Raw genomic sequence first — 284,523 nt, forward strand, 5'->3', positions numbered from 1 at the left:
GCCATTTTTAACAGGGCTGCTTGGGTGTGGGCTGAGATCAAGGGAATGGAAACTGAAAACTAAATGTTTCCCTAATCTGAGGTGTCTATTGTGCTACCTTTTCCCAGCACCCTTGGAACACCTGAGTCTAGCCCGGCCAATAGCCTATAATGTATGAATTTGGGAAACATGCCGTGGCATTGGTATTGTGGGTAAAAATCATTTGCTCAAAGGCTGCCAAGTACCTTTTTTACTGCAGCATCATATGTTGTTTGCCTTTCTTGAGTAGACCTAGCAGTCACACTAGTTTCAGTGGGTCTACTCTGAGTAAAATTTATTTGACTCCTACCCAAAGATGGTTTTAAAACCATTAAAATTGAAAATAATCATGCTAATAGATTAAAACTAAATACCATACACAAACAAGAGCCAATCAAATGTAATGCTGCCATTTTTAAGTGGTACCTAAAACTTATCTTTGGGAAGGACCATAGCTCAATAGTAGAACATATGTTCTGCATGCAGAAGGTCCACGTTTTGCCTCCAGCATTTCTACATAAGGCTGAGAAAGCTGTTTGAACCCTGGAGAACTCCCTGACTATTAGTATAGAGCCTACATTGAGAAACTACAGGTGGTGGTCTACAGTTTGAGACCCACCAAAGAAAAAATCCCTTCTGTGGCCACCCACCTTTCCTGTATGGTCTTTTGATATATGGGTATGGTTGTATTTTTATTCTACATAAAGTATGAGTCCTTATATTTAAAACAAACTACACTAGGATTCTAGCAGTTTATTATTTTTATGCACAATTTTGACCAAGCTCTCCAGCTTTCTCCTCTCAGCCCTGAGGCAGATTAGAGCTAGTGAAGGAGCCCAAGGTCACCCAGTGAGCTTCATGGCTAGTCCAGTGCTCCATGTTTGCCCTACACTGACTTGCAGTTTGACTCCTTTGGACACTATATTTGTAGAGCAAACTGCCTCTAGTAGGTAAGAAACCAAGGCAGGGCAGCTGAATCTAAAACATTGGGAAGTAAATCACTGAATACAATTGCTATTGTTTTTCAGTGTTGGTGTTGCAGTGTTGGGAGGTTGTTTTTAGAACACTTGAGATAAGAGGAGCAAAATCATAGGGCAACCCTTGGTCACAACTCCATGGGTTAGTCTGGAGCTAAACAATGAGTCTGGGTTCAGATAACACACTAAGCCAAACTATGGCTTAGCTCAGCATGGCAGAAGAGCAAAGTGGCTGCTGTCTCTTCTCCTAGAGCCCACGTGCTCATACTAAGCCATGGTTTGGTTTAACATAATGTGTGAATCATGCCAACATGTAGACTGTTGGCAATATCCAGTAGAGCCTAGACGGAGGATGCAGACTTGACACCTTGCTTCTGAGGTGTCGTTGGCTTCTAGCTGCTGTTATGCTTGTGTACAGCAAGACATTTAAGAGGCCCATTTGCAGCCAACAGCTGGAAGCTGGGAACTCGTTTAATATGTGTATTATACAAGTTAAGATACAAGACTTGTTTCTAAGAATTAGCAAAATTAAGGTAACAACATAAGCCTTAACTTATAGATGCTGTCACTGAGCTGTCATAGCTCAGTCGGTAGAGCGTGAAATGCTTAATCTCAGGGTTGTGGGTTTGAGCACCATGTGAGATAAAGGGGAAATAAAGTGTAATGTTACCTTGAAACTGTACACAGTATTCCAATAAAAAAAAACAACCACAAAAACTTATAGATGCTGTCAGCCAATCAGAAGGATCATTGCTGAATAAGAGTAACTCCCCACCGAAAGGTTAATGGAATGTTATTATTGAATTACTATAGTAACCTTCAATAGTTGCTACAATGGAAAAATTACTTCCAGAATTAAACTGCAGTGTTTAAGACTGAAAGAAGCAGGATGCACAGCAACTGTTGTCATTATATTCTCCACGCTGCCCCAAGGGCATGTGGAAAGAACGTCACAGTGGGAACTGGTTGAATGGAAGCCAGTAGAGGGTTACAGTAAAAAAAATTATAGCAGCACAATATCCTCTCTACAATGAAGACATTGCAGTAAAAAATGGTTCCTTTAAAATAAAATAGAAATAGCATCTATCCCAGGGGTCAGCAAACTTTTTCAGCAGGGGGCCGGTCCACTGTCCCTCAGTCCTTGTGGGGGGCCAGACTATATTTTTTTTTGGGGGGGAGGAACGAATTCCTGTGCCCCACAAATAACCCCGAGATGCATTTTAAATAAAAGGACACATTCTGCTCATGTAAAAACATGCTGATTCCCGGACCGTCTGTGGGCCGATTTAGAAGGCAATTGGGCCAGATCCGACCCCCAGGCCTTAGTCTGCCTATCCATGATCTATCCCCTCATTTTGATTGAATTGCTGAGGACAGATATGCAATTGCTGGGAAACATGAGACCTTACTTTTGTACAGTCTACATTTTCCTAGAAAGATTTGAATGAAAAATACAAGGTACATGCAACCCAATCTGGGGGGGGGGGGTGCGTTTCAGGTCATTGTATGTAGTGGTGGAGCATGCACAAGCCCACGCCTCCCCATTCCACTCCCTTTTCCAGCCACTTCTGGGTTGCCGCAATGCGCATGCGTGCAGTCACACGTAAATCGGTCGTTGCCTGTAGATGAAGACCAGGAACCTTATCCAGACTGAAATGAACTCCAGAGCAGCAGTAGCTGTAAGTGCAAGCTCTTAGTTTCAGTACCACATGTATCAGTCTGGACTTTCATTGTACACTTGCATTACAATTGCATCACCTAGTCACTTCCTTCCATTTTCTATCAAGTCCAGAAAGGGCTGGCTGTTTTTAACCACAGTCACCAATTTCAAATAGCTGCACACAATTCTCCAGATTACTTGAGAGATTCTCCTTAAGCTTTGAGCTTTGGTCAGATTGGCAAAAATTAACTTGAGTAGGTCACCAATGCTCAGGAGATAAAACACCTTCCTCTGCTGCTTAGGAAATCAGTCCCCTGTCCCCTGCGGGCCCAGTCTTATACTGCCAACTCCTTGGACGTGGCCTAATCTTACTGGCATTCTGGTTCCAAAGAGGTTTCAACTTTTCGCTCGTAATCTTCTGTGGCCAGATCTTCTGTATGCAAGTTTCTTGTTTCTGCAATGAGCCTTTTCACTCCTACCATCCACTGGCTCACTTCAGTGACATGGTCCACTATTAGCGAGCGATGGATCTCATCAGCTGCATCCCAGCGCTGCTTCTTGAGCTCTGAAAATAAAAAGAAAGCATCTCAGAACTGCAAAAGGTGATGAAAAAGTAGCCCAATTCAACTGCTTCCCCTGACCCTAGCTCCTAAGTCACTAAAGAATTAAGGAATGCAGATGTTTGTGGCTCCACAGGCCACGCACATGGACTGCATGCTAATCCTACTGCAGCAGTAGTTCTGCTATAGGGATTACAGTGGTGCCCCGCAAGACGAATGCCTCGCAAGACGAAAAACTCGCTAGACAAAAGGGTTTTCCGTTTTTCGAGGTGCTTTGCAAGACGAATTTCCCTATGGGCTTGCTTCGCAAGACGAAAACGTCTTGCGGGTTTGCTTCCTTTTTCTTAAAGCCGTTAATACCCGGGGAACCCGCGCTCCGCAAGACGAAAAAATCGCAAGACGAAGCAACTCGCGGATCGAATTAATTTCGTCTTGCGAGGCACCACTGTATTTAAGGTGGCCAGAGGCTGTAAGATAAGAGTTTACAATGAGGAATGTTGCCGCAGAGCACTGAACCTTGTCCTTGCAGCTTACCTTGTGTCAGAATCTTCATTCCCTTTCTCACTGGGGCAGAGAGTTTCCCTTGTACCCACGTCTGCTGCAGGATTCCTAAGCGCTTGCTGATGTCATCACAAACCTGTTTCTGAAAAAAGCAATTCTTATTAGGAAGCACATCTCACAAAGGTTATGTTTATAACTTCTCACCACAGTCTCCTTGGTCCTCTTAAGACAAAAGGGAATGGCAAAACCCTCACTAGCTTTGAGCTTACAAAAAAGCAAACCCTGGGTAAAGCTGTTCACCTGCCTTCATTTTCATCCTACCAGTTTTATAATTTCACTCTAATCTCTGCTAAAGCAATAGCTATACCTAAGATTTGTCACTGCAGACATCGTGCCAAACCATAGTTCAATATGATGTCCTAGTTAAACCATCTATTTTCAGAGTCTGGCACGATCTCTAGCTCACTGAGGATGCCATCTTTTCAAAACTGCCTGACACATTAATCAAGTCCTCATTGCAAGAAGTCCACAACAACAGAGCTCCAATTTTATATAATGTCTAGACCTGGTGGAATTCCAGCTACAGAAAGTCAAAACCATTTAATGTTAGATGCTACACTTAGATAGAAGCCTCACTCCATATATTTCTAATGATCAGCACCTCCGTTTTTTAGGTATTTGGCTTATATGCACATACAGGTGGCTGGAAAATTGCAAGCATCTTGTCATCTCATCCTCTTACAGTGGTGCCTCGCAAGACGAAAAGAATCCGTTCCGCGAGTCTCTTCGTCTTGCGGTTTTTTCGTCTTGCGAAGCAAGCCCATTAGCGGCTTAGCGCTATTAGGGCTTAGGGGCTTAGGGGATCAGCTGATTAGTGGCTTAGCAGATCAGCTGATAAGCGGCTTAGCGGATCAGCTGTTAAGCGGCTTAGCGGATCAGCTGTTAAGCGGCTTAGCGGATCAGCTGATAAGCGGCTTAGCGGATCAGCTGATAAGCGGCTAAGCGGCTTAGAAAAAGGGGGGGGGGAACCGCAGGAACTCGCAAGACATTTTCGTCTTGCGAAGCAAGCCCATAGGAAATTCGTTTTGCGAAGCACCTCCAAAACGGAAAACCCTTTCGTCTAGCGGGTTTTCCGTCTTGCGAGGCATTCGTCTTGCGGGGCACCACTGTACTTCCTTTCCCCAGAATGATGATTTTGCCTGCGTTTTTGTTTGCTATGTCTTATGTTTTTTTTCCGGGGGGTTGCTTGTTATCTTTCTTTCTCTTTTTCTTCTTTCTGTAGTTACTGGGAGTGTTGTGCCGTTTGTTTATTGGAAGATGTTTTGTCTGGGTTTTTTGCTACCTACTTGCTTGGGTATGCTTGGGGCATGGGTTGTGGGGGAAGGCGGCCAGCTTTTTTTTTTTTAAAAAAAGTGCTTTGTTTTGAGGTGTATATAGGTGTTTTTATTGTTTCATGAGGTTCTGAGCATTGCCAGTTTTTTCTTCTGTGAAATGGTGCCCATTGCACCTTCTTAGATTTCCAAATGTGCCCCCACACCCTCTGCTCTAGCTATTCAACTAATCACTTTAGTACAACGAAGCAGACCACAACTGCTCATACAGAGGCAAAAGAACTTTCTTCCCTCCAAAGTAAAATGGGGAAATCCTGAAAAGGAAGCAATTCTACTTACTGGTACAGATCTCCTGCAATTGGCCAGAGCCTCATTCAAGGGGGCAAGAACATCCTCCACATGGCAATCCTCTCCACCCTCAGCGACGGGTTGGTTTGTGGCATCTACCCTCATAGAGCGGCCTGGCAAACCAGGAGGAGGCAAGCCCACCGGTGGCGGTGGAACAGCTGACGACGCTGCTGAGCAGGTAGCACTTTCCGGACCAGGTGCTAAAAATACAAGTCAGGAGAAAGACACAACCAAACATACAACCAGTGTATAGTACATAGAGAAAATTGAATTCTGGGTCTCAGAATCAGGCAAGCAAAGCAAAGCCAAGCCACACCCCTTAGATAGAAACCAAGACTTTTATGTCATTTGCCCAGTATTGTGGAACGCTCTGTCAACAGAGGTTCAGCAGACACCTTCTGTTTCAACTTTTAAGCATCTGATGAAAACTTCTCTATTCCATCAGGCTTATGCAGGGAATTAAGAAGACAACATTCCACAATAGTTAGCTGATTTCAACTTTGTATATTTTTTGTTGTATGTTTTTATGTACAATTGTTGTACACAGCTTTGATTTTTTTTAAGAATAGCAGTATTTGTGTAAGGAAATAAATACCGTATTTTTCGCTCTATAACACGCACCTGACCATAACATGCACGTAGTTTTTAGAGGAGGAAAACAAGAAAAAAATATTCTAAACGAAACAGTGGACGTATGATTTTTGTGGTTCATGCTGTGGCCACAGACATGTGATCTGACGGTGAGTTTGGGGTAGCCCAATGCAAAAATCCTGAGGATCCATGTGGATCCATGCTTTGTAACCATGTTTTTGCGCCATTGCGGCCCCATGAAACAGTGGGTGCGTGTGTTTTTTGGTGCAGGCTGTAGCCATGGATATGCTATGTGATCTGATGGTGAATTTGGGGGGACCTAGTGCAAAAATCCTGAGGATACATGTGGATCTGTGCTTTGTAACCACGTTTTAAGTGGGGAGGAAAGGAAAAGAACTCAAGGGACAAGGAGCACGTGTGGGGTGTGTGGAGAAGGATGCTGCTAATAATGCAGGAGAGGCTCCTCTCCGGCTTTGCTCCTTTAGAACAAGCAGGCTCTGCGTCTCTCCCTCCTCCCCGGCAAGGAAACCATGATAGTAACCACTCTGAGACAAATCAAGAAAAATTGCGACCAACACTCTCCCCCAACAAGCGCAGTGAGGTCAAAACACACACACACGCAGAGAGAAAACTGGCCCTAAAGTCTCAGGGCGCTGGAAGTCGCAGGGGTGCTGGGGGAATGAACGGGAAGCAAGAGAAGGAGAAGGAGCCCTCTCTCACACACAGACACACAGAGTGTCAATTCTAAAGTTGCAGGGAGAGTGAACGGGAAGCAAGAGAAGGAGAAGGAGCCCTCTCACACACAGAGTGTCAATTCTAAAGTCGCAGGGGCACAGGGAGAGTGAACGGAAGCAAGAGAAGGAGAAGGAGCCCTCTCTCTCACACACACAGACACACAGAGTGTCAATTCTAAAGTTGGAGGGAGAGCGCAGGGGCGCAGGGAGAGTGAACGGGAAGCAGGAGGAGGAGAACGATAGCTCAAGCACACACACACACAGCCCCTACAGTGGCTAATCCAAAATCGGACAGCAAAAAACTGCAGGCAGGGACAGAGAGCACGGGGTTGTTTTAAAGCAGCCAAACCCGCTCTGCTTCTCTCCCTCCTCCCGGCTAGGCTGGCTGAAAAGCTTTGCTGCTACTTAGCAGCTCAGTGGGGAGGAGAGAGGAACATAGAGGACGGGGTTGTTTTAAAGCAGCCAAGCCCGCTCTGCTTCTCTCCCTCCTCCCCAGCTCGGCTCGCTGACAGGAGCCGCTTACACCCGCTTTGCTGTTTCAAAGCGAGCCACGGACTGCTCACAACTGCAGCAGATTCCCCCGCCATCTGTAGGCATTCGCTCCATAACACGCACAGACATTTTCCCTTACTTTCTAGGAGGAAAAATCTGCGTGTTATGGAGCGAAATTTACGGTAAATTTGATTCAGTTATGTAGTTCCTACCCTCAGAATTTCTGCACGCACTTCCTTTAGAACACACATCACACAAAAACCCAACCTCCTGATCAAAACCAAATAGCTCTCAGAGGATGACCAGTTTTTCTAAAGAATATCTATTAATCCCTTTAAAAATTGGGCTGGATGAAGCACTTCCATGTTGAGAGTTTCACAGAATATTTTTAAATAGATATATCTGATGGGAAACCACTAGCAGAAAGAGTGCAATTCTGAGGTGGGTCCAGGAATTGCATCAGTAATCCTTAAGCAGGTCACAACTTTCTCCAAGAAGAAAGGGGTGGGGCGTCCAGTTTGGGAATGGAGCTGTGAGGGACGTCCTTCTGATCATTCCGACTACATACTTTGAAAGCAGCTCTGTGCTGCCAAAAGATTAATGTCAAATGGTAAATGAACTTTCTACTATCTCATTACTACTTAAGATAAATCACCATGTCTACCAACAAGAGAGCTGCTGAAAGAAAAAAAGCGGCAGAAACTAACGCTGAAAAAAATATGGCTGATGGATAAAAAAAAAAAAGCTGGCTCAAGGCTACTGAGCATTAACAGGCAGACGCAAACACAGCTACTTTACAAAATATCCTGGCCCAGCTTCAAACCCTAAACCACATACAAGACCAGCTGAGAACTCTAACAAAAGACTTGAATGAGTTCTGGGTACAACTGGCAAACTGTGAAGGCAGACTGGACTCGTTTGAGAAATTTTCACAGGCCTCTCACAGCACTCTTCATTGTGGGAACCCATAGTCACACTTGTGATATTCTTAAAGAAAAAATCCTGTGTGATTCTTGCTGTGTGCCTGTCAATCTCCGGAACTGACTTTTATTTCTGTTTTACGTTATGATCTTCAAACCCATCTTGGAATTAGGAAATGCTACAAGTTATTGATAAGCATGGCCTTCCTTTGGACATTCTGAGTTTGGACATCTCGCCACATGAAATCTCATATTTTAAAGCATGATTTTTGTGCTGATTGCACTTCTGCTTGTCTGTCCAAATTTGCCCTTGGTATGCCAAACTACCAATTTAGACTCCTATATAACCAGCATCACAAATATCAAACAGAGAAAAGCCTTTACAGCTCTGCAGTTCCAGCCTATGCGTTCTGCCATAGTTGAAGCACACTATTGCTGGATGGCTTATGAAGAGAGTTTGCCCACATGGAGGAAATCTGCCTGAAGACTTAACTTACCCCACTAGACTGCTTGCCCTTATGAGGATTAAGGGCAGCTTTGTTCAACAAGTTAAATCTCACAGTTGGGAGATTGACTGGGTATTTGAATAACATTTTATTAGAATACAAATAAAAAACAGCCAGCTTTGCCTTTAGAGTGGCAATTTTAGGGAGATGTTTGTGGGGGTGACAAGTTGAGGTCTTCAGGGAAGCAAGCTCTTATCCTCACATAATTTCTGGTTTTAATAATTAAGCTAACTGTTTAATATATTTCATTCTGTTTTATGTATTTTGCCCTTTGTAATAGCTTCAGCTCTTTGCATGTTTCTTATGGGTCCAATTTTATTTTTAAAAAACTAATAATGCAAGCAGGACTCCTGAGCAGCCCTTCAACAGGAGGCCCTATGGCTTGGAGTGAAGTTGGCTACAGGAGGCAGCGGGAGGGAGGGAGGAAACAAGGAAGGAAGGAAGGAAGGAAGGAAGGAAGGAAGGAAAGAAAGAAAGAAAGAAAGAAAGAAAGAAAGAAAGAAAGAAAAGGGAGGGAGAAAAAAAGGAAGGGAGGGAGGAAGGGAAGAAACAAGGAAGGAAACAAGGAAGGAAGGAAGGAAGGAAGGAAGGAAGGAAGGAAAGAAAGAAAGAAAGAAAGAAAGAAAGAAAGAAAAGGGGAGGGGAAGGGGAGGGGAGGGGAGGGGAGGAAAGAAAGAAAGAAAGAAAGAAAGAAAGAAAGAAAGAAAGAAAGAAAGAAACAAAAGGGAGGGAGGGAGGGAGGGAAGGAAGGGAGGAAGGAAGGAAGGGAGGGAGGGGAAAAAAGGGAGGGAGGGAGGGTGAGCCTCTGGAGGTGGGCTCTGCGTCCCTGGCAGGCGTGGGGATCTTGACCCATCTCCGCACAGGAAGAGATGGACAGTCCACGAGGCTCCTCCAGGGGTCACCTTAAGACAGCCGCTTGCAGGGCCTGTTTGCTGGTTTGTTTACAAATTCCATGAAACAACTAGATGGCTGACTCAGGAGGTGAACGTCTCGTGACGGAGAGGGCTAATCCGCCCGCGAAGCGGCTTTGGCTGGGAGCCTTGATTTTATAGTCCCGAGTTTTGTTTTGTTTCCACGCTTTCCCTGTTAACAAAACAAGAAGAAGGGAGGGAGGAAAGAATCTCTCCGCGTCTCCTCACCTGGCCCGCCAGGAAGAGGAGGAGCGGGCGGCGGCGCTGCTCCCGGAGCCGCAGCCGGGCGTCGCGTCAGGATCCCCCGCTTGCCGCCGCCTCCCGCCCCGGAAGCCTGGAGCTGCTGCAGGCCGTACGAGAACTGAGGCGGGTCGTTCCAGCCGCGCTCCCGGTTCCCTGGAAAAAGGAAAGCCAGGCGTCAAGGCCATCCCTCCGCCAGCAGCCCGCCCGCCCCTCCGGCGCCCCCTCACCCGGCGCCCCCTCACCCGGCTTCACGTAGAGCTCCGCCATGGCCTCCCCTCAGCCGCGTGACGTGGCGGGCCGGATCCGGAGGAAAGGGCAAAGGAGCAGGAGGAGGAGGAGGAGGAGGAGGCCCGGGCGGCGCTTGGCGGGTGTCGGGCGCGGGGTTGACCGGCCTCGCCCGCCCCGCGCCCTTCTCCTGCGGCCGAGGGCCAGCCAGGGGGGCTTGCTCAGAACTTGAGCCGCCGAGGTAAAGGTAATACTTAGAAAAATGAATATGAATATACACATTTAATTAAAACAATAATAACAACTCGGTGGGTTCCCGCCGGAGCTGTGCTGTGCAGAAAAGCAGCACCTTTTTAATAACCATGTTAACAACAACAACAACAACAAATTTATAAAAGAAAGACAAGAAATGACTCTGGGCAGAGAAAAGAAAGGACTTTTTCACAGTGGCGTAGCGTGGGTTGTCAGCACCCGGGGCAAGGCAAGTGATTTGCACCCCCTAACCCGTGGATTTGCGCCCCCTAACCCGTGGATTTGCGCCCCCTAACCCGTCAATTTGCGCCCCCTAACCTGTCAATTTGCGCCCCCTAACCCTAACCCCCAGATGTTGCGCCCGGCCCCCCCCCCTGCAGCCCCCACGCTACGCCACTGCTTTTTCAGGCAGCGCTGGGTCGGAACTGCAGAACTGGCTCCCTCCGGAGGCAGCGGAGACGGCTTTCAACGAGGATCAGAGCAGTTCGTGGAGGAGGAATTTTTATTACAGTGGTGCCCCGCAAGACGAATGCCTCGCAAGATGGAAAACCCGCTAGACGAAAGGGTTTTCCGTTTTGGAGGCGCTTCGCAAAACGAATTTCCCTATGGGCTTGCTTCGCAAGACGAAAATGTCTTGCGAGTTCCTGCTGGGTTTTTTTCTTATTCCCCCCCTTTTTCTAAGCCACTAAGCCGCTTCTCAGCTGATCCGCTAAGCCGCTTAACAGCTGATCCGCTAAGCCGCTTATCAGCTGATCCGCTAAGCCGCTAATAGCACTAAGCCGCTAATCCGCTAATGGGCTTGCTTCGCAAGACGAAAAAACCGCAAGACGAAGAGACTCGCGGAACGGGTTCTTTTCGTCTTGCGAGGCACCACTGTATTTCGGTCACAGACCAGTTCCAGCCCACATACGATATCAAGGAAGTCATAAACCACGATAGGGATACATTTGAATTTGCAGTTAGGTATAGCAGAGACAATGCAGATATAGCAACAGTTTAAAAACATAAATGCTTGCTGGGAACCGCAGGAGGGGAGAGTTGCTCTTGGGCTCTGGTCCCGCTTGCCGGCTTCCCATAACTGGCCCTGGCGCTGGCCCTCATCTCTGTATGCCAAAGAAGGGCCTCCGTTTATGATTGCAGGGTCCAGGTCAGTTCATAGGGAGGAAGCAGGCCTTGAGGTAATGTGATCCTGAGCCATTTAAGACTTTATAGGGCAAAACCAGCACATTGAATTGGGCCCAGAAACTAATTGGCAGCTAGTGTAGTTGGGCCAGGATCAATGTAATATGCTTAAAACTTCTTGTCCTGGTGAGCAAATGTTGCACCAGCTGGAGTTTCTGAACCATCTTCCAAGACAGCCTACTTATAACACATTGACATAACCTAACCTAGAGGGAACCAGAACATAGATGGCAAAAGTATTCATCTTTGGTTTGCACTTTTTGGCAATCACTGCAGCTCATGCATGACTAGTTCTGCATTTGATTAGCTTCATCTTGGAGCATCCTGGCAATCATACCAGCAGGCCATGTAACTCTTGATGCTATTTGTCAATCAATGCTGCTGTCATTATGATATTTCCCATATTAAGTGACCTTGCTATCTTTACCATAATCCTCCTTATGTGTTGTAGCTAGAGATAGGCATTGCATCTCAGTCAATGTGTGGATTATATGACGTTTGTTTGCCTGCCTGTTTATATGATATAATAAAACAAAAAATTGTATTATATTTCCTACACATACTCCACTTGGCTAATAACCCTGATGATGGCTCTATTCTTTCTCCATGATTGATGGCAGTGACGCTTCTGAATACCAGTTGCTTGAAACCACAGGAAAGTAGAGTGCTGTTATGCTCAGGTCTTTTGGGCTTCCTGCAGGCATCTCATTGGCCACTGTGAGAATAGGTTGCTGGACTAGATGGGCCACTGACCTGATCCAGCAGGCTCTCCTTATAGTTCCCCCACAGCATTGCACATGCATTGTTAATACAGTGGTACCTCTGGATGCGAATGTGATCCATTCCGGAGCCCCGTTCACATCATGAGCAGAATGCAACCCGGACTGTGCATCTGCGCAGGTCGCGATTCGCCGTGTCTGCGCACGCGTGACATTCTGAGCGTCTGTGCATGTGCGAGCGGCAAAACCCGGAAGTAACCCGTTCCGTTACTTCTGGGTTGCCGCGGGACGCAACCTGAAAAGATTCAACCTGAAGCAAACGTATGACTGTACAGAGTTTTTTTTTTATTGCATGCCAATCTCTGCACTGCCAGTGTCTAATGGTATGTTGCATCTTTGCCTTTTTGTTTCATAAAAGTGCACGGCCCAGTATTTCCATAAGCCCTTTGGGTTAAGTCATTTTAACAGCTTTGTCTAAAATTAATCCAGCATGAATTACTATATTTTCCATGTACAGTGTTTGAGTTCAATCACACAAGATTCCTGTCCTTAAGCGTACCGCAAAGTACAATCCTGAATTTCTCATAAGTTGTTTTAGTTGGGCCTTGATCCCTTTCATAGACGTTCCCTCTGTATGGAGGCATTTATCTTTGGGCTTTAATAGGCCTTTGGTAGTTTTTCTCCTAAAGGACTAATCTCTGCAGATATCCCTACTCTTTGGACCAAGGCACATTAGAAAATGAGCAGCTATACAGATGGTAGACCACTCACCTATTCTTGCTAATATCCATTCACTCCTTCCATTTACTCTACTTCTCTGTTGCCATTCATGGTAGGTAAACCACAAGAGGCAGGAACTATTCAATCTAGGCTTACTTGCTGCCTATCCCCCTTTCTGCCTACTTATATCATAGAAAAGGACTCAGCTCCTCATTCAGAACTTGGCATTTTCCACTTCCAATTTAGCCTTGAAGTGAGCATGGCCATAGAGTTGGCACTGGACAGTGACACCAAAGGGAAGTCATTCATTTCCCACCCATATCAGCAGCTCATTCTAGCACCAATAAAACAGAGACCAAAGATAAAACAACTCTAGATTTCTTCCATATTAGTAGTTTATTTGCACAAATGATCAGATATAAAGTATCACTGAGGTAGACTTGAGTCTATCTTAATCTGGGGCTAGTTATAAATAAGATAAAGTTGATGGGTTACCTTATCTCCCAAACAGAAAAGAAAGGAACGTGTTTGGAGATTTACCCTTTCATTGCACCAGCCTCACTCCCCATTTCTGAACACAAATCAAATGAGACTCAGCAGTCACTTTTGCCAATGTTGGTGCAATAAGCTCTCAATATTTATAGGCTTTTTCTTTTTTAAAAAATGGGGGGGGGGGGAGAATCCACAGGCAGCTTTATATTCTCCTTACCTGCATCTTACAAGTGTGAATCACTTTTGTCTGTCAGAGTTGCTAGCCAGCATTGGGTCCTCCAGTGACGGCCTGGTCAATTCATTGTTCCCAATCCAAGTGCCTGACCAGGCATGCTGGTGTTACTAGGACAGTAATGAGTGCTGATGACTCTCTCACTCACATACCAGACATTTTGCTAGTGAGCACTGGAGCTAAGTGCACCCTTTGATTATGCTAGGCTTCATTATGGTCACTGGCTTGTTTCAAAAGAATAGTTGCTACAGCACGTACAGAAGTTAAAGGATTAGCCCAGACGTTGCCAAAGAAACACAGGCCTGTTGCAGGCTATACTGTGAAGAGATAATAGTGGTAATAGGCATTGATGGAACAGTGTATGGGATGTAGCCAACATAGCACTGTGTGAAGAACATCCAATTGCACAATAAAACATGGACCCCCCCTCCTCCCCCTGTGTGCCCCCTAAACTGTTAGGGAGCAGATTTAGGGAGGGAGGGGGATTGAGAGAGTCCTTGTATCTCAGTATGCCGATTCAAAAAGAAGAGACTATTTGTCACTTTTCAAGGGAAATGTGTATCTGTACTGACATCCAGAGGCTCACAAGCATCTATTTGCTGCCGCAAATTAACACGAGTGGCTGTTCCATGGCCTGCCTAGGGTTGCAGTCAGGTTTCGTATGCCAAGCATTCATGCTACAAGCTGGGGAAGGAAGAGTAGCGATACTCACAGCTTTTACTGCAAAAACCAAGTGGAGCTACTGCTTCAAGCTGGCATGCCTGCTCTGCCCTGTTCCATAACCCACCTGGGCAAGCAGGAGCAACGTTTTAAGCCTGTGTGATGCACTGGATGCTGCCTACTCCACATGCCAGGGAACATTGTCGGAACATTCAGGTGCAGCTTTGTTCATTCATTCCCCCTGGAAACAACATTGCCTCCTCATAGCATCTACATGGCAAAGGACTAGCAAAACTATGCATAACATGTCTAGAATCAGCCACAGACCTCTCTCAGGGGCCAGATTTGCTTGGATCTGTTGGCTCTTAGATTCAATGAAAGAGTCAACAGACAAAAGTACGCTATTTACATTCTGAACCTGGATATCAAAGGAAGGCCACTGTTAAGTATCACGAGGGGCCCACCATCCCTGTCTCACACCATATATTTTGGGCTAAGGGGTGTGTAGTATGGAATGTTTTTGGCGAAATGCTTCAAAGAATGAGAATAAACCCCTCTTGCGTGTAGTGGCTGCGCTGCCATTTTTCTGCAGGGAGTGCCCTGTGACAGGAAAGGAACAGACTGGCGAGTCCACTGACACTGTCCTTTTCATCTTCAGGATGGAGCGTGAGCCACTCTTTGGTCTCATTCGCGATGTAGAAGCCACTAAGCACTTTTGATACTGGACCTACCAAAAAAAAAAGAAGCAAATCATGGTGGATTTACAAAGGGCAGAGCTTACCAAAACCTGGTGGTTGCTGAATCTAGTTATTTCCTGACATAAATTCTTTCAGTCTATGATATAGGTTTATAAAGCTCGGAGCAGCACATTTATAAGTGGGGGGGGGGAGAGAGAGAGAGCTCCAACAGCATCATCAATGCTTACAGTGAACATATGAGAACCTTTGATGCAGGAGCACAGCTTCAGAGGCTTTGAAACTGCTGAGGGCAGAGATCAAACACTAGGGTTTCTAACTGATGGGGTGGAAGTGGGGTGAGATTGGTTCACCCTGAAGCTCAAAGTGGGCAGTGTTGGTTAAGAGGCCTTGCAAAGGGTGCAGCCCCCTTGCAGAAGCTGAACAGTGCCTGGCCAGTGTTTGGAAGGGAACCTTATGTATGGCGCCTGGGATCCTTTGGTGGAAAAAAGGTGGGATGTAAATGTAGTCAATAAATAAATGGACATGAACTACTGAGCAAGCCCAGCTTAAGTGTCTTGGCATTTACCATGCATGCGGCCTGCACCGCTTCTGAGATGGTGCCGGCATCTGGCTCACACCAAAAAGCTGTGCACTGGAAACGTTGTTGGCCCATGTCAGTAATGAGTGCGAAGGTGTGGGCGTCTTTCCCAATCCCAATGAAAGTCACATAGCGGACCTGACATTCCCACAGGCAAGAGCCGTCCTCATCCTCAGCCTCGAGAAAGAACACAAAAGAGATTAGACTTAAGGATGCATCCAGGCCAGCATTCTTCCTGCATTTCAGTTTTGTCCTAGATACTAATATTTATATGTCCTAGGTCAAATATTGAACCTGTGTGCACATTCTAATAAACCTGATGCAGTGGCCTTGATATACAAATTTAATACATAATCATATCATAGGCTTCCAACATTGTAAAGCATGCTAAATGAAAACAATAAGAAAAAAGGTAGATTTCATTGTTATACTGCAGCTTGCCTGATGGAATGATCTCCCCTCTCCTCCCCCCACCCATGCACTGTTCTTTCTTGGAGTTCTTCTGACCCCTCAGAGCCAGTTGCGGGGGTGGGGTGGGGAGAGGGAATCCCTGTTGCACAAGCGGAACTCCTTGAGCAGGGCTCTTGATTATCTTTCTGTAATCCTTACAGCAATAAGATCCAGAGGGAACCACAAACTGTGGCTGACTTTAGTAACCAGCCCAAAATATGTGGTCACTAAGATTCTGTCCCTCTCCTTCAGCCCAGCCCTTACATTGTATTCATTGGGGCTTCCTCCTCCATAAATGTACATAGGATTGCAGCATTAAGCCAGAGGGAAAGTAAAGCCAGGCAGTGTGTTGCAGAGGAATTTTGAGCACCATCTCCAGCCTTCCTTTGGAACTGGAAAGTAGGGAGGGGGTCTTCCCCATAGTTGTGCAGCACCCCCAGAGGCTCAGTGCAGCTCCAGGGGAAAATCCCAACCACTTTCACAATTTTACTAAAATAAAATGGTACGTGCCAGGTGCTCAACCATTTGGCAGATATTAGCAAAAGAAGGGGGGATCTCGTAAGGTATTAGGAAACAGTGGGAAAATGCTGCTGCCCAGCGTGTATCACGGGCAACTCTTTAGTAATTTCTTTCACCAGATACCGTATTTTTCGCCCCATAGGACGCACCGGCCCATAAGGTGCACCTAGTTTTTTTGGGGGAAATTATTTCCCCTCCTGGGGCAGGGGAAGCCCGAACTTCCCCGGACCCCAGCCCCCAGAACAGGCAGCTCTCCGCAAGCCGTGGGAGCCCAGCGCGGGCTCCCACGGCTTGCGGAGAGCTGCGCGAAGCCTGGAGAGTCCGAGAACAATGGCGAAGTTGCGCGCAGCTTTGCCATCACTCGGAGCTTGCGGGGCTGGGGGCGGGGAAGCCCGAGCTTCCCCCGACCCCAGCCCTCAGAACGGGTCCCAGAGCGATGGCGAAGTTGCGCGCAGCTTCGCCATCACTCCCGGAGCTTGCCGGGCTGGGGGGATAGCTTCCTGAAGCCTGGAGAGCAAGAGGGGTCGGTACACACCGACCGCTCTCGCTCTCCAGGCTTCAGCGAAAGCTTGCATTCACCCCATAGGACGCACACACATTTCCCCTTCATTTTTGGAGGGGAAAAAGTGCGTCCTATAGGGCGAAAAATATGGTAATATCATTTTTGCTGTCTTCTGTACCAATTCAGTCCATCCAAAGAAAGGTCTTAACTATATATATATATATAAAGGATATGGGCTGCAGCAGTTTTCTACAATAGACTTTTCTGTCCCCCTGATGTTACCCTCCACTGCTTCCTTTCTTAATTCCTTCTTCACCCTTTGGCACTCTTGGTGTGCAGTAGAAGGTTGATTTTTTTAAAAGACATGTGAAGGGGTGTGCAGAGTAAAGAATACTCAAGTGAACCAAGGAAGCTGTCAGTCAGTGCACATGCAGGATCTCAATGGAGACCCCAGCAATGGCTCCTAATGATTTATGACTACCGCTAAAATGTATATCTTAAGTGGCAGCATTATTCTGGTATTCTGCTTTGAGACTGTGCCTAACAATTAGAACTGCCACCAGTACATAATTCTTATAGACAGTTTGTTTTATTTTGTGAGAGCCTATGAACATAATGTATCGGTATTTTCTCTGATTGCACCAATGTTTATTCAAACAAATTTCTTGTAGTTCTGCCTTCAGTTTCAGAAATATGTATTTATGACTAAAAAGGGTTTGTGCAGGCAGCATTTTTTTAAAAAAAGATCAATAAAAGGAAAGATGTTTTGTAACTGTCTCAGCCTCATTCCACAGAAACTTGTGATTAGTTCTCATTGAAATCAATAGAACAAACCAGCTACAAGTCACTTTCTCTGGACTTGATTCAGAGTCTTATTGTGTTTGCCATCTGTTCTCTGAAAACTGAAATCACTGGGAACAAAAAAGGCTAATGAGGGGTTTGCATGCCCACTAGTGAACTATTTTCCAAATTTGTATTTAATAAATTAAATCAAACTATGCACATAATCCAGTCCCATTGATTTCAGTGGAAAAGATCAATGAAACTGTTCAACTCTGTGATTGAAATCAATTGGACTTGTATGATCCAGCCAAAACTAAGCACTTTAAGGTTCCATTGATTTTGGTGGGAGAATTAAGCAGTTGCATCAATCTCTTTCACTGAAATAAATGGGATCTGAAAGTGCTTAGCTTTGTCTAGATCACATGATTGCCATGGAAAATGGCTAGCGTACAGTAAAATACTAAAGTCCAACGGTCCTCTTGTCATTCTGGTCTAGCTCCTCTTCCAGTCTCTCAGCCTCTGGGGCAGGCAGGATGCCAGATAGGAGGGCTACTGTCATGTCACTTGGTAAGAGGAGCAAGCTGCCAGGGTGGCCAGTATCACAAGGAGCCTTACCTCAGCTTGGTCTGCTTGCATCACTGAGTCTGAAACACTGACAACAGATGGAGTCCACTGGTCACGGCCACGGCTGCCCACCAGGTCTTCGATGGCAGTATTTAGCACATCCATCCCTGAAGTGGTGAGGCAAGAAATAAATGGGTGATCCAAGGGAAAGTGAGAATGCTCATCAGCCAGAGAACAGGGTTCTCTCAAGACTTCCACCATAACTGGGGCACAGAGAAGGGCCCCAGCTTCAGATTTTAGGGGTTGACAGACTTGGTAAAGGAGGAGGTGCCCCATAAGCAATAACTTCACCCATTGAACACACCAGAGATAGGTAGCAGAATTCAAAGAGCACAGCTACTTACCCATGGCCTTGGACACTGGTGAGGTGCCAATATACAAAGCTTCATATTTCCGGACAGACTCTCCCACGGCATCCAGAATGTCAACTGCCCGAAGCAAAAGGAGGAATTCAACATCACACTGAAACAAATGCTTCATCAGCACAAACATTTCTGTTTGCCTGATGGAACAACCTCTCCTCTTCCCAGACACAGTTCTGAGGGTTCTCTCAACCTTCTCCCAGCCAACTGGGGTGGGTGGGGAGTCCTATTAGCCAAGTCCAGCACTTTATTTCAAGGAAGAAGCAGGGATGCTTATTTAGACCAAGGATGGGAATAATTACTTCAATTCTGTCAGAGCACGGAATTGATAAAGTGCTGACAGGTGCCCCAGAAAGGGACTCATGGGATTTGTAACTTTTGTTACCTTGTAGAGAGACATCATCTGGAGTGACAGGTTCAAAGGTAACAGATCGGCTGAGGCTGTTACTTGCCACGGCTCGCTCAGCCATGATCTGTAATACAGAGAAAGGTCATGAAAAGTTGCAACCACCTGCTGGAACTTCCCACCTAAACCTGGGTAGTGGTGGTGGCAAAGCTCAGGTAGAAGACCCTCCTAGATTGTAACCCAGGAGAAAGTATAGAAAGAACATTTCCAGTCTTCAATGACATGGCTAGAAGTTGCAATTCAAGTGGGAATCCCATTAGCTTTATGAATGTTTACTCAGAAGTAGGTTCCCCTACTGCCAAGTAAGCATGCACAGAATTGCCACTCTCCTTATAGCTGTGCCCCTCCACCAACAAGGACTGCTAGACTCCTAGAAATCTGACAAGATTCATTTAATACAGAGGTCCGATGAATACATGGTTCAGAGGAATTTCTTCCAGCCCCCAGCCAACCAGGATGAAATTCCATCTGCCACCTCCTTGCAAAATGAGAGCAGCCTGGTGCAGGGGACTGGTGCTGCACTTCAGGGGTTGGGACACTCTTCCTTCCTCGTGTGTGCATGTGTGTATGTAGGGAAAGAACCATGCCAGAATCAGCAGGGATACCTTGGAGCACATTTCATGCAGGGCCTTGGCAATGGCCTTGGCAGGCACATTGCAGTGGAAGACGTGGCACTTCAGCATACACGTGTCCTTGTCACTGGCCACGAAAGCAAAATCCCTGCAAGGAGAGGAGAGCCCAGTAAGCAAGGGCAGGGCTCCAGGCACTGGTCCTTGCTGCAGAAGGAAGAAGGGGCCTTACCTGTCCCTTGGGTCAAGCACAGCATGTAGGGAAAGAAAGAAAAATCTGGTTAATGCAGAATCCCTCAAGAAGCAACCCTCTTAATGGTCTGTGTGCTATCAGCTGTAATAGTTTCTGGCAAGAAGAGCAAAGGTTTCTTTGTAGTGAGCAGAAGGACCTCGTGGCAAGATGGACACAGAGAGAGAAAGAGAGAGAGAGAGAGACCACAATTTCAAGATTCTCCCTCCTACAGGGCCTGTGGCTCCGTACCCCAGTTTGGTGCAATGCTACAAGACTGAGGAGTTGTCCTTCATATTAATTTCCAGCAGCAGAAAATTCCCTCTCCTCTTCAACGCCAGAGCAAAGGTTCCCTCACCTGCCGTGGTTGCATCCCACACCCCAGACACGGATGTTGATGATGGGTTGGGAGTGGATGAGGCTCTGGTCCAAGGGATCCACTAAACTCATTGTGTCCTTCTTCAGGATCATCACCATGTTTTGGCCCTGTAAAGGGAAGACTACAGGACTGTGACTGAGATACAGTGCAGGGGTAGGAAAAAAATTCCACTTGCCTCTTGCAACTAGAGCGATAATGATGTCCCTTTCCTAGGGGAAACAGGGACTGGCATGTTTATCCACCCAGCAGTGCATAGGAACACCTGTATGTAATGCCATGGACTGAATGGGTGCATTTTTGGCAAATATGTACAAGGAAGAGGCATGGGGACACCCAGCAGCTCATGCCTGGGTCCCTGCCAAAGGCGGAAAGGATGCAAAGCAGTGCCTAGACCCAGGAAATCAATTGCTCCATTGAAGGGTGACAACTTGAATAAAATATGGAGGGGGCAGACAGAGGTGGAGCTAGTTGCTTCACTGCCCAGAGTGGCACACATGCTGTGCACCCGGGGGCGGGGCAGGCGTCCCAGGGGGGCGGGGCAGTGATGTCAAACCCCCCCCCCATGGATGACACCCGGGGCAGACCGCACCTACCACACTCCCTTCCTCTGCCAGTGGCAGGTAAACCCCATCTCACATAATTGATCACAAGATATGGTACCAGCACACCATTGGAATGGCAATGCCCGTCCCCATAGGAGTTGGCCCCTATGGCTGCATTCAGCACAAGGGCTGCTGGAAGTCTATGTGGGAGAACACATTTGAGTAGATCTCTCCCTGGGCCTCCTGCACTCACCTCGCCCCACCTGTCTGCAGGGTCCCAGTCGTCGCACTTGTTCTGGGAGAGCTGCTGGATGCAGTTATTCACGGCAATGCTGCTTTTGCCAGGAGCCAAGTCCTCCTCAGGGATTTCTACCCAGCCCAACGATCGCACAACAAAGCACTGGCAAGAGAGGGGCAGAGGGGCTACCGTAAGGCGTGTCTCCAGCCTTCCTAGCTCACCATCGGCTATGCAGCCCAGGCCATTGGCAGCTTTTTGTGAACGTTTCAGCTCATGTGAACTGGAGCAGCCCCTCCCTCCTTGACTGTACCTCAAATCTAGCCATCATGAACACTTCTGGAGAGCATCAACTGATACCATCACTGCCAATTCATTGTGCTCTTCTTTACCACATTGTATGTCACAAAGGAGTCCTCGTGCCTCTCCTTATTCGTAGGATGTCCCACCAGATTAGGGATGGGGAACTTTTTTCACCCTGAGGGCTGCAATCTTTTGGAGGGGGGCATGGATCACATGCCAGAGGCAAAAGTGGATGGAGCAAGAGGGACTGGACTAGATTATCCTTGGGGTCCTTTTCAACTCTACAGTTCTATTATTCTAAGAAATGTGGTTTTCACCTTTGCACAATAGATGAGTTCCTACTCATGCCCCTCTCTGTCCTCCACCTAGACAATCAGTAAGCATTATCAGTGTTCAGTGACACATCCCAGGCAGGCAGAAACCTTCAAGGAGGGTGCAGGGCCAGTGAGGGTCTGGGGAAAGAGGCCTGGAGGGTCACACTCAGCCCCTGGGCCTCTGAGGTCCGTCCCCCACTCCTTGTGCTGCATGGAGAAAGACTAGAGGTATAGAAAGTGAGGCTTTCCTAGCTTCTTTTCCCTCATCAAATTGTAGCTTGTTAAGGATTCATAGCTCAGACTGGTGTGTCAGTGAACTAGTCTTTAATTGCCTTCCTCCAAATCTCTAATTATTTACCCATGTAGGAAAAACACTTCCCCTCATTCCCATACCTCCCAAGTGCCCCAGGACATCCTGTTTTTTCACGGGAGATTGTGGTGGCCATTTTGGGTGCTGCACTCTTGCGCTGTGCTCTTGCCCTGAACAAAAATCACTTTTTTAGGGCCATGCAGCACCCAGGAGCGCATCCCAGAAGACACGCATCCTGGTTTTGGCTCCAAAAAAGTTGGACGGCACGCCTTCAGGTGAGAGAAGGAAACAGCAAACCAGCTCTGTGTAACTGTATGTGAACTCTCAAAATGATACCGCAGGGAGATGCTTTCAAGGATAAACCTACCTAAAAGGGTATGGATGGGAAAGGCCATTATCTCCTGCCCACATCAGAGACAAGTTCTTCTGCAGATAATATCTGACTGGAAGTGGCAGAAGTTCCAATCCTGAAAATTTGCTTTTAGAAAGTCCTTCCCTCCCCTGCTTCCTCAAGCATTCTTTAATTACTATTTTGCTATAAATTGGACTTGCAGTGCTGTGTGATTTAAGAGCTGTTGAATTCTGATTAGGTATTAGGTACCTCTGGATTGAATAACTTATTCTTCTGAGGCAGGGTACTTCATACATGTTTATAGTGATCTGACAACCGGGATGGGTGGCACAGTTAGTCATCTGTCTTCACCAAGCACAGCACACAAGGCAGTTCACAATTAAAATTACAACTTATCCAACTAAAACAATAGATTTCAAAATACTTGGGCTGTGTTTAAGTTCTGGGGAAGGAGCTTGTAATTTTTAAAAATAATTTTAAGAGAGGTATCATTCAGTTTTTTAAAAAAACATAGGTTAACCATAGGTTAACTAGTTAAAAATAGTTCAGTTACTTGATAAACTATTTTATCAAGGAAAGGGGCCACAAGGTTCAAGGAGAGTTGAGGGAACATCACAAAGGACATGGATAAGACCACTCAACATGCATAGATTACTCATTTATACCATCTAGCCAATCTTTCGCATGAATGAAAGGGTAGTTAAAACATATTGAGTGATACTGGGAATGCACTGTAAAATGCCAAGGGAATATTCAAAGCAGTTGCCATGATTTTCAGAGCAGTACCCGAAGGTGACACATGCCAGCTTCTCCAAAATAAGAGAGAGACTCCCAGGTTCCAATGCAGAGCCTGATACATTGTGTTGTGAACTGCCCTAAGATATATGGGTATAGGGCAGTATACAAATTTAATAAACAAACAAACAAAGCTCACAGAGGGGTAACTTTTCTGCAGCAGCCTCCAAGGAAGGGCCTTACCTATGCTGAATCTGGACCCCTTGACTCAAAGAAAGTGGCTTCCTCAATCAGCCAGGTTTCTGAGCTACGTACCCCCTGTGTCCCCCACCTCACCTGACTGTACCTTGGAGCCAAGCTCTGGGTTGCCCTGGTGATGCTCCTCCCCATGCCAGCTCACTGATGTCCTGTAACAGGTAGACAAGCATAGCAGTGACATGGAGGTTCTCAGTCGTGGCATAACTCTAGCGAGCGTCTGTTCATCCCCAGAGTGGCAGCTGTGGATCCCATCGTTCTCTCAACTCTCCAACACATCATTAAGTTTAATTCACTTACATTAAGTTTAATTCAATGGTTCCAGCCTCCATTGGTCCTAACCAAAGGCTTGTCAGCTCTAACCCTATTGATGTGATTTGCAGGGACTAGGCACCTCTAGCCTGTACTTTGCAAAACCCAGTCCTTTCCCATTTTGGTGGAGCCATCTGAGTAGGATGGAGATTGGAGCAGAGGATCAGTATTTCTTTATGACTCAAAACTTAGACCAAAGACTTGTGGGATGGAAACAAACCTGCTTGCTTCTGCATCTGCACAGAGCTGGGTTACCTGTGAGGTCACCTGAAGAGACCATGAACAGGTCCTAGAGCCCTCTTTCACTTTTACTCAGATTCGATGTGCCCTAGTGTTTGGATGAAATGCCCCTGCCCCCAGGAGACAACCCTACCTTCTGGGCAGCGATGCCATCGGACTTGGGATAGGTCTCTCCCTTGGCAGACGTCTTACTGTTGCAACCTGAAGATCCTGAATGAAGACAGAAAAGAAGGTTGTGAAAGTGAAGAAAATGTGGTACTGTTGTTTTATTAACATTGAGGCTCAGCCAAGCAGCTAAAGTGTGTATGTAGAAATTCAGCCTATGGTTGCGAGCAGTTGAGCCATGAAACATTTGTGAGGATTTTTTTATATAAAAAAGAAAGGAAAATCCCGGGAGGAGGGGGAGAGGGAATTGGCCAGCTTAAGCCACTATAGTAGTCTGGAGTACTATACCTTGATATTAAAAAGCTCTTATCCCCACACTTCTAATGAAGTACTGAGTCCTTTAGCACTATTTAGACAGCACAGGGACATTTCAGAAAGGTGGCAAACCCCAAACAGCACTACAAGGTCTTCTGTTTTGGGCTGGCTGGAGCTGTGAAGGAGAGAACTTGTGAAAGGAGCTGAGGGCATATTTTGTTGTACTCTCCATTTGTTTTCTTCTAAAAAAGCAAATTCTATCATGATTTTCAAAACAGATGCATTGAGCCAAGTCCTAATGGAAAGCAGTTTGGTACCCCAATAGACAATGTTACTTTACTGCATGAATAAAAAAAGATCATTATGGCAAATCAATAGATCTTAGCATTGATTACATCTATTTTATCCTAGGCATTCACAGTGCCTTACTGGATAGCTTCTGCTGACTAATGCTACAATCCTAAACATACCTGGAAGACCCACTGAAATCAATCCAAGTAAACGAATTTAGGCTTTTTAAGACATTGCATTTTACAGCAGAAGCGCCATGGAAAATGCAGCTGTAATCTCCCTCTCTCCACAGCTGTTCACCCAGTCAAGTGACTCAGTTGACCCCACCAGTTCATGCCCTCTGGATGTTATCAGTCTTTGGTGTCAGCTTTGAAAGCCAGAAGTCCCTGTTGCCCAGTAAGAACAAGAAGATCATGCAGAAGCATGCAAACCTACAAATGGTGCCAGGTGGGACTGACAGTCCACAGTTACTACTCTGTTAAATTTTACCACACAAGGCTCTGTATATGTGTCACCACAAGACACAGGCGAGTGCATTTATGGGTATATGTAAAGAAAAACAGCAACCCTAGAGAGAACAAGGGTTGGGCTGCTGGCATTACTTTTCACATGGGTCCTGTCAATCATACACAAAAAGGCTTTGGAATCCTGATACCGTTTCTGGCAATGCAGCTTCCCCAGTGTGCGCTAAACCAGAGGGGCAAGATGGGTGTTGCCACTGGGTGGTGCCCGTGGGCACATGCCAGTAGTAGGTCCCAGAGGAGTCGTGGATTTTCCTCCATCCTGGGGGAAGATCAAGATCTGCCTCCAGATTCTGGTCGTTCCATAGGTTGTCTAAAGAGAGAAAAGACTTCAGATGAGGAAAAGGGCAAGTTTCATTTCAGAGGATGGTGACAAGAGCTTCTACAGAAAGGTAGAAAAAAGATACATCAAAATGCCATTCTCTCTATTTTAAGACACATCATTTCTGAATATTCCAGCTGAAAAATCTAATGTGGAATTACAACAGAGGACAGGTGCATGAAGGATATACATTTACATGCTTCCATCTATTCTTACAAACCACAGAATATTTCTGAGCCCCTTGTCCAGTCCTTGCTGGGCAGGCCAGTGGAAAATTTCAGTCAGTATTTACTCCTATATTTGCAAGGGTTAAACTTAAAACCTTTTTCTCCCTAGCTGGTTAATAAAGAGTTAACAAAAGTCAAGGATGTAGTAACATTACACAGTGGGGTGTTCAGCATTGAACAGAAGACTCAACATTGTAAAGATGTGAAATCAATACCCACAACCCCCACGGCCATCATACAGATACCAGAAGCAGAGCACATAGTAAAACTATTGAATTTGTTCGCAGAAACAGTGGTGCTGGCCACCAGCTTGGATGGCTTTTAAAAGGGATCTGACAAATGCATGCAGGATAAAGCTATCAGTGGCTACTAATCATGATGGCTATGCACAATCTTCATATCAGAAGCAGTATGCAAAATTTCTGGAAATCCTAAAAAGCACGGTTTTAATGAGGAGATGGAGCCCAGTTTCCCTCCCTCTCTACTTTCCTAGAGAATGAATGTACAGGCACCAGAATGTGAAACCTGCTGTTTCCCTGCAGGACTTCCAGGAGCAGAGCTATGACCGTAACTGTATCTGCCCCAGCGCACACAGCTAAAAATACCCAAAGGTCAGTGTGCCCCTTCTGCTTTATTATCCTGTTGATTCTCCCAGTATGGAGGGGACAGAAGGTGAATAATCCATCACTTGCCATTCAATTACATACTGCAGGCCCTGCTGTCTCTTGCCTGCCAAGCTGCATTCTATTTAATCAGGTCTCGCCATCCTTTAGAGTGGCTCAACCAGCTGCCAGAAGTAGCAGCACAGAGGTTGACACTTCCCGCCTGCAGAGATCAGAGCAAAGAAGCACCAACCAAACTGCTTTCTGACATTCACACATTTCCTGACTGCCAGTTGTCTCCCAGGAAACAGCACCCAAGAGCCTGACCTGCACTAGCAAAGGCTGTGCTGATGGACAGCCATGACGCACAGACCATCTGAAATTATTCTCCAGAGCAGCCTTCTTCAGGTAGCAAGCCGTTTACACGCAGCATCGCACCTCGCAGGCTGGGCAATTTTCTCCCTGCCACACAAAGCTATTTCTGTGCCAAACTTTGTGGCAAGATGCTAGATGTGAGCAGACTGATACGCTGAGGCTGTTGCTATGGGGAATAAGATAAAACGGCCTCCAAGTAGCAGTTGATTTGGGTGCCTCTGGCTGGACTGAATGTGGCTGACTGTTCACACCATTCTGGAAAGGGTAGCCAGAGCAAAATGCAGGCACTCCTAGTGACTAATCAGTATGCACAAGCACAGCAAGAACTTAACTGTTAGAGTCAATAGACAAATTGTCCTGACTGCCACTGGATTCATCAAACTGGCTCCCAATTAACTAGTTGAAAATGAAAATTAAAGCTTGTTGACTTCACCTTAATGATGCCCCCATTCAGGCAATTTCCTGAACTTGTGCAGGCTCAAAGTGGGGACAAGAAGGGCTGCACATGAAAGTCCCAGCCACTTGCATTCGGTTGAATGTGCTTAGAGACCTCATCACTGTCAGGATCCCTGTCTTATCAGGGTTTTTCTTCTCAATGAGGATTTGAAGCATGTTCCCATGAATGCACTTTGAAACCCTGTGCAGATGTCTAAAAGGAAGCCTGTGTGCCCAGGGGCTGTTAGAATGGGGCTTAAGCATGCTCATCTCTGCCCATACCCACTTTGAGGCTACAAGTGTTCAGGTGAACACACAAACAGGTCTTATGTGTATTCTCGCCTGTGGAAGCAGACTTAAATCCAAACCATAGCAAAATTGTTGGTCTTTCAGGTTTGTATTTTTTTTATAACAGACTGTGTCTCTAAAAGTTTTTCTGAAAATCCTGGAAATTGATAGCGGATCTGGCAAGTTTTCCTGAAAAAGAATGCTCCAATTTTCCATTTCCTCCAAATAGTGCCCTGCCCTGAAATTCATACTCAGCGTAGTGTAGCTGACATCTTAATTCAACCAAAGCTGAGTTCTAGTTTTAACCATTTACTTCTGCCATCTGTCTTGTTTTCAGAAGTACCCACTTTGGAAAAATTGGTGATATCCACATTTTGCAAAGAGAAATGGAGTGTCTTCCATTTGCCTGGCCTCTCTATTCCTTCAAAATCCAAGGAATGTGGGAGGCAAGTTTCTCTGTTCACCAGCCTGGAACCAACAGCTAATTTTGCTGGAAGACCACCTGCATAAATGGAATGCGGTGGGAATGAAGCCCCAACCCTCCACTGTCCAACTCGGCCTATTTGTATCCAAATGCCACAAATGGCACTCCATCCTTTCCCCACTTTCATCATCTAGCATCACAAGTGAGTCAGATTTGGCAAAGAAACTGTCAGCTGCTGACTTCCAAATGCAAGGACATAACAAAGGATTAGCATCTAACCAAGTCCACCACTAACTTGCCCTCTGTAGAGAAGCAGTTGGTCAGTAATGGTGCAATCTGAAGATCAGCAAGAATAAAAAGGAGAGATCATGTTTTTCAAGGCAGCATTATTCTTTAAGAAGCAAAACAACAAACAAACATCAGTGAGGTAGCTGTAGGCTTAATTTTCTCTGTTGTGGGGTTTGGGAACTGGAATGGAGAAGCTATTCATACCAAACAGCAAGTTAATAAGAATGATGATGTAGATTGGCAGGGTAGGGGAGAGATTTACAGGTTCTTTCCCATAGCCCTCTATGTGCATAGGCCTACACACCAGGCTGTGTGTTGACTTGCCCAAAATTACACGAAAGAAATAGTCCCTAATTCTGTGTGCACTCCAACTATTAGGATATGACAGCAACTAGGAACACTCAACACTACCCAGAATTAGAGCTTCTAATAACAGCTTTCATTAAACCACAGCATTCACCTCAAGGCCCCTTCATAATCAAAGTGTGTTGACTGAGTTATGAGACGTGAAAGAGGACAGAACACCTACACCTTGAATAGTTATGCAGAAATGGGACTTGGAGCAGGCATAGCTTGTCACATATGCTGCACCTTCTAAAACTCCCACTTCTACACAACTATTAAAGAACACTGTCTGCTTTTACATCTGGCCATGCTAATTGCCAAATGGTCAGTGGGAAAAGGGTTAAACATATCCTCCCTATCACTACAGCTCTGAGCAAATTCATACTGCAATAGAGTAAGAAGAAAAGAAGTTAGATAATTTGTGCATCTCCCCATAGTATTTTGTTTGATAGGCTTTTGTATGGTGGCTTCTTATAAGATCTGTGCTGCTAAGGACCTTTTGTACAGTAGAATTGCCTCTTCTACTCTCCCTTTACTAAAATAACATCTTAATCTTCCTCCTCCCTACCTTGGCAAACCAATAAATTGTTATGCTTGTGCCAAGCTCTGAGAATTTAATCAAGTAAATGCAGCTTTCACAGATGGGATTGATTTGGCTAGAACAGTGATGTCCACAACTCAGTGCAGCCCGTTCCTCCCAATTTTCAGACCATGGGGATGGAATATTTGGGATGAGGGATGGTAGTAACTTTCCTTCATTTTTATTTGCAAAGAAATGGAAGCATTTCCCCTCCTGGAACGAGGCAGCAGATGGGCTCAAAAAAGCTGGGAAATTGTGTGGGAGTGATTTTCTTAGCAAGTACCGTATCTTTAGCAAAATCCTGCTCTCTTTGCAAATCTTACAGGTTCAGAGCAAAATTTTGGCTTTGAGAGTGAATCTTGAGAATCTTGAGAATCTCCAAATAACATAGCTCTTCTCAAACAGACCCAGCTACATTTTAAGTGACAATTGGCAGGTGGTAACCAAGGAGAGGGTGTGGTGCCATGTCTATTAAATGCTCTCGACACAGAGGTGCCCTGGCACCAAGTTTCTTGTCCTGCCAGCACCAGGCAAATATGCTTGTATTTGCCCAGGTTTGGAATGTCAATATGGCATCTACGGATGCAATGGCAGTTATGAGGACCTCCCCTGGCACATGTAAGACCTATGTGTGCCGCCTCTCTGTGCTCACTACCGCTTTTATTATGAATACATACAGCTGGAGGAGGTGGTGGGAAGAGCAAAATGCAAAGCTCTGTGTGATTTTTAAGGCTCAGGCTCAGATCTGAACAGCAAACAAAATGACCAAGAGGTAAGAAGGAAAGCGGGTATCAGAGAGGAAGGAGAATGATCTGGGTGACTGAGAGAAGGAAAACATAGTAATGAAGGGGAAGGTGAGGCGATAGTAGGATGCCACATGAATCCAAGTGGAAGAAAGAACTGGAGAAAGAGACAAAGACAGACAACAGACAGACAGACAGACAGAATGGAGTGGCAGAGACAGGAGAAACATGCACACATGTACACCCATGTCAGACCAGGGAACACCCATCCTCTTGAAACTTCAGTTTTTTTCACAGGCTTATCAGCAGTATCACATCTGTTCCTATTGACTGAACCATTGACCTGAGGCATAGATCCCTATGGGTCCTCATCCTTTTTCAGAAGGGAACTCCTCAAAACCACCATCAAACCATAGTTCGCCCCTGTATCCACATATATTTTCTATGATTTGTTGGGTTTTTTGTCATCCTCTGCAAAACTCATGAAGATCCATGCCTAGATAAATGTGTTTTTGTTTTGTTTTGTTTTGTGATGCTGGCAAGCACTGGATCTGTTATTTTTACTGTGTAGTATACAACAATGAACTTTATCTTGGTGGTTTATTTTAGAGGACACTATGTAAAACTATTGAAATTGAAGCGGATCTGTTGTTTATTTTATCTTAAACTTTCATTGTAAGAAACAAATAAATCATCAAAATAACCATGTTGATATATCAGAGGTCCTGTAGCATAGACTGCACAGGTTTGGTTAGTGATATTACACCCAAGTGTATGGCTTCCTACCCTTGAAGCATGCAGGCAACTTCATAACTACATTTCTCCCCTCCCCACCCCCTTTTTGACAAAGAACCCTCCCTCATGGCCCCAGAGCTGCTGGGCCATGACAGCAGCATTGGAAGGCAAGGAGGAGGGAGGGAGGGAGGGAGGGAGGGAGGGAGGGAGGCAGCCAAGGCTGCTGAGGGCCCAGGTCAGCAAGCTGATGTTTGATGTGTTCTAAGGGGTGAGCAGATGATAAGTTAGGCTTTCATGAGTAAGGAGAGGAAGTTTTGAGTAAGGAGAGGGTGGCTTTGGCAAGGCATAAAGGGAGAGTATTGGTGGCTTTGGTGAGGGGTAAAGGGAGATAATGAGTGGATTTGGTGGGGGTGGTGTGGGGGTAGGCAGGGTTGGTGAGCGAAACAAGGAAGAACATAAGAAGGCCCTACTAGGTCAGGACAATGGGTTATCTAGTCTGGCATCATGTTCTCTCAGTGGCCAAGTGGATGCCTATGGTGCAGAACTTGCTATGGTTCCCTGGAGACTTTCTTGCAGTTCAGAGTGCCTGAAGTAAGAGCTCTCCTGTCCATATGAGATCAACGGGGAGTGAGTGTAATTCAGAAGGTGGTTATCCCTGCATTATTAGATTGAGATCCTAAGCGTATCTCATGGGAATGAATTCCACTGAACTTGAAGGGACCTTCTTCCATACAGTTGTATTTAGACTGGGCTGTTGTTGGCCCTGTAGAAGCCTCTGACGATGCCAGTCATCGCAGGCTTGCCTTTCTGGTCTACACACTATAAGAAACTGATGAAATATGGTACAATTTATCCTCTGCGTGTGTATTGTATTCCTAATCCTGTGAAGTTGGGGAACTCAAGGGGGATTTCAGAACTCGAGCCAACTTTCCCTCGGCTACGCGGGCTTCACCTTTCAGCACCATGGAAAGCTCCCCGGGGCTGCCCCCGCCCCCAACGCAAAGCTAGAGAGCGGGACGACAGGCGGCGCTGAGCCTCTGCCCCACGGCGTCGAGAAAAGCACGAAGTGCAAGGGGTCGCCATAACCCTTTCCTCGACAGCAAGTTTCCCACTCCCTCCTTTTCTCCCCAAGCGACAAACAGCCCGAGTGGTTTGGAGTAGACAGGAGGGACCTGGGGACACGGGGAGGGGGCGCGCCCCCTCGCTGCCCCTCACCCAACTCCCCGGGAGCAGAACTTGGTGGAAGAGCCCGAAGTCCCAAGCCGGCCGGGGTTGGGGGGGGGGAGTCCGGGCGCCCCTTCCCAAACAGCCGCGCAGGCGAAGGGAAGAGGCGCGCGCTCGCGCGATCGCGCCCGCCTCCGTCCTGGAGACGCCCGCCTGGCTCTTCCGCGGACCCCGCTCTCCTGAGGGGGCTCCACTTGGGGCTGCGCCCCCAGCCCCCCTGGGCGGGCGCCGCGATCATCTCCCCCCCCCCACCCCAGCCGGCGCCCCTTGCTCTTACCGTCGCAGTTGACCAGGATGATGGCCAGCATATAGTCCTTGCCGAGCATGGCTTCGCTCGGGCGGGCGGCGAGCAGCCCCGAGCGCGGAGGACGGCGACGGCGGCAGCAGCAGCAGCAGCAGCGCTGTGCCAGAGGCCGGCCCCAGAATGCGGGGCGGGCGGAGCGAAGAGCGCGGACTGGGCAGATCCGGGAGGAGAGAGATGCTGACGAGAGAGGGCGATCCAAAGGCGTGACGCAAGAGGCATCGTGCAACACCGAGGCCCACGGGCTCCAGTGGGACTTGGCCTCCCAAAGTGAGCGTGCACAGAATGACAGCCCAAGGTGGGAGGAAGTGTCTGCTGATCTTACTTCCGAGTAAACAGGCTGGGGGGAAAACATCAAAAGAGCCTTGCTGGATCAGGCCAAGGACCCATCTCGTCCAACATCCTGCTCTCAGACTGGTGGACCACATGCCCCTGATACGCCCACCAAAAGGACCAGAGCTTTCCACACCTGCGATTCCCAGCAACTGGCGTTCTGAGGCACACTGCCTCAAGCACTGGAGCCAGAACACAGCCACAAACACTCCATAAATGTCTCCAGCCCTCTTTTGACACAATCCAAGTGGGTGGCCATTACAGCCTCTTGAGGTAGCTAATTATTTAGCCTGCCCTGAATGTTCCAACATTTAGCTTAATTGGAGAACCCCAGTGTTCCAGCATTATGAGAGAGAAAAACTCCTTTCCCACTTCCTTTACACCTTGCATAATCCTATACACCTCTTAACACGTTCCCCTTATTACACATTTTTCTAAACAAAACAGCCCAAAATATTGTAACCTGCTCTAACCCCTTGATCATTTTGCTTGCCTTTTCTGCCTCCTTTCCAGCTCCACAATGTCCTCTTTGCAGTGAGGTGGCCAGAACTGTGCACAGTTGTACTGTATTACAGTACAAGTGTAGTCTCACATCATGTATAATGACACTTTGTATAACGGCATTATGATACTGGTAGTCTTATTTTCAATCCCTTTCCCAACGACTCCTATCATGGAATTCACCCTTTTCACAGTTGTCACACACTGGGTCAACATCTTCATCCAGCTATCCACTATGATGCTTCTTCTGTGCCTTGAAACACGTCCACCCTCTGTGGGTTGGGCAACCAAGTCAGAACTTGGGAGGGACATCAGAAGCATAGTTGTAAACTTACAGATTTGAAAATAAGGGACTAGCAGCCTCAAAAATAAGGGACCAGCAGCCAAAATAAGGGATTTTAGTCAACCAGCTCCCGAGCCAAAGGCAGAAAGCCCAGCCAGCCCAGCAGCCAAACGAAGCCTCAAGTGGTGGCTCCCACAGCGTAGCAAACCGGCAAAGGGGGTGCAGCAAGGAAAACCTCCGTCACCTCTCCGCTGGGAAGCGCTGAGCAAAGGCGAGTCCCCAGGCAACGCAGCCGATTTGATCAGCACAAGGCATGCAAGCTCCACCCCCCAGTTGTTCTTAGACTCCTTACTGGGTGAGCAACGCAGCCAAGCAACACAGTTGGAGCTTCCCTCCTCCCTGGCCAGCAGGCAGGGAGGGAGAGGAGCTGCTTCCTTTGAAACCCGGGAAATTTAAGGGACATCATCAATAAGGGACAGCAGTGGGACACGGCGCTGGGATAAGGGAGTTTCCCGCCAAATAAGGGACGGTTGACAGCTATGATCAGAAGCTGCCTTATAGCAGCTCAGCTCCACATTGTCTACTACACTGACTGGCAGTGGCTCTGGGGTTTTTTGGAAATGGGTCTTTTCCAGTCCTGCCTGGAGATGCTACTAGTTGAAAGAGATGGAGGGGATTCCAATGGTCTTCTAGTCCAACCCCTTGCAATGCATGAATCTAAAAGTATAAATGACAGGTGACCATCCATCCTCTGCCTAAAAAACTTCAAGGAAGGAGAGTCCACCACCTTCCGAGGAAGTCCGTTCCATTTCATGCAACCAATCAAAGCAATGGGCTGTAATCTATCAAAGTGTAAACCTTAATAAATTTGTCCAGACTTAAGGTGCCACAGAGCGCTTCATTGCTATTTTTTTGCCCTGAGAGACTAACCCAATTACCCCTCTGGTTGACTGACACTCATCTTTCTTGGGAGACAATGGACGTCTGCGCCTTTTGTGGTGTAGTCAAACCTTTGGAAAGTTAGTGTGTCTGTGGCTGTAGAGACTGATATCGGACATGTTTTGTTGCAGCTGGGGCAAATGAAGGTGTCTAGTTGTGGTGATCCTTGGGGATCCTGCCATTTTACATTCTAGGAACATAACCAAGCCAGTGTGGATGTCACTGAGACAGGAGTGCGGACATTCTGGAAAACCGGGCTTGAGAGAATACATATTTATCTGTCCTACCATGTGAATACCAAAATCTTCCTGACACAGGCATTGAGGAGTCTCTCCTGGTGGGTGCAAGTTGCCCACATCTCACTTCCATAAAGCAGCGTGCTCAAAATACAAGCCTGGTAGACCTTCCTCTTGGTATCGGTCAATAGCATCACATTCTCCCATACTCTTTTGGAGAGACGAGCCATTGCCATAGTTGCCTTGCCAATATGCTTGAAATTATATAGCTGGTCATAGTCCTGGCTGGTAGCCAGATTCTGCGCCCAGATTTGTAGGCATAGGTCATCCTCTAGAATAAAATAGCACAGTAGGGAAATGCTGAAGTCGCCCTTTGGGGCGCCTCAGGGTCCATTTTTTTTGGTAGCCCAAATCTCAGTTGTACGGGTGTATGCATATATCTCAATTTTAACTCATGAGCTAATGCCGCAATCTGCTCCGATTGTATATTTTATCTTTATGAACGCTGTTTTTATTATGTTATGTTGCGTGAGCTGGTCTTTGACCGTACTAAATTATCTCATGGTCAATCCTTTAGTCTCTGTGGTGCCACAAGACTGGTCATTTCGTGGTTTGTTTGTATGTCTGTATGTTATGCTGTGGCAGCAATAACTCTTCCAGCTACGATGCAACTGCCGCTAGGCTGCTCTGATGTTTAGTTTCCTATTTATTTACTGATTTATTAATTTTTTTAAACCCCAAGCCCCGCATCCCCCTCAGTCACAGAGGCAGCAGCTCAGACCGTGTGGGCGCCATCAGGTCCCTGGGACCTTTAAGGGGTCGCGACAACCAAGATGGCGGCTCCCCCTGCCGCTTCGTCCCGCGCCTATTGCTCAGCCAAAAAACAAAACTGAACGAGCGCCCCGCTTGGCGAGGGCGACGCAAAACTGACGTCAGGAGCACGTGCCGACGCTGCGGCAGGAGAACGCCGTCGGTAGGCAGCTAAACTGAATCCATAGACACAAGAATCTGTAGAGTAAACCTTCTCGCTGGCTGTATAGGGACCTTCCGGATCAGCCTTCGGAAGCCGCAGAAATCGAAGGTTTCGGGCGAAGCACCGATTGGCCAGGGTAGAAGATGGAGGCGCGAGCGCAGCACTTCTTCTTCTTCTTCTTCTTCCTTAGACGTTGCTTCATGTGGAAATGGTTGTTATTATGACTTCTTAAATTTGTATACCGCCCTGCCTCCGAAGAGCCGGGGCGGTTCACAACAGGGGGGAAACGAGAACGCAAAACTCATGACAAAACAAACACATATAAAAAGCCATGGAATGTGAACCTGGCTGAGGAGAAGAAGCGTTTCCGCCTGGCGCCAAAAGGCTGGCAATGGAGGCGCCGGGCGACACGCGTAACGTGTGAATCCCCGTCCCCAGCCTCTCTTCCTTTCCCTTGAGTCCTGGCTAGCAGGGGGCTGGACCGAGGGACCCTTCCTCCTCTCCCTTTCTACTGGGGGCGGGGAGAGCAGCCCTCAGAGCCCCCCTGGCAGGGGCGCCTTGGAGAGCGGAGCCGGGGGAAGAGGCCGGTCCGGAAAGGAGGGCGGCGCCTGCGGAGGGCGGAGTCGCCAGGAAGATGGCGGACGACAAGGTACCGGCCTCGTCCTCTCCTCCGGGGGCGGGAGGAAGGCGCTCGCGGCCTCCTTGGCTTCCCGGGCGTGGCGGGGCCTGCAAGGGGGGCGCGGGGGGGGGAGGGGGCCTTTGCGGCCACGTTTACTCGGGAGTCGTCGTGCCTGAGGGGAAGCGGGGCAGCTTCGGGGCGGAAGCCAGAACGGGACTCTCCTTAGGATGCGGCCCTGCTAGCTCCCCTTTTGCCAGCTGGGCATAAGCTGGGTGCTCTTCTTTAACACCCGCACTTTTAGCTTCTGATTACCCATGTTTTCCTGATTATTGGGGGGGGGGGGGGTTTGTTGTAGCTTTCTTGATGATCTTTGGCTTTTTTTTTTTTTTGTTAACGCCTCTTTGGAACTTTCTTGCTTTATTTATTTATACAACAAGAAAAAAAACCACACACACACACACAAAACACAAATACCAAATTACACACAAATTACAAAAATAACCATAGCCACATAATTTTCTTGGCAAACAATAAAACATCTATTGGTCTTAACACTAAAGACCCAACTTCCCGTTCTGTTCCATATTTCAAATTCATGTTACTTACTGCCACTACACATTTTTTTCATAATTAAACTTATTCTCAATAAATCTAATTTCTTCTATCTACCTAGCAATTATTACTGAAGTTCCTCGAATGCTTCTCTTTCAGGAAGCCCTGCTAGCTCCCCTTTTGCCAGCTGGGCATAAGCTGGGTGCTCCTCTTTAACACCCGCACTTTTAGCTTCTGCTTACCCATGTTTTCCTGATATTTGGGGGGGGGGCGCGCGCGTTGTTGTAGCTTTCTTGATGATCTTTGGCTTTTTGTGTGTGTGTGTAAACAGCCTCTTTGGAACTTTCTTGCTTTTTTAAACTTCCTCTTAGGCCTAGTTTGGGTGCTAAGGTAGGACAGAGACGTATCAAGTGAGGGAAAACGAAAACACGAAACTGCTTGTGTGAACATGGGCACTTGCTTGTATAAGACGGAACTTGAAGTGGGTTCTGTCAGGAGGAAGGGTGGAGTATAAATGGAATGAATAAATAAATAAATGTTGACATTTTCAGTTTTGGGAAAGAACTAAAATAACTTAACCCCCCCCCAATATTTTTTTTATCCAGAAAATTCTAGCTGTATAAAAATGAAATCCAAATGCATGTCTTTTGTTAACCTATCCGGACTAAAATAGTGTGCTATCCATATGCAGCCTATAATTGTTCATGGCAGCAAAGTATAAAAAGACTAGACAGATGATTTTTTTCATTGATTTATAACACAAGTTAATATTTGAAAATTAATCCACTGATGAAGTCCATTTCCCACACCCAAAGCAGCATCATACGGAATTGCTTTATACTATTGTATAGAACTCATTGGCGGATGGAAGCACCTGGGATAGAAGTTGGAGAGTAAAAACTACCTAAAGTGCCCCCTCTGATGTGGTGGCAGTGATAGCCAGATACTGGTCTTATATTAGACACCCCATCAGAATTTCTAGACTGTGCCTTTCCTCTTAGATATTTGCTTTCTGTAACAAAGATACTAAAATGCATGTGTGCATGTAGTTTGGAATATGTCATTTATGTTTCCAATGTATAGGACTCTCTGCCAAAGCTGAAAGATCTTGCTTTTTTGAAGGATCAATTGGAAAGCTTGAAACGAAGAGTCGAAAATGAGGTACAGGCTGGAGTAGGACAGGTAAAAGTGGGGCTGTTTAATACTGATTTTTACAAGTCTGTTGTCACTGTATTTGTCTCTCAAAAGTCATTAATAATGTGCTTGATATGTCTGGCCCAGTAACTCAGGCATAGGCAAACTCCAGCTTTCCATATGTTTGGGACTACAATTCGCATCATCGCTAGCTAACAGGACCAATGGTCAGGGATGATGGAAATTGTAGTCCCAAACTTCTGGAGGGCCGGAATTTGCCTATGCCTGCAGTAACTTAATAGAGTACAATGTAATTATACCTGTAAGGGACTGTAGTTTATTTTCAGTGTGTCACCTCTGGAAAATACTGAGACTGTGCTTGCTCCTTTGATTATAAATACTACATCAGCCTTGAATTGTAATCCAGCATATTAGGAAAAATGGATGAACCATGAGAACACATCCCAGTCTGCATTTTAGTTGTGTTCAGGTGGCTGCTTCAATTACCCATTTATGTTTTGTTTTTTGTTTTTTTACAGGAAGTCTCTTTGCTGGCATCCCCATTTCTCAAAGGGTTTCTTGCTGGCTATGTTATAGCCAAACTCAGATCATCAGCAGTCCTTGGATTTCTAGTGGGGACTTGTACTGGTGTGTATGCTGCTCAAACCTATGCAGTTCCTGATGTGGAAAAGACAATCAAAGACTATTTCAATTCATTCAGGAAAGGACCAGACTAAAATATAGTATCTCATGTATCAATACACTCCAGAAAACCCCTCTTATATTAGGCTTTCTAAACCATGTAAACTCAATTTAGGTCCTTTCACCAGTCATATCAATTGGAAGTGTTTTTATATTGGATGAGATGAAATTTCAGCAGGCCTGATTGTAAGTATTCTCAGACATTCGATCATGAAAAGTCCTGGTGGCTGCTTCAGCCATCCTGGGATTAGGTGGTTTCTGACTATCAACTCGGACAGCTGCATTTCTCACGTGATGGGATTCTCATTCTAATGGAACACAGAGCAACTGCTGGGTCATCATGCCTCCCAGCTTTAAACTGGAACCCACCCCATGTCCTTTCATGTACCCAGAAAATGTGGCTTGAGTGGTTCACATTGTCCAAACTTTTTCTTAATCATGCATACATATTATACTGACATGTAAATCTCATCACAAATGTGTCATATTGCTCTGATTCATTGGATACTTCTGCCTTTCCATGAGTATGACATTTTTTTTTTAAAAAAACCCCTATATTAACTTCATTTTTCTCCTCCTATAAGAGGTTGATGTTTCCCTTGCCTCCACACTTCAGAGAAATGCTATTTGACAACGCTTGTACTGGTGATAGCCGGGTCAGCTCAGCTGCTGCTGTCGTACTTGGGAAAATCCGATGGGGGCTGATGCTGATCTTGTCCGTTTTTATCTATGGCTCCCATGCACCACTCCTGACTCTCAGTAAAGAAAATGGCCAGATCCCATTCAGTGCCTCCTCTGTGGTGGTTTTGATTGAGTTAACCAAGTTGATGCTCTCACTAGTCTTCCTGATGATCTGGGGCTGCGGACAACAAAAGCTATCTGTGTCATGGCATCATGCTGCTCCCTTTGCTCTTTCGGCATTGCTCTATGCAGCCAACAACAACTTAGTAGTTCATTTGCAGCTGTTCATGGATCCTAGTACCTTCCAAGTGCTCAGCAACTTGAAAATTGGAAGCACCGCCCTCCTATTCAGCATGTTCTTGCACCAAAGACTGACTGCCCGCAAGTGGCTAGCTCTTTTCTTGTTGATTGCTGCTGGAGCCTTTTATACATATGGAGGCCTGCAGGACCCACAGCACATGCCTGCTTCTGAGATGCAGTTGCACATCACCCCCATTGGCTTAGTGCTGATCTTTCTATATTGCCTGATCTCTGGCCTTTCAGCAGTCTACACTGAAGTTGTCTTGAAGACCCAGGATCTGCCTCTTAACCTCCAAAATGCATTTCTCTACTTTTTTGGTGTTTTGCTGAACATAATAATCCATCTGTCAAGCAGCTCAGGGGCTGGGTTCCTGGAGGGTTTCTCATTTTGGGTTCTGTTAATTATTGTGAGTCAAGCCTTGAATGGCTTGATAATGTCTGTGGTCATGAAGCACAGTAGTAACATCACTAGACTCTTTGTGATCTCCTCCTCTATTATGGTTAATGCTTTGCTCTCGGTCCTCCTATTTGGTCTTCATCTAACCACCTTTTTTTTCCTTTCTGTTTTGCTGATTAGCTTCGCTGTTTACTTTTATTATGGAATCAAATAGCTTCCTTGCCTCTGTGTATCTTTAGAGAAGTCATTTATATGGAAAGAATTTGCTGCTTATATATTTTACCTTGAAAAAGAGTATAATAGAATGCACAAGTACTTTACACCTCCCTTGTGAATGGCTTAATAGCTATTGTTTCATACTTCTCCCTGAGCTCAGAAAAAGTATTTGTTGTTTGGCTGAGCTGCAGCTTAAACTTAGTATGCTAGTATGCTAATCTTGTCATTAGGCAGCAAGCATAGTTTGAGGAAGCAAATTGTTATCTAAAAGTCCACTTTCCTGTCATTTTGAATTGGCATTGGTGGAAAAGAGAAAAGTTGTATGTATTCTGTATATAGCTGGTTTCATCCCACAAGAGGTTAAAAATCATGCTTCCTTTTTTTGGTTACAGCTCAGTAGGATCTGCCACTCCTGATATCAAACAGGAAACTGGACTCCTATATATCACTCCTCTACTCCTTCCCACTGTATTGTCTACCTAGTGTCTAGATTCATGAGTCCTCAAAAAGAAAGAATGAATTATTATTTCTTAATGAGCAAAAGCAGTCTCCCAGGCTCCCATTTCTACACTTGCGGAAAGGGAAGCTCTGTATCTTTCTTTTCTTTTTTAACTAACACTTTCATTGTTACTAATCTGGAAGAGTGTAGTATGAACAGCTATTCTGCACAGGGAAGTGTTTTGCTTTTGATGTTCTTGGCAGAGGTTCTGCTTCAACCCAGTGATTACAAATGACAAGTGCCTTTTGCAAGTTAATGCCCTTCTGTGTTTGTCTGCTCCGGAAAGAGTCCATTGCTACCAGATAGTTTGTGATGAGTTGTGAATGTTTCGTAAAAACCCTCCAAAATAAATGGAGCACAGTTTCTTGTTACATTTATCTGGATGTTTTCCAAACAGGACTCATTTCTCCCTTTCAGTATTGAATCTGAATGTGTAGACCTGCCTCAATATACAGCCAGAGGTTCCAGCCATGTAAACACACATGCTTAACTTTTCCAGGTGATGTTCTGATAATCTGTATTCTGCTGAATTCAGCTGCTGGTAATTGGGAACACTATGCAATGCATCACCATTTCTTTATTGAAGCAACTATAATCCACCTCACCCAACACTACAGTGTTCAGGTAGCTTCTGACAACATTCGCATTTCTGCTGCCACACAGCTGAAATTTCCCACACCCAAATATTTCTGCCTGTAGCATGTACTTGGCATATATATATATATATATATATATATATATATATATATGCATGCTACCAGTATAGATGTTCAGAAATGTACTGTGCGCCTCTTGCTTTGTTTTATCTTCAGTATTACTGATAAACTTAACAAACTGGGTTGATCACTCTACCTCTCAAGCACCTTCTGTGCCAATGTCTGGAACAGGTGTGGTGGGGTAACAGCTCTAAATGTTACATAGGGGTTTTTATTACCATTTTGGGTTTGTTGTTGTTTTTTTTTTTTTTGCAATTTCTCTCTGTTTATCTGTGGTGCTGCCGCATTTATTCTAGCTCATGATTTTGATAACATTTTGATAGCTCAGTGATTGGATTGGATTGTATCTGGATTGTTATACACTCAGGTTCAACTAGTATCAATTCAATGCAGAAAAATGTCTAGTTTGAAATAAAATTAAAATTTAGTTTACAGGGTTGTGTATTTGTGTGATCTCTTATTGTTTGCTTGTTGCAAAGGAAACTATTTAAAATGCTGGAACATAAAGACAACTTTGAATTTGACATGGAATAGAATTGAGCACCTTCATGTGGAGATAATAGAGAAAGCTTAATCACACAACTCTTCCAGAACAGTTTCTGTGTGCAGGATCCAAAATAATTTACCTCCTTCTTCAAGGTTCAATGAAAGTTTCAAGGTGGGAGCACAGTACTTATCTGCTGTTTGGGAGAAGGTAGTTTCACTAGCCAGGCAAAGAGCAAAAGAACTTATCTGTTCCACTGGGCAAACCTGCCTTTTCCGAATGCAACTTCAGGTTCTTCTTCCAGAGAAAATTATTTCAACAAATATTTTACTATTCTGATTATGGTGTCTTAGGTTTTCCTTAGGGGACTCTTTTATTTAACAGAGTTGAAATAATTGAGTGAAAGAAGCATATGCTTAGCACACATTCCCATATTCAGTTACAGTAGTACCTCAGTCCTGTTTACGAACTATTCAGTTTACAAATTCCGCAAAACCAGAAGTAGTGTTTACCTTTACCTCAGTCTATGAACGGAAGCCAAATGGTGGAAGGGCACCGGCGGCGGGAGGCCTCATTAGGGAAAGCTCACCTCGGTTTAAGAACAGATTTGGTTTAAGAACGGACTTCAGGAACGGATTAAGATTGTAAACTAAGGTACCACTGTATTTACATCTCCAGTGGACAAAGGATCTTGAGTAGAAGAAAGCCTCCTACGGATTTATTTTTAAACAGTTTTATCTAATGAAGGGCCATTGACATTTATTTAGGGTTGAAGTTGTTGAGGTTTTTTAGGATTTTACCCCAGGAAATAAACTGCCACAGGGGCTGGATTAAACCGACCAATGGGCTGGATTGGGCCCCCAAAACGGACTTTGGACATGCCTGAGCTAATGGAAATAGACACAAAAACAATGAAATATAAGCAATCGAGAATATCTGAATTGAATAAGCTAGTCAAAGAGACCTCAGAGAAGATTGGCTTACAGTATTTACTATGGGTTCCATAGTAAATATTTGCTTGCTAATATGGGACAGGTGTAAACAAATATTTTTTGCAGTAATGTCATGTATATTACCAATACTTTATGGTGAGAGATTTAAGTTAGATAGACACTTTGTGAACTTACACATTTGGAGGGAAAAACAGCTGTACTTCCCTTAACTCCAAATAAGACCGTATTTACTCAAATGTAGCGCGGGTGTCGCTGTGGGTTAACCCACAGCGCCTAGGGGCTTGCCGATCAGAAGGTCAGCGGTTCGAATCCCCGTGACGGGGTGAGCTCCCTTTGCTCAGTCCCTGCTCCTGCCAACCTAGCAGTTCGAAAGCACGTCAAAGTGCAAGTAGATAAATAGGTATTGCTTCGGCGGGAAGGTTAATGGCTTTTCCGTGCGCTGCTCTGGTTCGCCAGAAGCAGCTTAGTCATGCTGGCCACATGACCCGTAAGCTGTACGCCGGCTCCCTTGGCCAGTAAAGCGAGATGAGCGCTGCAAGCCCAGAGTTGTCCGCGACTGGACCTAACAGTAAGGGGTCCCTTTACCTTTTTAATGCTCCATTAAATCTAATGCGCACCTTAATTTTCAGAACCTCGAAACCAAATTTTTTTTGCTGGAGGATGTAAATGTGCCATTGAATCTAATGCACACCCTAATTTTCGCCTTGTAATTTGGCCAAAAAAGGTGCACATTACATTCAAGTAAATACAGTAATCTGAGCACGTGGTAGAGAAAATATAGCTAACTGGACACACACCCTTCCAGTAGGGTAATAGTTTCATATGAGAAGCGGTAGTATATTGTGGGCTCCAGCCATTCAGGACAAAGTATTGCTCAATGCATGGTGTGTAGAAGTGCATTGTAGCATTAAACTTACTTGAGAATGACTTAGTTCTGATAGGGAACCAGTCTTCCATACTACCTTGGTGGTCAACACAAACCCATGGAGTCCAGGTAGAATACTAAAACCCAAGCCCAAGGGGCAGAGTAGTAGCTTCTAATGCCACCTTTTGAAACCCACCATCCCAGAACAGCAGTGCCCTGTGTTCTATCCACATCACAGCCCAAATCTACCAAACCAATGCACAGAAACAGAAAATGCAAAAGACTATATGATTTTGAAACTGGCAAGTGGTCCAAGAGCCACCTTCCCATCATACATTGCAGGTTGTTAACCAGGCCACTGAGGCCATTTCCATCCCCAAATCAGATCAGATTGAGAGGGATTCAAGCACCCTTCACGCAAGCCATACATAGAAGGGTATGCCAATGGTCTATTCGTATATCCAACCCGTGTTTGCTCAAAATTGAATGTTACTCAGTTTTAATCTGTTCCAATGAAACAAGTTTCCTGTCTTAGTTGAGATTCCATTATTATTATTTCTACCCCACCCATCTGAATGTTAAAAACACAATACAGCATCAAACATTAAAAACTTCCCTAAACAGGGCTGCCTTCAGATGTCTTCTGAAAGTCAGATAGTTGTTTATTTCCTTGACATCTGATGGGAGGGTGTTCCAGAAGGGCAGGCGCCACCACCGAGAAGGCCCTCTGCCTGGTATTGAACCAGCTGGATGTGGATAATCTCTGTTCCTGTCACATTCTGCCTTCTCAAATTTACTTTGGAGAGAGATCATTCTTCAGTTTCAACCATTGCTTTCTTTACATTTCAGCATGTGAGTGACATAAAGTACTGGCCACAAGGAAGCAAATGTGGATGAAACATCATTAAAGTACTTAAATGTTTGCCTAGGCTGGGAAAGTGTCATCTGTGAGACAAAATTTCAGGTAACTTTGTGTAAGCAAAACCTTAGTTGTGAAAGCTAATGTGACAAAAGCACATAAAAATGAAATTACAAAGCACAAATACAAGCTCTTAGGATGGGGAGGCTCTCTCGTGGCTCTGTGTAAGGGTCTGGAAGTCAGTCTGGGTAGCTTTCTCCATGTAGCCCAGTCGCTTCTGAGCTTGTAGTTGCTGGTTCTGAGTGGAAAGGAGAACAGCATCCCGAAGGGACTCCTGGAGCAGCTTTCGATATCTCTGTTCAAGGACATCTATATGCTCTTCAGCATGTTTCCTATAAGCCTGGAATACCTGTAGAAGAAGTTCAACAAGCCTTTTAGTAGATGAAAGAGAGAGGTCAAGGCATGAAAAGGGCATCATCTAGTACTGCTGAACTCTCCCATTCTCTTACACATTCAACAGGAAATAGCCTGGCCTGACAACTGAAGCTGTGCTCTATTCCTCTACTGCTGCCCTGCAGAGCAAGTATATATAGAGAAAGATGTTCCAGTGATCCAATAAATAAAGGAATTGCAGGGTTTTTATTGTAACATAGACTTTTCTTGCTCCAGCTCTAAAAAAAGAAAAATCAATTGGGCTCTTTAGGAGGTTATACCACTGGAATCACGTGTTTTAGTCCTTCAGGCAAGCTGCTAAGCTGACAGCTATATTGATATTTATTTCAAACTTCTAATGTTGCAGAGGGTTGCTGTTTCTCTCACGCAATCACTTATTTGATGCTGCCACTAGAGGTCTGTCACTCCTAAAGATTCCCTGAATCTAAAGGTTCCCACTGAACCTCCAAACAAGGAAACAAAAGAGCTGGTTCTGAGTTAAACCTGCCATCTCAAAGGCGCCACCAAACAATGACTGGTTTGAAACTCAGAAGGACCCTTCCCCGGATTAGTTTGAACTGACAGCTCACTTGACCTGCAGGATGTGGTGTTTTTGTGTTTCAGTTTCTCGTTGGCATTCTTGGTACAGCTCCTCCAGATCCCTTTCTGCTTCTGCCTGATCTCTTTGCAATGCCTCCATGCGCAAAATCAGCCAAGACTTTTCTTTCTGCCAGAGCATGGCTCCTTGCTGGCCTGGAGGAAGCTGCAATTTGAGAAGAGAAAGAACCTTTCAGATGAGTTGTTGTGAGATGGCAGACTATGGGACAGATAAAACAGAGGTTGGAATTTGTTTAGTTACAATGTTAATTGCTGGTTCTGGTTCCAGCATTGGGTGATTGGTGGGAAAGCCCTTGTCTCACGGGCCCTCCCTTGCTGTATGTTTCTCTCCCCCACACAGTCTGCTTCCTCAAGGAGCTGATAAGTTGGTCTCCTGCCACCACAGACAGGAACTATTCACCTCTTGACTTGCCAGCTCCTCTTCCATTCTCAAAAGTTCCTGTTGTATCAGGAGATGGTGTTGCTCTTGAAGAACCTGCCACCGGGTTTTTGCTTGAGAGAACCTCCCCTTTGTGTCTTGGTGCTGCTCGCCAACCAGGCTCTGAAAAAGAGCAGCGCAGGAAGACAGTCCAAAGTACTGCAATAAGTGCTCACAAAGCAAATCTTCTCTAGTCTCTGGTTTTCTCAGAGCAATATAAATAATTGTTCATACAGCTCAATCTCTTTGCAAGAGGCATTGAGTTACATAAAGTATACACATGAAATATTTGTGGTCTGGGGCTGGATGATACCCAGCTCTACCTCTCTTTTAAATCAGAACCAGTGAAGGCGGTGAAGGTCCTGTGTGAGTGTCTGGAGGCGGTTGGAGGATGGATGGCAGCTAACAGAAGTTGAATCCTGACAAGACAGAAGTACTGTTTTTAGGGGACAGGAGGTGGGCAGGTGTGGAGGATTCCCTGGTCCTGAATGGGGTAACTGTGCCCCTGAAGGACCAGGTGCGCAGCCTGGGGGTCATTTTGGACTCACAGCTGTCCATAGAGGAACAGGTCAAATCTGTGTCCAGGGCAGCTGTTTACCAGCTCCATCTGGTACGTAGGCTGAGACCCTACCTGCCTGCGGACTGCCTCGCCAGAGTGGTGCATGCTCTGGTTATCTCCCGCTTGTACTAATGCAATGCACTCTACGTGGGGCTACCTTTGAAGGTGACTCGGAAACTACAACTAATCCAGAATGTGGCAGCTAGACTGGTGACTGGGGGCGGCCGCCAAGACCATATAACACTGGTCTTGAAAGACCTACATTGGCTCCCAGTACATTTCCGAGCACACTTCAAAGTGTTGGTGCTGACCTTTAAAGCCCTAAATGGCCTCCGTCCAGTATACCTGAAGGAGCGTCTCCACCCCCATCATTCTGCCCGGACGCTGAGGTCCAGCGCCGAGGGCCTTCTGGCGGTTCCCTCATTGCGAGAAGCAAAGCTACAGGGAACCAGGCAGAGGGCCTTCTCGGTAGTGGCGCCCTTCCAGCAGATGTCAAAGCGATAAACAACTACTTGACATTCAGAAGACATCTTAAGGCAGCCCTGTTCAGGGAAGTTTTTAACGTGTGATTTTACTGTATTTTTGGTTTCTATGGAAGCCGCCCAGAGTGGCTGGGGAGGCCCAGCCAGATGGGCGGGGTATAAATAATAAATTATTATTATTATTATTATTATTATTATTATTATTATTATTATTATTTCTGCTCCCTCCTGTGCCTTTAAACATTATCAGGCAAAGCTTTTCCTGATACAGGATTGGGAAAAAAAAAACAGAAAGCCAGGGCCCTTGTTTCTCAGGTCCAGTTTTTACGTGCATAGAGCCATATGGTTGCTACTTAAAAATGCAAACACCTGGAGGCTGTCTATGATGCTGTGGCCATGTTCATGTCCCTGGTACAAACCATTGAATGGGGTGGGGTGGGGTTGAACGGATGCCTTGGAAATCACCATGCATGCCTTGTGTGGCTGCCTCTGTTCATATTATGTTTCAATTAGCATGCAACTACTTGTAGTTAAAAGGGACGCGGGTGGCGCTGTGGGTAAAAGCCTCAGCGCCTAGGGTTTGCTGATCGAAAGGTCGGCGGTTCGAATCCCCGCGGTGGGGTGCGCTCCCGCTGCTCGGTCCCAGCGCCTGCCAACCTAGCAGTTCGAAAGCACCTCCGGGTGCAATTAGATAAATAGGGACCGCTTACCAGCGGGAAGGTAAACGGCGTTTCCGTGTGCGGCTCTGGCTCTGGCCAGAGCAGCGATGTCACGCTGGCCACGTGACCCGGAAGTGTCTCCGGACAGCGCTGGCCCCCGGCCTCTTGAGTGAGATGGGCGCACAACCCCAGAGTCTGTCAAGACTGGCCCGTACGGGCAGGGGTACCTTTACCTTTTTACTTGTAGTTAAAAGTAGTTCACACAAGTGTTTAGGGGAGAAGCTGTTGAAGTGTTCATATACTTTCAGCATTCTATGGGCAATTGTTAAAATAGTCTACATTGAGGGGGCATATTCCATGATGCAGGTGTGAGCTACTGTAAACTCATGATCCCCTGTTACATTCACAAGCAATTCAAGTGCATTGCACTTGAAAAATCTCGCTGCTGGTGGTGAAATCAAATCTTCCCAATCTTCTGAGGACTTGGATTCAGGCACATGGTCTGAGACTCCCACATGTCACTTACAGGGCTGGATGATTCGGTTGCCTCACTCAAGTCTCTGGCTCTGTGCACTGCAGCAGTGAAAGGTTTGTCTTCCATGGCACTTGGAAGTACACCAACCTGCTCAAGCTGGATCTTTGGGATGCTGCCACCTCCTGTCAGAAACAAGTCTTGTATGAAAGGAAGCTAGTAGCAAGGAGGGATAGGACAGTATTTAGACACAAGGAAGGGGATGTCTTGCTGTGTATGGTGAAATAAAATGTACCAATTCCTGCCCCCCCCGGCCGTATAAAGATACCTGATTTATATTAATACGTCTCACCCTACAGTGTGTTGTTTATATACACAGGTCTTTATACTGTAAAACCATCTCTCTATCCATATTTCTTCTCCACACTTCATGGTTTCCCTTGATTGCTTCATGTAGGAGCTGAAAGGGCAATACCAAAGGGGGTTGTCCTTTGGGTGATTCACAGGCAGGGCCCCATGAGTGGAGATTGTAGCCAGAGATGGTCCATGGGGGCGGGGGAATGGGGGGTGATGACAGCCAGGTAGACCTGGGTGAGTCAGGTGTGATGGATATCAGGCTGCAATCTCAACTGCAGTTGTATTAGCATTCAGTTCATTATCTCCTAATACTTGCTTCTTATATACAGTACTCTGCAGCAGAACTTTATGAATTAGCACTTGTGAATTATTAGTTCTTAGCATTTTGTGTGATTGCTTTCCTGAATCTGAGGCATCTAATCATAAGCCTGCATTTTTATCAAAGCTTATGTTTTATGCCAGGCAGAAGACCAGCTGCCTAAGAATCTTGGCAAAATGTTTTTACTCCTAGACAAGGGGGCCCCCTGATTTATAGCAGAAAACAATTCTCAAAGTCGTAAAAAGGGAATTACAGGCTGACAGCCAAGGTTACACTGACCCTACAAATTAAGGGTGGATAAATAGTAAAATGAGCCATATCTTCTTCCTAAGGTTAAGAAGGTCAAGAGCAGTGAAAAAGCATCTAGCTGGCAGAAAGAGAACATTTTTGGGAAGACTTTTTCTAAAGCTGTTTCTTTCTTAAACTAAGATCCTTTTAAGATTTCTTTTCTTTTTAAAAGGTTGTTTATGTATTAAATATATTAGTTTAAATATAATTATGCAAAGGATTTAAGAAATGCTAGATTCTTATTTCATATAGTTGTAAGAGTTGTAACTATCCTGAAATTAAGTCAGCCACCAGCCAAGCCCCTTGCCAGACAGAAGACGCCAATCGAGCACTCCTGATATATGGTTATCAGGCCTTTTGTTTAGAAACCTTCAAATGAAGGAGATCTCTCAATGTTGATGTGAACTCAATCCTTGACATATGCATAAGATAAAAATTCAAGATTAATTATCTGTTTTGGAAGGCAATAGGGCAAGGAGGGCAAGAGGTGAGCTGGTAATTAAGATTCCTTGTTGAGACACATGTAAGATATATTACTACTTATTTGTCATTTATAGATAGAAGAATATATAGCTTTTTATTTTCCATAAAAGGCAAGAGGAAATGGGTGTATCTTTTGTGATTGGTTCTAGCAAACAGCCAATAGGAATTTTAACCAGGCTGATTGGACAGAGGCAGCCACAGGAGGAGCAAGGGGGCTGGATTAAGGAAATATAAGTGCTGGCCAGAATGGCAAGAGGCCAGGCCAGAGCTTGGTAACCATATACCACTGTGCCTCATATTTATTTGTCTGACAAATAAATTACTATTTTAATTTCTCTATTGCTGCGTTGAATATTTCATTCCAGCTAAGCGTTAACCACAAGCAGGGTGCTACAAATCTGGGAGGTGTTGGGGTGACCTGTTAGTTGTTCTTGGATCCACCATTGTTAACGAAGATCCCATGTGGCCTGATTGGCCAGGCCTACTTTCAGCTACAGCTGTTTCACCAGGTACAGCCTCCCTGGGACACTGTATTCCATGCTCCAGTAGCCTACAGGCTGCTGACAGGCTACTGGCAGTTGCAATGTGCTCTACGTAGGGCTGCCATTGATGGTGGCTTGGGGGCCACGACTAGTGCAGAGTGCAGCAGCCAGGATGGTGTCTGGCATGGCAGAAAGGACTCATAGTACATGTATCCTGAAAATTGTGCCAATTTAAGGTGCTTATTTTAATGTATAAATCCCAAAATAACGTTGACCACAAACTTCTGAAGGAGCGCCTCCCCCAATATGTGCCAGCTTGGGTATTGAAATCAATGGAGAAAGCTTTGGCAGTGCTGCCACTTTTAGAAGCTCAGGGTGGTGATGGCTCATGACAGGGTTTTGTCTGTGGCAGCCCCCAAACTGTGAAACTCCTTTCTCACAGGAGTGTGCCTGGCACTTTACACGTTTTGGCAGATAACTTAAGTTGCAACTGTTCATCCTGGCCTTTGAATGGTGGTAGTTTATCTATTTCATGCCTTTATTGTTGTTCTGTGGTTTAAAGATCACCTGTTTCATTTATCCTACAAATCAATGAGTTATCTATATAATTATCAAGCTGTTTCACCTCCAGATAGGTACAGAGTAATTCCGGCCTTTAATTGTTTTCAAACCTGATGTTTCTTTGTCCTGCCGTGTATCATCTTGGCTTTGTTGATTCCCAAGTTCACCCCCATCATCCATATCTGATGTAATTTTACCCTGAAGTGGAACACAGTCAAGTGATTCAAAATACGGAGTGGCGATGATACTGGTATCTTAATAGAATTCTCTCTACCTTGAACCCCCTTCACACAGAGACTGAAAGAGACTGCAGTGGACATTTTTGGGCCTAGGAGGTTCCTTGGTTTGCTCAATTAGGACTGGGGGTTGACAGACACCCAGTCCCTCTCAAACACATATACATGTAACACTGCTTATTTTTGTTATTCCTAAAATAATAAACAAGATGCAATAAGATTCTTTTCCAAATGAAAGGGCCAGTGCACTTCAAAAGCTAATTGTATAAAGACTAAACCATATGAGGGTACTTTTACAGTTTTGGGGTTCCTGACAGATCCACTGTGAACTTCTACACTGGGCTTCCTGCTACACTGTATACAGTGGTGCCCCGCAAGACGAACGCCTCGCAAGACGGAAAACCCGCTAGACGAAAGGGTTTTCCGTTTTGGAGGCGCTTCGCAAAACGAATTTCCCTATGGGCTTGCTTCGCAAGACGAAAATGTCTTGTGAGTTCCTGCGGGTCCCCCCCTTCCCCCCCTTTTCCTAAGCCGCTAAGCCGCTTATCAGCTGATCCGCTGATAAGCCGCTTAACAGCTGATCTCTAAAAGCCGCTAAACCGCTAATAGCGCTAATGCTAAGCTGTCAATGGGCTTGCTTCGCAAGACGAAAAAACCGCTATACGAAGAGCCTCACGGAACGGATTAATTTCGTCTTGCGAGGTACCACTGTACTATGATAAGACATTTATTCCCCTAAGGTTACAGGGTGGGTCTGATAAGCTGAGATACCTGAGAAGTACTTACTCTGCCTTCAGGAGAAGTAGCCTTTGCTTCATATGCTGAAGCCTCTTTCTTTTTCTTCCAGCGTTGGCTTTTCAGAACCTTAAAAACAGTCGATCCCAATTCCTCAGCCTCAAAATAGTTAGTTTACAGCTATTGTGAGCACGCTTCTTGGAGCCCTCCAGCCCGCCCTGCTGTAATAGCCAAACAGTTAGCAAGCAAAACCATGCAAGTGGTTACCATCTCCACTAGTTTCTATGGCCATTCAGAAGGACTCAATGAATCTGAATGGCAGCAGTGGCTTCCGAGATCTTCTGGAAGCCAGAAGCTGCCACAGACACTTCTCCTTGCTCTTCTGGCAGCGGGGGCGGAGGGGAGTCGTGCCCATGGAGGTGCCCCTTGGATTCTGCCACCTGAGGCAGCTGACTCATGGATGGACTGGCCCTGAGTTGGCACAATGTGAGTTTTAAAGTGCAGTTCATTTCTCTCCTGCCAGGATCCTTCGCATAGGGACACATGCACACACACTCGAACCAACCCCTACCCTATCTGAAATTTCTTGCAACATGGAGAAACAGAAATGTTGTTGTGAACTGCCCTATGGATGAATGATGGTATATAAATATAATCAATAATAATAATAATAAATGTTCTGGGCAGCCCATTGTACTTTACATTTTTGCCACATTCTGCTAGGTGACAGAAATCAACACAAAGCAACAGGTGCACCAGGATTGTCTTACCAGTTCACTCAATTATGGAACATAATCAACCTACTGATTAGTCTAAGCCAGTGGTTATGCTATTCCTAGACTAGGTGTGGGGAAACCTCCAGCCTCCAAGCCAATCTGCGCACGAAGCCAAATCAAGCAGCCCTGGGTTTTTGCAGGCATCAGCTCTAAAAGGTACTTCTCCTTCATGCAGCTGATGCTTGCAAAATGCAGTCTTTCTTCTGCCCTCCCCATCAGCTGATGGGAACGAGAGAAAGAAGGCTTTGCCAGCCCAATGCTTAGAGCTTTGGAAAGTACCTCAACCTACACAAATGCATATCTACCACAACTGTGTACCCTAAGATTGTGAGATAACCCCTTGATTTTTTAAAACCAGAGAACGGATATCCCCTCTTCATGGAATGCATCATAAGATTCCTTGTCAACTACTAGGCCAGTAAAGTGTAGCACCTGAAACACTATGACAGCTAAATTAAAAACCTGGAGCACAGGGGCAGCTGGGGACAAACAACACAGGGAGTTCTGCCTCCATTCCCCATTGCTGAGCTTCCCAGATGTACTTGACTGGCCTCTTTGGAAACAGAACTGACCTGATCCAGGATGCCAAATCATATGTTCTGATCTGAATTAAAGAAATATAATTTACTGTAAAACCACTTTTCATGCAGATTTTTTAAAATGTCTGAATTTTCTTTTTTTTTTTCATTACAGTCATACGTTGGTTGTCGAATGGAATCCGTTCCGGAAGTCCATTCGACTTTTGAAAACATTCAACAACCCAGGTGCAGCTTCTGATTGGCTGCAGGAGCTTCCTGCACTCAATCAGAAGCCAAGGAGTGTGGTGGAGTCTCCTTCTTTGGAGGTCTTTAAGCAGAGGCTTGACAACCATATGTCAGGAGTGCTCTGATGGTGTTTCCTGCTTGGCAGGGGGTTGGACTCCATGGCCCTTGTGGTCTCTTCCAACTCTATGATTCTATGATTCTATGAAGCTGTGTCAGATGTTCAGGTTCCAAAGAACATTCGCAAACCGGAATACTCACTTCCAGGTTTGCCGCATTTGGGAGCCAAAACATTTGAGTCGCAAGGTCTTCAGTATCCAAGGTACAACTGTAATGATTTTCGGGGGGGGGGGACAGTGCAATTAAGGGGGGGAACCCCCCGCATAGGTTAGATAATTAAAATGTAAGAGATTGGCCAATGATTAGCATTTTCAAAATTAAATTGCTAAACATTTTTTCTAAATCTTTTAAATATCTATTTATAAGAAGAAGATAATAATATTACAGTTTAATTTTAATTTAGCTTAGTGAGATGAATTCAATGTTAGGGATAACTAGGAAACAGACTGAGACTAAAACTGAATTTCAGTATTGCAATGACCACAGACAAACCTACAGTGCAGCTGCAATTGGAACATGGCCTATAAATGGAGTTGTCCCATCTCTAAAAGGATGTTGTAAACTTGGAAAAGTGAAGGAAAGAGCAGCCAAAATTATCAGGGAGGACTGGAACACATTGTCTACAATGAAAGGATAATGTGTTTGAGGTTTTATAACATAGGGAAAAAATTTCTAAGGGACAGGGGCTGACACACACTCGAGTTTTATCAGTTATGCATGGTGTAGAGAAAGTGAAGATAAGTTTTTCTCATTATAATAAAATTTGGAATCCAGCCATGAAACTAATTGGTGCCTAATTAATTTATGGAACTTGCTGCCACAAAATGTGCTTATATAGCAAATAAACTTGGTTTTAGAATACAATTTGACGCGTTCACGGCTGTCAAGTCTTGTATCAACTATTAGTCAAAATGGCCATGTGAAACTCTCACACATGGGGGCAGTATCCCATGGAATACCAGGAGAGGGCTCCTCTTTCTGACATCCCTGGAGGCATCCGGCTGGTCCCTTTGGGAGGCAGGATGCCCTGTTGGTCTGATCCAGCAGAGCTCTATGGGTGGCTGTGTATTTAGGCTTTAATTCAGATAACTGTCCATTAAATGCAGGTCATTCTTGTGAGTGCCTGAGAGATTCTACAGTTAACTGCCCAGTCTTCTGCGAGTCCAGAATATTGTGCTTCAAACATGGCCTTTCAACTCTGGCTGCATGAGATTTCTGGCAAATACTTCATTATGCAGAGTTCATACCAACTAGAGGGGTACCTTGGTTTGCAACCGTTTTGGATTACAACCATTTGGGATTACAACCATGTCAAACCCTGTTTTTGGGATTACTGTACAACCAATATTTTTTTTGGAGGCCTCATTGGCAAAAGTGCGCCTTGGGTTATAACCTGTTTTGGTTTACAACTGGACCTCCGGAACGCATTATGGTTGTAAACCAAGGTATCACTGTATGCTGATGCTGTGCAGTTACCTGTATCTCCTTGATCACCCTCTCCAACTGGCTGAGCATGCTCTCCTGCTCCACCCGACTCCTGAAGCACAGCTGGGCTCTCAGCTCTCCTATCACCTCTCTTCGTTTCTGAGCCTCCTGAGTGGGATCCCAATGGACTGGTGCCACTTTCTTTGTCACAGTCCTCACTTGTTCAGTCAGTGAGATGGCAGACCGTATCTCTTCTCCAGAAGCATCTGGGAAAAACCCCACAAAACTCTCAGCCAGACTTTGTAACATCTGGGTTTCTTGGTTGGCCTCTAGAGCAGTAGTCACCACTTGAGGCAAACATCATTCTCTTTTAAAACTCTGATAAAGATACACTGTGGGCTTATTCATACATATTTTGCCTTGCTCATTCCAAGTACAGGTCCATGCTTAAAAGCTCTATGCCCAAGTGTTCATTTGGTTGTGTGTGTGTTTTTCTCCAGAGCTTTCCCTGCATAAACCTGCTCTTTAGTGCTCAGACATCAATTCAGGTTTTCCATTATTGCTGTTTGCTCCAACTGAGCTTTAAAAAGCAGGTTTTTGCAGAGAAAGCTCCAGAGCAAAAAAGAAATGCAAAAGGGCAATCAGACCCAGTGCTTTAAAATGTGGACTGTTCCTAGACAGAGCAGAGGAAAGGTAAGTAGGGTAAGCCCTGAGTTAGCACAGTTAACTATAGTACTTTAGTAGTACTCTGCAAAGATTTTGTTTCCAAATTAAACAGGTGCCACTCAGTTTCCAGCAGGGGCTACTGAGACTAACTGCCCTTCCTGCTAATAAAATAAATCAAATCTTCCCCTAAAGCAATACACTTGTGCTGGATCTGAACCAACCCGAGAAGGATAACTATCCTACAGCCACAAGTTTAAAACTTGTTTTATTTTGATATGTTTTAATTTAATGTTGATATGTTTTAATTTAATGTTGTATTTTTATATTTCATGTTTTATAAAGCTATTGCAGCAAAGTTTTAAAACTCTTTTACACAGACTGTTATTTGCGTTGAGGCATCTAATCATAAGCCTGCATTTTTATTAAAGCTTATATGTTTAATCAGGGCCTGTATCTTAAAAAGCTTAATGATTTTCAAATATTTTATGCCAGGAGACCAGTTGCTTAAAAACCTTGGCAAGATATTTTTACTCCTAGACAAGGGGCCCCCCTGATTTATAGCAGAAAACAATTCTCAAAGTCGTAAAAAGGGAATTACAGGCTGACAGCCAAGGTTACACTGACCCTACAAATTAAGGGTGAATAAATAGTAAAATGAGCCATATCTTCTTCTCTAAGGTTAAGAAGGTCAAGAGCAGTGAAAAAGCATCTAGCTGGCAGAAACAGAACATTTTCTGGGAAGACTTTTCAAAAGCTGTTTGTTTCTTAAACTAAGATCCTTTTAAGATTTCTTTTCCTTTTAAAAGGTTATTTATGTATTAAATATATTAGTTTAAATATAATTATGCAAAGGATTTAAGAAATGCTAGATTCTTATTTCATATAGTTGGAAGAGATCACAGGGGCCATCAGCCACCAGACCCCCCTTGTCAGACAGAAGACGCCATCGAGCACTCCTGAAATATGGTTGTCAGGCCTTTTGTTTAGAAACCTTCAAATGAAGGAGATCTCTCAATGTTGATGTGAACTAAATCCTTGACATATGCATAAGATAAAAATTCAAGATTAATTATCTGTTTTGGAAGGCAATAGGGCAAGGAGGGTAAGAGGTGAGCTGGTAATTAAGATTCCTTGTTGAGACACATGTAAGATATATTACTACTTATTTGTCATTTATAGATAGAAGAATATATAGCTTTTTGATTTCCATAAAAGGGCAAGAAGGAAATGGGTGTATCTTTTGTGATTGGCTCTAGCAAACAGCCAATAGGAATTTCAACCAGGCTGATTGGACAGAGGCAGCCACAGGAGGAGCAAGGGGGCTGGATTAAGGAAATATAAGTGCTGGCCAGAATGGCAAGAAGCCAGGCCAGAGCTTGGTAACCATATACCACTGTGCCTCATATTTATTTGTCTGACAAATAAATTACTATTTTAATTTCTCTATTGCTGCGTTGAATATTTCATTCCAGCTAAGCGTTAACCACAAGCAGGGTGCTACAGCGTGAGAATTGTAGTGTATTATTCTAGTGCAAGTGGCAGCAGAGTGCATTAGAACCCACCTGTTGGTCTGCGTTTATTCAGCTGGCTGTGAAGATTAGCTGTATACACTTGCTGCAGCCACTTGCCACTTTGTTTGCGCTGTTTCCTTCATGCTTTCAACAGGCAAAGAAATCTTATCATTGGCCTAAAAAATATCTAGCTAGCATTTTTCACTGCTCATTAGTTAAAGGATAAATATTAAAACCCTACACAACAGTCCCAGTTTGGTGATTTTGAATTCTCAAAGTGTGCCTTTTCAAGGAGGAGCAAACAGATTCTAGCTTGTTTATTTTAAATTCTGTAGTGCAGAAGCAGGCTGGTTTTATATTTAAGCTGCAACCTATGTTAAGAATTCCTCTGCCCTGTATGTTTTATGAAGAAACAAATCCAAGCTATGTACTTGCTAATATTTTGGCCTTAGAGTGGTTGAGTAAATGTTGAGACTATGTATTTGTGGCAATGTTTTTTCTTACCAATTCCACTGAAAAACAACCACTGCTGCTTATAAAACAGAGCTGAAAAAGTGCGTTGCATAAACATGTTTCACATTGGTTGAAAGAGTCACTTCCTGTGAGTTTTTAAAATGTTAGGGCTTTTAAGACAGATGTTTCTCCAGTTCCCTTTTGCAGTGAAGAGGCAGAATCAGCTCAGCACACCAGAATAAAATGAAAGAATCAAGGAACAAACAAATCATCTTACTTATTCAAAGCACAATATTTTTTGAATAATGCAAACCACCTAGGGAACAAATTGTTAATGGGGAGTATGAAAATGCTGTAAATTGATAATAAATTGATATTACTCATGGAAGTGTAGTTTGGTAAGGGGATAAGAACCTTAGCTCCCTGTCACAGAACTGCAATTCTCAGGGTCCCAAGATAAATATTACACTGTTTTAAGCCTGTGGTATGGAAGTGCCCAGAAGCAGAGTATCCTTTTTCCATCTAATGGGTGGAGACATCATCTACTTCCAGGTCTTTGGAGAAAAACAACAACCCTCACAATCAGATCATGGAACATGTATGTTCTTGAGAAGGGAACAGTGCTTGACAAGCTACAGCAAAAGCAACCTTCCTTCAATATCATACAAAAGAAAACGATACGTGTAATTGTGGTACCTGGCAGGGTCAGGCACAACAGCAGGAAGGTGAAGGCATTTTCTTCCAGCAAATGCTTCAGCATCCAGCAGAGGAACTCTGTGTCAGCAGGAAGAGCCGCAGCCGCTGAAGCTCGGAAAAGAGGCAAAAAACTGTACAGGAAAGGAGCGGCAAGGAACAGATCACCCAGCAGGCAGAGAATAAGCACATTTCTTAAAGCAGAATTAATTTGGCTGAGTCCCGAGCAGTGAAAGTGACTGTGCCCCAGTATCAAAGGTTTAGGGGCTACACATTCCCAGAAAAGGAGGCCTTGTGTTTCGTGCGCATTCTCTGATAATCTGCTTGACCTCTACTCAGGCCCACCCCATACTCACGGATCAGCAGAGTGTTGCTCATTTCCTCCAGAAAACTCAAAGATCTTGACGGCAGCACGCTGAAGCCCCTGACCACCCTCTGCTTTTGTCTCCATGGTGATGGTGAAGAGGTTGCCACATCTCAGAGGGAAGGTAGGAAAGAGAAGGTTAGGATGGTCTGGGTAGATAGGTGAGAATTGCCATCCCTAAGCTCCCACTACCAGTATCTGGCCATTGTCATTTTCATTTTACATAAAGCTGTTGTCCTAACTGTGCAACTCAGTTTCACTGTTAATGCTCCACTGTGTAATTTCCAGTGCTGTCTTCACCTCTGCTTCTGCAATGTTCTGGAATGGCAGTGAGGGAAAGGATAATGGAAGGCCTTCTTCTAACTTGCATCAGGAATCCTGATGGAGCAAACAGCACTGAGCTATATGGACCGATGTATGACTCAGGCTGTGTCCAGACCAGGGTCTTAATGCATACATGGGTTGCCGTTTCCATGTGCACATATGTGCACCTTTGCCCACACATGAGTGCACTCAAGTATATACTTCCAAAATCTACCTTGATGCTTCCTGGACAGTGCTTGATGGGAGGTTTCTGTGTGTTTTTGTGTTGCCTCCTCCCCTCAGTTAGTATTTCCCCACTCATTGTAAGTTCCTGGAAGCTGAGGTCTGGCATGCATGCAAGTATGAGGACTGCAACCAACACTGCAGCTCAGAGTGCAGAGAAGAGACAACTGCAGTGCAGAGAAGAGACAACTGTGGATGGACGGGTGTCTGTTAAACTTCAGGTTGAATGTATATAAGTTAAAGGGGCAGCTCACTGCTGGGATACTGCTGTGTACATTCTAAAACCACGTGAAATGGCTGTGGCATTGCTGTAAAACCTGGGGCATGAAGCGCCAGCTGCAGAATCGGTTCCTAGCAGGCATTGTGCAAGTTCTTAGCTCTTTCCTTGCTCAAACTGAAAGGACTGGCAGGGAAGTATTCTTGTGTCATCATGAGTAAGAATAGCCTTGGGGTTCAGCAAGAAATGATGATGCTTTAAAAAGCAAATCTTTGATCGTAAGTCACAGAAGCCAAAGGCCTAGTGCAGGGGACGCCAATGTGGTGCCGTCCCAATGTTAGGGGCTACAGCTGTCATCATAACTGGCCATGCTGACTGGGTCTAGTGGAAATTCTCATTCAAATAATCTGCAGGGCACCAAGTTGGCCACCTCTGGCCTAGGAAGAACCAGGAAAAAGTGTGTGGGCTGACTCAGTCTCAACTTTCCACCAAAGAATAGTGATTGTACCAGTGACTGTGCAGCTCCTGATGCTAAACTGCACATCCATGATGCAAGCAGCTTATGAGCTGCACATATGTGAGCAAGGCCAAAGTCTAGCCAGTACACTTCTAAGTGGCACTCAAGTGGCACAGAGTGCAGGAGGCGAATATTCTGCCTCTCGAGTGGAGATCTCCAAGATGGGTTCAGGAAGGTGCATCAGAGAGAATGTCAGAATCTTGAGCAGCGTTGGCTGTGTGTGCTGCTCTCTTCCCCTCAAAAGAGCACTCCCCTTCCTGCGGCCCTTACATGGCTGCTTTGTGCTCCTTCTGGAAAGATTTCTGCAAATAACCTTGGTGCAGTGACATCCCCTGCAAGTAGCAATGAGTGGCAGCTTGTGAATTGGCCACAACTACTTCCGTCGCTTCTTCCACCATCCTAAAGAGAGAAGGAGAGAGTTGATAGTGTGAGGCATCTTAATTAGGCTGCCGTAGAAATAATAAGGAGGGTGGTCAGGGGTTCCTTAGAAACTCAGGGCTCATCCAGAATTTACGCCACCCTTTCCAGGCACAGGTCCAAGCTTTACAGCTCCATGGTCAAGCATGATGTTGTTTTTTTACCCTGGCACTTTTCCTGAGAAAACCCAATTGCTGTTTGCTCTGATTCAGTGGTAAACCACAGGTTTTCCTAGGGAAAGTGCCAGGGCAAGAAAACCAACAACATATTCACATTCCTTATGTCTTAGATAAACTGTAGTCTGTCTGAATGAAATTTTTTGTGCATACCATCCAGCCAGATCCCTCCCCAGCCATTCATAGAATCACAGAATTGTAGGGTTGGAAGGGACACCAAGGGTCATCTAGTCCAGCCCTCTGCAAGGCAGGAATCGCAACTAAAGCACCCGTGACAGACAGGCATTCAACCTCTGCTTAAACTCCTCTAAGGAAGGAGAGTCCACCACCTCCCAAGGGAGTCCATTCCACTGTTGAACAGCTCTGTCATATTCTGTTCCATTGGGTGAAATTCTCCCTGATCTCTGAGTAAATAAAAAGTGAAATCCCAGATTCTTCTCTGTTTTCTGTGCTAATGTTTCCTCTCCTCCTCAACAAAGACCAATCCAACACCGTAGCCTTGGAAATGGATGCTTACAGCCCCAGCGGAGGGAGGTCCATCACCTGCAGGACTTGACTTCTGGGGCTGAGGAGGTCTTGAGCCTTTCCATCTGTGTAGATCTGAAATGGGATGGATGTGAGAAAAGTATCAATACAGCTGGGACTGGGATGAATGGCAATGGCAAACCCGAAAGTGCAAAAACTATTATAGTCACATCAGTCAAAATGAAAATACAGCTTCCATGGCTTGCAGAACAAACAGATACTTGGGACAGTGTCCCATGGGCCATATCAATGAGGACACAGGCAACTTACAAGAACATTTTTATGGAAGAGCATTGAGTGTATAAAGCTGGTGCCACCCTATGCAAGATATGCGCACCTGGACAAAGGTGATGGTTTGGAGGTACTGAGTACTATTTTTGGCAGGGCTAGTTTCTTGCAAGACAGATTCTATTACCTGAAGACAAATGGGAGAAAGAAAGAAAAATGCAACTCATAAGAGTTTATGCCTTGCATACACAAGTGGCTGCTTACAACTGATGCTTTTGCATCCTTTTGGAATTGTTGTTCAGTACTTTATTTGCTCACCTATTACAAAGCAGCCCAATGGTGTCATTATCAGCCCACAATGCAATCAGGTGTTTTCTGAGCTGCCCTCCCTTTTAGCTGATTTGTGATGAGTTTCTCAGCGTGCAATGGAATTGAAGCCTTTCACGTGTAGACTGGCAAAGTGCTATTGGGCCAGTGGGGGGTTTGGACTGGGGATGAGGCACAGATAGGGGACAGTCCTGAGGGCCACATGGAGAACATTGGAGAGCCACATTCAGCCCCTGAGCCTGAGGTTCCCCACCCCAATGTTATGGGGAATGAACTGCATGTAATCTCTTATGGCTGATCATCGAAGAATTGATGCTTTTGAATTATGGTGCTGGAGGAGACTCTTGAGAGTCCCATGGACTGCAAGAAGATCAAACCAATCCATTCTGAAGGAAATCAGCCCTGAGTGCTCACTGGAAGGACATATCCTGAAGCTGAGGCTCCAGTACTTTGGCCACCTCATGAGAAGAGAAGGACTCCCTGGAAAAGACCCTGATGTTGGGAAAGATGGAGGGCACAAGGAGAAGGGGATGACAGAGGACGAGATGGTTGGACAGTGTTCTCAAAGCTACTAACATGAGTTTGATCAAACTGTGATAGGCAGTGGAAGATAGGAGTAACTGGCATGCTCTGGTCCATGGGGTCACGAAGAGTCAGACATGACTAAACGACTAAACAACAACAACAAAGCTCTCATAGGTAGCATCCTTCTTTCTAAGAGTCAGGTGCCATCTACAGTATCATCCTCCCCTGTTCATAATTTCATTCCATAATGACTACAAATTACAGTATAGAAGTCTCCCTCACCTTCTGGACAAAGGCTTGAATCTGGGTCTGGGTTCCGTCGTGATGGGCTTCACAAACCAGCAGGGACACACTGTAGCCCAAAGGCACCATGTCCAGCAGAGGTTGCAGCTGCTCCAGGAAGAGCTTGTCCTAGAGTGAAGGACAAAAATGATAATCTGCATGCCCAGCATTAGTGCATATCAACCCAGATAAGGCCTTGGGTTAGGTACCAGGGCTCCAGACACTTGACAAAATGAAGCCCTCTTTACTGGTTTATTCCCTGAATACAACCTACTGTACAGCACGAACCTTTTTTTCTTTTTCTTTTTTACAAATTAAATGTTGAAAAATTTAGTGAAAACATCCTCCCTCAAATTCATTTTGGAACATGCTTGCAACAAATTATGCTGCTAATGCTAACACATTTGTCATTTTCACATGGAAGAAAAGCTCAGTAGCTTAGCTTAGCTTAGAAAAAAGGCCGGGGAATGCATAATGGAAATTTATAAAATTATGCATGGTGGAGATAAAGTCCCTCTGTTGTGATACTAGAACTCAGGACATCTAGTGATACTAATTGGCAGAAAAGACAAACAAAATAAGGTATTTCTTCACACAGTGCAAAATTAATTTATAGACTTCACTGCCACAACAGCTGCCCTAGGTGATGGTGGTGGGAACTTGAACCTCTCAAAATATCCTAAGAACTACCTCTCATTTGTGAAATCAAAGCTGTCATGTCAGAAATCAAAATTGGTGCACCAAGTGTTCCACCCTAGCTTAGCACATCATTAAGTTATATATTGCAAGGGCTGCACAGAACAATATCCTGGGTATGTTGTACCTGCCCAGTGTCCAAACTGAAGACTCCATCAATGGTGAAGCACCCTTCCTGGAAAGAGACAGCAGTGCTCAATTAGTGCTTGAAGATTTGAGGTCTCTCTCAAATCCTTCCAGTAATTTTCCCATCTTTCTTTGTCGTCAGTGTCTGGTTCACGGGATAATACAGACAAGGCAGATGCGGTCAGGACCTTGGGCAAATCACTGTGAGAAAACTGGCTAATGTATCTTGCGTCTAGAAAGAAGCTGTGCACAGATCTCCCATAGCCAACTGAAGGCTGGCTAGCCTAGAACTAGTTGGACCTATCCGCTCAAAGGAGCTGTCTGTAGCCTAAAAGGGCCACTGCCTTATTTTGGAGCCATTGACTCTTATGACATTGAGGTGATGGAGACTGCCCTGAGAGTGAGTCTTCTGAATCTGATAAGGCAATGCCTTATGGCCTGGAAGAACTCAGGGGCTGGCAACATTCCAAGAGGTGTCTTCCTCGGTGCTTGAATGGGGTTAGGGCTAGGGAACACAACAGCATCATTCCTGACCATTGGCCATGCTGGCTGGAGCCAATGGGAACTGGAGTACAACAATATCTGGAGGGTACCCCTGCTCTAGGAGCTTTCTCACCTGCACTCCTTTGTCTGCTTTACTAATGAATATCAGACGGTTAGAATCTTTGTTCACCACCAGGAAGCTGTCTTGTTTCAATGAGCCTGGAAGGAACATCAAGCAAGAGTACTAATTAGAAATACAGCCACCTTATTCTTCAGCATCCTATGGGCACAGGGAGAGACTTTATTAATTATCGTCTCTGAATAATAATGTCATTAATTAAAGGTTCTCCACCCTTATGGGAAGAAAAATCTGGGATGGGGCAATTCACAAAGAGATCAAGTGGAAATGACTCATAAGTATCCCAGCCAGAATCAATACAAAGCAATAACATGGGCAGAACCTGAAAGCAATGCAGGTTTTTTTAAAGTGGCCTTTGCTGAATGAAACCTTTGTTGGTAAAGTCTACATGATTTCCATAAGACAACATGTGCAGCACATGCTGCCTTTGGCTTTAATCTCAGGAGAGATTAAGAGCAAGGAAAGACTCACTCACACTTTGCCCTGTGCTTTCTAAGTACAGGTTTATACTTTAAAGCTGCATGTCTGAATGCTTCTTTCTTTCTTTCTTTCTTTCTTTCTTTCTTTCTTTCTTTCTTTCTTTCTTTCTGCCCTACTGCTTTCCCTGGGGAACCCCTCTCTTTAACGGTGAATCAGAAGAAACAGCAACTGGATTTTCCACAGATTGCCATTTGTTCTGATTCAGTGGTAAAGTGGTTTCCACAGATTGCCATTTGTTCTGATTCAGTGGTAAAGAGCGGATTTTCATAGGAAATGTTCTGGAGCAGCAAAAAGAAAAAGAAAAAAAAAGGGCTCAGACACAGAGCTTTGAATTGCAGACCTCCTCCTAGAAACATACCACAAAAGAAAGTCTGGAGGAGTCTGGAGTTTAACTTGACCAAAACAAAAACAAAAAATTAGAATGGAATCCTATCTCACAGTAGGTGAACACATCTTCTGGCCATCCCCTGCAACCAAGCTCATTCCAGGTGTGTTGCTGACTATCCTTCCTCTGGATTTTCTACTTTGAGCTTAAGTAGGTTAAAGTCTTCAGAGAGGCTTCAGCGCAGAACATTTTGTCTCTGGTTTCATCCAGAGTATCACATTATGAATGAAAATTGAGTCCTGCTAACCACAGTGCTGAGTAGAACATCACCCATATGCAAATCTTTTGTCAAAGAAAGGGCAAGGAGATTCATGTTATATATTTTTGTACACCATAACTTCTTATCTCCATGTTAAAATGATCTAATCATACTCCTTACTTATAGGATTAATTATAGAATAATAGAATTGTAAAGTTTGAAGGGACCCAAAGAGTCATTCAGTCCAACCCTCCTCTTCTGTCTGTCATGAACTGGCTGGATGCAGCATGGTGGGAGGCATGGTGGGGAACCCCCAAGGGGCGAAGGCTCAGAGTCCAGGGAGTGGTGGTGGGACAATGATGAGGGGATCAGACTGGGAGGAGGAAGTGTCAGAAGCTGAAGAGGTAACAGGGCTTAGTAAGCAGGAAGAGGCTGGGGCAGAGAACAGTCCAGACTCAGAGGCAGAAGGGGAGGCTGGAGACGAGGGGGCCAAGAGGAAGCGGTGAGTCAGGCTGGTGAGGAGCCAGGCTTTCCCCCTCCTGCTGTTCCCCCTCCTCCCAAGACAGGCAAGACAATGGAGCCTCAGAAAGGGAAGGAACTGGGGGAGGAAGAGACTTAGGGAGCTGTGTGAAGGCAGGAACTTCAGTCCCCACAACTGCCTCATGGGGCAAGTTCTACTGGGGAGAGTTGTTGTGCCGCCTAGGCCTGATCTCCTGAGCTGTCTGGTTTCTTGAATAAAGAGTTAGCTTCACTGAAGCCGTGTAAATTATTCTTGACCTGCTCCTGACACCTCACACCTTCCAGCTGCTTGTCAATGCCCTTCTTAAACAGTGGTGCTCAGAACTGGACACAGTACTCTGACCAAGACAACAAACAGAATCTGACCAAGACAACAGAGTAGAGCAGTACTCTTACTTCCCTTGACCTGAACACTATAACTTCTGTTAATGCAGTCTAGAAATGAATTAACTTTCTTTTTGCTGCTGCATCACACTGTTGACTCATGTTAAGCTTGTGGCCTACTATTGTCGTGCAGTTTGATAAAGTGGAAGTTGCGGCAGAAAAACTATTTTAAAGGAAATTATGAATATGCCCAGTGCTTTTTTTCTGGAGAGACGCAGGGGTAAGCATACCCCTGAACATTTTTTGAATCTAAATTTGGCCTCATTGAGGGGCAGTATTTCAATATGAGTAGGCAAATGAGAGTACCCCTAAACTTTTTAAAGGAAAAAAAGCACTGCATATGCCTAGCATGCAGTATGTGATAGGGTTAGCTGTGGAACTGCTGAATCAAGAGTTATGCAGCTGATTTAGGAACACCCATATCCCCCTTAGCATCTTGCAAGAACCCTGAAGCCTCAGAACATGTAGTCCATCTCTCAGCCCCAAAGGCTCCCTGGAATCTCTGAGAGGCACAACCTTTTCTGTAAAGGTTCTGTAAATGACGCTGGGTCCTTTAGGTGAATCAAGAAGCCATGTGGTTTAGGGCCAATGACAGAGTGTTTCAGCTAGATTTTCTAATCAGAATAAAGATTGACAGGATTGAGAAGTGAAGTGCAACAGTACCTAGTAACTACTCGCTAAAGACATTCTTGGATCAAGAAGGCAACAGACATTTCTTCCCACACCACATATGGAAATAGAGGAGAAGGCAGCCCACAATGGTAAGCAGGCAGCATTGACCTGAAAGCAGGAAGGGATTGTCAAAGTGGAAGACAATCTTTACTATTACAAAAAGGTGCCATCAATAAAAACGGGACAAGGAAAATTAGCTTTTGCCAACTCCTGCTAGTCTCTCATTGCTCACATCTGTACATGTCACTCCTCAAGGCCATTTTTATTCTTGCTAAGTAGAGGTCGTTCCTGCAGAGAAGGTTCCTGTTTCCCCTAAATGTTATCGTTGCTTATATGTAATCAGCCAATATGAAAAAGGAATAGTGTAGAATAGGATACAGCAAAGTTTTTTGGTGCTGTGCAGCCATCCCCAAAGAAAGCGGGTTCCCATTCTCCAGCTGTTGAGTACCATACCTGGTATCTGTCGAATTCCCACAGCTGCTTGAACACACACTTCCTGTTCAGCCTGTAAGGAAACACAGCAGAGACAGCTCAGTTTGGGGTGTCAGTGAGAGTCAGTCCTTGGGAATCTGGAGAGGCAAGTGCAACCAGGCAGCCAGGTCCCAAATTCTGGTGGACATCCATATCAACACAGAACTCAAGCAGAAGATGGAAACCTTGAGCAGGGTGCAGTGGAGACAGAACAGTTCTCAGCTCCCTAGAAAGAGTGTCCTCTACAACACCCTGCATGTTTACTAGCTCATGCAGGGCTCCTCTCTGCAGTACCCACCTGCCCAGCATCCATGGCTGACTGTATTGTGCCGTTATTTGCCTAATGCTTTCCCCATGGGAGCTGTGAAAAGCAGATAGCATTACCAGAGTGATAGGGTTACCGTTAATGTTTAATCCTTCTGTCTGTGGCCCAGGCATTTCCTGGCAGCTGTCCTTGAAGCACTAGAAAGGGCAGGTTGGGGCCTAGCAGTGGCAGCAAGAATGGGACAGGCAGGCTAAGGGAGAGAATTAACTGGCCCTGTGGTAACATTGGCTGGGGCTTCTGGGTGTGAACCCTTAGGCAGCAAACAGCCTCTTCTGCTTTAACCTGCAAGTGGAATATCTTCTCTGCTTCCAGACTTCTGGAAAGTTATTTCAACATTCTGTAGCCAGGAACGCAACCCCCTTTTCCCCAACCCCAAAAGGTGGAGGGGCAATTTATTTTTGGATGATGCTCCCTACTCCCTTGATATAGCCCAGAACATGATTGTTCCCCATTCTGGAATTTGGGGGAGGGGAGAGAGAAAAGAGGCAGACATGAAAGAAGAAGAAGAAGAAGAAGAAGAAGAAGAAGAAGAAGAAGAAGAAGAAGAAGAAGAAGAAGAGGAGTAGTAGTAGTAGTAGTTTGGATTTGATATCCCGCCTTTCACTCCCTTTAAGGAGTCTCAAAGTGGCTAACAATCTCCTTTCCCTTCCTCCCCGACAACAAACACTCTGTGAGGTGAGTGGGGCGGAGAGACTTCAAAGAAGTGTGACTGGCCCAAGGTCATCCAGCAGCTGCATGTGGAGGAGCGGAGACGCGAACCCAGTTCACCAGATTACGAGTCTATCGCTCTTAACCACTACACCACACTGGCTCCACTGGAACACACTCCACACTGGCACACTGGAAAGCAATGCTGTTTGGAAAGTGAAAGGTTACTGCTGGCCCCAGAGCAGAGAGACGAACCCCATAGAGATGGAAACTGCTTGCACATTCCATAGAGGCTGTGGTTGGCCATAAACCCTACCATAGCTGTCAACTTTCCCCCCTTTTTAAGGGAAATCCTATTCGGAATAAGGTAATTTCCCTTCAAAAAAGGGAAACGTTGACAGCTATGAACCCTACTGAGTAGCAGAACTTAGTCCACATCATGACTCAGTTATTGTGCAATGTTGCCCCAGAAAAACAGTAGCATACATTACACCATTTCCACTGAGATTTATTGAGAGCCTGGGAAGAAGGGCAGGAGAAAGGGACGGGGTGGTCAAATCAAACTTACCTGATGGTTGAAATGGGAATCAAAGGCCCGCTCTGAATCACTCTGGGTGAGTGAAGACCCCAGGAGGCCTTCCTAGGGTTAGGAGGAGACCAGCAGTGCCTCCTGTTTGTCGAGTCTGCTGTGGAGAAGGCTTGGGGGACACTGCTGAGGAGGGGGCAGATCTTGTGAGCCACAAGGAGGGAGCCACCGCTGCCAACAGCGATGCATTCCTTGGCGGCCAGATATGCTGCCTGTGGAGATCCTGCCACCTGAGGCAGTTGCCTCCTGGGCCCTGACCAAGACCTATATCCCACCCCTCCATTATTATTCAGGTGACAGGGAACGTAATGGGGCATATACCACTCTGGCCTCATGTGGCACTCAGAGCATGCATGACGAATCTTTGGCAATGGCAACTATGGTAAAAGGGCACTTTGCAGAAGAAAGCAGCAAGGTGTAGAAGCAATTTTCACTGCTTCCTAACTGTTGGCTCCGAGCCCTACCTAATTACAGTGGTACCTCGGTTTAAGAACTTAATTTGTTCTGGAGGTCTGTTCTTAACCTGAAACTGTTCTTAACCTGAAGCACTACTTTAGCTAATGGAGCCTCCTGCTACTGCTGCACCGCTGGAAAAATGGCTTTGTCATGTATAATGAGATAAGAATCCAATGTCTTTGTTAAGACCAGGTCTCTCCATGGTTTTAAGTTTGGTAATAAGTTGCAATTCAGCAGCTTCTCTTTCCAGTCTATTTCTGAAATTCCTTTGTAATAGAACAGCTACTTTGAGATCTTGTATAGAATGTCCTGGGAGATTGAAGTGTTCTCCTACTGGTTTCTCTGTCTTGTGATTCCTGATGTCGGATTTATGTCCGTTTATCCTTTGGCGTAAGATTTGTCCAATATAGAGAGCTGAAGGACACTGTTGGCATTTGATGGCATACACAATGTTAGACGATGAGCAATTAAATAGTCCCGAGATGGTATGTGTGATGTTGTTGGGGCCAGTAATGATGTTGTCCGGGTGTATGTGGCAGCAAAGTTGGCATCTGGGTTTATTGCAGGCTCTGGTGCCAGTGTCCGTGTTAAGTCTGGTAGTAGTATTATTGTGGGTTAGGAGTTGTTTAAGATTGGGTGGCTGTCTGTAGGCAATGAAAGGTCTTCCTCCCAGAGCTGGAGAAAGAGAACTGTCATTGTCCAGGAGAGGTTGTAGATCTCTGATGATGCGTTGTACTGTTTTAACTTGGGAGCTGTATGTGATGACTAGAGGTGTTCTGTTATTTTCTTTTTTGGGTCTGTCTTGCAGCAAGTTCTCTCTGGGTATCAGTCTGGCTCTGTTGATCTGTTGTCTAACTTCATCTGCTGGGTATTTTAGTTCTAAAAAGGTTTGCTGTAGATCTCTTAGGTGAGAATCTCTGTCTGTAGAATTGGAACTGATGCGGCTGTAACGTAGTGCCTGGCTATATACAATGGACTGTTTGGTATGTTTGGGATGGTAGCTAGAGGCATATAGATATGTTTGTCGGTCAGTTGGTTTATGGTACAAGGTGGTGTCTATGCGCCCATCCTGTATTTTTATAGTAGTGTCCAAAAAATGTATTTATTGCATAGATTGATTCATTGTTAGGTTGATTGTGGGGTGAAAATCATTGAATTTCTGGTGGAAGGTGTCCAGGGTCTGTTGACCATGTGTCCAGATGATAAAAATATCGTCAATGTATCGCAGGTACAAGAGAGGTTTGAGTGGGTAGGAGTTTCTTAACCTGAGGTACTATTTCTGGGTTAGCGGAGTCTGTAACCTAAAGCGTCTGTAACCTGAAGTGTATGTAACCCAAGGTACCACTGCAAGCCTTCTGAGGCTCAGCCCCTGAGCCTCAGACAAGGAAGCCTGTCACAGCAGAAAGGGAGCAGCATCTGAACTAGCCAGGGTGGCTTTTTAAAATGATCTAAAGCCACACCTTCTAGCTGACTTCCAACATAGAATCATTGTCCCATTTCCTCTTTATTTTATAATTTTCTATTAGATATAGCTTCTCAAGTCTACAAAGAGTATTACCTTTCAAGATAACATGGGATAGCTAATACAATTTTATAATGACATCTTATTTTCAACAGTCCAAGAAAGGAAAGCATATTAATCCAAGGTCCATCCAAGGTTTCTTTCTAGGGTCATACCTGTTAAACTGTTTATAATAGATTTATTAGTTTTCTAGTAGGCTGACTGTACCTGTACACCTCCCTCTCCCCCATGTGAGAAAAAGATTCTGACGACCAAACTGGACATATAGGTGGCTGGGTCTCTTACGGTTTTTAAACATGGCAAATGCAGCCATGGGAGACTCAGATCACAGTGGCACTGGGGAAGGAGTGGAGCACGTGGAAATTGCCTCTCGCTGTATTCCACATCCACGGATGACCCCTCTTAGAGCAGGCTCTGTGGGATGTATGCAGTGTATGGGATCATTTTATATATATATATATATATATATATATATATATATATATATAAATGGCATCTGTAAGCAGCTGGAGATCAAATGTACACTCTACCTTTTTGTTGTTGCTTTATAACAATTGTAAATATTTATCAGTTTTTAGTACAGGGGGTTAGTTTAAAAAGATGGTGGAAGACTGTGGTTAATTTTTAATAAAAATAACATTTGTGTTTCAGCAGCAGGGGAAAAGGTACAGTCATAGCAACATGGAATATTCTAACTGAAGCATACTCTTGCTCCCCCTCTTTATTTTATTTTTTACAAATTCTTCACTCATACCATTTGCCCAGTAATATTCAATACCCAACCCCAAATTCTAATTTTCTAGTTTATTTATTTATTGAGGTTTTTATATACCACCTGTTATGCAGGCATTTTTATTGCATTTATATCCCGGCTTTTCTTGTAATAAGCTCATGGTTCTCCCTCACCTCATTTAATCCCCTGCAACAACCCTGTGAGGTAGGCTAGGCTGAGTGACAGTGAGTGGCCCAAGCTCACCTAGTGCACTTCATTGAGAGTGGGGATTTGAACCCTGGTCGCCCACCTCTGACCACTACTCCACACAGGCAGTGTATAGTAGTATCATAAAATACAGTATAAAATGTACAAATAACAACAACAACAACAATAATAATAATAACAATAATTTTTTATTTATACCCCGCCCATCTGGCTGGGCCTCCCCAGCCACTCTGGGCGGCTTCCATAGAAACCAAAAATACAGTAAAATCACACGTTAAAAACTTCCCTGAACAGGGCTGCCTTAAGATGTTTTCTGAATGTCAGGTAGTTGTTTATCGCTTTGACATCTGCTGGAATGGCGTTCCACAGGGCGGGCGCCACTACCGAGAAGGCCCTCTGCCTGGTTCCCTGTAGCTTTGCTTCTCGCAATGAGGGAACCGCCCGAAGGCCCTCGGCGCTGGACCTCAGCGTCCGGGCAGAATGATGGGGGTGGAGACGCTCCTTCAGGTATACTGGGCCGAGGCCGTTTAGGGCTTTAAAGGTCAGCACCAACACTTTGAATTGTGCTCGGAAACGTACTAGGAGCCAATGTAGGTCTTTCAAGACCGGTGTTATATGGTCTCGGCAGCCGCCCCCAGTCACCAGTCTAGCTGCCGCGTTCTGGATTAGTTGTAGTTTCCGAGTCACCTTTAAAGGTAGCCCCACGTAGAGTGCATTGCAGTAGTCCAAGCGGGAGATAACCAGAGCATGCACCACTCTGGCGAGACAGTCCGCAGGCAGATAGGGTCTCAGCCTACGTACCAGATGGAGCTGGTAAACAGCTGCCCTGGACACAGATTTGACCTGTGCCTCCATGGACAGCTGTGAGTCCAAAATGACTCCCAGGCTGCGCACCTGGTCCTTCAGGGGCACAGTTACCCCATTCAGGACCAGGGAATCCTCCACACCTGCCCGCCTCCTGTCCCCCAAAAACAGTACTTCTGTTAAAATCTAGCCCAGTTGAGTAGCTTACACTTAATTTATGCCACAATCAATTGTGATCTGCTTTTAGTTCCCTGACGAGTCCCAACAGTTCAGAATTGCTCAAAGAAAATGTCCGGAAATTGTAGCACTGAAAGCAAACAGAAAAACAAGGTGAAGGCATATCAGCAAGTTGAATATTGACCCACGACTGACCAGAGCCTTGCACCGCAGTGATGAAAAATGTGCATTTTTTACCAGGGAGCCCTGGTAATTGAGAGGGGAATGGCATGTATAATCCTGTGGCCAATCAGGCAGCAATGATGGTTTTGCTGCTAACTCCTGGATATCCCTGGAACAAGAACAATTGTAGAGATTGTGACCAGCTTTCAAGCTCCGCAGACGCATGAGATGATTGCTGGGAAGCTGTGAGATGTGGTTTTGATCAAGACTGAGGACCTGCAAACTAGGAAGCCTGTCGAGTGAGGGAACAGTTTGCAGCCTGTTTTTGGACAGGTAGAGCTCTTTCAAGGCAGGGAGTAAGAAGTCAAGGGTAAAAATGTTATTGGCACTCAGGTCCAATATCTCAATGTTGGGTGGCAGAGAGCTGCCTATTTCCTCTAACCCTGTACTGGACAAATTAAAAATATGAAGCGAATGTGGCCACGTGCAGGAGGAGGAAAAGACTCGGGGCTGAAAGTTATTCTGACTTAGGTCTAAGTGAGTGAGCATCTTGAGATGGCCAAGAGTCTTGCACACAGTCTCAAAAGAGGTCAGATTGTTGTGGTGGAGTTTTAAGATTTGGAGTTGCGGGAAAACCCCTTTGCAGAATGTTGACTTCATGGTTTGGTCCTGGAAATTGTTTCCCGAAACATCCAGTAAATGCAACCCTGTGAACATCTTGCTAATTGCGCACGGGACAGATGTGACTTGTGACTCTGTAACAGTCAGATTCTGCAGGGTCTCCAGCCACCTTCTCAGGCGGGACATGTTCAGTCTGTCGTCCAGGGGGGCAGCCGTCACTTTGTGAAAGCGCAAGGAAGAAACCTTCAGGTCCCCCCACCAACCTGGGAGGCTCCAGTCAGCAGCTCCAAAGAAAGTACAGTTTACAAATTCAAGTTCTGAGACCTGAGTGTAGGAAAGAAAGTGCAGGGACCCTGGCACGAGAACCTCTGGCACAATGAGGTCTGAAAATATGAGCTTGCGAACTAGCAGGGCCTGCAGAATGTCAATTAACTGTGAGTTTGGCTTGATTCCAGAAAAACCTGCAAATTGTTCCAGATTTCCTCCTCGAAGCTCATATGTGGTGGCTGGAAGGCACTGAATGAAGTTATTCGCCTCTAGTGAACAAACACAGTGACGTAGGGACTCTGTAAAGTTACAGTTGGCTTTCGCTTTGGGGAGTTCCAGTCCCAGGAGAAGGGAGAACACAAAGGCCTGAGTTCTGAGCATGATGCAAACCCTGAAAAGAGAAAAGCCACAGTTGTTGTTTTTTAAAATATTTTTTTTGTTAAAGATTTTATTGGTTTACAAAAGCACATGCCAGAAAAGTCATAGTTAAATCACAACATTATTTCCTAAAGTGTCAGCAACCATCTGAATGCTGCAGGATTTGACAGATCACATGGGAAGTCAGTGGGAACAACATACACCAAGTAATGCCACACACCTCTGAGGTTTTGTCTATTTTATCATCCTGGATTCCTTTTTTTTTAATAATATTTATTAAAGTTTTGAAAGTTACAGAAAGGAAAAAGAAAAAGAATTAAACATAACATAACCATACAATACAATACAAAAACAAAAATATTACATATACATAACAAAAATTTTAAAAAAACAATTAAAAAAAAGAAAAGAAACACAAACTATACTTTCAATGTTATTAACTTTCTTTTACTTGTTTCAGCGACCTCCTCACACTTCCCTTTTTTTGTATTCCACTTCGATTAATTGTTTCAGCAAATCCTTTCCATCTTCCTCAATTTTCTGTCCTATCATTTAACTTAACAAATTCTAACATTATTTTTTTCTTTAATCCAATTACAATCTATTATACTTAATTCTTTATAACATTTCTGCTAAAGCCATGTAACTTTATTCCAACATCTTTCTAACATTCCTTAATTTTACAATATTTCTGTAGATAATCTTTAAATTTCTTCCAATCTTCTTCCACCGACTCTTCTCCCTGGTCTTGGATTCTGCCAGTTACTTCCGCCAATTCCATGTAGTCCATCACCTTCATCTGCCATTCTTCCCGGGTGGGTAGATCTTGTGTCTTCCAGTACTTTGCAATAAGTATTCTTGCTTCTGCTGTAGCATACATAAAGAAAGTTCTATCCTTCTTTGGCACCAATTGGCCGACCATGCCCAGGAGAAAGGCCTCTGGTTTCTTCAAAAAAGTATATTTAAATACCTTTTTCATTTCATTATAAATCATTTCCCAGAAAGTCTTAATCCTTGGGCATGTCCACCAAAGGTGGAAGAATGTGCCTTCGGTCTCTTTACATTTCCAACATTTATTATCGGGCAAATGGTAAATTTTTGCAAGCTTGACTGGTGTCATGTACCACCTGTAAATCATTTTCATTAAATTCTCTCTTAAGGCATTACATGCCGTAAATTTCATACCTGTGGTCCATAACTGTTCCCAGTCAGCCATCATAATATTATGTCCAACATCTTGTGCCCATTTAATCATAGCTGATTTTACCATTTCATCCTGAGTGTTCCATTTCAACAGCAAGTTATACATTCTTGACAAGTTCTTACTTTTGGATCATCCTGGATTCCTTTGCTAGTGGGGATGGGAGAGGTAGCATGGCACCTGAGAGCCTCAAATGCCTCTTCCCTCTAGAAACTATATATATATATAGTTTATAGAGGGAAGAGGCATTTGACATATTTTTATATAATTTTTATTGATACACAAGAAAAAAGAAAAAACACAAAAACACAAGTTACACACAGTAATAACCATAGACACATAATTTTCTTAACAAACAATAAAACATATATTGGTCTTAACACTAAAGACCCAACCTCCCGTCTATTCCATATTTCAATTTCATATTACTTATTGCCAATACATACTTTTATCATAATTAAACTTTTTCTTAATATATCTAATTTCTTATATCTACCTTGCAACTATTACTGAAGTTCCTTGAATGCTGCTACAGAATTTAAACAACTATATTTATTTTTCAAATATTCTTTGAAAACCTCCCATTTTGAAACAAATTCCTGTTTTGATTTATTCTTTATTTTTTCTGATAGAATTTAGCATATTCTGTCAGCTTTTGGATCCAATCTTGTATAGAGGGGATTTCATTACTCTTCCATTTTGCCGCGATCAGAACTCTTGCTGCCACCGTCGCAGATAAAAAGATACCCTTCCATCCCTTTAGAAACTATAATGGAGACACAGCGCAGGTTTGGCCTTGTGATGCTACTTGCGCCACTATGCCAGTTTCCACTCCTGGCTCAGCCCCACCTGCATTTCCAGCCCAAACAGACACCTCACAGGCTCACATCATGTGAAATAGTGGTGTGTGCAAAAACTTCCCTCACACAGAAAACTACCATCCCAGGGAGAAGCTAGAGCCCTTTGTCCTGATAGACAAGTTTTCTATGTACAATGATTATTTGATTTTATTTTCTGCATGGAAAGGCATTCAGTCTCATGAAGTGCCACCTGCAGTCAGAAATGGGACATTTGTCTCAGTAAGAGGGTAGGCAAGGAAACTGCTGCTCACTACTTAACAAAACAAACAGGAGATGGGTTTTGTTGTTTGTGAGCAATGAGGAGATGGAGAGAGGAGAGGATCTTTTCCTTCAATACTTTCAATTAAAGAGAGAAGGGACACGGCCCTGTCCGTCTTACTTCAAATAACACATAGCCAAGGAAACACTCCTAACAAGCCTATTGTTGAGAGAAATGTGACACAAATGACACTCTTGTGCTACAACGATGTTGGTTTATGGTTGCATTCAGTGATGTGGGACACAAAATTTTCCAGGGCTTAATTTTTCTGCAGAAAAGTTTACATTTCATAAGTTCTTTAATAACAATGGGTGCCACTTGCAACTAAATATTAGACAAGCTTGACACTATCAAAGTTCATAGCTTTCTTCACTAAATACAGTACAAGTAAAAGTAAGCATGCTAAATGAAATCACTCTCTAAGGGCATTAGATAATCACTATATGCAAATCACCCTATTTGCATGTGCAATTTTTCCTGGAAGACCCACACCACTGACTATGTATAGTTCATCCTTAGAAAATAATAATGTTCGTGTCTGGGGTTTTTTTGTGGGTTTTTTTTGCATTCTGCCAGTTATAGCGCTCTCCTGGAACTGAAATCTATTTAATTATTGCTATGTTCAGAAGTAGGTCGCAAAGCTAAAATAGAACTGGAAAGTAGTGTAGCGTATGAGATGACATTTGTTTATCAGCAAGGTATGTCAGAATCACAAAATGCTTTTGCATACTTAGCTGGAAGAATGCTACCACTGTACACGGCGGGCGAGTGGCGGGGCTTACTTCTGAAAATACGTGGATAATACGTACAGGATTGTGCTGTACATGTGCCAGAGTGGCCCTCTAGTGCTTGAGAGGAGAAAAATGGCATTTCAACAACAAAGCTAAAAGTCACCTACCAACTGCTCTGGAAGTTGAGACTCGTTTCTGCCACAGATCTGCCACAGATACCCTTCTGCTCCTTTCCACACACAACACGTTGTCTTAGGAACTGTCCCGTTGTGTTCAGTAGCAGCAAAGGGTCAGATATTACTCAGTTTTAATTTTCCAGCTGAGTTCTTCCTCCCAACTTGCTTCTAGTTATTTTAGCAGAATTTCACAAGCCTTTTGAGGAACTTCCAACACAGGAAGATTACATAACAAAGAGCTCCAAATTGGGAAATAGTGAATCGGAAAGTGATCTCGACTTTCAAGTTCATTTCCGAAAAATAACAGGCAGAAGGCATTATTGTCAAAAGTAGCCCAGCAGCTACAATTGTTTTACTAATTCCACATGTCCATCCTGCACAGACTTCCTGAAAGTCAGGCTAGCTCCCGGACAGAGGATGGTATTTGTTAGTATTCCAGCCATCACCTTACAGAAAAACAAGATAAGTAGACCAGACTACTCAACCCCAGGCTGGCTCCTATTCAGAGCAGACAGCATGTGGTTATTGTGGTACGAAAAGCAAACAGTGAAATCGCATTCCTGAGTGCTGCTTTGTACTGGATTTTAGGCTGTCCTGTGCTAATTTTGATGTTGGTGGTACGGTACTGATAACGTTCTGATAGTGCTTTTAAGCTTATTTTTGTTTACATTTTTACCAATTTGTATGCTTTGTATATAAAACTCATGCAAATTCATGAGGATCTATGTAAATAATACTAGATCTGGTTTTTTTATCAAGGCCCATAAAGGTTAATAAATGTAATTCAGTAACATGGAGGGAATGCCAAAATACAAGCAGGCACTTGTAGCATACAAATTGTGAGTGACTATACATGCAATGAATATGCATTTTCTGTTGAATTGATGGCAACCAGTTCCATCATGTTCCCTTCATAGATAAGGAGGGAGCGGGGAATGGACAGACTTGAATTTCCAGTTTCAACAGACCTGTGGGGTTTTTTTTAATCTTCTGGGGTGGGGAAGTGAGCTGTCCACATAAATCAATTAATTTTAGGCTAGCATGACCACAAAGAAACTAAAAGAAACAACCAAGGATGTGGTTTTGTTCTTTCTCACTTATCTATTCATGTGTGTTAAAAAAATTAATATGGTTGTTTTGTTTTTTTTACCATTTAATCTGCATTGTCCAAGAAGGTATTTTGCTTCCTGAGGTGAAGGAAAAATGTTGTCCTAGTAGACACAGCTACTAAATTTCACATCAACACTGGCAAAAAGGGCAGCACACATGAAGGCAGCAAGTTTGTTCAGGGGTCACTGGGCAGGCAATGGGGCACCCAGTTCTCTCCCCCTCAGACACCTCACAACTGTACATTGCCCAGCATCTGTGCCTGAGGCAGCCACTTCACTCTGCCTACTGTCAAGGCTGGCCCTGCAGTGGAGCACAAGGCTTCTGCATGCAGTTGGCTGCTGGGTTTGGCCTGATGTTATTAGCCAATCATGGGGACGTGGGTGGCGCTGTGGGTTAAACCACAGAGCCTAGGACTTGCCAATCAGAAGGTCAGCGGTTCGAATCCCCACGACGGGGTGAGCTCCCGTTGCTCGGTCCCTGCTCCTGCCAACCTAGCAGTTTGAAAGCACGTCAAAGTGCAAGTAGATAAATAGGTACCGCTTTGGCGGGAAGGTAAATGGTGTTTCCGTGTGCTGCTCTGGTTCGCCAGAAGCGGCTTAGTCATGCTGGCCACATGACCCGGAAACTGTACACTGGCTTCCTCGGCCAATAAAGCGAGATGAGTCGGTCACTACTGGACCTAATGGTCAGGAGTCCCTTTACCTTTACTGTTAGCCAATCAGGTTCTTGATCACCAAATATATACTGATTTCGCCAGCTTTCATCATGTCATGGTTGATGTACCTGATTGTCCTAAAAAGGGATTTTATACAGCCAGTGACCACTGGTATTTTTTGTTAGCGATGCAAGAGAAGACAGACACAAAATGCCTTTGTGATGCTTTATTCATCTTATGATAAATACAACTCTTATAAGCAATACTTCGATACACACACATTATTCTAATAATTATTGATTATAATTGATTATAATCAATCCTATCAACTGGTTGATCAAGCCAATGAGCTGGTAGGAATTACACTAAACCAGCAGTTGCTGAGGTTAGATAACGTGGGGTCCCTTTTCAAATGTGTACTGTCTATGTGTATATCCTAATGGTGAACACTGGACTTTGTATATGATTTTTATCAAAATGCCTTGCTAAGGCCGGTGCAGATCCACGAGCTGCTCTAGTGTGGATAAGCCCTCAGCCTTCTAATTCTACTTACTATCAACAGTCAAAACGTTATGTTTCAGTTAACCTAAGCTATTTTAGCCATTTCACCATCGAAATTCCCCTCTTCTATGCTAATATAAGGGGGACGCAGGTGGCGCTGTGGGTTAAAGCCTCAGCGCCTAGGACTTGCCTATTGAAAGGTCGGTGGTTCGAATCCCTGCGGCGGGGTGCGCTCCCGCTGCTCGGTCCCAGCGCCTGCCAACCTAGCAGTTCGAAAGCACCTCCGGGTGCAAGTAGATAAATAGGGACCGCTTACCAGCGGGAAGGTAAACGGCGTTTCCGTGTGCGGCTCTGGCTCTGGCTCTGGCCAGAGCAGCGATGTCACGCTGGCCACATGACCCGGAAGTGTCTCCGGACAGCGCTGGCCCCTGGCCTCTTAAGTGAGATGGGCGCACAACCCCAGAGTCTGTCAAGACTGGCCCGTATGGGCAGGGGTACCTTTACCTTTACCTTTATGCTAATATAATTCTCTATTCCTTAACTTAACATATCAATATTTCTTTCATATATTAAAGTTCTTTCCCATGGCTGGTATGACATCCAGCATTATTTATTTAGAAGTCCCATCAAACAGCATTATTTCTGTACTTCTTTATTTCAACGCCCCCCCCCCCACCAAAGCATTAATATGAGTAGATTGACGCCTTTGCTGCGACCTGCAGGGTGCTTTCTTTGGGGGGAGTTTTGTCTGTAACTCAAACCACCTCTCCCGCCCTAAAAATATTTGACTTGTAGCATTAACAGTAGGCTTCACTGCAGGGCTATCATAAGCTACCCTCACAATATATCCTTTCTTGCCACAGGGCTAGGAAAAGAAACTTACGTTGCTTCATGGGCGTAGTCAGGATTTTTTGGGGGGGTGCAGAACCAACATGGTTGGTCAGTTAGTAAAGTATTTCTATTGTTTTACTTGATCGCGGGGGAGGGCAGTGACGTGTACAGTGGTACCTCAGGTTAAGTACGGTACTTAATTCGTTCCGGAGGTCCGTTCTTAACCTGAAACTGTTCTTAACCTGAAGCAACACTTTAGCTAATGTGTCCAGAGGAGGGCAACCAAAATGGTCAAAGGCCTGGAAACGATGCCTTATGAGGAACGGTTAAGGGAGCTGGGCATGTTTAGCCTGGAGAAGAGGAGGTTAAGGGGTGATATGATAGCCATGTTCAAATATATAAAAGGATGTCACATAGAGGAGGGAGAAAGGTTGTTTTCTGCTGCTCCAGAGAAGCGGACACGGAGCAATGGTTCCAAACTACAAGAAAGAAGATTCCACCTAAACATTAGGAAGAACTTCCTGACAGTAAGAGCTGTTTGACAGTGGAATTTGCTGCCAAGGAGTGTGGTGGAGTCTCCTTCTTTGGAGGTCTTTAAGCAGAGGCTTGACAACCATATGTCAGGAGTGCTCTGATGGTGTTTCCTGCTTGGCAGGGGGTTGGACTCGATGGCCCTTGTGGTCTCTTCCAACTCTAGGATTCTATGATTCTATAATGGAACCTCCTGCCTCCGCTGCACTGCCGGAGCACAATTTCTCTTCTTATCCTGAAGCAAAGTTCTTAACCCGAGGTACTATTTCTGAGTTAGCGGAGTCTGTAACCTGATGCGTATGTAACCTGAGGTACCACTGTACTGCAGGGTTGTGGCAAACTGCCCTCTCAGTGTGCATGCACAAGAAAGCTCATACCAAGAACTAACTTAGTTGGTCTTTAAGGTGCTACTGGAAGGAATTTTTTTATTTTGTTTTGACTCTCAGCCTTAGTTAGGACCCCCCCCCCGCCAGTCCCAATATTAAACACTGGCCGGCGCTGCAGGGCTGTTGTAAGTCACAAGCTTTCCTCCAAACTCACCCTTCCTGTCCTCAGTAAGGGGCTAAGAGGGACTGTGTGTGCATTGGAATAGGCAGTATAAATTATAAGACCCGAATGACCTCATCTCTTTGCTCCTATCTCGCTTCCAAATGATGCTAAAGAAAAACCTCGAATTCCTAAGGGCATCCCTCACTTCTGCCCTGGGAAGGCGGTTGAAAATAACATCGCAATGTGACAAGGGAACTCATTCATCCAGGGAGCTCGACGACTCTACACTTTTTGGGTCTGTAGTTCCCTTCGTTGAGTTTTTCCTTTCCCGGACGGCGTGCGCAGGCGCACTGAGCCGATAGTTGAAACATCCGCCAAGATGGCTGCCCCTCCCTCTCCTTACTTCCTCTCTTCCGGCCGCGACCCGGTCGGATAGCTCTTGAGTTTGTTGTCCTGGCAACCGCGCGGAGTTGGTCTGTGCCTGGACCAAGGCCTCCTCCGCCCGGCCCGCACTCCGGCTGCGGCGGCTCTGCTTGTCCATCTCTCTTGTCATTCAGAGACCGGCCTCGCTGGTGTTGGCCCCTGAGAGGCAGGCCCGGGGAAGAGGGAGAGGGCCCTTGAGCCGTGGCCCGCGCGGGGGGAGCCATATCACTGAGTCCATGTCAGGGAAAAAGGCGGCGTGCAAATAAATATAGAATCATAATTGCACGCAAATGTGTGGCTCTGTGGACACGAGTTGGGAGCCGACAGCAGTGACCAGCTGCTGGTCCTTTTAAAGGGACAGCTCTGCCCCCATTTTTAGGAGGGGTGCTCTGTATGTTGCTACCTGCTGCTAAGGGGGCATCCCAGGCTCAGAGCAGGAGTTATGATCTCTCTTGGGTCCCTCCCGGGTGCTGAAGCAGCGGCAGCTGCTACCTCCCATGGAGTCGCTGGTCCAAGGAGCTGGAGAAAAAGCCGCTGGGGGCCACGCAACTGCAGCGTGGAGGACCTGCGGACTTGGAGGAGAGAGCGTGAGTCAGGTTTGTGTGTGACTTCCTTCTGCAGCTTTATTGGGACGAGAGAGAGAGTTGCACATTACTTTGCTCTGTGTGGCAGTCTCATTTAACAAGCTCTTTTTGCTCCTTTGTTTTGCTCCTTGTATTGCGGCAGTTTGATAACAATGTGCTGCTTTGTTTGCAGCTCTACGGAGTGCGCGGAGGCATCAGCAGTTGATCAGCAAGCGGCTTTTATGTGAAGACACCTTGATGGATGAAGGGCAGGTTGGAACGGACAGTGAGGCAGCAGCTCCTCTCTCTGAAGAAGAGGTAGGAAGATCGTCCATTTTTTGAAAATTGATTGGGGCTTAGATATTAATAAATGCAGTGCACTTAATCACACAACCCTTTGATTTGTTTAGAGATAACTGATATTTTTTATTTATAGCTAGCTTATGATCACGGGTGGCGCTGTGGGTTAAACCACAGAGCCTAGGACCTGCTGATCAAAAGGTCAGCGGTTCGAATCCCCGTGGCGGGGTGAGTTCCTGTCTTTCGGTCCCAGCTCCTGCCTACCTAGCAGTTCAAAAGCACCCCTAAGTGCAAGTAGATAAATAGGGACCGCTTTCTAGCGGGAAGGTAAACGGCATTTTCATGTGCAGCGCTGGCTCGCCAGATGCAGCTTAGTCACGCTGGCCACGTGACCCGGAAGTGTCTTTGGACAGCGCTGGCTCCCGGCCTCTTCAGCGAGATGAGCATGCAACCCTAGAGTCGGACACGACTGGCCCTGATGGGCAGGGGTACCTTTACCTTTACCTTTATGATCACAGAGATCATAAGAGCCAGTGTGGTGTAGTGGTTAAGAGCGGTAGTCTCGTAATCTGGGGAACCGGGTTCGCGTCTCCGCTCCTCCACATGCAGCTGCTGGGTGACCTTGGGCTAGTCACACTTCTTGAAGTCTCTCAGCCCCACTCACCTCACAGAGTGTTTGTTGTGGGGGAGGAAGGGAAAGGAGAATGTTAGCCACTTTGAGACTCCTGAAGGGGAGTGAAAGGCGGGATATCAAATCCAAACTCTTCTTCACGGTATATGAAAGTGCCATGTAAGCGGTACAACATCCAAGTAATATTTCAAGTTGATGTCCTTTTTCTTTCAAAAGAGATGTTAAATAGTTAAATTTCATAGCCCACCGCACCTTGGTCTATGAGACTCCAGGATTGTTTCAGCCCTTCATACTACAGAGGTGGACAGCAGCAAGAGGCTTCCACCTGAGATTTGCTTTCTCTTCAAGTTCTGTCACTGATTCAGTCTTGCTCACTAGCAGATTTCACAGCTGCTGAAAAACCTCCAAAGAGGAAAAGAAGACAGGGCAGCATCTCTGCGTCTCCTTCGACAAGGACTTCAGCACAGAGAAAACCAGCAGAAATTCATCAGGTTAGTTAATGTGCACTTGACCTGCTGACGCCTATTCTGGGGGGTCCTGCTTATCTGTGCTGAAGTAAATGGAACTATTTAGGTGCAGTACAACATCTTACCTTGTGCAGAAACAACCCAACTTAAGTGGAGAGAGGTCCAACTTCCTTGTTAGCTGGATTTCTATTAGATGTCCATGACCTTGAAAGTGTGGCAGCTCCAGAGATTAGATGAGCACCCCAGAAGAAGAGAGGCACTCTCTAGTGCACAGGAATGCTCTCCTCTTCTTCATCCAACAGGGTGTTGAATGCTAGTCTGTTACAGTTTCTGTCCTCCCTGCTGTTTTCTGGGTTGAGAAGAGGGCTGAGTATACAAGCCTCCCAAGGACAAACTTTCTTTTAGATTTTGGATGTTTGTTTTCACTATTCTTTGGCTGTGGCTGGTGTGTGCACAACCTCCTGTTTTTTTAAGACAGACTCTAACTTTGAATTGATAACCTGAACTAACTTGTGGGGGTTTGGTGTGGGAAGAACGGGTAAACTTTATATTCTGTTCCAATCTGGGTTAAATAAACTTTCCAATGTTCAATTCCAGTTTGGGCTGGGTGGGAAATAAGTTGTCAAGTTGTTTAGGTTTGTTAAGTGCCATTCAGTTGGAATTCGCCTGATTTCCTGGGCCATGCAGATGAACAGTAATATCCCATGGGATATTTTTTGATGAGTGGCTATGTCAATGTAAAAGATAAATATGATGATAACAATGATAGTAGGAGCAATAGTGACAACTACTAGGCTATTGGGATAGCTCCAACTTCACACTTACTTTCCTTCAGTAGAAGAGATAAGTAAAAAGAGTATGTGATTCTGGCAGAGGACGGCATAAAGATGGTGTTTTAATTTTGTAGGCTGGAGGGCAGTATGCGTGTGCTGATTGGTCTCTTCACTGGCAATCTGGCAGATCTGCAGATGGATGCAGCTCGCTGTTTACATGAACTCTCCCATTCCAGTGACCCTGATGTGGTTGAGGCGTGTTTGCCGGCAACCTCCTACCTCTTGACGTACCTCTCTGGACACAGTGTAGCCCTAATGGTAAGATCCAGTCTGGCGGTACTTGGCTGTTCCAGCTTCTGGTAAGGCAAATGAAGTGTGACCTTTTGCCTACACCAGGCTCCACATTACAGAGTATGAAAACTATCCTCTCCAGCATACTCTTTATTTTTTGAGTTTAAAAAGTGGCTCAAGATGGAACGTCAACTTAATTGGGTTTTATCTGATAAAACAGGCCCTTTTGCATATTTGAAGCAAATGTGCCCCAGCTTAGGCCACTAGATACCAGAAAAGTGTGGATTAAAGGTCTGAAGAACATGGGATAGGTAAATGTGAAGACTAGAGAAAGTTGCGGCTGCCTGGGCCTTTTGCAGTGACATGAACTTGGCTGCAAGTACATCCTGGAATGAGGGAGTGATTGTAGTCCAGCCATAGTTGGAAGAATCATTGTAAGGTTCATTGGATAGGAGGTCTCCCATTGAGGAGTGGTAGTAAAGGCTCACATGGATGCTGACCTCTGACAATTGGTGTAAAGTTACTGATCACATTAATATTATTTTCAGAAGTATATGTTTCCATTGCCTATATTTCTCAAGCTCTGCTTGAGCTGTTACATCTCTGCATCCCCAAATCTTCTCAGCTACTCTCCGCTCCAGTGGAAATGTTTCCTGCCTCTAGAGTTGTTTGCAGGTATTGTAGCATTGTGCAAGAAGTTGCAGTTATAGAATGGTGAATATGGAGTATGTTCCTCCCTGCTGTATTTCAGGAGCTGTGTTTGTACACATTGGGGAACTTGGTGGTTGAGATGACGGCTGTGAAGAAACAACTTCTACCTCAGGGCATTATCCCAGTATTGGCATCCTGCATCCAGGTAAGTGGGAAAGAGTCTTTGCCAGACATTCTGGATGCCAGCTGCGTACAAGCCTTGTCAAATCAAAGAGTGCATTTGAGTCATGCACTATCCATTTACCACTGTTAGAATAAGTAGAATCCCTCGACTGCATACGCAACACAGAGACTGAGGACTCTGTACCCTGCTGCCCAGAACTGAATGATTTATTGTGGCTTATTTCATTTGATTATACAATAACCCGTGAAGGCAATTAATAAGATGTTCTCAAAGAGCAGCTTGCTGTTCTTAGCATCATTAAGCTTTCTGCTTATATTTTTAACTTCCTGAGAAATGTCTGAAGGAATACAGCAGTTAATCAGCTGTACCCTCCACCCCTGCAACCACATATGTGTTTCCACAGGGTACATAACACACTGAAGCCTTTTACTCTGAACCAGTGGATGGTGATTGTTGTACTCTGATTTCAGTCCCCTCATGTGGTGGTGCGGGAAGGTGTTGGCTATGTTCTGTCACAGCTCTTGCAGTCTAAGGAAGCTCCAGCTGAAATCATACCGTAAGTGGAATCTCTTCATTTCAGAATTTGACGTGTATCTGTGTGTGTCTGTGCCAGTGGCGTAGCGTGGGGGGTGCAGGGGGGGCCGGCCACACCGGGCGCAACATCGGGGGGGGCGTTCGCACTCGCAGCTCTCTGCCCCTACCTGGCTCACTCACTCTCTCTCACTGCTGTGCAAATCCATTCCGAGCCGCCGGGTCGCCGCCCACTGTGGAGGGGAGGGGTGCCAGGCGTGCGGGTTAGGGGGCGCAAATTACTTGCCTTGCCCCGGGTGCTGACAACTGTTCTGTGCATGACATAGCCAGCTTCCTTCTTGGTTATGCCAGTCCCTTAAAAAAGTATATGTGCACATGAGGCACCAATCTTGGTGTCACTCATTTACTAACTTATTATTATTTATTTATTTATTTTATTAATTGCATTTATATATCTCCTTTGTCTTCCAAAGAGCTTGAGGTGGTGTACATGGTTCTCCTCCTGCCCATTTCAACCCTGGTGGTGACTGGCTCAAGGTCACCCAGTGAGCTTCATGGCTGAGTGGGGATTCTGGCCCTGGTCTCCTGTATGCTGGCAGCAGAAGTGAATCAACCAGCGCCACAAATAAGCTTTCTATGGGGACATACTTTAGCTATAATCTTAGTCTTTAACATTAATGGAATGATCTGGCTTTAAAATCCCGAAGATTTCTTTTGCCACACCAACATCTTTCTCATTGGAGTTTGTGTGGTGTTAACCATTTTAGGCGGTGGGCCTTGCCTATGCCTTGTGAAATTTCTTCCTTTATTTTATGATGTCTTTCATATCCTTACTTTACAGTTAGATTCATAGAAACTGTCACTTTTATATCATTGTTGCAAGAAGATCCACCGCACAAATTATACACTGTATTTTGATATGAAGTATCAAGTGTTATCATGTGAATCTTGGTACCTTGTCCTGTTCAAAATACCCTTTTAACATTCCAAGTTCTGCATGTTAATTAAGCAAGTAGATAATAAGCTGCACCTTTAGTTTCTGAAATGCTGCAGTTTTGGGGAGGCTGGGAGGGAGGGAGGAAATCATGTGGCTTGAGGAGAGGTGGACGCATTGTTAAAAGGCCATGTCTGATGCCCATGTCCTGACAGTGGAGCTGTTGGGGCAGTTTCATGTGTATCTTCCTCAACCCCTCACTAGAACAGATATATTTAAAAAGTCAATCAGATTTTTTTTGTCAAATATATCTATGGAATGGTAGATGATATGTAGCTTGTCCTTAAAACTATACAGAAAGGCATGTGTAAAGCTACCAAAAGCAATATCTCTCCTCCAACTACTATCACTCTCTGCCTCTGGGATAGTTGACATGGTTCCCCTAATAACTTAACAGAGTATTTTTCTTCTTCTGCCCCCAGCTTGGTCCTAAATTCCACCCTCCCCAAAGACATGCTTCACCTGGTTTGTTCCAACCTGGAAGAAGGAATAGGAGCTGCAGTGGAATTTGCATGGGGTCTTCACTACATTATTTGTAGGTAAATGTTTTTGTGGTACATAGGAGGTCCTAAGTAGTGGGTTAGGATTCTTGAGTGAGACATGGAGGTGGGTTGTCTGTGCATGTTGGTAGTGCACATTGGGAACAAAAATGCAAAGGGCATGGGCCTGACTTTCAGTTTAGGGAAGCTTGCACAAATATTTGCTCCGTAAACAAACTATGTTCCCCACCTCCCACCCCTTTGCTGAGGAAATATGAAGAATGGAAAATGTTGGCTCTTTAATGGCAGATCATTTTTATCCATGCCAGTCATCTTGATAAGTGGGCAGTATCCTTTGGTTCTAAATCCTGCTGGTCCCCTGAAGCTGTCAAGTGAGGTTCACCTGAAAATGGCCTAAGACCCACTGAGCTAACCCCTTCCTGTAAAGCCAGGGTGATGAGTGAGATAATATAGCAAGGTCACAAAGTCTAACTCAGTTTTTCATGGCTACTGTTGCCTGCACCTTACAACCATTTCTAACATCCCATTCCCCCCACTTTCAACTTTGCGTATTCAAAAACTGATTTCACTTGAAAAATGAGCAGACTGAATAGGAGAAAAGCCTTTTAATGGGTTGGATAGAGGTGGGACTCTACCTAGTCCTACTGAAGTGGGATAGCTGTCCTTTATTTTCCTTTCTGTAGCCGGGTGAACAACTCACTGCTGATCTCTCAAAGGACTGTGCCATCCCTTGTGCAGCTGTTGCTAGAACTGGCTTCTGTGATCTCAACAACATCAGTTGAGGGTGTAGAACTGGTAAAGTAAATAGGAAATATATTTGAGGTGCCAGGCTGTGCCCCCGGCTCTCCTTCTGAATGTATTTTTTTCAATTCTCTTGTCAGTTGATTTGTCCTGTGGTGCGGTGTGTTGCCAATCTTCTTGCAGAAGATGAAGTGGGCGATGGTGAACTCGTAGAACAGGAAGAGAGACTTCTAAGGGCCTTGTTTGAATTCATACAGAACTTTGTCTCCGAACACCTCTTCATTGCCCAGGAGTGTCTGTGGCTCATCAACAATCTGACAGGTATGTCCTGGCACACACAGTTAGCACTAGATGAGAAACCAAGTGGTACTGCTGCCTTGCCTCTCCTTTGTTATCTATTGGAATCTTCTAATTGGGCAAAGAATATTGACCTTGATAGTACTAAGGATAGGTAGATCTCAACAGTTAACAATAAATTAATGAGATTAGCATTTTCTTTTACAGCCTAATTACTTTATTTATAACGGGGGCTGGGACCTTTTTGGCTCAACAAGCCAGTTTCTTATCAGGATTGGTAGGTGGGGCTGCCTGCTTGTCAATCACAGGACATCACAATGATACCATGTGCCAGGTGCTGCTAAAAATAAGAGGCTTTCCCCCATCGTTTTAGCAGGCTTGTATGGAATCACCTGCTAAAACAATGTGAAAAACACCCCTTTAGCAGGAGATTCTGATGCTTACCCCCTTCTGATACATGAAGGGGGTGAATGGAATCCTCTGCTAAAGCCGGGGTGGGGGTTGTAGGTGGGTGTCCATTTTAGCAGGTAATTGCAGTGCAAACACCATCCTGAATCAGGGTTTGCATTGAAGCCTGCCAGACTGAAAAGATCTAACCCCTGCTCCTAAGCTGAAGTGTGGGGCTTAAATTCTTCAGGATTTAAACCCGCCTGCACACCCATTTAAAGTCACCTAATAACATTGTTGTCTAGGTGGCATACAGCATAAGGTATTATTAAAAGTTTCCAGTACAGAGAGGTTTACAGGCAGACAATGAGATTTGTGAGGTGTAGTATCCTTGCATCACGCAGCAAAAAACTAGGGTGACTTGCTCATGCATCCTAGGCTTTTCTCCTTTGGGGCTGGGAAAGACTAGATTCATTAGCTAAAGCCTGTTTTAGCTGCCTACTGTAAACATGCTGAAAGTTTCCTCTGCAGATGACTCTTCCAGGTAGCTCACTTTTCCTCTGTTGAACAGTATGCCAATAGGGATTGAGATTTTTCTTTCTTTCCCTAGCTGACAGCATCAGATCATGCTCTGCTTTGCTCAACCCAGACCTCTTTCCATCTCTACTGAAACTCTTGAGCTACGAGAGGCTGAGCTTGCTGGTAGGTTACAGTATTGATCAGGGTTGAGGATGGATTTCCTCCCCTCTATGAACACCAGAGAATTTGAAACTATTTATTCACTTTGTGCAGTTTTGGGAAATGTGACTTTTGGCAATTAGGGCTGCCTCTTAACACTGATTGGTTTTGGTAGAGAGCCTCACCAAAATCAGCCATACTAGGAAGTATCCATTGGGAACCCCCTAGTGCAGCTGATTGGCTTTTAGTGTTCATCAGCTGATGGGTGCTGAGAGCCATCTCTTTGAAGTGTGTTGTGTTCAAATTGCATGCAGATGGACGCCTAAGGGGATGGCTCTCAACAGCCATTTCAGCCACTGATGTGAAACTGGCAGTCTGTCTTTTTAAATTATTCTTACTTTATTATTTGTTCAATTTGTATACCATCCTTCATCCTTAGATCTCAAAGTGGTTCACAACATAAAAATAGGAGAGAAAAATGCAAAATACATAATAAAAACAAGGAAAAAATACCACAAACCAAATGCAATAACCTCCCTCCCCTCTCCCATAAACACATTTAAAAGGGTATTTAGTAGAATAAAAACACTAATTTATAAATACTGGATTTGTCAATGGTGATGAGATTCATTCTGTACTTAAAATTCTTCTTAGCACAACTTTTTCTGCTGTTTGGTCAGTTTTTGTCTTTAGGTTCTGTAATACACCATTTTCCAAGGAGTTTTAGAGGCCAGGGAGTTTATTTAATTTATATACTGGCTTTCCCCACAAAGGGAGGAAGCATTCTAAAAGCAATTAAGCGTTTTCTCAACTAGTGATTTCAAGGGTTGCCAGGAGCAGTATCTTTCAGCCATCAAAAGCTTGGCTAAACAGTAATGTTTTTAAATTCTTCCTGAATGTCAATGGTGAGGGAGACAAATGCACTTCACCAGGAACTGCTACTAAGAAGGCTCTGTCACAGGTCAATGCCAACTAGGCAGCCCTCACCAGCAAGGACTCATCTGCTGATTGTAGGGTCCAAGGTGGTTGGTACAGGGGAAGGTAGTTGGGTCACAAGCCATGCTAGTATTCCTCAGGGTTCCACTAGCTATGTGGAAACCTTCGTTTTGCTTGAGGGTGCCCTTCTTGCTTCCAGCCCAATTGAAATTAAGAGAGGTGCATCAGCTAAGGGAACTGAGCAGGCTACATATACTGAGCACCAGTTCAACAATATAGGAAGTTCTAGATATGTCACTAGCTGGTACAACTTCCTGAATCTTCAAAGAGGAGGCAGTGAAAAGCAAACAGGCAAGCAATCAGTGCCAGATATTTAAGGCCACAGAAGTTCCTTGATACTACTGTAAAGATTAGAGTGGCAGAATCCTAACCTTAGCCTTTTGGTGTCTTCTTCAGGTTCTGACAGTGCTGTGCAACATAGCTGCTAAGGGCTCTGTCTACTGCCAGGCACTGCATCAGAAGGCTGTACTCTTCCCCCTCATTAGCATCCTTGCCCTTCCTGATGACCAAGTCGTGGCTCAAGATCTTGAACTACTGCATCTCCTCTTCCATCACTGGCCAGAGGTATTTGGCTATCTGTTATTCCTGTATTTTCTGAAGGCTCAAGAGTTATGAGCAAGCTCAGAACTAACTTTGGTATTCTCTTTTTTGTCCCAGGCTGCCGCTGATTTTGTAGGTCAGTCAGGACTACAGGCCCTAGAGCAGCATCAGGATAAACTACAGCTGCAAGAACGGGTCAAAGTGCTCATTTGGACTGCCAGCCAGCTGACCGCTCTCCCCCAGAATTGTCCCCTTCATGCTTCAGCTGAAAATCTACAGTCTACTTCCTTACAAAGTTGATAGTGATACATACAAAGCAGCCATGCTGGCTTGTTGCTAACAAGCCTGTGAACAGAACACTTTTTTGTTTTTCTGAAGAGTGATAAAAGTAAATATCCCTGGTACTTCTAGAGAAGCCTTATTCTGTGATGTTTAAAGGTAAAGGTAAAGGTACCCCTGCCCGTACAGGCCAGTCTTGACAGACTCTGGGGTTGTGCGCCCATCTCACTTAAGAGGCCAGGGGCCAGCGCTGTCCGGAGACACTTCCGGGTCACGTGGCCAGCGTGACATCGCTGCTCTGGCGAGCCAGAGCCGCACACGGAAACGCCGTTTACCTTCCCGCTGGTAAGCGGTCCCTATTTATCTACTTGCACCCGGAGGTGCTTTCGAACTGCTAGGTTGGCAGGCGCTGGGACCGAGCAGCGGGAGCGCACCCCGCCGCAGGGATTCGAACCGCCGACCTTTCGATCGGCAAGTCCTAGGCGCTGAGGCTTTAACCCACAGCGCCACCTGTTCTCTAAACTGTTCTTTAGCCTAGCACTGGGTGTGAAAAGATTAACAATAGTGTGAGAAGAATCAACTTACAGGGGACCATCTTGGCTTAAACAAGATATTTCAGCTTTATTTTCTAAGTTGAATTCTTTTATATGCAAGTTACACATAGAAGTGATCTACATCTGGAATTAGACTCAAATTCAGTTGCCATTTGTTTCCCTTATGCTTTGCTGTTAACAACATTCTCCAAGGCTTTGGCAACTTGGTCCATGTTTAGGTTATTCAGTGATACACTCTTCTCTCTGCCAAACGCTGAGGAAAACACAAAAGTTGGGTGAAAGGCATATACCATGGACGGTTTTCATTTGAAGAAATGATTTCAGACACTTTGATCGAGCCACCATGTGTTTGCAACCTACACTGCTAACAGCTCCCTTTAGACATGCTCTGCTTTACTATACACAGATGTAAATGTAGGTACAGCAATAAAACTCAGGAAATGCATACACATAGCATACACATAGCAGCCTCACTTTCCTACAGTTTCACTGACAAGCAGTGTTAGGAAACAAAACGCCCTGCACAGACAATGCATGATACAGGGATTTCTACTTTCAGGAAGCTACTACATTAAAAACTGAAATGCAGTGTCCTAGGGGGATGTGTTCCACCTATAACCTGAATTGCTTTTGGATGCACTAGCACAGACTTGGTGCAAACAAATGCTTTTCAGAAGAGCTGACATTCACTTCTGCTTCAGGGTTGGGGAACAGGATTTGGCCAGCAAGTCCATCCTTAGCTCCTCCACTTTGTGGACTACCCAGTTGACATCAAAGCTGCCACATCAGATAAGGCTAGAAGGTTTTCACTATCACCGCAGTCCTCAGCTACTTCAGCTATTGGGAACTCTCTAGTCTGCTGTAGTACTGATTGAGTCAGTATTTACAGAAGGTGTTAAAGCATATGATTCAATGCCACTATTCTCTATTTAGATGTATCTGGCAAAGTACTAGTAAAGAGGCCTTATGGTGCCAGTTATCAGAAATATTAAGTCAGGGGCCTGAGCCTTAATTAAGTCAAGACTAGCTAAGTTTACTTTAAAACTTTAAAGCTGTTGAAGTTTTTCCAACAGCTCCTAAACTTAAGTACCTATTTTGGAAGAAAATGAGTAGGATAAGTGTTGAAACGAGCCCTTGGGTGGGGGGAGAGAGGGAGCCAATTCATTATTTACCAAAGGCCATGTGCTCAGTTACGTTTCCTCTCTGGCGGCCACAGACCGTTTCTATCCACTCTCTTGTCTTACGTTTATCCATTTTTCTCTTGATCCCTTCTGCATTACAGAGATGCAGCAATTTCCTTGTCCAACAAAAGCAGCTCTCATGAACAAAAAAATTCTAACTCGATTTAAAAAAAAACATTTTTTGTTTAAAAATTCTAAAAGGTAAATCCTGGGTGGAAAGCACCCTGGGGACACATATTTCTATCAGAAGAGAGTGCCAGCTCTGTTCCCAGTAGATACTTCATGTAAGCTACTAGCCAACATTGAAAAAACTGCCAAGGTTTCTGTTGTCTGTCAATGTAAATGTTTTCCAACATGATCTATTTGTATAGGAGAGAAAACATTATAGAGCAGATTTGGAGCAGTTGTGGGGAGAAAGTGCAAGTGGCTTACTGGGCTGGAGTTGTCCAAGAAGTGTTTGCTAGTGGCCTTCAACAATAAAAATCCAGGCAGGGCTGAAAAGCTTTATTCCTCAAGGAAAGGCTACTACTTGAACTGTCCAACATATTATTTCTACCTAATTGTATAGCAAACTTGTAACATACGCGCCCCCCCCCCCGCCAACTCACCATATCTAGCCCAGAGCTTGGGTTGCACATCTGAGCACTCTCTGATCAGGATAGGGAAATCTGGATTTGCTTTCTTTAAAGCCACATAATGTTGTTTAATGAAATCTCTGCAAAGAAGAAGCAAACACACCAGCATGCATTAGGATGAGGGTCTTCTAAACTTTCATGAAAAGTCAGTAGGATACAGATAGTGTCTTTCAAGTGTCAAACATTCAGAGAATACTTCCTATATTTATCTGTAGCACAGGGTTTTGGGGGCATGTTCCAGGAGTCTTGCCATTTTTGAAACAACTGGGTGTGCTCCAAACACATCCAACAAAATTCTAGAGTTGTAGTGATACGTACACTGTATTTCAGGGCAGCTTGTCGACCATTACAAATTTCTTAAAAACCCAGTTTCGCATGAACATAGTTTAAAAAATTGAGCTAAAGCTCAGCAAGGTGTGAAAAAAATATATGACTAGTACAGTCAAACCTCAGTTGTTGAACATAATCCGAACATAATCTGGCGCGGCTTCCAATAGGTTGCAAAAGCATCCTGCACTCAAGCGGAAGCCACATCGGACGTTCGGCTTCCAACGAAGTCTGAAAACCGGAGCATTTACTTTTAGGTTTTCGGCTTTGGGAGCTGAAATGTTTGGAAACAGAGCCATTCAGGAACCAAGGTTTGACTGTATATCATTTTTTCCTACAATTTTCCCAATAGCCTAAGAGGTTAATATAATCCAGTAATGTTCAGTATATCCTGATGAAACCAGATGTGTTTAAGCTTTAGCAAACTTCTTCAGTGGCATATACTGTATATATAACAGTAACTAGAACAGCACTGGACTTGGCTTTGTGGCTTCTCTGCTCAGCTGGTTAGCTGCTATTACAATAAAGTGTTCAAGGTGGGTTGACCTATTGGATACATCCAAATCAAATTACCATAATCTGTGTTAGGACACCCACAGCACCTTTGTCAAGATAGGAGTATTTATTGGAACCTCATTTTTTACTCTTCCCGCTTCCCCCCCCCCCATAAAAGCACGAGTTGGCCTTGTAAAGGTATTGCTTCTAATATTAATATTGGCTGATTAACATCCCTTATCATTTAAAATGTGGGGGTTATTTGTATGGTTTTTGTTCTTGTTTTATTAAATATTTTGTGTTTTTATCTTTTACTTTTGTGCTGTGAACTGCCCTGTTATCCATATAAAGGGTGGTATACAAATTTAATAACTAATAAAAATAATATGCCCTTTGGGCTTTTTTCCTTATTAGTCAATATGGTTTTTACCTTTACTTTTGTGATTCAAAACCAATGTCCATTCCTAGTACAAAAGCTGGTGCTCTGCTGTTTTTATTGTAATACACACACACACACTTCTATCAATCTAGTCGAACCTGTGCAATGCAGGAATCTCAGATAAAGCACACATGCTTTAGTTCAGATTCCTGCATTGCAGGCCGTTGACTAGATGACCCTTGGGATTCCTTCCAACCCGACTATGATTCTATGATTCCTTTTGGAGTACAAGTCCACCATGGCTTGTTCTGGGTGGTTGTTTTTTTTCCTGGTGTTTGATAAAGGTAAAGGTAAAGGTACCCCTGCCCGTACGGGCCAGTCTTGACAGACTCTGGGGTTGTGCGCCCATCTCACTTAAGAGGCCAGGGGCCAGCGCTGTCCAGAGACACTTCCGGGTCACGTGGCCAGCGTGACATCGCTGCTCTGGCCAGAGCCAGAGCCAGAGCCGCACACGGAAACGCCGTTTACCTTCCCGCTGGTAAGCGGTCCCTATTTATCTACTTGCACCCGGAGGTGCTTTCGAACTGCTAGGTTGGCAGGCGCTGGGACCGAGCCGCGGGAGCGCACCCCGCCGCAGGGATTCAAACCGCCGACCTTTCGATCAGCAAGCCCTAGGCGCTGAGGCTTTAACCCACAGCGCCACCTGCGTCCCTGGTGTTTGATACGAACATGCAAAAGGACAACTAACGGCCACTATTACTGCCCTTCATGCCGGCGCCCCCCATTCCCTAAGCAAACAGCAAACCTCACCTTGCGAAACAGAGAGAGGCTAACAATTCTGTGATTCTGTGAATACTTAATTGTTTTTAATTATTGCTTTTCCTATTTTTATTTAGAGATTTATTGATCTCTAAGCCGCTTCAAGTCCCTGAAAGGGAAAAAAGCGGGACATGAGCACAGTAAATATATGACAGTAACAATAACTCTTATAATAAAACTGCCTGTGAGCCTCTGCCCACCCCCACGACCTGTCAAGCTGCAAGCTTTTAACAAATGAGCGGAAAAGGCCGGGCTGTCAGGGGAGGGAAAGGCCTCCCCTCGCCTCGCGTACCTGACCCCCTGGCTGGCCGGCGAGCGCTGGCAGAGGTGGATGCGGAGCTCCTTGAGGTTCCGAGAGAGGCCGCCCTGAACGACCCGCGCAGCTGAGGAGGCCGCCATCTTGGCACTCGAGGTTCCCCCGCTCCCCGAAGCGCAACCTGCTGGCCAATCGGCGCGTCCCGTTGTCGTCTTCTTGTCGTCTTCTTGGCCAATCAGCACAAGGCGACGGGCGTGGCTATGCAAAATTCTTCTGGGGAGTCGAGCGGTATGGTGGGTAAATCAACCAATTGCTCAATCAGTCAATGGGGGCACCGAACCATAGACTTAATTTATATAGAGTGATACACCAAAGGCGCAAAGCGGGTACTTCTAATTCTACCCCCGCCCGACGCCTCTCTCCCGGGGGCTGAATAGAGACCGACCAACCCATTGGAAACCCAAGATTTCATGCTCGAGTCTAAATGCATATCAAACAATTAAGTTTGGCAAGGCTATTTTCAAAAAAATAAAATAAAATGTGAGTGTTTGTGTTGAGGGTGACGGGTGACCACATGAAATAAAGCCCAAGTCAGAAGAAATAGGAACTGCTTATCTTCTTGGTATAAACATGCTACATTCCCGGGTGGATTTCCAGCGTCAATTTTCACGCCCCAACCCCCTGCCAGGGGAGTAATAACAAACAAACAAACAAACAAACAAACAAACAATTAATAATAATAATAATAATAATAATAATAATAATAATAATAATAATAATAATAATAATAAAAAAAACGTAGCTTCCCAAATAAACAGGGAATTTTGCTATTGAGGCAAATGACAGACAGGTCTATAATATTATGTCTCTCTATATTCTCGATCTCCGCGCAGGGCGTTGTGGGTCCCAGGCTGTGCCCCTCCCCTCCCCTCCTTCCGCCGCGCGGTGCCTTGTGGGAAAAGCGAAGGGGTTTCGCTGCGTTGTCGTTGTGTTTCTTTTTACCTCAGGCCGAGACCCGCGGCGGCGGCGGCGGCGAGAGCGAAGATGCCGGAGCGGGAGAGTGAGTGTCTCCGGAGGGGCCGTGGGGGGGTATAGTTGCACCGGCCGCGCCTGAGAGAGAGTTTTAGCCTTCTTTTCCGCCCCCGCCTCGCCCCGCCAGGCCCGCTGCGCCCCCGGAAGAGCGCGGCCGGGGATCCGGCGCTTCGGAACTCCCTGCCGCTTGAGACCGCGCAGGCGCCTTGGCCGTGTCCCCCTTTGGGGCGCCTGCCCAAAACAGCCGCGCTCCTCAACCCGTCCACGTTTCGATGTGGGGTTGTGAATCTTCCTCGATTTTATCGCCTCATCTTTGTGTAAACCGCCCTGAGGGTTTTCTGTTGTTTTAACAACCGAGGAATGTGTACATTTTGTGAAATACCGGCAGATAGATAAATGAACTTAGTTGCGCCTGTGGCACATTGTTGTTGTTGTTTAGTCGTTTAGTCGTGTCCGACTCTTCGTGACCCCCTGGACCAGGCCAGGCACTCCTGTCTTCCACTGCCTCCCGCAGCTTGGTCAGACTCATGCTGGTAACCTCGAAAACACTATCCAACCATCTCGTCCTCTGTCGTCCCCTTCTCCTTGCGCCCTCCATCTTTCCCAGCATCAGGGTCTTCTCCAGGGAGTCTTCTCTTCTCATGAGGTGGCCAAAGTCTTGGAGCTTCAGCTTCACAATCTGTCCTTCCAGGGAGCACTCAGGGCTGATTTCCTTCAGAATGGAGAGGTTTGATCTTCTTGCAGTCCATGGGACTCTCAAGAGTCTCCTCCAGCACCAGAATTCAAAAGCATCCATTCTTTGGCGATTGTTATGGTCCAGCTCTCACTTCCATACATCACTACTGGGAAAACCATAGCTTTAACTATACGGACCTTTGTTGACAAGGTGATGTCTCTACTTTTTAAGATGCTGTCCTGGGCCTTAATCTGTGGAGTGGCTGGGAAGGAAGGGGGCAATCCTAACTTGGGTAGGCAGTGGCAATCCAGAGCAGCTGTGGGGAAAACGCTGCAGCCCTCCAGGCACTGATGTACTACAACTCCCATTTTTTCTCCTTCTGTTGGCCACATTTGCTGGGGCTGATGGAAATTGTAGTTCAACAACACTGTGTGTGTGTGTATAGGTTCCTCACTCCTGCTGTTAGAGCCTCCTGCTCTTTGCTAACTTAGTCTCCAGTCGCTTCCTTGCAGCAGATATAGCAGCTGGTCACACAACTCATTGCAGAGCTGCAAATGTGCAGTCTCTCTGACACACTGAAGTTCCATCTTCATTGTTAGTTTGTTTCTCTTTCTCTGGGTGGTTTCATTTCTGAAAGAAAACCCTGTAATAATCTGTGCAAATGGTGTGTTTACATGTTTGGCAGCGCAGCATGCGTATCACATTGGCTTGGAATCACTTCTTTTTCTTCTTTCTAGGTGAGCCGTTCTCTAATCCTCTGGCCCCAGATGGCCATGAGGTGGATGATTCTCATTCCTTTCACCAGTGAGTAGAACTTTTTGTTACGTTTTGTGTTGGTTCAAGTGTCCTGTTTTTACCATTGCTGCTGTCCAAGTGTCACTAAACTACTCACCTTAGAGCTGGGGAGGAGTGGGATTATCCTACCAGTTGTGCTGGGATAGTGAATCCCAAGGCAACCACATGGGTAGTCCTAAACTTGAAACTGGAGTTGGGATCAGGGGATTGTCCATAGCGTCATACAGAGATGCAGTAAGTCGTTTGGGATAAGGGGTCTTGGCAACCATGAGCCCGGCTATCAAGACTACTGAAATGTTCTGGATTCATGCCACTACTATTGCAAAGTACCAAAAGAACTGGATAAGTGGAATTCTAGCCAGTGCAGATGAGGGAATCATGTGTAGTTCATTACAGCTACCAAATCATGGTGGAACAATAGTGTGTCCTGCAGTGGCCCTAATGCATTTTTTGTTCTGCGCCCTCCCACCCACCACTGTCCCACCATCCATCAGCTACCGTATTTTTCACTCTATAACACGCACCCGATCATAACACGCACGTAGTTTTTAGAGGAGGAAAATCCGTAGGCATGCCACCCGTAGGCATTCCCTCCATAACACGCACAGACATTTCCCCTTACTTTCTAGGAGGAAAAAAGTGAGTGTTATGGTGCAAAAAATACGGTAATTTTCCTTCTTCAATCAATGGAGGAGGACAGGATAGCCAGGGGTCTGCAAACTTTTTCAGCAGGGGGCTGGTCCACTGTCCCTCAGACCTTGTGGGGGGCGGCGGACTATATTTTGAAAAAAAGATATGAACAAATTCCTATGCCCCACAAATAACCCAGAGATGCATTTTACATAAAAGCACCCATTCTGCTCATGTAAAAACACCAGGCAGGCCCCACAAATAACTTAGAGATGCATTTAAAATAAAAGGACACATTCTACTCATGTAGAAACACACTGATTCCCAGACTGTCCACAGGCTGGATTGAGAAGGCGATTGGGCCTTAGTTTGCCTACCCATGGGTTAGCCAATTGATGCCTGGTTTTGTTTGTTTGTTTGTTTTGCTTGCAGAGGTTTTTCAGTCCATACAAGCATGTTGGCTATTTGGTATCATAAAATGGAATTTGGAAAGATGTTGTCCTTCGGTAAATCTTGTACCATGATGTGTTGAAGGCAGGATAATGTAGTGTGGGTTTTTTGGCAGTAAATCACAATTGTTTTTATTCTAGATCTAAACTGACTAATGAAGACTTCCGAAAACTTCTTATGACCCCACGAGCAGCTCCAACATCTGCACCACCTTCCAAATCTCGCCATCATGAGTAAGCATGTAATTTCTGTACTACTTAACAAAACTTTGTTGAGGTCTTTCTCCCTGTCCCCCGCCCACCCCTGGCCAGCTGGTACATATTTATTCAGTACTTAGTTTTGGCATAGGCTTGTGTATTCTGTATAATTTGGGCACAAAATAGAAAGAAACTAAATTCAGAAATAGGTATCTAATGAGGCTAATACATTGATCTTAAAACAATAGTGATCATGCTTGGCAGTAATAGAACACTTTAGAGCAGCAGTATTGTTTTTAGTGCCCTCTCGATGTTGCTGGATTATAACTCTCATCACCCCAATCATTAGCCATGCTGGTTAGGGCTGATGGGAGTTGGCTACCAAGAGGGGATCAAGTTGGCTACCCCTGCTTTTGAGTGTTCAAAGCATTTCGCATACATTATATCAGTCCTTACAGCAATGAGAGATAAGATAGTATTATCCTAAATTGTTAATGAGATGGGCAAAGACTGAGAGAACGCTACCATAAATGACTGGGGCAAAATTTGTTTTGGGGATCTTGCAGCTCCTAGGTTTTGCCAGTATGCTACATAGCTCTCAAAATCTATATGCATATCTTAAAGCATCTTCGAAACTTACTCAGAAGGCTTTCATGGTCACCTCTGGCTTCCTTTGACTGAGCTAGTTGTTTTATTAAATGGCATGAAATGTTCCTAGCACATTCTCAAAGTTGGGCATTCTGTGAGCACAATTTTTTGTCCTGTTTAGGATGCCAAGAGAGTACAATGAAGATGAAGATCCAGCTGCTCGGAGGAGAAAAAAGAAAAGGTAAATTGAGAGATTTTGATCCAAGCTTTCCTAAGGCCCTGATGTTTCCTTAATGTGGAGGAAAAATCCTAAATAAAAACCCTGCCAGAAAAAGTTGTGCTCTTGGCTGTCTCCTCGCTAAGAGAGGGATACCCAGTGATTAGTTGACCTTAGAAGAAATATTATGCCTTATTTATCCCCATTGAATTACCTTCTGTATAGTGGTGGTAATGGACATCTTCAGAAACACCTGGACACGTAGTTTTCAGTGCTTCTGCCATCTTGACTTTTACCCTTGTTGAAGTGCTGAGATTACACTTGTGACTTCAGTCAGTGATTCACTTAGAGCTTGGTGGGGTATTGCTTATCCTCTTGATCTTATTAGATCTTTCTGTGGCCTTTGAAATCATTGAGCATGAAGTGTTGGTGACATGTCTACAAAGCCTGTAGCCATGAGTAGCTCATCAGCTCATCACTTCAGGGAGGCAGGATCCAGAAAAAGGCATTTAACTGGAGATGCCAGAGACAAGCCTTCATGATTCTAGCTATTATCTCTGAAGCTGTTAAGAGAACTGGGAATTCTCTTATAATACCATGGTCTGAATATTTCAGTGATAATCGGTTTGTTTTTGTCACGCCAGCTACTATGCAAAGCTTCGCCAACAAGAGATTGAGCGAGAGAGGGAGCTGGCTGAGAAATACAGGGACCGTGCAAAGGAGAGAAGAGATGGTGTCAATAAGGATTACGAGGAAACGGAGCTGATCAGCACAACTGCTAACTACAGGGCAGTGGGACCCACTGCAGAAGCGTGAGTGCAGTCACTGTTTTTGCCTTTCTGCTTTGCAATACAATGTGGCTCTGATGTCATGGAGTTCTTTTTATTGCATTAGGGACAAATCAGCTGCAGAAAAGAGGCGGCAGTTGATTCAGGAGTCCAAATTCTTGGGTGGTGACATGGAGCACACTCACTTGGTGAAGGGTCTGGATTTTGCTTTGCTACAGAAGGTAAGCCAGATGATACAATCAATAGTAAATCAGCAATTCTCATTTGGAGAACCTCTTCCCCATGTGTTCAGTGAGATCTCCAATAATGTATGTTGTTGATAGCTAAATTGCTATTCCCTTTGCCACCATTCCTTATTTGATATGTAATATCTGTCCCTTTAAGGATTTTTTACTTCTGTTTGATCAAGAACACTATGATAATACTCTATGTAGTATTAAACTTGTCTGGAATTTTGGAATAACTCTGGATTATGCTCTTTGCTTTAAGAGCTAATTAATTTTCTGCAATGCTTTTTCTGAAGAACGTCTTTAATAAATCTTCAGTGTTTTATTGGCTGCTAGAGATTTGATTTTTAAGAGATTGTTGTTGGTTGTTAAGTTATGCAGTTGCCCTATAACTGCATAAGATAAAGTACTTCATATATGTGGTCACCTGGTACTTCCTCTGTCTGAATGGCCACTGACTGTATTTTTCAGATGCAAATAAAGCAACAGGTGGGGGAAATTTGACTTTATTCAGCCTCCACCTTGTTCTGGTAATTTATCTCTTCCTGAAGAGATTAAGGCTATTATAAATAAATAAACAGTACTGTTGATTTGTTTTTCAGTTACAATATTGTTTATAAATTATTTATAGTTTAGAGTAGTATTTTTTAAGTCTTCATTGAGTTTTCCAACATACATTGTATACAGAGCACACATGGTTTGATAAAAATCACACCCACCCAAAATTAGTAACAAAACCAGGAGTAACATTAACACTGACAGTCTCATACAAATAATTTCAGGTTCATATACTCTGTGTAGATCACCAATTGATACTGCCACACAGGTAACTCCAGAGCAACATACATTCCTTTGCCAGCATGTAAGAAAAAGGGCATCCATACCTTATCCAATTTGTTGGGTTTTGGGACTCTGCTAGCATTTTGAAGAAAATTTCTCTCTGGTCAGGTGCGTGCTGAGATTTCCAGCAAAGAAAAGGAAGAAGAGGAACTGATGGAGAAGCCCCAAAAAGAAACCAAGTAAGTGGTAACAAGACAAACCCTGGCTTGTGACTTTCTAGCTCAGGCATAGGCAAACTCTGGCCCTCCAGATGTTTGGGACTACAGTTCCCTTCATCCCTGACCACTTGTCCTGTTAGCTAGGGATGAAGGGAATTGTAGTCCCAAACATCTGGAGGGCTGGAGTTTGCCTATGCCTGTTCTAGCTTAACAGAGAATGTAGTCTAGAGAAGAGGCGTATTATATCTATTCATTTTGTTTCTCTTTTAGAAAAGATGAAGATCCAGAAAACAAAATTGAATTCAAGACTCGTTTGGGTAGGCATGTCCATATATGTTCTATGAACCTTGGTTGCAATGTTGTGACTATCATGGTACCATGAGCAAGTACCTGAAATATTCTAGTGTCACCAAATCCCCATCCTTCCTAGGTCGAAACATCTACCGAATGCTATTCAAGAGCAAGGCATATGAGCGAAATGAGCTCTTCCTGCCAGGGAGGATGGCGTATGTGGTGGATCTTGATGATGAATATGCAGACACAGATATTCCTACCACCTTGATCCGAAGCAAGGCAGATTGCCCTACCATGGAGGTATAAGTTATGAATGCTTTCTCTGAATGAGCAGGTGCTTTTCTTGTGTGTATGAGGAGGCACATATTATCTATTGGGGTCTGATACCTTTGACTTTCCTTCTAGGCCCAAACAACACTGACTACAAATGACATCGTTATCAGTAAACTGACTCAGATTCTTTCCTACTTGAGGCAAGGCACTCGTAACAAAAAGTTGAAGAAGAAAGACAAAGGTGGGCCTTGTATTTTGGGATCTGACGGGATGTACAGATCTGACGGGATCTTTTCCCATAAGCACAAGGGGCGTTGAAGGGGAAAGTGTCATTAAAATTTGTACAAATTAAACAAATGGCAGGGAGACACCAGAGTTTTGCTTATCAGAATTCTGATGCTAGTGTTGTTGTTTTTTACCCTGCAGGGGTGAGTTCCTAGTTCAGGAAACCACTTAAAATGGAGAAATTAGAGTGAACTGTACTTAATCTGCATCTTCTTGCCTCTTCGAGAGGCGAAGAGGCACAAGCTGAGTGATCTCAACTGTCAAGCATGTAGTTTCACGTGCCACAATGCACAGATGCCACATATATCTGTAGCATAATGTTTTCATTATCCCCTCCTAAGACAACAAAGCTGAAACAGATAACACGAATACAGAAGTAGGTTTATTCTGACTTCTTTCTGTTTGTAGGAAAACTAGATGAAAAGAAACCTCCAGAAGCAGATATGAGGTAAGTAAGATACCTTTGCTGGGTGGATTATCCTCCAGGGTTTTAGCAAGACTCCTTTTAATTGCATTTGGCACCCTTGACGAGAAGCTCTTACTTGGTTGAAATGAGAGGTCTTGAAGGCTCCTCCAGCAGACCTTGGGAGGGAATAAGTAAGTGGGTTAATTTTGGCTTATCACTCTCCCTGAGCGTGGGAAACAGTAATATTTTAGCAAGAAGAAGCCACCTTGGGATTCATCAGATTGGTAGCAGGATTGATTGATGGAGTAAATTGTTCAAGGAGCCTGTAAGAAATGTTCTACTGTTTTTGAGGCTAGTGTATATTTATGTTTCATGCATTTTTAATTTGTATCTTTTTGGCAAAAAGTATTTTTGAGGACATTGGTGATTATGTGCCGTCTGCGGCAAAAGTGCCACGAGAGAAGGAGCGAGAGAGGTACAGGGAACGGGACCGAGAGCGGGAAAGAGAGAGAGAGAGAGACAGGGAACATGAGAGAGATCGTGAGCGCGACCGAGAGAGAGAGCGTGAACGTGAGGAGGAGAAGAAGAGGCACAGCTACTTTGAGAAACCCAAAGCTGATGATGAGGTGAGCAGACAGTACTTTGGCCATGAAAACTTTCTATACTGCCCTTCCTCCAAGGGTCACATGGCTGGTTACAACATAAAAACACAAAAATACATAACATAGTAACAAACAGAAAACAACAACCCACATTTAAAATGCCATAGATGGTTTAATCTGCTGGAAGAAGAGGAATGTTTCTGCCTGGCACCCAACCACTACTGGGATAAAGTGGGTATAAAATCCACCTAGAGGTAGGGATAATTTGATACTGGTGATTTGTTTTAAATAAGTTGAGACTATGTGTTAAATGGTGCAGATTTTCCAGTCTGAGCTCAGGATGAATATTTTGGCAAGGGAGAAGGCAGTATACTGTGTATGGAGAAGAATTTGCACTTAACAGCACCACTTCACCCTGCTCCCAACAAAAGACTGATGTTCATCTTGCTTTTTAGTTGCCATGTTAGAGTAATGTGCTCTTTCTTTCCTCCTTAGCCTATTGATATCGACAAAGGTATGCTTCTTTAATTGGTTTTTCACAATTTTATACATTTCATACATTAAAATAAAAGGTTCTTTTGAACCAAAGGTATGCTTCTTCTTAACCTTCTTATGAAACTGTTTCCAGGACCTGGCTCAGCCAAAGAGTTGATTAAATCAATCAATGAGAAGTTTGCTGGTGCAGGTGGCTGGGAAGGGCCAGAATCATATCCTTTTTATATGCATATACAAATGTGTGCTGGCACTGGGTGCAAATAGCTACAGTTGGCTGTTTGATTTATCTTTACTAGCCTCTTTTATAGAAAATTGTCTCTCGCTCTAGGCTCAGACCTTCATTTGAAGGTGATATTTTCCTTTGGTGTAGTTGAGAAAGCTCCAGAAGACACTGGTCCTTTAAGCAGTAGCATTTAGTTTTAAGTATTCAATTGTCGTTCATAGGAGATCCTTTCTGTGTATGTTTCAAGTGACCAAGAAGCTGCTGGCTACTGGCTTCTGAGAGCAAGATGGGATGGGAAGATTTCCTTGCCTTGAACTAATACGGTAGAGTGTTTTAATTACCACTGTGAGACAAACAAGTGTAGGGAAAAGGTATTTCTAAATACCTGTAACTTGCCTCATGTGCTGCTGGTGTCCATAAAGAAGTAGCTGCTATAGATGGAGAATTGGAGCAATGTGGGGAGGGTCCATCTCTTACCATCAAATTTTGGAGCCATTAACTCCTTGGCTTGCTAAGGAGAAATGAGGGACTTGGTTGACTCTTAAGGACTGCTTTTCTATTCTCCTGTCATCTCATATCTATCTAAACTCCCCAATTACTTTGGATGACAACACTTTCCTATGTCAGATGCTTTCTGACCCTAGATATGCCTGTATTATATTTTCCCTTAACGTTGGGCACATTAAAAAAGCCTGAAGACAAAAAGCAATTGGGCGACTTCTTTGGGATGTCAAACAGTTATGCTGAATGCTACCCTGCAACGTAAGTATTCCTCGAAATGGGATGTGGGCTCGGGGGAACCACATGAAGCCAAGCAAGATATTTCTTGCTTTACTCTAATATTTAGTGGACAATATTAAGGGCAGCTGTTTGCAGTATTTGTAATTAAGTACTCCTCTTCACTGGCAAGCTAATTATATTTATCTGGAGTCTTTGCAAATTGGTGAAACTTGGAATTATCCAGACTTGGGGCTGCAAGTATAAATAAGAGCTTCCAATTGTATCCCTTTTCTTTTTAGCATGGATGACATGGCTGTGGATAGTGATGAAGAAGTAGACTACAGCAAAATGGATCAGGTAAACTGTCAATTGGTTAGCTTCAAGATAAGCATTTCTACTTCGGGGTGGGGCTGATATTTGGGGGGAATATTATTAGTTGTGATACAGTGGTGCCCCGCAAGACGAATGCCTCGCAAGACGAAAAACCCGCTAGACGAAAGGGTTTTCCGTTTTGGAGGCGCTTCGCAAAACGAATTTCCCTATGGGCTTGCTTCGCAAGACGAAAATGTCTTGCGAGTTTTTCCGACTTTTTTCCCCTTTCCCACCCTTTTTCTAAGCCACTAAGCCGCTAAAAGCCGCTAAAAGCTGCTAAGCCACTAATAGCGCTAATCCGCTAATGGGCTTGCTTCGCAAGACAAAAAAACCGCTAGACAAAGAGACTTGCTGAACGGATTCTTTTCGTCTTGCGAGGCACCACTGTATCTCCTAAAGTGTAGATTGCCTAAGATTTCACATGACTCTCATTTCCCATTGGACTGTGTGGTGGCAGCTCCTCACACTCTGGCCTGGCTTGTGGCAGAATGAAGTGTGTAGATTTGATTCTACTGCTTCAGGCTGCGTGTGTGGGACTAATCCTGCCCCCACCCCAGGTGCTCCTCAATATAACAAGTAGAAAACTCTTATAGCAAGGGTCAAAGTGGTCTTAAACGTTCCTCCTTGGCATGATAGTTGTGGGGAGTTCAGTGCAATTTTGGTTTGCTGTTTCTTATGGAGGCCTGCAGAAATATGGTTCTCCTACACGGATACATTAAGTTTATATTTTTTTCCTGTCTCCTCAAGGGAAATAAAAAGGGACCCCTTGGTCGCTGGGACTTTGACACACAAGAAGAATATAGCGAGTACATGAATAACAAAGAGGCTCTGCCCAAGTAAGTTTGCCACTTGTCCTGAGGGTAAGAATGGGAGAAGCAGAAGCAGTGGGTTATGGTGGGTCCAACATTTTAGCCTTTTGGGAGAACCCTACAAGTCAGCTGCTTCCTGTAACACTGGTGGGAATGTATATTTAGACCATGGGAAGGCTTTTTTGAACCTAGCCTTCCTGCTGAAGGAATTTTACCTCCATTTTAGAGTTTTTGCTGTTTTATCCTAGAGCGGCTTTCCAGTATGGAATTAAGATGTCTGAAGGCCGTAAGACACGTCGTTTCAAGGAGACCAATGACAAAGCAGAGTTGGATCGGCAGTGGAAAAAGATCAGTGCGGTGAGCGTTTTGAGCAGAATGACTCTTTAGTTATATTCCCTTTTCCCATCTTAATGTGCAGTTTTTTCAGAACTTTATTCAGAGTACCACTGACACTTTCCTGAGTTTATTTTAAGATTAAGAGGAGAATGGATCTTTGGCCAGCTTACTCAGTCACATGCATATATTTTCTCCATCTTTGTGTATTGGTCTTCAGTATTCCCAAGTTGTTCTATGGTCCTGTTTATTCTATCGCTGAGAAGCCCAGCAAGGAAAACAATGCATTCTCCTATAGAACTTGTAGACTGTTCCTGTGCTTTCCCTTGTGTAACAGATCAAATGCTAATTTAGCCTGCTAGAAATCAGTTGTTTTCTGTTATGTGTTGTTGCATGCTCCTTTGCTAAACCTTAGCACCTTCCTAACATAGGAAGCTTTAAAAGTTGTGGGTTGTATGTAATGAAGTGGTTTGGTTTGTGCAGTGGAACTGCCCTCTGCCAGTGCTGGCCCCAAACCTGCTACTGAACAGATCTGAGAGGCATGTGGGGGGGGGAGGGGAAGTTTTGTTGTGCAAGTGGAAGTCCTTGCGCAAACTTAATTATGTCCTTGGATACAACCCTGTACACATAATACAGTAATTCTAATGCATTGATTATAACTTCTCTGCAGATCATCGAGAAAAGGAAGAAGCTGGAGGCTGATGGGTTAGTAGAAATGCTTTTACTTGAGAATCTGTTGCTGTATGAGTGCTACTCTTAGAGTCCACTCCCTGCGGTGCACTTGCCCTTATGGGTCTTCAACAGAGTGCTGTGACTTAGTTGTGGTCTTGTAATCCTGGGGGTGAGGGTTCAGCATGTATGGACTGAGGAATATTCTCCTTGAAGGTTTTTGCTCTGATCCATGCATTTTTTTCCACATTCCTAAAAAGTGAAGCCAAATTACACCTTTCACAAGTCCAATTGTCCAGACCCCCAACTATGATTCATTAACTATAGGGTGCACATAAAACTGAAATAGGGCCTCAACTTTATTCTGTCACCTCTTAATTGAATATTCAGAATGCTTTGTGGGTGCGCAGCTGTAGAGTTTTGCCCATGCAATTTATCTGCTATTTCATCCACCCCTTTACGGTTTTATTGCTGGCAATATGCAGGTGCCGATAGATCAGAATCTCACCAAAATTACCTGCCCATTAAGTCTTCACCATGTCTGCCTTGTACAAAGGCTGAAGCTCTTCTCTGGTCCTTTAGTTCTGGATGCTCTGCTTCTAACTGCATTCTAGCAGAAGCCTTGTCTCTGCAGTACTTGTTAGCTGTGAAGGAAAAGGCACTTGCCAGAAGGATTCTTTTGTATGTTTTAGTAACTTTGCATGTTACCATCCCTGAGGTTATGCAAGGCCATATTTTGTTTCCATGGCTTGGAAGGGTGATATGTATTACTGCACACAGTGCAGATTCTTTGCATTAGTGAGCATGTCTGCTTCTGTGATGGAGTGCAACTCTGAAGATTTGCGTGCAGGCCTGGAAGAGTTGAATTAGTGCTGAAGTCCCAATTTTACTTCCTGTAAGCTGTATTCTGTATTGGACTCTTCTGTATCATGTGTCTCATAAAATGTCTGTATTTTCAGGGTTGAGGTGAAGAGACCAAAATATTGAAGTTACCGTGAACTCCTGGCCCCTTCAGCTGTACTGGACATGGGGCTTTGATGGAAGTGTTTAGATCTTCTCCCTGCTCTGGAGCAAAGCTCATTTGTTTCCTGCTCTCAGAATCATGTCTTGGGCATATAAGCACAAAGGGCAACTGCTGAGGAACCTTCTTGCCACATCTCCTTGTCCTGTATTGGCAGCACTGGTGCCTGTTCACTGGGAGCCTGTACTTCAGGTTTTTGTGGCTTGTAATCCTTTTAGATGCAATAAAATCTCTTATTGGTGTCTGTATTACAAACCTTTTGATCTTTTTCTTTTCTTGTAAACAGTAATGCAGTTACACTTTCCTTGAATAGTATGATGGAGTGGGGGGGGGGTATTTGCTTTTGGAAAGTAATGATTTCTTCATTCTATTAAAAGCATTACGGCAAGCCTTTCTTGAGTTGATCATTAGAATATGATGTCAATCGATAATGTTCTGCAGTGTCTTTACGTTTTTCTCCTCACTCCCAGCTCATTAATGTCTCTAGGGGAGTGTTTCTAAGAATACTAACAGATTGCAGAGAAGAAAAGGAAACATTTGGATACAGTTTAATTAAAAATAAACAGGGAGGTAAACAGCAGATTAACAGCAATTTTATATACTAATTAGCATGTCTTCATCAGATACAACAGGGATTGACTGTTAGAGTCATACCTCATGTTACGTTTTTTCAGGTTGCATCCCACGGCAACCCAGAAGTACCAGAAAGCGTTACTTTCGGGTTTCGCCGCTCGCACAAACGTGCAAAATGACGTCATGTGCATGCGCAGAAGCAGAGAATCGCGACCCGCGTGTGCACAGACTCGCCACTGTGGGTATTCATGTTGCGAGCGGGCCTCTGGAACGGATCCCGTTCGCAACCAGAGGTACCACTGTACTTTTATAAATCAGCTCTATTTGAATAATATTTACATAACTTAAAACCATATACCAGGCATTGGTGTGGAAAACTGCAGAATAAATCTGGTCTTTTAACCACACAGTTAAGATACTCATCTGGCTTCTATTATAAGTAACCATATTAGGGTTAGAAACTGGCAAGTAATCAATCAGGCCAGTTCCCTCTTCCTTTTGACTTTTTCTTTAACACCCTTGACATTCCATAGTTATTGGATGTTCTCAGCATCTTCTTCAATGAACAGTTGGGCTTTTGGGCTGGCATACATGACGGATAATACAGGTGCTTGGGTGCCTGTCCCATTCTTGGCAATTGGTGGGCAAAGTGGTGGCGGGAGATGAGCCATAGTTTCACTTCGTCAACAAAGTCTCTTTAAAAAATCTAGTTACAGGTAGGTAGCCGTGTTGGTCTGCTGTAGTCGAAACAAAATAAAAAAATCCCTTCCAGTAGCATCTTAGAGACCAACCAAGTTAGTTATTGGTATGAGCTTTCATGGGTATGCACACAAAAGCTCATACCAGTAACAAACTTAATTGGTCTCTAAGGTGCTACTGGAAAGAATTTCTTTAAAAATTTGTTCATTTGGTCATGGAAAAGGAAGGCTGAAGCACACTGGCTGCTTCCTCATTCTTGGGCTTTTGTACAAAGGCAAACACTAGAAGTTTGGATATGGAAGTGTATAAATCAAAGTACATTCATTTCAATGAAGCTGAGGCAAAAAGATCAATTTCTGTGGGATTTGAAGCACCACCAATTCAGAGTTGTGGTGTGAGAAATCACATTCTTCAAGGACACAAGAGGCTGTTTATAGGGATAAAGTATCCCCCTTTATTAAATCCCCACACAAACTTCATTTTCATTTTCTCTCTTCTAGCGCAATGGTGAAGCAAATTTAGACTGATACCTTGTCCCACTGTTAGCGTGATTAAATAGTTCATTTGGAACTGCATGAAAGTCAATTGAGCACATAAATTCCAGGTAGGGATACTTTGTGACCAACAGCTGACAATATGAAAGCTAAGAGGGTGTGGAAAATTGGGTGAAGGATCTAATGTATATGCAGCCAAATGAGATGTATCATGAAGTGTCATGAAACGCTGGGTGGGAAGTCAAATAGATTTATGGTACAGGAAGTCAAACGGGATCCGTTCCAGAAGTCTGTTTGACTTCCAAAACATTCGGAAACCACAGCATGGCTTCTGATTGGCTGCAGGAAGCTTCTGCAGCCAATTGGAAGCTGTGGAAGCCCTGCCGGACATTTGGGTTCCAAAAAAACGTTCGGAAACCGGAACAATCACTTCTGGGTTTGCAGTGTTTTGGAGCCAAAACCAAGGCATTTGGGATCCAAGGTACGACTGCATATAGTATGGAAAAGAAGATGTAACTGTAAAACTGAAAAAAACATGCAAGTATTTTTTATTTTTTTTAAAGTCAGTTGAGCACAAGGGTTCTTTGCACTGTACAACTTGGTGCTGGATTTCCCTGGGTGGGTGAGCTTTGGAGGGAGCTATTTCACATTATGTTTTGTTTGCATAGTATGGCATCACTTGCACTTTGCCCTTCATCAAGGATATAGTTTTGGTGGTACAGTGGTGCCCCGCAAGACGAACGCCTCGCAAGACGGAAAATCCGCTAGACGAAAGGGTCTTCCGTTTTGGAGGCGCTTCGCAAAACGAATATCCCTATGGGCTTGCTTCGCAAGATGAAAATGTCTTGCGAGTTCCTGCGGGGTTTTTTTCCTCCCCCCCCCCTTTTTCTAAGCCGCTTATCAGCTGATCCGCTAAGCCGATAAGCCGCTACAAGCCTCTAAAAACCCATAAACCACTAATAGCGCTAATCCGCTAAGCCGTCAATGGGCTTGCTTCGCAAGACGAAAAAACCGCTAGACGAAGAGACTCGCGGAACGGATTAATTTCGTCTTGCGAGGCACCACTGTATACTGAACCAGCCCTCAAGTGATGAGGAGCAGCATAGCAACAGCATTTTAAAGCAGCTTTTAACCACGGTCCAAACTACATCCCTTTTTTTGATATTTTTTTTTACAAAAGGGGTTTTCTGGGTGGGGTGCAGGAGATGCCTGCATAGTTAATCATAAAAGCAGTGGGGCTTCAGAAGGGAGTGATTAGCTCAATGCTGGCAGCAACGAAAAGCCTATAGTTGCCGCTGCCACTGTTTCATCTGGAAGACTGGATAATGATGGTTGTCTTCACTATGGTGTTGCTATACAGGTGTATTGCATTACAGTGTTGCTGTAAACCTTTCTGCTTCAATTCTACCTCAGACATGCATTACGTAGCATGCTCAATCTCTGAGCTGCTCTGGTGCACAATGCTCTTCCACCGTTTGTTTGTTGTGGGGGAGGAAGCGAAAGGGGAATTGTTAGCTGCTTTGAGACTCCTTAGGGAAGTGATAAAGCAGGATATCAAATCCAAACTCTTCTTCTTCACTGATACCAGAGAAATAATATGGATGGATTACATTGACATTTTTTCATGGACATGACCATTTCAAAAAGTTTAAAAATTCAACACCTGGTGCTCTTTTTCTGGGGAGATGCAGGGGTACGCATACCCCTAAACATTTTGTGAATCCTTGTACTTTTGTCCATTTACTGTATTTATTTTTCCTGATCTGAACTATAAAATGGTGATTTTCTTGAGTCAAAATGGGAGTACCTACCCCTGAAGATATATTTTTTTTTGGAAAAAATGCACTGTCAACATCACTTCATAGCATTTACACATTGCCTTCCACCACCAGCAACCAGAATCTTTCACACAACTGGGTCAGAAAGAGCATTATTTGGGCAACACACAATAGTTTCTTTACTACTATTTATAATTTCTGAGCAAATTAAATTCCTTGGAGGTTTTTAAGCAGAGGTTAGATGGCCATCTGTCATGGATGCTTTAGCTGAGATTCCTGCATTGCCAGGGGTTGGAACCTGGGGAATCCCTTCCAATTCTATAATTATATGACCATAAATTAAATTAAATTAAATTAAATTCTATAATTATATGACCATAAATTAAATCCAATCAACATCCAATCAGAAATGACTGGCAGAATCCGAGACCTGGGAGAAGAACTGGTGGAGGAGGACTGGAAGAAATTTAAGGACTATTTACAAAAACATTGTAAACTGTATGAATGTTAAGAAAGATGTAAGATTAGTAATAGCATGGCTTCAACAAATTAGTTATAAAGAATATAAATTTAAATGTAATTGGAAGAAAAAACAAATTTTGGATAAATGGTATCTTATAATCAAGTCCCTAAAAGAGTGATTTTAAATTTCAAAATTTGAGATTTAATATTGGAAAATTATATTATAAGTATATGAATGGAATCAAGTCAATAATTTGCTACTAAAATCTATGAGTTTAGAATGCAGGAACAAGAGTTGTGAGGAAGTCCAAGGATGAGAAGGAAATGTGGATATTGGAAAATATGTTATTTTGTATGTTTTTTATTGTTTAAACAAAACTTAATAAATATTATTAAAAATAAATCAATCCAATCAACATCAGTCAGTAAACGCAGTAACTGCGGAAAAACAAGATTTCTTATGGACAGATCGCACAATAAGAAGTCAAAACCCACTTTTCACGAATCCGGCTACCAACCTTCCCAACAAAACTGGCATTAAACAAGGAATCAAATTGCCGCGTTGAACTCTCCTCCTCTAATCGGATCTGCGAGGCCGGGAGGGAAATCCCTCCTCCGCGCCTTCCTCTCCGCCGCGCCAGCATTTCCGGGCGCATCGGCCGGAGCAAGACGCGCGCGCGTAAAAATGGCTGCGCCCGAGCAGGTGAGTGCCGATCCTGAGCGCCTCCGGGCAACTAAGCGGAGACCCCTCCGCCTTGGCCAGAAGAAGACCCCGGTGCCCACCGGAGGCCAGGGGTGGCTGCCCGCCCTGCGGAGGCTTCCCCGAGCGGCGGCTGCCTTTTCCCGGTCCCAGAAGAGGCTCCGCGAGCCTCGCGTGCTGCTGGAGAAATGCGCCCCCAAAGAGGGAGATAGTCGGAGAAAGGCCGGGTTGCCTCCGCGGCCTCTCCAGCCGCCGCTTTATTGATTTATTTTTGCACTTACCGGTAATTTATTTATTATTAATGTTGCAATACATATATGAAATCTTTACATATCGATACATATACGTTATATTCGTAAATTCACATTTTCACATTTCATTATGTACCAACATTTATCCATTTCTTAATTCTTGCCCTGTGTCTTCCCTCCACCCGTGGGTGACTTCCTTGTTATTATTTTGTGACTTTATTGTTGAGATGGTAATTTTGTATCTTAATAATTAAACATTCAATCTTATATATCTGCTTAGCTTAGCTTAACTTTGTTGGGGCATCTTTTGGTCATGTATTCTTCTACACATTTCCATTCCTGTTTGAGATTTTGATTAGATTGCACTCTAATTGTTGCTGTCATTTCTGCTAATTCAATCATTTCAAAAAAAATATTTTGCCAATCTTTCAATGTTGGTATTTTAAAGGGAAGTCGCACACCTTGGTGGCGTGGGCTGAATCTGCAATGTAAAAGGCTCCCTGAGTCTCTTTTGGTGCCATGTGGATTGCAGCATGCGAGACTTACATCAACATCATCATATTTTATTTATACCCCGCCCTTCCTGGTTCAAAAAACCAGGCTCAGGGTGGCTAACAACAAATTTGAAACAATTGTAAAAGCAACATAAAACACAGTATAAAAACATGAATAACAATAAAATTCAAAGTTCAGAAATCAGTTTATAAGCATTAGTCACCAGGGCTAGCTGGCTGAATTAGTCCTACTTGGGCCAGCGAGGAGGTCAGGGGAGAATTAGCTGTGGGGTCTCAGAGCAGGTAATCTTCATAAAAGGGGAGGGGGAGGGAAGAGAAGAGAAGGGAAATAAAAGATCAAGCTGAATTCAAATTAAAGGCCAGGCAGAATAGCTCTGTCTTACAGGGCTGATGGAAGGAGGTTAAATCCTGCAGGGCCCTGGTCTCATGGGACAGAGCATTCCACTAGGTCAGAGCCATCACTGAAAAGGCCCTGGCCCTGGTGGAGGATAGTCTGACTTCCTTAGGGCCCGGGACCTCTAAACTATGGTTATTCATGGACCTTAAGGTCCTCTGCGGGGCAGACCAGGAGAGGCGGTCCCGTAAATATTTGTCTTGGAAGAGACAACACTTCATGCTAGGTAATTGTATTAAAAGTGTTCAATAAAAGTTTGTAATTTAAAAGAGAGAGGGTTTTTGCCCCCTAGCTGGTAACCCCCCCCTTTTTTTAAGGTGTCGGACAGCATATCAATACAGGACAGTACGTATCCCATACCGCCCCCTCCCTTCCCGCCTCGCGGAATGCAGAATACACACATACACCAATTACAACGTTTCAGCACTGCAGGAGCAGAACTGGGGGCAAGAGTGTTAGGTTCTGTGATGCTTCCCATAGTCAGCTTTGCTAACTATGCAATGAGATGACTCACCAGCTTAATGTGAGAGGCATTGCAGAGGAGAGGTCGGCATCAGCTGGTCAGATGAGAATGTGGTGCACAAGAGAAATCTGGCTTTAAAAAATGCTTGGCAGGGTCAAGCCAGTGACGTTAGTGTTACTTGTCCAAATGCCCCATCTCTGGATATTTGGATTCGAGACCCCATTTAATACTGTGGCTGTGGCATTCAGCATTTTGTGTGACCTTGATCTAAACTAGAGCAGGAGCCTGGGATGTTTCCGTTAGTGAATGGATAACAAGGTTCATGAATGTATGCCACAGATCAGGAAAGGTACTGCCAGTGCAGTTAAAGAGCAGAGTAGAGAAAGCTGTTTTCCTTCAGGAAACGGAAATCCTCTGCTTGAGGAGAAGAAAAAAGGAACTTTAGCCAAAGAAAATGCAAGCAGACAATAAGGGATTTTTAGAAAAATAATTGAAGGAGCATGTTGCTGAAAATAAAAATCATCAACAACAAAAATATTTGAATACATTATATGCAGGAAACAGGTAAGGGGGTGGTTGGAAATTTGGATAAGGAAGTCTCTAAATACCCGTTGCTGAAAACTGTGAGGAAGGAGGGTGCAGTTGTGCTCAGGTCCTGCTTGAATGCGTCCTGTAGGGATCTAGTTGGCCACTCTAAAAACAGGCCTAGACAGGTGTTTGGACTGATCCAGTAGGACTTTTCCTATGTCCTTACGTTCTTATTAGGTGGCTGTGCTGATTCAGACATGTATGGCAATCAGCTATTGCTGTATAATTCATGAGTGGCATGGACTGAACAACTCTAGCCTGACTCCAAAGGAAAGCACAAAGCAAAGGTAGTTGTTTTGGCCCATTATAAAAATTCCATAATCCATAGTATAGCAATTTTGGTTGACCTAATAAAGGTGTTTGCCTATTATATATTTTGGAATTGCACAAACAAACAAAAAAATCAGAAAGCTCTATGTTGGTAAATCAAGACCCATCAGTGGTTGGTGAACACCAGGCATGTCTAAACCAGTTCTGAATAGATCGACCAATATATAACATAGTGCCTATGATGGTGACCTCTGAAAATTGAGGGTTGTAGGGCCTCTGCGGAGTTCTGATTCTTCCCTTTTATTCCCCACCAAGGCATATTCAAGTGAGGAGGAAACAGAACCTGAGCCTAGACCTCGAGACACTCCTGAAGACATTTCCCTTGAGGCAGCAGCAAACACCATTGCTTTCCACCCTTGTCGGGATGTCCTAGCTGCTGGAGACGTGGATGGTGATGTCTATTTGTGAGTATAGCTTCTCTGAGAAAAGTACTGATGGCGTAACTGGGTGAGCCCTTAGGGGGTGATGTAAGAATGAAACCCAAAGAGTGCTCCCCCTTCCCATATCAGTAGTCCAGCAAGACAGAGGACTTACATTGTCGGTTTGCACTATAGGGAAAACCTATCATGACCTAGTTATCTGATGAATGAGAATCTCCTGCGTAAGAGAGCTTGGTGATGGAGCTGTTCTAGAGCCTTTTTCTACCCATCACCCCAGTTGCTGGCCGAAAAATACGTTCTGCAGCCAAATGAAGGAATGCCAAGAAAACTTTGCAAATATTAAGAATATTCCACTTGCAAGTTTTTGGTTCCTTCATCTGTTCATATCAAGGGGTCAGTTTGAGGGCTCATAAGCAGGGCATGAAGGCAACAGCTTTCATGGCTGCAGAACTGGGGAGTTTCAAGACACAATCCTACAGATATCTAACTTGCCCTTCCCTTTTTTTAAAAAAAATAAGTTATAAATTTTTGTTGTCTACCATATATTAGACTGAAATTCCCTTTCAACTCTTCTGCCAATCTTCCTCTAGTACAAATTTCATCTTTAAGTATAATTTTTCCAGTTGCTTTCAACAGGTTGTTTGATTATCCCTCCACCTATTTCAATATTTCAGATATTCATATTCCTGTTTGGAAGGTGGGAACAAGGAGCTTTGGTCTTCAGGACATCATTTAAAATCCTGCCGGGAAGTCTCCTTTTCCCATGATGGACAAAGTGAGTACTTCCCTCTTTGGGTCTCATTTGTTTCATGGTTCCTAATTATGCAGTGCCTTCACTAGAACAATGAGCTTCTTCTGCTTATCAGAAGGGGTGTTAAGGCTGCAATCCCATGCACACCTTTGTAGGATTAAGCCCCCTTGAACAGAATGGGATTTCTGAGTAAACCTGTATAAGTCTGTTTGAATCCCAGTTGGAGAAAAAGCTTAGAGTAAACTTTTTAAAAATGCATTATGGCGTGACAATTTACTAGATATTTATGTTGATCCCAAAATAGCAAGCAAGTATGTTGGCCGTTGATCACAATAACAGGCAATGCAATTTCATGCTGGAGAACATTACATACAGTGCTTTTTTTCTAAAAAAAATGTTTAGGGGTACTCTCATTTTCCTACTCATATAGAAATACTAACCCTCAATGAGGCCAATCTTCGATTCACAAAATGTTTAGGGATATGCATACCCCTGCGTCCCCCCACAAAAAAGCACTGAATGTATATGTTAACAGATTATTGAAGAATTATCTGTATGTCACTATTTGCAGATTAATATTTATCTTCAATAAACTTCTGAATAATGCTGGGACAATGTCCTTTGAATATTTCTGGAAAGTCTAATGAAATAAACAGGATTGCTTTTATACTCTGTGGTGTCGCTGCTCATGGATTTCGATGTGAAGTTCTGGCTATTCTGTTTTAGAAGGGAGTCAGCAAATATTCCCTTTAAATTGCTGAGTATATCCAGTGATCTGTGTGTTCATCTCCATTTTCTAGAGCTCTTTACGGTGTCCAAAGATAAATCCATTCATATTCTAAGTGTGGAGGAAGGTCGTCTCGTGACCAGGTTCTCCAAGGCTCACAAGTAAGCATTGGGGACTCCTTGGTTGTTTGCTTTTATAGGAGTGCGCTTACTCCTGTTCCTCCATGGAGCTCAAGGTGGTGTGCCTGGTTCTCCCCCTTCTCATTTAATCCCCACAGCAACCCTTGGAGACAGATTAGGCTGGGAGGACATGACTGGCCTTAGGTCACCCACAGAGTTTCAAGCCCTAATGGGGATTTGAATCTTGGTCTCACTTCCTAGTTCTTCCATCAAGACGGTACTTACAGTAGCCAGCAGGAAATCCGCAAACCTTCCTTGCAGTCCAGTCCTATGGATGCTTGCAAAGGGTTGCTACACCTGCATCATTGCAAGCAGCCAGCCTCTTGGCATCAGCAACCACCCTGTGGCCTTCATGGCATGTCATTTGCTGGGTGGTTGTGACCTATAAAGCCCTACACAGCTTAAATTCCGTGTGTGTGCATGTGTGTGTGTGGTTCTCTCTCTCTCTCTCTCTCTCTCTCTCTCTATATATATATATATATATATAGAGAGAGAGAGAGAGAGAGTATATATATATAGTACACATTATATATAGTATATACACACTATAACTTTTCACCACCACTTGGGGGGCAAAGCAGGGCCAGAGATGGTGTGACCTGGGGAGAGTTTTGAGGGCCAAACCAAGAAGCCTTAAGGGCTGCCTTTTGGCCCTGGGCCAGGTTGCCCACCCTTGCTTTAAACCCTGCCTGTACCTCTATTGTTATTCCCTTGTACACTTCATTCAGGGTGAGGAGGGAATACTGGGAGCTGGAAGTTGGAGAGCGTTGACCCCTTGAAGTTAATGGACATGACTGACAGGTTCACTATTTTCATCTGCAGTTGGGTCCTCATCAGGGTTGACTACAACCCATGATTAGGGCCCAAGTGCAGATGAAGTAAGTCTTGACATCTTTTAGGGAGGGGAAATGAATTTTCTCTTGCTCGTGTGGCTCCCATAATAGGAGTGTATGGGGAAAGACTTCTCTTTGTTCATAGCATCAGAAGAGCCTCTCTATCACACCCCTCATTCTGCCCTTTAGCGCAGTTCAAGTTTGCTTGCCTTCTTCATGGTCCCTCTGTGGGGCTGTTGAGACCTTGCAAAGGGCAACAACTCTGAGAGGGAATAAGGCACTTATGTAATATAGTGGCTATCTGTAGCGTGGAATCTGCTGCTACAACTCTGGAATTTCCACAGTTCTGCTCTGAACAGTCTGCTGGTGATAGATGAGCACTTGTTTGCCACAGGAGATGACCGTGGGGAATTGAAAGTGTGGGATCTGCGCAAAGGCACCTCCATTATGGATATGAAGCAGCACGAGGAGTATATCAGTGACATGGCCGTCGATGGGAACAAGAAACTGCTGCTCACCACCAGGTATTCCTGCATTCTCCAGTTTAAACAAAGGGATTAGTGGGCTTAGTTTATTCTCCCTTGGTGGTGGTGGAGGCGCTTTGGCTGCAGTGGGAGGCCAAGAGCTGTTAAGAGTCTCCCTCCCTCCCTCCCTCCCACACAATTCTTTTCCAAGGGCCATTGAAATTGATACCTATTGATATCCTGAAGTGTACAGATGCTTCTGGGGGGCAGAACACCAAACTAATGGAAACACCTGGAGCCACAACTGATTCTGCTGCCTTGGATGCTCCTGATAAGTAAATGATCACTGTGTTCCATTCTGTTTCTTGCAGCGGAGACGGAACTATGGGAGTCTTCAACATCAGGAGAAGGCGCTTTGAGCTGCTCTCAGAGCCTCAGAATGGAGACCTCTCAGCCATCGCCCTGATGAAGGTCATCCCCTGAGGAGCAGCTGCTGCAGAACTGATAGGGACTGATAAGCTGAACATTTCTGGGAGCAGGGACTTAAAAACATGTTCTTGCCCCAAAATGTATGCATTGATGGGCAGCATAATATTCCTATTTCATTGCCATTTGCTTTAATGTTTAACAGACTACTGTATTTTAATACTTTGTTGGAAGCCGCCCAGAGTGGCTGGGGTATAAATAATAAATTATTATTATTAGACAGAAAAAGGTCTTTGGATGGGTATATCTTATGGTTCTTAGTTGATGGTGAGGGGCAGGGCTTTTTTCAGGTGGAACTCAGTTCCAGCACCTCTCAGGTGGGCACCATTGCCATTCTAAGATAACTAGGGAGGTGTCCATGGTGAGTTCCAGCCCCCCTTTTTCTAGGAAAATAGCACTGGGTGAGGGGAATCATGACAGTGCTTTTTTAGGGTTAAACAGTATTTATTTCTTGTTTGCTGCTCAGAGAGGAAAGAAAGTGGCCTGTGGCTCCAGCGAGGGAACCATTTACCTCTTCAACTGGGATGGTTTTGGTGCTACTAGTGATCGGTTTGCACTGAAGGCGGAGTCCATTGACTGCATGGTTCCAGTAACAGAGAGCATTGTGTGCACAGGCTGCACTGACGGAGTCATCAGGTGAGAGGGCACTGGGTTGTTTTGTCAACCTGGGAAGCACAGGCTTATCCTGAAACCTGCAGGTATAGGGCAATATACAAATTTAATAAATAATAACAGTGCACATCTCTAGAGGATTAAGATTTGCATTCCCCCCCTTTCAAGCTTCATTCTTGCCCCGATTGTGGTTTGTTTATATAGCTTTGTATAGAGTCTGTTATGGTAGTGTCTCATTGTTTTGCATGAATTATATTCCATAAAGCAATTAAACCTTTAAAAGGAATTTAGAGCCCTAGAAAGATTCCTTTCCCAACCTTCACCGGAGCATCTTAAAGTGCAGGTAGAATGAATTTCAGGAGCTGTTCTGGAGGAGCTGGCTTTTTTCTTAATCAGGCCTTTTCTTGTTGTTTTAGGGCCGTGAACATCTTGCCCAATCGGGTGATTGGCAGTGTTGGGCAACATATTGGGGAGCCTATTGAGCAGCTAGCCAAAAGCCACACTGGCCCATTTCTGGCCAGCTGCGCCCATGACCAGAAGGTGAAGTTCTGGGACATCTCTTCGCTTAACTCAGTCATTGTGGACGATTACAGAAAGAAAAAGAAGAAAAGTGGGCAGCTGAAGTCTTTGAGTCTCAAGGCATTTGGTACCGGGGAGGATTTCTTTGCAGGCTTGAGAGAGGAGGCAGCAGAGCCAAAAGATGAAGACTCCAGTGGCACAGAAACGGATAGTGACTAAAATATGTGCACGGATCAGATGTGAGCAGCTCTCCCCCCCCTGAAGGGACCTTTATAACCTAATACTGTTTGAAACTCTAATGTCTTTGCAGAGATTTGGCTGAACAAACAGCAGGATATTGGGCGAAGGTGTGGGAGCCTAATGAAATCCGTACTGCAGTCTTCTGGGTACTCCTGCAATCCAGTGAAACAAATATGTGTTTCCACAGCAAAGTCATGAGAAAAGCATGGCCTGGCTGCTACAAAAGGGGAAGGTGTAGATCTCAAGTTACCCAGCACAAAGCCTGTGCTTTCTGTTGGAAGAGGAGTATCTCATGGAATGAAAAGGCTAGAAAACAGGATTAATACTAGTGAGGAGGAAAGTTGTTGGTCTTGTATGTATGTACTGGTTTAACTGCTACTTTCAAAGGAGGGTGGCCAGACACAAAAAGGGGATAGGGCTCCTGTACCTTCAATACATGACTCTCTGAAACACAGAACATGACACCACAGAAAATGTCGGCCTTTGGCTGATTGACCCCCCAATGCCCTTTTTAATGTGCTGTGGGAAGGGGGATTACTGGTTTGCTGTCTTTATTATGGATTTTATGGATTTTATATTGTAATTTTATGTTGTGAACCACCACCGGAACTATGAAGGGCAGCATACAAATTTAATAAATAAAATAAACAAAACCCAGCTTAAATATCATCTTATCAGATGCTTCACACAAGGAGATTGCAACACTTATTTCTTTCAAAACAATTTTAATATTCAAGTGCCTAGGTTTCCAATGTTACATATTCATTCACTATTTTTGATGAACATTAAAAAGTCAGAGAATTTTAAGGGAGTCTGCCTGACCCTTTCCCTAAAATCTTCATACATGCCATTTGTTATTCACTAGGAACTTTTTCTAGTGTTAAAAAGGCACCTGGTGTTCTGCTATTAAGAGGCACATGAAAGAATTCAGGGAACACCATCCTGAATCCTCAGGAAGACATCAGTAAAGGTGGGTTTCTTCCTTAAAGCAAAAGGCTGGATTGTAGAGCAGCACAAAAGGAACTTGTTACATACCAGCCTTGTGCATGAAAAATTGTCCAATGCCCCTCGCCTAAAGCTACAAAACCAATTCAAACTGTCACAAACAAGTGAGAAAGCTCTCCAAACTCTTAAATAAATACAAAGAAGAATAAAGTTTTCTATGTGTAAACAAAGAAGATAAGCAGCTCTAAATCTTGGTGTTGAAAGGTGCAGGAGTCATTCCTATAATTTAAAACAGTACTTGTTATGCTTGAGGGGCAGAAATAAAGTTGCAAATGCAAGATATGCCCCCAGCTTAAGATTGCCTGCCGAGAAATACGCATGCATTATTTCCCCAAACTGAAAAGGATACTCAAATAACTAACCAAAAACAATTTAGTACCGAGATCTGCATGGACAACCTTTTTAAATCTAACAAGACTCCAAAAGCAGCAATGCTTCCCGCCAAAAAAACAAAAAACCCCCCCAAGATGTCAGGCACACTTTCTCTCCCCATGCATTTTATCCAGTCTGGTTTTAGTGGGCAAGGACAGGACACACAGACCTCTCCTGAACTTGAAGACTGTTCTCTTACACCATTGGGCATCCTGTTGGAAAGAGAAATAGGTTAGGCTTTAGGCTTGCCAACATACAGAAAAGCAGTCAACACACTCAAAACAAGGAACAACCAGGAAGGCACCTATTCTGCAAACATACAAGGCAGGAAAACTCATTTTTTAAGTGCTTGGAAGCTGAAAAGGCCAGGCACTGGCCTCCACTTGTCTCACCCTCTATCGTTATTGTTCTCTCTGTCTCTTAGGAAGAGATTCCCAGAAGCATTCTCTCTCCAGGCAGCCTAGCCTGGAAAGATGAAAGAATTTGTAGTGTGGAGGAACTCCGGCCAGGTTCCAATGTTATCTAGGGCACCCACAGGCACTGTGTTGCAGCCTCAAGCAGGTGAACCAAAGTTTTCTACCTCCAGCTTTAACTTACCCCTCTCAGCCCTCTGCTCTTCTATATACAATGCTACCACCATTCATTAGCTTCAATCTCTCAGTGTTGCAAGTTTCATATACTATCATTTTGTGCCGGGTGAACAGAATAGGCATCCTTCTTCAACAAAAGATTTACTGCTTAAAGAGCTGCTAATTTAGGTAGGTTCTACCTCCTTATGTCAATTTTATAACAGTTAAAAGCCCCATGACTGAGCTGAAGATTTCACCTGCCTTGCCATTTGAGAGGCCTGAAGGCACCCTAGTCTCTCTTTGCTGCCTTCAGCAAATCCGAAGCACTACTTCCAAGATGAAGTTGTGCAAGGACACTTACCCAGAGCTTTGAGTAGCTGCAGTGCCACTGCATTCTTGGCCTTCTCATGGGCCTCCAAGCCAGAACGTTCTGGCTTGATCCAGATAAACCCACTGAAAGGTGATGGATATTTAGGTATCACCACTTGATACCAGAACTGTAACCATCCTTCATGATTCTTTTGCATACATTTTGTAAGAAATACAGGGAGCCCCAGATGCCGTTCCTTGCATTGCAAATTCAGGTAGTCCAGCACACTGCCCACTGCGGGTTGCACAGGCCCAGAAGGTGCTTTGTAGGGGACATCTCTGTGGGGAAAATAGGATGGTGGAATCTCTGGAAAGCCCTGAACGGAGGCACTGTGGAGTTCCTGTTTTGTATTTGGTTTTAGCCAATCCACTTCAATGTCATCTCCACAGAGGCACAAACTACCTGCAGAACAGAAGAAACCATTTAAAATTTGATTCAAATATAGGCCTCTCCTCACAGTATTCCACCTGCAATTTACAGCAACGCAGGAAAAAATAAAAGTAGACTACATATGAAAGAGACAGCTTAAAAATGTATATTTATATGAATTGCATTGCTTGCATAATTTGAGTTTGTATGTATGCACTAGTGATAGCTCCAAAGTTCTCATCTAGGTTAGTTCTCATAGTGGTTAATATTGTCACTGAAATTTCCACGAAGGTGAAATTGACAGGTAACTAGGTGACCAGTGCCACTTAATAATAATAATTTTATTATTTATACCCCTCCCAGCCACTCTGGGTGGCTTCCAGAAAAATATACTTTTTAAATAAAAAAGCCAAACATTAAAAACTTCCTGATATATGGATGCCTTCAGATGTCTTCTAAAAGTTGTGTAAGTTCTTTATCTCCTTGACATCTGAAGGGAGGGCATTCCACAGGGAGGGTGCCACTGCCAAGAAGGCCCTCGGAAGTGAACCTCAGTGTCTGGGCTGAATGATGGGGGTGGAGTTTGGCCCCTGTACTTGAGTGGTGGATACAATGAAGAGCCAGCTGCACGCCATGCTCCCAGCCTCTATTGCCTATAGTACATGAGACTTTGCTGCTATATTTATGAGACAAACCTTCCACAAGCGCTTTCCTGGCGATTGCAGCAGCCTGGTGGGAGCTGTATTTCACCTCTGCCAACTGCCTCTCCCTTCTGAAAGGGCTTGGGTGCAAGGAAACGCTCAGGACTCCGGCAGTAAGTTCCTGCAGCATTGGAAGAAGGTGTCCCTCTCTCACAGAGAGAGACAAACCATCAATGGAGAGCTCGCACTTGTCGGTACTTCTGCAGACCAAAATGGGGTGGCCAGCCTGGATTTCAAAGGCGTTGAGCACGGCAATAGCATCCTGGGCGCTGCGTCTGTTTGCGTATTTCGCATAGGCAAAGCCACGGTTGAGCCCGCTGAACGTCATCATGAGACGAAATTCATAGAGCCTCCCAACACTCTGGAAAAGAGGAATTAGTTTGTCCTCGTATATATCCTGTGGAATCTTCCCTATGAAAATCTCAGAGCCAGGTGGTGGAACACTGCCAGTCCAACCTGCGGAAAAAGAAGACGCATAATTGACTTGTCTTTTTTTCTAATGTTCCATACAAGGAAAACAGAGCTCAGTAGTTGTACAGAAAAGAGAAACAGCAGCTGATGGTTGTCATTTTAGATTTCCAAGAAAGGAATCAAATTAAATTGTCTCTCCATAAGGTTCCATGAGTTGATGGAGGGTGAAAACAATGCTTGACTGTCTTAAAGTAAATAAAAGCATTCCATGTCCTAACAGTCTTGTCTTTTATACCAGCTTCATCCCCATACAAGATTCTACAGCAAAGGGAAAGACTTCAGGCAGTAGCGTACGTGAATGCAGGCCTTTAGTTTTTAGCAATTTTTATTACAATTCTGTACAATAAGCAAGTAAAATAGAAAGACTTCATGGAACTTCTGTGGGCTTGGGCATTAGCAGGGAAATCCAGGCCCCCCTCACCCACTTTGGGGGAGCAACAGCTTGAGAGATTTCCAGCAACCAGTAATGACAAATGAAAGGTGGTAACCTTTCAACTTCCTCCAAACAGCTGAAGTACATACAAGTATTTCTAAAAGTGATCCTTGGGTCACAGATCTGTGTTACCCAGGCGGATAATCTTCCACTTACCTGGAGGAGGGCCACCGTATTTCCTCTGGCCATTGATCTGTACCAGTTTGATTCCAGTCTCTTCCACCCAAGCCAGAAGGGCAGTTTTTTTAGCCTGGTTTACTTCCTCGCTCCACGCAGGAGAAGACATCTACAAACACAACATGGAATCAGGGGGGCCCCTGATCTATAATGAAATGAAAAAGGTATTTAAATATACCTTTCAGAAGAAACCAGAGGCCTTTCTCTTGGGCATGGTCGGCCAATTGGTGTGAAAGGAGGATAGAATTTTTTTATGTACGCCACAACAGCAGCAAGAATACTTATTGCAAAGTATTGGAAAACACAAGATCTACCCACCCGGAAAGAATGGCAGATGAAGGTGATGGAATACATGGAACTGGCTGAGATGACTGGCAGAATCCAGGACCAAGGAGAAGAGTCGGTGGAAGAAGATTGGAAAAAAATTAAAGTTTATCTTCAAAAATATTGTAAAATTAAGGATTGTTAGAAAGATGTTGGAAAAAGAAAATTGTGTGGTTTTGGCAGAAAGGACATAAAGGATTAAGTAAAAACGAATTGGTGAAAGAGAGAATGTAAAATTATAGTATATTAAGACAAATTATTAAGATAAAAACAAGGTTGGAAGGATTTGCTGAAACAATAATTTGAATTAGAATACAAAAATGGGAGGTGTGAGGAGGTCAAGGAAATAAGTAAAGGAAAGAAAGCTATGTAAAGGTTCGATTTGTTCTATTTTTGTTCTATTTTTTTAACTGATTGTATTTTTTCTGTCTTTTTTACTTTTCTTTTTTCTTTTTCTTTTTGTAACCTTTAAAATTTGAATAAATATTATATTAAAAAAAAAAAATCAGGGGGGGGGGCCTTGGGTCATCTTTCGTAATTTGGCACCCCCAAGCGTATATTCTCCATAATGGATCTTCTCCATCCAGCTGCCCTGATGGCACTAAGGGAGGGAGGCCCATGCTCAGGCCCTTCCAAAAGCAGCAGCCCAGGAAGGACGAAGCTTTTGCTCAGCAGCCCCAAGAAGTAGAGCGTTGCTTCTGGAGCACCCTGGGAACATTCAAGGTACTTCGGAGTCACTAGCCGCTTGCACTTCGGCAACGGGGCTTCGCTTTGGGGGGAAGGAATGCAACTAACCCGGCCAGCTTCGGCCATTGAAGAAGGGAATGTCCCTCCACGCGGGCGGATTCCGAGCCCGGAGCGCAGAAGTGAGCAGATTTGGAAGAAGCGAAAGCTTAATCGTGTTTTTCCTTTTTTTTTTTTTGGGGGGGGGGGGGGTGGAAACAGGATCAATCGTGGCCAAGAGCGGTCTCGCAAAGACACGTGTCAGTCGCGAAACACACTGCGCACCCCTTATTTCAGAACCTGTTCCCAACTCCTTCGGAGCATTTTTGGGGAGCCCCTTTGCGCGAGAGGACCTCGTGCCGCGCAGCAGACTCCCCCCGCATAACTTTGAAACTGTTATTGCGAGGGAGCAGTGGCGTAGCATGGGGGGTGCAGGGGGGCCCGGCCGCACCGGGCGCAACATCTGGGGGCTAGGGTTAGGGGGCGGAAATCCACGGGTTAGGGGGCGCAAATTACTTGCCTTGCCCCGGGTGCTGACAACCCACGCTACGCCACTGCGAGGGAGGGAAGTCGCGACAGCGGCGCTCCAAAGTCAGCCCGACTTTAAGCGCCACGAGATTCGCTCCCAGGTAAGAAGAGCATCCGCAGGTCCGTGGTTTGCGCCAGGTGAGCTCCCCGCCCGACCAAGACCTAGATTCGGCTCAGACCTCCCCCCCCCCGCCCCATTTCTCTTCCCTCCTACTGGAAAAAGCTAAGAGGCTTCAGCCTACCAACCTGCGCGCCATCCATGGCGCCCTTCTCGGCCAACGCCTTCCCAGCCACACCCTCCTCGCTGGCGGGGGCGGCCGCTCCTTTTCTAGCCCGGGGGGTTGCTCCCCCCACCCGCTTTCCTCTGCTGATTGGTTGATTAACAACCCGCCCCCGCCCCCCGTGCGCGCGCTCCCGGGGCGGGGGTCCTTCCTGGTCTGCGGGATCCCTTGCAAACTGCGCGAAGCCCGCTGTTCTCTTCGTTTCGACCCCGAGATCGTTCCCACCACTTTGCAATCCTTTGATTAGCTAGCCCAGACCATTCACACGTGACGCAGCCGAGTAGTAGCGGACTGGGCCCATAAGCTCGCCTTGCAATGCGCCGGCGGCCCGCTAAGTTTAGCCGCCAGGAGAGCAGCGGCGCCCACTTGCAGGCTGAACTCCTTGGGAGTTTTTTCAGTAATAAAGACGCACAGGACCACATTTAAAAAATATTCTGAGCTGCTGGTGGGCTATTTATTGAACAGCCTTATGTTGCTAACGCGGCAAATTGGGAGGGTTTCTTTTGTTGTTGGTGGCAAAGGCTGAAACGTCAACTGCTCCCCTCCCATATAATACAGAAATTCAACAGGTGACTATTTTCTAGGGAGAAAAAATTCATCAGTGTCTCACGCTTCCCTGTGGCACAGCCTGCCACCATTGTTGTGCTGACCAGAGAGAGAACTCCTTTGAAGGAGGCACTCATTCCGCATGCAATCCACTATGTGTGAAAGACACCTTCACCCTTAAGGATTAAGGAGAACAGGAGGCAGAGATAAGCCTGACAAGCTGTGAAAACTCCTGGAATATTTGCAGGCTAGAGACTGTCCACACCTGAGTACAGCACAGTACCTGTGAATCACTCACAAAGGCTTCACCAACTTCACTATTCTGCCCAGTCCACACCAGCACCCCCATTTAAATATATCATGGTAAAGACTGTAAGGTAAAGACTGCTTACTTTTAACTGCACCAGTCTGGAGCTCACCTTAAAGACAAGCAATTTTCATACAAGCTTGGCTGGGCACAGGGCCCATGTTCACTCTTTTGAAAGCTTTGGCTGCTCTGTTGTTATTTTGTTTAGGGAGAAGTAAACAGTTCCTGTGAGTAATAATAGGGCTATCAGGTCTGCTCCTGAGGTCTGGCCAAAGCTAAAACCAATTATTTGACATGCAGAGGATTGGTAAAATAGCACCCCTGCTGTGAAATGTGCTTAATTTGAGAAATGCAATGGTGGCTGCGCATCATGTTTGTGTAGCTGAAAGGGAAAACATGAACACAGCAGAAAGCATGGGGTTGTAGTAAGCTTTATTAATATAATGCTGACAGATGAAGTCAGAATAGGGAGAGTGCATAGACCAGAATGCTGAAAGTGTCATGCACTCTCCCTGTGTAAACACCAAGATGCTCACAGAGCAGATGGCGTTCCCTAGAAAACAACTCAAAGGTTCTTTTGAATTATTTTATAGGAGCAACTTTAAAAATAAAATAAAATAATGTCCTGTCACTCCTCAAATCCAGTGAAAAGAAGCTTCATGGTAAAATAAATACAGCTTTGAGGACCGCCGCCTCCCCACGTCCAAGGATGTATTATGAGCAAAATGGGCATTATGTTTTGGGTCTCAGCAAATCTTCCCAAGGGAATCCAGTGAAAACTTCTAGGGAAGACATGTTCGTCTTTTGATTTCCTCAATAATTCCTTCTCTGCGAACATTTACCTGCAAGGCAGAAACATCAGTGAGCTACAAAACACTTGTCTCTCACTCCCTACCCCAGTGCACACGCCCCCAACAGCATACTGAAATATCCCCCAACACAATGGCTTAGTTTGTACAATATAGTCAGCCCAGCTATGCCATACTGGGCCATGCAACTGTGTGGGCTCCCAGAAGAGAGCATGCAGAGCCGCTTTGCTGCACCTCAACCCTTTGGCTTAGCCTGTCATCATGGTTAAGCTCTCTCTCTGCTCCCTAATCACCACCTATAGCCGTTTGACTTACTTTGACATGTGAATCAGGCCAGTGTATTCTGTGTTATAATAAACCACCCCTCTAGCTACCTTTTCCTCTATTAAATTGAATTTGCAATTTTTCTATCCCTTTAAAGTTGCAGATTGCTTGCAACTTGACGGCAGAAGGTTTATCAAGTCCTCAGCTGGATCCCTCATTTGCCATAATATTTGACACTATTCAAGTCTATATGCGCCTTGAATGACTACCTTTACATTGCTTTTTCTTGGATGTCACAGAATGGGGGGGGGGTGTTAGGCAGAGCCTTGCAAGATAAGATCTCCTGTGGTTTTGCAACTGTGTGTGAGAGAAATCCTAGACAGAGGTGGGGGGTGGGAGGGAGAAGCGGAAATCTGCCTTCCAAACAAAGTTGAAGCAAGTTTTGTTGCCTTTTCTTTTTCCCTCTCCTCCATGTCTCAGAGATCAATTAAAAGCAATGAAGAGATAACACCTCCTCACCCTGTCCTTCTTTGGAAACAGGTTTTGCCATGCTTAAACAATTTAAATGGCAAGTTCACAAGATAAGCCAAATTAGTCGTATTTCTTTGCTCTGTAGCTAAGAACTATTACTCCTCAAATGGAACATACACTCCACTTTCATACTGCAGTATTTCAAGAGCATGATTCACCTTGTCCTGCCCTATGAAATAGTCACTGGCAACACCACCAGTACAGGTGTAAGGAAGGCAGGATGGAAAAGTGGTCAGACAGACGAATTTGTGCATTTGGATGAAGTTAGTTGTGAGATTAAGCAAGAATGCATATGATTAATATATACTTTAAGTGTATAATATCTAGGTTCCCATATAGTTTGTATTCTCGAACTGTTAAGCAGTTCCCTTGACTTTCTGTTACCCAACATAGCTGCTGTGGCTGGCCAAACAAGATCAGGAAAGAAAAACAAACATTTGAATTATTGGGTTAGCAAGGAATGTATTGCTGTCTCCAAAATATATGTGGAACTGGCCTGAAAAACAAGTTGTAATTGCTTAAATTAGAATAAAGTGTGATGTACCTCATTCAATACAAAGGAGCCAGTAAGAGCTCCTTTATCTTTGGATTAGATAATTCACACCTTATTCTATACTTCTCTAATCTTACCACTTCTTATCTCCTGCCTTTGAAAGACTTAACTGAATAGCATCAGTGAGCCTGAGTAGTAGCAAACATCAAGAACACTAAATTTGACCCCAGGGCAGACCTGATAACACTTGAGAACCAGTGAGATAGTTGTTCTAATGCTGGAAAAGATTGAAATCTCTACTCCAGCCATATAGCTCAATGGGTGATAACTGGCCAGACACTGTCTCTCAGTTGAACTTATCTCACAGGATTGTTGAGAAGATAAAATGAAGTGGGGAGAACTATGTATACTACTTTGAGCTACTTGTAGAAAGGTATAATATAAATGTAATAAATGCATTTACGTTTGTGCAGATATAGTTTTATGTTGTGTGCAGAGCCCTTCTGGCTAATAAGACAAAGAAATTCAATTTTTATGAAATTACTCCTGCTTTTAGCTGGATATTAGTTATATTTCTACCCTCAGAGATTTTCTCTTTGCAAAAACCTAAGATGAAGAGCCATGAGTACCTCTTCTCTAGTAGATACATCTCGCAGTTTGACCACTCCATCATTTAGCTCTTGCTCTCCCAGGATGGCAACAAGAGGGATTCCTGTCTCCTCACAGTACTGCAACTGGTTCAGTAGTTTGGGATTCTTCTTATAAAGCACCTCTGCCTAAAAAGCAGAGAAAAAAAGTTAGTAGGCCAAGACAGAGTAACCTCCACTGTTCTTTGCAAGTAGGTTTCAAACCATGGTGTTGGGGGACCATTTAGAAAGCTTATCCAGGTTTTCTCAATGAAAAGAACACTGATTGTACATAGGCTTATCTAAAAAGAGGCTATTCATCATTCCCATTCCTCCCCAGCAATCTGGAAATGTATGTCTAATGTGTTTCCTGGGGCAAACTGTTAGCCCACTTGAAATTCAGTAGACTTGACCAATGACCCGTGTGAACCAATCATGACCCCATTCAAATATACCCAGAAGCTTCAACACATTGGCTTTCCATGGCAGTTTTAGGGGGTTCTTGGTAGGAGTAATGATGCAAATAATATTTCCTGATGATAGAAAGACTGAAGCCTGTTGTGCTATACACTTGCAACTGGCAGATGCCTCTAAATGCCAGGAATATATTGCAACCAACACCTAGATTCCCTTATTGCAGAACATAATGATCCTCATAATGCAAACTTAATTATACAAAGTCCAAGTCATCACCACTGCATGTTTCAGTTAAGGCTGCAGATCTAGCAGGATTTTACATTTTTTAAAAAACGAAGGGTATGTAATATAAATTTATCTAACTATTTTAGGATGAAGTATTAGGCTATTTAATTAACTACAGGGCAAATCACGCAGCTACATTGCCACAGCTAAGCACCTCCCCCAGGCCACACCCATCCTCAAATGCCTTTCTCTAGGTGTCTCATCCTTCGGAAGTGCCTTGAACTGCAATATTATTTTCTGCTGCTTGAATGGAGGGTGAATTGTGCATGGGTGTAGCCGGGGGGGGGGGGGCAACTGCCCCCCCAGTTCAAGTAAAACAATAGAAATATTTAACTGACCAATCACGTTGGTTCTGCCCCCCTAACAAAAGTCCTGCCCCCCCTTAACAAAAATCCTGGCTATGCCCATGTGAATGTGTGTAGGAAGGTCTGGTCCCCCCAGCTGTCAAACATACCCCTATTCCTATTATTCATTCCTGCCACATGACAAAGACAGAGGAATAGAAAGAACTCCCCTTCTCCCCACCCCCAATTCTATGACCCCTATTTTGGGCCCAACCCCTTATATACTGCATTTGCACCTTGATCCCAGAATCCCACAGCTCAGAAACAAGCTTTAGCCTCTCTTCAAGGAGTTTCTTCTGAGCAGACGCCACGAGCACCTGGGTCCCGGTTGTCCGGATCTTTTCCTCAGAAGCCTGAAGGTGGAGACAGAGGTTTGAAAAAGATACATAGAAGCACTCTAACAAGAGAATCCCAAAATTCGTGTATGCCAGACGATTTCAAGTAGTTACATGAGCTTATTGCACTGTGCAATAGACTATTGAACCATCCCAACAGTACTGCAGAACTATGCTACCCTTGGTACTACAGCAGGCAAACAGGTGCTGTTGTGCATTAGAGACAGATGTGTTTATAGCAAACCTGTAGATCAGGGGTGTCCAACCCATCAACCACGATCGACAGGTTGATCCCTGGATGATCCCCGGATCCTTATCTCTGCCCCACTCCCCCTCGGTCTTTCCCTGAATCGCGTTTAATGATCGTTCCTTTGTTGTCTCCTGTAGCGCTGCGTTCGTCTATTAGCAGCTGTGTTGTTGGTGAGCAATTTATTTTAATCCTGGACACTTACTATTTTAAAAAAGGTCAACAACTTTGGTCTGCCGCCCCTAAAAAAATGGGTAGATCACTGCCAGTCCCCCCCCCCCCCCAGGGAGTAGATCACAGTCTCTTGGGAGTTCGACATCCAACTACTTTATTCCAAACTTAAAAATGGAAAGCGTAATGCTGGTGGTCAACAGAAGAGGTTTAAAGACTGTCTCAAGGAAAATCTAAAAAAATGTAGTATAAACACTGACAACTGGGAAACACTGGCCTGCGAGCACTCCAGTTGGAGAACAGCCTTTACCAAACATAAGAGAAAATGTTCTATTTGTACATACCCTCAAAGAACTTCAAAAAGCTGGTGTGCAAGTGTAATGTATCCTCTGAACTGAATTACGTTTTTCACTTTGTATTTCCATGCAAAGTGATTTTGTGGAGAAGTTTATCCCTCTAAAGTTTTCTAGTTTGGGACTCTGTACCCTGGCATACAGAGTAACCTCTTCCACATTCTGTCTTTTCTAGAGAGTTTAAGCATACACATAACTCTATCCCCATTCCATTGAGACACTGATACAAATCTCATTTAGCCCCCACTCCCTTAAATACTTGTGTAAAGAAACTATGGGGTCAGCTTGGTATGTCTACAACTACGTTGTTCAGCTAAGCTCCAGTTCCTCCAATAATGGATATATTCCTCAACATTTTGGATGAGCAGGTACTCACATGACAACTTTAGTTGATGTAAAGCTCTTGAGAGTCACATGGCCACAGACTCCAAAACTGACAGAGCTTGTAGTTGTTTGTTGTGAGCTAACCAAACCTTGAGAAAGGGAAAAGCAAGCAGTCCTTACCGCCACTTTTTGTTCCATGATGGAGAAGATCCGTTCAATGCCAACGCTGAATCCAACACAAGGCACTTTCCGCCCCTTGGGGTCAAACATCCCTACTAGGCCATCATAGCGGCCACCTCCAGCTATGCTGCCCACACTAACAGACTCATCTGTTTGGTCACTTTGCTGGAGAACAGCCTCACAGATTACTCCAGTGTAGTAATCCAAGCCACGAGCCAGGCTCAGGTCAAAGGAAACCTGCAAAACAGGATCATAACCTCCTTAGCGGTCAGAAACACACAGGTGATTAGATAGACCAGGATTAGAATTGCACTGCCCTCACTCACTTGCTCCAAAATGCCGAAAATAGTCAAGTACTCAAACAGCAGCTTCATTTCTTCAAGGCCTTCCCTAGCCAGCTTGTTCTGTGACAGCTTTGGATCTTGGAGCAACTGCTCGATCAGACTCAGCCCACCTGCAGAAGTGATACATGTGGTACATATTATCCTCTGCAAAATATGCATCAGGACCGACAGAAAACTATCTCCTGCCAACCCAGCTCAACAGTTCTTTCTCACTTCTCTCATCTGATGTAGTTGTATCTGTTTTAATATGGCGATACTTAGGTTAATAGAATTTTGGACACTTTAAAGTTAAACCCAGACTCCTTTCCCCATCAGTTAAGTGCTTTAGCCTCAATTGCCAGGACTCTCCAGAGGGGGTGATGAGGCTGACCACCCCTCTGGTATTTCAGACTATGTGCTGAGTCAGACATGATGACCTTACAGGAAAATACAATGGCTTGTGTGCTTTTTGCTTCCAGACTTTGGATTGTGCTTCTCTTTTGATCAGTATGGAGATATACTTCCCTTCTCCCTGCAATGTGTCCATGGAAATACAAGAGAATAAACAGCATCATTTCCTGTTCTCTGTCCCTCCCCCACTCAGTCATGTATGCATTGGTGCTAACACAACATCCCTTTCTGTGTCACAGAGATTAAACACTATCTTGAACAGCAGCTAGATGGATTGCATGAGCATGAGATCCCAAGCCCACATGCCTCAGAATAAGAATGACAAAGCTTTCCTTTTTCATACTCACCCCTAAGCTGAACATATTCACCAATATGATCTGCAATCCCTGGCGAGAGACCCTTCTCTCCAACCATCTCACTTCTCACATCATCCCAAGCCATCTGTGTACAGAATTAGAGTTATATGGTCTCTTAATGTTTAAACAAGTCATTTATCCAGTTTTTTTAAACCACTTATAAGAGCCTTATAAGAAGCATTTTCCTTGTCTCATTTCTATTCTGATTCCATGGGACTTCTCTCCATATTTCAAACCCCTATTGACTACAAATGAGAAAATCATCTTCAGAACATTCTACACAGTCCCTGAAGGGTGGTGTGCAATATAAAAGCAACAGCATTACTGCAGAAAAAGTGCCTCATTTGATGGGAGATACACATAAGACATGTTCAGGCATTTGCTATAGTGAGTATAGGGCCAGGAGTATATATACAAGCTCTGCCTCAAAACATGCACTCCCCTCCCCTCCCCTCCCCAGTCCCTGACCTTCCTTATGTTGCACAGGGAAGGTGTGCCTAGAGCTTCTACTTGCAATCAGGGATCCTGATATAGCAAGATCCTTCATCACACAAAACTGTTGAGAGCAGGGCTTCCCTGCTCCTAGGTAAAGGTAAAGGTAAAGGTAAAGGTAAAGGTACCCCTGCCCGTACGGGCCAGTCTTGACAGACTCTGGGGTTGTGTGCCCATCTCACTTAAGAGGCCAGGGGCCAGCGCTGTCCGGAGACACTTCCGGGTCACGTGGCCAGCGTGACATCGCTGCTCTGGCCAGAGCCAGAGCCAGAGCCAGAGCCGCACACGGAAACGCCGTTTACCTTCCCGCTGGTAAGCGGTCCCTATTTATCTACTTGCACCCGGAGGTGCTTTCGAACTGCTAGGTTGGCAGGCGCTGGGACTGAGCAGCGGGAGCGCACCCCGCCGCAGGGATTCGAACCGCCGACCTTTCGATCGGCAAGCCCTAGGCGCTGAGGCTTTAACCCACAGTGCCACCTGCGTCCCTGGGGATCCTGATATAGCAAGATCCTTCATCACACAAAACTGTTGAGAGCAGGGCTTCCCTGCTCCTACCCACACTTAATTTTGCATTAATTTGAAAAAAAAGGAGCAGGGAAAGCAAAATATTGTTGTGGTGCAAATTAACTAGACACCTGGGATTTGTGATACACGTACTGGAACCTATCCTTTCCACAGGAAACAATTCAAAAATGAAATAATGTTAGCATTCTGCCTTGGCCTTATTAAGTGTGTACTATTGCATGCTCCGGCAGGAAGGTAAACGGCGCTTCTGTGTGCTGCTCTGGTTCGCCAGAAGCGGCTTAGTCATGCTGGCCACATGACCCGGAAGCTGTACGCCGGCTCCCTCGGCCAATAAAGCGAGATGAGCGCCACAACCCCAGAGTTGGTCATGACTGGACCTAATGGTCAGGGGTCCCTTTACCTTTTTATTGCATGTGGAACTCTGTGTGCTAACCTGGGTCTGCCATATTTGAATGACAGCCCTTTGAAGAGGTAAATAGTGTGATGTGGCAATCTAAGCATTTCAATAGGACAAAAACAGATCCACAAACTGAGCAGTTAAGTTAAGAAGTCAAGGTAATCATTACTCATTACTCCCAGCATGTGGGATCTTAAGAAGACATAAAGAGTAACTTTAAACTGCGGACGTCTCAAGTTGTCATGAAATACTAGACTAATGTTAATGGAGCAATTAAAAGAGTAATTATAGAATGAGTGTTGATCTGAAAACTTTTATTATACCAAGATATAAACAGTAGCTATTGCAAAATATTAGTCTGCAAGATATGAGCACTGATAAGCACCTTATTTCCGAGGGTTAAAAAAGAAAAACCCTCAAGGTCAGCCTAATGGGAAATTGTCCACTGATCCCAGTTGCAGGATCGTGCCAAAAAAACAGAAGCAAATAAAAAGTACCCCACTACCACTATGGCTCATGATTATGCATTTAGTTATGTAATATTGAATGTTATCTGTAAACTGTTCTATCCTGTTTCCTCTTTTCGTTTAAATGAATTCACAAAACAAGAACTTATACGCTGATCACTAATGAACCATGTGCTGTAGATATCACTGCAAACGTATTATGCTATTTTTGTGATATACAAATGGCATGAGAAGGCTTGGTCTATTTATTAGTAGATATTAGTAATATTCCTATGATCCTTGCTTATAAAACCCAATAAATTCCCCCCCCCCAAAGTTTTTCAAAAAACAAAAGCTCCACCTCCTGCATATGTGTCAACTTCTTCCGGACTTGACAGTTTCTCTGCCACTCATAAATAGCAATCCAGTATCAGTTTCATTCTCAAGGAGCAAGGTTTCAGAAAAGGGGTGAGGGGTAATATTCAATGCTGTACCCACAAGGAAAGTTCTTAGGAAGCCTTGAAGACCCTCTTTTCTCTGATTATCATAAGCGTTGGCTTCCTAGACCCAGCCAGCAGCCCCCAACAAACTGTAGTTCTGAGGGAGGACCAAAAACGTCTTCTGGTAGCCTTAGGTGCCCAACTTTTTCTTACTTTCTTTTTATCATACACTTTGATATTTTCCCTATGGTCACACCATGGGAAATGCAGTGGGATGTCAATGTCTTTCCATGTTTACCAAACACTTGAGCCACGGTAAAAACAGTATTTATTATCCTGATGTCCTTACCTTGTCTAGTTTGTCCACAGCAGAGCAGATGGACCGGAATTTGCTCTCTGGAACTCCACATACTGCAAACATCCCATCAAGGATACGACGGTCGTTGACCTGCAGGGAAATTGATTTTTTTTTTTCCAAGTAGCAATTCATGGTTCATGCTTCTGCATGTTATTACCTCTGAGGGGCAGGGGAAAGATGAGGCCATTGGATGGGCAGCTGCCTCTGGCTCACTTTCCTCCCTCAAGAAAGCTAAGTAAATATTTTTTTTTTGGGGGGGGGGAAGGTCCCTGAAATACTGTAACTGAAAACCAATAGGAGTTGGTATTGAAGTACTGAAACTGAAATCAATAGGAGATACATGTGCACATGTATCTTGTGGAAACATTATCTCACTCGTGGCAGAACTGAACACAGCCCTCTTCTTTCTTTCTACAGTATGGAGAAGACACCAGCATTGAGATAATTAGTAACAATCTAACTCTGAAATGGGCCTTTTCTGCAGTGGCTCCCACAGATCTCAGGAAGCCCAAATAATATACTTATTAAACGACGAAGACACAAGTAGATCCCTTGCAGTCGCTAGATACCTGATTAATGTCTTATTTCAAAAGAGGAGAAATGGATCACTGTATGACTCTGACAGCTTAGCTAAACTTAAGAACCATCAATAAGTGCCAGAACTAAGATGCATATCCCCCAAAATCTGAGGGATTTGAATTGCGGTTTACATAGAGGGAGCTTATTGTGTATAGTGTTTATTTAATTGAAGTAAAATTGGTTTTATATGGGTGTTTTAACTTGGAACTGTGTAAATTGTATTGTTTATGGATAAATTTTGATGTATTGTTTTAGATATGGGCCAATGGCCGTAATAAAGCAAACTAACTAACTAACTGCAGTGGCTCCCTGCTTGTGGGATGCTCTCCCCAGGAAGACTCATTACGTATCTTTAGGCACCAGGCAAAAACATTCCTCTTCTCCCATGCCTTTGGCTAATTAAACAATCTATGGCCTATCAATGGTCTGTCTATAGTCTGTCAAGGTATATATACAATGTAAGTGATTTATGTTTGCTAGGACAATTCTGGTAAGGGAGCTGCAAATACAAATAAGGAAAAAGCAGCAAAAGCTGGGGAAATAAATTATTTCTAATCAAATTTGAGGAAGCACAATGAATATATACTGAAAAATTAAGACAAAACCAACTGTGTTTCTCATTTTATGTTCACAGCAAAGGACAAGATTAAATAAATAGAATAGTATTTTGTGTACATTCTGGATAAAACTGCTCTAGATTTCTAGACTTGTTCTCACCTTGATAACAAATGCTCCTATTTGTAGGGCACTCAGGATCTCATGAATAATCTTCAGGCATTCTGCATCAGGAATCATGGGGTCATACTGGCCAGCAATGTCAAAATCCTGGGGCACAAATTGCAGATGTGAAAACCCTTAAAGCATAAAGCATCCAACTGAGTGACAGATACATAGGTTGCTCGATACATAGTTCACATCTTCCCCAAGTCTTGACAGCACAGCAAGGCAGTTGTTGTTGTTTAAACCAATTTTAACATTGTATATTTATATTCTTGTAACCTGCCTTGGAACTCTATGGTGAAGGGCAGGTAAGAAATGTAAAAAATAATAGCAGCATGGATTGTCAGTCATTTGGGATTTGGAACAAGGCACACATTCAAGTATATTTAATCATATCAAGGTACCCACAAATATAAAAAGGTGCCAAAGATGATTAAAAAATGTTGAGGCAAATCAAGGCTGAGAAAGCACAGTGAATGTATGCAGACAAATTAAGACAAAATGTCAGTTAACTGCACTTTGGTTGCAGCCGGTAAACAAGCATGTAGGCACAGCAGTGTATTATTTATACAGTACCATTTATGAACATACAAAGCAGCTTATCAGCAGAAAGGAGATACAAGCCCAGTTTAGACATTGTGCCTGAACAGAGTATTACAACATGGGGTGAGGGGCTTGCTTGTTTGGCTCTGCTTGCTCCATCCCTAACTTTCCTGCTGTGAGATTTCGTGGCTGAATGCACTTAAAAACAAAAGAACTGGAATCCGTAGAACTGCAATAAACTCTAGAATAAAGGAAATCTGGAGAGGAAACCAGAGACTGTGCTACAGGGAGTTTTCCACCTTCTCCCTCCAGGCAGTGATCTTTCCCTTATTTCTGTAAGGCAGCCCTTCCCTCCATTCCTGAAGCAGCTGATCCGTCAGTCAACAGCCTAGCCACTATAGCGACTACATCTTTTTAGGCAGCTGTTCCAGGTCCTCCTATAGTTGTCAGTCAAAATGAAAACAATTACTTATGTGTCCCACTACCTTTAAGGTATTTTCATCAGGCTTTCACTGAATCAAGGGCAGTATTCCTGTAGAAAAAGGGCAGGGGGGTTGAGGATAACTACAAAACACTTTGGGTGTTACATTACTGTTTTTTAAGCTCTGGAAGCAATTCAGGCATGAGAAAGACATGACAGCCAACTACAGGGGGAAATAGGAAAGGCACCAGCTGGGTCTGACTAGGAGAAGGAAGTAGAGCAAAAATGTTATATGCAGAATGAGAAGGGAGGAACGAGCAGGAAACCAATTAGAGCCATATATGCTTTAAGGCCATCCTACAGATACTCACACACTGGTAGAACTCTCTGTATCGGCCTTTTGTCATGGCTGGGTTGTCCCGCCTGTAGACCTTAGCAATATGGTAACGTTTAATATTGGTAATTTTGTTCATAGCCAGAAAACGAGCAAATGGAACCTGAGAAGAGAAGGCTAAGGAAAGCATCTAAAATCCTAATGTATATAATTCAACCTATACTACTGGATGCATTTGATCTAGTGGGTTGAAATGAGTTGAAGAAATGACTTGGCATCTGCTAGATGACATCAGGAGGCAAAAAGAACAAGATGTGTAAATGAATAGAAGCAATGGTGTATTCACTTTTGAAAAGCTTATACTTATTTAAATGAGGCACACCATTTTTAAAAAAAAATGCAAATACTCCTAAAAATTGAGAGCAACAATGGTTCCTGTGATTCAGCATCAACTGTGACCTCCTCTTTCAAAAAATAGGATTGTACAAAACCTGCTAGTCTGCATGACCCAACGTACACCTATTACCTCAATTTTTACACATCGTTGTCTGTTTCTATGCTTGTGACAAAGTGACAAACAAAAAATTTGTGTGTTTTTTAAAAAGAACTGTGCCATCAAAATGATGTTCCAAAAGTTTCTGAATCTACTCAGAGTAAGTGCAGATGTTCCTCGTCTGTTGAAGAGCAGTTTTCTGCCCAAGCTAGGAGCATGGGATTTAAGGATACAGTTAAATCATAGCGAAGAGATAGGAGCTCTCCTCCCTGATCTTTCAGATCATAGATCAGCTTGGAATCTTCTCCATACTTCCCTGTCAAAGTTTCCTAAAAAGTAAGGGATGGGAGAGGGGATAGAAAAAATAAAATAAATCAAAGGCAAGTAAAGAATTATGGTAAGCAATAGGTTTTTATAGGGCAAAACAAATGCATATTCAGGCAAATTTGCTCTTATATATTTTTTTATATAAAATATTTATTAAAATTTTGCATAATAAAACAAGTATTCAACATAGACATTTAAACACAATAAAAGACATAACAGAAAAAACAAACAGAAAAAACATAAAAATCTAGTTTTTTACTAACCATCTTCATAACCCTCTTTCCTGACTTCCTCACATCTCCCTTTTCTGCGTTCCCCTTTACACAATCAAATTCAGCAATTCCTTACCCTCTTTCCGATCTTATTTAGTATTATACATTTCAACCTATTATGTCTTTGGTTTTCCTTTCCTTTTAAATCCATTTATCACCTGTTCTTTATAACTTAATCCCTTATATCATTTATTTAGCTTCGACATAATTTTACTCTGGTCATGCCCTTTTTTCTTAAAACTTTTTTGCATATTTCTTTTTACCATGTCACTGATGCCATATTATCTTTATATCCAACATCATTTTAACATTCAAACATTTTACAATGTTTTTGGAGATATTCTTTGAACTTCCAGTCCTCTTCCACCGACTCTTCTCCCAGGTCTCGGATTCTGCCAGTCATTTCTGCCAATTCCATATAGTCTATCACTTGCACCTGCCATTCTTCCAGAGTGGGCAAATCTTGTGTCTTCCAATACTTTGCGATAAGTATTCTTGCTGCGGTTGTTGCATACATAAAAAATGTTCTATCTTTCTTTAACACCAATTGGCCGACAATGCCCAGAAGGAAGGCCTCTGGTTTCTTGGGGAAGGTATATTTAAATACCTTTTTTAGTTCATTATAGATCATTTCCCAGAAAGCCCTAACCCTTGGGCATGTCCACCAAAGGTGAAAGAATGTTCCCTCAGTTTCTTTACATTTCCAACATTTATTGTCAGGCAGGTGATACAATTTTTGCTAGCTTGACTGGGGTCATGTACCACCTATAAATCATTTTCATAATGTTCTCTCTTAAGGCATTACATGCCATGAACTTCATACCGGTGGTCCACAACTTTTCCCAGTCAGCAAACATAATGTTATGACCTATGTCCTGTGCCCATCTAATCATAGCTGATTTAACTGTTTCATCCTGAGTATTCCATTTCAGCAGCAAATTATACATTCTTGAAAGAATCTTAGTTTTCGGTTCTAACAATTCTGTTTCTAGTTTCGATTTTTCCACCTGGAAGCCTACTTTTTTATCCAAGTTAAAGGCCTCTCTAATTTGATAGTAATGTAACCAATCTCGCACTTTGTCTTTTAGTTTCTCAAAACTCTGCAGTCTCAATGTATCTCGATCTTGTTCTAATATCTCCCAATATTTCGGCCACCTGGCCTCCATATTGAGTTTTTTCAAAGCCTTAGCCTCCATAGGTGATAACCACCTTGGGGTCTTGTTTTCCAATAAGTCTTTATATCTTGTCCAGACATTAAACACAGCTTTCTTCACAATATGGTTTTTGAATGCTCTATTAGCTTTTACCTTGTCGTACCACAAGTATGCATGCCACCCAAAAGCATTGTTGAACCCTTCCAAATCCAAAATGTCGGTGTTTTCAAGAAGTAGCCAGTCTTTCAACCAGCAGAATGCTGCTGATTCATAATACAGCTTTATGTCCAGCAGGGCAACCCCCCCCCTTTCTTTAGCATCAGTCAATATTTTAAATTTTATTTTGGGCTTTTTGCCCTGCCAGACAAATTTAGAAATATCTCTTTGCCACCTCTTGAAACAGTCCATCTTGTCCACAATTTGCAAAGTTTGAAACAAAAACAACATTTTTGGCAATACATTCATCTTTATAGCAGCGATCTGACCCAACAAGGAAAGCTTCAATTTTGACCAAATTTCTAGATCTTTCTTAACTTCTACCCAACATTTCTCATAATTATCTTTAAATAAGTTCAAATTTTTAGCCGCCATGTTAATCCCTAGGTATTTCACTTTCACTTGCTCTTATAAAGCCGTAAGGTGCATGGGGAGGGACCTTAATAAAACCTATATTCTTTCCACCCAACTTTTCTTCTTCCCTATGAAAATGCCCCTTACAAATTGTATATAACAAAAACCAACACAATAATAAACTAAAAAAATGTAAAACTGACACTGCAATCCTATACATACCTAGTCAGAAGTCTCACTGGGTTCAGTGTGACATTCCTGAGGTGTAGGACTGCAGCCTAAGTGTAGGAAGTAATTCCACAGGAAGGAAATTCAGTGTGACACTGGCTCTTTAAAACATTTCTTTATTTCCCCTTCTGGTGTTATTATGTTTTAGAACTTGAAATCTATGTCTGACTTCTGGACTAACGTTTGACGCTTCTACCAGTACCTTTCCTCAGTTGCCCTATTCCCCCTGCTGCCCCATTCTCACCTTTAGTTCAAATACTGGAGTATCTATTGTCTCAGCTCCATGGCGTTTGAAGCAATCAATGATGACGCTGAAGACTCTGTCTCTGATTGCCATCTGCTTGGGACTGTAATCCCGGGTACCCTGAAAGTCCAGAACAGAAAACAACTTGATGGACTTCTGTTCCATGGAACGCATGCTATGTTCAGGCAAAGTGAACAGAGAAGGTAGGCAAAGTGGTGCACCATTTTCAGCACTCAGTAATGGGAAGAAATTCCATGACAACTCTTCTAGAACATGGTGCTGGTAGGATCTTACCTGGGCAGAAAGGCAAAAGAATTTGTGGTTTAAGAAAAGGTTTTAAAGTTATGACTTTGCCCTAGGACTCCCCACCCCAAAACAGGGTCATCTACCACCAATGGCCCTAAGGGGAGGATCCTCATGAATATTATATTTTTATTTTCCTTATAAGCTGCCTTGCTTTTTGTCCTCCTGACAAGGCAGCCAAAATCTAAACAGTTATCAGTCAGAAGGAAGAAGGCTGACTGTTCTAGGGTGGAAGACCTACATGTGGAGGTCTATTCCTGATAAGAATGCAAATAAGCAATTTGACATGCTTGTAAGCCACCTTGTATATATTTTGAAAAAGTTGAGATGCTTAATCAAACTATAAAATCAACACTAAAGCGCAGGTAACTCATATATAAAACCAGCAAAGCTTTAAAACAACTATATATTATATAGTCTAAATTAATTAAAAATAGTCTGCTAACTATTTTTCTGCAGTCTGCATTGGGGTTTTATGATGCTGTGATCAGCAATTGTTTTCCTTCCTGCAGGTTTAAAATGTCATTGTTTTTATTTTAATAATTTAGAATCTTAAAATCTTATACTGTTACATGTTACAGTTGAGGTTGCAATCTGTTTCGTGAGGGTAAATATCTAAACAGTTATCAAAGGCAAAGGAACATTGCCAAACATTGGAATTCCAAGTGGAAGTGGAATTCAACATAAAGTTTTCAAGCTTCAAAACCTAAAAAGCCAACTAAGCTAACAAACAAATTAACAAGGAAAACTAGCTCTTACCTTTACTACATTCTACATGATTTTTTATATTGAGCTGGGGTTTAAATGTGGCTGCTTGTGATCGTATCCAGATCCAGATCTTACCAACCCAGTTCTGACCTAGCAATTGCCATACTGTACTAGCCTGTTACAACCAAAACAAGGAAGAGGCTTGTGGCACAGTAGGCAGGGATAGACAAGCTTCAGACCTGATGTACCGACTTTTTAAAAACTAGAACCTTAAGTTCCACCAACCAGAAACAAAATGATGGCTCTGAACACTTAGAACGAAGGGCCAGGATGTCTCTGAGCTAGTCTAGTGTGCGCCTACACACAATCATGCTGAACTTCAGTCTTTTTTTTCAGAACCCAGTGTGGAAAAACAGTATTTATGAAGCAGTGTGTTATTTGTGCAAGAGCATCCTCTAGTGGCTGCAAGATTTTAGGAATTGGAAGATTGGCTGGAAGATTGTTAGGAATTTCTGTAAAGCGTTTTTTTTGTCAGTGGAGAGTAGAACATATTGGAAAGGATTAACTCATCTTCTGGTAGGCATAGTTTTATAAAAACTATGGTAGTGGCCAGCTGGAACAGGAGGGAACCTTCCTCCCAGGTGGTAGCCATAACTTTTAAAAAGTAACCAATTTCAATAAAGAAGAATACTGCATATAAGGAAAAGGAAACCTCTTGACTGGAGCACTCAAGAAACGAATGTAACAAAGCAGTACCCACCAGAAGGTGGGAGGAGAACCCTGTGACAGAACCTGCTGGAGCAACCTCCTGCCAAAGGATGTTTCTGCAGAGATGAACTAGTCTACCTTAGAATGCCTGATGAACATGGCTGGATGGGATCAGGCTGCCTCTGATTTACGCAGATAAATTTATGCAGTGTGGCAGTCATATAGAACTGCTGTGGTCACTGCCCCCTCAGAGAGATGTCAGTGGGCAGAATCTGGGATCTGGCATGATAAAGCTGTGCAATAACTACCTCTGGAGGGGATGGCATGACTTGGTCTGGAAATACCCTTTCTCTCAGTGTGTTCCATTCAACCTCCTGACATGGAGCTGGAACCCATCCAGATTTGAGTGGAGAATAAAAAGAAGCCAACAGTAAATCCAAAGAAACAAGTTCAATGTCTTCTAGATTAGTTGGTAACACCCTTTCCTCAAAGTCTTTGTGCTGTTCAAGTGCAGCGTTTATCAAAATGAGAATGGTGGTTCCTGTTCCAAAACATATTGGAAAAACAGGATGTTGGGGAATTGCGAAACAGTTAAGACAAAGCCTTAAAAACTTATCCTTTGAAAAGTGGAAAAATGAAACCATACTAGCAGCTCAGATTATAAAGTGAAATGTAACTTTTTCAAAAATGCAAGATTTTTTTAAAAGGCTAGGTAAATAAATAAATAAATGAATAAGTCTTCCACATGCACCAAAAACCCACAAAAAATGGAAGCTGAGGTGTTGATGTAACAAGGCCCTCTTCCAAGCAGCCATCTGGTACACTTTCCTTGATAGGAACACATGGAATACAATCTGAAGGATCAGGGAGGTATATATGAAAGGCAATCCTTCAGGTAGTCTAGTCCCAAGATGATAAAATCAAACCAGGGCTCAGAATCGGAAGCAGACTGGGAGCCAGTGAATCTGATAAAGCACTAGCATAATACAGTGGTGCCCCGCAAGACGAACGCCTCGCAAGACAGAAAACCCGCTAGACGAAAGGGTTTTCCGTTTTGGAGGTGCTTCGCAAAACGAATTTCCCTATGGGCTTGCTTCGCAAGACAAAAATGTCTTGCGAGTTCCTGCGGGTTTTCCCCCCTTTCCCCCCCTTTCCCTAAGCCGCTAAGCCGCTTATCAGCTGATCCGCTGATAAGCCGCTTAACAGCTGATCGCTAAAAGCCGCTAAACCGCTAATCCGCTAAGCTGTCAATGGGCTTGCTTCGCAAGACGAAAAAACCGCTATATGAAGAGCCTCACGGAACGGATTAATTTCGTCTTGCGAGGCACCACTGTATAATGAAAATGTCCTGTCCCAGTTATCTTGCAGTCCTGTTTAGGATCAACAAGAGTTCCCCAACCATAATTAAGGGCAGTACCACAAACAATGCATTTTAACAGTCTAATGAGAAGGTTGCTATCTCCACTCAGATATGGTTGCCGAAGGGTATAACAGCTGAAGTGGATGGAATTTGTCTAATGATTGTGCTGGATCAATAAACACCCAGATTGTGAACATGATCCTTTAGGACAGGAATGGGAAACCTGTGGTTGCTGGACTCCACAACTCCCATCGGCCCCAATCTGCATGGCCTACAATGATGGGAGTTGTAGTACAAGAACATCAGGAGAGCCATAGTTCCATATCTCTGCTTAAACAGAGATATACCTGGAAGAAGGCCGGTGCAGATTTTCTTCAAGGCCAACACTTCCCAATTGTCTATTTCAACCAGGGGCAAAACTAGGCTTTATTTCATCCAGGTCAAAGACCGAGTTGGCACCTTCCACCCGCATTTCCATACAACCACCCACACAGGATGGGAGCCTCAATGACGCCCTTCTGGAGGCTTCACCTGGGGCAAGAACCTGGATAGCCCCCCGCCCCGTAAGCCACAGCACTGATTCCAACAACGTATGGTCTTTGAAGATAAAGTGGCCACTCAGTACTACATGCAAGTTAGGATCCCACTGTTTGGTAAGAACTGCACAAGCAGGAAGATTACAACATAAGTCCCCTTGCACTGGTGCAATGCAGCTAATTACTATGCTAAACCTCTGAACTCATTTAGAATTTGGTGCAGCAGTGCAAAGTATTTGTTATATGCAGCTAAAGTAGCCCAGCTGCACTGGGAAAGGGCGGAATTGGGTAGGAAAGTTATTTTGGTGAGAGAGGGAGAAATGGCCAGTTTAGTCAGTGTTCTATTCGTTATTCCTGGATCCGGTCTGCATCTTGCACCAGCACAGCAAAGCACATTGAAACATGAATGGGATAGCATTGCTAGTAGCAAATCACAGCACCCTTGACATATAAGCTGCAGCAGGAGATGCACTTCAGTCATCAGGTCACTGTTCCCAATTAATGAAACCATAGGGTTAAAAGCTGTCATTGGCAAGTTAATCAACTATACAGTAACTAGTCTATTCCTAAACTGGACTGCAAATTACTTATTTATTTTTATTTGAAAGAAGAATGCACTAGTGGAATGTAATTTAATCCTCCTCTCTTCTGTAGTGCCCCCCCCCCCAGTCCTCAAAATCACCTCTGGGAGGTTGGTGGGCTCTGGAGAAGATTTTGGGAGGGCATGGGGCAGAGGGGAGGAAATGGAAGTGCCAGTGAGCTCTACTGGCACTGCTTTGTATGCAATCCATAGTGGAAAGCTTGATGTGGAAATCAACCCAATGTGCAACACCTGCAAAAAGGTCAAATTTCATGTTAGGAATGATTGGAAAGGGATTGGAAATAAGCCTGCCAATATCAGAATACTGTTGTATGAATCTACAGTAAGATCACATTTGGAATATTGTGTACAGTTCTGGTTACCTCAACTCAAATAGTAAAGATGGAAAAGACTGAGAAAAGCTATAACACCTTGTAGGGACATTTATGGAGCATCGGGTCTGTGTCCTTTCATATTTCCTATATTGCTGGAGGCTTCAAAGAAAACTGATCCCAGTTTGAGTATATAGGACTCCACAGTGAGGGGTGCAGCCTGAGGAAGGAGGGCAGCTTGGGGTGTATAAAAAAAGGCCAGATACAAGAGGACTGAAATGCTGCATTCAATTCACAGAATTTAGGTTCCGCACCCCTGCTATGTACATTTACCAGACAACAAGACCCACAGAAGAGAGTGGGGCTCACTTCTGAATACACACCTAGAATTTGCAGGGGTAGGAGCAACAAATAAACCCCCTATAGTTTCACTGAGAGAAAGAAATGTTACTATTCCAGGAGGACATGACTTGAGCCATCAGAATGGAAATCACAAGACAGTCTTCCTAAACCCTCGTAAGCTTTCATTTGCATAAAAAGTGTGCACACTTGAGAAAATGAGAGTGTACTGTACATGAAGGAATTCTGCTCTGCTTATCACAGTACAGGTGGGGCTAAAAGGTTTACCTTTGGTGTCTTGAGGACAAACTTAGGTCTGTCTTCTTCAGGGCATATTTTTGCCTTCATGTCCAACAGCTTTGCCACCTGCTCTGCAATCTGAAAGGTAACATTTTTTAATCAATCCAAGTTACACAGCTTTTATCTACTTTGTATTTATACAATAGCTTTACTTAAGTAAGTTTAGTAATGGGTAATACTCTAATCCTGATACCATCCTCAATCCATTAAAACTCACCAATAATGGCAAATCCTGCGGTGGGTGAAGCCTCTCTCCTACGCTCATTTTACGAAATACAAATCTTTCAGCATAAGATGGCTTTAAAACAGTTTGGATCCATTTACAAATCGTTTATTTTAATTGATGTGTGTTAGAACTCACTTGTTAAAGAGAGAGAGAGAGGAAGGAGAAAGGAAAACAGAGGAAAACTCTCCTTCCTTGGAGGCTTTTAAGCATCTGTCACGGATGCTTTAGCCAAGATTCCTGCAATGCAGGGGGTTGGACTAGATGACACCTGGGGGACCCCTTCCCACTCTAAAATTCTATGCTAAATTAGGTCTATTAATTTTGACATGTCCAGTCTGAGACCTTGTCAGGGAAAAACATAGAATAATAATAGTAAGGTCCCCGTTTCCTAATTACATATACAGTATGTGTATATATTTATCCTGTAGAAATCCATCTTTTTCGCCCCCGATAACGACTTGCGCGGAAACCTCTGGGTCGCTTCTTCCAGGCTGTTAGCGAAACGAGACCCCTTGGCAGCGCCTCGGGGGCCTCCCCGCCCGCGCCCCAAATGACAGGCCCAGGCAAGAAGGAGGCGGAGGCGGCGGCCGCTCTTCCCCTCAGCCTCTGCCGGGGGCGCCGCCCGCCCACCCGCCCCGCCTCACCTCCTCCTGGGGGGCCTTGTCCTGCTTCAGGCGCCGCACCAAGTCGGCCTGCTTCCTCAGCGACTCCTCCTCAGCCATGGCCGCCGCCGCCGCCGCCCGCCTAGCTCAGCGGCTGAAGGGGAAAAGGGGCCGCCGGCGCCTCGGTTCCTCCGCGCTCGCTACCTCAGCGCCTCCGAGCATGCGCAGTCGCCTGTCTCGAGGCTGCGAGGGCCGCCCGCTCTTCAGGGGGCGGGGCATTCAGCCACGCGCAGGCCAGGCCCGCTTCTGAGCATGCGCACTGGCTCGCGCCGATGCCGCGAGAGCTGCCCGCACTTCAGTCTTCGGCTGGCGTCCGGGAGGCTGATGCAAGACGGGCTCGGAATGGCAGGAGGAGGAGAGGGGCAGGGCGGGAAATGAAAGAATGAGAGAGAGGAAGTGACGCGAATGACACTTTGTTTACATGTCCCCTTCTCTGAAGCCATGTGCATATATTTAGCTCCCAAGTCTGACATCAGAAATGGCTGTGTGTGTGTGTTTAAACAGGGAGGGGACATTTCAGCCTTCCAGGATACTCGGGCAATAAAAATAAAAAATATTTCCTTAGAACATTTGGAACCCCTCTCTTCAGCCAAAAAAGGCCCCCAAAGTGGAATTACCATATCGATAAAAACAAGACTTTTTCTGCCTGCAGGCTTTATAAAACTCCCCAAAACCATATGCAACATACAAGGGGAAAGGAGGAAAGTGGTTAATATTAAAATATCCCTTATTTGGGAAACGATACTAAAAGGAAGACTGCAACTCTGAAACTGCAGAATTCATTGAGAGGTTTGCTTGTGGGACTGAGGGTTGCATGCTCACTAATGCTTACTCAAAATGAGACCTGTTGAGTCATGTTCATTAATTTCTGGTCTGGTAGAACTTCATTCAGAAATCGGAACCGAGACCTGCTTACTGTCAGGATGCCTGTGTTATCAACAACTGTTACATTAATAATAGTAGTAATAATAAATCACATAATTATCACTATTGCTGAATTTTCCCACTTAGTTTCCCTCAGACCTGTAACTCAGCATTTCAAACATATGAATTGTAATGCACTCCAATAAAGCTTAAATAATAAATGTCATAGTTTCTAAAGTGCTGCAAGACTGCTAATTTTGTTGCAACAAGCTAACACCACTAGCTATATGGAAAATATCTTCCAACTGAGTCTTGTATTTAACTATGCAATCCTATGCACGTCTGCTTGGATTCAAAATCCCACTGGGCTCAGAGGAACCACTCCTAGGCAGTTGTGTACAAAGTTGCTGACTAACACTGTGATCTTACACATGTGTATGTCAGTGTTTCCAGTGCAACTATTGCAGAGGTCGCATGACCAGATGATATAATTTGTTATGATTGTATGTGTGGGAACGGAAGGTTGTAAAACTTCTGTTCTTTGTTCTTCTCTCTCAGAGAGGATGATTGTGTGAGATGCAGCTTGCACTGCTAGTTATGTTCTTTTACTTAATTTGGTGTAAATAATAAAATACTTGATGCCACATATTTGGAGTCTGGCTTCTCGCTGACTCTGCTATTAGCATGCACACAGGTCCATCGGATGTGTGTCGCTGGAGGTATGGGACTGCTGCCGCCAAGTGAGTGTGCCTTGATAAGACTACTTAATTTGATGGGGCTTACACAAATGTGTGTACAGTGGTACCTCGGGTTACATACGCTTCAGGTTACAGACTCCGCTAACCCAGAAATAGTGCTTCAGGATGAGAACAGAAATCGTGCTCTGGCAGCGCGGCAGCAGCGGAAGGCCCCATTAGCTAAAGTGGTGCTTCAGGTTAATAACAGTTTCAGGTTAAGAACAGACCTCTGGAACGAATTAAGTACTTAACCTGAGGTACCACTCTATAGGATTGTAAGGTAAAGGTACCCTGACCATTAGGTCCAGTCGTGGCCAACTCTGGGGTTGTGGCGCTCATCTCGCTTTATTGGCCGAGGGAGGCGGTGTACAGCTTCTGGGTCATGTGGCCAGCATGACTAAGCCGCTTCTGGTGAACCAGAGCAGCACATGGAAATGCCGTTTACCTTCCCGCCAGAGTGGTACCTATTTATCTACTTGCACTTTGACGTGCTTTTGAACTGCTAGGTTGGCAGGAGCAGGGACCAAGCAATGGGAGCTCACCCCGTTGCGGGGATTCGAACCGCTGACCTTCTGATCAGCAAGAAGAAGAAGAGTTTGGATTTGATATCCCGCCTTTCACTCCCTTTTAAGGAGTCTCAAAGCGGCTAACATTCTCCTTTCCCTTCCTCCCCCACAACAAACACTCTGTGAGGTGAGTGGGGCTGAGAGACTTCAAAGAAGTGTGACTGGCCCAAGGTCACCCAGCAGCTGCATGTGGAGGAGTGGAGACTCGAACCCGGTTCCCCAGATTACGAGACTACCGCTCTTAACCACTACACCAACTGGCTCTGTGGTTTAACCCACAGCACCACCCGCTATGACTATTTCTGCTGTAACAGACTAATACAGTTCACCCTGAGGAACCTGGCACTGAATGAAACCAGTCTTTGCATCTGAACCTCTCCTAATTTAACATCAATGGAGCTCAATAGAGCTTATTTTCAATTCTGTCCTGCAGGATTTACTGCAGTTAACAGGTGGAATCTAGGCACATTAATGTGAAGTAAGTTCTGCTGTGTTCCATGGGGCTTAGAACTGAAGATGAAAGTGAGCTGTTTCGGTGGAATGGCTATAAATTTCAGACAGGTTGCTCTGTGTGAAAATGTCCATCCAATGCCCAAGCCTGGGCATAACTTGATAACATTTTATTAATTTTCAAAAAACCACAAATAAAAAACAATACAAAATCAAATCAAATCAAAACAAAACAGATTGACTTCCTCCAAGTCCCTTCCTTGGTTCCTTTATTAATCAACATACCACATGTCCACTGTTAAATTTGCAAACCATTTAAATTACCTATTGCCCATTCATATCAAAATTACAAGTAGTCCTAAAACCCTGCTAATGTATTAACCTGTGTACAATGTATTGTATATATGCAATAAACATCTTCCATTCTTCCTTAAATTCATTGTAGCGTCTTCCTCTTAGTTTGTCAATTTTGCCATTTCAAGCCTATTCCATTAATTTAACTTGCCAATCTTTTTTAGCTGGGGCATAACTTGGTCACATCAAAGAATAGCCCATCATCAGAGCAACAGAGAAACATTTTAAAAAAACCACCTACAGAATTATTTTATTTTTAAGTGAATAGTCCTTTTTTAAAAAAATAAAATACATGAGCAACCTTTACATTTTATAGGCTCATCATGCTCAGAGAATGTGAAGACTGTACCAGAGAAGAAAGTGTGCAGGCTTTAAACGTATGAACTTTCTTTGGGCTTGATATGAGGCTGCCACTGGATTTGTATTTATTTGTGTGCATGCATCACAGTTAAATTTTCTGCTATATACAGGAGTGCATGATACAGGCAGTGGCCATTTTATGTGTCTGATATGTGTGCAACTGTGCACGTGTGTATTGTGCCAAACCTGGAAGTGACCTGAGAATGTCACAAAACATCACAAAAGGAGGTGGGATAGGACAGGGGCAGTTGAGACAGCATTATGTGGGCCCCACCAATGCGCATGGGGGTCCGGTACATAACCCCCGTGCAAATCAGTTACTACCTGTATAGTAGTAACTTGGTTTAAGAACAGCTTAGTTTATGAACAACTTGGATTAAGAACCCTGCAAACCTGGAAGTCTGTGTTTTGGTTTGTGAACTTTGCCTTGGAAGCAGAACATGTTCCGCTTCCTGTTGAGTGTGTTCCATTTGTAAATTGAGTCCCCCACTGCTATGGGAAAGCATGTCTTGGTTTAAGAATGCTTTGGTTTAAGAACGGACTTCCAGAATGGATTAAGTTCATAAACCAAGGTACCACTATACAGTCATACCTTGTCTTGCGACCGGGATCCATTCCGGAGCCCCGGCCGCTATCTGAAAAGGATGCAGGGCAAAGTGCCGCATCTGCGCACGCATGCGGAGCAATTTGCACTTCTGCACATGCTTGAAGCACTATTTGGTGGGCCTGCACATGCGGCAAACCCGGAAGTAACCCGTTCCGGTACTTCCGGGTTTGCCACGGACGTTCGCTGAAATGGATGCTAGACGAGGTGGACATTCGCAGAGATATTACTGTACAATACAGTGGTGCCCCGCAAGACGAATGCCTTGCAAGACGGAAAACTCGCTAGACGAAAGAGTTTTCCGTTTCGGAGGTGCTTCACAAAACGAATTTCCTATGGGCTTGCTTCGAAAGACGAAAATGTCTTGCGCGTTCCTGCGGTTTTTTTCCCCTCCCCCCCCCTTTTTCTAAGCTGCTAAGCCGCTTATCCGATAAGCCGCTAAAAGCCGCTAAACCGCTAATAGCGCTAATCCGCTGAGCCGTCAATGGGCTTGCTTCGCAAGATGAAAAAACCGCTAGACGAAGAGAATCGCAGAACGGATTCTTTTCGTCTTGCGAGGCACCACTGTACTCAGTAAAAGTTAGCTACAATAGTAGCAATGACAAACTTCTCCACTAGGGGGATTTTCATTGTTATTATTATTATTATTATTCAATGTCATTAAGAACATCTAACTGTACATTATACACAGTATAATTTAAATACTATTTATATACAGTAGATATATATATAGATATATAGTAAGTCATATGCAGAGTAGGCCTACTGCAGTTAATGAACTTAATTCCATTTCTTTCAATGGGGTCACACAGAGCATGGCTAACATTGGATATCACACTGTTTTGGTTGTTCCAAGAGACACGAACAACTATGGAGCACCTTGTCCTAACTAAGGCTGTTGTTGTTTTTAGAGGGGGGGGAAACCAAGGCTGCAAGTTTCAGTATTAACTATTCAAACCCTTCTGTGTGAATGCAGAATTCACTATTCCCTTTCATTCAGTTCAATGTGGAACCGTCCAGTGCGTAGGTTTTCTGTGGTGTTTGCAAAACAGAAAGAAAGAGCCCCTGTACCACATTTCATATTGCTTTTTCTGTAGTCTCCAACAAAGACCAAAGAAAGGAATTTTGCTTTTTGACAGCTTAGGTTCAGGTAAATAAACCTGTTATATTTAGATACTATGAGTACATCAACTTGCTGTCAAGAGTTTTGTCCCTGTAAACTGGTCGTGAAATCCTAATATTTTGCCTGTTCAGGAGAAATATTCTGATTTCACATATAAAAGTAGAAGTAATTAAATAGAAGACGTAATTCCTGGTTGCTGTAATATCAGATGCTTTTCCTGTACATTTTCATTGTGATTTAGTTATGCAATATGGATGTGAGAGCAAATTTATGCTAGTTAGAAATTGGCATCAGTCATGGACTGCCACCACTGGTTTTAGGGTCAAAATTACAATATATTTCCCAGACACAGATGATTTGGATTCCACAAACAAATTCCTATAAAATAGCCTCAAAACCTGGGAATCTCCCAAATCATTATTAAAGGCACAAAAACAGGGTGGGAAAAGGTGGCAACTGAATGCAATGTGAAAACTTGCTTTCAGCTTCTTAAATGTTATTTATCCCAATAAAAGCATTGTTTCATCTGTTCTGTATTCCACGTTTCTCAAAAGTCCAGTTCTTCAAAAATGCTGAATAACTCCAGGTGGCTTTACGGACCAGCAAAATTCTCTGAGGGCACACAGCTGCCAGATTTAAAAAGGGGGAAAGAAATTAAATGAAATGAAAGGGTTCTATTTTTCCAATCTCTTCTTGATCTCCTCTATGAAATTCTCCTTAGGAACAATGATCTGAAAAGCAGATAAGAGAACATGGGATTAGCATAATTTATCGAAACTAATTATCTTCCACTGAAGGAAATTCAAACTATAATTTTTTTTTAAAATGAGTGACAGATCAATGGATTCTGGTAGCCTGCTTTGAAACACCAACCTCTTTCCTGCTAGAGACATCCCGAAGTTTTACAACTCCATCTTTCTGCTCCTCTTCCCCTATGATGAGAACAAGTGGGATGCCATGTTTTTCACAGTACTGAAGTTGGTTCAGAAGTTTGGGGTTTTTCTTATACAGCATCTCTGCCTGAAATAAATTCACAGTGATTGGAAAGTTAGACCTTCACACCGAGTGTAGTAGCAAGTGAACTGCCCAGATATTTATTTGAATCATCAGCACTACTATACAGGCTTTCTACCAAATCAGAGCCTGATGCTGTCCCTAAATTTCAGGTCTGCATCAAGCATGAAACAGGCTGGAGGGCCTGGTTATGACCTTATTCTCTGAGAAGGCTCTCCCACTTCCTTGTACTTTGGACTCAAATACCATATTTTTCGCCCTATAGGGCGCACTGGCCAATAGGGCGCACCTAGTTTTTTTTTTTGGGGGGGAACAGGCTGCTCTCCGCAAGCCTTGGGAGCCCAGCAGGAACTCCTGCCGGGCCCTCCAGGCTTGCGGATATCTGTCCGAAGCCTGCATTCGCCCCGTAGGATGCACACACATTCCCCCTTCATTTTTGGAGGGGGAAAACTGCGTCCTATAGGGCGAAAAATACGGTAATGCTAGCTTCTAGAAATGCAGCAGTATAGCCTGACTCCTCAGTGTTACCTTGATGCCAGCACCCCACAGTTCAGAGATGAGCTTTATTCTCTCTGCAAGGAAGTTCTTCTGAGCAGCTGCCACCAGCACTTCCGTCTCTGTTGCACGGATCTTCTCCTTGGACATCTGAAGGGGGAGCAGGGACAGAAGCTCATCAGAGCAACTGAAACCTTATTACAGTATTTACCAATCAAGCCACAACTCAGTTCAAGTCTTTGTTGAGACCTGGAAACTGGTCCTAATAAATGCGCTCTAATAATGCTGCTTTTGTACTTTTTCTTTTTCCAATGAAGTCTAGTTTCATTGCTAATTTTAAGAAGTTGGCCATCCGTACTGTCAGGGACTCAGCGGGAGCGCAGGGAGGAGAGGAGATGGAGAGCGAGGGGGAACAATCCGAGGGCAGCGTAGGAGTGGATGACAGCAGCCCGATAGATTCCGTGAGCCTCTCCAGCGAATCGGAAGATTCACAGAAGGGGGCGCCGATGGGCAGGGCAAGGGGGGACCCAAGGGGGACACCCCAGAAACAAGGGGCCAGCGGGGACTCCCAGAGCAGCAGTTGGAAATCAGGACAAGCTTCCCCACCAGAGCGTAGTGGGGGGGAGGAGTCCCAGGTATCAGAGCCCACATATTCACCACCAGCGAGAGAAGATGAGTCAGGGGTGGCCACGCCTCCATCGGAGAGCGAGGGAACGGTCAAGAGGAAAGTTGCAGGCTGGGCGCGCGCGCCAAGTTCAAATGTACAGGCGAGCGGCACAGAAGGTAGCCCGGATAGGGAACCAGGTCCTAAAGCCCGCCGGAAGGAGGGGGAAGAATCATCAGGGTCAGTGTCAGAGGAGTCCAGAAAGGATGAAACCCTAGCGGGCAGGAGGGCCCAGAGGAGAAAGGAACTTAGGAAGAGGTGGAGCAAAGCGAGAGTCTTAAACTGGTGTGGAAGGGGCGGAGACTCAGACGGGACTTCGCCGGTCTAGGGTTGAGACGTAGAGCTGCGCGCTGCGGCTTTGAAATGGAAACTGAACCTCAATAAAGACTTTTGTACATAACTACAGCCTAGCGTTGGTCCTCTGTGAGCTGGGACCTAGAGGCAGCTCTGACACGTACTTATCTAAATTCCAAAATATGATTAGGTATACAGTATACTAAAATTAAAAAGATAAAAGAGGAGAACTAAAAGCACTGATGCTGTCACATTTTGTTGTGGTTGTTGGTATTCATCTGTCTCGAGAGACAATGGAGTGTGCCTCTGGGGACGAAGTCAAAGCACTGCGTTAGCAGCAGCAAAGTGACCTCTCTGGGGGTGCAAGCCTGGGCAATATGCATATGCAGGGCCTTGGCTGCCTAGACAACAAGACTCTCCTCTCAGTCTCGCTGACATGGTCCAAAGGAAAGCAGAGCATGATGTTTGGCACCAGCTTGGCTGCAGGAATTGCCAGAAGGTGGCATACAAGACACCATCCAACCATCTTAGGGACTCCACTCTGGATTTGTGTAGGGTTTACAGTGGTGCCCTGCAAGACGAACGCCTCGCAAGACGAAAAACCTGCTAGACGAAAGGGTTTTCCGTTTTGGAGGCGCTTCGCAAAACGAATTTCCCTATGTGCTTGCTTCGCAAGACGAAATGTCTTGCGAGTTTTTCCGACTTTTTTCCCCTTTCCCCACCCTTTTTCTAAGCCGCTAAGCCACTTATCCGCTAAGCTGATAAGCCGCAAAAAGCCGCTAAGCCGTCAATGGGCTTGCTTCGCAAGACGAAAAAACCGCTAGACGAAGAGAATCACGGAACGGATTCTTTTCGTCTTGCGAGGCACCACTGTATTCCTTAGCCTTTGCTTTCCCCAAATATATCCCACAAGGCAGAGGAGGCTTAGGATCAGAGCTTTTCTTCCCCTAGATGGGCTACCTTCCCAGGTTGATGAGCCCCATCTGCCCCTCACTTCCCTCTACAGCATGTGCACAATGCCTTCTTGATCATTAGACCCACTAATGGTCTCATCTGCTCAATCCGCCAGAGCCTGTCTTTGCATGCAGAGAAAGTCCCTAACTCACTGAGGGTTTGAGACCCATTGACTACCCTCACCAGGTTTAGACAGCCATTTGAAGTCATTCCCAGGGTGTGGCTGCTGTTGCATGCTGACAGCTTCTGGGAGGCACAGGTGAGAGCTGAGTCCACCAACAGAGGTACTACCCTTCCTCCAACACCCCGCGGTAACATCAGCATACACCATGTGTAGGCAAACTAAGGCCCGGGGGCCGGATCCGGCCCAATCGCCTTCTAAATCTGGCTCGTGGACAGTCCGGGAATCAGCGTGTTTTTACATGAGTAGAATGTGTCCTTTTATTTAAAATGCATCTCTGGGTTATTTGTAGGGTATGAGAATTTGTATCTTCTTTCATTGCATAAGAGGGCTGGTATTGAAGAAGTCAAGCAATAGTTCAGTATTGCTTTCTGTTGTCCATTAAAAGATGCAGCCATTCCCTCATGCATTGCTAAAACCCTGCCCTGAATATTTTAGTGGAACTTTCCCCAAGATCCGAGTGCAGTGTTAAATAAGCATCAGTGATTTTGCTTTCCTGCATAAGACAGGCAAACCAGGAGAGCACAGGAAATTTGTACCTCTCCAGCAACAAATGAAGTTCATAGAAGAATTAACAGAATAAAAATCAAATAAAAAACAAACCTTGTCAAAAAAGCACCATTTAAAAGAAATAAAACTAGATATAGTGACTTTAAACCAAATATCTGCTTATATTATTTACTGTTTTAAAAGCCTGCTTAAAAAAACTAACTTAAACATTCAAAGTCAGGTTTTGATAGGTCTCCCTTTCTTCCTGCTGATAGGAAGGTGTGTTGTATGAAGTTTTCATGAAAAAGAAGGCATGCCAAGAATCATAATGTATTAAATATTTGGCTTAAATAACACATTCAAGTAATATCCATGGCCGATAGACCAAAGAAAAGGAATTGCTACTTTCTCACTACTTTAGATGACATGTGATATGCAACTCTATCATTTCCTTTCTGATCACGCATTAAGAATAACTCTTACCTCAGCATTCTGTTCTAGGATGGAAAAGATCCTTTCAACACCAATGCTCACTCCAACACAAGGCACCTTTTTCCCTTTGGGGTCAAATTTTGCTACAAGTCCATCATAGCGCCCACCGGCAGCCACACTGCCTATCCTGAGAGACTCCTTTGCGTCACTTTGTTGGTGCAGCAGCACAGCCTCAAAGATCACGCCAGTGTAATAATTTAGACCACGAGCCAGACTCAGGTCCATGGTTACCTGCAATGAGGCCAGGAATCTCATTAGTAGGCAAGAGTGAAAGAACGCCAGGAAAAGCCAGAAAGGGCTAATGTAATATCCCAACTCACCTGATCTATGATTCCAAACAGGGTAAGGTATTCAAACAGCAACTTCATGTCCTCCAGTCCTTCTATGGCCTGCTTACTCTGCGACAGCTTTGGATCCTGAAGTAGCTTCTCAATCAGACATATCCCCCCTGCAGGAGAGACAAATACACGGTGGAAGAGGCTCCAACTCCAGCAGTCTCCACAACACTTGGTCCGTCAATTTTAGTCTTTTTCATGGCTGCTACTCCTTGCCCAGTTCGAAATGTTTCCAATTCTCTCAACACTACTTGAGCCAGAACATAATTCTATGAGCACAGCAAATAGCAGCAGGGCACTTGATCTGCACAGAAACATGCATGAGTTCTCAGCCAGTCTGGCTGTGTCAGACTAGGGATCAAGTACGTACACACTAAATGGTGCCTAAATTGAAACTCACCATGGAGCTGAACATATTCACCAATGCGATCTACAGCATCTGGAGAAATCCCATCCTCTTCAACCATCTCACTTTTCACTTCCTTCCATGTCACCTGTGGAGGAGAGGAGAGAATTAGCTTGGCATATGCTCAACTAAAGCAGTTCTTCTCCTGGCTGATCTCTAAAACTCTTTGCTAGCAATAGACCATTTAAACAGATAGTTTTACCAATATTTATGTGACAGAGGCATGAGGAATGGCAGTTTGCCAAGGCCTAATAATAATTATTATTCCACTTATTTGGTGTATGCTCAATGACAACACAGCTGAGCTGTTTTAAGATGTCGTCCAGGCTTAGCAGATTAAAACGGAATATTCTTTAACTGTTTACCTTGCCCAGCTTGTCAAGGGTACAGCAAGCTGTTTCAAATTTGGTACTGGGAACACCACACATTGTAAAGATCCCATTCAAAATACGCCTTTCATTGATCTGGAGAAAAAGAAGAAATGTTCTGTAGAAGTCACTATAAAGTCACTCATTTCAGTATTCCTTTCTTCCACTTTGACTTTCACCCCATTTTCATTTTTCACAGGCTTGTAAGCTCTCTTACTTTGATGAGGAAATCTCCAAACTGCAGGGCACTTAGGATCTCGTGCATGACCTTCAGGCATTCTGCATCAGGAATCATGGGGTCATATTGGCCAGCAATGTCAAAATCCTAGAGCACAGAAGGCAGCAATCAAAATCACAGAAGCAGAGCCTAGGGGTCATTAGCAGAAATATTCAACAAACCACTTCCATCTCCCAGAAGTGCAAGGAAGGCAAAACTTGTATCAGCACTCAACTCTCTTGCAATCCCTCTGCTCCCTACCTACCCCAGCCTGATATTTTGAGGGAGGAAACTTCCATAGTGCTCACTCTCTATCCATAGATGTAAGGTAAAGGTAAAGGTACCCATGCCCATACGGGCCAGTCGTGTCCGTGTCTAGGGTTGTGCGCCCATCTCACTTAAGAGGCCGGGGGCCAGCATTGTCCGGAGACACTTCTGGGTCACATGGCCAGCGTGACAAAGCTGCTCTGGCGAGCCAGCACCAGCACAGCACACGGAAACGCCGTTTACCTTCCTGCTATAAAGCGTTTACCTTCCTGCTACTTGCACTTAGGGGTGCTTTCGAACTGCTAGGTGGGCAGGAGCTGGACCCGACCGACGGGAGCTCACCCCGCCGCGGGGATTCGAACCGCCGACCATGCGATCGGCAAGCCCTAGGCACTGAGGTTTTACCCACAGCGCCACCCGCGTCCCAATAGATGAGAAACCTGCAAATACTTACACACTGGCAGAATTCTCTGTAGCGTCCCGTTGCCAATGATGGGCTCTCACGTCTGTAGACTTTTGCAATGTGATAGCGTTTAAAATGGGAAACTTTGTTCATGGCCAAATAACGAGCAAATGGCACCTGGGAAGCCTTTGTTAAGAAAAATGGTGTGTTGTTCACAGAGCAAGAACAATCTTGTTTTGTCAGCAGTCTTACGGTTGCTATTATGTCACTCCTACTTCACGAATAGCTAGTTCCAGTGCCTTCTGAAAAGCACAAGTTTAAAAGCAGTTGCAGACATGTCTTCGAAAAAGCTGCAGAAGAATATTTCTGAAGAACATATACAATTAGGTGTGTTTCTATGGTTCTCTTACATTAAATGTCGAAAATATCTTCTCTCACTTACTCACTGTCATTTCTAAATGTATGATAGATCCAAGACAGAAAAAATAGCAAAAACCTAAAACTTAGTAGAGGCAAAGCAAGGAGAGTCTCTCTAGGTAGAACATTTCAAAGCTGTAGCACAAAAGAGGAGATAACATGCTCTGGCTTGGATGTAAGAATCTTCCTAACAAATGGAATGTGGAGCAGCACTTCCCAAAAAGATCTCAACTGTTTTGGAGGCTTTCTTGGGACAAGATACCCCTTATGCCTAAGGTATGCTACCCTTGCACCATTTAGGGCTTTAAACTTCAACATCAGCATACTTGGTTGTTCCCAGAATCACACTGGAAGCAGGGTAACTGTAAACACTTTGATCTTATGTGCTCCCCATAACCACAATCCAATAAAAAGTGGTAGCTGTCTTCTGAACCAGTTGCATTTTTTAACTTATATTCAACAGCAATCACTGGCATGCAGGATACAACATGATCTCCATTCTTAAGGAAGAGGCAAAGTTGCCATGTCCTAATTCGACTATCTTACCCAAGAAAGACAGCAACCCCCACTGTAAAGGAGGGTTTCCTATCCTTTGGTAGGATACAGTCAAGTCATAGCGAAGACACAGCAACTCTCCCGCTTGGTCTTTCAGCTCATAAACCAGCTTTGATTCCTCCCCATAGTGATCAAACAAGAGGTCCTTGAAGAAAAAGAAAACAAAAAGAAACACAGTATATTTTGTCAAGTATGGACCAGTGTTTAATATTGTGGGATATATCATTACGTAACCCCCGTCCCCAATAATATTTCCTTTTAAGGAAGTAATTCTGTACCTAGCCACAGGGAATTCATGCTTTGGTCATATCTAGACTAGAGCACTGTAATGTGCTTTATATGGGCTGCCTTTGAAGCATTCTCAGAAATACCATTACAGAATACTGCCATTAGACTTTTGACTGAGCTGAGTCAAAGAGAGCACAATGCCAATCTTGCATGGCCTCCCAGTGGGTTTCCAAGCCCAATTCAAGTTGCTGGTGCTGACCTTTAAATCCCTACACAGCTGGGTCAGGGATACCTGAAAGGCCACATCCTTCCATGGGCAGCTTCATAGGCTCTGCTAAAGCTCAATGTTTCTCCACCCTCTGAAGTACCCTGAGAGTCCTTGGGATAGTATCTTTTTAGAAATGGCCCTATTAGGATTTCCTTCCACCATGTTGTTTGGGAAGGGATATGGTGCCAATGCTGTGTAGGCAATTTGTATATCTTAGTTTTGGGGCTGAGCATCTTCTGCTGGCTTTATCCGTGCTGCTTATCACCCAACAGGTAGAACATATTTTATGACCGATTAATCCGCTCCACTTCCCAGTGGGGAGGAATTGTGGTGGACCGTGTGGCCACCCACTCCCCACTGGGGGCGAGGGACTTTGTCCCGTTACCCAGGGGATCCCGGCCATGTCAGAGCCCGGCCAGCCAATCCACTGGCCGGGGGTGTCTGGCCAGGGCCGTTTAAATGGAGGAGCGAGCCAGAGAACTTCCTCTTTGGCTTGCTTCCTCAATCACCCGCCCTCCCTCCCTATTTTGCAGGTTAGGCAATGGCCTTGCTTTGGACTTTGGTTGGTGGCCTTGGTTGTCCGAGGGGCCTGGTAGTAATTTTTCCACTTGGCAAATTGGAACTGGCCACTTGGTTTTAACCTACCTCGTAGCAATCGTCACAACTTTGTTAGGGTTGCGGTTAGGCATTGTTTGACCTTGTGTGGGGGAGGGGAGGTGTGGCCATCACCTGCCCCTCCATGCTTAAGGGTATTCCGTTAAAGGAATCCGGGGGTGTTGATCTTGTCAGAAGCCCAGATGGGGGCTAGGGCCTTGACACGACCCCGAAGGAGGAGCTTGAGTTGGTTTGCATCGACAGGGCTCCCCCTACCAGTGGCTTACCCTTACTGGACTTCCTGCACAATGGGCAGGAGTCAGATATAGTCAGGTCCAATCAATGCCTAAGCCAATATCGTTCACATTCTGTAATTCAATAAAGCTGTGGCCAAAATTTGCCCAGTAACATAAACCTAATATCTGTGTCCTTGTGTGAGTTATTTCCAACGACGGGGTGGTTGCGGGGTCTCGACACGCAAAACAAAGGGCTGTGTAACATGGAAAGCTGACTTGTGCAACACTGAAATATTTATTATTTGCTCTGCCTTGTAAGAACAGCCTGCTGGATCCGGCCATCTAGTCCAGAATCCTGTTCTCACAGTGGTCAACCAGATGCCTATAGGAAACGTGTAGGCAGAACATGGCTTAACTAATAATGATACTGCGCAAGAGTTGGAGGAGAAGAAAACAAGTTACATTTATTCAGTGCTTCTTGTTTTCTACAAATGATTGCATGTCCTGTACCAGTGTGTACTGGAAGCATTTGAACCAGACCTGAAAGCTCCAGCTTCATGAAAAGAACAAGTGCATTTTCTATGGCAGAAGCTATGCTTCATACACTTGTCCTACTGATCTGGAACTAAGTGGCACCAAAACCAGTTGAGTCAACCTACAAAAGTTTCCATCTTTTGCCTAAGGCTTAATCCAGAGTTTCAGTTCTACTGAATCTAATGGAATTGAAGCAACCTATGTGCAGAATTCAAGAGATACAGGTCAGATGATTTTGTCAGCCATTAGAGCCAGTTCCATTTCTGAAAGAAAAGATTTAAGTGACTGTCCTCACCTTCCGCTCAAACACAGGGGTATCTATTGTTGCAGCTCCATGACGTTTGAAACAGCTGATTATGGTGCTGAAGATTTTTTCTCGAATGACCATCTGCTTTGGGCTAAAATCCCTGGTGCCCTAAGGGTCCAGGCAGAGGAAAAGGCGGGGGGTTAGAAGAGATCTTTTTAAATGCAGGAAGTGCTGAATAAAAATTACACAGTTATAATAGTAACAAGAGCCAATTATTGAAGGGCTTCCAGATGCTTCAATAGTTGAATACTAAATATTTGGATCTATGCCCAAAAGCTCCAAATAAGAATCAAGTACAGCTAAAAATAATAGAAAGTGATTGGGAGAACAAAATTGAACAAGCAGCAGATTAAGCTTTTTAAAAAGCTGCATGCTCTATGGGAAATGGCTGGATTGTGCAGAGGATGATGTACAGCTTGTTCCACTGCAGGGAGGACTAGAGCCAAACAGCCCTTGAAGGGGACTCTGGGAGAGGAAGCAGAACACAGAAGACCCAGATGGGTAGCTGAAGTGGAGAATTACTTTGGCAGTTTTTATAATCACGTTTCCTTTTTCTGTAGCAGTTCCCAGCTGTGACGATGGCCGATTTATTACATCTTCAATCACCTGGAAAACAGTAGAGCAGGTTTGATAAAACAGACAGGACTGAACTGTTACTGTCACAAAATACAAGCACAGGGTTCAGAGTCTATGTTAACATTTGTACATTTCATTCTACAGAAATTTCATTAAAAGTATTCTAGGTTTTAGTGGTGACCTAGAAAGCAGGTAAGTGATAATATTTGTCTCTAAAGATAACATCCTCAAAGAGATTTAGTCCATTTGTTGAAGTCCTGAAAACTTTCCTGAGGAGTACCTTGTTAACAAGCTACAAGCCTAGGATCTCCTGCTCTTGTGCCTGCTACCTTATCTGCTTTCAGCTGAGCTATCCTGATAGATTCACTCTTTACTTACTGCTGTACTGAATCAGACCATTGGTCCATCTAGCACCAATCTATCTGATTGCAATTTCCAAGGCTATCAGACAGACAGAATGTGCTTTCCTAATCCAGCTACCAGAAATTCTTTTAACAAGAGATGTCAAGGACTGAATAAGGGACCAAACATATGTGGTAAGGAAGAGCTGCAGCTCTGGGACAGAGCACATGCTTTGCATACAGAAGTTCCCAATGTCTCCAGGTGGGGCTGGAAGAGATCCATGTCTGAAACGCAAGAAAGCCACCACTGGGTTGCTGCAAAGTGTTAACAATACTGAGCTAGATGGACCAATGGTCTGACTTAGTATAAGGCAACATTCAATATTCCCATGTGTGCAAACTGTATGCTTTACCAGCAATTAATGACATCCCCCAAGTGCTGCATTAGTACAACCTGACAGAATGAAAGATACTAGGGCTGCAAGAGTGCTTTGTAAATAAAAAAGACACATTGACAAAGAAGATGGCCAAAATAACTATTACATGAATACTTTTGCCTGGCTAACATTTAGAGACAGATTTGAGTAAAAAATCAGAGCTACAGGTGCCTGACGTAATAATAGAATCATGGCGTTAGAAGGGTCCCTAAGGGTTATCTAGCCCAACCCCCTGCTCGGCTTAAAAACCTCCAATGAAGGACAGTCCACTACCTTCTGAAGGAGTCTGTTCCACTGACTCTATCCAGAAAATCGGAATCGACCTCAAAAATCCCTAAGATTTCATGATTCTCAAACAGTAGCAATGCTTTTCTGCACACCCAAGCACAAAAGGAGGAACAATAGACTTTTACCAACACTTACCTTCCTGTATTGCTGTAAATCAGATGCAGTCATACCTCTGGATGAATACGCTTTGGGTTAAGCATTTTCGGGTTGCGCTCTGCGGCGACCCGGAAGTAATGGAGCATGTTACTTCCGGGTTTCACCGCACGCGCAGACCGTCAAAATGATGTCACGCGCATGCACAGAAGCACCAAAACATGACGCGCAGACGCGCGGACACGGGTTACGTTCGTTTCAGGATGTGAACGGGGCTCCGGAATGGATCCCATTTGCATCCCAAGGTACCACTGTACTTCAAAACTTAACAACATAAAAGTCTAAGAACTAGATGATGAAGCTGTGGAAAATGAAACACACCTGATTTGGGAGATGACTGGAAAAGGCTCGTAGGATGCATAACTGCACTGGCAGGTGCCGACTCCTGTAGGAAGCTTTTGCGAAGAAGGGACAGATCCAATGCATGGTGGGGAATTTATGCAATTAACCTCAGCAGATGGAGTTCCCCACTGCAGATATTTCAGGTCTTGCTGTGCCAGATAGGAACTTCTTGTATTCTAGTTAGCCATAGACACTGTTGTGAAGTATACAGCATGAAGAAAGGAGAGAAAAGGAAAACCGAATGACAAAATTCCTTTTAGTGGGGAAGTCACATAAGCCACCCATTACTATGTGAATAGGCAAATCCCGAGTGCATTGCTCCTGGAAACGATGAGCGGTTGTTCTTATTAACATGCCCCCCAGGAGATTGGACCTACACTCTTGGATGTTGTGCAATGCAGCTAAGAAATCTGCTTAATGATTGGATCATTTTACAACACGCTGCTGGTTATATTTGTGACATTTTTATACCATGCTTTCTCCAGAGCTCAAGTACACATGCATAATATACACACACCTTCCCCAAACCTAGAAGAGAAAGGCTGTGAAAGGAAATTGCTGCTCCAAGGATCACTTAGCGAGTTCTGTGACTGGCCGGGAGATATGAAGCCAGGTCAGCTAGGCCCAAGTCTGCCACTTTGGGCCCCTGTCACCAGCTCCCCCATTAGCTGAACAGTCCTCACACAGCTGCCCTTTAAGATTGGCCAGGCTGAAGTGACAATGAGGTGGGGTTTTAGTGAAAATTAAAATATTTAATCCCTACGCTTTAGCAGATGGGCACCGAATCTGAGGACCAAGAAGGAAATGTTGGTTTGCCAAAGGCCACCACCTACTGGATTCATGGCAGATGGGGAAATTTGCATCTCCAGGAACTTATTGATTGATCGAATTTATTTATATGCCACTTTTCCACAATGAGCTGTTCAATATTACACCACCAGCACGCTGCTCCCCCCCCCCCCCGCCAAGCCCCCAGGATTGGTACATAAATAGAAAGCAAAACAATATATGGGTAGAGAGTTGCTTGTTACAGCAGATTGGGGTGGGGATGACCAACTACCTTATATTATGATATTCACATTCCTGATGCTCATCATTATCGCCTCTTTGAATGAATCTGTACACCGCCTTTCTGCGTTGATGCACACAAGGCGGTTGTCAAGCTGAGGGAAACAGATCAGGCAATGAAGTTCACGCTCCTAGTAACAATCGGATCCAACACCAAGTAAGCCGTAATTATTGCAAGTCATTTTTAAAAACAACAGGCATCAAATGAAGCGATATTCAACAGACCCTTTGAATCTACCAGTGCGCGACACAGTTAACCCTGAAAATACCAGCGAGAAGGAAGATGAACGGAAATTCACTCCCAGAAGTTACTACAAAGCATCGCTAAAGTGTAACCGATAAAAACAACAATATCGGCCCGCTGACCGGCGCTCTGAACGGTGGGAAATGGAGGCCGCGGAGGAAGGGATCTCGGCGAAGCCATCCAGGCTGCGTGTGTCACTCTTCAACATCTGCTGGCTCTATGTGCTCGCGGGCGGCCACTGCACCCGGAAGCACTTGCTAAGGGCCGGCGCCGCTTCCTGTCGGTGCTTTACGATCGTGGCGGGAGAGGCGGGGGGGAAACGGCGAGGCGCGCGACACTTTACGACTCACCGGGTCGCTTCCTGGGCAAGATGGCGTCGGGCAGCGGGGTAGGTAATGGGCTTACTTTGGAAAAGGAGGAGGAAGGAAGGGCTCTGTCTGTTCCTTGTTTTAACATTTAAGCATTTCGGGGGGCGGGGACGGAAAGCCCCCTCAGCTCACGCCCCTGCCCCCCCACACCCTGCGCCCACCGGCCTCCCGTGGGGAGGGGGGACACCGAAGACCCCCCCCTCAGGCCCCGTTCGGGCGGACGAGGGTCCCGCCTCCTTGGCCGCCCAGCGCCTGTCACGTGCTTGCCCGTGTTTACTCACAAGTAAGCGCCCCGCAGGTGGAACGCAGGTGGCGCTGTGGGTTAAAGCCTCAGCGCCTAGGACTTGCCGATCGAAAGGTCGGCGGTTCGAATCCCTGCGGCGGGGTGCGCTCCCGCTGCTCGGTCCCAGCGCCTGCCAACCTAGCAGTTCGAAAGCACCTCCGGGTGCAAGTAGATAAATAGGGACCGCTTACCAGCGGGAAGGTAAACGGCGTTTCCGTGTGCGGCTCTGGCTCGCCAGAGCAGCGATGTCACGCTGGCCACGTGACCCGGAAGTGTCTCCGGACAGCGCTGGCCCCCGGCCTCTTAAGTGAGATGGGCGCACAACCCCAGAGTCTGTCAAGACTGGCCCGTACGGGCAGGGGTACCTTTACCTTTACCTTAAGCCCCGCCCCGCAAGCCGCGTCCTGGCGGGTGCCGGCAAGGAAAGCTCACGAAGAGCCTCTGTGCTCCCCTGTGTCTTGTGGGATGCAGCACTCTTAGCTGCCACAGACCTCAGGGACTAGCAGCTTGGTCTTGTGGAAGTTAGCTGCGCTTAAGCCCCTTGAAATAATCCAGTTTAGATAGCTAGGCTCTGCATGAGACTGAGCTGCCAGCTGGGTATGAAAGGGGTATGTAGAAATGACATGGCTGCAAGCTGCGTCTTAGCGGGTGCCGGCAAGGAAAGCTAACGAAGAGCCCCGTGGCGCCTGAAAGGAAGGCAGACCCGAGTTTCGTCCTCTCCCGAGATCAGCCGGAGCTGCGGATGTAGCAGCAGATGGTCTCTGTTTAACAGGCTGTGGTGAAAGTTCCGGACTGGCCAGGAGGCAAAAACATGCCTTTGCTCCGTCTTAGGCTGGTGCTGCCCAGTGGCGTAGCGTGGGTTGTCAGCACCCGGGGCAAGGCAAGTAATTTGCGCCCCCTAACCCGTGGATTTGCGCCCCCTAACCCTAACCCCCAGATGTTGCGCCCGGTGCAGCCAGCCCCCCCTGCACCCCCCACGCTACGCCACTGGTGCTGCCCCAAAGTCCTGAGGGGGAAAATTCCAAACATCATTCTGGGCACGTGCGGGGAGTCACATCTTCATTTTACAGCTCTTGCTGCTTCTTGGCCACGGTTGCTTCTCGCTTTTCCGCAGCCGCTTGCCTCCCTGCTCTCGCTCTGCTTTGCGCCTTCAGACTTCTGGGTGAAATCTGGGAGCTGCTGTGCCCGCGGAGGCCTCTGTGCTCACCTGTGTCTTGTGGGATGCAGCGCTCTTAAGTGCCACAGACCTCAGGGACTCGCAGCTTGGTCCTGTGGAAGTTAGCTGCGCTTAAGCCCCTTGAAGTAATCCAGTTTAGGTAGCTAGGCTCCGCATGAGACTGAGCTGCCAGCTGGGTATGAAAGGGGTATGTAGAAATGGCATGGCTAGTGTCTTTTTGGAGCTGGTAATATTTTGGGCATGCACAAAGAGAGAGAGAGAGAGAGAGAGAGAGAGAGAGATGGTTTCTGCAAAATTCAGAGGTGCAACCTTCAATTGCGGTGTCACCCAAGACCCCAAAATAGCACAAGAAATTTGTAGACCCAAAAGCTGCCTTTGGTTGCTTTCTTTCCAAAGAGGAACTTAAATATTTTATTTACTTATTTCCACAGGACAACTTGATTTTTACTGACTTAACATTTTAATCGCATCCTTTCCCCCAGGAAGCTTAGAACAGCATATATTCAAAACAAACCTATGAGATAGGATCATTCTAGAATGGCCAAAGTGTCAGCAAGTCAGTTTTATGGCTTTGAACACCCTAGCCACTACCTCACTTACAGAACAATAAAATACTTTTATTACTCTGGGGCTTCAGGTACACAGCTGTTAGGCAGGTTGAACAACTGCTGTATCCATTGCATGTTTAATTTGGATGGACAGGAGAGGAACTTGCACAATCAGAAGATACAAAAATGGTGTAAAAATATCAGATATGCACCAAGTGTCCCCTTGAAATTCCACCAGTTCTCACCAGTTTGGGACTGTGCCCATATTCCATTGACACACGGTAGAAGCCAGTGAAGCTCACAATGTTGGGGACACACTATGCCTCACACTATACACACATCACTTAAGGCACCCCCATTCTCAGCCCCTGTGGCACAGCCAGCAGTGAACCTGATACTGCAAGTCTGCAGGCATTCCAACAGACAGGAGTTCAAATCCCCATATGCCATAAGCTGCTCACAAGTGCTGTTTTAAAGCACAACTCCCCAAAAGAAGGATGGAGAGGATACAAAACACAGTGTCTACATAGCTCCTTAGCAGGATACCTGCAGAGGACACACACAGGCCTCTTGGGAGAAGAGCCTACTCAGCTAGGGGGGGAAACACTTTTGCTAAGAAACTATGGGAAGACGCAAACTGAAAGCAGCTGTTTTCAGTAACTCACTTCATAGGGCACAGGGTTGAGAAGTTGGAGAACCCTGTTCACCTTTTACATGCCTGCCCCTGCCTGCCACCCCCCAAGACATGTCAGAACCAGAAGAGGTGAGGCTCTCAGAACTTGAACCCACACAGCAAGTTTCACAGAGCAGTTTTTTTAAGCAGCCACAGCAGTAGACAGGAATTGCATTCGTGGGGCATTTGGCTCCTGGTCCCTAAACCCAACACACACTCAACTGCCAGGAGTACAAAGCCTAGAGGAGGAGCCTTGGACTAGCAGGATAGCTTATTTTTCACATTCTTGGGGTCCTGGTTCAAATCGGGTACGCCCCCAAACTAAGAAAGGTGGGAAGTGATCCACACAATGTGGCACATCTGAACCTGTTAGGAGGAGCACTGTATAGGCCCATAGTCCCTTTGGCCCACCAACTCCCTTAGCACCTCCCCCACCTTTCTTCTGGTTGACCAACCTTGTTGGGTGGCATCCCAGCTGGGCTCATTGCCCCTGCTCCTCATCTCTCTCTGCCCACTAGTGCACACTGAGAGACCTGATCTCTCACAGTCCTGCAAAATTAAGTGATTAGAGAGAAGCAGGGCCCATGAAGGGCCCTGCTCCTTCTCACAGTCCCATCTTGAGGCTAGGTGAAGCCAGATTTTTCTAGGTGGGAAAAGAATTCAGCATTCTCCAACAACAGAGAAACACCATTTGTCAATGTCAGAGCCTTTATTGAGCCGCTTCAGTGAAAGAAAGAGACGTGATGCTACAAACCAATTGCCTCAGCAGGGCCCCTGGTTGTACACCAGTTCCATGCTAGGAACACTTGCACCTCCTGCCAGACTGTCTGTCATGGAGCTTGCAAGAGTACAGGAGCCTGCAAGGGACAAGTAGGCTAACAATCTCTTTTTATAAATTTATTTAAATGTTAAGATTAACAAACAATCATCAAGCAAAAAAATAAAACAATTTCCATAAGTTCCCTTGGACATCCCTCCTCCCCTTTTGTGGGTCCTTATGTTCACTTTTTCTGCTGCATCTTCTCTGTTAGTCCAATTCTATTAAATCTACAATAAAACCATAGTCCAAATTTTAACTACAGGCGTCATTCCAATCCTGCTAATAATTTTAATTGTTTACAATGATTTTTTAGGCAACTTATATATTTTCCCCATTCCTTATTGGAATTGTGGTCTTCCTGATTTTTCCAGTCAGTTTTGCAATTTCTGCATAGTCCATCAGTTTAATCTGCAATTCTTCTCTGGTAAGGACTGTACCTTCTTCCCATCTCTGTGCTAGTAGTGTCCAGGCAGCAGTAGTCACAAACATGAAAAGTCTTTTCTGGTCACTTGGAATTTTGGCACCTACAATTCCTAAAAGAAAAGCTTCTGTTTTTTAAGAAAAGGTTATTTTAAACATTTTTTTTTCAATTCATTGTGTATCATCTCCCAAATTCTTTTACTACTTTACAAGTCCACCACATATGATAGAAGGTGCCCTCTTTTTTCCTTACATTTCCAGCAAGTGTTTGATCTTGCTTTATACATTTTAGTTAATTCGCCAGTAGTTAAATACCAACGACACATCATTTTCATATAATTTTCTTTCAAAGTATAGCACGCTGTAAATTTTAAGTCCCAATTCCATAACTTCTCCCATGCTGCTGATTGTATTATATCCAAAATCCCTCACCCAGTGTATCATTACTGATTTGACCTGTTCGTCTTCCGTATGCCATTGTAATAAATATTTATACATTTTTGAAAGTAATTTAGTCTTATTTTCTAAAAGCTCCTTTTCAAATTTAAAGGTTTCATTAAAGAAATCTTTCTTTTTGTCCATCTTAAATATATAATTCAGTTGATTGTATTGTAACCAGTATGTTATGCAGACAACTTATAATCATTATTTAAGAAAGAGATCGGCCTATAATTTTTGACTAACAACATGTCCGTTTCCGGTTTTGGGATAAGTGTGATATAGGCATCTTTGCAGGAATCTGGCACCTTCCCTGTGATTAATATCTGATTCATTACGTCTTTTAATGGTTGTGCCAGATATTCTTTTAATTTCTTATCGTACTTTGCTGATAGTCCATCTGGCCCTGGCAAGTAGACTAACAATCTTAGTCATTGGAGTAACTGCAAGGAACACCACGGCTGCTGGGTATGGTGTGGGCCACCCTCCTGTTCAACATAGAACAGGTATGGGATAGTTCTTGGGAGAGTGCAAGGGAGACACAGATAATGAACCATGACTTTTGTCAGCAGCTAGAGCACATAGTCCCTGGATGAATGTGTGTGAGGGAGAAGAGAAAGAAGAGCAAATGGTCCCGCCTCCACCACCTTCGGGGTTGCAGTGGAATTCTGTAAACTGAGAACCACTCTCAGTTGGATGGCCAGATCAAATAGTGGCCAATCTTCCAGAGGCCACCCATGACATCTGGCTGTCCGTCACTTGACATCCTATGAAGCCAGGCAAAACTGATCCAACCCAAAAAGCAATGGGGCTTGTGTTCAGCACCAAATTTAAACAGTGGTGAATGCAAGCTGGGACTGCAAAAGAACAATGGGGAGCCACTCCAAGGCACACACAAACTGGTTGCTCCTTTGCAACTACTTCTTTACCTTTTATTGCCTGACATAATATGATGTCAGGTGAGTGTGTCAGCCCAAAACAGCCTTGAGGGTCAAATTAGGAGACCTCTCAGGCTTAAGATTCTCCACTGCTACTGCTGGTGTGCTCCCCATGCATCTGGGCTGTGATCACACAAGGCAAATGTGTCTAGGAGTCACTTCCAGGAGTGGGAATGAGTGGAATGCCTGCTTTTTGTCAGCAGAGAGCTTTCTTGTGTGTGGGAGACAGTGCTCCCTTCTGTTGGGGGAAGAGTGTTAAAGCAATATACAGTATTTGTATATAGGAAGGAGGGTTGGGGAAAACATGAGAGACAGTTATGAAAGCTATGCAGTATTGTTTCTGTCCTTCGTTCCTTGTTCCGCCTGATGCTGTCCTGGCACCTGCAGTTGTTGGGTGTTTGTGTCTGGGGTCCTGAGGAGAGACCTTCTTGGGAATTTAGGAACAGCAGTGTGCTCAAGTTTTCTATGTGTGTTCTGTGGGTGGGCTGTTTTGTGCAAAGTGCCCTGTCTCCATCATCTTCCACTGTGAGCTGTAAGTGTGCATGACATGAAACCAGGGAGATAAAGATCCATGTTTTCATTTGTGCATAGGTGATCTGGAATTAGGAGTGAGGTTGCTGATGGTACCAAATTGTACAGGGTGGTAAAACCCAAAAAGGGATTGTAAGGGGCTCCAAATTTATCTCTCCATGCTCAGTGAGTGAGCATCAAAATGGCAAATGTGATTAGATATAAGCAAGTGTAAAGTGATGCACATTGGGGCAAAAAATCAATCTCACATATATACTAATGATGTCTTATCTGGTAGTGGTTGATCAGGAAAGAGATATTGTGATCAAGGTGGGCAGTTCAATGAAAATATTGACACAGTGTGCTACAGTGCTGAAAAAGGTGAATTCCGTATTAGGGATCAGTGGAAAAAGGATCAGTAAGCTGCCAGGATCATTGGAGATCATTCTTACCATGTGCAACTTGGATGGGCTCAAGCTCTTCCAGGGAAACACAGAAGCATTTAATATGTTGGGAACACAAAAATGCTGGCAACAGCCAACCTTTTCTGACAACTGGAAACCTTGCATTCTACATACAGTGGTTCCTCGGTTTACGAACAGCCCTGTTAATGAACTATTTGATTTATGAACTCTGCAAAACCGGAAGTAGTGTTCCAGTTTGCGAACTTTACCTTGGTCTACAAATGGAAGCCAAAGGGTGGAAGGGCACCGGCAGCAGGAGTCCTCATTAGGGAAAGCGCACCTCGGTTTAAGAACGAACTTCAGCAACAGATTAAGTTTGTAAACCGAGGTACCACTGTACATGATTTTCAAATGGGTATTTAGAGGCGTTTGTGAGAAAACAATGGTGGAAACATTCCTCTAAATTTCCAGGTTTGGGATGTTAGCCCTGGGACTCATGCAGAGTTTAGCAATTAAGCCTTTGGTTGAGGGCTGCTATGAACATAGCTGACAACGTTTTCCTTTTTTAAAGGGAAATTCCCTTATTCCGAATAGGATTCCTCGCAAGAAAAGGGAAAAGTTGACAGCTATGGCTATGAACTGTTGAAGATGTCTGTTTAAAGGAAGGGAAATTGAGGGAGAGAGATTTGACCTGGTAGCTTATAGTGTTGTGGAGGCAAGCATTAGGTTGGGAGCACCACATTCCTAGTCTGAATCCTTTGACACCATTGAATGATTGTATCCCACCTTTCCTCCAAGGAATTCAAGCTGGCATTCATGGTTCTTCTGTTTGTCCCCATTTTATCCTCACATCAACCCTGTGAGGTAGGTTAGGCTGAGACACAGTGTTAGAAATTGAGATATAAATGTGAGATATAAATGTCACCACAACGGAATGCCTAGGTGCCCCACAGATCAGCTGATCTGCACAGCAGTGCAGCACCAAAAGAAACATTTCTTTTAGTGCCATGCTGCCCCACAAGCTAGCTGAATGGCAGCAGCAGCAGCCTGCCAGATGGAGGTGTTAGTCGCCAAACTTGATGCCCAGACATCTCCACTTCCTCACAGAAGACTGGTTGCCTGTTGTGAAATGCAACTGGCACCCAGTTAGTTTTAAACACTGCTAAGACACTGGCCCAAGGTCACCTAGTGACTTTCTTAGCTGATCAGGGATTTTAACCCTGTTCTCTCAGGTTCTGGTCCAACACTCTAGCCGTTACACCACACTAGCATAGTAGGAAAGAAAGAAGGGAATAGGCAGACAGTAGTTTGACCATTTGGGGATTGCAGACCAGGAAGCCAAGGAAGCTAGTCTGCCAGGTTTTTATACTAGGATGGCATCTGTACTTTTTAGGGTGGCATAGAAGAGAAAATCCCACTAGGGGCAGGGGAACCATATCTCTGGTACAATTTCCCCACGGGTCCAGGGGCTGGATCTGGAAGTGGGATCCAGTTGGAAAGAAGCAGAGAGTGTTTGCTTATAAATTTCACAAATTGACAGAGTTCTCTGACAAATCGGCCAATGCAAGGGAATGTAAACTCTGGTTTGACTTGCCCTCAACAGCAGTGTGCCTGTGGGTACAGCTAAGAAACTTGTACCAGGAGCTAAGAACTTGGGTGATGTACATGTCCAGCTCAGACATCAGATTGATGAGCTCCGGCTGAAATTCTATCCTCAACTGTAGGTTTGAAAGAGATGCGCTGTACAGCGACCGCTGTGAGGACAGGAAGCTGGGCTAGATTGACCTTTGCTGTGATCCAGTAGGGTGATTCTAGTGTTTCCCTGCCACAGCAGACACAAACTATTTTCTTCTCTAGAGCTTCACCTTAACTATGCTCTTGTTTATCCAAATATTTTGCTACCCAAATGTGTTTTTTTTGTTTGAAGAAATGCATTTGTACAATCGTTAAGAACAAAAGTATCACATTAGAGGTCCTTTTCTGGTGGCAGCTTTGACTGAATCTTGTTTTATGCAGCTGAACATTTCCTGTGTTTTTGTGCCCTGTGATGAACGTTAGCCTGAGGTCCTTTTTTCTCCTTAGCTTATGTCTTCTCTTGGGGAGAGATTCACTGTAGCTGCTAAGCACTTGTTAAAAGATGTTGGGGCTTCCAGCAAACCCCTCGTTTGATCACACTGGAAAAGTTTCTTTGGAATCACAAGCCATGCCTTATTACAGCAAGATCTGAAGTTGAGTTTGATTCATTTCTCTCTGCCTGGCCTAGGGACATGGCTAAAAGATCTTCAAAAGGCTACAGCTTCTTTTTATTATCTAGGAGAAAAGTGAAGCAGCTAGTAAATTGCCTTCTCTCCAGGCACAGGCCAACTTTGATTTGTGATAGTGCTGCTTCAGTGAGGTTGAATCTGGAAAATACCCTCCCCCTCTAATGTTAATTTCTGCCTTGTAAATCTCCTTTCTTCTTTTTACCTGGAGAAGTGGCTAATGATCTTAGTCATGACATGTTTAAACCACTTAACAGGCTCTGGGAATAAATGAATCAAGATTTCAACCTCTCTCTGGGGCTCTCTTAATTCTTAGCTGTAGTTGTTTGCAGTGATTCCATTTTAAGAATTGCAAGGGGTAAGAGTGGCATGAAAATTTGATTCCAGTGCTGCACTTCTTTTAAATGAGGCTTCTGTTGCTTGTTTTTATTGTTGTAAGATCATTCATTTGACTAATAAGGGGGAATATGACTTGTTAGGGTGCTAAGGCTTTTCCCGTTTCCCCCAAAGTCATAATTAGATAGAGAGAACTGTTTGCAGACCGCTCCCCCCCCCGCTTTATCAATACAGACTTTAAAATGCACATATTTGAAACCACCCAGTAGTGTATTCCACCTATGTCCATGCTCTGTAGTGTTACCCTCACTGTTAAACGACCTACGATTCCCAAGGGTCTGGCAGACCTTTCTGCAGTGGCAGAGCATGCCTCACTGGCACCCTGGGCATGCGCCTACTGCGCCATGGAGGTGGGGTGTGCTGCTGGAGCGACTGCATCCTTCTCGGATTCCCTCAAGCTGTGAGTGTAACTTAGTTGAGATCCTGTGCACTCCTCAGAAAAGCGGAATGGGGAGAAACCCAACTCACCCTAAAAGCCTATAGGGGCACCAGTCACTCTTTCAGTGTCCATGGTAACATCCCTGACTCCTACCATTCACAGAGCTCTGTGCGGTTAACTCCCCATCATAAGGAGCCAATCTGTGCAGTGACAAGGAAATGTCTCAATTATACCCTTCCCTCAGCACCAACCCATACAATCAGCCAAAAACAGACACATCACAGTACCTGCATGAACCACTGCCTGCAGGAAAAATACAGCAACTGTAAATCTCCAGGAATCCCTGCACATAGGGGTCCTTATTTCCTTATATCATCCACACAGATTACAGTGGTACCTCGGGTTAAGTACTTAATTTGTTCCGGAGGTCCGTTCTTAACCTGAAACTGTCCTTAACCTGAAGCACCACTTTAGCTAATGGGACCTCCTGCTGCCGCTGCGCCACCGGAACACGATTTCTGTTCTCATCCTGAAGCAAAGTTCTTAACCTGAAGCACTATTTCTGGGTTAGCGGAGTCTGTAACCTGAAGCATATGTAACCTGAAGTGTATGTAACCTGTGGTACCACAGTAGTAGCCATCATGCTTTTGACTGCACAACACAAAAGGAAGAAAAGAGAGGCAGTACAACAGAGCACCTAGATAGCCCCCAGTATAGGTAGCACCAGTGCAAGAAGGGCTCAAGGCCCAGTGTTAGACAGGAAGGAGGTATGAACTAAGACAGGGGTCGGCAACCTAAGGCCCATGGGTTGGAGGAGCGCCAGAAATAGCCTACGCGTATGGGTGCTTCTCCGACCTGGAAGAGCGTTCGTGCGCACATGCCCATCCTCAGACAGACCGAGAGTCGACCGGCTCATTCTCTGGTTAAAGTTGCCGACCTCTGAACTAAGATAACCAACAATGAATGAAAAACTCCCTGGAGCTTGAGATAATGAGGCTGGAAAATGGGAAATGCAAGTTTGAGCCCTATCCTGAAGAGCTGTGGGAACAAGGCCCAACCCATCTGTAATGGTTCTAGGGGTTGCTTGTGCGTAAATCGGCGCCACGCTTGGCTGGGTTACCTGGGTGAACCCTTTCTGTCCGGACAGCCACTCATCCGTGGCCACTCATCCGTGGCTGTCTCAATCGCTGGCAGAATCCGTCAGTGGGTGTTTCTTGAATTTCTTCCAGCAAAGAAGCTCTTTGACGCCTAGTCTCCGCCTACTCACCCTGTGCGGAAGCCTTCTGCGCAGGGAGGGTGTGGGCAGCGGAGGACCCGTGCTCTCCCCGCTGGTCTCCGGCGAGGAGTCATGGAGCCACCTCGCCGATTCCCCCATTTGCCCCCCTTCTCCACTGGTGCTACGCTGATTTCCTTCCCCAGAAGATGGGCTGCCTCTCTCCCTCCTGGGACGCTCTCTGGAATCCCTCTGGAGCCCTCCCTCCTGCTCTGGCTCCGATGGCAGTTCCCTGACACCATCTTTTGCATGCTTGGTCAGCAGCAGTCATCTCAAGAAGCAAAAATGAGATCAGACAAAACTAGAACCATATGCATTCAGTGTCTTGATTCCCTATCCAAATCTGCCTGGGTCCTGGGTCCTCTAGCGTCTGTTTCCTGGTTTCAACTTCTCCCCTTCTTGCCTGTTGCAACCTGCCAATCCCAAGATGGGATTGGGACTCGTGATATTCAAGTACTTCAGGAGATAGGAGAAGGACACATAAAATCATGGAATTTGTAGTGTTGGAAATGACCCTGAGGATCACATAGTCCAGGCATCCCCAACCTTCAGCCCTCCAGATGTTTTGAACTACAATTCCCATAATCTCTGACCACTAGTCCTGTTAGCTAGGGATCATGGGAGTTGTAGGCTGAAACGTCTGGAAGGCGGCAGGTTGGGGATGCCTGACCCTTCAATGCAGGACTACACAGCTGTCACATACAGGAATCAAACCTGCAACGTTGGCATCATCAGCACCACGCTTTAACCAACTGAGTTATCCAGGCCACGTGACAGGGCATTTGCTATCTCTCACTCATAAACACACATACATAATGGATGGCGGCTAACAGTTTGAGGTTGAATCCTGACAAGACAGAAGTACTGTTTTGGGGGGATAGGAAGTGGGCAGGTGTGTAGGACTCCCTGGTCCTGAATGGGGTAACTGTGCCCCTGAAGGACCAGGTGCACAGCCTGGAAGTCATTTTGGACTCGCAGCTGTTCATGGAGGCGCAGGTCAATTCTGTGTCCAGGGCAGCTGTTTACCAGCTCCACCTGGTATGCACCACTGAGGCTGAGACCCTATCTGCCCGCGGACTGTCTCACCAGAGTGGTGCATGCTCTGGTTATCTCTCACTTGGACTACTGCAATGTGTTCTATGTGGGGCTACCTTTGAAGGTGACCTGGAAACTACAGCTAATCCAGAATGCGGCAGCTAGACTGGTGACTGGGAGCGGCCGCCGAGACCACATAACACCAGTCTTGAAAGACCTACCGTATTTTTCGCACCATAGTACGCACTTTTTCCCCTCCAAAAATGAAGGGGAAATGTGTGTGCGTCCTATGGTGCGAATGCAGGCTTTCGCTGAAGCTGGAGAGCGAGAGGGGTCGGTGCGCACCGACCCCTCTCGCTCTCCAGGCTTCAGGAGAGCCCCACCGCCAGCCCCACAAGCTCGGGGGACAGCGGGGAGGCGGAACGCCGCCATCCCGCTGTCCCCCGACTTGGTTAGAAGGCTGGCGGGGGGAGAAGCCTGCTCCTCCCCGTCGCCAGCCCCGCAAACTCGGGAGACAGCGGGAGAGGCGCAGCGCGCCCTCCCGCTGTCTCCCGACATGGTTTGGAGGCTGGCGGAGGGCTTCCTCCTCCCCCAGCCCCGCAAGCTCCCAGAGCGATGCCAAAGCTGCGCGCAGCTTCGGCATGGCTCTGGGTCCCGTTCTGGGGGAGGGGGAAGCTCGGGCTTCCCCCGCCCCAGCCCCGCGTCTCCCGGCTGGAGAGGTGACGCTCGGCTATGGAGGCTCCTGCCATATGCGCGCGTCACCTCTCCAGCCGGGAGAGGGTCGCGGGGGGCTGCTTTAGCCCCGCGCGCGCTCTCCCGGCTGGAGAGGTGACGCGCGCATATGGCAGGAGCCTCCATAGGCGCGCGCCACCTCTCCAGCCGGGAGAGCATGCACGGGGCTAAAGCAGCCCCCCGCGACCCTCTCCCAGTTGGAGAGGTGACGCACGCATATGGCAGGAGCATCCATAGGCGCGCGTCACCTCTCCAGCCGGGAGAGCACGCACGGGGCTAAAGCAGCCCCCCCGCGACCCTCTCCCGGCTGGAGAGGTGACGCGCGCCTATGGCCGCTGCTCCCTGACCTGCTCTTTGGGGCTGGTGGTGGGCTTCCCCCGCCAGCCCCAAAGAGCAGGTCAAAAGGAACCTGAAGCCTGGAGAGCGAGAGGGGTCGGTGCGCACCGACCCCTCTCGCTCTCCAGGCTTCCAAGGTAGCCGCCTGAACGCACCTTAAACGGCACCTTGTTTTAGAGCGGGAAAACAAAAGGGGGAAAATTCTCCCACTCTCTGCGCAGCGCTTCCTGCCGCTTCGCTGAAGGGGCGCTGGGCAGAGAGCAGAAGAATTTTTTCCCCTTGTTCTCCCCCCTCTAAAACAAGGTGCGTCCTATTGTCCGGTGCGTCCTATGGTGCGAAAAATACGGTATATTGGCTCGCAGTATGTTTCCGAGCTCAATTCAGAGTGTTGGTGGTGACCTTTCAACGGCCTCAGTCTAGTATACCTTGAAGGAGTGTCTCCACCCCCATCATCTCTGAGGGCCTTCTGGCGGTTCCCTCACTGTTAGAAGCCAAGTTACAGGGAACCAGGCAGAGGGCCTTCTCGGTAGTGGCACCCACCCTGTGGAACGCCCTCCCACCAGATGTCAAAGAGAACAACAACTACCAGACTTTTAGAAGACATCTGAAGGCAGCCCAGTTTAGGGAAGCTTTTAATGTTTGATGGATTACTGTATTTTAATATTTTGTTTTGGAAGCCACCCAGAGTGGCTGGGGAAGTCCAGTCAGATAGGCGGGGTATAAATAAATTAATAAAATAACAACAACAACAACAACAGCAACTACTACTACTACTACTACTACTACTTCATTTGTATGCCACTTTTCCATAGTTGAAACCATGCTCAAGGCAGCTTACATAATTACAAACATCACAAAAGTAGCCATAAACAATAAATAAAACATCAAAAAGTACACTGCCAAACTGAACAATTTTTACATGAATAATAAGAAAATATAAAACTAAGCTACAAAATATGAATATCAATAACAGCAACAACAGCCCTTCCCCCAACAACGCTCTCTGAACAATATCCTAGCCCAAGCGTCTGTTCAGCAGTCTCAGCTTTGTAGCTGGAGTCAGTCAGGCCCCACCCTCCCAGGCCAGGTGGAAAAAGGCTTGCAAGGCAGGGAGCAGGTCTTTCAGAGCACTGGTCTGGTGTAAAGTTGGCCCAAGTTCAAGGGTTTTATTCAACTAACTTTTATTCAGAGTAGACCCAATGGTCATGTGTAATTAGGTCAATTAATTAAAATGGGTCTATCTACTCTGAGTAATTTTAGTTGGATACAACCTAATGTCCTGATTGTGGATGCCTAATAGGCAAGGTTGGGAGCAGTCCAAAGCTGAGAACGTTGCCAGGCCACTCCAACAGGAGGTGTCTTGATGGACCAACATCCACATATAGCCAATTGCTTGTCTGTCATGGGTTTCCTTTTATATTAGGGCTAGGGCCAGGGCCCCTGGGCCCCAGCTCTGGCTCCAGCTCCTGTGAAGTGTGAGAGGCATGCAGGTTATCTGAAGCACAACATAAACCCAAATGAAGCTGCTCAGACCCATACAATCTGCCATGGAAGCCATATGTGCAGTCCCACAACTAAGAAATATCAGGTTGGTGAATACCAGGAAGAAAGGCTCTTCAGTGGTTGCCCTAATTCTATGAAACCTTATTTGATATGTCTAGTATTCCTCTTTTTGGTGATCTTCTATCCAATGCTCTTTGCTCTAGGCCTCTGTCAAATGCTTCTCTGTCCAGTGCTCTTGGCTCTTCTCCAGATTCTTTCTGTAAATCTTCTCCGTAATCTTTCAAAAAATTTTCTTTGTCTTCCACTGATCTTATTTTTATCTTTCTTCCTTTAAAGCTAAAAGATAGGCCTTGGGGAAATTCCCACCTGAAGATAAATCTGTTCCTTCTCAGCAGGGCAACCAAATCTCTGTAGTTGGACCTAAGGTCCAAAAGATGTTTGGGAATATCTTTAAATATTTCCACTCTTGACTGATGTATTTCTAAAGTCTTCTGGAAGTGCAGGCCCAAAATTTTATCTCTCTCCTCTTTTGTTCGGAGGGTAATCAAACAGTCTCTCACCCTGTTCTTCTTCCCCCCTCTTCCAAGTCTAAAAGCACTCACGATCTTAAATCCTTCTTTTCCCGAGTCCAATTTCCAAAAGTCTGCAAATTCCTGCTTAAGAAAATCTGTCAAATTATCCTTCTCTAACTCAGGCACAGCTCTAATCCTCAAGTTCGTTTGTTTCTCCTTAAGTTCAATCATAGAAAGCGTCGACCTATGGTCCTCAAGTTGCCTCTGTATACCTGGAATCTTCTCCTCTACGGCAGCTGCTTTTTCCTTAGCTTCTTCAGCTGTCTGTTGAGTCAGGGTAGATTCCTGTAGCAGTTTCTCAATAGTTTCTGTGTTTGTATTTACCTTTTGTCCCAGATTATTAATACTTATAGTATTTTGATCAATTTTAGTTGATGCTTCAACCACCTGTTTGCTTAATTTTTCCAATGATTCATTTATCTTGGCTAATGCGACTGCTAAAGCTTCTTCAGCGGACATACCTTTTGGCTTAGATTGTGTGGATGCAGCCGCAGATGAGGCAGAAGGGCCAGGTGTTGATGGTCTTCGCTGCCAAGATTTCCCAGACCTCGTTGTTTTGTCTTGAATGGAGTCTACTTTTTCTTTTCCATCTGCCATAACACTTCAATTGAATGCCCAAGGTCAATCCCATGGCCACTTTGTTTTGAAGTGGAAAATTCCCCTGGCCCAATTGTTGACAGTTTCAGGAACTTCCTCTAGAGGGACACAGTATCAGTCTATACTTGCTATATTACAGAGTAGCACTTTTTTAAACCCCCACTTCAAGCAGAGAAAAAAAAGAGAGAATAAAAGTCAGTTTCAATTTCAGTTACTTTTCAGTTACTTCCCTTTCTTTCTAAGATCAGGGGGAGACAGCCAAAAACAACAACACAATGTATCTCCCTTGCAGAGCTGGCTGTCAAAAGATACTCTATTCACAAGCAGTGCGCTTCCAAATACGGCAGTCTTATTGTCCATTGGCAGCCCGTTCCCAAGTTTTGAGCAGTAGATCTTTATTTCCTCCCCTCTCTTGCAGGTATACAAAGTTCAAATCTCTCCCCCCTCTACTCCTGCATTCAAGGGGGGAGTCACTTATTCAGGTGTTGGGATTTCAGTCCTTTCCAATCAATTTTCCAAGGCTTTAGCTTACAGCTTCTTTGCTTTAGTCTATTTACAAAAGCGGAAGGCGGACTTCCTGTTTATACCTTCCCGCTTCGGTGCCAAATTTAAGTCTTTTTTCCCTTGCCTTTTCCAATTAATCCAATTAATCCGACTCACGGGTATTTACTTTTGAGGTCGAATTGTCTCAGGAAGAAGTCAGCGCTCTCCGGTAACAGCTGTGCAGCTTCGCTCCGTGGAAGTAGCAGTTGACTCTCAGCACTGTGCCACTCGCCCCGCTTCGCTCCGGAGCCCGTAGTCGGGTTTCTTTGCGAATTGGGGGGGCGCAAAGGGTGCCCGCTGAGTCCCACGTTCACAGGCTTCACCCCGCCTGTGATTTTAGAAGGGTCTTCGCTTCGCCGTAGCGGTTTGACCCAATTTCCGCGGAGCGGGTCCCTCCAGAACAGAGGGAGTCCGCCATTACCGATGGCGCTAAACCCGGAAGTCCTCCTATGAAACCTTATTTGTGGTTAGTGATGTTAAATTTTCGAGAATAATCTTTCGGAGAATATTCTCGTTTATTGAGAATATTACAGAATTTTCATTTAAAATAGGAGAATATTCATTTTAATGAATGGAAAATGATATAATTAGTTAATATACATGTTTATTCATGGGTAAGCTTGTTCGGATGGCAACCAAAAACTGTACAGATACTGTTATTAAATGGGGCAATGCAGTGAATTCACATTCTTTGATTTTTTGCACCAAACTTGAAATTGAAAATTCAGCGTAAATGGCTCACGCTAATCACTAAGTCTGCCACTAACCGTATATTTATCATCAACTTTGAATTCTAATTATGTTGTGTATGTATGAAATGTAGCTTTTAAAGTAAAAGGAATATAAAAAAACTCAGGTCTACTACATGAGTACATACGAATTCAAATGTTCATCACATTAAATGAATAGCATTTTTAAAACTTTAAAAAAAGAAGTTTTCTGTAGCTCACATTTCAGAACTGCCAATGGTGAATGACACAATGCCCAGTAATTGTAACTGGATCAAAAAAATAATTATTCATTATTCATTACTTACATTGGCAGTATCACAGCTTGACTTATTATTTACTAGATTTTTTTTAATGTGGGTTGTAAAACTAGAATTTACAGTTTGTGGAGAATATTCTCCAGAGAATTTTCTAGCAGAGAATATTTTCACCTCACCTCACTATTTGTGGTGGCCCTAATTCTTGGAAACTTTATTTGTGGACCCTAAAATGCTTTCTATTCCAACAAGCTCTTTCTTTTAATTGCCAGTTTTCTGTTTTTAAATGGCTGTTGCTTTATGGATTGTTTTTACTATGATGTTCTTAATGTAATTTTTTATTTGTTGAGCTGCCTTGTGAAGGCTTGGCTCGAAAATGCAAGATAAACATAATACACACACACACACACACACGTGTTCATTCAGATGTTTATTCTAAATTGATTATGTGTGTTTCAGTGTAGAAATTCTTTCTTGAGTCAAATGAAATAAATTAGAGATATGCCTACTGTGTGTAAAATAATGTTGGGGTGTTTTTTGGGGGAGGAATTATGGAATGGTGCTTGGTATCATAGGCTATTTCATGTACAGTGGTACCTCGGGTTACATACACTTCAGGTTACAGACTCCTCTAACCCAGAAATAGTACCTTGGGTTAAGAACTTTGCTTCAGGATGAGAACAGAAATTGTGCTCTGGCGGCACGGTGGCAGCAGAAGGCCCCCTTAGCTAAAGTGGTGCCTCAGGTTAAGAACAGTTGCAGGTTAAGAACGGACCTCCGGAACGAATTAAGTACTTAACCCGAGTTACAACTGTACATTTGCTTCATTCTTAGGAATGAAGTTATGTGGATTTTGTCACTTATTAATGCAACCCCCTCAACCCAGAGGTTGTAGCATACAGCTGATGTACGCATGGGGTTGTTGTGCAATCTGAGCTCCTTCTCTCTTAACTCTCTTAACTTTGTTTGATTGTCTCCCCCATAGGTTTATTCATGAACAGGGAGAAACTCAGAATGAAAAACCATACAGGGGAACCTGTTTTTGTGCTTATTTAGTTGTTGCAGAGTTGGGATGCAATGTTAGAGCAAGGCTAGAAGATGCTGTCTTGCTGGGCTAAATGAGAAAGTATCTGTCAGTAGAACTACAACCCCGAAGAAGAAAAGGAAAAACAGCTAAAGAGAGAGGTCTCAAGGCTCTTACGCTGAAATTCAAATCTTGTAATCCTGCAAAGGGTGAAAGAAATAACAAGAAAAAAGCACCAAAATTAAAATGCTTGTGTAGAAATGCTTGACTAATTTTATTTTAGATTTTTCATTCTAAGTATCCCTTAGGCTCAGGCTTAGTAACAATTTAAAAATGTAAAACTTAACATAATTTAAATTTGAAGCTCTCCTCTCCTGAATGCTTTGGGCAGGCAACATTAATTTAAAACAGTCATAGTATTTTTGAAGGCAGATTAAAAAACTTGAAAAATACTAAAACTCTTCTCTTTCCCCCTCTCCTTTTCTTTTAAAAGTTGAAAGCTACAACTCAGCTACCCATATTACATCTGGCTACGAAATGGTAGTTTAAGCAGAGGTCCAGGTTTGGAACATCCAGAAAAAAATGGGTTTCCAGAATTAAGGAACTGCTGCTTGAGAACACCTTGCTTTTTGCTGTTTGGTGCAGGAATGGCAGAATTAAGAGGCTGACTCAACTAGATGTAGGGCTGGCCCATGGAGGCATTCCCCCTATATATTAGGCCACATGTGGTTATGCTTGAAGAGCACATCTGCCTGGCCAAGCAGGTGGTTCTATATCCTGTGCTGCTAATTGTTACGAGGTTTAAAAAGATGGGAAGCAAGTATAACCCACATTCCTGAAATAAATTGCCTTTTTAACCTTTAACCTTAAATGGGTCTAAGAGTCGATCTTTGGATGTTGCCGAGTTTTGCACCCCATCTGTGAAATAGTTCCCCTGCTCTCTTGTACTATCTGTCTGTGTTTCTTTATCAGGAGGAGAATTTGCCCTAGAATTTCCTAACATGGCATCTGGATGGTTAGGTGTCACTGTGCCAAATGCTTGCCCCATTCTATTGGGAAATCTCTTTATTTTTTAAAGATATGATGCTTGTTTCCTTGGGAAAACATAAGGCACACTCTGCCTCTTCCTGTTTTACAAATCTGCCTTGTCCTGCCTCATAGGATTCCTATTGGGTCAGATCAAAGGTTCATCTGGTTCCACAACCTGTTTCCAACAGTGGTTAAGCAGATGCTTTGGAGAAGCCCTGAAGGTGGACATCAAGGCAACGACTTTTCTCAATTTTATGTTCCCCAGCAACTGATAGGTGTTGCCTCAGAAACTAGTGATTCCATTGATAAATTTAGCCTCCATAAATTTATCTAATGTCTTTTTAAAACCAGCCAAGCTAATGGCCACCACCGTACAGTAAATTCCATAAGTTAGCTGTATATTGGGTGAAGAACTACTTCTTTTGCCTGTTCTGAATATATTGGTCATCCATTCCATTGAGAGTGTTTTACTTGGTGCTCACTTTCATTTCATGGATTTATATCCTTGAGTGTCAGCCTGCTTCCTGGACACACTCAAATTCTTGCGTGCTTTTCAGAAGCTCAATGTACATTTTTTTGGCTGAAGTTAGCATTGTATAAGAAAGAGTTCTACTGTCATAGGAGGGGGGGTGGACTTTTTTGCACCCTTTGCATATTTTTTAAAAAAGTCATTTCATTCTTTATTTACAGATGCAAAATATTTTTAATCAGGCACACCTAGTCAATAAAACAACCTTATAAATGATATCTCATTTCTGTATCCGAACAAATTATGCCATGTTTAATTTTATAAACCCCTATCATGACCCACTCTTATTTACATTTCCCCCTTGTACTAAAAAGCTCGTGGAAGTCAAGTAGTATCCTTTAAAGCTTTCCAGGTATAACTCTGTTTTTCTAATGACTTGGTGATACCACCCTCATTTCGCAAATGCATATCATGCTTGTGCCAGCCTCCCATATCTACTCAAGTTCCTGCATGCTTGTTGGAAATCTTTTGCCTTTATTTTGCTATAGTTAGCAGAGAATAAGCAATAACACAGTGCCAGCTTCTTGGTCTTGTAGCTGTCTCCATCTGCTGTAAAGCATATTTCAGTCAGTGGAGGAGTAAAGTCATGCCCTGCATCTGCAAAGCAGCTATTTAAAGATAATATTTTTTTAATTAATCTGTTCTTGGGACTCACTGTTCAGTCCTATATATGCCCCAGGTCTGAGGTATGTGATGCAGCTACCTTGCCGAAGCTAAGCAAGTCTGAGTGTGGCCAGTCGGGGGAGTCTGTGCCTGCCACCTTTAGCTCTATGAAGGAAGAGGGGATATAGATCAAACAAACAAACAAAGATTTACTCAGAAGCAAGTCCCACTTTATTCGATAGGGCTGAACCCCCAAGAAGAGTGCTTTCGATTGCACTTTCAATTGGTTGGATTGCTATGTGGGGCTGCCTTTGAAAAGTGCTTAGAAACTTTGACTGGCTCACAGAGCAGCAGCCAGATTGCTTGGGCTACTTGTTTGTAGTCACCCTTGGTGGTTTGCAGGACTAACATTTCCTTGCTTTGCTGAATTGAATGTTGAATTTCTGCATTTTCCTTTGGTTTGTAGGCTAAAAACCTGGACTTCCGCCGGAAGTGGGACAAAGATGAATATGAGAAGCTTGCAGAGAAACGACTCACGGAAGAGAGAGAAAAGAAAGATGGTTTGTAACATACTGACTTCTTCCGTTAAGAGCCACTGGCTTAGTTTGTAGAACATAATGCAGGGGGCAAAATTGCAGAGGAAAAATACGGACTACTTAATTCTGTGTTTTGCTTCCATCCAAAACAAATTGTAATAACCGGTTCCTTTCCTGATGCTCTTGATGCAGTTCATGAAACAAAGAAAGATTAAGAGCAGGTTCATCTGATTTTAGAAGCAGGGAATTAAAAGTAAGCGAGAAGACTAAGTTCTTGAGGAGCATATTTTGTCCAGTGTATAAACAAAGTATTGTTTTGCATTTTGAAATGCAGTTTTGAATTCCTGGTTTAAACTGAAGTATTTTAAGAAAACCTTATTGATTATGTTTTAGGCAAACCAGTGCAACCTGTCAAGCGCGAGCTTCTTCGGCACCGAGACTACAAGGTGGACCTGGAATCCAAACTGGGCAAAACCATTGTTATTACCAAAACAACGCCGCAGTCTGAGATGGGAGGGTGAGTCATCCTGAGTCTTTGCAATGCTTCTTCATACAGCACACAGCAGCTAAACACCCAGATGCCTCTCTCTCTGTTCTAAATCTGTGCCTGGGAGCTATGGTCAGGTGGATGAGGGCTAACAGATTGAAACTGAATCCAGACATGGTCATGGAGGGTACAGATTTTGCTGTGGCTAAGGAGGTTGGAATTTCCTTTGGATTTTTTAAATTGCACACTTCAGATGAGTAGACCTATTTTGTACTGGGCTCCACCCCTTAGGCATTACCTGATTACCAGAATTTTAGCTTCAAGTGCTAGTGACCCTCAGGGGAACCTGCCTGGTCCTTAACCTCTGTCGAGATTTTGCACTGGTGAACAAGTCTGTAAAGCAAGAGGTTAAAAAGGCACCCCCACCCCTCCAAACTTCACGTGGGGGGAAATGAAACTTTAAAAGTGATGTGCATTGGGAATTTGTGCTGCCCTCTGCTGTTTGGAGTGAGCTTTTTAGCAGAGCTAATAGGTGTTAGCTGCTGCTAAGGATGAATGGCTCAAAATACCACCATACCACCATGTCTGCCTATCCACCTTAATATCATGGTAGTTCAAGAGGGAGAAAATGTGCAGTGGGACAAGTGCTCTGACTTGCTGTGCAAATTCTCATGCGCTGCTCTTGCTTTGTGAGATAGCTCATGAGCCCCTGAAGTCTTGGGTACATGGCAAGTAGCAAAGTTCAGTCTCTTAGGCTCAGCAAGAAAATTTTTATATTTTCTTGCACATGCAAGTTCCAGACTGCAGGACAAGGGGCTTTGTGTGGGGTTATTTCCATAGATGGCAAGACAGAGCACTTAATGAAAAGAAACTGTGCCTGTATTCAACCTATTTCTGAAAGTTTAGTAACATTGACTAGATAGCCCTCGTGTAGTACTCACCTTGATATGAAATAGAAACTGAGAAGCCTTTCGTAAAATAAATCTCCTGTTAGATATGAGAACTGATGTCCTTTCCCCCTTTCTTTCCAGGTATTACTGTAATGTCTGTGACTGTGTAGTTAAAGATTCCATCAACTTCTTGGACCATATCAATGGCAAAAAACGTAAGGATAAAGCATCTTTTTTTTTTCATTTGCCAAGAAATACAATGTTACCTGTCTTGGAAAACAGAGGAAGCTATCCCGATTGTCCTTCAGCAGTTTTTGGTCCTGTGGGACCTGCCAAGTATTCATTCACAGATCTAGTTCCCTTTGATTCTGCTCATTCCCTTATTGGGAGATCCCAGAGGGAGAGCAGATGCTTGTTACTCCTTTGAAACTTGTCTTCAGGGTTCCATCCTCTTTTCCAACATGGACATGTAGCTCCAAGAGAGGTGATGTGAAGATATGATGCATTCGTGCTCCTCTTAGTACTCCATGCACAGGTCTCCTTGGCCCTATGATCTCAAGTCTTTCTCAGTTCTGATTGAAACTAGATGCAGACAAACTAATTGCAGTTTAATAATAATAATATTAATAATAATGAGGCTTGAGATAATGGTGGCTGACAAGGCCATGTGGCGGAATAGGCTCACTTCTCACTGATGTGGTTCAGTTTTCCTTCACCACTGAGGCCATTGGGTGCTTTTGTATCCTATTCATCTTCATGGGTAAGTGAGAACACCTAGGAGCAGACTTCACAATGTTTATTTGAAGGAAAGGCTGCAGTCTCTCCTTTCAGACTAGAACTGAGCAACTTTCATTCATGTCTTCATGGTCTCAGGATCTGAGCACTGCAGGGCATAGTTGATTGGACTGTGTTGGCAGGGTTTCTATGAGATGAGTCACTGGGATGAATCTGTTTTATACTGAGTCATATCAGTCACCCTTGCTCTGCTGCCTGAGGGACATTCAACATGCAAAATCATAGGCTCTGCCCTTGAACTGTGGTCCTTCTTCAATAGCTTCCTCTAGTTTTTCAATCACAATTTATGGTTCATGTTTTATTGGATAAATCAGCCTTGCACCTCTTTATTCAACGAGTGGTTTCATACTCCTCCTTCCCCTCCCACTCTGCTGCCATACCAACTTCCTCTGGGCTTAGGAAGACACACCCCCCATCATCAAAATGGGAAGCCAAACATAGGAACCTTTCTCCTTTGGCTGCCCCCCTTGATACTTGGTGGTCCAAGGAAAGAAGCAGCATAGTTGAAATGTGTTTTGTGTAATTTGATCTGCCTCCGTGGTTGGAGGCTGTATGTTGAATACTAGTTGCTGCAAACCACAGGAGGGGAGGGTGCCATTGTGCTCAGGTCCCCCTTGTGGGCTTCCCATAGGCATCTGGTTGGCCCCTGTGAGAGCTGGATGCTGTGCTAGGTGGGCCATTGGCCTGATCCAGGAGGCTCTTCTTTTGTTCTTGTAAGCATTTTTTTAATGAGAAGAGGGAATCTCTGACTTTTCTAGACATAAAACTTAAAAGCTGTTCCCTTGGAGATTAGAGAACACCTTGGAAGTGTGGAAGCCTTCACTCAGAAGGCTAGAGGTTGGGCGTTGATGAGGTTCCTGATTCATCCACCCATTTCCCCCTATTTCATTTTATGACTTCCTTGATCTTAGAGGAAGTCACATGAACACCCATCAGAAGGTAGCTTCTTCTGTGTGGCATTCTTTATTTGGAGCAAACTAGAATCTCTAGGGACCCCTGACCATTAGGTCCAGTCGTGGCCGACTCTGGGGTTGCGGTGCTCATCTCGCTTTACTGGCCGAGGGAGCCGGCGTACAGCTTCCGGGTCATGTGGCCAGCATGACTAAGCTGCTTCTGGCGAACCAGAGCAGCGCACGGAAACGCCGTTTACCTTCCTGCCAGAGTGGTACCTATTTATCTACTTGCACTTTGACGTGCTTTCGAACTGCTAAGTTGGCAGCAGCAGGGACCGAGCAACGGGAGCTTACCCCGTCGCGGGGATTTGAATCGCCGACCTTCTGATCGGCAAGTCCTAGGCTCTGTGGTTTAACCCACAGCGCCACCCACGAATCCCCCTAATAATGGTGTTGTGGAGAGTGTAGGGTTCTTGATGTGTGGGGCCATTCTGCAACAATGGCTATTCATATGGAGGCAGACTCCTTGCAGTGCTTTGATAGCAGACCCTACATGGTGGAGGTTAACTGTATCTCTCCACAGGGACCTATTGGTTTTTGCATCCCAGCAGCAGAATTCTTACAGAGATGCAATATTTGTTTGTATCAATATATACAAAAGCTTATGCTGTATTTGCCAAGACGCTTGCACTGTGGAGCTCGTTGAAGATGCAGAAACAACTGCTGTCTTATCAGGTCTTTTTTTATTTGGTTTTGTTAACCAAACAAAAAACCTCAGTACTTGCTCCAGCGAGACTGTCCCTTCCCCCACCCCCAGCAGGAGGACCATCTCCCATCAACTGGTCTGTGGGAAGGAACAGGAGAGTAAAGGAGGCAGGCAAAGAGGATTTCAGAGCCTGCTCCAGCTGGTCTGTTTCCTCCCCATCACAGGGCCAACTGACACCAGTTGTGCTGTGGCAGGAATCTTGATGGCATTTATATTTTTTTATTGTTTTATTGTAGTTTTGAAACTAATGTGTTTTGATTTTGCTTGTAAATCCACCTTTGATATCCTTAAATTAAGATAGAAATAATAATTGACATTCCCTGGTATAGGTATAGATTTCCATACCCTCCTGAAATTTATCTATAAATAGCTATTGTTCAAATTTCAAACTACCTTCTAGTGTTTCTAAACAGACATCTTTACACCATGAACATGAGAGAACCTCCTCACCCCAAACTGTCCTTTAGTATACCTCCTAGGTATAAATATATTCCAGGTGACTAAATGAATTCAGTTGGAGGAAAGTAAAAGTTTGGTTTGCTTTTGAATGCCATATATCTTGCAAGCTCTCAAGTATTTGGGTCCCAACTGTTAGTCTTTTCCCATGTATTCATTTATATTACTGCATTTATCTATTTCTGTTTTCTTACATGCCTAGTTTTATGTTCTATTTTTTTCTAAATAAATTTGAGGTTATTCAAGGTTCTGCCACTTGCCCTAGGTTATTAAGGTTATGCTTAACAGCCCTAGGTTACTTGATCATTGTCATATTTGGTCAGTTCACTGTCTTCACAGTTCAGCTATGATCCTGCTGTCTTACATGACAGATTTATTGTCTTTTATTATACTTTTATAGTATTAAAACTGTGTCCACTGCTTTAACGGACTCTGGGCCAAAAAGCAGTACAGAAAAAAATGTAACATAACACTTATTCTTTGATTACTTCCAATAAATGCAGAGGAGTGATGAATGATATAGTTGGAAAGCCCCAATTTTTTAGTATCCTTAGTTCATGTTTGTGCTAACCAGATATCTCTACAGTTACAGACTAAAGGATAATCTTTTTAATAGAAATGTTGATCTGTTCACTTCAATATGTAAACCAAGGCAGTTAATAAAAGATAGATAACCAAAAAGGTTCTGCTCCTGGCCCACACCGATTGCACCTCATGTCTAGATGATATATGCAGTGCATTCTAGCTTAATTAAACTCTGACAGATATAGATGCAAGAAGAAAGCAGAGTATGACTCATTAGCTACCCGTTTGTAGGAGTTACAAGTCCAGCAGGCAAATTTAGTCTCATCCCACTTCAGACATGCAGTTTATGGAATTTGTCAACATGATCACTCAGGTGCACTCCCCCACCCCCATGGAATTGCTTCCTGTAGGGAAAAAAGAGTATTTGCAAGCTCAGTTGGCTTAGAGGCAATCCTGCAATGTTACAGAAGGCACCAGTCACTTGCAGCACAAGTCTAATTTGCTATGCATAGTTGGATATTAGCTGGGGTGGGGATGGAGGTAATCAGAAAGAGGGAGAGAGCACAGAAGATAGTTATTCCACTTCTTCCCTGCTGGGTCAATCAAGACCTTCAACTCTGATGCACTATTAATTAAGAGCTTGGTGAGCATGATTGCCTATATCTCAAATTAACCTTCGGAGTTAGCATAGCCTGCCCATATAAAAACGGGGCTGTACTGTACTGTGCAAAGCAGCCAGTTTCAAATACAGCATTTTCACAGTTCTTTGCTATAGAAATGTAAGGATGAAAATGATTTTCAAGATGCAGCTTGGCTCTTAATCTTTTTCTCTATTGCCTAAGAGAGTCTGAAGTTTGGTCGGCTGTGAAGAGAGATGCTGGGGTGAGATGAAGCTAGGTATCCAGAAAAGTGTAATATTTTGCTCCCAAACGGGACAAAGGTTTTTGCTTGGCTGCTGAATATTGGCAGGATTTCTGAGACAGTGTTGTTGGTTCCCTCCTTTTCTAGATCAGAGGAATCTGGGCATGTCCATGAGAGTGGAGCGCTCCACACTGGATCAAGTGAAAAAACGCTTTGAGGTGAACAAGAAAAAAATGGAGGAGAAGCAGAAGGATTATGACTTTGAGGAGAGGATGAAGGAGCTCAGAGAAGAGGTGAACTGTTGCCCGGAATGGAAACAATTAGCATACTTGGAAAGGAATAACACCTAACTAAGGGGCTTTCTGTCACAATTGGAAGGCTAAAAAGATCCATTTAACATGCTAAAAAATGAAAGTGTGGCAATACATTTTCTTAAATTTCTGAAATAGTGGTTGCTTTTGATCCCATCATAGTGCTGATACCAGTTTATTCTCACTCCAAAAATTGCTCTGGTCCTGTTGCTTAGGCAGGGAGCTAAAGCTGCCAGGGAGATATTTCTCTGTGTTTGGTCTCCTCAGTGCAACACTGACCTGCAGGTGGCAGCCAAGATTTTTCCTGTTGTCGTTCATTCTGTCTGCAGCAACCTCAGGAGGGCTTGCATTATTTCCAGTGTGTCTTGCTCTGTTTATAGGGAAGCTGTGCAGTTCCAGCACTTTTCCTTTTAGAAACCAAAGTGTGCCAAAGATTAGAATGATTTCTCTCACACGATAGGTGGACAGACTGGGGGAGATAGCCTGTCTCCCCCCTGCCCTTTCTGATACAGGCAGAACCTTTTTCTTTAACACGTTTTTGTCTGTGGGGGATTTTTACTTGTCGTGGGAGAGACTTCAGTGCCATCCATTGCAGCTTGCCCTTCCAGAAACAAAAGAAACCATTTCTTCACTTAACTCCTCAGGGTCTATGTGCATATTTTATGCAGGTTGCGGAACTCAGCTTTCTTTTGCATAGAAAGTTGATATTTAACACAGAATTCACAGACCCCTTTATAGATCCCAGCAAAGAACAGAGGCTGATCCTTCCCTGGCTGTGTGATTTGTAGACCTTCTTTCATAGGCAAGTCAGTCTTTCTTAGGCACAGTCACTTTTTCTCCCTGGAGAATCACAGAAGAATTACAAGTAACTCACAACTTATGTGTGTTTAACATATGTGATTTCAGCTTTACATGGTTGAAGGCCGGCTGGTTGAAATCACACAAATTAAATGCACAGAAGGTGGAGAGCTGAAAAGGTCTTTTTGCGCAGGGTTTTCTTGGCATGGAAAGAGCATTTAAGCTCCCAGGCATCCTTACTGGGCTCTGGAAGGCTCTTGCGAGATCTCATGGGAACTTGGATGACCATGTGAGATCGCACAAGAGCCTCCCAGGACTTAGGGCAGGGTCCCCTTAAGACTCATTGGATGAACTGACTCTAGAAAGTAGGATTGTGTGTACACGCTATCCCCAAAATGTAACCCCTGCATAAGATTTGTGACTTACCTGTACAAGGTTTCATAGCAGCTTTGGTGAAACCTTTAGATAAGCCACACCAGCTCTCTTTCGCGCGCGCTCTCTCTCCCCCCCCCTCCTCCACCCCCATTTTACTGGCTGTTTGGCTGTGGGTGAGGAAAACCAATTGCTCACCAGTTTGGGGAAATGAAATTACCATGTCATATGGGAAATGCAGAAGTAGCTTCCTTTACAATTCCAACAGCATTTTTTTTAATTTTACAAATCAAGCCAATGGGTTTGATCTCTCTGCGTTTGCCAATGGCTGCTCTGAAAGAGCCCCACGGGGCCCCTGCATGTTTGAGAGAGTTGTGCAAACAGGAGAGTCCTTTGAGCTTCAACAGCCTCAGTAGCTGCCAAGGAGTCAGTCGCTGAAGTCACACTTCTGCATCCCCCAACACGTCTGGCACCGTTCCAGGCCTTGTGATCTCACAGAACGAAACATTTTGATTAGAGCTGTGGAAACCCTTTGATGCCAAAACCCCCCAAAGCCACTCAGAGCACAGCTTATGTTCCACTGAGCAGCTGTCACTCGGCTGTTCCAACAGCCATCAGATACTGACATTGTCTGTCGCCATCGTTCAGCACCACAGTTGTTGGAATGGGGCACCAGTACAGAATCCATGTCCATTGCTTTTAAAGCAAAGCTGCATTTTCATTACTGTTAATTTCTGATGAAGCCTTTGGCATTTGTTTAATAGCAGTTGCTGACAGTTGCTGGACACACTGTATTCTTCACATGTCACTTCTGTGTGAGTGTCTTTGGGCTGCTGTCTTTCCACTGCTCCTCTGGGACCAACCAGAGGAGCCAACATTTCTCTTCCATCCATTGTTTGCTGTGCAGACAGGGAAGAAAATGTTGCCTCTGCGGTCTGATTCCCTAAGTTGTGTCTTTAAGATTTTGGTTGCGCAAGCGAGCTTGACTCATTGGGCAGTTTCCCTTTGTTGCAGGAGGAAAAGGCCAAAGCCTACAAAAAGGAAAAACAGAGGGAGAAGAAAAGGAGGGCTGAGGAAGACTTGACGTTTGAGGAAGACGATGAGATGGCGGCTGTGATGGGTTTCTCTGGTTTTGGCTCTACCAAGAAGAGCCACTGATCAGCCATGAACTTCCACCTGGATGGATATTGTTTCTGCCCTCATGATGCTTGAAAACCCTTGGAAGACTTTATTAGAGAATTTGTATCGAAATGTCCTGGTAGAAGCTGGCTGTAGGAGTTGGGAAAGAAACACACTCTTCCTGTGTGGGGCTGGCTACCCCCTGCTGTTGCTAGTATCCTGCCTGCCTGCAAAGATAACATCACAATTGCCTGTGAGGTGGTGAACCTAAATATCTGATAAAGAACTTTAGCATCCCCCATCCCCCAAACGTCTTGGGGAATAAACCCATTTTCAAGATTTTTTAAACTCTTCATTTCCTATGATGAGCCTGCAGTTGGAGGTTTCTTTTGGAACCGCCCTCTCTTGCCCCTGCCTTCAGCTGCCCCTTTCCCTATATGAGTTCTGCTTGCTTCATGTTGTATGGCCTTCTGTGCACGAGAGACATTCTGCTGAGTACACTTTTCCTGTTAATAAAGTGTTAAAAATCTTATACGTGGCTTTCTTTCAAAACTGTACTTCCCTCCATAAACGGTCATCCTTGTGTCATCCTTGTAGGTTGAGCTAGTGTGTGTTATCTTTAAGGAACCTTGGGAGTCTATTATAGCTTGTATGGCTGAGCATGGAGCTGAAACGTCCCCCTTATTTTTTATATCTCCAATAGATTGCTAAAAAGAGGAGGGTTTGGGTATGATCTCCCCCTCACAGTAAAATACACACACACGAGAGAAATGAATGTGGGGCTTCAGTAGGGCCATGCTGATGGTTGGAGGGGGGATAGAAAATAGGAAGATCATAAGGAAAGGCAGCAGATTGTGGTGCTCTAATCTGAACAAAGAACTTGGACCCTCTCAGCAGGAGTAGATGATCTTGCTGGCTCTGTGTGCGTCTTAAGAAGAAAAATAACTGAACAGACACTCACATTGACTATCTCCAGCTTCAAGGTTGAAACAATAAATTGGCCTCCTTTTGGCTTAATGCAGGTATTGAGGAGGGAATCTCTGTTGAATTCCAGTATCTTCTTTTCACTGGCCGTATTGTAAGCATGTTGCTGAATTTTATTGAAGCAGGTGAGGGTTTTTAGGGAGGATGGTGCTCCTTCCCCATCTTGGTTCAGGTTGGAGAAGTGTTATCTGCACTGCTTCAGCTGCTCTTTATGCCCCATGTCATTTTCATTGCTTTCTTGATTTAGTTCAGGCAAACCTGCCGTGACTCATTCATTGCCTTTTTGGGTTTAGGACGATTTACATCTGGTGTAGCTGATTTTCATAGTGCCTGCCTTTTTTATATTGATGGGATCATTGTTCTTTCTCTGTACCTTTATGGAGCCTCGCAGTGTATTGAGTCTTCTTTCAAATACATGTAGAATAAATCCTATCATGCTTTGCTGCTGTTTTAATTCCTTAATCTTAGACTGCTGACAGCTTCATTGCCTCAGATATTTCCACTTCAATTCAGATTATAATCCCCATTGAAGATGCCATTGAAATGATACATAGCCTGTAGCTATGCCAGCTGAGATACAAATGTCCTTGGAGACTTGACCCTTTAAACTAAAGAAAAAAAATCCTTTTAATGTGCCTCAAACTCCTTCTGTGCACCAAATAGAAATGAGCATTTAATTCCAATCACGTACCTGTCCCTGTTCAAACCAAAAGAGTAAACTCCATTTGAATGTGAGAGAGAAATGAAGCCTGTGACTAAATATCCTACAAGATTTGAGGAGAGGAGGAGCAGCAGAAAAGGAAGTGAGATTACAGTGCCATGTAGCTCCTTTCATGCACATTAAAAGTTTGGTACATTTTGGATGATTTCACCCTAGGTAGCAGCTTTGTAGATTCTCACAGCCCCCTTGTCCTGCCTAGACACATTTACAAACTGCTCATTATTGCACATTGAACTAATTGAGTTTGGTTAGTGTTGATGAGAAATGGCATGGTCCAGTGGATCCCTGATGGAGGTGGGCACTGGGACCAGCTGTGTCCTATTCCTCGTTCTAGAGCTGCTGCTGTGTGATCTTGACAAAGTGATCGGTGGAGTTAGATGCCTCTGGTTCCCCTTGATCAGGAGCTCTGGGCAGCTGCTGGGGATGTTAGAGCCATGCTAATTGCTGCTGGAGCTGCAGACTGCAATCTTCGCTCGTCTCCCTTTCTCTTACCTACTTTGTGCCCTTGGGGAGAAAAGACATGTCTTTGTTTATGAAAGACAAAAATAGATTTAAAAAATGTTTTTGTTCTTTTAAGGATGTAGAACCTTGGCCTTCTTGTAATGCACAACAATGCTATGTCTTGATAACCTTTTGTCTGTGAAATTGCTGTAGACATTGCAGAGGTGACTTGTAAAGAATCGTCACTGTGACAGTTAATAGGAAAACTAGTTAAAATAGAAATACGTACTCCCTTGACACAGAATAGATTCACTGCAGTTGCCTACCTGCTCTGGATGTGGGGGGTGAGCCCCTCCACATAATATGGTTATGTGTCTCTGTGTCTCAGCAGTGGGAAGGGGAGGGGGTACAATTTCATTACCCTGGTACTTTTTTTCCACATCCCATCCTCCATTAAAAGCCTTTTACCTAAACTCCAGCCTAAGGGCATCTTCCTCCACAGGGCCTGAGCATCCGCCTCTACGTGCCAATATTTCCGCCTGCCTCTCCTGTCCCAGCACAGGGGCTTTGCTCACAGGGATGGAGGGGGAGTTTCTTTGTCTTGGTTACTTGCTGGGAGCAGTGGAGTGTGTAGTGGCAGAGATACAGACTCCTGCTGGATTCCCAGCAGCAGGAGCTGCCTCCAGCCAAGGATGAAAAGCTAGTTTCATGGGAGGAAATAATATTTAGAAAAGAGAGCAAGAGAGAGAAAGCTTCCTGCAAAGAGCATTAACCCCCTGCTCACCAGGTTTCTCAACAGAGGTGTTGACTCTGTCTCTTTCTTCTTGCTGAAATGAAGCCTTCTGTTTCCTGCTCTTCATATCAGTGCTCCAGATACTGAACACTAGGAATTCACTGGTCTTCTGCTCTCCTTTGCATTCCAGTTCTGCCTTGTCCTTTCCAAATGTATGTGTAGCATTTTTCCGAGTGGGGCCATTGAGAATCATGTGTCTTAACATTCCCAGCTGGGCTGATACTGTGCCATACCCTCTTAAAACAGCTGTTGGGGCTGCCCTGCTTTTGTAAGACACACAGGGAAGAGACGTAGAAAAAGGAGGAGGTCCTGGCTAAGGATGGGGAAGAAATTAGACCCAGGACTCATCTGAGGCCGAATCTATCAGATTCACACTGTTTGAAACAGTATGTGAACCAAAACACAGCTGTCCTTTGAAATTCACACTGATCTGAATTTTGCTACACAGTTCGCCAACCATCTACAAAAATGAAAAGTGTGGATAAAAATGAATATATTGGTGAAAATAACACAAAAATGCATTATATTAGGGAAAACTACTTGGGAAATGTGTATAGTAGTGAAAACTATGTGTCAATGTGTATGTTGGGGGGGGATCACACTAAAATGCTCATGAATGTACATGCGGATTTAAATTTGTTGCTGCAAATTGCTTCAAAATGGGGAGAACTGAGTTTAAGCCTGGAAAAATGAGAAGCAGGGAGAACCAAAATGGACAGATTCTTCCATCCTTAATTCTGGGTCTAGTTCACTGCTCCTGTTCTTTCATTTATTGCTGCGAAAGCTAGATCCTAGAAATCACATACAGTTGGAATGTCCAGGTTTTGTTGCCCAGTTTCAAACCAGCAGGCAGTTGAAGATGGACTGCATCCAAGCATGGGGGTAATTATGACCAAGCACTGAACATACGAAACTGCCTTATATTGATACTTACTCTTGGTCCATGTAGCCTAGTGCTGTGACTGACAATAACTCTTCAGAGTCTCCAAATGTCCTACCTGATATAATTTGTCCCTGCAGATGTAGCCTAGGATCTGCAGGTAAAGCCTCAATTTGGCCACTGACCTATGGCCCCTTCCCATCAAACGGGTGGCTAGCCATTTTTGGCCTGAGGGCCATATATAGTCAGCTGTCCCTCCAAGGGCTGCATGCCAGCAATCAGTGCATTGAATGTATGCTCAGCGGTGTGTGCATGCATGCATATGCAAGGTAATGTAAAGGTAAAGGACCCCTGGACGGTTAAGTCCAGTCAAAGGCGACTGGGGTGTGGCACTCATCTTGCTTTCAGGCTGAGGGAGCTGGCATTTGTCCATAGACAGCTTTTTCAGGACATGTGGCCAGCAGGACTAAACCACTTCTGGCAAAACGGGACACCGTAACAGAAGCCAGAGCGCACGGAAACGCAGTTTACCTTCCTGCCACAGCAGTACCTACTTGCGCTGGTGTGCTTTCAAACTGCTTGGTTGGCAGTGACACATACACCCAACACTGCAGAGCATATATACATGCATCACACACCCTTACTAGGCATTAAATCACCCAGAACACTCTTATACAGCACTCTGCCCCCCCCTTTCTCAAATACACCCAAACACATATACAGATCATTTTGTGCAAAGTAAAAGACAACATTTCTCACCATTTTCCAGAGGGATGGGCATAAAGTGGTACCTTGGTTTACGAACTTAATCTGTTCTGGAAGTCCATTCTTAAACCAAAGCGTTCTTAAACCAAGGCGTGTTTTTCCATAGCAGCAGGGGACTCAAATTTACAAATGGAAAACACTTAACAGGAAGCGGAACATGTTCTGCTTCCTAGGCAAAGTTCACAAACCAAAACACCTACTTCCGAGTTTGCAGCTTTCTTAAGGCAAGTTGTTCATAAACTAAGCTGTTCTTAAACGAAGGTACCACTGTAGTTGGAAATACAGTGGTACCTTGGGTTACATACGCTTCAGGTTACATACGCTTCAGGTTACAGACTCTGCTAACCCAGAAATATTACCTCAGGTTAAGAACTTTGCTTCAGGATGAGAACAGAAATCATGCTGCGGCGGCGCAGCGACAGCAGGAGGTCCCATTAGCTAATGTGGTGCTTCAGGTTAAGAACAGACCTCCAGAACGAATTAAGTTCTTAATTCGAGGTACCACTGTACTGCCTTTTACTCTTAAAGAGCAAGTATGGGGATTTTTCTCCCATCACACTGTGGTGCCTAGTACTAAGATCTAAAACAGAAGATTCCTCTATCTGCTCTTCAGTGAGGAATTCTAAAGATGAGGCAGAGGCTCTGTCTCCCAATCCATGCAGGGTATTGTGGGCCACCTCTGTTAACCAACTCTGCCAGAACACATATAAAACTGACTCCTGAGTTAAGTCTGTCTTCTCCACATCTTTCCCAGCCCTACTACCTGAGATTATTCAGCTTCAAACATGTGTGCTCAATTACGGTATACATTATGCTCTCTTCAGAGGATCCACTTCATATCTCAAATTTATGAAATCAACTGTAGCCAGTGTTGGATTGACTAATGTCAGTGACCCCTCACCCCCAGGTCTCACACCATCAACTAAAAAAAAAAAAAATGTAGAAGAATGAGGATGGTATCTGTCAGGGAACTGCCATCAGAGCTGGAGGCGGAGGGAAGGCTCCAGAGGGATGCCGGAGAGGGTCCCAGTAGGGAGAGAGGCAGCCCATCTTCTGGGGAAGGAAATCAGTGTAACACCAGTGGAGAAGGGGGGCAGAGAGGGGATTTGGAGAGGAGGCTCCAAGACTCTTCGCCAGAAACCAGCGGGGAGAGCACGGGTATTCCGCTGCCCACTCCCTCCCTGCGCAGAAGACTTCCGCGCAGGGAGAGTAGGAGGAGACTAGGCGTCAAAGAACTTCTTTGCTGGAAGAGATTCAAAAAACGCCCACTGACGGATTCTGCCAGCGACTGAGACAGCCACGAAGTGAAGGGCTGTCCAGACAGAAAGGGTTCAGCCAGACAACCAAGCCAAGAGTGGCGGCAACTTATGCACAAGCAACCCCTAGAACCATCACAGTATCCAACTGTAAGTCCCTAGATTTCAGTAGGTCTGCTCTGAGTATGGCATCGTTGGAAAGAAGCCTATATAACTTTGTGGCCATTTCCTGGCCTGGTTGAGAGATCCTTCTTTTTGGGGAGAAGGGTATGTGTTTGATCAAGAGTAGTGATATACTCGTAATCTCCCCTTTAAGGGGCAAAGAGGTGAAGCCCTACCCAACTGTTCAGCTCAGTGTGAAGTCGCAGTTCAAAGAACCATTAAAATGGTTCCCTCATCCTTTACTACAGCATTTAACTCTTCATAGTCCAGTCGGAGTCTAAGTAGGAATGTAACTACTATGCTTGGATCAGGTTCTCTGGTCTGTGATGCAGGACACCAACTCCTCAAAATGAGGTGCTGCTGCTCTGGACCTTGACACAGTCCCACCTATCCAGTACCAGGCCCCATCTCTGCCACTTGGCTCATGCTCCACTCCCCAAAACAAGCTATTGACTGTGTATCACTCCAGGTCAAACAATATGACTTTAAAATAGTGGTAGTCATTAGAATGATTTCTCTCACACAGTAGGTGGACAGACTGGGAAAGATAAGCTGTCTCCCTATGCCAGATGGCAAACATGACCTAGGATATGAAATTAACTTTACCCAGTGGTCAAAAATGTGGTTTAAATCACCACTCAAATCCATCTTAGCCAAAAGAAGAGAATTCACTCTGAAACTTATTTATAGATGATGCCTAACACTATGGAAGCTGGCACTGATACACCCAGGAACTTCATCTAAATGCTGGAGAGGCTACACCTCCACAGGCACATACCTCCACAAGTGGTAGGAATGTCCCAAAATTCAATCCTTTTGGATATCAGTGGTGCAGAAAACCTGCAAAATAGCAAAACAAGTAATAGAAGCAACTCCAGAATTAGCCCTTTTAAATATCTTCGAAGGCAACAACAATATTCACATGACAATGAACTCATAAGTCACTTACTCTCTGCAGCTAGAAACGTTATAACTAGATACTGGAAAGACCTATTAGGAGTGAATATAGACCACTAGTAACAGAATCTATGGGAAACCTCCCTATTAGAAAGGCTAACCAGCAAACTCAAACTAGCACAGGGACATGCAAAAGAGGACTCCTTCACCCTGGTGTGGCTCCCCTTTATCACATATACAGCACAAGAGACAATGACCTTTCTCCGCCCCCCCCCCCCGCCCAACAGCATCTGAATTGATATGGCTAATCTGACTCAATAATAATAATAATAATAATAATAATAATAATAATAATAATTTATTATTTATACCCCGCCCATCTGGCTGAGTTTCCCCAGCCACTCTGGGCGGCTCCCAATCAAGTGTTAAAAACAGTACAGCGTTACATATTAAAAACTTCCCTGAACAGGGACTCAACAACACACACACCCCGACACATACAAACAAACCACACAGCAATCAACCAAACACAGGCATAGGCAAACTCTGCCCTCCAGATGTTTTGAGACTACAACTCCCATCATCCCTAGCTAACAGGACCAGTGGTCAGGGATGATGGGAATTGTAGTCTCAAAACATCTGGAGGGCAGAGTTTGCCTATGCCTGACCAAACACAACCAACCCAGCTCTGAAACCTCTAATCTCTCCCACCGTTAACCAAAATAAATACATATATAAATAAAGGCTCTACTCATGTGACACTGACACAAAACACTCACACAAACACTATGCAATAGAATGAAAGATCATTATCCTCCTATCTCTCCCTCCCTCCCTCCCCTCTCTTTCCCCATAACCGCATGTCTGTGACAACAGTGTCTCATACTGAATGTAAATAAACTGTGAAAAAGACTCTCTGACTTGAAAGTGGAGATGCTGCGGGAACTTTTTGGTACAAAATAAAATCTTTATTTTTATTTTTTTAAAAAAACACCTACCTATACCTTTAGGTCATATTCAGAGGCTCCCTTTAATATCTGCCTACCAACTGAAGTAAGGTGGGTTGTGATGGGAGAGAGCCTTCACAGTGATGGTACCCCATTCCTAGAATTCCTTCCCTAGAGGGGCCCACCTGGTGCCAGCATTGTTGTTATATATTCAGTGTCAGGCAAAGATGTTTTTATTTTCCTGGGCTTTTAAATGTGTCTTAACATATTAATAATTTTAAAAATCGTGCTATGCTTTGTTTGTATTTTATATCATTTTTGCAAATCACCCCAGAACAGACTGTGGAGGCTAGAGGCTGGGACAAGGTGTAAGGCATGCAGGAGATTTCCGATTACTCAGCATAACAGAGGACTCTGTATGGGATGGGAGAGTGAATTGCCTGCAGCTGAGTGGAGTCTGCTACAAAAATGATGACCGAGCGTTCTCAATTTATGATGCCTCTGACTGGCCAGCCTGGGGGGTGGGGGTGGGAAGGGATTGTAGTGGCATTTCAGTAGTTCTGAGTATCTAGAGAAATTTTGATTTGACCTTTTCGTAGAGCTGCATGAAAGCACAGCTGTAACTTATGGCATGGTTTTGACATGTCGATGGGGAGGCTGGCAATCATTTGGGCCTCTTTATGCAGCCAAGCTGCAGAATCCAGAATTGTGCAGCTTGCCATTTTCTAGAGACACTGCTCTCGATCAAGGACACAATGACCGAAAACACCAGCACCCCCTGGCAAGAGGCTTCCAGGGAAATAAAGTCTTCATTTGCAATTTTATGTACAAAAGGCTATATTTTAGTTTTAGTCCATTTTAAAAAATCTGCTGAGCTGGGGTTGAACTTCTTGGTGTTAGGGACATTCTTCTCCATTAGAGAGTATATATGCTAATAGAACGCTGTCCCAGTTAAGCAGCAGCTACTGCCATTCATTGTCATTAGGGGCAAATCACTTTCGCAGAGACTTCCCAGTCAGAGACAGCCTGATTTACCTTGCTGTGCCTCAGGGGCATAGAGAGTATACCTTCCCATCTGAGCCATTTAAAAATTGCTTGTGTGTAGCAGCCGGAAATTGGAGAGGCGTTGAAAATGTTTCCTTACTGTGGTGGCAGGTGTGCCCTGCGGTGTAAGGCAGTTTCATATTTCTGGTAGGCTAAACGTGGAAGGTTTGCTAGTTCCAAATGGATGGGGTGGCGGGTGGATTGCAACCAATAGAAGAATGCAGCCTGCAACAGACGCATCAGACTTTTATTAGGACCAACCAAAAAGTCACCAAGTAGTGAGCAAGCTTTTCAGTTTTTTCAGAATTCTCAGCCTGGATAGTAAGTGAAACGACAAGGACTGATGGTAGATTAAAGAAAACTGATAAGTAATTATATGTGGTAAATTGAGTGATTAAATCTGCATATATTCCCTCTGGTAAAAACAATAGTTTTTAAAGGTGGAAAAGATATTTTGTGTATAGATTATGTGTGCAAATAATGGTAGGAGAGGCATGCTCTTTTTGCTTCTCACTCACACAGGAGGGAATGCCTCTTCTAAAACGGAGCTTTTGTCCTTAAAATGATTTAAAAAAAGAAAAGAAAAAGAAAATCTGCTACCTGTGAAGGCAACTTTTTAGCCAATCAAAATGTGTTAAACTGATTAATCTCAACTAAAAGTCACATCTCTTAATAAATAGATGGTGGTGAAAGGAATCTATGTTGCTATGCATACTGACACCCCCCCCCCCCCGCACACACGCAGTGCACAGTTTGAGATGCAATGCAGATTTAATTAGGCTAGACTATGCTTGGTGCAAAATAATCTCAGGTTGCAGCAAGGCATGCTGTGGTGAAGGAGCTATAATTGCTCTTCCTTTGAAAGTATAAAAGCTGGCAGTTATTCGGATCTATTTCTGGCACATCTAAATAACTGGCAGATTTTTTTTATTTTTAAAGAGAGAGCACTTATTGCTCTTTCACCCCAGCATGTCTTGCTGCAACCTGAGATTATTTTGCACCCAGCAGGGTCTAACCTAATTAAGTCTGCATCTCACCACCTCCCTCCTGAACTATAGACTGGGAGTTTTAAGCATGTTTAGCAACATGCTCCCTGCCTATATATATATATATATATATATATATAATTTTGTTTTGTGTTTTCAAAGAGATGCAATGTTTAGTTGATTAAACAATTAAGCATAGTAAACTGCTAAAAATTTGCCTTCAATAGGGCTGTGGATTTTTCAAAAAGCAGTCAGTTAACTAAAATATATTTTAGCCAATAGTTTTCTGTTTTGCTTAATACCCAAGTTCTTCAGGAGCCCTGAAGAACTCAGAAGGCTTGCTCACTGCTCTGTGACATTTGAGTTCGTCCTAATAAAAGAATCATGTGGCTGCTGCAGTAAAACTCAGCCCCTTCTGCCCACGGAGGGTCAGCTCCACTGTGCATTTTCATGCACATGATAGGACTGTTACTGGCAACTGAATGTCATGTGAAGCTGAAATGGGTCTAGGCAGCAAGTATGGCTCAGAAGAGGCACTCTGATGCAGAATAATGATTGTGCGGTCAGTCTTGCAGTGGGACTTTAATTTCCCAGCTTTTCAGGCATTAAATTTGAAAGGGAAAGGGAGGGTGGATGGTATGCATGCAAATAGGAAAACGTTAGGTGCACATTTCAGTAGGCTTAAAGGTAAAGGTAAAGGTAAAGGGGCCCCTGACCATTAGGTCCAGTCGCAGACGACTCTGGGGTTGTGGCGCTCATCTCGCTTTATTGGCTGAGGGAGCCGGCATACAGCTTCCGGGTCATGTGGCCAGCATGACTAAGCCGCTTCTGGCAAACCAGAGCAATGCACGGAAACACCGTTTACCTTCCTGCTGGAGAGGTACCTATTTATCTACTTGCACTTTGTGCTTTTGAACTGCTAGGTTTGCAGGAGCAGGGACTGAGCAACAGGAGCTCACCCCGTCACGGGGATTCGAACCGCTGACCTTCTGATCGGCAAGCCCCTAGGCTCTGTGGTTTAACCCGTGTCCACTCTATGTCCACTCTAGGGTGGTAATGCACACATGGGCCACTGTCTCCACATGCACCTTCATCCACACAGTAGCGTTTTCAATTTTATGTGTCCCAAATCTATCTCAGCCTTTCCCATTCACTGTATTCACACGACATGTTCTTGTCCCTCCCCTCAACCAGGACTTCCTCACCCTCTGCATGTTCTGCAAACCCAAGATCCATTGTGGGCATGTGCACAGGCAGTTTCTTTACCTGTGCATCATCATCATCACCACACCATTATTATTATTATTATTATTATTATTATTATTATTATTATTTTATTTACACCCCAGTCTTTTTCCCTGAGAGGGACTCAAAGTGGCTTACAGATAAAATAGGAACAGCTGAAAACACAGGGGAAAAACAATTATTAATAAAACATTTACACATTAATACTATAGAATTAAAACTATAGAGAGGGAGAGAGAGGCCATCACAACAAAAACAGCATGGCGCCAGCCCTTCATTAAACACTGTCATTTCCCAAAAGCCTGTCTTCCCAAAAGGTCTTCTCACCTGTGCAAGCAATTTTTTAAAAATGGTTTATGAAATGGCACAACAACCTTCCCCCAAAGTCAACACTTCAAGCATGTTTTCCACTGGGCAAAATAGTCTTCGATATTTTTTAAAAATACAAGGTTTTTTGATTTACCAGATTTGCACAAAGGCAGGTTCTTTCTTTTTTCTCTTTAATGTGCATCTCTGTCACACCTGGGATGCAGGTGGCGCTGTGGGTTAAACCACAGAGCCTAGGACTTGCTGATCAGAAGGTCGGCAATTTGAATCCCCGTGACAGGGTAAGCACCCGTTGCTCGGTCCCTGCTCCTGCCAACCTAGCAGTTCGAAAGCACGTCAAAGTGCAAGTAGATCAATAGGTACCGCTCTGGCGCGAAGGTAAACGGCGTTTCCGTGCGCTGCTCTGGTTCACCAGAAGCGGCTTAGTCATGCTGGCCACATGACCCCGGAAGCTGTATGCTGGCTCCCTCGGCCAGTAAAGCAAAATGAGCACTGCAACCCCAGAGTCGGCCACGACAGGACCTAATGGTCAGGAGTCCCTTTACCTTTACCTGTCACACCTGGTACCACCAGCAGGTCACCGAGTTGTCCCTTGCAAGGGCAAAGAATGTTGAGGTGGGGGGGGGGGGAGAAAGAGAAAGAGAGGTCCTGTTTTGCCTCAGGACCTTGTAGATCAGGTATTTGGAAATTGGTCACATATCTGTCTTTCTTTCTCACAAACCAGAGCAGAACCACTTCCTGTTTGAGTCGTTTGGACCATGACCAGCTCTCCATCTTATGCCACAGAAAAGTCTATTGGTTTACTAGAAGAAATATAATGAATATTTTAATACTATATATTCTGTATGCATTTTAAACATTTCGGGGAGGATACCCTTGTTAGACAGTCCTCAGTCCATTTGGAGGGGAAATTTGGAATGCTGTATCATCTCCCTGTGTGCTCAGAAATCTTGTTTGATCAGAGCTTCTTCACTGAAGGTTTGTTTTAAGAAAAAGGTTCAACAGACATTGGTTGGGCTGTCTGACTTCAGCTTAAGGTGGACTCTTGTGGGGGGAACAACATTTGTTAGCTTGAGGTGGAGCTGTGTGTGTGTGTGTGTGTGTGTGAGAGAGAGAGAGAGAGAGAGACACCTCAGCCAGTCAGTCAAATGGTCTTTTTAAGCCAGGCAGAAAACAGCCTGCTCCTTGATGCTGGCTCCTCACCTCAGTTTTTTAGTCCTTTCCCTGGAAAACTCTGAAGGGAAGGAGCTGGAACTCTGAAATATCTTGTCACATCATGAGATCTGGTGGCAAGCTTAGTAGCTGCCTCAATTCTTAGCCCACATAAATGTGGAGCTTTCTATGAGAGTTTATCGTGCATGATGCCTCTCTCCAGCTCCTTATCCATCTATAAGAGATAGACAACAACCTCAGGATTTTAAAAAAGCTGATGCTGCTATTACTTTTCTAGCAGCAGCCTTTATTTCCACATTTCAAATTGTGCTCCTGCTACTGAAAGGCATGCCAGGGTCTGAATATCTCTATGGCCACCATTTGCTGATCAATTTAACAAACTACTGGACCAGGTTCTATATCCTCCGTCCAGTAGTCCTCAAGAAATCCACAATCCCACCCTCCAGCCCTGCTAACACTGCTACGGTTTTATCTACTCTACAGCAGGGTTGTCCAACCAGTAGATCATGATCTACCAGTAGATCCCCAGCTGATCCTGGTAGATCACAGGATCCTTATCATGTACAAAAAGTTACAGAGGGAAAGCTGGAAAACTCTGGGCACTTCCCTACTAAAAAATAGCTCAACAACTCTGGGCAATACACCCACCCCATGCACGCTCCTCCTCTCTCAAATGACAATGGGTAGCTCATTGCCAGTTTTTTTATACTGGGAGTAGATCACAGTCTCTTGGGAGTTGGACATGCCTGCTCTACTGGACACTCTTGAGGGTGCCAAATCTGTGGTGCCCAATGAAACCTTGTAATAAAACTACCTCCCTGTTCTATACTTAGAACAATATCTTAGGAGGTGACCTGCTATCTGCTGTATGTGTTTCCTAAAGGCAAAGTCCCTTCATTTATTCACCTAAGTTATCGAAGATCCCTAGAAACCCAACTATTTGGTCAACATTGATTAATGTTCTTCCAGTTTGCCCTATTTTGCCAACACTTCTGCCAGTCTGCCCTAGACCTACTTTCTTTGTTTCTGCTGCTTCCAAAAGCAGGTTGCTGCCGCTTCAACTGGGGACACTTCATGGACACAGATGGTTAAATGCAAGGAAAGGTGAGGAAGGGGTCATAAGCAGGGTCACCTTAAAGAAAACACAACAACAACAACAACAACAACAACAACAGGCAGTGGAAAACACAGATGGAGATGGAAAGGGGCTTGTTTTAAACTTCTGTGTAGGGGAGAGACTTGGGACCAAAAACTCGGCTGGACTGTGGCTCTTCTAAACTTCTGCCTTCTGATTAGAAATGCAGGATGCTGAGAACTGAGATGGATTAAGCCCAGCAGACTGGAAGCTGCCCCATCTGCCCCTGCTTCCACCTCTTGGTCTTAATACTGCATGTGTAGCGGTGATACAGCTGTAGTTTTTTTGTGGTGCCGTGAAGCACGATATCTACTTTGCCTTCCTCATTTCCAATACTAAGTATAGCCAGTACACCTGTAGTTGTGGTTATTTTGTGGTGTGGGAAATACTTTGCACATGGCTATGTGAACAATTGTTCAGTATACATTAGCTTTCTCTGTGGAAAAAATATGTCCTTGGCCTCTGGATTTCTGCTTGCAGAAGAAATGGGCTGCATCACCACCTATTTCAGTTTGATGTCCTTTCCTTTGTGGCTGGCCAGCAGAGAAGTGAGAGCAGCACCTTCACTTGACTAGCTGATTTGGGGGCTGTAGGCAAGAGGTCTGTTTTTGCGAGAGGAAGGACCGAGCACTTTTGTCAAAATTCTCACAGGCTTCAAATGATAATCTAAATGTGCCTATACAGTTAGGAGTTTTGAATGTCAGTTGTGAACTTGAAAAGCTCTGTTCATTTCAGCCCTAGACATAAAGATTAATGAGCCGATTGCAGAGTGCTTTGTTTGCTGATGAAGCACGATATAACTTAATAACTTCTTATCTAGCACTCATTGCTGGGGAAAAATGATGCAGAATCAAATCCTTGACTCCATTTTCTTTGTCACCTTTTTCCCAGGAGCCAATTGCCTTATCTCTTTTACAGCTGACACGGTCTCTTTTCCTGTCATCTTCCTTTATGTTTATGACATTTGCCATGTGCTTTCCCTTCTTCCCCCTCTTCATTCTCTGCTTCCATTTTTTCAACTCCTGCTTTCCCACAAGCGCACTCTGTTATTCCTCCTGGTTTCTCAGTTTTTGTCCCTCCCACTAAATTTCCCTCACACAATTATGTGTAATGATGCAATAGGATGTGCACATATGGGTCAGGAGAGCCGTGGATCTCCTTGTGGATACTTGATCGTTCGCTCTTTGGAGAAGCTCAGTCATTAAGATCATTGTTCCGTTTTTCCAGGCCTGTATCCAAGATCCTCTGCACTCTCCCTCAGTACTTCCATCTTCCTCAGTAGCTTTGCATGCCTCCCTTCTTCTTCTTCCTCTTCTTCTTCTTCTTCTTCTTCTTCTTCTTCTTCTTCTTCTTCTTCTTCTTCTTCTTCCTCCTCCTCCTCCTCCTCCTCTTCCGCTTCCTCTTCCTCTTCCTCTTCCTCATCTTGTCCCCAGTTGCACATTTTCTTCCCTCTCTAGGTCTCTCCCCGCCATAGAAACCTGCCAATTTCTGATGCCAAGCTTCTGTGGCACTGGCACCATATCAGGTACTTGCTTGTTTCAGTGTTTAGACATCACACTGCAGTTGCAAGATTCAACTCTGCCACTTGAAAGCATCAAGCACCTCTTGAGGTTGCTAGGCAATGGTCTAATTATGTTGCATTGTACAATATTATTGTACAGCACAGTGCTCATGTGTACTCTGCCGATTTATCAGGTGACATCATCAGAAGATGTCCAGTGGGATATTGGTATAAGAAAACAATAATGCTCTTTCTTAGCTGGACGATAATAGGTAAGAAACCCTGGATTAGTGAATCAAAATGTGACTTGAAAGCAGGCACACCCACACACCCCTTGGACATAAATTTACAGGCCTCAGAGCGAGTTTAGAATTTAATAGTTTCATGACATAGATGAAAACAAAGAAAGCTTCTTATCAGCTACAATAGGCAAACAGTTCTTATCTGAAGTCAGACGATTTATGACACTGCAGCGCTTGGGCTTCTGTGTACTTGAATCCAGACATCAAAAGTTATCAGGCATGAATTCCTTTGTGTTCCCTAATTTTATTCTCTTCTGTTTTCTCAAAATTTATGTCCTTTCTCCATAAAACATGAATGCCTTGGTTGCATATTCGCTCACCCCCTGTCCCTTCTGATTATTCTTCAGACACCCTATTTTCTGTCCTTTTTATTTGACTTTATGTTTAACCCCCTCCGTTTTTTGTTGTTTTGTTGTTCCTTCTCCTGACCTCTGCCTCCTTCTCCTTTTTTTTAAAGAGTGTACGAATAAGGTTTGCTCAAGTCTTTGCTTCAGGATGGATCTACTATGAAACTAATGAAGTTTAAGCTTCAGGACCACCTTATTCTGGATTTGTTCCAGGGGCAACTTTAGTACCCATTGGTTAATTTTTTGGGGTCTAGTAGACCCAATTTGAGTGGCTCGATTCAAATTGATGTATTTTTTGTTGTATATTTCAACAATCCCAAAGTCTGAGAGTCAGTAGCACAGATGTTGTAAAGGAGTGGTGGTCTGTCATGGAACAACCCCATTGAAGAAGATGACGGCAGTTACTCAGACCTCACTGCTGGTTGCAAAAGGACCCCCATGAGAGTTTGAGCTTCAGGGCCCTAAAAATGTTGGTCTGCCATTGATTTGCTTCTTTCCTTGGACTCTCATGTACCATCACTGGACACATTAACAAAATGATATGCTAACATTATAGGTTTATAATAATAATAATACCCCACCCATGTGACTGGGTTGCCCCAGACACTCTGGGAAGCTTACAATGTATATAAAACATAACAAAGCATTGGGGCTTCCGGGTCGGCGCCATCGCCGAATGGCGGACTCCCTCCGAGCTCCGGAGGGAGCCTGCTGGGTAGGGGTTGGGTCCTGCCGCGCCTGCGACGCGGGGACCCTCAAAAACCATGGGCGGTGATGCCCATGGACTTGGTGACTCAGCGGGCACCGTTTGTGCCCCCCGACCCACGAAGGAGCCTTTTTAAAGGCTGCAGAGCGGGTGACGGGGGGGTGTGGTGCTATGAGTCCACTGCTTCCCCTGCCCAGCGAAGCCGCATGCCATTCGGCGGAGAGCAACGACTTCTTCTTTGGAAAATTTTGGATTTGGATTAAAAAGAACAACCTGTGAGTAAATTTATCGGACTTAAAAGGGAAAATTTGATTTACGAATTTGGAGTGAGCGGGGGAGGTGCAAAAAGGAAGTCCGCCCCCCCCCCGCTGTAGATGTCTTAACGCAAGGATTTGACAACTAAGATCGAGAGATGAACTTGTTTATTTGAAAAAATTTAATTTCACGAAGGGAAATTACAATAATTGTGCTGGAGGAGAAGATTGGTTTGTGAGAACTAAAATGCAACTCCCCCGGGAACCGGGAGCGATCCGTCATGAGAGACTGGCGAAGAGACACATAAACTTTGACAGCTGTCAAAGTAGCTGTCAAAGCAGGAAAATAAAAGAGAACTTTGTTACGATGGCTTTGCTGGTTAGATTTGTTACAATTTGGACATAAATTATTGGAAATAAAGGCAACAAGTTATTTGACTTTTGGGTCTGATCTGGAAAGAAATTAAGTTACCATATTCCCTCTAGAGGGAGGCTGGGACATTGCAACAGTAGCAGCAAGTGGAAAAATACTATGAAATTGAGCAGGATTTGTTATCTCTTGGGAAAGCTGCAAAAATGAAGCATTATTTTGTCTACAGAGGTTTCTACACTAAAGGAGACAATGGATTTATCTATTGAAGAAAGGAAGGGACTTGACGTAAGTTTATGTTCCTGAATAAATAAAGCCTCTGTGGAGAACAAGAAGTTTCTGAATTAGAAGGTTTTTGCAGCAGAACAGGAAAAGAAACCTGAGGAATAAGAGCTGGTCTAAACTCGAAGTTGGAACATTTGGGACATCCAGACTTTAAAAGGATCAAGAAACAGAATTTGAGTTATACTCTTAAACATAGAGGTCTGGATGGAAGAAGAATGATCTTTTCTGAGAGTTTTTCCGAGATTGGATTTTCTGAAACCAAAAGCTATCAAAAGACGGCAAAGTGGAACTGAGACATGGACGTGGATTCTCCAGTTTGGCAGTAGACAGATGGATGAACTTTGGGGATCGGAACCGGGAAAAGGGAGAGGGAGATTTGGAATCCAAAGGCTGTAAAATTACATATTTTTTCTTTCTTTTCTTTTCTCTTATTTTTTCTTGTTCTATGAAAATAGGGGAATTCGTGGAAGGGAATTGGGGTCGAGCTTAGGGAAGCATAAAAATTATAAGGAGAAATGGTTAAATAAGATAAATTAATTTTGAATAAATGGGTTATCTATAATTATAATAAGGTTTTAAAATTTGGGGTAAGAATTTGTGGAATTAATTTTATGGAATGGGAATACAAGAGGGGGAGGGGGGGAAGTCCAGGAAAGATGTCAACAAAATTAAGTGTAAACTTTATTCTTTTCTTTTTTCTATCTTTCCTTTTTTATTCTGGAAACTTTAATAAATATTATTTAAAAAAAATAAAATAAAACATAACATAACAAAGCATTGCACATTAAAAAGCTTCCCTATACAGGGTTGCCTTCAGATGTCTTCTAAAGGTTTCCAACTCCTCAAAAGATTCCATCAACTGTGTCTCCGAAATTTTTTACACATCACTTGGGAAGACAGGCAAACTAATACCAGCGTACTGGAAGAATCAAAGATCACCAGTGTTGAAGCAATGATTCCTCAACATCAACTTTGTTGGACTGGTCATATTGTTCGGATGCCTGATTATCATATTCCAGGGACATCCAGCTCCTAAGAGACTGCGATCTGCTCACGGAATAAAAACTGGCAGTGATCTACCCCTTTTTTTGGGAGGGGGGGTCAGGTCAAAGTTCTTGAGCTTTTTTTAGGGAGTAAAGCCCTGGGTTTTTTTGGGGGGGGGAATCAGGTCCAATATGTTGAACTTTATTAAGGGGGAAAAGGGGAAAGTCACTCACCGAAAGATCGCTAAGTAAACCATCAGCCTTGCAACGAAAACTGCGTCTTCCGTTATAGTGATCATGCACGAATGGAGGACAGGGCGAGGGGGCAGGGCCAGATGCTGTTTTGCAATGGCAAAGGAAAAGGATTGACCATGATCTACCAAAACGTCCCAGGGATCGACCAGTTGGACTTCCCTGTCATATTCCAAAGCAACTACTCTATTCTGAACTTTAAAATGGAAAGCGTAATGCTGGTGGTCAACAAAGCGGTTTAAAGTCTCTCTCAAGGCAAATCTTTAAAAATGTAGTAAAAATACTGACAACTGGGAAACACTGGCCAGTGAGCACTGCAGTTGGAGAACAGCCTTTACCAAAGGTGTCATGGGCTTTGAAGACACTCGAACTCAGGACAAAAGGGAGAAACATGCTAAGAGGAAGGCACACTTGGCAAACCCTCACCGTGATCAGCTCCCACCCAGAAACCAATGTCCCCAATGTGGAAGGATGTACGGATCCAGAATTGGCTTCCACGGTCACTTACAGACTCATTGTTAAAACCCCGTTCATGGAAGACAATCTTATTCAGCTACGAGTGATTGCTAAAGAAGAAGATAGAGTTATATCTGACATGATGTGCCCCCCCAATATTCAAATAGCCCAAAACCTGACTTTATACAGGGAAGTGAGTACCACAGATTATTTCCTATAAATTATATGTCCGGTAAACGGCGTTTCCGTGTGCGGCTCTGGCTCGCCAGAGCAGCGATGTCACGCTGGCCACGTGACCCGGAAGTGTCTCCGGACAGCGCTGGCCCCTGGCCTCTTAAGTGAGATGGGCGCACAACCCCAGAGTCTGTCAAGACTGGCCCATACGGGCAGGGGTACCTTTACCTTTACCTTTACCTTTACAGGTGACACCAGAAGAGCATCCTCCACTAGCCAAAGGAAGGCTTCTCTATAGCATGCAATAGGCCTTCAGCATGGAGGCTCAAGATCACCCGATGCAGGTGGACAGGACAGCTGAGCTGTGTGGAGAGAAAAGGCATTCAGGGAATTCTCCTTTATATACCTATTTTTTCCTTGCCACCACCCATCCTTACTCTAAACCATTATGCTAATGCTAATTATTTGTATTTCTCCTTTCTCCTTTCCCCCCCATTGTAATTAAACTGCTGAAACTTTTTCTGTTTGTTTGGCAAGCGGAAGAGTACTTCATTTCACAGGGCCATGGAGAGTTGTTGCCACCAGAAATAACCAGTGGTTGCATCTTGGTTGCATCTGACCGAGGGGAATCTCTATGCACCCAAATACTTCCGTCCATCTTCAGGCAATTAACCATATGACTCCTTCATTTCACTATCTGACTGGCCGACTGTTAATATTATCTGACCTCGGTCAACATTAGAAACATCCTTCTGGAGCCCCAAACTCTGCTTCTGCTGTGGCTTCTGGCCCCCTTGCGTTTCTGCACAGACTGCATCCTGCCCGTGGATGTTGACAGCATGCTTCTTGGCTTCTCATTTGGGTCATGGCTCCCCTGTTGACATATCATGTGTTTGGCTGCTGATTTTATAGAGGCAGTTGTATGTGGATACTGCTGTTCTGTTGGATGTGTAGGATGCTGGAGAGGGACCATGTGTAGTCATGGCTTCCTCCAGTTATCTTTTGCACTCCTAAACCAGACCTTCTTTCTACAGCTAACCATTATTTATGTACATAATAGTTGCTCTGCTCTCTGAAATGTTTATGTGAAGGTTCACGTGTTGGGGGGAGGGGGAGAATGGTGTTGGGGCTATATCCTCCTTTGAAGTGAGGTGTGCTTTCTTGGGGTGTCTCCAATCATCACCTGATCTTTTGGTTAGTTTCTTTTTCAGCTGTGCTCCTGCTAAAGTGAATGTTTGAACAGTGCAGCGTTTGGTGTCCAGGCACTATCTGGCTTGCTGCTTGATGTAGGACAAACAGCTCGGGAAAGGGCCTAATTAGAATCAAAGAATTGTAGAGTTGGAAGGGACCATGGGGGTCATCTAGTCCAACCCCTTGCACTGCAATAATCTTTTGCCCACCATGGGACTTGCACTCCAGGGCCATGGAGCACACTAGAACTGCAGTACCAGTGCTTAGCACTTTGAACACAACCCCATACCCTTAGCAATGACTTGTTTGGTGGGTATAATTGTCATATTGTGGCTGTTTCACACAGTAAAGGTAAAGGACCCCTGACCATTAGGTCCAGTCGTGACCGACTCTGGGGTTGCGGCGCTCATCTCGTTTTATTGGCTGAGGGAGCCGGCGTACAGCTTCCGGGTCATGTGGCCAGCATGACTAAGCCGCTTCTGGCAAACCAGAGCAGCGCACGGAAATACCGTTTACCTTCCCGCCGGAGTGGTACCTATTTATCTACTTGCACTTTGATGTGCTTTCGAACTGCTAGGTTGGCAGGAGCAGGGACTGAGCAACGGGAGCTCACCCCATCACGGGGATTCAAACCTCTGACCTTCTGATCGGCAAGTCCTAGTCTCTGTGGTTTAACCCACAGCACCACCCACGTCCCTTGTTTCACACAGCACACAACACCAAACCCCAGATTGGCCCAGACTGTACACTCGACATGGAGCCACAGCTTCCTCTGAGTATACCTGCATTTCACATGTGTTTGCAAACATCTGTCATATTCACACTTTCCATTTTATGCATGCCTGGGATGGTTACCTAAAGAACATTGTGTGTGAAGCAGCTCTTAGATGTCTCACCACATGTGCAAGATGGGATCAGGAGCCTTTTTTGCTTTCAGTAAACAAGGGGGTTTTAACGACACGCCCTCCTGGTAAGCTTGCCAGAGGATATTCCTGGGTCCTTCCTTTTGCAGTAGGTTGCTCTTCATCCCTGACTAGAATGGTTTATTAGAGACTGTGGCTTGGTGTTGTTAGCTTTGTGTGAGGTTTAGGATTTTAATATTTTCTCTCCTATCACATGGAGACCAGCAGTCCATCTTGAGAGTTAATAAATACAAACACCTCATTGACACAGCCACTTCACTTCCCTAAAGGCACCTGTGTTCATCTCACCCAATTTAATGCAAAAAGCTGAAGCTCCTTCAGGGAAGGATGGATGATTAACTTACAGAGGGTACACACATCACAGAATACTTCCACCTAGCACTCCTTCCACCCCCCACCCCCAAGCATCCAATTGTAGAAATGCAGCTTGCTGCAATTGACTCTCCACATTAATAGCAATATTGTGAGTTTCATTCCTGCTTGGTGCCCTTTCTAATCTTCATATAGATGTTCCCCAGGGCAGCATCAGCCTATCAGGCATGTCTCAGCTTTAAACAGTTGATGCATCCACAGATATAATAGTTGTAGATGAAATAAATATATATAAAGAATGTAATAAAACAAACAAACAAAAAATCAGAAATTGAAGAGTTTATCCCCAAACCAGCTCTTGCAATAAAGGTATTTCCCTCACCCCTTAATCATCCAGCATTTGTTTTCAATTCCTCTGCGAGAGATTTCTAGCACATTATTATCTTAACCATCTTAAGAATTTGGTGTGCATGAAAGTGGAATAATAATATTGGCCAGGCCAGGCTGGGAGCCAGAAGGCAGCTGTGCCAAGGCATCTCAGCTGTAACCTGCAGCACCCCCTGCTATTTCCAACTCTGGCTCTTTGCCCAGTGCTGCCAATGCGCATCAGTGCTGACCAGCAACATCCCTGCTATGCTTGCCCTGGCCACCCACACGACTCTGCCTGAGTGCATCACTGCTGACCTACAGTAACCCCTTCCTGGGAGAAGCATGCAACATTGCCAGAGCACTGCACAGTGTTGTGCTTTGATGGGCTGGGCATCTTGCTGCTCCAGCCCTGGGCTGCTTCCATTACAGACTGTCAGCTGTGCAGCATTTAAAGTATGGACCCTCCCTTATGGGATGGGATCATCTGAAAAGGCCAAATTCTTCTCTGTGCATAAGTCAGTATTTCACTGAACAGCTCAGCTCAACATCAGCTTCATTTGTAAGTAAGCCAAAGTATGTGCAGTTGAAATAATCACATCTTCTTCTCCTGGCTGCTCATGCCTTTATTTCCCTTTTCATCTCTAGTTTTGATCCATCTTCTTTGGACTGAAAACCTTTTGCAGGAGGATCTGTCATACCTGGGTTTTTTTTTTTAAAAAAAGTGTTGTGCACATAGATGACACTACAATACATGGTAAGTAAATAAATAAAAATCCAGGATTATGCCAAGTGCTATGACTTTATCTAATTTATTTGACTCTCCTATTTGCATTTATTTATTGTTACATTTATATACCACTTTCCTCCAAGGAGCTGAAGGTGGCAAACACACTTCTCTGCCTCTCCAGATTTGAATCCTGGTCTCCCAGTCCTAGTCCAACTCTCCAGCGACCACACCATGCTGCCTAACTACTCCATTGGCTTTGTGAATAAAATAAGTCCTTCCTTTATCTGGGTGTGTAATCATACAGCAGCCCTATGGTGCTGGGATCATAATCTGTGTTGATGGTGGAAAACAACAGTGTGTTTTAGGTGCTCACCCTCTTCACGTGCCAAGGTGGGTACCACACTGACCGACTGGCCTTGCAAGAGTGCAAGGAACTAAGCTTCCAACTGGTCTAGGTGCAACCAGACTGCCTGTGGGCCTCCTCCTGGCAGTGATGGAAATTAGCTATACCTTTTGGCCAACTTGCCTAAAAGTCATATTTGTAAGTCCTGGAAAATCAGTTTTTTTTATCCCTGCTGTCTGTCTGCAATATGTTATGCGTCTTAAGGGTTGCCAGTTAATTCTGGAATGTCTGAGAGGAATTCTCTCCTGATGGGTAGGTGAATAGTTGGCTGCTCTTCCCTGAGCTCAGGTGTGATGACTCAAAAGACTTCACACAGAGCTTAAGCAATTTCCCCTCTGAACATAGTAATCTCCAACTCATACCCAGAAGTGGGTTGACCATGCTCCATTCCAGTTAAACTGGCTTTTTCTATTTAAAGAAGGATGGGCAGGTAGGCTCAATGGCAAGTAGAAAGGCTGGATTGTAAGTATGCAGAGATATATATTGCTGCATGCCACCCCAACCTCCAAGCCGTGCGAGATTCTCTCTCTCTCTCTCTCTCTCTCTCTCTCTCTCTCTCTCTCTCTCCCTCTCCCTCTCCCTCTCCCTCTCCCTCTCCCTCTCCCTCTCCCTCTCTCTTTCTCTCTCTGGTTTCTCAGCTTCCTGCTTTGCTTCTACCTCACATCACTCAACTCTCTGTACTCAACTGTGGTTTTGTCTTTCTAACTACGAGCTTGGGGAGGGCCACCACTCATTTTCCATCTCTTGTTCTCTTAATGGCCCATCATCCAGGCTATCACTAGGGCTGGGTGATATATCAACATATCACCCCAAACCAGTTTGAAGTCCATATCATGATATCAGTTTCATGAGTTCTGACTTGGAAATATATCATGAATCATGGTCTTTGTGGATGGGTGAGTGCTATGCAAAAATCACAATGTAGGAAAAACCATGAAGCCAGCCAATGCCTCTCCATTGCTCCATCCTTATTTCAGACATTGTGATATACTGATATATCACAATGTCTAGCTGATGATATATCACAATGTTGAAAACCTGGTATCATCCAGCCATATCTATCACCTCACCACACAGCTAGCCTGGCTTTTATTTAAACACTTGCTGGATCCATGGGTTAGATTGGTCTTGGCATATAGCCTATTCCCCACTCCCCAACTCACAACAATACTTTTGTTTCCCAGAGAAGAAAGGACAAGAATGACCAAAGAACAGCATGCTGAAGTTGCTGTGGCTACCTACTGGTGACCATGTGAAATATAGTGTAATGACAGCCTTACAATTTTATTATATAGTAAGATAAATCTATAACTGGGAATTAATTTTCCACTAACCCTATTCATAAACCACTACTGTGCTGAACCTGCTCAAATCTGAAGGAGCATTTTGTTTCAGTTGTCTACTCTAATACAGTGCCCCCAGTTGCCATTCCATGGAGCCAGTGCAGCAGGATACCATGGTCAATGGTATTGAAAGCTGCAGAGATATTAACCAATAGGATCAAGATTGCACTCTCCTTAACCCGTTCTCTGTAAAGGTCATCCATCAGAGCAACCAATGCCAGCTCAGTCCCATGGCCAGGCCTGGACATAGATTGGAATGGATCTAAACAATCCATGCCATCTAAAAATGCTTGCAGCTGCTCCACCACAGCTGTCTCCGCCACCTTCTCCAAGAGGAGGGTATTTGCGACTGGAAATATTTATTCCAGTCCAAGGAGCTCAAGCCTGGTTTCTTTAGGAGAACACCTAGCACCGCAGTAGACACCACCCCCTCATGCGATGAACCATGCTGTGGACCCAACCAGTCAACTTGCCTCTCTGGTAGATTTAATAAGCCAGGAGGGACAGGGGTCAAGAGGGCACTGAGTCAGGCTTACAGCTGCAATAATGATCCCTGGATATCTATGACAGGCATGTCTTGCTGTTTTTGGCCTATCTTCCAGTATTTCAGTGGGTACTTTTTCTGAATTCTCACTGAGTTGTAGATTTATTACCACATTCATCTATAATTTGTACATATAATCCTATATACACTCTCTGCGGTTGTTTGTTGATTAGCAGCTGCACTACCTTGTCAAGATTGTGAAAAGTGATGCGCCCTACTGCTGCCATGGTGTGCCTGTTCGCTTCACAATGTTATTTTACCTGAATATAACAGTTTACAAGCTTCCTTCACAGTCATTGATGAAGAAAGTCACACAGCATCCACAATGCCAGACAGAAAATGAAAATAGGTTTTAGTGGAGTCCACAAATATTTCCCTACTGAAAACTGCAGCCTTGAACAGGGACTTGGTTCTGCTGTACTATTTTTCACGAGCTCACAGTCTGAACCTCTCCAATTAGCAAAAGCTGGGAAGTGAGGATCCTTGTAGAACAAATGCAATTTTTAGGCCATCCCAGAGTGTAGTCTGAAGGCATGAGGCTGCCACCTTGTTGAAGCTAAGCAGATCTGGGTCTGGTCCATGCCTCCTAGAAACCACATGCACATCACCTTAGTAGGATATAAATAATACAATAAAGGTGGGGACCTATTGTTTACTTCTTCTTCTAAACAGGGAGAAGACAGTTGGGACCAATGAACCTTAGGTGCCTCCTAATCTCTGAGCACCCCCTGAGCCCACCCATCACTCTGTGGAAGATACCACCATTGTTTGGTATTCTGATAATGAATGAGTCCCCACCTCTCAGCTCCCTATCAAGCCTTAGCTGCCTGCCCGGAAATTGTGCAGGAGAAAGAGAGAAGGCAAAAAAGAAGGAAATGCCAGCAACTCTTCCCATTTTGGCTCCCACCAGGGGTGTCTTGCCCATAGAGGCAAGTGGTGCAGGGCACCAGGGTGCCAAGTTCTGGAGGGTGCCAGGGAAGAGGTGGAGGCTGGACGTGGCACCTACCAGCATCAGCTTGCTGCCCTCGCCCGCCTCCACCATGCCACGCTGAAGCAGCACCATCCCTGGAGCCTCCACCTGCCATGGCCACCACAGCACGGGCGCCAGGGAAAAAGGAGGAGCCTGGGCATGGCATCAGTTTGCTGCCCTCGCCTGCCTCGCTGAAGCAGCACTGCGTCCGGAGCCTCTGCCTCTTCCCTGCCGGAGGAGCTGCCCTCACTGCCACTGCCTGCCTCCTCCAGCCCTGCAAAACTGCTGGCAGTGCCATAAAAAGGTCGTAAAAAGGTCGGCAACTCTGGGAAATGGGGAGGGGGGGGGCGCCAGAGACATCTTTGCACCACACCGCTGGATGTACATTAGATGGCCCTGGCTCCCACCAAAAAGAGAAAAAGGGGGTTTTCAGAAGGATTTGCAGGAGGCTAGGCCTAGAACACGCAATCGAAGAGCAGCCAAGTGGAAGTCTGTTCTGGCAACAGAAGGACCAAGAGCCCAGGAAGAAGGCCGGGGACAGGCAGAGAGGGAACCTAGGAGCAGGGAAGGCCAGCGCTCAGAAAGGAACCCCCTTGCTCATCTTGACTGTAGGAGAGGCTCCAAAAGCGGCCTTTGCAATTGCAGAGAAGGGCAAGTTGTTGCCCACCAGGAGCCACACTCCCAGCCCTGCAAATGGCAAATGTAGCAGGTAGGCTGGCTGGCGGACCACCCCTTTTGTGCTTCTCCAGCAGGACAGCTCTGTGCCCTGTTAGACCTTCCTGCCAGGTGAGTCCGAGGCAGTTCAGCTCCGGGACCTTCGAGGGCGAGGGCAAGGGCTGAAAAGGTTTTCAGCAAATCCAAGAAAACTTATTTTAGTTTAGATTTGTTAAAAAATAAGATGAAAAAGGGTGTGTTCTTTGTAATTTTGCAAAATATACTCGTTAACCGCATGAAAGGTACTCCCTGGTGTTAATTTTTTCATTTAACTCCCTGGTTTTCAAATGACTGAAGATTTTGACAGATTTTTCTGAGCACTTGGGGTCAAAAGAAAGTAATTTAAAACAACTGTTGATGAGACATTTCTTTCTGAATCTGCTAGATAGAGCCAGACAGAGGATGATGACAGGGGGGTGTCTTGCCACGCCCCACCCCCAATCCTGCATATGTCCATGGCACTGTCCACTCTGGCCCGCAGTGGTTCTCCAGGGTTTAAGACCAGGAGCATTTTCCAGCCCTGACTGGAGAAATCTGGGACCAGACCGGGGACTTTCTGCATGCCGGATTCAGAGCTACTACTACCCCCTAAACGTGCATTGGCTTTGGTGAAGAGGAACTCACGCGAGGACCCCATTGCTGCTCATGGCCTTTGACTGGCCGAGGGTAGGAGAGCATGGAGTGCGGCTCGCTTCCCCCAGCCACAGACCTGGAATGCTGGGGGAGGGCTTGGCCGAGGGAAGTTAGGGGGCTGGGAGGGAAATGGAGGGAGGCCCCCGCTGCATCCCTTTCTCTCCTCCATGTCACCCCCAGCAAGAGTCTCCACCGAATATTCTCAGCCTTCCTCCTCTGCTAGTCCCAACTAATGTAGCCTCATCCCAACAAATCCTGGGAACTGTTTACCCCCCCCTCCACAGGGCTATAATTCCCAACATCCATAACAAACTACAGTTCCCATGATCCTTGGGTGCGGGCTGAAGCCATGGACTTTAAATCTGCTTTAGATGTAGGGTCTGGGCCTGAAAGAGGCTTGAAAGACAGCCTGCTTTGGACCAGCAGCTCCCATCGTGCCTAGCCAGCATGGCCAACAGCCAGGCGTGATGGGAGTTGTAGTCCAAACCCTTCCAACGGGCCGCAGTTTCCTGTCCTCGGGAGCTCAGGTCCTGAGTGTTTCCATGACCCTCTTGCACAACTAGCAGATGATGCTCGTTTGCACCCTTGGCAGTTGGTCAGATCCAAGGGCCACCGACTACCGGTAAATCCTTTGCCCCTGTCTCCTCAAGCGATGCGTGAGAGTTCTGGAGCTGCAGCGTTGGGTTCCGATGGAAGAGCGGGGTGGGGACCTCCAAGTTCCATGGTGGAGCGAGGGTAGAAGCAGCCCACGGGAACCAGGGAATTGGGTGTGTGTGGCAAACGAAGCAGTGCCGGGCTAGGCGTTATTTTCTCTGCAGAGCTATAAGAGCACCCTGATATTCCCCACCAAAATCCAGAAAAGAGTGAAAACTCAAAGTAAGTGCAGACTCTCGTCCTCTTGTGTAGAATAAGTGCTTCATAATTGCATGTATGATCAAACAAGGGTAAACTCCATTTCTGGCAGCCAATTTAGCTGTTCATGGATGGCTCCCCACGGTATGCAGCTGGAGTGAGTTGCTAGAGTGCTTTATTACGCACTGTTTGGGGATAGGGTTGTTTTTTCTTTAACTGCCTTGCGGGTGTTTAGAGGAGGGCGGAGGGATGAAATAAACTTTATTTATTTCTAAGTTTGTCTCCAGTGTTTTACTTTTGAAGAGAGAGAAAGAGCAGTGTGTAAACAGATGGATGTGTTGCACCAGTGAGTGGAAAGCCTTGTGTCCGTAAACCTGCGCTGATGAAACACATCTGACCACTTGCCTCGGGTTACCGGGAAGATCAATCTAGTGAGAGGTGTCTTCATCACGACTAGCCCAGCCCCCCCCCCCCCGAAGTAGAGGTGTGCTGTTACTGCCCTGTAGCTCGACTGCCCCATAGCTAAATCTCTCCTCCTTTCTCGGAGTTAGGCTGAACCCTTTGCCTTTCTTAACCCTCGAGCCGGACGCCCAATATAGTATCCTCGCCCAGTCCTCCTCCTCCCCTCCCCCCTCCCCGCAAGTGATTTTCACTGTGGTGGACAAAAAAAGGACGGCGTCGGACAGAGGCTAGAAGATCCGGGGTGGGGGTGCTGTGTGTGTGGCGAGATGGCGAGCAGAGGAGAGCGGCTGGCTGCCTCTCGCCGGATCTGTGTTCTGCTCAGTATCAGTGCAGGGCTCAATCTCCTCTGAAATCTGCGCCTCTTCCAAATCCCTTAAGTAGATTGTTATCAGATTATCCTTCCCTCGCCCCGCCGCCTTTAATCAAGCCGAGCTCGGGGAGGTTTTGCTCGGAGGGCTCCGTGGGATTCCGCAACACCCCCTAAGGAACGCCGGGAGAAGCCTGTGGCCGTCCTCATCTGCCTGAACTGGGACTAGTGGGGATACGCGAGCAGCCTCCTGCCCGGAGGAGACCCGAGGTGCTCGGTTGGAGATGCTGCTGGAGAAACCTCGCGTTTAGCGCGGGACAGAGAGCCTAATGGAGGAGACTCAGTGCGGGTGGCCCTCGGAGAAGCCAGGCCATCAAAAAACCAATCAAATGGGACGATGGAAGCGAAGGGGAGCGACGCCTGGACCCTCGACGGGTTTCTTGCCCTGAGACATAAGTCCCATTTAGGTCGTCGGGACTTTATTTGCAAACGTGTTGGAATTGGGCCTGAAAAGACAATTCGTTTTGATATAGAGAGGAAGGTGGGGCAAGAGCTGCCATCCCTCCTTCCTTGTCACGCGGGAGACCACAGCTCGGCTGAAGTTCTGTAGCACGGTGCAAACCGGTTGAGCCCCGCTGTTTTCCAAGGGGCGTAAATCCGCAGGAACGACGCCTCGCGGTTAGGCTGCGGACAGAAGTCTTATCTCTCCACGCCGCGTAATTGTACCTACATCAGGGAAACAACCGGGAGGCAAAAAGCAGGAGGAGGAGGACACCCCCACCTGCCGCGCAAACCGGAGCAGAATCAGTCGACACGCAGAGCTGGTCCTGAGCAGCGGACTGCAGTCAATTTATTTCAGCCTCCCACCTACGCCTGTGGCTGGCGTGTCAGCCTGCCTGGACCACTCTGCTGCGGAAAGGTTAATGTAAAACCTGTAGAGCAGCCACACGGTGGAGCCTCCTTCCTCCAGGCGCTTTTCGCTGTTTCTGCTCTCGCCGTCCGAGTCGGCGGCATTAGAGGCACTTGGGAACTCCGGCGGCCCGAGAGCGAGGAGGAGGCGTGTTGGCGGGCGGGCGGGGGGGGGGGGGAGGCGGGGAGGGCGCTTTCTCCATGACTCTGCGCTGATAGAATCAGCCTTGATCCGGCAGTCTGGGATGTAATCCTCTTCTCTGGTAATTAAAAAACAAACAAAAACAAAGCAGCATTACAAGGAAAACGGTGTGCAGGAAAATGTAATCAATTCTGTAGAAGCTTAACCATCTGTTAAAGGTTAAATCCATGCGTGGAGTCTGATATTAGGATAGGGAGGATTTGGCTTTCGATGTGTTTGAGGGCTCTTTAATCTACGCCGGAGATGCTGCTGTAGCAAACAGGGGCGGGAAGAGAGGGGATTCCTGCCATCCCCGCGCGGAATGAACTTTCTTTCTCTGGGAAGAGATCGAAGCTGAGACACCCGGAGAGAGCAGGGTCCTCCCCTCCAGCGACAGCGAGCGAGACCAGCTTCGGCGCCAACTAGGGTTGCTGCTCTTCAGGACCCACAAATTCTCCGCCACAGCCAATTTGTTTCATCGGGGGCTTCTACGCTATCCTCGCTTTGCTGATAATACACCGCGCCACGCTGGGAAGGTACCTGACCTTTTCTCGCATGGAAATGATTGCAGCCTCCTGGGTATAAGAATTAAAACACACACTCTCTCTTTCTCTCTCTCCCCTCCCCACGTCGCTTCCGCCGGCTACGAAAGGGTTAACCATTCCGCCCGTCCTCGTCGCAGCCGCTCGGGCTCGGGCTCGACGGCGCTGTCCACCAATGCGGTGCTGAAATGGCAGGCGGGTCCTCCCTTGCCGGCTCCCCCTGCCAGCCGAAAGTAGTTGGAAGTCCAAGTCCATTGATGATGAAGACGCACAAGGGCGGGAGCGGAGGCTGCAGCTGCGGCGGCGCCAGTGCTCTGCCGCGTCCGCGCTGAGCCCACCGATGCCTTCTCCCGATGGAGGCGGCGGGACTCCCCGCTGGGTGAGGGGTTCAGGGGGGCCCCGGCTCGGCCCGAGGCTGGCAGGCTGGAGTTGCGCGAGGCTGGAGCTGTTGCTCCTGCTAACTTCTTGCTTGGCTCTGGCTCTGGCTCCGGCGCCAGCAGCGAGCCAGCTGCACTACTCGGTGCCCGAGGAACTGGAGCACGGAGCCTTCGTGGCCAACATCGCCGAGGATCTGGGGCTGGATGTGTCTAAGCTGTCGGCCAGGCGGTTTCGCATTGTGTCCCGGGCGGGCAGCAAGCAGCACTTGGAGGTGAACCTGGAGAACGGGATCCTCTTTGTCAACGAGAAGATCGACCGCGAGGAAGTGTGCGAGGCCAGCGGGGCCTGCCTCTTGCACCTGCAGCTGGTCATCGAGAGCCCGCTGGAGCTGTACCGCGTCGAGGTGGAGGTGCTGGACATCAACGACAACGCGCCCAGCTTCCCCTGGCAAGAGTATGTGCTGGAGGTGACGGAGTCGGCGCTGCCCGGCGCCCGCTTCCCCCTGGAGAGCGCGCAGGACCCGGACGTGGGCACCAACTCCCTGCGCACTTACCGGCTCAGCCCCAACGGTTTCTTCTCGCTGGAGGTGCAGACCCGCAGCGATGGCAGCAAGTTCGCCGAGCTGGTGCTGGAGAGAAGCCTGGATCGCGAGCAGCAGCGCAGCCACCGGGTCTTGCTGACAGCTTTGGATGGCGGCATCCCCGAGCGCTCCGGCACGGCTCGGGTCGTGGTCACGGTGCTGGACGCCAACGACAACGTGCCCGTCTTCGATCAATCCTCCTACACGGTGAGTCTTCCGGAAGACGCGCCCAAGGGGACTCTGGTCATCAGGCTGAACGCCACCGACTTGGACGAGGGCACCAACGGCGAGGTGGAGTACTCGTTCAGTGGGCACGCTCCGCCGAGGGTCCGAGAGCTCTTCAGCGTGGAGCCCCGCAGCGGGCAGGTGCGCCTGAAGGGTCAGCTGGACTATGAGCGAGCTAACCTGCACGAGCTCTACGTGCAGGCCAAGGACCGCGGCCCCTCCGCCGTCGCGGTCCATTGCCGGGTCTTGGTGCATCTTGTGGATGTCAACGACAACGCGCCGGAGGTGACCCTCACCTCGGTCTCCACGCCTGTCCTGGAGGACGCGCCTCCTGGCACCGTCATCGCCGTGATCAGCGTGCTGGACAGAGACTCCGGGGACAACGGCAAGGTGAGCTGTGAGATCCCGCCGGACGTGCCCTTCCAGCTGCAGTCCTCCTTCCACAACTACTACACCCTGGTGACCACCGACCCCCTGGACCGCGAGGCTGTGCCGGAGTACAACATCAGCATCACGGCTCGAGATCGGGGCAGCCCAGCGCTGGCCACCAGGAAGACGCTGACCGTCCATGTGTCGGACATCAACGACAACGCGCCGCGCTTCCTGCAGCCCTCCTACAGCGTCTACGTGATGGAGAACAACGCGCCCGGGGCGTCCATTTGCTCGGTCAGCGCCCTGGACCCGGACTGCAAGCAGAACTCCTACCTGTCTTACTCCATCGCCGACGGGCAGATCCAGGGCATGCCCGTGGCCACCTACGTCTCCATCAACTCCGACAGCGGGCATATGTACGCGCTGCGCTCGCTGGACTACGAGCAGATCCGCAACTTCCAGATCCAAGTGCTGGCCCAGGACGCCGGCTTCCCCCCGCTCAGCAGCAATGTCACCGTCCACGTCTTCGTGCTGGACCAGAACGACAACGCGCCGGTCATCGTAGCACCCGTGCCCCGCAACGGCTCGCTGGCCGTGGAGGTGGTGCCCCGCTCGGCAGACCCGGGCTACCTGGTGGGGAAGGTGTCCGCCGTCGACGCGGACGCCGGCCAGAACTCGAGGCTCTCCTACCAGATTGTGCAAGCGACGGACAGCAGCCTCTTCAGCGTGGCCTTGTACACCGGCGAGATCCGCACCATCCGCGCCTTCCTGGAGAAGGACGCGCCCAGGCACCGCCTTCTGGTGCAGGTGCGCGACAACGGGCAGCCGCCGCTCTCGGCCTCGGTGTCGCTGCTCCTCTCGGTGGTGGACAGCGTGCCCGAGGTGCTGTCGGACTTCAGCGAGTTCCCGCTGGGGCCCGAGTCCGCCTCTTCCACGCTAACCCTCTACCTGATCGTGTCCCTGGGCTCCGTCTCCTTCACCTTCCTGGTAGCCATCGTCATCCTCACGGCCGTCAAGTGCCACAAGGACCGGCTCACCCTCCAGGACTACGGCTGCTCGCTCCCGCCTTGCGGAGGCGGCGGGGGCGGCGGCAGCTGCTGCTCCTGCGACCCCTCGGGGCCCCCGACGGACATCTTCAAGAACTCCAACCACATCCACAACTCCCAGGTCCCCTCGGGCAACAAAGGGGCCACCAACTGCGGGGAGGGCGCGGCCGTGGGGGGGCCTCCTGGCTATTGCTACAAGGTCTGCCTCACCCCGGAGTCGGCCAAGAGCGACTTCATGTTCCTGAAGCCCTACAGCCCGGCCGCTCCCAGGAACAACGAGAAAGTCCCGGACAACTTGCCACCAGCTCAGGGAAAGACGCCCCGCTTGGCCAATAATTCTCTGCAGCCCTCCAGCCAGGTAACCTCTGGGGAGGGAGGGGGAAGCTGTGCCAAAAAGTGTCCGGAAAGTCCCTCGAAAATGATTAGGCAACTCTACGCCCCCTCCCCCGCCGCCCGCCCCAGTCTTCAAAAAAATAAATCCGCGCAGGGCGAAATCTTTTCATTCCTGAGCAACTTTTTAAAGATAATTACCCGGCCCTTTGATCAAGTGGCAGCGTCGAGATTAGTAACCATCAGACAGCAAAAAATTCTCCACCAGGCTTCTTGCCGTTTTAGTTAATTATTTTGAAAACGTCAGGCTCGTTTTAAATTAGTGGGACGAGCGGAAAGCGCTCAGAAGTGATACTCGAGCGCCCATTAAGGCTGAGACGAGGAGCGCGCCGAGGAATCTGGGACCGGTTCTGTCGAAAGAGATGACAGCTCCCCTCGCCTGACGGCCCCGCGGCTCGTCTCGCTGCTGCTGCCTGCCTGCCTGTCTCTGCCCCCCCCCCTCTCCCTGGCTGCCTCCCACTCGAGGTCTCTCTCCCAGCCCGCGGGAAAGGCGCGAGGTTGGCGTGGGGGTCCCTGGCTCACCGTAAAGGCAAGGGGTCAACCACCCCTCCTTCACTCCCTCCCTCTGGCTGAGAGGAGAGAATCAGGTAGAGGCGAGCAACCAGCCTCCACTCACTTACTTGGGGGGAAGTCACACTGAATTCCCTGGGGTTTTCTTCGGAATAAGCGTGCACAAGCTCTCCCTCCCTCCTCTCTTTCTTACGCACCCACGCACGACACACACACATCACATTCCATATCAGAGAAGAGAAGGGCTGCAGAGACGGGCCCAGGACATCGCAGTGATTGAACGGTGGTCATGTGGTAAATGCACCGCGCCTACAACTCCCCATAAGGGGCTCTAGCTTATTCTTTCTTCTGTCAGGGGAGCAATCCACCAGGAGGCTTTCCTGCTCCAGCCTCCTTGAAATAAATGACCAGGTACCATTCTTTTCAATGGGTGTGAGCAGGAGAATCTCCCCGTGCATAGTGCCCCAGAATGAGCGCCCCCTCGTACGATCCCTGTGGGGAAAGGAAGGGGTTAAGGCGGCACTACTCTGGTGCTGCTGCTGCTGCAGAAGCAGCGTTGGGCTTGACAGATCTTTCTGCCTGGGAAGGACCAGCCCTGCCTGGTGCTGTGTTTGGCTCCTTCAGAGGCGCCTCCTTACCTTTGCCACGATCCCATTTGCTGAGGATCCCTCCGCCCTCCTGGCACCTCTTGAAATTGATGCTGAGCTCCTGTCGGTGGCAGGCGAGCGGAGGGAGGTGGAGGCGCTTTGTGGGGGGAGAGGAACGCCTTGCTGTTTCAAAGAGCGGATCACTGGGCTGGTGTAAAAGGAACAGAATAGGCTGGCTGCTGCGGGGAGGGGGCGGGGGGAAATAAAAAACCCTTGACAGATAGAAAGAGATTTTTATGTCAACATTTGTTAAGCATATAAATGAATAACGTCTAATTTTTTCCGATGAAATACTATTTCAATAACGCGATTACCCAGGATGGACGAGGATGAAAAGCATAATCCACTTACAAACATTTGAAAACCACTTTTAACCATACAGCCCTTTTTAAACGAGCACAAGTCATTCTGCAGACAGGTCGTCTTCCTTTTTCACATTTTCGCTTGGATCGTTGGACACAGTTGTCTAATATGTTAATGCGATTTTCCTCTAGTCAGTTACAAACTCCCCCTAGTGACTTGATGTACGGAGCTGATTTCCACACCTCTCCGCCTCGGGAGGACCAAGGAGAGAGCAGCAAGGCCACAAAAGCTACCTCGCTACGGGGAGGGAGGCGGCTGGCGCTGCGGGGGAGGGGGAGGGTGATAAACCTCTCACCGGAAGGATCCAACAGCAAGACAGAGAGACAAGCAGGCCGTGGTCTCTCAGAAGAGATGGCATGAAAACGTATTGGGAGCATCTCCGGGGATATTTAGGGCATGAAGGATTGCATTCATTCATTCATTCCTCTTGAGTTAAAGGTTGGCATTTTACAGAGGAGGAAGAGGCCCACGCAGCAGGATCACCCAGCAAGAGGCCAGGGGGACTTGCCCTTCCCCGTTTCTCAACCTGCTGACTCCCTTGCAGGGCACATGAGTAGCGCAGGTGGGCTAGAAGCGCTTCAGAGAGGGCAGGCGATCTGGGAAGGTTCCGAGGCCGGGCCACCATTCTCCAAAGCCCCCTCGCGGAAAAGAGGCGACAGGGCTGAATCCCCCCGCAAGACTCATTTCAAGGAGGGAGGACCATGGAGCTTGGCCCCCGAAGTCGCCCTTGCCTGCCTCGCCCTCCCCTCCCCGCTCTTTCCCAAGCCAGGCGCCCCCTGGTTCATCTCCTCCCGGGGCGGAGTGCCCCTGACCCGCTTGGCGAGGCCTCTCCATCCATCCATCCAGGGTGGCACATTGGCAGGCAGGGAGAGAGGGAGGTTTCCTCCTCCCGTACCCAGTACGTGACCCCCATGCTAACGAGGCAGGCATATTAAGTCAAAGCGCATAACAATAGGACAATAATTGGGGATTTTCAAAGTAAGCCGAAGCGAGCGGCGCTTCCATTTCACAATCCAGCGAGTCTGACACCGAGATTAAAAAAACCCACTTCGGCAAAAGCCAAGTCGGAGCGCGCCCGAGAAAACGCAGAATACCAATGAGGCGGCCTCTTGGGAAGGAGCTCGGGGCTCTCTGGCTCGGGGGGACCTCGTCGCCCCGCTGTGGGAAGGAGCGCAGCCCCGGCGGAGGGGCTCTAAGCGGCGCTTCCCGGAAAGGGTCTTCCGCAACTGATCTCAGGCACGGCAGAAACCCCCAAGAAGAGGCGCGCGGGGGTGGGGGCGAGAGACGCGGCTTCCCTTCCTTTCCCTTCGGGCGAGAAGAGACACCCTCGACCTAATCTTTCTGATAAGCAGCGTCTGACTGAGAGGAGCCTAAGGAAGTCAGGTTCTGCTATGTGATATGCAAGCTGAGGGCCCCATTTTTTAAAATCTCTGCGTTTGAAAACAGGAAAGAAGTACCCAAAGGAGCACTTGCTCTGAAAGTAGCTTTCACTTGTAAGCCGGCTGATCCTTCCATGCAAGCACATCGCTTGATTCCTCGACTTTGCATTACTTAACACTTGAATGATCGCAGCCGAGTTTGCTGAACAGACACCGTGGTGTCCGTGGTACTGTAAGGTGTTACAAAAGTCCTTTCTGTGGCTCAGGGATGAGTCAGGTTCTCACATACAGCAAATCATGACTTCCTGCTGCAGGCAAGAGGGGATGAATTTGCATGCAGGTACCAACCTAGCAGCTCGAAAGCACGTCAAAGTGCAAGTAGATAAATAGGTACCGCTCTGGTGGGAAGGTAAACGCGTTTCCGTGCGCTGCTCTGGTTTGCCAGAAGCGGCTTAGTTATGCTGGCCACATGACCTGGAAGCTGTATGCCGACTCCCTCGGCCAATAAAGCAAGATGAGTGCTGCAACCCCAGAGTTGGCCATGAATGGACCTAATGGTCCAGTCCTTTACCTTAACAACCCAGGGCCTTGTATAGCTTTGTAGAATTCCCTGACTGGGACTCATGGAAATCAGGCCCCTGCTTCCAAACCAGGTGCTGTCTGGTTCACGGGCCCTGAAAATGACAGTGGCTTTTGGAGGAGCAGAGGGCAGCACAGCCTCCTTCCTTTCTGCCCAAGGGACACTTCCCTCCTGTCACACCATATAGCCTGACATGCCCCCTGCTGTTCCTTGACTGCCATTCTCTTTCTTCCAGTTATGCTCTTAGTCCCAAGCATCCTTCTGCAACTCTCTGCTCTCTGCCACGAACCCCCCATTCCCACAGGCCACTGACTACCCACTAAATTGTCACACCTGACCAAGCAAGTTTCCGAATCCTGCCAGCCCAAGCACCAAGATGTTCACATCCCCTCCACTGATGGCTCCAACATGGTTGCTACCACTGCCACCACTTGCCAATGCTGGCAAATATCAAAGTCCTTGCTCTTCTCTGTACAATGCTTTATCTGTTCTGTTCTTCTCATAGCCCCACTGCATTATTTTAGAGGGAATTATGCAGGATTAGCCATGTGTATGGGAAGTAGCTGCCATTATGAATTTGCATCTTTGCTCTATTACAGTCATGGCTTCTTGGTGCTGAAAGTAGTTAAATAATTTGCCTGAAGTGTGTACGGAAGACCCTGAGGGGGCCTAATTAGGCCTCTGTGCCTTATGTTTTATGACCCTGCTGTAAAACACTGCTAGCTGCTATGCCTATTGAAAAACACAAAAGGCTGGCAGAACAGCATCCTATGGTCAAGTGTAATGAAGGCAGATATTCTACTCAACATCCGCTTTTTCTCATTTGCAGGTGAAACAACCCAATACAGACTGGTTGCCATCTAAGCAATCAACATTGAAGAGGTACTGGGATTGGTCTGGGTCATTTAGTCATAAAGCAATGGCTATGGAGCATGTTAGGTGTTCTTACCCTAATCTTGGATAACTCTGTTTATTTGCTCCTCTTTTTTAGTTCACAGAGCCTAGAGGATGTAGGGGGAGTTCGTCGAGGAATCCAGAAGGAACATGACAGGTTGCGCACTTTGGTCACTCCAGTCTCTGGTGAGTTTTGATCCTTGGATTCCCAGAATAGTGAATTAAGAGCTGTTGGTATACATCCATCAAATGTTTAACTCCCATACTCCTTTGGAGTGCTCAATTCTTGCCATATTTACATATATTTTGTTTTACCAGTTGAACTAATCTATGGTGTGTAGATTTATAGGGGTGGGTGGTTCAGTCCCAGCCCTTCAAGATTTTATTTTGCTGTCTTAGACACTTCATATGGAAGCTCAGATATGCTATTGGGAACTGGATGGAGCATATCTCATGAATGGGACTATGTTTGATGTGCTGTGATCCCCCTGAGATTTTCTTTCTGTCAATAGATAACATCTTCTCTTTTCACAGAGCTCCAGAAGGCACCTGGTGCCTCAAACAGCATCTGGACACCTCGGTATGCTCCTGTGTACTCACAGCACATGTCCCCTCTGGATTACCAGCACAATGTGTATATTCCGGGGACCCCTACTATGCCTGCCAATAAAGATGGGCCTCTGTTTCTGGATCAGGAAGCCAAAAACAGCTTCTCTACTTTTGGAAAGAGGAAGAAAATGACCACATATTGTGAGATACATGACAACATGGTTATTAACAATAACTTGAAATAATGCTTGCTCTTGGTCAGTAGTGGGCGCAGAAGAGGACAGGGTGCTGTCCGTGGTGCTGGTGAAGCAAGGCTGAGATTTCTGGACTTTGTCACCTGCACTGTTCTGCCTAGTAAAGTGGCTGAGAAGTCTTCTGTGCAAGCTGCCTTCCCTGAAAGCTTGATGATCTGTGAAAGACTGTGATGCTATGTCACCAACAGCAGTTGTAATTTGTGATTAAACTGAAATAAGTGCCACTGGACAGCGAGTGGTTAGTAGCTTTTGACATGAGAGAATTGACGAAAAGGAAACTAAAAGAATGTAGATTCTTCCTGTTTCATTTGTCAGGTCTGGTGAGGGCTCTAAGCAGGAAACAGCACATGGTACTTTGATGTTAAGTGAAAAACTTGTCTTCTGTTGTAGAACAGGAATGTCTCAGGCGGTGGCAGGGGGAAGGGTATATAGCAGGGATGGGACACCTGTGGCCCTCCAGATGTTGTTGGATTGCAACTACCATAATCCCTGGCCATTGGCCATGCTACCTGAGGTTAATGGAGACCAACAACATTGGTGGAGGGCACAGGTCTCCTCCTCCTGCTTTAGAGAATGTCTACAAGTCAAAACAGCCATGCCCCGCACACTTCAACAGGTCTTTGTGCAAGAGCTCCATTTTGTAAAATGTGTAGTTTTCTTCTTCTTGGTATGTGTGAATATATCAGGTGCACTTTTGTGTGTTTCTCATCCTGTTAGCACATCAAAATAGCTGCAGTGGAAAATCACAGAAACCCAAGAAAATGCTTGAGTTTAAAGTAATAGGGATTTATGCTCTCATCCAGAAGGAGGTTTTACTGCTCTAGAAAGTGTGAATAATTTCTTATTGGGAATGGGGGTAATGCCCAGCATGCAAAAACCAATCCAGCTGCAGTGTTTAATATTTCACCGAAAGATAGCAAAATTAAGTGGTTTATTTTTTTTGATCACACTCACTAGGATGTAAAGCAAAGCATGCCAGGTTTGGACAGGAAGTCTTTTCAACTGACATTAACCTTGTGGTTGGAAAGAATTGGGTTCTAAAAAGGTTTGGTTTTGTTCAGAATGAAGCTTACACATGACTGAGGTTTGGAACAGAGATGAAGCAAGAACCTTACTACTTTTATCTCCCTGCCCTGCAACTATCTTTCTTATTTCACCATGGGGACTTTGGTAGGGGAAATAAGACACAAACTGGACAGCCAAGAGATTTGAGGGTCCAGCTCACTGCTTGGATGTAGGAGTGCATTTGCTTAAGGAGGGACCGTATTATCTTGTGAGTTTAATTCCCATGAACTGTCAAAAAGAACAGTGATCTGGGGAATCAGGGCAGTGTATACTTAATTGTGCACACAGACAATCCAAATTCTGCACTAAGGAAAGTGTGATCTGCACAAATTATGCACATTTTCATATATTTTTTAAAATATTGTCGTGTTTACAGTTCTGCATACTATATTCTGGTCCTGCTTGTCACAGGGAGGGCAGGACTATGCAGGGCACTGAAGCCCTCATCCCAGCTGCTGGAATTCTTCTCCAGCCACCCCTCTGGCTTCTGGTATTTCAACTGGCATTTCACATTTTCAACCATATCTTCATAATCATAAGGGCTGAAAACTTGCCTTTTCAAAAATGAAAACCAAGCACCTCAGGAAGCCAAATTCTGCACCCAGTACTGCATCTAGCATTTCTCCCAAGCTGCCCCAGGATGTCATGCACATTCCCCACACACTTCTGAGTGTATCTTCAAAGCCATAAAGACTGGATCTTTTTAAAAATAATAATAATAATAAAAATAAAATAAAGGTGATTATTTCAGGATACCAAATTCTGTATCCAGTAATACATTCCATGCTTTTTTCCTGAGCTCTTGTGAAAACCAGGCATACACAGAGCTCTGCTAACACAATTTTTTTAATGGGGCAAAGCTGGCAAGAAGGCAATTCTGCAGCCCCTAAAGGGGCATCCTTGAAACTCCTAGCAGAATGGATGCATTTGTTCTCCCACAAGGGCCTTGCAATCTACCAGGCTTAGGGGGGAAGGCTATGTTATCTTCCTTTCTGCTAGCAACTTATGTGGATGGATGTCAGTGCAATATCTGTGGGAGGAGGCAATTATGAATTTTCAAAGATGGCCAAGCTTTTACTGCTCTGCTTCACCAAGCATGGCTAATTTTAAAGGCAAAAGGGATCTTGAACACAAAGTCTTCACATTCTGAAATTGCATTGATAGAACATTGGGGTGGGAGTGCAGGAAGATGGTTCACTTGAAATAGAGGACCAATATCAGCATTTTCTTAAAGAGGCACGTCTGACCTACTGGCAGCCCTGCCCTCGGGTGTCTATCAGAAGATGGAGCCCCCTTCATCATCATCATAATGAAAATAATATTTTTTATTTATATCCCACCCATCTGGCTGGGTTGCCCCAGCCATTCTGGGCAGCTTCCAACACATATAAAACACCAAGCATTAATAATAACAATCTGATCCAATTTAAAAAGTCGTAATAACTTTAAAATAAACAACTTATATCAAATAAAGCAATATTCAATAATCCATTAGAATCTAACAGTAAACAGTAAATTAAACTTCAGCAAATAATCACTACTACAGATAGTGTAACTGGTCATATTTTCCTCCTGTTGATTTGTCATATATGTTGCTTCCTCTTTAGCTGTGTGCACCTACAATTTGGGGGTATGCACTGCATTTTTCTCCACACATTTAAGGATTTTAAGTTGCAGCTGAATTGGCTGTAGGCAAGTAAGGGTAGCTGGGGGGCCACGAAGCACCAGAGGGCTGTCTGCTAGTACACTATGTAGGATAACACTGGCACAGGATCCCACGGCATAGGTAGCTCAGACCACACAGAAGCCAACAGGGGATGGTGGAGGATGGAAGAGAAAAAGAGGTGAAGCACTAGCCTGAGTCTCTCTGTGCTTGCAGTGGCAAGTAGGATGGCCCTGCACTTGCTTTTCAGCGGTACTGCAGCCTCTTTGTATGGCTAGTGGGGAATCAAAGGCAAGTGAAAAGGCCATGGGTATAATTCTGCCCACTAGCTGCTGTCTGATCATGTTGTCAGTAGTTGTATACGAGTGCAATTCTGGGCTGTGGGGAAAACAGAAGGGAATCCCTAGGTTACCATCTTGCTCCAGGAATGTCCTAGATATGGGATATAAACCAGTAGAATGGCAGGCAGAATCTGAACTCAAGGCAGCCATGAGTCTTCAGCTCAAGATATTTGCTCTGTGTTTGTCAATGTGTGTTTGTAACAGGCACTTCAGATCTAGACATTTGTAACTCCACACTCATTTTTCTTAAGATTGGCCTGTGTGAGCAGTAAGTTCTTTGTTGAACAGTTCAGTCTGAGAGGCCCATTTAAGATAATGCACAGGTGGGAATAATCTTTCTCGAAAGATACATTTTTTCCTGTATGCATGGAAACTGTGTTGACAAGTCTGCCAGAATCACAGAAAGAAAAATTGCTAGTATTTTTTGTTTGAATTATAGCTTATTGCCTTTTGAACAATACATGCAGTGCATGAAGAATTCTTTTCAAACAAGTAAGAAGTTTATTACACAATGTTTGATTTATACCAATAAAATTGTTCTTTAATAGTCCAAAATGGAAACCTGCCTTTTTATTTTGCTACATCAGGACAATTTTGGGGGGTGGGGTGGCTTTGAGGTTATGGCTTGAGAGCCCCTGAGCTGCAGTTCAAACAAAGCATTCTACAGCAGCCTTTTGAAGTGCAGTTACTTGTTGCAATTACAGTCTCAAATGTGAGCAATATTAAACTACTTCATCTTGTAGTTTTCAGGGAAGAGGAAATTTACTCTTCTCCTGCAATCCCTGCTGGGCAACTTTATTGCAGAATGATGGACCTTGAATGCCTAGACTGCTTAACTTTCACTATGGGTGAAGCTATCTCTGTACATATCTGGGCCACTAAGATTTCTGCTAAGCATGGCTGTGGGTGGAAAAAATGTTTCCATCTACAGCCTGAGGGCCTTCTTACAAAAAGAGGAATCCTGGGTGAGTTTGGGCTTCATCCTCTGGTCTGACAAAGGAAATATTTCGAGAGATAAGCCCCCCCCCCCCAGCAGGGCCAGGTGTGGGGTAAATTGCACCCACCCTCACAAGAATTGTTTAAACACTTAGGGGTTTAGTTGACTCCATCCCGGAATCCCTGGAAGAGGCAGCAATCTATTTCTATATTGTGTAGAAATAGAGTTACAGATTCTATATCAAATGAAATCAATGTTGGCAGCACTTTGAAGCACCCCACTGAGTCACACTGAGTCACACTGAGACTCCACACTTCCTTATGTAGTTTGCTTCAGAAACTCAGAGAATTATTTAGAGACTCAAGCCTGCCTGTGATCTGAGTGAGGGTGGCTAGGGTTTAGTTCTGACCTTAGAGGCTGAATCTAGAGGGGCAGCTGCCAATATAGTTGGAGCCAGTTTCATTGCAGGCAATTTCCACTTGATGTGGCTTCAGTTTTTGTTGAGGTGAACTCCTCTAGCCTTTGTATTTCCCAAGATGAAACCTACAAGGCTTCCTTCATCATGCAACTGGGACATCATGGACACAACATGGACCCTTCTGGTCATCTCCATCACAGGTCCTTGAGGGCTCGTTTGTCCCATTGGAACCTGATGTATGATCCACTCACCTGTGGATATGCTTGGCAGCAATACAGCTTTGCCAAAGAGATATGGAGTACAGTAACAAACATGGATAAGTCACAAAGCCAGAATGTCACTAAAGATGGCAGACTACCAAAGACTTTTTTTGAACTGACTGACAATATGGACTGGATTGACATTTGGAGAACGAAGAATCCCTTGGGAAAAGAAGGAACATTCTTCTCTGAAGCTCAGCTGACCTGGACAAGAATCGACCAAATATGGATAACTAGAGGTCTGGCACCGAAGGTCAGAAAGGTGGAAATCTGCCCAAAAACCTGCTCCGACCATAACGCACTGAAAATGGATATGATACTATTACCAACTGGTTCCTTTAGATGGAAGATGAATGACAATCTGTTTAGAGATCAGGAGATTACTAAGAAGGCCCAGAAAGCGTTGAAGGATTACTTTGAGATAAATATGAACACTGCGGTGGAAAAAAGAATTATTTGGGATGCAAGTAAAGCTGTGATGAGGGGGTTCTTGATACAACAGAATGCGGCAAGGAAGAGGATACAAAATGACAGAAAAAATAAGATTTTGGAAAAAATAAAAGAATTGGAGAAGAAGTTAAGATCAAACCCGAAGTCCCTGCCGACCTTGAGAGAAATCAAACTCTATCAAGCACAGTATTCTAAACTGATAAATCAGGAAATAGAGTGGAAGATTAAATTAATGAAACAAAAAACTTTTGAATCGGCAAACAAATGTGGGAAACTGCTAGCTTGGCAGTTGAAGAAGAGACAAAAATTGAATACAGTTACAAATTTGGAAATTGAAGGAAGAAACATTCAGAACCCCACGGAGATTAGAAAGTGTTTCCAGAAATACTTCAAAAAATTATATACTCAAGGGCCGCAGAATGAGGACGAGATAAAACAATTTTTGGAGAAAAATGGACTTAAAAGGCTGTCACAAGAAAATAGATCTCTCCTGAACAGTAAAATAACATGTCAAGAAATTGAACAAGCCATTCAAAACATGAAACCGGGCAAATCTCCAGGGCCAGACGGGCTAACCTCCAAGTATTATAAGACATTAAAAGACCATTTGATTCAACCACTGATGGAGGTCAGCAATGAAATTATGGAGGGGAGGAGGGCGCCGGAATCGTGGAAGGAAGCTTTCATCACATTGATACCAAAATCGGAAGCTGAAAAGACGCAACTTAAGAACTACCGTCCCATCTCCCTTTTAAATGTGGATTACAAAATTTTTGCAGATGTTTTGGCAAGTAGATTTAAAAAAGTTTTAAATGAAGTAATTCATAAAGACCAGGCAGGCTTTCTCCCAGGTAGACACATGCTTGCTAATACAAGGAACATTATTGACATTTTGGAACTTTTGCAAACTGATATAAATACAAAAGCAGTGTTAATCTTTATAGATGCGGAGAAGGCCTTTGATAATATCTCTTGGAAATTTATGAAGGGAAATTTAAAAGAAATGGGAGTGGGTAGGGGTTTTGAGAATGGGATTGATGCAATATATTCAGAACAAAAGGCTAAATTGATAGTAAACAATGTGGTTACTGAATAGTTTAAAATTGAAAAAGGAACACGACAAGGCTGCCCGATTTCCCCTTTGTTATTTATATCAATTCTGGAGGTGCTCTTGAATATGATTAGAGGGGACCGGTTGGTGGAAGGGATTCAGGTCGGAGAGAAACAATATAAACTTAAAGCTTTTGCAGATGACCTAGTTTTGACCCTGCAGGAGCCAGAATCCAGTACAAAAAGAGTATTACAACTGATCCAAGATTTTGGTCGGGTGGCAGGATTTAAACTAAATAAACAGAAAACTAAGGTGTTGGGGAAAAATCTGACAGATGTAGAGTCGGAACAGTTTCAGAGAGAAACGGAACTAACTGTGGTTAAAAAAGTAAAGTACCTAGGGGTAAACATAACAGCAAAAAATCTGAGTCTATTTAAGGATAATTACGAAAAATGTTGGTCTGAAATTAAGAGAGATTTGGATAGTTGGACAAAATTGAAGCTTTCTCTGTTAGGCCGAATTGCTGCTGTTAAGATTAATGTATTGCCAAAGATGTTGTTTTTGTTTCAAACATTGCAGATTGTGGACAAGACAGAGTGTTTCCGGAAGTGGCAGAGAGATATATCTAGATTTGTCTGGCAGGGCAAAAAGCCCAGAATTAAGTTTAAGATATTAACTGATGCGAAAGAAAGAGGGGGCTTTGCCCTGCCGGACTTAAAGTTGTATTATGAAGCCGCAGCCTTTTGCTGGCTAAAAGACTGGCTACTTCTTGAAGACACTGACGTATTGGATTTGGAAGGGTTTAACAATGCTTTTGGTTGGCATGCATATCTATGGTACGATAAGGTTAAGATCAATAAGGTCTTCAAGAACCATATTGTCAGGAAAGCAGTTTTTAATGTCTGGACAAAATACAAAGACTTACTGGAAAATAAAACTCCGAGGTGGCTTTCACCTCTGGAAGCTAAGGCCCGAAAAAGACCCAATATGGAAGCCAAATGGCCAAAATATTGGGAAATATTAGAAAAAGATGGAGACAATTGGAAATTGCAGAGTTTGGAGAAAATGAAGGATAAAGTGCGAGACTGGTTACACTACGCTCAGATTAAAGAAGTTTTTAAAAATGACAAAAAGCTAGGGTTCCAGGTGGAGAAATCGAAGTTGGAAACAGAACTGTTAGAGCCTAAGACTAAGGTATTATCAAGAATGTATAACTTGCTGCTGAAATGGAATACACAAGACGAAATGGTTAAATCGGTTATGATAAAGTGGGCTCAGGATATTGGGCATAATATCATGTTTGAGGACTGGGAAAGGTTGTGGACCACTGGGCTGAACTTCACTGCATGTAATGCTCTGAAGGAAAATGTAATGAAAATGATATATAGATGGTACATGACCCCAGTTAAACTTGCCAAAATATACCATTTGTCTGATAATAAATGTTGGAAATGTAAAGAACATGAAGGAACATTCTTTCATCTCTGGTGGACTTGCCCTAGAGTGAAGGCCTTTTGGGAAATGATATATAATGAGTTGAAAAAGGTATTTAAGTATACCTTCACTAAGAAACCAGAGGCCTTCCTTCTGGGCATTGTCGGCCAGAAGGTGTTAAAGAAGGACCGAACATTTTTTATGTATGCAACAACGGCAGCAAGGATACTCATCGCCAAGAGCTGGAAAACTCAAGATCTACCCACACTGGAAGAGTGGCAGATGCAACTGATGGACTATATGCAACTGGCCGAGATGACTGGCAGAATCCGAGACCTGGGAGAAGAGAGGGTTGAAGAAGACTGGAAGAAATTCAAGATTTATCTACAAAAGTATTGTAATTTGGTTGAAGGCTAAGAAGGATGCTAGATCATAAATAATTGCCTACCATTGAATTAGATTTGAAATTGACGATAAGTGAGATTGAGGGAAATATAAAATTTGTGGAGAATAGATCAAACTAATTGAACAAAATTTAAGAATATAAACAAGATGATAAATTGCTGGGAAAAATTTATAACGATGTAAGTGGGAGTGGGAGACGTGAGGGAGTCCAAAGAAGTTCTGGAAAATGTGTTATGATTCATGTTATACTGTTTATTATTTTTGCATTTTGTATTTTAAAAAAATCTTAATAAATATTTATAAAAGAAAAAAAAAAAAGAGAGATATGGAGTACAGTATTGACAGTTAAAACTTTAGCCACTTTAGCACTAATCCATGTTTCCAAATTCCAGTACAAATAAGATGGCTTTAGAAGGCTCATACTCAGGCTTCGGTAAATATCCAGAGAAGGGATATGCTCAAGGAGACCTTGAGGTGATGAATGAAATCAAAGAAGCATCTAAAAAGGGAGACATTGTAGCTACGGGCAACTTCAACTACCCTCACATAGAATGGCTACATATGTGTTCCAGTCATGACAAAGAGAAAAAAATTCTAGACACCCTAAATGATGTTTGCTAGAACAGTTGTTGCAACTGACTAGCAGTGGTGTCCAAACTTTTTTCAAAGAGGGCCAGATTTGATGAAGTGAAGGGCCGTGAGGGCCGACCAAAATACCGACCAAAGTTGTTGACCGAGCCTTTTTTTTTTTAGGTCTGAAGTTCTTTCTTGACCTTTTTTATGATTTTGCCCCAGAGTTCTTGAGCTTTTTTTTAGGGTTGAAGTTGTTGAGGTTTTCTAAGATTGAACCCCCCGAAATGGACTTTGGACATGCCTGAAGCAGAGAGATGGCGACCCTGGACTTAATATGGAGTGGTGCCCAGGACCTAGTGAAAGAGGTAAGTGTTGTTGAGTTAATTGGAAGCAGTGACCATAGTCATATTAAATTAAATATGCATGTAAATGGCCAATTGGCAAGAAAATCCCAACATGGTCACATTTGCTTTCAAAAGAGGGAACTTCCCTCAAATGAGTAGATTGGTATAAAGGAAGCTGAAAAGCCAATAGGGTGAAATCACTTCAAAATGTTGGGGAGTTGTTTAAAAACACAATATTAGCAACTCATCTGGAATGTAGACTACAGGACTTCCGGGTTAGCGCCATCGACTAATGGCGGATTCCCTCTGAGCTCCGGAGGGAACCGGCTCCGCAGGATGCCTGTGAGCGTGGTGACTCGGCGGGCACCATTTGCGCCCCCCAAGCCGCGAAAGAGCCTTTTTAAAGGCTCTGGAATGGGGACGGGGTGAGGCGCGGTGCTGAGAGTAGACTGCTTCTCCTGTGGAGTGAAGCCGCAACGCCATTGTCGGAGAGCGCTGACTTTCTCCTTGGAACAATTGGACTCTAAAGCAACAACCCGTGAGTAGTATGGAAATTGGAATCTCAAAGGAAATTTTTGATGAATTAGGCACGAGCGGGGAAGGTTTAAAAAGGAAGTCCGCCCCCCCCTCTTTGTAAATAATTTAAAGCAAAGGACCTGCCAACTAAGGTCGAGAGAATCTTTTTTTTTTCTTTTTTGTAAAAGACTTTAATTTCACGGTTTGGCATTACAAGAATTTTTACTGGAGGATGAAGAATTAATTTTGGGAGTTGAAGTTTCACCCCCCCCCAGACCCGGGAGTGCCCCACGAGAGAGCCTGTTGACGAAGTATTGAGGAGTTTGACAGCTGTTAAGTTAGCTGTCAAGCTGTCAAGACGGAAAAAGAGAACTTTGTTTCTGCTGTTTCTGCTGGCTATATTTGTTACAATTTGTTGAAAATAAGGAAGGGCTGATACAAACTAACTGGTTTTTTGGATTTAGCTGAAAGGAACATTAAAGAACTAAAATCCCTCTAGAGGGGTTTTAGGGACACTACAAGAATGGCTGGAGGAGGGGAAATTCAGGCTGAATTGGATAGAGCATTTGTTCTCTTGGGAAAGTTACAAGGCCAAATTGACGTTTTGGCTAGAAACGTTACAACTTTGGGCTTAACAGTAAATAACATTGTTGAACTTGATAAGGATTTGAAACAGGAAGCCTATTCAATTGGACAAATAGAGAAACCTGAGAGTTTTGAGAACATAGAAAAGGAGACATATGTTGCCCCTGAAGAAAAGGAAGGAGGAGCTGTAATTTTGCAGATGTCAAAGGAGAGCTGTAATTTGAGGCCTGACAGGATGGCGGCAAAGGAAAATAAAAACTTGATGTGGAAAGTCTGGCCTGAACTGGAGAGTGAAAAATTGAGAGATCTCCTTATGTGGAGATCTGAAGACCGAAGTATTATAAATTTGATTAAGGTGGAAGTTGGAGCTTTGGGGACATTTGGACTGGAAAGGAGTATGAAACAAGAGTTGGAACACCCCATAGGCTTTACTTTCAAGTATGGAGGTCTGGCTGGAAGAAACATGGATCCTGTTGGGCCGGAGCCTCTCCGAGATTTGGGGTTCAACATTAAGGACTATCAAAAAGGCCGGCAGAGAGGAATTGAGAGAGAGTTAAGAGCCTCGGACGTGAGATCTCCAGGCTAATAGTATACTGAAACTGATGGACATTTGCTGGGGACTGAAACCGGGAAAGGGGTGGGTGGAGTTTGGGAATCCAAAGGGTATATAAATATAATTTGTTTTGTTTTCATTTTCTTTTGTTATTTGTACGAAAATTGGGAAAGTCGTGGAAGGGAATTTTGGTCGACTTTAGGAAAAATGTTTAAGAATGAGTATTGATGTATAAGTATTGATGTTTAAGTTTGGATAAGTTACAACTGGTCTTTAAAACGATCTAAATTAAATGAAAATAAGGTTTTGTAAAAATAAATTGAGGAAATGGATGAAAGAGAAAAAACAAAATAATAACATGTTAAAATAAAGTATTCAAGTTAAAATTGAGAAATAAGTAATAAGGATTTACTGAGCTAATAATTTGAATTGGAATACAAGAAGGGGAGGTGTGAGGAGGTCTGAAAAGCAAGTTAAAAGAAAATAAGCAATTGAAATTTTATGTGTTTTTTTAATTGTTTTTAAATTTTGTATTCTTGTATTTTTGTATTTTTGTATTTTTTCCTTTTTTGTCTATTTTAGTTTTTGTGTTGCTATTGAAAATGCTAATAAATATTCATTAAAAAAAAGAAAAGAATGTAGACTACAGATCAGGAAAGGTACTATGAGGGCCAAGAGGATACCAGCATGGTTAACAACAGAGTCAAATAAGCTCCCATCAAAAATGTGAAATCTTGTCCAAATGGAGGAACAAAAATAAATACACACTTTGGCAAAAAATAATAATGTAAGCAGTCAGCAAGGGATGCTTTAAAAAGAATTTGAGGAACACATTGCTGAAAACATTAAGACCAACAACAATAAGTTCTTTAAATATTGGTACATGCCACCCCAATCTTCCTCAAGGGCTGCATAGATTCTAGGGGTTAGACCTGGAAGAGGGAAGTATGGGGGCAAAACAGGGGTGCAATGGGGCAGAACGGGGCATAGTGGGGGCACAAAGGGGCAGGGTGGGGGCACTCCACCAATATGTGCGGGGTCCAGGAATGGAACTCCCATGCAAAATGGTCACCGCCTGTAGTTTACTTGGACTTTCAAAAATCTTTTCACAAATTACCTCACTAAAGACTTCTGAGTAAGCTTAGCAGTCAAGAAATAAGAGGAGAGGTCTTCTTGTGGATCAGGAATTGGTTAAGTTGCAGGAAGCAAAGAATAGGAATAAATGGACAGTTCTCCAATTGGAGAGAAGTGGAAAGTAGAGTTCAAGAGTAGGTATTGAGACCTGGACTTTTTAACTTGTTCATAATTGCACTAGAGTTAGGAGCAAGCAGTGAGGCATCTAAGTTTGCTAATGACACTAAATTGTTCAGGGTCATTAAAACAAAAAGAGATTTTGAAGAACTTCAAAAGGATTTTTCCAAAATGAGTGAATGGGTGATAAAATGGCAAATCTAAATATGATGCATGTTGAGGCGAAAAAAATCTTAATTTCACAGATATGCTCGGTGGGGTGTGTGTGTGGCTAAACTGGCAGTGACAGACCAAGAATGAGACCTTGGGATCATAGTAGATAGCTCACTTGCTCATGAGTGTATTGTTCTAGCCAACGGTCATGATGAACTTGTAGCAATAATAAAATAGTACAGAACATCCACCCATAATATAAGCCAACATCCATGATGTAAGAGACAGATGATATCAGAGTCACCAACAAGCTTAAATCTAGCTTTATTTCAAATTAAACCTCTGAATCACCAAAACAATTTATAGCAATTTTATCTAGCATCCCCCCCCCCACATAGAAGGCCACTCTCTGTATTAAGAAACTAGAGTGGTGAGTTTTTTTGGGGGGAGTGCTGTATGCCTGAATCCCTTCTAATTCCTGTAAGCAGTAAATATTTAATTGTTGGAGTAGCCAGGCTAGCTTCTTGGTAATGGCCTAAGTATGGGTCATTATGGTAACAAAGGAAGTGGCTCTGTGCCAGAGGGTAAATGGGTGGGTCCACTCCTTCACCTGACTGTTGGTGAAAAGGACAAAGGCCAGAGCTGTGTGAGAGAGCTGGAAGCAGCTGGCAGGCTGAAGCCTGTGAGGGGGAGACATTATTTCTGTTGTTATCCAAGGCTGTGGCCAAGAGAAAAGCAATACTTTCTGTGAACCCCTCCATCATAGGCTCAGGTTGTACATATGTGTAAATAAACCATATAACTTAAAGACACCATAGTCTACGCTGTCCCTTATTCCGAGGAAACTGAACCCAGGGTAAGTGCCTGGAACCCCTGGAATCTCACACTCAGAGATCGGGGTGGTGTGCAACATTATTATTGTCACTCAAAAGAAGGCAAACCATTTCTGTTTTAGTGTACCTGCCTGCTTGTGTGAACAAAGATTTCAGAAAGTGATCTCTTGGGTCTCTCTATAATGGGCAGGCTAAAAGATGACGAGTGATCTCTTCCACCTGAAGTTGGTCACAAATACAAAGTAGATAGCTTGATGAAGATTTCAAACCAGTGAAAAAGGCAAATTTGATGCCAGGGATCATTAAGAAAGGAATTGAAGATCAAACTGCCAATATCATAATGCTCTTACTTATAGTGTGACTGCACTTGGAATACTGTTTACAGTTCCGGTTGTCTCACTGCAAAAATAATATTACAGAGTTGGTAAAGGTTCAGAAAGGGCAACCGGAATGATCAAGCAGGAAGGCTGCCGTGTTTGGGACATTTTAGTTTAAAGTAAAGGTGAGTAAAAGGTGACATGATGGAAGTTTATAAAATGACGCCTGGCATAGAGAAATGGGTAGAGGAAAGTTTTTCTCCCTCTCTCATACCACATCCAGTGATGGTGAATGTTGGAGGATTCACAAAAGATAAAATAAATGCAACAAGTAGTTAAACTATGGAACTCCCTCCCACAGGAGACAGTGATGGCCACCAACCTGGATGGCTTTAAAAGAGGATTAGACAAATTCATGGAGGCGAGGGCTATGGATAGCTGTTAGTCATGATGGCTCTGCTCTGCCTCCACAGTTGGAGGCAGCAATGTTCTTGAATACCAGTTGCTGGAAGCCGCATGAGGGCTCTTGTGCTCAGACCCTGCTTGTGTGTTTCCCACAGGCATCCGGTTGGCCACTGTGAGAACAGGATATTGGACTAGATGGGTGTGGGAATGTTCAGGGAGGCAGGAGAGGATATATTTTTTGATTATATCCTTTCCAACTTGTGTTAACAAGTTCTACAATTTAGCAGAGTGACATTCCCCTTTCTAAACTTGCACAGCGGATGCATTTGCTCAGGCTCGCTAAAGCCTCTAAAATAAGTTACCTGGTAATTTCCCCTTTAAAGGTAAAGGTAAAGGGACCCCTGACCATTAGGTCCAGTCGTGGCCGACTCTGGGGTTGCAGTGCTCATCTCGCTTTATTGGCTGAGGGAGCCGGCGTTTGTCGCAGACAGCTTCCGAGTCATGTGGCCAGCATGACTAAGCTGCTTTTGGCGAACCAGTGCAGCGCACGGAAACACTGTTTACCTTCCCGCTGGAGCGGTGCCTATTTATCTACTTGCAGTCTTCTATAAAAGTATAAAAGAGTTTACTCACTCATTCTGTTCACAGATGGATCCCAGAAGGCAGACTTAAGTTACAAAAGTAATATACCTGGAATCTATCCCATAAAGAGATAGTCCCTTTGTCCTCTCTTGGCTGGAAGCCAAGAGAGCATCTTAGGCTCAGCAGATATTGCTTCTTTGATGAATGTAGTCAGCGGGAGAGAGAGAGAGATGGTGGCCAGTCCTATGCTTTTGTTACCTGCACAGGTGAGGCCACGCCCACCTCCGGTCACATGTAGAGGAAGTCTGTCCCAGCCTAGGAGGAAACAGGAAGTTCCGACTGGCTGGTCCAGGCACCCCCTTTTTATGTCCACTCTAGGGATGTTTTATTTGACTGCTATTTGTTTCACATCCCACAATGGGCCTTTGGCCTGATCCAGCAGCCTCTTATATTCATATGGATTTTCAGAATTTCAGAGAGGCATTCTCCAAGTGATATGGTGTGGTGATGCAGTGCTATTAGTACTGCTAGGAGAGTATCGCCCTTGTTTGAAATATACTGATCATTGACAAAGAAAGTGACTGCCTCCAAGGTATGTCAGGACCAACCACACTCAGATTTGCATATTAGGTCTTCTGATAAATGCTGAACATGAGAATCCCATATTCTTATTCTTTTTAAGCCTCAGATTAAATTCTTTCTAGATGTAAGTTGCAAACTAAACACAACAGCTTATAATTTTCCACCAGCATTTGTGTTCAAGTAGGCTGTTTATCACCTAGCAGCAAAGCCCTGGGAGTAGGAAGAGTCATTTTCTGTAAGAATGCAAGCAGTGAATAAGTGTTGATGATCTGCATTGCAAAAAAATACCACCACCAGCAGCAGCCCAGCCCACAAACAAAATAAAAAACCAAAGCCTTAAAGGATTAGGTGACTATCCTGACAGCCATCAGGTGTTCAGTGCTTAAAAAAACACACCTGTGGAAGGCAGTTTCTGCTTAAGCTGCAGACAGGCAGAGCGGGCTCAATCCTTTTTAGAAGTCCGAGCCCATGAGAGCTTCTGCTTGCCATCTTCTAGGTGTCAGAGTTGATCTGATCTGCAAGCAAGACCCTCTGAAGGCTGAATGAGATGTTCAGCAGTAGCCCCAGGTCACTACCAAACAGCTGCAAAGCTGTGGGAGGAAAGTACAATTTGTAGTGGAGAAGCAACATCTTTAGTACAGATGATGTACATTGGGACAAATCACCCTAACTGCAAATATATGCTGATACAGTCTAAATTGACTGTGACTATCCATGAAAAGGATCACAGGGTCATTGTGGAAAGCTGCAGCTGTGGAAAAAGAAGTAAAAACTAAGGCTAGGAATTATTATGAAATAGATACGAGAAGAGCTAGTATCACCATCTCTGATGCAGCCACACTTAGAATATGGTGTACATTTTCTTTGCCTCTATGGATATGCTAGAACAGTGTTTCCCAACCTACAGATGTTTTTGGCCTACAACTCCCATCATCCCTAGCTAGCAAGACCAGTGGTCAGGGATGATGGGAATTGTAGTTCAAAAACAGCTGGAGGCCCAAGGTTGGGAAACACTGTGCTAGAAAATGGTTACTATGGTGGCCAATAAAATGTCATAAAAAAGCTAATTCCATTTAAAAAAAAATCTAAAGAGTTGTCTAAGGAATCAGTTGTAGAGTTGGATCTAGAAAATACATGACAGATGGCCATCCAATCTCTGATTAAAAACCTCCAAGGAAGGAGAGTCCATCATCTCTTGCCAGAACCTGGAACCTACCACAGCTTCTTCCTCTTGCTTTTCTGGCGATGTGGGGTCACCCTTGGAGGCATCCACAGAGGCGCCTCTTGGATCTTGCTGCCTGAGGTGGTTGCTTCAGTCTGCGTCCCTTCTTGGTGACCTGCAGTGCAACATATGATTCTTCACACAAATGGTTGGGCCATCTTCAGGACTAGGAGATGATGGCATTAGTAGAGCAAAGGGTCTCAGTTAACCATCAGTGGCTGTTGCTGCATGCTTCAATATCAGTTAGCATAAACTTCCAAGGAATGCGGTGTTTGCTCCCAAGGGAAACTTTTGCAGAATGTGTATTGTGGGTGGTGTTTTAGCCATGGGAAGGAAGGTTTGAATGATAGGGAAATCTGAATTGCTGTTTGGTTCGAAAGCACCTCCGGGTGCAAGTAGATAAATAGGGACCGCTTACCAGCGGGAAGGTAAACGGCGTTTCCGTGTGCGGCTCTGGCTCGCCAGAGCAGCGATGTCACGCTGGCCACGTGACCCGGAAGTGTCTCAGGACAGCGCTGGCCCCTGGCCTCTTAAGTGAGATGGGCGCACAACCCCAGAGTCTGTCAAGACTGGCCCGCATGGGCAGGGGTACCTTTACCTTTACCTTTTACCTTTATTGTGGTGCTGAAATGCGGAGCCCTGCAGAACACACACTTTATCTTGCATCATCAGAAAAATAACTGACACAGAAACTCATAGAAAGTCAGGTGATACTATAGGGTCCACTATAGGGTCTGCTGAGTCTCCTAGGATACAATCTAAACCCCTGGTCAGCAGCCAAAGGCTTAAAGGAGTGGTGTAGCCATCACTGCACCCATAGACTTGCTGCTTGTGCCACCCAGGGTGAAAAGTGCTAGCGCCCAGGCTGGCATAATGAAGAGGCCTGGATAGGACCAGTTGCTGCTATGTGATGGCAACAGGGCTGCTCAAGATACCACAAATCCTGTGCTATCTTTACAAATGGGGTTTCTACTGTTCCTACCAGTGAGGAGACCACCAACAGTAGCTTCTGCCTGCCGGCTACTTTGGCACATGCACTGGGTTTTCTTTGGTGGCCGAGCTCTCTCTGCGGAGCCAGGAAGGACTGGGTGGAGGGACACATCTGCCTCACCCAAACCTCCTTCAGCAGAGTGGATCAGGGGGTTAGATTACTTTGTTATTTACTAGGGGAAAGTGCTTGGTGATGGCTAGGAATTCTAACAAACAAACAAACAGCAGTTTAGTTTTGAAATTATTGCAATTTCATAGAATCACAGAATCATACAGTTGGAAGGGACCCTGAGAATCATCTAGTCCAACCCCTGCAATGCAGGAATATGCAGCTGTTCCATAAGGGGATCAAACTTGCAACCTTGCCATTATCAGCACCATGCGCTAACCAACTGAGCTAAGTTCAGTGTACCATCTTGAGTCAAAAAGGTGTCAAATTATTTCCAAACATAATGAAAAATCCGCTCTTTTATCTGAGGAACCAGCAGTCATATTCTGGGTCTCCAAATGCACAGAAAACAGACAAAGAGACAAACAACTTTTCAAAATATGTAGTAAATTTAGGCATTTGAGTATGGAGGAATAGGCATGGATTTCCACAAGTGAGAGGGAGAGTTTATGCTGGAGAAAAGGTTAATGGGTTAATGGGGTGGTAGAACGCCTTTAAGTTGAATTTTCTGAGTAGAGCAGGTCTCTTGTCAGTTGGGTAAGGGATGCACAGGGAGAGAAGTAAGAAGATGGTAGCATCATTTGAAGAATGTGGGAATTTCCCATTGTTCTTAGGATTTTCTGGTCTTGGGGGAGGGGAGGCTTTAATATTTTGTATGTTTGTAGGCTATAAGCCTACAGCAGTGGTTTCCAACCAGTGTGCCGTGGCAACACAAGGGGAGGGTGTTTGAAAAAGTGTGAGAGGCTACCAGTTCTGCAAGTAAGGGGTGACATAACTGGGCTCCTGAGCCCCACAGGGGTGCTGCATAAAGAATGCAGTTGGTCAAGGGAGCCGTGGACTCAGAAAGGTTGAAAACCTCTGGACTAAGGTACGGGTATGTATGTATGTATGTATGTATGTATGTCACTCTAAATTTTTGGGAGATGCTGAGGTAGTTTCATAAACAGAGAAGGAAGAAAAGGTGTCATCCACTCTATCAGAAAGCATCAGTATCCTTTGATTTAGTTTAGCTCAATAAATGTGTATCTCTTTTCTTAAGACAGCATGCCATTACTGAAGACCAGGGAACTTTGATTAATGATGAAAATCTGGTAACCTTTACAAGTTCATAAAATCAATTTACTCTGACCTTGTTTTGTCTTTTTTATCTGAAGCATTAGTACTGGCCATTGCAAGATGGGCCCCTAGTCTTCTTTCTCTCTTTCTTTTGCTAAAGATGGCATTGTTATGAAACCAAATTCTTACCCCAAACAGAGCTATTGTTCTTTTTGAGAGAGATCAGCAGCCCCAGTTTACATGCTGTGCTGCACCAGGCTTCTTCAGCTTTTTGAAAGACAAACCAGGGTTAGGCATGCAGGTCTAAAATATCTCTATGTTTGAAGACCTCCCAGAGGGGAAAAGAATGATTAAAAATGTAACATGTTAGACCCAACAATCCATTTATTTTTATATCCCTACCGAAAGCAAGTGCTGAAATGCATTCCGCTTGCACTTGCTCTTAGTACCCAGGATATACAAAACTCATGAGGCTACTCTGAAATATTGTCAAGACTGATGAAAATTAAATATAGAGTGATCCTGCAATGTGCATTTGCTGAATAGCATGCTTGAAAACACCGTGGAGAACTGAAGGAGACTGATGCCCTCATCCTATGGATACTCAAAAGCTGCTGTGGCTCACTAGCTCACACCAGTGCAGATACAGTGCCATTGTGCAGATACCCTTCTCTTTAGTGCGCTCATTTCTTTTGAGTGTCAGAAGCAGTATGGTTCATGCCTCCTTTGTTTCTAGGGCCATATGTGGCTGCAAGTCTCCAAGCAAAAAAATAGAGTAGACAGCTAAAATGAGATCAGAGCTAGGTGACAGGGGAAGAGGGAATCTAAAGTGTGTACGTCCTGCAAAGATTTAGCTAAGTATCTACGATCGTCTATTTGACTAATTAAGCCAGTATAAATGAAGACGTGAGCCAATTCTACACAAGTAGAATCACAGAACTCCTTTTGGGCACATCAAGATCTTAACATCAAGTCTATAGGTTAGGAAAAGCATGAAAAAGATGGGAACTTAAAATAATTAGAAATATAGAAATAGAAATAACCATTCCAGGTTTGGTTTGGTTTTTTTAAAAAAACCACACACACGCATAGAGGAAATCGTGGCTACACATGTCTTCTCATATCTAGTCGTTTTTAGATGCCAGTGCCACTTCCACCAGGATAGCCTCTGCGTCTAAGCATATCCCATAAATAATCATATGAGATGGCCAAACACTTAGAACCCAGCTCCTCCCCGCACTGATCTTCATATTTATTATTCCAATTCCACTTTTAGATTTGTGCCAATCGTTGTTTTCTTCCTGATACGTTAGCCTTGACCTTATTGCAAGGTATGATTGCTTCACATTGCTATTTATCCTCCTTTCCTTTTATTTTATGCTCAGCTGCAAATATCACATCCCACGTTGTCTACAAAGATAAAATGTTGAATGCGGCCTTTGTTGTAGCAGATCTTATAACTCCCAGTTTGCCTATAATGCATTTTCAGTCTAAAGTGGTGGAAATGTCACAGGTTCTGTTTGCAGTGTTCACTCTGCTGGAATGAATGTTTCTTGTTAGTGATAATACGAATTAATCAGCCTAATTATTGTGAGATGAAAGTAGACACCTTTGTGTATTGAATAACTTATGACATTTTTGTTCAAAGAGCACAAATCAAGCCCCAGAAAATAAATTAAACACGACCTCCAGCGCAGGCTTCACTTTGCCTAATGACTCTTCTCCCATGAAATTCAATGATGTACAAATCTTACAGTTAAATAAATGATAGATTTTAAACATGCTTTAAACAATAGCAGCATTTTTATTGCAGCCATTGGAATTCAAAGTGCTGCTCGAATCCCAAGAAGCAGGGCAAACAAGTTCATGCTAAATGAATTGAAAAATAAAATATTTGTGCAATCAGCCATCAGAAATACATTCAAAGGGTCCAGAGGCATTTGTGATAAGTTTTTCCCCTTTTTATTTTATTGCTTGGAATATCTACAGCAGGTAAAATAAGAAGAGCAAGAGGATTCCAGAAAAGGTCCTTCTGATCATATCAAGTCTGCTTATTTTAATAATGCCCACAATGGAAAATATCATGAAATGGTTACAGAAATTCTTTATCATACCTTTTACTTATGCAGAAAAAAATTGTTATGTATAAAGAAAAGATAAGAGCAGAAAACCAGGAGAAGCAATTGTCAGCTGGAGGAAAACATTATAAAGTGCTAGCAGCATTTCAGATAGGTTGGGTTGGCAAGGATGGAAGAATGGCAGCTACATCTGAAAACACAAGAATTGGGGTTAAATTGAAGTTTGAACCTGAAGGAAATGATAGGCTGTCTATATTTGCTCTGGCTGTCTACATGCAGTACAAGCGTAATCATAGTTGAATTTTTTTTAGCTGCTGTAAAATATTTCAACTCTGATTATTCTTGTATGGCATGTAGAGGGCCAGAGCAAATATAGGCAGCCGATCTGTCATTTCTTCCAGTTATTTATAGATGGGTTTACTCCAGGCTCCCCTAAATCTGTGTGATATTCAGATCTTTTGCTATGCTTTTTTAGTGCTGCTAAATCCAGTTGCCTGAGTGGCTATGACCTGAGCTAAGAGGCCCATTAAAGGTCTTCTAGTGAGAGATGGACATCTATTACCTGAAAAGGCAAAGGACCCCCAAACTGCTTCCTGTGTTATTGGCAAGAACTGATAAAGTGTAGTGGCCAAGGGTGTAAAGCTGCAGTCCTAACCCCACTTACCTGGGAGTAAATCCCATTGAATTCAATGGGACTTCTCAGCAGACATGGTTAGGATTGCAACCAAAGCTGGGAAGCCCTTGGTTCAAAATGTTGCCCGTTTACACTAATGCCACACTAGCATTTTAATCTGTTTTAGGGAAGATGTGCCTAAGACAATAAGTTCATTATTGGAAGATGGGGGAGAGTGAGTTATTATGGGAACGGGGAGTTATGGTGCAGCCACGCAGGTGAGCCATGTGAGAAGATGTGAGTGGGGTCAGACAGGCGGACTTTTTTGACCTTGGAAGATTTTTAGCTTTTGAGGTCTGAGAATGTGGACAAGATGTTAGGACGAGTGGGTCACTTCAGCCCTGCTCAGAGGCATGGTCCAAAACAGGTGCACTTGAGTTTCAGAGAATGCTCATCAGAGTTGGTGGGATGGAGAGGACAGAAGACAGAGCCAGGCCTGAGCACAGGTACAGTTAAGTAGATGTAGATTCTGGACTTAATGTGATTAGCCAGCCCTATTTTGTTTAGTGTAGTTTAGTGCAGTATTTTGTTTAGTGCAACCAGGAGGAAAGTAGGCAGAAGTTAAGCAGGCTCCACACAGCCCAGGATCAAGCTAGCTCTGAGGTCCAGGTTCCATGTGATCTGGAGGTAATGGGGTTTACCCTTGAAGTCATCTGGCCATGATGTCACCTTTGAAGAACAGAACCAGGACTACTGTAAGAACTGGGCACTGGTGGCCCAGGAGATAAGGTGCTGGAGCCCTAATGGAGGACACCCTCCCATGCATCTTAAAACAATACTCAAAAGCAAACTGAGGACACATCTATCTCCAGTAATGTTGGTTTTTTACAATTAATAGTCCTGTGTGGAGATATTTTCTGTTGGTACCAAAATGGAATGGTTCAGGTTTCAGGGTAAGGGTAAGGAAACAGGATGTTACCACTCCCAGAAATTATTAAGTACTTCTAGGAATGTTACCAACCCATTTCCTTACACCAATTACGAGACGTGAAAGTTGACTGGAAGACAATAAATTGCTTTACAGTGGTACCTCGGGTTAAGAACATAATTCGTTCTGGAGGTCCGTTCTTAACTTGAAACTGTTCTTAACCTGAGGTATCACTTTAGGTAAAGGGGCCTCCCGCTGCTGCTGTGCAATTTCTGTTCTCATCCTGGAGCAAAGTTCTTAACCCGAGGTACTATTCCTGGTTTAGCAGAGTCTGTAACCTGAAGCATCTATAACCCGAGGTACCACTGTATTTTAAAGCTTTCAAGCTAGAAAGTTACAGTTTTGCACTAACTTGATCCCTTTTCATTTGAATCATGCATCTACTCTAAATAATGCTACATGCCACCCCAGTCTCTGAGTGGTGTGATTCCAGGGGTCAAGGGTCCGTGTTTCCTTTTGGAATGAGGCACAGAAGAGACTCTGGTGTCTTTATGATATATGGTTTATTTACACATGTATACAACCTGAGCTTACAAAGGAAGGGTTCAAAGTATTAACACTCTAAAAGGGTCTTGAGTCTCCCATAGCTGTAGCCTGGGATCCGAAAAGACCTTAGTCAAGGCTCTGACCCTCCTTCCAGATTGCTATTTACAGACTAAATCCTCTTTCCCCTGGGTCACATCACCACCACTGCAATCCTAAAAACTCTGGCACTGTCTTCATGCTCAAACGCTCTTGCTGTCTGGCACAGCCTTTGCCTTCTTAATGGCTTTTCACCTTGCCTTTGTTAAGTTAACCACTCATACTTAGCAGCCATTATCAGACTAGCCTGGTTATTCGGGAATTGGATCCCTGCTGGATCTTAGGGGAGCTGATTAAATTATAGCCTTTTACTGCTTCCAGGAATTTAGGGGAGTCTGCCCCACACAAACTATATCACTAATGATAACTGTTGAAGGTGTCAGGTTTCAGGCACAGATTTGGGATGCCCAGTTATTAAAGTTTATTGAAAGGAGATCATGGGGAAAATGAAGGAGATGAGTGGGTATGATGCTTTATTTAACATCAATACTGTATGGCTGGGATGTTTGAAAGATGTGGTTATGAAGTAAGATCTTGATCTTTTATTAGCTACAGCTAGGCTATGTATTGCTGTAAGGTGGAAATGACCAAGAATGCCAAACCTTTGGGATTAGTATAAAATGAGTTGGTTACTCAGATATCAGTATTGATAAAGCTGATGTATTACAAAAGGGCTAAGGAAGGAGTTTCAGGAGGCTGATATGTGGAATGATGGAGCCTATTTGTGCATTATTAGAACAATAGCTTTCAGGATACCATGCAGATATGTAATGTTGTGTAAGACAGTATTATATCTGTATTTGCTATTATATTTATAATAATAATATGCAACAAATAATGAAATATCTGACACCCTTTCAGTAGTGCTCTAAACCTGATTCCCAAGGCAGCCACCACAATCTGGTCTTGCCACAGAATATTTTGTTAGCTTGTATGTCTAGTTGAGCCTTCCCATTACCTGGGTTCTTAAATATTATGTGTAGCACCCTCAACTCTCTTTATCTGATTTTATAACATTGCTTTCATCTCACATTCTTTTCCATCACTCATTGTTTTGATGCTTGCTTTATACTTGGAATGCTTTTCTTACTTGATATTTCTACTTCTTGCTTCAGTGACATCCTCTCTAAAAATAGACATCTTTGATGAAACTTACTAACGCTAATCAAATCTACATCAGTCAAATCTGCACACAGATTTCGGATAAGACTCAAAGAAGCCTAAATCTGGTTGCTTTGGGTCTTGAATTGAAACCGTGTTATTGCTTTTGGGAGTCTGGGCGGTTTGGAACTGCCCCTTACCTAATTTCTGCCTCTCCCCGTCCCCCATGGCTTTTCTTGTTACTGCCCATTTCTACTATTTGATTCTCTTCACAGTACTCTAGCCCAGAGGTTCTCAGTGTTTCTCTCCCCAGGGCCTACTTGAGAAGCCTGAAAATTACTGAGATTCACCAGTTCCAGGGGCAGGTAGAAGCAGAATTTGATATAGCTGGCAACCACTGACATCACTTTCTAACGATATTTAATCTATTTTTGGAAATGGCTAAATTCTTCACCACAGTGTTCTTGTTGCAAGAAGTTCCATAGCTCAGCTTTCCTCAAACTAAATACATACATTTGTTCTGGAGGGATTGTGACTCAGCCTCTCTGTTTTAGGCAGAATTTTCTGATCCAATTTCTTTTATGTTATTCCTACCCTCACATGCCTTGGATTTTTACCCATCTCCTCTTCTTCAGTGTTACTTTCACACTCAGCTTGTACCAGAGGTGATCCATCCTGGCCTTGGAGGGTGGGGCCCGGACTGACTCCAGCTACAAAAGCTGAGGCTGCTGAAGAGGCCACACCCAAGTCATTGAGCCTGAGCTTCCACAGCTGCTGCCTGCTATGAATATTGGCAGCAGCAGCAACAGCAAATATATTCTATGCTTATGAGAAGATTTTGTTCTTTTGCTAATTATGCTGTTTTAAATGTGCATTTTGTAGTTGACCTCCTTTGTAATGTTTTATTTTGAAATCTTTCAGATAATGTTTTAAAGGTAAAGGGTAAAGGGACTCCTGACCATTAGGTCCAGTCGTGGATGACTCTGGGATTGCGGTGCTCATCTTGCTTTCCTGCCAAGGAACAGCTTCCGGGTCATGTGGCCAGCCTGATAATAATAATGTTATAATAATATAATATAATAATATAATGTAATAATAATAATAATAATAATAATAATAATAATAATGGTGTTTTAGTTCCCTGTTAATTATGTTGGTTTGAATATATACTTTATATTTGACTTTCTTCAGCAGTGTTTTATTCTGTATTATTTTATTTGATGTTCTAATGTAGATAATAAACTGCTTTGAGATTCCCCCCCTAAAATATTTAGTAGTATAGATATGAAATTACTAATACCAATAATTCTGTTTCACTGCCTGAAGATACCCCCTGCCAAAGCCTCGCTTACTAGGGTCATGTGGTAGTGGCTTCTAGCAAGATCTCACAGATCTCTTGTGAAATCTCATTGGAAGCAGCTGCCTCCACTTCTCCGGTGATTGTGGCAGGGGCAGGTGGGGCGCTCCTGGCACTCGTGGGGATGCCATCCCATGGGATTCTGCCACCCAAGGCAGCTGCCTCAGTTCACCTGATCGGCAGGGAACCTTTATCATGCCTCTCTGGGTTTTTCTTTTTTTACATTCTTTTTACATTCTTTTTTCCTTCCTTCCTTCCTTCCTTCCTTCCTTCCTTCCTTCCTTCCTTCCTTCCTTTCCATTTCCCCCTTATCCCCTTCCTTTCTTTTGCCAGTTAGATTACCATGATGTTGTTGACAATAATAAATTTAACCTTTTTACTCACTCAGGACCTCCCATGGCCCTTTTTCCTCAGAGGAGGAAGCCTTTCCTGACCCCTTCCCCAATTTCTTTGTTTCACAGCCCTCATTATTTAGCATGTAATGAGTTCCTGGGGCTGGCATGGGTCCAATCAAAAGGCCATGGCATGGCATAGCTAGCGGGCAGGGCAGCCAAGTGAGGACAGGCCCTGGTCAGGCTGTGGCACTGAGGCCCATTTAAAAGTGGCCCAGGGCTCACTGGTGGGTCCCAGTACAAGCCCACTACTTGAGAAACACTGTTCTCGACATCTACCTTGCATGATATTTGTAGGAAACAGATCATTCCTGATAAGCAGGCAAAAGATCAACCTATTGCACCCACAGCCCTCAACAAATCCTCCTTCAGCAAGCCTCCAACCAGCATAGAGTCTGAGGAGATTTCACCCCTCCCATATCCAAGAATCTCCTGACGAGTCTGCTGATTCTCCAGAGAGGAGGAGCAGTGTTTTGCTTTCTACTTATTAAGCTCCAGCACCAAGTCAGTCAGTCAGTCAGTCAGTCAGTCAGTGTGTCGGAGAGAGAGAGAGACTGAGTGTTAGAGATCGTGTGTAGAGATAAGGTTGCTGCTAAGAGCAGCTGCAGACACTCAGTGTAGCATTCATTTATGCTTAGACCTATTTATCTCTGTATATAGTTTTGTATTATAGCTGTAGTTATAGAATAAAAGAAGATATTCTACAGAGCTGCTCTCCGAGTTGTTTATACACTGCCAGACTCTGCTATACTCTGCTGTGCGACGACTGTATTGTGGAAGTGAATCCGGTGCTCACAACTCTAAGCTGTGAGTCCACAGCACTTTGACCTGGTGGTCTCTGGAAGTGCTACCCAGCTCGCCTAGCCCAATTGGGGTTGAAGTGCATGAGTCCAGTTAGTGACACTGGCTCGAGGGCGATGCTGACAGAGTCAAGCTGGAACATTTAGAGTTGTTAACTTTTATCTCACCACTTTCAATGAAGGGTAGCGGCGGCAGTGGGGTGATTGAATGGGGTGGCCTCAGTGTTCTTCAGAAGCTGCAGTCTCTCCACAGTCAAGGAGATGAGAAGATATACTCAAATGAGGCCTTGCCACTGTAAGGCTCCCTGAACAGTTGGAGAATGTTCATAAAGAGAGGTGAGATGGTACCTGTGTACCTAATACCTCTAGAGGAAACCCTTTTGGATCAGCTGAAGAAGACAATTGGGGAGGTAAAGGTCCAATGTAGTTTAAAGAGGAAACTGTCCTTATGTTCTCTATCCTGCAAGGCCACAGTTCCACCCAGTTTCTGCAGGTGTGGCCCCTGAGTTGCTAGGATGTCTGGACAGGGTTTGAGGAGGGCCTGGGCAAAATGCCACCTGCTGACCCACTCTCCTCTGCTGGTGGACCTTGCATTCAGTGACTGAGATCTGCTGTCCTAATTTCCCACAATGCCCCAGAGTGATGCTTTTTTAGGAGTATTGTGGAAAATTAAGGTGGTGGTTATACCTAGATGCTCAGAGCACCTGGCCAATACTTTTTTTTTAAAAAAGAGGAGCATTAGGACAGGTGTTGGTGGAAGGCTTTGCCAAGGAGTTGGGGCCCTGGCAGCTGTATCTTCACCTTGTTGTGGTGAGTGGGCTTGCATGTTCCTATGACCCTGGTCACCGAAGGTGGTAAGGTCAAAGGGGAGGAGCTAGACAAAGAATGATCCAAGAAGTCCTCCATGACAGAATAGGTGGAAGATAACAAGCGATATGTTACAATGGCTGTGAAGGCAGATGAAGGTTGCAGCAGATAAGAATCTACCAGTCATTGTGATACTCATGCCATTGGACTAGAGCCTTACTGCAAAGACTGTGTGTTGGTCAGTATGCACTGATCTGCACACATAAAACAAATTCATGCACAGGACTCTTAAAAAAACCCACCCCAAACCCCTAAAAAGCCATGGTGATTGGCAAATGGTAATGGGGCAGGACTGTGAAATCTGGAAGCCCCTAGTCATGAACCGGCACTTGGGTGGTGGATACAGATTCAGTCGCTCTGACTCAAGGAACGAGGCAGTTGAGTAGCTCGGCAGCTGTATCCACGACTGAACAGTCCTATTTAGGATCCACTCTGCTTACCCTAAAAAGGGGGAGAGGCCAGAAAAGGTGCCCTAAAAATAGTCTGCCTCCCTTTTCCCCTGACTGGATTACTGCGCCCAGTGGGGTCACCACCCAGCAGTCGTGAAAGACAATTGAACTTTGGAACATGAAATATATGGACAAGAGAGTTGTGACATTTTAACATTGCAGCAATTCAAGAAACTCAAAGGGCAGTAGAGGGACAACTGAAGGAAGAAAAAGGAGGCTACACATCCTTCTGGAAAGGTCTACCTGAACAAGAACATCAAATACATGGAGTAGGCTTTGCTATCAAAAATGATATTGTGAAGCTTGTCAGAAGTCCCTACCAGCATTGATGAGCAATTTTCAACCCTTCAAATAAAACTTGCCCCAAACCAACAGGCTACTATTCTAAGCGCTTATGCACCAACACTGGATGCCGATGAAGACATTAAAGAAATTTGTTATTCTCAGCTGGATGCCATCCTATCAGAGACAACTAAGGAGGATAAAATTATCCTCCTGTGTGTTTTTTTTTTAAATGTATTTTTATTAAAGATTTTCTTGGTTTACAAAAATATGTGCAATGTCTCTCTCTCTCTCTTTTTCAAGTAACATTTTTAACAGATCAGTTTCATTTGTTGAGGCATTAAGAAGAAAAGGGGGGAAGAGGTGGAGGGGGAAAGGTGAGTGGGGTTGGGGTTGGGTGGCGATGGTTCTGTTTTACTTAATATATGTGGGGTTTTGTGTCAGCGTCGCTTGTGCAGGTTCTTTGCTATTCACGTGTTCCTTTGGTGGCGAGAGAGGTTGGGGTTGGCCTGGGGTGTGGTTGTTTGTTTGTGATTGGCTGTGGTGGTCTTTGTTTTCATGTGTGAGCGGGATGGGTGGGTGCTTTGGATCAGGTTAGCCAAATTGATTTGTATGTTGTTGGTGGACTTTTGTCATTGTCTTGTTGGGCTGTGTATGTGATAAAGGGGAGCCATATCGGGGTGAAGGCGTCTTCTTCTATTTGTCCCCATGTCAGTTTCAGTTTATTGGTTAATTTATCTAGTAAGCCTGTTTCCATACTTTTTGGTACCATTGGTCCATGCTTACTCCTGACAGGTCTCTCCAGTGTCTGGTTATGATGTTTCTGGCTGCTGAAAGTAGGTGGGTTATAAATTCTTTGTGGTGTAAATGGGCATATTGTCTTGGAAGATGTTTAGTAGGGCCAATTCTGGGGTGATTTCTAATACTTGCTTAGTTATTTTACATATTTCTTGTATGGCTGTTGTCTAGAATAGTTGGATTTTGGGACACTCCCACCACATGTGGAGGTATGTGCCTGTGGAGGTGCACTCTCTCCAGCATTTTGGTGAGTTTCCTGGGTGTATTAGCGCTAGTTTTCTTGGTGTTAGGTACCACCTGTAGGTGAGTTTCAGAGTGAATTCTTTTCTTTTCGTTGATATGGATTTAAAGGGGGGTTTAGACCACATCCTGGTCCATTGAGTGGGGTTAATCTCATTGCCTATTTCATCCTCCCATTGTTTTTTGATTGCGTCTAGGGGGTTCGTGGGATTTTGGAGTAGTATTTTGTATATTGCGGATACCGTCCCTTTACCTTGTCCCTTTGTTGTTAGGAGGTTTTCGAAAGTTGTCAGGGGCCTAGTTGCTGCTGATTTTATTGATGGATTATTTAAGAGAGCATGTAATTTGTGGTCTGCTAACCATGGCATTTGGGTATCTTCTAGTTTGTCCTGTATTACTTGTGTTGACAGAGGTTTGTTATTTTTATAGAAGTCTATTCGGCGATATAAGCCTTTGGTTTGCCAGGTTTTTATCTGGAGGTTTTGTGCTGCATGGTGGAATAATGGGTGGTATGCCAGGGGAATTAGTGGGGACGGGGTTGGGGATAGTTTGCCTATTTCTGTTTTCCATGCTTTGAGCATGGTCTGTGTGTACCTGTTAAATGTTGTGGGAGTTTTCCTTTGGGAGGAGTGGGTATGCTGTGGTGCAGGTATTTTCAACTGTATCCCTCTCTGGGTGTATCCATTGTTTTGTCTCATCTTCTAGTATATATGGGATTATACGGCGTATTTGGTTGTCATTGTAATATGCTTCCGTGTTGGGGATTCCCCATCCTCCTTCTGAGGTGGGGAGGTGCAGGTATTTGGGGCGTATTCTTGGATTTTTATGTGAGAAGATAAAAGAGTGTAGTTTTTTCTGCCATCTGTGTAGTTGGGTTGGGGGAATCCAGATTGGGAGGGTTTGGAATAGGTAGGTTAGTTTTGGGAGTGTGATCATTTTGATCATGGCTATTTTGTCTGAGAGAGTGAAATCCATGTTGTTCCATCTCTTTAGGTTTTTGTTAATTTGTCGCCACAGGGGCTTGTAGTTGTGGAGGTACAATTTATTGAGGTTTCTGGTTCTTTGTACCCGTAGGTATCTGAACTTGGTGTGCCAAAGTTTTATCTTGGTGACATCAGTGAGCTCTTTTTGGGTGTGAGGAGGGGTGTTGAAGCACATAGCTTCTGACTTTGCAAAATTTACCTGTAGGCCTGACACCATTGCAAATGTGTTGAATTCTCTGATTAGGGTGGTTGCTGTGCTTATGGGGTTTGGTGTTGTGACAATTAGGTCATCTGCAAAGAGCCCTAATTTATAGGTTCTGCCTTTTATTTCCACTCCCTTGATGTCTGTGGCTGTTCGGATTCGGATTGCTAAGGATTCCAGAGCCAAGATAAATAAGAAGGGAGATAGTGGGCATCCTTGTTTCGTGTCTCTTTTGATTGCTATAGTATTAGAGTCCATATTGTTAGTTCTGCAATTTGCTGAGGCTTGGGAGTATATTTGTTTGAGGATTTGTAGGAAGTTGGGGCCAAAGTACTGCTAATCTGTATTTCCACTCTAAGCAATCAAAAGCTTTGAGGATGTCTAGGGACATAATTGTCAGTGGGAATTTAGTTGCCTTGCTGTGTTCAATCAGGTTCAGTAGTTTCTTGATGGGGTCTGTTATATTATGGCCAGGGACAAAGCCAGTCTGGTCTGGGGCTATTAACTTGTGTAGGAAGATTTTTAGGCGGTTGGCCAAGATTGATGTGCTCCTGTGTGATTTTAATGCAAGAGTAGGGTGAGATTTTGATCTGTGGCCTGGGACTATGGGGAAAGATGGAATTGGCAACAGCAACCAGAACAGAATCTTACTTTTGACTAGAATCATAGAATCATAGAGTAGGAAGAGACCACAAGGGCCATGGAGTCCAACCCCCTGCCAAGCAGGAAACACCATCAGAGCACTCCTGACATATGGTTGTCAAGCCTCTGCTTAAAGACCTCCAAAGAAGGAGACTCCACCACACTCCTTGGCAGCAAATTCCACTGTCAAACAGCTCTTACTGTCAGGAAGTTCTTCCTAATGTTTAGGTGGAATCTTCTTTCTTGTAGTTTGGAGCCATTGCTCCGTGTCCGCTTCTCTGGAGCAGCAGAAAACAACCTTTCTCCCTCCTCTATGTGACATCCTTTTATATATTTGAACATGGCTATCATATCACCCCTTAACCTCCTCTTCTCCAGGCTAAACATGCCCAGCTCCCTTAGCCGTTCCTCATAAGGCATCGTTTCCAGGCCTTTGACCATTTTGGTTGCCCTCCTCTGGACATGTTCCAGTTTGTGAGTGTCCTTCTTGAACTGTGGTGCCCAGAACTGGACACAGTACTCCAGGTGAGGTCTGACCAGAGCAGAATACAGTGGCACTATTACTTCCCTTGTTCTAGATGCTATACTCCTATTGATGCAGCCCAGAATTGCATTGGCTTTTTTAGCTGCCGCGTCACACTGTTGGCTCATGTCAAGTTTGTGGTCAACCAAGACTCCTAGATCCTTTTCACATGTACCGCTCTCTTTTTATATATATATAATTTTTATTAGTTTCCCAACACAAGTAAACAATCATATCGAAATTTCCACAAATTTAGGTGTATTTGGACTTCCTTCAGCTTCTCTGACAATCATCCATATATACCTCTCAGTTACACATTTCTTCTGTTTATATTGCCATTAAACTTCCCTCCCACTTCTATTTCTTTTTAACAATATATCTCAACTTTCACAGTGCTTCTTGAAACCCCACTAGCGTTGTTTACACATCACATGTTCTTTTCAGATATTCGACAAATTTCCCCCAGGCCTTGATGAACTTTTGGTCTCGAAGATATCTAATTTTCCCAGTTAGTCTGTCCAGTTCTGCATAGTCTGTCAGCTTCAGTCTCCATTCTTCTACCGTCGGTATTTCCTCTTGTTTCCATTTCTGGGCCAGTAGAATTCTTGCTGCCGTAACTGCATACTGGAAGAGTTTACAGTCCTTTCTCCTTATTTCCTTTCATGTAATCCCTAAAAGAAAAATCTCAGATTTCTTTACAAATGTATATTTTAACATCTTTTTCATTTCATTGTATATCATCTCCCAGAATTCCTTCACTTTCTTACACTCCCACCACCACATGTACTGCTCTCAAGCCAGGTGTCACCCATCTTGTATTTGTGCCTCTCATTTTTTTTGCCCAAGTGCAAAACTTTACATTTCTCCCTGTTAAAATTCATCTTGTTTGTTTTGGCCCAGTTCTCTAATCTGTCAAGGTCGTTTTGAAGTGTGATCCTGTCCTCTGGGGTGTTAGCCACCCCTCCCAGTTTGGTGTCATCTGCAAATTTGATCAGGATGCCCTTGAGTCCATCATCCAAGTCGTTGATAAAGATGTTGAATAAGACCGGGCCCAAGACAGAACCCTGTGGCACCCCACTAGTCACTTTTCTCCAGGATGAAGAGGAACCATTGATGAGCACCCTTTGGGTTTGGTCAGTCAGCCAGTTACAAATCCACTGAGTGGTAGCATAGTCAAGACCGCATTTTACCAGCTTCTTTACAAGAATATCATGGGGGACCTTGTCAAATGCCTTGCTGAAATCAAGGTAGGCTACATCCACTGCGTTCCCTTCATCTACCAGGCTTGTAATTCTGTCAAAAAACGAGATCAGGTTAGTCTGACATGACTTATTTTTCAGAAATGATCACAGCATTCCTTTCTAGGTGCTCACAGACTGTTTGCTTAATGATCTGCTCCAGAATCTTCCCTGGTATTTATGTCAGACTGACTGGGCGGTAATTATTTGGGTCCTCTCTTTTCCCCTTTTTGAAAATAGGGACAACATTTGCCCTCCTCCAGTCTGCCGGGACTTCGCCTGTTCTCCAGGAATTCTCAAAGATGACTGCCAGTGGTTCTGAGATCACATCTGCCAGTTCTTTTAATACTCTTGGATGCAGTTCATCTGGCCCTGGAGACTTGAATACATCTAAACTAGCCAAGTATTCTTGTACTATCTCCTTAGTTATTCTGGGCTGTGTTTCCTCTGCTGAATCATTTGCTCCAAATTCTTCAGGTCGGGCATTGTTTTCTTTATTGGAGAAGACTGAGGCAAAGAAGGCATTGAGGAGTTCAGCCCTTTCTGTGTCCCCTGTTTGCATTTCACCATCTTCTCCTCTGAGTGACCCCATTGTTTCTTTGTTCTTCCTTTTGCTACAAACATACCCATAAAAGCCTTTTTTGTTGCTTTTAACCTCTCTAGCAAGCCTGAGTTCATTCTGTGCTTTACCTTTTCTGGCTTTGTGTCTACACGTGCTGGCTATTTGTTTGAATTCCTCTTTGGTGGTTTCCCCCCTTTTCCATTTTTTGTACACATCCTTTTTTAATCTTAACTCAGTTAAAAGTTCTTTAGATAGCCACCCTGGCCTCCATGTTTCCGTCTCATTGGTATTGCCTGAAGTTGTGCTTTTACTATCTCCCTCTTAACAAACTCCTAGCCATCATGAACTCCCTTTCCTTTTAGTATTACTGTCCATGGGATCTCACCCAGCACTTCCCTAAGTTTTATGAAGTCGGCTTTCTTAAAGTCAAGAAATTGAGTCCTAGTATGCTTGGCTGCTCCTTTCCGCTGTATAGTAAACTTCAGAAGAGCATGATCACTCGCCCTAATGATCCTTCCACTTCTACCCCACTAACCAGGTCATCAACATTGGTTAGGACCAGATCTAAAATGGCTGTTCCTCTTGTTGCTTCTCCCACTTTCTGGACAATGAAGTTGTCTGCAAGGCCAGTGAGGAATCTGTTTGACCTTATGTTCTTGGCTGAGTTTGACATCCAACAAATATCCGGGTAATTGAAGTCCCCCATTACTACTATCTCCCTTCCTTTTGTATGCTTGGCCATCTGTTCCAGGAAGGCATCATCTATGTCCTCCGTTTGGCTTGGGGATCTATAGTAAACTCCCACAATGAGGTCACTGTTATTCTTCTCTCCCTTAATTTTGACCCAAATGCTCTCACTTTGGCTTTGAGGTTCTAAATCTTGGATCTCTTCACAGGTGTACACATCCCTGACATATAACACCACTCCTCCTCCTTTCTTGTCTGGTCTGTTTCTCTGAAATAGATTGTATCCCTCCATTATTACATTCCAATCGTGGGACTTATCCCACCAGGTTTCAGTGATGCCTATTATGTCATATTTAGTTTGCTGTACCAAGAGCTCGAGCTCATCTTGTTTATTTCCCATGCTTTGCGCATTAGTGTACAGACATTGAAGTCCATTAATCATTCCCCCGTGTCTCTTATTTAAGGATTTTTTCCTCCCACCACTAGGTCTGCGTGCTGTTTGCTCCATTTGGTCTATGACATTTGGATGATCATCTTCATCAATTGATAGACTCCTACCTTCAGGAGCACTGTCTCCCTCCCCCACATTAGTCAGTTTAAAGCCCTCCTGATGAGGTTTCTGAGATTTTTGGCAAAAACATTCCTCCCAACCGTTGTGAGGTGCAGCCCATCGCTTGCCAGAAGTCCATCTTCAAGAAACTGCAGTCCGTGATCTAAGAATCCAAACCGTTCCTGTTTACACCATTTGTGAAGCCAGCTGTTCACTTCCACTATTTTTCCCTCTCTCCCTGGGCCACGTCGTTCAACTGGGAGGACAGATGAGATGACAATTTGTGCATTTAATTGCTTCAATTTCCTGCCCAGAGCCTCGTAGTCTCTTTTGATCTTCTGGAGGCTATTGCTTGTAGTGTCATTGGTTCCCACATGAACCAAGAGGAAGGGGTATTTGTGCAGCACACAGCCTTGTTATTACCAACACACTTTTTGACAAAAAAATATTAAAAACATAATGGAGGCATCCTTGGTCGAACCACTAGCACCTCTTAGACTATGTAATTGTTCGAGCTGAAGATTGTTGTGATGTGCTCCTTACCAGAGTTATGATGAGTGCCAACAACTGCTGGACAGATTACAGATCAATACATTCCACGATGGCTATCTAGATTACACCTCAACGCAGGCTTCAAGGGAGAAAACCAAGGTGCAAAATGAACTCTCAAGCCCTTCAAGATCCTATTAAGTGGGATTGCTTCCAAACGACTCTTAAGGACCATCTACTTTCGGAGTTCCATGATAACATCAGGGAACACTGGACCAAGCTAAAAACATCCATTACAGTGGTACCTTGGGTTAAGTACATAATTTGTTCCAGAGGTCTGTTCTTAACCTGAAACTGTTCTTAACCTGAAGCACCACTTTAGCTAATGGGGCCTCCTGCTGCCGCCGCACCGCAGGAGCACGATTTCTGTTCTCATCCTGAAGCAAAGTTCTTAACCTGAGGTACTATTTCTGGGTTAGTGGAGTCTGTAACCTGAAGCGTATGTAACCTGAAGCGTATGTAACCCGAGGTACCACTGTATTGCAGGCAGTGAACAAACTATCAGATACCAAACTGAGAAACACCAGGACTGGTTTGATGAGAATTACAGTGAGACTGAACACATTATTGACAAGAAAAGGAAGGCCTTTCAGATCTGGCAAAGAGATAGAAACTGCGCCACTAAGAAAAAAACCTATGCCAACGCTAAGGCTGAGGTTCAAAGAAGAACCAAAGAACTAAAGAACACCTGATGGATAAAAAAAGCTCAAGAGATCCAGCACTTAACCAATACTCATGGTGCATGGGGCTTCTTTAAAGCCACAAAGACCATATATGGGCCAATAAATCATGGAATATGCACCCTACACTCAACAGATGATACCACACTTCTAAAAGATAAAGAAGCTACTGCATGGCACTGGAAAGAACATTACCAGCATCTTCTTAACCACAACTCCCCCCCGTAGCTGCTGAGATCCTCTCACAAACTCCACAATATCAAGTTAGAGATGAGCTTGCAGTATCTCCACATCTGGGAGAGTTGTGTACAGTGATTAACCAAATGAAAAACAACAAAGCCAGCAGACATGATGGGATACCTGCCGAAGTCTTCAAAGTGGGTGGAATTGAACTTACACAACAACTTCACAAGCTCATCAAAAAATCTGGGAGAGAGATGAGATCCCAGCAGACTTTAGGGATGCCAAAATGATCAATCTCTTTTTTAAAAAAGTCATAGAATGGATTGTGGAAACTACTAAGGCATCTCTTTATTAGCACCGGCTGGCAAAATTATTGAAAGGATCTTAGCAAATGGTCTCCTAATAATATCCGAGGCTACCATTCCTGAATCCCAAAATGGTTTTTGACCTTCTAAGGCAGGGGTCAGCAAACTTTTTCAGCAGGGGGCCAGTCCACTGTCCCTCAGACCTTGTGGGGGGGTCAGACTATATTTATTTTTTTAGGGGAAATGAACGAATTCCTATGCCCCACAAATAACCCTGAGATGCATTTTAAATAAAAGCACACATTCTACTCATGTAAAAACACGCTGATTCCTGGACTGTGCAAGGGCTGGATTTAGAAGTTGATTGGGCCGGATCTGGCCCCTGGGCCTTAGTTTACCTACCCATGTTCTAGGGGGACAATGGGCACGATTTCCACCACTCAACAGCTTCAAGAAAAATGCAGGGAGCATAGATGGCCTTATTGACCTGACTAAGGACTTTGACACTGGAAATCGCAATGCCCTGTGGACTGTCCTTCTGAAAACTGGCTGCACAGATAAATTTTTGAACATCCTTCAGCTCCTCCATGATAATATGACAGCAACAATCACAGATAACAATGGCTCTCAAAGTGAACCATTCACAGTGGGATCAGGTGTTAAACAGGGTTGTGTTATTGTCCCAACTCCATTTATTATTTTCATTGCCATGATCTTACACTTTGTCGAAGGAAAACTCCTCACTGGTGTAGAAATCATATATTGAACAGATGGAAAGCTATTTAATCTGAGCAGGCTGAAAGCAAAGAGTAACGTTAACATAACTTCCATCATAGAGCTTCAGTATGCTGATGACAATGTATTGTGTGCACACTCAGAGGATGACCTGAGTCATCCTAAATATATTTGCAGAATCTTCCGAAAAGCTTGACCTATTGCTCAACATCCAAAAAACCAAAGTGCTGCACCAACAAGCATAAAACAACCCCTCTGCAGCGCCACAAATCCAACCCAATGGTGTAACACTGGAAAGTGTCAATCACTTCTTCTACTTGGGCAGTTTCTACAAGGGACAAATTTGATGCCAAAATCCAGCATCGCCTGAGCTCTGCGAGTGCAGCTTTCTGCCGATTGAAGTGCAGAGCGTTTGAGGTTTGGGACATTCACAGGGAAACCAACATGCTTGTTTACAAAGCTATTGAACTATCAACCTTACTGTATGCTTGTGAAACATGGACCACTTATAAACGCCATTTCCAGCTCCTCGAAATATTCCATCAATGGTGTCTCCAAAAATTTTACATATCACTTGGGAAGACAGGTGAACTAATGTCAGTGTACTGGAAGAAGCTAAGATCACCAGTGTCAAAGCAATGATTATTCAACATCTTTGTTGGACTGGTCATGTTCAAATGCTGGTTTAACATCTTTATTCCTAATTTAAGAATGGAAAGCGAAATACCAGTGGACAACAAAAGAGGTTTAAAGACACTCTCAAGGCAAATCTTAAAAAATGTAGTATAAACACCAATTGGGAAACACTGGCCTGTGAGCACTCCAATTTGAGAACAGTCTTTACCAAATGTGTCATGAACTTTGAAGACACTCGGAACTCAGGACGAAAGGGAGAAACATGCTAAGAGGAAGGCACGTTTGGCAAATCCTCTCTGTGATCAACTGCTGCCCAGAAACCTATGTCCCCACTGTGGAAGGACATGTGGAACCACAATTGGCCTCACTTACAGACTCACTGTAAGGCTGTGTTCATAGTGATACAAATATGAGCACTGCAGAGTTTGTGTATGGACAACTGTGCACACATGCTTAGTGCTGCCTCACATGATGGCACTGTGGAAGGCAGCAACAGCTACAGAAATATCCTATGGATACCAAGGTCAGTGGGCAGGGCCAGTTGTGTAGAGGAATGGTTTCCTGATATTGATGTTTGTGTGTCTGGATGCCCCAAGAGCTGGCTCAAATGGAGTCTGCCTAGACCCAAATTCCAGTACAACCAGCTGCTGTGCAGTCCTAGTCAAAACCTATTGCAAGAGGGTCAAACACCAAAATAAAAAATAACCGAAATGTTCACCTTTCATATTGTTTTCTGTCAGTGTAGTTTGTGGATAAGCTAAATAATGAACAGAAGCTTCTCTGGAAGACAAGGATAATTTAGATAAGCAATAGGTTTAGCCTTGCTTTTGTTCACTGCTGTGGAATTTGAGTGCCTTCTAGTGGCAAGGAAATCTGTGTACATTTGAAATTGCTGATGAATGAAATGACCCTCAAAGCTGCCAGTATACACTCTAACTTGAACTATTGATGGAAAGGAAACGTGATAGCAAGGATGACCTTTATTTTCCATTGCTTTTTGGGGGTGGGAGAGATCTTCTGTACTTTACTGTTGCTTGTGACGTTGTGAGTTGCCGAACAGAGTTTTAATGTACATCAAAAGCCCAGGAAGAGCCGGGAGTCAGACTCTCCACATCATTGGACTATGGATGCTTCCACATGGCAGCTTACTATGGTCCAGGTGGTGCTGCTCACGTGGGAAAGTTTTGTGCAGCATACACAAGATACCATCCTAACCAAAATTCCACACTCTATTGCCCCAATTAATCTGGATATACCATACATTTAAACACACACACATACACAAAGAAATAATCAATCTGGATTAATTGGATGGAAAATGTAGATGCGACACAAGGTTGCATCCATGAGCTGCCATACAGAAAGACCCTCCATGTTGGGGTTAGATGATGCAGGCATTGAATTATTAAACACATGAGACAAAAAAATCCAAGGAGCTGCCAAACAAACAAAAATCCATGGATGAAGACGGATGTAATATTTTAACAGTGGTCACAGCTGTTCCATGACCACAGTGTGATCTCAGCTTCACAATTTCCCTTACACACAGACAAAGGCACATGCAAATCAAACACTGTTTTAGTTCTTCTCATTGGCTAATAAACTTAAGGTGACTTACAACATAAAAATAAAATGTTTGCAGACCTCATGGATGGAAATGTATTTGCTACATTGCCTGATAGTTATGAAATGTATAAACTATTTCTTCATCCATGGATGGATTTCAGGGCAGTATACATAGGAATTAGAAAACTTAAGAATATTAAACATTAAACAACAATACCATAAAACTGATGGTAACAAAACTTTTCAAGGCACTGAAAATACAAGCATTTAATAAAAATGTTATTTGCTTTTTGTTTTTCCCACTCTCTCTCAACGGCATTGATAGAGGCCCTTTGCACACTCGGTCATTTAGCGCTGCTGAGGCATTATGTTTATGCAAACAGCTGGAAGAAGAATTGAAACTGGCTCCACTCAGCACTTAATAATAGGATTATGGTAGTGCGCCTATACTTAAGGTGAGCTGCAAAAGCAATGTTTTTCATTTTAAGTCTCAGTATTCTACACTCTACTGCTTATAAAAATGGAATCTGTTGGGCCAATAACTTGAAACTTGGCGTACGTGATCTACCTGATGAAGTCTGCAAAAAAGGCCAAATTTCAAATCAATCTGATTCTATATATATAAAAAGCCCACCACAGGTACAATGGAGTTAGGTGCTGAAAATTGACACTGACCCCTTTACCCCAAGGTTTTGTTTTTTAAAAAAACAACAACAGCAGCAGCATATATTTATTTCAAATTTTGATGAAAACTACTGAGGTACTTAGGGACGCAGGTGGCGCTGTGGGTTAAAGCCTCAGCGCCTAGGGCTTGCCGATCGAAAGGTCGGCGGTTCGAATCCCTGCAGCGGGGTGCGCTCCCGCTGCTCGGTCCCAGCGCCTGCCAACCTAGCAGTTCGAAAGCACCTCCGGGTGCAAGTAGATAAATAGGGACCGCTTACCAGCGGGAAGGTAAACGGCGTTTCCGTGTGCGGCTCTGGCTCTGGCTCTGGCTCTGGCCAGAGCAGCGATGTCACGCTGGCCACGTGACCCGGAAGTGTCTCCGGACAGCGCTGGCCCCTGGCCTCTTAAGTGAGATGGGCGCACAAACCCAGAGTCTGTCAAGACTGGCCCGTACGGGCAGGGGTACCTTTACCTTTTTACCTTACTGAGGTACTTAGGACGTGGGTGGCGCTGTGTGTTAAACCACAGAGCCTAGGACTTGCCGATCAGAAGGTCGGCGGTTTGAATCCCTGCGATGGGGTGAGCTCCCGTTGCTCGGTCCCTGCTCCTGCCAACCTAGCAGTTCGAAAGCATGTCAAAGTGCAAGTAGATAAATAGGTACCGCTCCAGCGGGAAGGTAAACGCCGTTTCCGTGCGCTGCTCTGGTTCGCCAGAAGCGGCTTAGTCATGCTGGCCACGTGACCCAGAAGCTGTATGCCGGCTCCCTTGGCCAATAAAGCGAAATGAGCGCCGCAACCCCAGAGTCGGCCACGACTGGACCTAATGGTTAGGGGTCCCTTTACCTTTACTGAGGTACTTTATTCAAGTGCATTGTGGAGGAGATCCTTTGACAGGCTTGGTGAAGTTCTGCTTGGCAGTTCAAAAGTTATGAAGGTTTTCCGGCCCCATTGGAATCTATAGGAAACAAGTACTGGCAAAATATTGCCGCGCATGACTAAAAGCAAAAGTGAAGAAATCAGTTTGCCAGGAGTGCAGTGTTTTCTGAGGGGGCCACCTAGTGGATACTATATGCCTTGATAATTCCTTTAGTTATGAAATATCACAGTGTGGAGCAGTGATTTGATTAGAAGTGGGTCACCCAGAGGGGAGGAGCCGCAACACTTGCTTCCTGGCAAGCGTGTCACTGCTGTTCACTGGGAGAGAGAGGGATCAGATGGTGGGGGAGGCTGGAAGGGTGCAGGTGCCCTGGTGGAGTCAACCTAGGATGGATGAAAGTACCGTACTTCTTTCACGCAGCACATAGTGAAGGATGGAACTCACTTTGCCCAGAGGCAGGAATGGCCATCAACCTGGATGGCTTGGAAAGACGATGGGACAAATTCATGGAGGAGAAGAGAGCTATCAATGGCTATGAGCCACAATGGCTATGCTCTACCTCCACCCCTGGAGGCAGCAAGGCTTCTGAATACCAGTTGCTGGAAACCACAGTAGGGAAGAGAGCTCTTGGGGTCATGTTCCGCTCACTGGGGCATCTGGTTGGGGCACCCGGTTAGCCCCTGTGAGAACAGGATACTGGACTAGACGGGCCACTGAACTGATCCAGCAGATTATTCTAATGTTCTTAACTGGTGCTCCCATCACCCTAAAAGCTCCCCTGCCTCACCACTCACTCCCTATCCCCTTTCCGGTATGTGGCAGTGATGCACCTGTCAGGAAGCTAGTATTGTGACTCTGCCTTATCGGGTCAGCTGCTTTTGGCTCATCAATCTTTTTGGGTCCAATAAACACATCTGGAATCTGAGAAAATACCCTGGGAGAATAACACAACCCATTGCCATGAACGCACCCACCCTACTGTAATGCCCCACACCCCACACTCGTGTACTGAATGCCACAACACATTGGCCAGTGCCGAAACTTCCCTGACAAACACACTGGCCAGCCCTCCTCCAAGAAAGTTTGCTGGGAGGACAGTGCTGATGCTCTTCCAGTATTTAATCTTGTAGCAGCTCTGTGAAGTAGGCCATGAGCAGAAATTACGACTGTAGCAATTTATCCCTGTGAGACGCATGCCATGTTTTTATCCAGTCAGATTTAGGGTACACCCGCCCCATAACCACTCATGCACTCTACACTGCAAACTCTGACTCCACTCTATGCTGCAAGTCCCCAATCACCTCAGTCACTCACACAGACTTTGCCCTACACTGAATCCCCCACACCCACCCTGGTACTCCTTCCAGACTACTAAGCACCCCACACTAAAACCTCAGGCACACAATGCCTCACACTGAAACCCCCATACCCCACAGGCCCTCTCTCTGACATTGTTCCACACTACTCCACATACAGAGTTTGCCCCACACTGAAACCTATCCCTACCTCCTGTTCCATTCTGAACCCCATCTCACGTCCCCATACGGAAACATCCTTCCCAAATCAAGTTCTCCTCCCAAATACACCATCCAAGACTCAAAGAGGTCTCAGGCAGAACCCCCTGCCCTCCGCTGCCCACCTCAACCCCTCTCACTATTAGCAGAAGGACAGTGGCAATTCTTTTCCAGTATTTACAGCAGCCGAGTCAGGTAGGTAATGCAGAGAAATATGGGATGTGGCAATGTATTCCTGTGAACCATATGTCAAGTGTTTACATATTCAGTTCCATAGCCACCTAACCATTAAACCAGGGTTGAGGAATCTTTTCTAGCCAGTAGGGCAGATTCTTATCTCCTGAGAGGCCAAATCTGACATGTGGGTGGGGCTACCCACCTGCCAATCACTTGACATCAGGTGATACTGTGCTTTGAAGCCCTGACTATTGGGACTTCAAATCGCAGCATGGGGCTTTTTGCAAAGGGGCTTTCAAATAGTCCCAAACTGAGGCTTGGCTGCACACCCCTGTTTCCATCAGGAGAACTGGCACATGGAACCAGTTAGAGCAAACAGAGGAGGGCACAGCTGCTGAGCAGGGGTTAAATTCTGCTGCTTTGGCTGCACACACTAGTTCCCAGCAAGAGAGCTGATTTGCACAGCCAATGCAGAATCAAACCCCAGCCCATCAACTGATGTCACCTATCCATCAGAGTGATGCCTGAAGATTGGCAGATAGCTGTGGTTTCTAAAAAAAAAAATTTTGTAGGCCAAATCTGAACCCCTGGTGTGGCAACATTGGCCTGCCAATAAACCTTACCATAAACCTTACTGCCTGCCAACTTTGCACTGTAGACCTCCTGTCCAAGGTGGAAAGGCAGTGTGTGTCGGGTCCTGGGGAAGAAAGGATGTGCAACCCTGCTCTAGACCAAAATTTGTTCAACTTCATGCTGTAACAATGCGAACTGCATTTCACTCCCCTATATGCTTCCTTCATAACAGGTCTCAGTGCGGTGCAGTTTAGAATGTGCACATACAGTTGAGAACTACCTATTATATTTCACAATTAATAGTTACAAAACAACTACTTTCACATTTATCAGATCCTAATATTTCAATACATCTTTTTAAAAAAACTGGGGAAATTCAATTATTAAAAATCTGCTGGTTTAAGCTCAGAGTTGAGACAATGTTGTCTCCAGCTCCACAAAGCCAGGATATGGGAAGCTAAGGCTAACGCTTTAACAGATGTGCCCTATGATCAGCAATGAGGATATGAAATGTCCCAAAGCATAGAAGCAAAGGCAACAGGGATGGGTAGGATCAAATACAGTTGCAGGTATATGCATAGGCCTTCCTGATGTTGGAGGAGGAATATTGGGGTATAACTGGAAATGGTAGATTGGAAGGTGTGAGGGTGAGAGACAGAGCACAGTGTAGATATTATGGGTGTGTCTACTTACTCTGCCAATACTTCCTTTTCCCTAAACCAATATTCCAGTGTTAACTAAGTAAAGCCACTTCCTTACTGGACCGGTGTGATGACGCTGCTTGGTCCTGCTCTCTTGTAACACATAACGTCCGGTGGGCTTTAGTGAAGCTGAATAGGAAGGAGACTGTTTCATGCACTGGATTACCCTAAATGGCCTCCTGGTTTTTGATGAGTCTACAGCAGAAAAAGTTATGTGAGGTTATAACTTGCTTCTGATATATATTTTTTAATCAAGCAGGATGCTTTCATCTTATGACGGATTTTAATATATTCCTTCGAAGATAGTTATTTAAGCACAGAATCTTGTAGTTTGATAGATATTAGTAGCTGGGCCAAGGAGGACTCTAATGTGGACAACAACAAAATACTTTACAAAGGTAAAAGGTAAAGGACCCTTAAGTCCAGTCAAAGGCGACTATGGGGTTGCGGCGCTCATCTCGCTTTCAGGCCGAGGGAGCCAGTATTTGTCCACAGACAGCTTTCCGGGTCAGCATGACTAAACTGCTTCTGGTGCAAGGGAACACCGTGACAGAAACCAGAATGCATGGAAACACCATTTACCTTCCTGCCACAGCAGTACATGTTTATCTAATTTCACTGGGATGGTTTTGAACTGCTAGGTTGGCAGGAGCTAAGACAAAGCAATGGGAGCTCACTCTGTTGCGGGGATTCAAACTGCCAACCTTCTGATTGACAAGCCCAAGAGGCTCAGTGGTTTAGACCACAGCATCACCAGCTTCCCCATGCTTTAGATTACAATCCTGTGCCCAGTTCCCTTCTTATATGCTGTGCCACTGATCTGAAATGAATTTATAACACAGAGAAACCATTCACAGGATTACAATTATTGGTTCAGTTTCTGCAGAAGTACACATATACAGTGGTACCTCGGGTTACATACGCTTCAGGTTACAGACGCGTCAGGTTACAGACTCTGCTAACCCAGAAATATTACCTCAGGTTAAGAACTTTGCTTCAGGATGAGAACAGAAATCGTGCTCCGGCAGCACAGCGGCAATGGGAGGCCCCATTAGCTAAAGTGGTGCTTCAGGTTAAGAACAGTTTCAGGTTAAGAACAGACCTCCGGAACAAATTAAGTACCTCACCCGAGGTACCACTGTAAATAGGTTTTACACTCAGAAAACTGCCTAGTTGCAGACACTGCCACACACATTAGTCTGTGTAAATGCAACCCACAGCATTGCACAGACTTCTGTTATAGTAACTTGTTGGAAGTTGTGCATCTCATCTGGATGAAATGATGTGCACACTTTCCAGAAAGGTTATAATCTGGGACTTTATGCATATGTGCAAAAGGAAATGGAGGTGGTAGAAAAATGGGTGCAGAAGACTACAGATCAAGGACTCAGCTACATTAGTAAAAAAAAATCCCGAGTGTTTTGGATCTAATATAAACATGCAACACCAGATGGTGCTGTAGAGCACAAAACTTTTCTATGCGATTTTAGATAGTGTTCCCCCCTTTTAATATAATGATTTGATTTATGTTTTACTTACTTATACACCCCAAATCTTGCCAAAAATGGTAAAGGCTCACTGTAGGCAGCTGTTTCTCTGAAGGCCTGTGTCTGTAGCTCCTGCCATTTCCATATTTCTGCAGAAGAAAACCTTTATCTATGTAGACCATTTTATATTCCTTTTATTGTGATTTTCGTATCTCATATGAACATTCATATCCATCATAATTTCGAAGTTGGTAAGTGGTACTATTTTTTTATGGAGCCTTGGAATTACAAAGCTCATTTTTCTTTTCCCCACCCTACTTTGATTTGTGTGGTGATAAATGTATTTGCAACATAAATCTACATAGACACTAGATGTCATCCTTGCCTCATCAAATCAAGACAAATTATTCCCTGGCAAAGTGTCACTGAAGGAATGTAAACTCCTGGGGCTTCTGCTTCCTAAATTCACTTTTTTGGAGGAACTAAAATCAATGAGGCTTACCTCCAATTAAGCTAGTTCAGTTTTGAGATTCTAGGGACACTGCATCTGTAAATTCATTTCAGACTCATTTTAACAGTGCCAAGTTCTGCAGTACTAGAAAGTATTTGTTGTTGTTGTTTAGTCGTGTCCAACTCTTTGTGACCCCATGGACCAGAGCACGCCAGGCACTCCTGTCTTCCACTGCCTCCCGCAGTTTGGTCAAACTCATGCTGGTAGCTTCGAGAACACTGTCCAACCATCTCGTCCTCTGTCGTCCCCTTCTCCTTGTGCCCTCCATCTTTCCCAACATCAGGGTCTTTTCCAGGGAGTCTTCTCTTCTCATGAGGTGGCCAAAGTATTGGAGTCTCAGCTTCAGGATCTATCCTTCTAGTGAGCACTCAGGGCTGATTTCCTTAAGAATGGATAGGTTTGATCTTCTTGTAGTCCATGGGACTCTCAAGAGTCTCCTCCAGCACCATAATTCAAAAGCATCAATTCTTCAGCGATCAGCCTTCTTTATGGTCCAGCTCTCACTTCCATACATCAGTACTGGGAAAACCATAGCTTTAACTATACGAACCTTTGTTGGCAAGGTGATGTATAAAGGTAAAGGTAAAGGTACCCCTGCCCATACGGGCCAGTCTTGACAGACTCTGGGGTTGTGCGCCCATCTCACTTAAGAGGCCAGGGGCCAGCGCTGTCCGGAGACACTTCTGGGTCACGTGGCCAGCGTGACATCGCTGCTCTGGCCAGAGCCAGAGCCAGAGCTGCACACGGAAACGCCGTTTACCTTCCCGCTAGTAAGCGGTCCCTATTTATCTACTTGCACCCGGGGGTGCTTTCGAACTGCTAGGTTGGCAGGCGCTGGGACCGAACGACGGGAGCGCACCCTGCCGCAGGGATTCGAACCGCCGACCTTTCGATCGGTAAGCCCTAGGCGCTGAGGCTTTTACCCACAGCGCCACCTGCGTCCCAGGTGATGTATAGTTGCATTTAAATTGAGGGTACCTATTACACAAACTTGGATTTGAATTATACAAGTAAGGGTAACTCTGCTCTGTTTGGATAAAAAATTCCCCCACTGCAAAGAGTAGATTACTGAAGGTTCTTGCTCATGCTTTGTTTGCTAATTAATATACTCTTTGACTGTCAAAAAGAAGACAGGGGAAAACAATGCTGGAAGCCATTTCTTAGGGATCTACTTTATGGAGGCCTTGCAAAAAAATTTTTTTTCCCCAAATCAGGCTGAGAAACCAGACTGAGGATGAGAAGCAGTCATAATTCTTTGTGCTGCCTGGAGCTAGAATTTGAAATGTTCCACAAAAGATGTTCAAGTCTGCACATGCTTTAAGAACTGTAGAATGTTGCGAGCTAAATGCACTCACATTCTCTGAATGACAGAAGTGGCCTTGGATCTCTGCGCTTATTTATTCCTAAATGTCAGCATCCCAGTAACAATTGCAGATATACATAGAATTATTAGTTTAATTTTGTTCTGAATTATGAAAGAAGAGAAAATAAGGAGGGGACGGGGAGGAGGAGAGAGAGAAATAAAGTTTTAAAGTTGAGATGTTGCAAATGAAGTCATTAATTCTAGCCCATGTCAAGGAGGAACATTTTCCCATGGTTCCTAAGCTAATTGGAAGCTGGTGAGAAGTTATTTGCAAAGAGGGTAAACAAGAGGGGGGAGGAAATATATCTGGCTGATAGGTTGAGCCATTATTTAGCTGTTTCTGTGTGATTTTATCAACTCATAGGCAACACAGGGGGAGAGTGGCTCTGGATATTAGACAATGCACTGCTGGTGGAATAGAAAGTATCTCCTCTCAGGACCCCTGGTCAAGTGTGCCCAGCTTGTGCCTCTGGCTGCAGGAAAATATATGAAAGCTTTGTGCTGGGTATTACAAAGAAGCACAGATAACAGGAAGCACAAATACTTTCTGCCTTCTGTCCCCCATCTATTATAATACAGTGGTACCTTGGGTTAAGAACTTAATTCATTCTGGAGGTCCGTTCTTAACCTGAAACTGTTCTTAACCTGAGGTACCACTTTAGCTAATGGGGCCTCCCGCTGCCGCCACACAATTTCTGTTCTCATCCTGAAGCAAAGTTCTTAACCCAATGTACTATTTCTGGGTTAGCGGAGTCTGTAACCTGAAGCGTCTGTAACCTGAAGCATCTGTAACCCAAGGTACCACATTATTCTTAGAGTATGGGAGTTTATAAGTGCCAGGAAGACAAGCACTGTACATTGTGTTCATGTTTGAAATGACTTTGCAGGTTGTTGTGGACATGATAAGGGAGCCATAGAGCATTGTCATCCCTGGGAACACCATCATGTAGGCAGTTTCTTGGACAGTCAGGATGGTGGACAGTACTTGTAACAAGAGCCAAGACAACAGCACATATTGTGGAAAGCTTACCGTGATCTCCACCACTCTTCATCCCTGGAAGGTATCCTCTCTCCAGCAGGCTGTCTAATTCCACTGATACCTGTTCCTTCCCGCCCGATATTTAATACAAAAATGCAGCAATATACTTCACAGACTCCAAAGTCTCCAGCAGTTTGCCTTCATACCACTTTGCCATTTCTCCTACCGCTCAGCTCCCAGCTCTTGTCTAAACTCACAACCTGGAGACAGATTTCCGGGGTGATTTCTGTGCCCCTCCCCAGGCCTGCACACCCAGTAGGGGCCGGTTTCACCAATCCCTAGGTATGTCTCTGAACACATCTGTGCTCTTTGCAGCCTTGAGCCACAACCACTTCTATGCACTAGTAATATATTTTAGAAGGAACCTTCAACAAATATTTGTACCCAGCTTTTACAAAAAAACAAAGTCAAACTCTTATTTTAACTGCCTATGCAACAATATTAAACATGCTCTTCAGAGATGTAAAACATTAAGAAGATACTGAGGTTTCCCACAAAGCGAATTTCCCATGTGGGATTATTTTCCAAGATAAAGTCATTTACATAGCATCCCTCTGTGAAACATCTTTGGTTTATTCAGGAGGGTAAATAAAAGCCTTGCAGGTACTCTCTTTTATATTGTAATGTGTGTAGAAGATGGGAAAGCCTGCTCTATTCGTTAATATTTAATACAATGCTGGTGAAAGCAAAGGTTCCCTATGAGCCATCCTGCAGTCTCAAATCTCATTGTCCAGCTCGAATAAATTCCTGACATGGAGAAAATAACCTTTACTCACACAAAACAACCCCTTCCTCCCCTTGGGCTTCTCAAATGGGGCTCTGTTGAATCTCTTTATTCATCCCCTTTCTGACCTCACCTTTGGAGTTTGCCAAGGAAGGTCTAATTATCAAGGAAGATAACAGTTCTTGTGATGAACTACTTTAATTTCCCTTTGCTTTCTCTCCCCAGTAGGCAGCATGGCTTGGAAAAGTGTGCTGAAAAATGTCCTCAGTGTCATTATTTTGCAACCCTGTTAGATAAGCCTAGGTAATAACCCATAAACAAATAAATATACAATTTAGTCATGTTGGTGGTTTTTTTTTTAAATGGCTTAGCTGCAGGGTCGATTCCACTTTAGAATTCGACTAGCTA

General features: G+C 44.6%; 14 protein-coding genes and 3 long non-coding RNA genes across 23 annotated transcripts; 8 read left to right on the top strand and 9 right to left on the bottom strand.

The window, feature by feature from the left end:
* Positions 1–2,669: 2,669 nt before the first annotated feature.
* SRA1 (steroid receptor RNA activator 1) lies at positions 2,670–10,103 on the bottom strand. Its single transcript, XM_079983685.1, has 5 exons — positions 10,035–10,103; positions 9,778–9,945; positions 5,387–5,595; positions 3,750–3,858; positions 2,670–3,220 (listed from the first exon to the last, which is right to left on the bottom strand). The coding sequence occupies exons 1-5, from the start codon at positions 10,057–10,059 to the stop codon at positions 3,024–3,026; spliced, it is 708 nt and encodes a 235-aa protein (XP_079839811.1). The 5' UTR covers positions 10,060–10,103; the 3' UTR covers positions 2,670–3,023.
* Positions 10,104–11,806: 1,703 nt separating this feature from the next.
* Positions 11,807–32,242, bottom strand: APBB3 (amyloid beta precursor protein binding family B member 3). The gene is made up of 12 exons (XM_079983595.1): positions 32,068–32,242; positions 25,337–25,515; positions 24,104–24,180; positions 23,510–23,570; positions 21,168–21,314; positions 20,352–20,479; positions 19,801–19,915; positions 19,175–19,262; positions 18,772–18,855; positions 18,419–18,534; positions 15,538–15,726; positions 11,807–15,001 (listed from the first exon to the last, which is right to left on the bottom strand). Exons 1-12 carry the CDS (start codon positions 32,114–32,116, stop codon positions 14,768–14,770), a joined length of 1,467 nt encoding a protein of 488 aa, XP_079839721.1. The 5' UTR covers positions 32,117–32,242; the 3' UTR covers positions 11,807–14,767.
* A 3,603-nt stretch (positions 32,243–35,845) lies between these two features.
* LOC307220047 (SLC35A4 upstream microprotein) lies at positions 35,846–38,939 on the top strand. 2 transcript variants are annotated; one of them, XM_079983713.1, is made up of 3 exons: positions 35,846–36,005; positions 37,650–37,709; positions 38,201–38,939. In XM_079983713.1, exons 1-3 carry the CDS (start codon positions 35,991–35,993, stop codon positions 38,396–38,398), a joined length of 273 nt encoding a protein of 90 aa, XP_079839839.1. In that variant the 5' UTR covers positions 35,846–35,990; the 3' UTR covers positions 38,399–38,939. The 2 variants fall into 2 exon arrangements, with proteins under 2 accessions (XP_079839839.1, XP_079839838.1); XM_079983712.1 differs by having other exon boundaries at positions 35,857–36,005; positions 37,611–37,709; positions 38,201–38,902.
* A 13-nt stretch (positions 38,940–38,952) lies between these two features.
* Positions 38,953–41,604, top strand: SLC35A4 (solute carrier family 35 member A4). The gene has a single exon (XM_079983641.1). The coding sequence runs from the start codon at positions 38,954–38,956 to the stop codon at positions 39,953–39,955; it is 1,002 nt and encodes a 333-aa protein (XP_079839767.1). The 5' UTR covers position 38,953; the 3' UTR covers positions 39,956–41,604.
* A 2,463-nt stretch (positions 41,605–44,067) lies between these two features.
* LOC307219540 (uncharacterized protein) lies at positions 44,068–70,318 on the bottom strand (the record flags this gene model as incomplete). The annotated part of the gene is made up of 18 exons (XM_079982798.1): positions 44,068–44,742; positions 45,361–45,528; positions 45,784–45,924; positions 48,028–48,158; positions 50,574–50,661; positions 51,486–51,563; positions 54,568–54,782; positions 57,843–57,973; positions 58,196–58,315; positions 59,754–59,882; positions 60,594–60,676; positions 60,939–61,016; positions 61,964–62,092; positions 62,787–62,834; positions 63,402–63,487; positions 66,500–66,551; positions 68,059–68,130; positions 70,262–70,318. The coding sequence occupies 18 exons, from the start codon at positions 70,316–70,318 to the stop codon at positions 44,527–44,529; spliced, it is 2,022 nt and encodes a 673-aa protein (XP_079838924.1). The 3' UTR covers positions 44,068–44,526.
* Positions 70,319–71,998: 1,680 nt separating this feature from the next.
* Positions 71,999–76,856, bottom strand: CD14 (CD14 molecule). The gene is made up of 2 exons (XM_079983616.1): positions 76,622–76,856; positions 71,999–73,416 (listed from the first exon to the last, which is right to left on the bottom strand). Exon 2 carries the CDS (start codon positions 73,404–73,406, stop codon positions 72,078–72,080), a length of 1,329 nt encoding a protein of 442 aa, XP_079839742.1. The 5' UTR covers positions 73,407–73,416; positions 76,622–76,856; the 3' UTR covers positions 71,999–72,077.
* Positions 76,857–81,110: 4,254 nt separating this feature from the next.
* TMCO6 (transmembrane and coiled-coil domains 6) lies at positions 81,111–91,109 on the top strand. Of its 2 annotated transcripts, none has more exons than XM_079983600.1 (12): positions 81,111–81,766; positions 81,927–82,051; positions 83,043–83,155; positions 84,039–84,222; positions 84,947–85,051; positions 85,501–85,586; positions 86,978–87,094; positions 87,739–87,850; positions 87,937–88,117; positions 89,091–89,182; positions 90,551–90,718; positions 90,812–91,109. In XM_079983600.1, the coding sequence occupies exons 1-12, from the start codon at positions 81,613–81,615 to the stop codon at positions 90,992–90,994; spliced, it is 1,620 nt and encodes a 539-aa protein (XP_079839726.1). In that variant the 5' UTR covers positions 81,111–81,612; the 3' UTR covers positions 90,995–91,109. The 2 variants fall into 2 exon arrangements, with proteins under 2 accessions (XP_079839726.1, XP_079839727.1); XM_079983601.1 differs by having other exon boundaries at positions 83,046–83,155.
* On the bottom strand, positions 89,537–90,544 carry LOC307220069. The gene is made up of 2 exons (XR_013840682.1): positions 90,146–90,544; positions 89,537–90,108 (listed from the first exon to the last, which is right to left on the bottom strand). It is a non-coding gene; the product is annotated as an uncharacterized lncRNA (long non-coding RNA).
* Positions 91,110–91,569: 460 nt separating the features above from the next.
* On the bottom strand, positions 91,570–95,815 carry NDUFA2 (NADH:ubiquinone oxidoreductase subunit A2). Its single transcript, XM_079983714.1, has 3 exons — positions 95,656–95,815; positions 93,317–93,423; positions 91,570–91,780 (listed from the first exon to the last, which is right to left on the bottom strand). The coding sequence occupies exons 1-3, from the start codon at positions 95,760–95,762 to the stop codon at positions 91,689–91,691; spliced, it is 306 nt and encodes a 101-aa protein (XP_079839840.1). The 5' UTR covers positions 95,763–95,815; the 3' UTR covers positions 91,570–91,688.
* A 717-nt stretch (positions 95,816–96,532) lies between these two features.
* On the top strand, positions 96,533–108,974 carry IK (IK cytokine). The gene is made up of 20 exons (XM_079983598.1): positions 96,533–96,679; positions 98,065–98,131; positions 99,343–99,435; positions 100,169–100,228; positions 100,849–101,016; positions 101,099–101,213; positions 102,168–102,238; positions 102,488–102,534; positions 102,648–102,811; positions 102,917–103,025; positions 103,478–103,517; positions 103,882–104,101; positions 104,573–104,591; positions 104,706–104,783; positions 105,476–105,557; positions 105,815–105,872; positions 106,635–106,723; positions 106,945–107,053; positions 107,700–107,734; positions 108,658–108,974. The coding sequence occupies exons 1-20, from the start codon at positions 96,664–96,666 to the stop codon at positions 108,683–108,685; spliced, it is 1,668 nt and encodes a 555-aa protein (XP_079839724.1). The 5' UTR covers positions 96,533–96,663; the 3' UTR covers positions 108,686–108,974.
* A 4,391-nt stretch (positions 108,975–113,365) lies between these two features.
* WDR55 (WD repeat domain 55) lies at positions 113,366–121,964 on the top strand. The gene is made up of 8 exons (XM_079983633.1): positions 113,366–113,428; positions 116,222–116,370; positions 117,021–117,121; positions 117,898–117,985; positions 119,181–119,360; positions 119,672–119,771; positions 120,253–120,422; positions 120,815–121,964. Exons 1-8 carry the CDS (start codon positions 113,411–113,413, stop codon positions 121,134–121,136), a joined length of 1,128 nt encoding a protein of 375 aa, XP_079839759.1. The 5' UTR covers positions 113,366–113,410; the 3' UTR covers positions 121,137–121,964.
* DND1 (DND microRNA-mediated repression inhibitor 1) lies at positions 121,863–127,569 on the bottom strand. Its single transcript, XM_079983639.1, has 5 exons — positions 127,446–127,569; positions 125,604–125,733; positions 124,538–124,999; positions 123,465–123,875; positions 121,863–122,746 (listed from the first exon to the last, which is right to left on the bottom strand). The coding sequence occupies exons 1-5, from the start codon at positions 127,458–127,460 to the stop codon at positions 122,730–122,732; spliced, it is 1,035 nt and encodes a 344-aa protein (XP_079839765.1). The 5' UTR covers positions 127,461–127,569; the 3' UTR covers positions 121,863–122,729.
* Positions 127,570–128,748: 1,179 nt separating this feature from the next.
* On the bottom strand, positions 128,749–167,868 carry HARS1 (histidyl-tRNA synthetase 1). Of its 5 annotated transcripts, none has more exons than XM_079983602.1 (14): positions 167,747–167,868; positions 166,292–166,505; positions 164,698–164,781; positions 164,164–164,283; positions 162,058–162,153; positions 161,088–161,213; positions 160,367–160,474; positions 160,147–160,245; positions 159,776–159,869; positions 159,361–159,488; positions 159,032–159,271; positions 156,000–156,116; positions 155,331–155,477; positions 154,641–155,188 (listed from the first exon to the last, which is right to left on the bottom strand). In XM_079983602.1, the coding sequence occupies exons 2-14, from the start codon at positions 166,394–166,396 to the stop codon at positions 155,132–155,134; spliced, it is 1,521 nt and encodes a 506-aa protein (XP_079839728.1). In that variant the 5' UTR covers positions 166,397–166,505; positions 167,747–167,868; the 3' UTR covers positions 154,641–155,131. The 5 variants fall into 5 exon arrangements, with proteins under 5 accessions (XP_079839732.1, XP_079839728.1, XP_079839730.1 ...); XM_079983604.1 differs by having other exon boundaries at positions 167,717–167,824; XM_079983603.1 differs by lacking the exon at positions 167,747–167,868 and adding an exon at positions 167,606–167,726.
* Positions 129,721–131,053, bottom strand: LOC307220084. The gene is made up of 2 exons (XR_013840699.1): positions 129,985–131,053; positions 129,721–129,917 (listed from the first exon to the last, which is right to left on the bottom strand). It is a non-coding gene; the product is annotated as an uncharacterized lncRNA (long non-coding RNA).
* On the top strand, positions 151,843–155,107 carry LOC307220062. The gene is made up of 2 exons (XR_013840674.1): positions 151,843–153,578; positions 153,909–155,107. It is a non-coding gene; the product is annotated as an uncharacterized lncRNA (long non-coding RNA).
* ZMAT2 (zinc finger matrin-type 2) lies at positions 167,768–197,341 on the top strand (the record flags this gene model as incomplete). Its single annotated transcript, XM_079983674.1, is given in 7 exon segments — positions 167,768–167,864; positions 167,867–168,012; positions 188,467–188,560; positions 188,930–189,053; positions 190,055–190,128; positions 194,357–194,502; positions 196,705–197,341. Coding segments are annotated over 7 exon segments (825 nt in total). The 3' UTR covers positions 196,849–197,341.
* A 29,772-nt stretch (positions 197,342–227,113) lies between these two features.
* LOC307219927 (protocadherin-10-like) lies at positions 227,114–239,542 on the top strand. The gene is made up of 4 exons (XM_079983494.1): positions 227,114–230,536; positions 234,877–234,929; positions 235,039–235,127; positions 235,476–239,542. Exons 1-4 carry the CDS (start codon positions 227,918–227,920, stop codon positions 235,733–235,735), a joined length of 3,021 nt encoding a protein of 1,006 aa, XP_079839620.1. The 5' UTR covers positions 227,114–227,917; the 3' UTR covers positions 235,736–239,542.
* Positions 239,543–284,523: the final 44,981 nt, after the last annotated feature.

This window comes from Podarcis cretensis, assembly GCF_951804945.1.
Source record: "Podarcis cretensis genome assembly, chromosome: 7".
NCBI classification, from domain to species: domain Eukaryota; kingdom Metazoa; phylum Chordata; class Lepidosauria; order Squamata; family Lacertidae; genus Podarcis; species Podarcis cretensis.

Coding starts and splice junctions, on each gene's coding strand:
- SRA1 (XM_079983685.1), bottom strand. CDS start 10,059: ATGGCGGAGCTCTACGTGAAGCCGG. Junction 5,596..9,777: donor TCCTCTTCCTGGCGGGCCAG/GTGAGGAGACGC, acceptor TTGTATTTTTAG/CACCTGGTCCGGAAAGTGCT. Junction 3,221..3,749: donor AATGAAGATTCTGACACAAG/GTAAGCTGCAAG, acceptor TTTTATTTTCAG/AGCTCAAGAAGCAGCGCTGG.
- APBB3 (XM_079983595.1), bottom strand. CDS start 32,116: ATGCTCGGCAAGGACTATATGCTGGCCATCATCCTGGTCAACTGCGAC. Junction 21,315..23,509: donor ACCCAGAGCTTGGCTCCAAG/GTACAGTCAGGT, acceptor CTCTCTTGCCAG/TGCTTTGTTGTGCGATCGTT. Junction 18,856..19,174: donor AGATGATGTCTCTCTACAAG/GTAACAAAAGTT, acceptor TGCTTCGGGCAG/TTGACATTCTGGATGCCGTG.
- LOC307220047 (XM_079983712.1), top strand. Junction 37,710..38,200: donor TACAGGCTGGAGTAGGACAG/GTAAAAGTGGGG, acceptor GTTTTTTTACAG/GAAGTCTCTTTGCTGGCATC.
- SLC35A4 (XM_079983641.1), top strand. CDS start 38,954: ATGTTTCCCTTGCCTCCACACTTCAGAGAAATGCTATTTGACAACGCT.
- CD14 (XM_079983616.1), bottom strand. CDS start 73,406: ATGCTCAGAACTCAGGCCTTTGTGTTCTCCCTTCTCCTGGGACTGGAA.
- TMCO6 (XM_079983600.1), top strand. CDS start 81,613: ATGATCTCTCTTGGGTCCCTCCCGGGTGCTGAAGCAGCGGCAGCTGCT. Junction 81,767..81,926: donor GAGGAGAGAGCGTGAGTCAG/GTTTGTGTGTGA, acceptor CTTTGTTTGCAG/CTCTACGGAGTGCGCGGAGG. Junction 83,156..84,038: donor AACCAGCAGAAATTCATCAG/GTTAGTTAATGT, acceptor TTAATTTTGTAG/GCTGGAGGGCAGTATGCGTG.
- NDUFA2 (XM_079983714.1), bottom strand. CDS start 95,762: ATGGCGGCCTCCTCAGCTGCGCGGGTCGTTCAGGGCGGCCTCTCTCGG. Junction 93,424..95,655: donor CCGGCCAGCCAGGGGGTCAG/GTACGCGAGGCG, acceptor TCTTCTTTGCAG/AGATTTCATTAAACAACATT. Junction 91,781..93,316: donor CAAGCTCTGGGCTAGATATG/GTGAGTTGGCGG, acceptor TGTTTTCCTCAG/CGTTTGGCAGAGAGAAGAGT.
- IK (XM_079983598.1), top strand. Junction 104,784..105,475: donor TGGCTGGGAAGGGCCAGAAT/CATATCCTTTTT, acceptor TAACGTTGGGCA/CATTAAAAAAGCCTGAAGAC. Junction 107,054..107,699: donor AGTGGAAAAAGATCAGTGCG/GTGAGCGTTTTG, acceptor ACTTCTCTGCAG/ATCATCGAGAAAAGGAAGAA.
- WDR55 (XM_079983633.1), top strand. Junction 116,371..117,020: donor GTGGATGGTGATGTCTATTT/GTGAGTATAGCT, acceptor TCAATATTTCAG/ATATTCATATTCCTGTTTGG. Junction 117,122..117,897: donor CTTTTCCCATGATGGACAAA/GTGAGTACTTCC, acceptor TCCATTTTCTAG/AGCTCTTTACGGTGTCCAAA.
- DND1 (XM_079983639.1), bottom strand. Junction 125,000..125,603: donor ATACGGTGGCCCTCCTCCAG/GTAAGTGGAAGA, acceptor CTTTTTCCGCAG/GTTGGACTGGCAGTGTTCCA. Junction 123,876..124,537: donor CAGGAAAGCGCTTGTGGAAG/GTTTGTCTCATA, acceptor TCTGTTCTGCAG/GTAGTTTGTGCCTCTGTGGA.
- HARS1 (XM_079983602.1), bottom strand. CDS start 166,396: ATGCATTGGATCTGTCCCTTCTTCGCAAAAGCTTCCTACAGGAGTCGG. Junction 162,154..164,163: donor CCCCTGTGTTTGAGCGGAAG/GTGAGGACAGTC, acceptor TTTTTCTTCAAG/GACCTCTTGTTTGATCACTA. Junction 155,478..155,999: donor TGTGGGGTGCTGGCATCAAG/GTAACACTGAGG, acceptor AATTTATTTCAG/GCAGAGATGCTGTATAAGAA.
- LOC307219927 (XM_079983494.1), top strand. CDS start 227,918: ATGCCTTCTCCCGATGGAGGCGGCGGGACTCCCCGCTGGGTGAGGGGT. Junction 230,537..234,876: donor CTCTGCAGCCCTCCAGCCAG/GTAACCTCTGGG, acceptor TCTCATTTGCAG/GTGAAACAACCCAATACAGA. Junction 235,128..235,475: donor TTTGGTCACTCCAGTCTCTG/GTGAGTTTTGAT, acceptor CTCTTTTCACAG/AGCTCCAGAAGGCACCTGGT.